The sequence below is a fragment of the Thermobia domestica genome, chromosome 11 (genome assembly GCF_964235325.1).
Source record: "Thermobia domestica chromosome 11, izTheDome1.hap1.1, whole genome shotgun sequence".
Taxonomy (NCBI): Eukaryota; Metazoa; Arthropoda; class Insecta; order Zygentoma; family Lepismatidae; genus Thermobia; species Thermobia domestica.
The window spans coordinates 108,388,271-108,676,628 of NC_137464.1; the positions used below are offsets into that span (position 1 = coordinate 108,388,271).

Sequence of the window (288,358 nt, forward strand, 5' to 3'; positions counted from 1 at the left end):
CACTTTCAAAAAATGCGTTTCCGTGAAAGAAGATAAAACACAATTTCGTAACTGACCATAAGTCAACGAAGTTCTTCCCATTTCCTAAGACTAAGTAAAAAACTCATCAAGTCCAATACAATCTCTGTCATTGGCTATGAATTCACTCGAGTGTTCCTTAAATTCTTCAGTCTGAGTTTTCACTGTGAGCTGGAGATACTATTTTTTCGTGTTTTCAGCCACTTGTCCAGATATCCTCTTGGCACCATGCAATTCTTCTAGAACAGCGTCTACCCTTTTGAGCAAATATGCCAGGATGCACTTAGATGTGTTTCTCGCAGAAAATTAGTTTCAACAGCTATATCAGAGAACACTGACTCCCTCAATATCATTATTGAGAACACCACATTTTTCATCCATTAACAGTAAAGAAATCTACCCTATTTCATAAATTCAGTAATTGAACAATGGACCTAAATCGATTTTTCCCTGAATTTTCCTGACCAATCTGTCATTTCCTTGACTTCACCTGATATATTTTTACTTCCTGACCTTTCCCTGACTTTCACTTATTTTCCAGAATGTGGACCCTGGTAAAGGTTTGTGGTCATTACTGTTTCATAGAAAATTGTGCCATATATTTGCCGTTGCGTGAGTACGTATTGGTTATTTGTCTTCGCGTGGAGTTACGAAAACTACAGAAATTGCGTTTTATTTGCAATTCAAAGCAATTAATATTGCAATTGCATATTTCTTTAAATGTCGTAGCATATGCTTGCAGTACTTACTGTATTTCATTTTCTAAGAGTAAAAACATTCATTTAATGGCATGTGTGGAATTAAAAGTATAAGTTGTTCATTAATTCCTAGCTTCAATACAACTTCTGCAAAACAAGCGTCATTATTCATTACTATGATTAATATTGTCCCTTCTATTTATTTGTTTTGCAAATTTATTAAATAATCTAATCACACAATTTTCCAGACAGAATTTTAAGATGTTCATGAGCAAGAACCCAAATTTCTTCTTACACTTTCGTTGTTTAAGAGTATAAAGGGTTAATACCTACCTGTATTGCACTTATGAATTTACTTAATAAAATAGAAATACGATATGCAGTATTTTAAGTGAAAAAAGATAGTATCCTATTAGTTATACAACCTTTCATCAAACAGTGTTAGAAACACTCAGGAAATCTAACACTGATATACAATTGTTCAGATCATGTCTTGCCCCCCCACTTTTAACGTCCAACCGCCGCCACTGAGCATCAACACGAATTCAAACGTGTCTCTTCTTTTTTAATGTCTCAGCTGTTCTCAACTCATCTGGTTTCTTACTTTTCAGACAAATCGCGGTAAGGGACTTTTGAACAGCAGCAATTCTCTCTTTCATGCAGTTAACAGCAGCATGTTACCTAGCTATACATTTTTTTTTTTAAATTTTTTTTAAACAGTTTTCTTCTTTAATTTTGAAGCCATTTCATTGCCAAGAGCTAAAAGTGACCACCTAGGAGCACTGAAACTAAAAAAAAGAAAGTACTTTGAAGAACATCAAAAAAATTGGAAACGTATGTAGAGACTTGCAGCATAGGCAATAACAAGATTCAGATTATACGCACAGCAATGAACGTACGGAAAGTTTGGAGTAGTATTACAAATTCTTGATTCTCGTTCATTACTGTATCGTTGTATGTTGATTCACGAATGAGATGTTCATAGTTCTCGGCACCATGCTTATCCAATGCATAAAATCCTACAAAACTTTCTTTAATTTCTAATGTCGCTTCTTCATAGTTCACAACAACGCAACGTAGCGAAGAATGACACTAACCTGATCAGTGTTTGTTGTGTCCAATGTTGAATTCACGATTATTGAAAAAAACTGAGATTTTCGAACATGAAAAATAATGTTTTTCAAATTGCTAAACAGAATGTCAATGAGTTCGTTCTGCATTGCGGGATTCGATATTTAACTCTGCCTTCCTGTTTTTGTAGCAGTGTGTTCAAAACCGGATCAAACTCTGCGACTATCTTCACTTCGTAGAAAATGTCCTTCTCCAAACTCATCTTCACAATTTTTACTTTCATTTCCTCTCAAACTAGTGTTCGGAGAGCTATTTTCTTTTGAAATTTGATGCACGAAACCCTTACCAATTGTCCCATTTTTCACCCAACTAACTCTGACCTTCGTAGCATCCATGTGAATCACACTTCCTCCATGAACATTTATTTTCTGAGAAAGATGACCCCAATCATCAATACCGTCAATCCGTTCTGTCTTAAAATGATTTGCACTTCTATCAACAAACAACCAAAATTAAAAAAAGAGAGAAAAAACTGTATAGTAACCTAAAATTTCACAATGTTTGTTTCTTCCACATAGGAAACAAATAATAGAATATAAGTATTCAGTAATAAACGGTGTAATAATGTGTTCTCATTCTCAGGGTCTTAAGAGGCTGTGTTCGAAGGGTAGTAAACTCCACTTCATTAAGTGGTTGAAAGTTCTTCGTCGTAGAAAATTGCACATGATACACTGATGCTGACAATCTGTCCTAATCCAGCAATTATCAAAGTGGTATCCGAATATTGTCGTAGGAGGAAACAAGCAAGAAGAAGGTTTGCTTCCTTACTTCTGACTTCACACACACAGATTAGAATTGGTGAGACGTTCTTCGTTCACGTGTTCTGAACTAGATTCCTGTCTTCATACTGCTTAATTCTCCTGTATATAAGAGAGCATTTCATATGAGAAAAATGTACTATCTCGAAACGTCGCCAGTAACTTTCCAGTTGAATTAATTGATTTATATCTTAGTAGTTACGACTGCGTTCTATTGCTTCTTCATCTAGCTACAACGAACTGCATACCGTCACAGTATTAAAAAAAAAAAAAAAAAAAAAAAGTACAATGGTTCTATTTTGAAAGTTGACTTTTCTACTTGTATGTATAGTATGTCCTGTCGCTACTTGTGCAAGACCAACCAGGTGCAGAAATGGTTGTTATGGATTTCCCAAGAAAGAAAAAAAGCCTGAATAGTGTGAATCATATACAAAAATTATGAATTCTACGTTTCGTTAGCATATTCAATGTGAAGTATAAAGTTGTGTGAAGTTGAGATCACTTCAAATATAAGATTGGGGACACATTTCACTACAAAAAAGATGTAGAACATACATTCGAAAGTGGATTTGTTTAACATAAATATGAAGAGATTATACTGCGATTATTTAAGTAAAGCAGAAGGCCTTTTCAAGCAACTGAAGTACTTCCCTCAGTATCGCTGTACATGAATATTATTCGGGTTCTTACCCTAACAAACATCTATTTTATATCAGATTAAAGAGAGAGGTCTTGACAACCCACTACTGTTTGTACTTTGTAGCTAGTTTTTATGGTAGTTTTCTCTTGATTATATAAATGAATTTATTAAAATTTAAATCTTAAATTAAGTTACTTCTAAATGTTAAGTAATTAACAGATTTGATTTAAATAAAAGCACCAAAAAATCACTGCAATTACAAAATCAAAGGTCTCCAACAATGTTTATTAAGATTATTATTCTATAATTCTCAGAGTTGTTTATCATCGTAAGTACATAATGTAAGAAATACTGAAGTTATTGAAGTCAAGAAGAGAGTATTACGTTTGTTTCCAGAGATACGATACTAAAACTGTAATTGTACTATTATTGGTACTGCCTATTATTAATATATAGGCGTTGTCAGCTGTTTTCGAAGGACTGCAAAATTCACTTCATTGGTTGACTGAGAACTTCTTGTCAAATTCATACAACGCCACCTCATAGATTGATATTAATGACCCGACTTTACGATAATTGCAAAGTAGTATTTACATGTTGACGTAAAAGGAAAGAAATGTGACGAAGATTTTGCTTCTCTACTTGTAAACTAAGTCTTCTCACATGGATTAGAATACCATGTTGGTGAGATGTCCTTCATTCAGGTGGTTCGAATTAATTTGGTCATCCTGTCTTGAAACTGCTGAGTTTTCCCTGTATATGTTGGAGCTTCTCATATGCTAGCTTCGAGAATGGGAATGTACTTTCTCGAAACGTCGCCTGCAATACCAGAGTTCATTTGCTGTATTACTTGAAAATAGATTTCCATTTACATTGTCAATGATCACTTATTCCATTTCCTAGCTATGGCCACGCAAACCGAGTGCAAACTAAGTGCAGGAATGCCTGTGTTGTCGATTTTCTCCTAAGAAAATATGAGAATCAATCGTTCGTTACATGAATATAATAAATGTAAAGTATAAAGTTAGGGTCATTTAACACGGACACATTTGACTATAGAGGTTTTAATAGATAAGTTCGAGAATGAAGTTGTTTATCATAGATATGAAGACGATTTACGATTACTCGGTTGAAGCTGAAATCCTCTTTAAGAATCCGAAATATTTATTTTAGTATCGGAAATATCTGGGCAATAAACGAATCTTATTCTGTTTTCCACTCTAACGAACATATTCCATTTTATATGTAATATTATAGTTTATATCAGATTAGGAACAGAATTCCGTGTTACTCTTTAGGACTTGTTCGCGTCTGGTTGCTATGAAAGATTTTCTTTTCGCTCTGTTATAGAATACATTGCTGTGTGTATTATAAATCAAAATTACTTGAAAAACATTTATTCTATTGATAGTCTTTCTATATAACTTTCCCATGTATTTTATAAGATTTTATTGAAAATATTTTCGCATTGTTTATCTAGGTCCTTATTTCTTGATATTTTCTGGAGGTTATATCTCCTGATATTTCGTTTTTAATTATCTTCTTGTCTAATATACCTATTATTTCTATATTAGAGGCTAATACGTTCGTGTTCGACACATTTTACCGTGTAGATATATTTTTAAATCTTTTGTTTTAAACATTTTAGTGTTTTCGTATAAGAACGTGTTCAACATGGGTTATTTATTTCGTGCATTTTCCTATTATGAGAGATTTATGTTCTTTTGTGAATTTAGAGCACGGTGGTTCAGTGGTAGTGGTAGTCCATTGTTTTTATTTTCTTAGTCTTATGAACATTAGATGAAGTAAACTGTACATCTGCCACTGTGACTTCTGTTACACACACTTTTTAAAAATGTTTTACAGCACACTACACACTTTGCAGTTTCAAAAAAAGTTTCAAGTTTCTTCACATTTATCTTGTGCGTGAGGTCCCTAGTTCGATCCCCGGCCAAATAAGTTTGTGCTGGACAACATCGTGTCAGTCGATTTTCTCGGGGTACCCCTTTTCCCTTGCACTTTCTCATTCCACCACTTTGTTGCGGTATCTAAGTAAATTAATACTAAACCGCTCGGATAGAACGTTTTATGGTGTTTTCTCAGGTTAAATATAGAATTAAAGATTTGGATTTCAACTAAACCAATATAACAAATTTTATTAATAAGCCAAAATTTGAAACAAATGTAAAAATAACTTCTCAAAAAAGTAGTATTTAATTCAAATGAATGTAAACGAAATGTCAAGTAATATCGACTATCCGCGAACTGCACAAAATAGCAATTTAAGAAAAAGTTTACTAGATAGCATGTTATCTGAATGTACAAATTAAGTTTCAAATCAATGTTCCTTTCCAGTCGGCATGCCAAATATAGAAAAAGACATACATACCAAAAGTCTTCTTGTATTAACATCTAATAGTCCAATTCAAAGTAACTTTTCTTATGTCAAATTGATACGAAATACACTTTCCTTTTATATATTCACTTTTCACACAACTAAACATTGAAGCAATTTACACATAACAAATAGAAATTTCTTTTCACTTTTAGAGATTCACTGTATGCCAAAAATAAGCCTAAATTAACAAATAACATGCTTCCATTCGATAAATTATGCCTACAAAAGAAAAGTAGGTGTTTCGATACGTACCCTGTCTTCATAAGTGAAGAGGGGAGGTTAGATGCACAACCACGAAAACTCGTAGAGGGCACCACCCTCCACAAAACAGTCATGAGACAGGATAGCCAACTCGTAAGCTTCTGGGATAGTTACCTATCTCAGAGGCTTGCTTCTGTTGGAACTTCTTTACTTTTTTTTTTTTTTTTTCCTGAACAAATAAATTTAGTCACACAACAACTTCTTCCATTCTGATAGGCAGGAGGAAAAAAATACGTAATTGTAGTAATAAAGGAGGTATTAATGGTAGCAATACTAGTGCCAATCAGGTAAATCATGTAAGGAATGTTAGTAGTAGACCTGTGAACAATAGTTCAAATGTTAGTGTTTCACCACATAACAATCAGATGAATGAAAATTTTGTAAATCATCAAAATTTTAGCAATCTATCTGTTGTCAGGCCTCTACGACTTACTTTTGTAAACGTTTCATCTAGCAATACGATTTTACTTACAGGTTTCCTTTCCCAAGCTAAATTTGCCCTGCGTGAAGACTGTGCATAGTAAGGAATAAATGGAGGATTGCATCAATTCTAGTAATGCACTCAATCCAGAATGTAAGACTGTTTTTCTTAGATTGGATAAGAATCTAAGCAATGTAGTCCAGTGGAATAGCTATGTTTCATCTGATGAAGTAGAAACGAAAAAGCTTACTAAGAGTATTGTACCGCTTCATATTACTGCTAAAATTAGTATTAAAATTATGAACGAAGAGTTTTCCGCTTTGTGTGATTCAGGGACATTTCCTGATAGATAAGGATTTTCTGTCACTTGCTAATGGTACAGGGCTGAGCTTAGCGTGTATTCCCGGTGTTCCGATTATTGTATGTCTTTAATCCTGAGAAGGATGGGCCCAATACCGTGTTAAGCTGAAATCATAAACTGCTAGAATTATGTTAAATTTGTATGTTGAGAACAATGGAGTCGCTACCGTGTAAAATAAAAATAAAAAAAAAAAAAAAAAAACAAAGAACAAATAGGGGAACAATAGAGAACATAATTTAAGACAATGGCATACGCAAGGGGTGATCCCGGGTTTAACACACCCTTCAGCGAAAAATATTATGCAAAAATAAACATTTACCATATTAAGATATGTATAAAAAACCTGAAATGATATGAGCTTGAACACCACTACCCCCCCCCCCACACACACACACATACACACAATCTTTCCTTGACGAGATTCAGCGTATTCCAGTGCTTGAAAATAATTAAAAAGAGGTTAGGCAAACGTCAATGAAAAGGTATTCTGAGGCAGACGCGCGATGTGATGAAGACATCCCGAAAAATGGACATCAGAGTTCCCGATCTTACAGTCAGCCTCATATCATAGATTTCGCTATATGACGAAATTTTGAAATTTTAGTGAAATATTGTTAATATGGAGTATTTTCAGGAGAGAATAACGATCGTAAAGGTAGCTTTCGATTCTTATATCTTAAAAAGAATGCAAAGAAGTATTATAATTCTTAAGAAAGTGTGTTAAAAATGGTGGGAAATGTATGAAATATGCTTTTCATGAAGGCTCTATCACTGGTCTAGTTACTGGCGTGCGCCTTTGGTGCATGGGATCCCTATGCTGAAAAGGAAAGCTAAACTTCCAACAAAGAAACACAACGTTTTGTATGAGGTTAATGTGTTGTTCGTCAATTCTATCTTTAATTCCGGATTTTACAAGCAATTAATAATGTCATGCATAAACATGTTAAATAATTGTACACTTGCCTTCATTTTAAAACTGTACTAGGCCACAATCATTATAAAATGATCGTATTTAGGTTTGCAACAAATAAGCTAAGAAATTGTCTGTTACTCAAAACCGATATAAGTAAAGAGAATTTAATAAATTATTCGCTGTAACATCATTTCTAAATTGTAACATCTCTACCCTTTATTTTCACATCTATCACATGCCTCACAATACACTTTCCTCCAGCGTTTGCCTAATCTCTTTTTAAATATCTTTAAGCACTAGTATACGCAGAATCTTGCCGAAGAGAGAGAAGGGGGCTGAGTTTATATCATTTCAGGTTTTTTATACATATTTTAATACGATAAATGTTTGTTTTGCATAATATTTTGCGCTAATGCCTCATTGTCTTCAATTATGTTCTTTCCTCCTCTATTATTTTGGCTTTTTATTTCACACGGGAGCAACTCCATTGTCCCAATACACAAGTCTAACATAATTCTAGCAGTTTTTGGTTTCAAACTCTCTCATACATAAATGGTTAGCGTTATTACCTTCGATGTGGGTCATCCAGTTTTGAGTTAAATTCCAAAACAACCAGTCACCTAATCGAGTAGATTTTCATCGTCTTTTCACAATGTCCATGTTTCTGCTTCGCATATAGAATACTGTTTAAGGAATCTTGCTTTAATATTTCATTCAGACATCCATATAGTATTGTTTTTATTTTTCTTCTTCACGATCTTTCTTTATCCCTATGCTTACTTTCAATTTTCAATTCACATATCTCCTATAATAATACTACCTAGATACCATAAACTAGTCACTTGGTTTGCTTTCTCCCCTCTGACTAACACTTCTGCCTCATACGGTATTTCTTTTCTGCTCAAACAATTTTCCACTATTTTTGTGAACAAATATTTAAATATGTTGGTGAGATGCAACATCATCCTTGCCGAATACTTCTTCTAACTGCACTATCCTCTGTTATTCTTCTTCTACTCAGACTCTTAAACGCTGGCTGACATGTAAGTTTCTCCTAAGTCTGATATTTCTATACCATCAACGAACGTTGTTTATATCAACAAACAATACCTATATTTCCTTCGTTTTGTTTAAAAATATTTCACCTAATTCTGTATTACTCCATGCAGCAAGGTAATAACACCTTTCGTGTCATTTTCCCTCCTGAATTAAAAGTGTTCGTTTTTAAATTTCCTCTTGGAGATACAATGATTCCAGATCCAATCCCAGTTCATGTGAATTTGTGGAACAACATCGCATCCGTGTGATTTCTTGAGGTTCTCCTCTTTTTCTCTTTATTTCATTCCTTCAATTTTTTGATTCTTATTAAGTTTCATTAATCCAAGATTTCCTTTGATCTATCGGGCATAACCGTATGATGTTAAAGATTTTTTCTTTCATTCTTCACCTTCTTTATTTGCTCATCCGTATTAACTTCTCTCTAACACTCGAAACTTTATTTTTATATATTATCATTATTATTAATATAATGTTTTGAAGTTAAAATTAATAATGTTTCTTTATTTTTAATTATTCTCTTCTTTTTAGTTTATATTTCTTTCCTTATCATTTTCTTAACTTTGATTTATTTAAGCTATTTTAATAATATTTTCTTCTCTTTACGGGATCCTGATATCACTATGGCCAACTCGCTTCAAGAACTATCACATGCTTCAATGTAAACACGTCCAAAGTAATCCGTAATGTCTGTAGATGAATTATTCAATCTGTGTTCCTACGTTAATGTAATCATTACATAATAAGCATAATTCTGAAACCTGCAATTGTTTGATCTTAAGCTCCAATAGTAAATGTTTTTACACTGAATAAATACGTAATATATTTAAAATAAAAATAGAATCATTCAGTTACCCATTCCAATATATGCTAGCCGATACCATCATTTCGGGTACGGGAACGGGTACGGGTGCGTTCACTAGAAAAAAGTGCCCACGCTTAGATACAGTTTAAACTGAGTTTTTTTTAAAATAATAAGTTGAGAATGCTAAATCAAATGAAAGTATTTTAAAACACATCCGTCCATGAGATTAGGGGAAAAATGACCTCCAACTCGGAATCTTTGAAGTACTTATAGTGGCAATGACAAACGCATCCGCGCTTGGATACATTTCTGATTGTGATTTTTATACTAATTTGAGGTTGATAAAAGCAATGGAACTATTTTTGAATATATGTGAATAGTTTTCAATACCTAGATATATTAAACAAGATACGAAATGGAAATGATAACTATGTAGAAAGCAACAGGAGAAATGGTGAAAAATCTTTAAGATATTGCGACGATAATGATAAGGAGCGACGATCGCAGACATTACGACGATCATACTTTATGCGTACTGAATGAAAAAATACAAAAGTACTCAGCTGAGTATTATAATGTACGGATCAGGGATGTGGACATTACAGAAAGTCAAGATGTATTTGAGTACACGGATTGTAATGTTGAAGAAAATGGAAAACTTAGCTTATTGGAATGATAAGCCAGACTGACACTGGAAATAGTAAGGGTATAATAATATCATTGTATATAATTAAAAGGTTAGAACTTGTTGGGAAAGAAATTATGTTCTGAGTACTTAATAGAAGGCAATTCCGTAGCTAGTGGAGCCGGCCTAGCTCAAGCTATCCTCCCATTAGGTACAATGATGTTACAAACGGATTGTGCTTACACTCAGTACATTCATTTGTCGTCCTCGATATTGCCACGCTTTTTTATAGAACGTTAATGATCTCATTGCATTTTACGCAGCATGTACAAATATAAAGTGGGGCTATTTTACCTTAAGGTGGCGTGCTGTGTTCCTCTTCAGAGTAATTTTTTCCCTTCTGTATTTCATTTACTTTTATAATTTATCCAAAAAGCAAATATTGTACAGTTATGTTAAAAATAACTTACTTTCCATAAGCTTCACCTTTAACCTTACACAAGCGTCCAACAAATTAGTTGTATACTGTATTCTTTATCTTTATGGACTCTGTCATCATCATAAACACCAAAATTTAACAACTGCGAATGCAAATACAGAGCATTTGAAATGAAAATGAATTACAAAATATAATAAAATTATTACAGGGCTCTAACTTAGCCGAATTATTAGTGCGTGTGACCTTGATGTGTGTAGTATTTGGTTTTATACCCAGCATCATCAGGCAATCGAGAAACTATCTGAATTAAGAGGCATCGAACTAAGTACCTGAAAGGCAGAAATAATGGCGCCTGGGATACGATGCGATCACCCTGTAGACGTACGCCATTTGGTTTCCATACCTCTTCATAGACTGTAGTGCCAGGGAGTTAGTTTAGTACTTCTGCCTATTAGCTAATTTCATTAGCATTTCAATACCGTGTAACTAAAGAAAACTTATCAGAATATAACATCTTTATTATATATATAACTCTCCTGCAATTCACCTCAACTTTGTATACTAAAAGAAAGAAAAAAAAAAACTTCGTAGCAAAGAGTCCATGAAGGACTGTGGCTGGCCATATACTTCTCATTTCAACCAGTGACGCATGAACTTTACATTGGCTTCGAAAGCCATATTTTCAACATTGTCACACCAGAGTAGCTTTCCAATTAATATAATAAATGTATTTTTCTCCATAACATCTTACTCAAAAGTCGTCTATGTTTACCCTCCTTCTTGAAGAACACATTATTATTCAAAAATAAACATTTACTATAATCCCCGTGATAAAATTCTACGCCACTGTCAATTTTAATATGCCAAAAAGCTCATGTTTTGGACTAATATGCATTAAATAAAAAAACATGTAAAAGTTCTTCCCCATTCTATTTTTCACGAACAGCGCTGTGGGGATAACACTATATTCTTAACATAAATAGCAAAAAGTACTGGACTACGGCCGATCAGTGATAGATCATTCACCTCTGATGCTTGGGGTCCCTGGCTCAATCCCAGCTCTCGCCAAGTGAACTTTGTGTTGGACAAACACAGTGTGCGTTGTTGTTTTTTTTTTTTTCGTAATTATTCCAGTTTCTTCATTCCACCATTATTATCATCCATTTCATTATCACCATCTCTCTTAGCCTGATGCACAAACTGGGACATTACATTCAGTACGTCACTTCAGATTTTGCCAGGGTGTGGTAAGATGCTCCACTTACATAAGAATTTCACGTTTTTTTATTGCTATATTAGTATACAATCGATTAATATGTATGGGCTTCTCAAACTCAGAGGGCGTCTCACTCTCCTGTCCTTCCCAAATGAAGTTTCTGGTTATTTTTTTAAAAAAAAGTAAAAAGTACTGGCTGTTCAGGGTATTGTGTCAACAATAGAAGTTCGTTTATATTATATTTTTTTAATTTATTTAATTGTTGCAATAAATTTAAATATCTCATATTCCTATAGTTACATCGATACATGTCTATATAGAAGATGGAAGTGTGGTAAGTTGATAATAATTTCTTTTTTTAATGATTTGGTTAAGTCACTTGCAAAATTTACTATAAAGTGTTAACAATTTGGATTCTTGAGGAAATAAATATGGATGCAGGATTTTCAATACAAATATTTTTCGTAAACAATAATTTATGCGTAGCCTGAATGTAATCTTCAGGCTTGAATTTAATCTTATTGTAAAGTTTGCCTAAGTAAGTTCGAAAGTTTACTTATAGCCTACTCGTATTGGCATAGACTATTTGATAAGATTGGTATGTTATATATGGTTGTTCTAATCTGACAGTTGGGAATATGAACATAAATGCAGCTACGGTAGGGATTAGAAATATGGGGACAGCTATATAGAAAAAATTAGAAGTAAAATCTAGTATTTATTGAAAAATAACAAATTTCAGTGACGTACGCAGAATTTCAAAAGGGAGCTTCAGGGCATCCGTGTTTTTTGTATGAAAATATCTTAATGTTTCTTTTTCATATATTTTTTAATATGGTATTTAAATTAAGAATCCCCCTTCGTACGCCATTGACAGATTTGCAATACACTACTCCAGTTCGTCTTCATGCTGTGCATTAAAAAGTAGGTCTAGTTTAAAGTGTTTTGTGACAGATTGCGTTGGTGGAACTATTAGTTAAAGTTCTGTAACATTGTCTTCATTATGCCAAGGGTGTCAAGATTGAGGTAGTTTCCTTCGACATATGGTGCAACTGTCGGTTAGCTGTGTAACCCCGTAGCCAGTGATGTCAACTCGTTCATTGTTTTGTTTTATTGTTTTTTCAAATAACAAAGCGTAAATGTCGTTTCTTGGTACTTGATTTTTAAGATTCACATATGATTAAGTCACTTCTGACTAGCATGAATTTTCGTTGACAATGAAGACTTCAGACTAAAAGTTAACAACATTGACACATATTGATGACTCATCACGTCTACTTTCCGCTCGTAGAGAATTTCTCTGGGGTGAATTATACACATAGCGAAAAAGCCTATGTTTCCAATTTCGACGAAAATTTCCTTTATCCCATTCGGAACAATTAACGTAAAAAATCCCACAAAATGGGATTTTCCCACGGGTTGGCATCATTGTATGTAATATGTTTTCATTCTGCCAAGTTTGATATAAATTTATATTATCGTCTCTGCAACAGACGGCGTTGATCCCAAGGTAGATCTATTTTCCCAATATATGGTGTTAATGCTTCTGTCGTTTACACTTTGTAGCATATTTTTGGTGTGTTTATGCTATTCGAGAAAAATTTCTTTGAAAATTAAATTGAGTATCAAGCAAAATGTGCATTTTACAATTCTGTGGTGTTTTGTTTAAGATGATATAGGGATAGACATAGTTGTATTGAGCATGAGGTTTGTTACGTCTCGGACGGTTGTTGATAGACTTCATAGAATACTATTGTTTGGGGGTTTAACATTCACTCCCTTCAGTATGTTATTTCTTTTGTGATTTCTATTTAATTCTTAAATAGCATTTTATTGATGCGTTTATTTTCAATATGAGTTATGTTTAAAATACTCGAAAGTAGTGTCACTTTCAGCTGCTGAGGATACCGGCTACAGCGAGTTGTAGCTGAAGCAGATTCTTTAAAGTTGACTATTCGCGTATAATATTAATGTAAGCGTACTTATGTAATCCATCGTAAGAAGAAGCAAATATCCATAACGTAAACTCTCTGCCACCTAATATCCACTTTCCAAGATATTTTAATACCAATTGACTAAAAATGCCGGCTCCACTAATTTCGGTGCTGCATCACAACAATGCTTCTTATCACACAGAGCTTTCGGCATGTACTTTTTGGTACGGAAAAACATCCGTGTCGTTGTTGAGCCTTCGTGTTCACTTGACTTGAGTATCCATGACTTCTTTCTTTTTCCAATTGTGGAAACATATCTCAATGGTCATATCACGACGGGACGATGGAAAACAATAAAGACGTTTTACCCATCAAGTGAATACCATCCTCGCATTCTCCGTTTCACAGTTGTTATGAATTCTGGAAACAAGGTCTCCATCGTTGAAGGGTTTCACAAGGAAACCATTTTGAAAGCGACAGAGTTCAAGTGTGGATATAAGTAATAATAAATTTCCCTATAGCGAATAAAAACGTTTTTAATTGATTTTTAGGAAATCCTAATTTTCAATATGCCATATTTTCCCTAATTGGTTTGTTATGTCCAAGCCCAAATTTGCTGGCCAATAACTCGGGAACGAAAAGTCCTCACTGACTACGTTTGAAATGTTGGTAGACTATAACAAGCTCAATGTGCATGTGAAATATCGTGTTGTACAGAACTTTGTTTCTTGAGTTATTCGCTATAAAACTTGGGATTTGGACTCACCCGAGTGCAAACCCTAACATCGATGGCAAACAATTCTAGAACCAAGGCTCTGTACACCATAATCTCCCTGTTCAAAATATATTCTAAGTGATAAGCTGACTTATCAACGCCCAGACCAAACCGCTTAAGCAAAATGCTTCAAATTCGGACAGTACATAGGAACTGTGACGTTAAGTACCACTAAGGAAGGACTTTTGGAAATTTGGCGTGGAAAAGACGTATATAGGGAGTGACAAATGTTATAATTAAACATTCATATCTCGTAATTTATTATGGATAGATACATGAATTTTGATATTTGGATTTCTCATTTAAAATCATCCCCACGGGCGTGAACCATACTAACCTATATATCGTTCAAGTTAGTAAAAAGTAGGACATTTTGATATATCACACATGTAGGTGACTACTTATGTATGCGTTGTAGCTTGGTTTTTGCGATTTATTAACCACATCCTTAACTTACATTCAGTAGTGTCCTTTGAGATATTACAGTTTTTAGTCTGAATCTGTGTCTGAACCTGAAGCTCGATCGACTGAGTGCTTTTTGCTGCAGCGAAGCACAATTGTTATATTCGTCATTCCCTGGGAAGATTCTCCTTTTGCAGTCGAATCAAGATGTTATACCAGTTAGATTTCTTGAGTTTCATTTCCGTTTTAAAGAGACCTACACGTCGCGTGCCCAATCGAAGTCTTGTTGCTCCTGTACTTCTTTTCAGGAGAGAATAATCACATACGTCAATAAAACAAAATAAATAAGAGTCTATATCTGGCTTGGAAATGCCATCATTTATGCAGTCAGGATCTTGGAGAGCCGCTCCGATGCTGTAACACTTTCATACTGTTAGTGTGTTCTTCTCTTTTTTTGAGAGGAGGGTCAATTTTGGCTTTTAAAGACCGAATCAACAGTGAACAGTCTCATATGGACCTCGCAAGAATCAAACCAAGGACTGCTGAAAGCTGAGATGAGAACGCTTACCAGTATGATGATGATTTTTTGAAGCAAATTTGAAACTTTCCGATCAACGCTACACAGAAAGATAACTTTAGAGCAATATGTCTATGCATACAGGCCCCATTACGACGGCAACTTCTGGCAACCTCTCGTCGGGCCTGCGTATAGAACGTGGGTAATTGCGTTCTTACACTTTAAACTTTTCAATCTTTAAATACTTAACATCTATCCCCGCATTGCCCTCCCCCGAGGCCAGTCCACTCCTGGTGATTTCCAGGTTGTAATAAATTTAGGGTTGCCATATTTTAAAATTAGAAAAGCGGGGGATTCTAAACAGTAAGTATTGATGAAAATTTGTGTATCACACAAATTCTTGTGTAATTTGTGTATTTAATACTTGTGTAACTTGTGTATTTAATACTGACCTGGGATATTTCGGACCATTTTTTAAAAGCGATTTCTTTGTTAAGTGACACTTCCAATGTACTTTCCTAACGAAACTAAAGTAAAGCAAATTTAATTTTTGCCTTTAATGTTTTATTATTAAGTTCAACAAATGCGAGTCTCGAATTGTAAAGTAAGTATTAGAGTAAGATATCCGTAATTGTAAGGATATTTGTAAGGCAAGTTTTCAAAAAAAAAAAAAAAAAAAAAAAAAAAAGGCAGACATTGTTCATACGGTTTTCTCTCTAAGGAACAAAAAATAATTTCTAAATATTTATCATAAGAAAGATAAAACATATTTCAGAGGCTTGGTCCATCTCTTATAAAATTTATAATCATATTTAAAGATTGCTACTTGAATACAAAATTACCACGGCTTCACAATATATGAAATACATATTGAACATTTTAAAAGAAAAAATATTAATAATTAGAATTAGGATTTAGATTTCTGGGCTTTCGGCTCTTAAGGCCATTTAGCCCGTCACGTTTTGAGGGGATGACGTCCCTCGGCGAGCACACTATCTGGAGTAAGGAAGAAAAGATATGGGAAGGAAGGAAGCGGCCTGGGACCTATAAGTTAGGCACCACCTCGGCATTTGCCTGGTGTGAATGAGGAAAACCCAGGAAAACCTCATTCAGGGTGGCTGGCCTGGGAAAGCGTTTTACACTTTTTCGACCGAGTGGCCCCACCGGGAATCGAACCTGGGAAAATATTAATAATGAATCTATTCTAAACAAAGTGCTAAGGATACCGTAATTGAATTTGCAATCTTTTCTGAATATATAAAGACTAGATGAGCACATAGACTAGGTAAAAACATAGACTTCAGCCTGAGCCTGAGCGCGAGTCCAAATTTAACTCAATCACATTGAGATTGGCACAGAAATGTAGCGGTTTACGTTGAATGTCTTAGATTTTTTCAATCCAAAAAAGCAGGTGGTTTTTCGTGATTAAGAGATGATTAAGCGGGGACGAATATAGGACCTGAAAATTGGGTGGTACCCGCTAATATCGGGTGCTAATATGGCAACCCAAAATAAACTTGTCGATTCTTATTGCTTATCGCTTACAGTTGTATGTGTAGAAGCCTTATATACTATATAACTCTGCAAAGGATGATAGTAATCGATCCAAAACGAAACCAATTCCTTTCCAATTGTCGGTGAAATCATTTCTTTATTCTTGATTTATCAACAAATACGGCATAGTTAAGTACATTTATCTTTATCACTTCCTTTCGCGACTCCCAAGTTAAGGAACTGAATGCTAGAGCATATTGGTATGGAAGATTTGTATCAATAAAGTTTATGTTGCTCCTGAAAACATGTCTTTAAAACGGGAATGTCTGTTTCTTGCACCAAACTCTACGTATATTACAGAATCATTATAACATTTAATTTTTTTGTACATATGATATTAGCAAAAGTGGACCTACCCTTGTTAATATAGGCCCGACCGATTTTTTTTTTTTTTTAATTCTTTGCCTGGCGTGAAAACATTACTGGAAAAGTGCTCTTGCCAGTAAATTACCCTTATCTTTTCTTTTGTTATTAACATCCCACTGAATGCAGTACGAATATCAATGCAAATTCTTTGACATAGAAATCATTATAGTATATTCTTCGTAAGTTATCCGAAATTGATTCAAATTGGTTATGAAAACCAGCCTCCCTTTCACTAGCTTACGCATGAGTTGGTGTTTTATATATATATATATATATATATATATATATATATATATATATATATATATATATATATTAACTGGAAGTTTAACATTCAGTTTCAGCACCGAGGCTATATGACACGCGAACTGGGTTTAATGGAGTTTCAAACTCTGTGAGCTAATACCTCGAAGCGAAACCCCGACTTCTTGAGATTGGAAACTTATTTCTTACCCGCAGAACGCCAGTGAAAATTATTTGAGAGTGGAGCATGAAAGCTTAAGTTAAAGCCGATGAGTAAACACGTTTAAAAAAAAAATAAAACATAAATACATACGTTACATAAACTACAGGTTATCCGAAGTGGCACTGACAATTTTTTATATATGTGTCATTTTAGCATAGTAAATAGTAGCAAGAAACAACAGCTTACATTTATGATATAAATTCACCAAGTTTTATTGCAATTAGTTTTACCTCAGTATAGTTACACTGATCTCCGTGCGAAAAGTATCCATCTGGAATTCAATCTCTCTCAACGTGTTTTGGCGTCATCAGTGGGAGTTACAGAAACAATAATAGTAATACTGTCCGAATACAGATCTTCAGTTCTGTAGAACATCTATCATTTCGCTAAAATCAATTATGTTTTGGTGTACTCCCAAACAAAGAAGTTCAGAGTGGAAATGTGGGTATTGGCATCCATGGATTATGTGTGAAATGATCTCTCATCGACTCTACAGGTTCATCTCACACTCGAGGTTTTTACTACTACCATGACGTTTCACCTCATTCCCTGTCGATAAAAATGTTTCCTTCCATGCATTGATAGTAGTACGTGATAAAGGATACTTGTGAAACACACGGCGTGAACTCCATTGTATTTGCACAACCATTTTAATCTCTTGATACTATCACACACATATCGTCCTTTCTCTTCAATCAAAGCAATTTTTGTTTAAGCTACACTAGCACCACCAGCATCAAATTCACAAATATAAACCTTCTTTTGCAATGCTTCATTAATCCGTTAACCACAAAAGGTTAGTTTGTTGAAATGTGTAATAATTATTTGAAAGCTGTCAGAATTCGAGTACCCTGTATTATTCTGAGTTTTTAGAACAGTAATTAAATTGCATGACAGTAATTATTTATTTATTTTACTTTCAGATTGTTTCACTTAAACTTTTAAGGAATGTAATTCCTTCAACTGGCGAAAGAATCTGTCTTGACCCGAGTGGGCCACGTGCGCTGCTTAGGCAGCTTTGGTAAGCTCCTTATCAAGTAGAATAAAATAAGTGTGTTTCTTCTATTGGCATCTTAATTAAAGGACCTTTATTTGCAGGTTTATATAGGAGTGAGATATTATTAGAGAAAATATATGAAAGGCATCATGTCCACATTAGCATTCCACAGTAGAATTTACTTGTAATTTAATGTCTCTTTTCAGCATTGAGTCCATATCAGAAATATACCCACAGTTTGATGAAATTCGAATCAGTGTAGGGCCCCGTGACTCTATGGTTAGTGCACGCGCTTTTGGTGCTGAAGATTCGATCGTAGACTGACTCCGTGCAACTGCGCAGGACTTGAATATTTCCATCGGCTCCCAACTTTTACCAAATCATATACAAAAACCTATGCGTGTATTAACGAAATTCATGCCGAGGATTCTCACATAGGTAGTGATGAGCGCAAGAGTTGGGTCTTGATCTTGCAGGCAAGTCCAAGACCAAAACCTGGAAGTGCAAGACCAAGACCAAGACCATACTTATAAGGTTCCCGCAAGACCAAGACCAAAGTGCAAGAGACTTGCAGACATACTACTTGAATATTTTTGTTGAAGAAATTGTTTTGTTGAAGCAAATGTATATACATTTTTTACATGAACCTTTGTCCAGATAATTCGGTGAATTTGTCTATATTTCGAATGGATTGTTGTCTTACCTGAATCAGCAATTATTGTCCTTCGAAACAATCCCCGTTGATGGTAATGCACTTCTGGGAACGGCTGTAGAAGTTCTGGAAACTCCAGGCGTACTTGTCTTTAGGAATGGCCTTCAACTGGGTCATAATATTACCTTGAATTTTGGCATGCCTGAAAACTTCTGGCCCTTCAGGCCTGATTACAATTTGAAAAAAAAAAAAAAAAAAAAAAAAGAGAGAGAGAGAAGGCAAGTCTGGGAAGTAGAGTATATGATTGAGTGACACAGCTCCCTGTTGGCCAGGAATTGCTGATCCAGAAAAGCAGCGTGTGGCCTTGCAATGTCGTGGAGCAGAGTGCAGTCACCTTACTTGGCATGCTGGGGTGTACCTGCTTGATCCATTGCAGCAGACGTTTCAGTATTTCCACCTACGTAGCAATATTTAACATAGTATCCTAACGAAGGAATTCTTTATGCATGACACCCTAAAAGTCGAAGAACACCACGAGCATTGTTTTGATGCAGGATATCTAACTTCGCACCTTCTTGCTTTTCAGCAACCCTGCATCCCGTCACTCCATACTTTGATGCTTTACGATGATTTTCGCGAAATTTGGGTCTTGATCCGCCATGTCGATGAAGTCTCCTAAGGCGTCAAGCCGAAGTTACATTCGTCCCGGCGTCACAACCCACGAGTCGGTGGCAAAACTTGCGTTTACTAAATCCTGGGTCACTATGAAGTGGGCCGTTTTACGACAAATTCCAACAATTCTCACTGCCTCCGCTATCATTCACACTGTCACATGACAATCCTGAACCAAAAGTTCGTTCACTTTCTGTATGTTGTCTGGAATGCGTGCAGTTGCAAGCCCGCTGGTTCGGAGAGCTTCTTCCATGGTGTCCCATCCTTCTCGGAAACGTCTAAACCGCTCATAAACACACTTCAAGGTGACAGCACGTTCTTCGTAAACTGTTTTCAGCATTTCATGAGTCTCTTTCGCTGATTTTTCAGGTTTGAAACAAAATAGCACACTCATTCGCTGATCCATTTTGGTATCCATGTTGATTTGGACCTCTCGCATGACCTTTCACTCTACAATGTGCTGTTTGCACACGATAAGCACACTCGCAGCGCCGCCGCTCGCGAACTTGTCCAGATGTCTTGACCTGTCCGGCGCGGGATGTGACGGTGGCACACTGTTACGACCGTGAGCAGTCTGACATCATTCACCGAACTTTCTGAACAGAGATTGTATTAGCGGTTGGCATCTAAAACATACATGATTCTATGATTTGTACTCACTTCAGGAAGTTCATAAGTGGTACGAATTTTAAATTTATGTACTGAATCGACAATATAATTGAAATGTCTAATATTTTAAGGAGTGTAGATTCTTTAAAGTGTTTCGTCTTTACAGGCAGATTCTCATTCGTCAAATTTCCCAATCAAAGGTCTTTGTTTAGATCCAAAAATAATTGGAAAACCCTTAAGAAGTCAAGGTGGATGAAAGAAGAAGTTTCATGTGTTTTTAAGGAGTAATGGATCTAAATGTTGTTACATTCTTGACATCATGGGATTAAAAAAAAAACTAATATTCTTTGTGCCACAAGTACATAACGTGCAGAGACAACTTGTGATTCAGAGGAGAAACTGTGTACATACAGTTCCTAATTACGTCTTTAAGAAATGCTTCAGTTAGATGATTAAGGGATTAATACACAGCCTAACTTCAAATTATTGGAAGAATTTAGTAAAATACATTGAAAAATATAGTTTATTAGAGCAGACAGCTTCGACATGATCATGAATAATACAATGAACATATCTGTGAAGTAAATGCAATAATTCTTCACTTTCAGAGTACAATGATCTTAAATATGAGAAGATTGTAATTGTGCTAAATCTCGGAGAAGAAATATTCAATATAGAACTATTATTCGCAAAAGCATTTGTTCTTGTAATTGCAAAGGAATTGATCATATTTTAAATATCAAAGACATTAAAACAGTGCAAATTGATAGTTATCTATCACAAATCAATACATAAGAGAAATCTTTGCAAAACCAAGCTTGGCAATGAGTGCAAAGAAAAAAAAAAAAGTAAATTTGTGTAACTGGCCAAAAGAATGCAACGAAAATGATCTTGAAAGAATATACGATTGACATAACCTTCGCCAGCACAATATTTTTCTTGGTTCTATGGACATATGATATTGAAGATGGAAAAATGGAAAAATGTATTCTCAGTTAATTATAAATTACATAGACAGCAAGCTTCAAGATGAGATGCAACACTTGGAAAAGTTCGTAACACACGTCAAGACACAACATTTTATACGCACAACATTTTATAACTAGTTGAATGTGAAAAGTATACACAATGACTCAGTAATTATGGAGATTTAAATTAAGAAGAAACAAAGAAGTTCAGTTTTAACTAGTAATCAAGTGTTCGTCCAAAGAAGAGTCTAAAGTTCAAAGTTTCTTACTTAATGAGTGTAGAGTCATCGAAAAACTCTCACCGATTATTTTAAGGAAGAAACTGTAATAATCGTATGTTCAGCACTTACGATTGATTATTCAAATCTCTTTAACCACTTCAAGACTGTTACTTACTCTTTATGGTGTATTTGAGATTCTTACACTTAATGTTACCGTGCAATATGCAGCAGATACTTCTTACACTACATCTTCAAAGAGCTGAAACAGCATCTGCAAGAATTGTTGCTGCTACTGATTGTGGGATTTTGTACCCAGCTTCTACATTGGAACTGCTGTCCATGCCTGCTGAGTCCAGCCTGGATGTTAGTAAGTATAATATTAGATCTAAACATTAACTTGCTGAAGTATCTTCCTCTTCCTTTTCAGATCAACAAACACTCTTTTCAAGAACTGAACATTATATATAATTGTTTGACTTGTGCCTCAGGAAACTTGTTGAACAAGTTCAAATTTATCACAGCTCAAAGTCTCATCAAAATTCTTGGAAATGAGTTTTCCCGAAGTCAAGAGTTAGATTGTTTTATCTTACCGGAAAAGTATCAATTCACCCTATTTGAAAGAAGTTGTTAGGCAGCCAACAGGAAGAATATAAAAGAAAGGAATTCAAAGCTACTAATCAACTTATTACACATCTTGCTTTCACCAAGAAAAGTTTCCTTAAAACCTGCCCAGTAGTATAGCAGGGTTGCCACAAAAATTTTTAAAATCATTTTCCATGACTTTCTATGACTTTCTATGACTAAGCTGTTTCGTACTTATTTTCCATGACCGCTAGATGAAAAATTAAAATAATACATTTTTTTAATGGCCTCCACTATCCCCATAGCCGCCCAACGCACACCTTATTTATTTTCTTTCTTTTGTACACTTTGCAAGATGCATTTACATGCATATAACATCTGGATATAATATGTTTTGTGTGAGAGATAGAAAACGATCACTATGCAGTATAAATGATTCGTTAAGTATGTGTTTTAACATGCGTTTTAAGAATAACAATGATTCACTTTTCTGGATACAATAAGTTTTGTGTGAGAGCAAGAAAAATTCTTGTCTTGAATGCTCACTATGAAGCCTAAATGATTCATTAAGTATGTGTTTAACATGCGTTTTAAAAATAACAATAATTCACTTCCCTGGATACAATAAGTTTTGTGTGAGAGCAAGAAAAATTCTTGGCTTGAATGCTCACTATGAAGTCTAAATGATTTGTTATGAATAACAGCGGTTCACTTTTTCCTTTCATTCTCCAACCGTCTGATTTTCTCTGCAACTGCTTCCTCTTCCATCTGGACTTTCATTATAATGACCTTTCTCTCTTTTCGCAGTTTCTGTAGTTCCTTTGCAATCCTAAGTTTGTCATTTTTCTCTTTCTTCTCCTCTGTCTTCTGCTCTGTATGCCTCTTCCAAAAAACTTTCATACCTCTGTCTTGCTGCTCGAACAGATCCCAACATTTTACTTGTAATGGTTACATGTTCTCTGCCACCGTGAAACTTAGTAGCCTCATAAACAGTTCTCTGTGCTATGATGCTGAACTCACTCTGATTCCACTAGTTAACAAAGGTTTTGTTACATAAAAGGAAATACCTGTTCTTAAAGGAACTTTTTGCGCTGAATTCGAATATGCACTCGGTTTTTCTCCATCACGTACGATTTTCCCGTAACAGAGGGATTTTCGGAAAAATCCCTCAAAAATTTCCCTTTTCGTTTATTTTACACCCCAAGATCTTGTCCCCTTGCATATACTAACATAGAAATTATACCTAAGTATACTTTGATTCGTATTTAACAAACCCTCCAAGTTTCGTAATAATCGCTTTATTCTTTCTAGAGAAATAAATATGTTTGTATGTATACTGTGTGTACTGTTTATTGCACCTTATAGTAATGCTTTCAGATCTCTTAAGTTGAGGTAAAACGTTTTGCTTTATTACCACAAACACATATATAAAATATAATACAATATAATTTACAAGTGTGACAATTTACAATAAACAATAATACAAATGTACCAAAAGGTCATGAAAAGACAATCAAAACTATCACAATATATGAAACTTCCATTGGGTTACAAAAACGTACACTACTTCCTTCTTTTGTAAGAAATGTTGCATTCTCTAACAAGACCCCAACAATAGTCCCCCATCATTGAAGGATCCCATCGTCCCTGGTACCTTTTCTCCGTTGCCATTATATCTTGGTGGAATCTTTCCCCCTGTTCGTCGCTGAGAACACCTAGGTTAGCAGGAAAGAAGCTGAGGTGGGAGTGCAAAAAGTGGAGTTTTAAAGACATCCTACAACCCAACTCTTTGTATTTCTGTATCATGTCCTGTACGATTTCTGTGTAACTCTCAGCTTTGTTATTGCCCAGAAAGTTGCGCACAACACACTTAAATGCTGTCCAGTCAGCTAGCTCAGCACTGTTTAACTTGCTGTCAAAGCTATCATCAAGCATTAATTTCCTAATTTGGGGACTAATAAACACTCCCGCTGAAATCTTAGCATCACTCAGGTTAGGGAACTTATCTCGCAAATACTTGAAACCTTCACCAGATGTGTCCATGGCTTTGACAAAGTTTTTCATAAGTCCTAACTTGATATGAAGTGGCGGTAGTAATATCTTATTAGGATCTACCAAAGGAGCGTATTTGACGTTGCATTCTCCAGGTACGTAATTCACTCTAGGTTCCCATTCCTTCACTTCATAATGTTTGTCATCAGCTCGGCTATCCCATAAACATAAAAAACATTGGTACTTCGTGTAACCGCACTGCAGTCCTAATAAAATACCAACTACCTTGAGATCACAACATATTTGCCAACAATGGTCCTTGTAATTTATAAGATTTAGCAAAGTTGACATGGTGTCCTAGGATTCCTTAATCTTCACTGAGTGCGCAAGTGGTATAGAAGGTTTTTTATTTCCATTATGTAAAAGGACAGCTTTAAGGCTGACCTTTGACGCGTCGATAAATAACCTCCATTCTTCTGGAACGTAAGGAATTCCTAGCTCCGCCATCAACCCATTTATATCCGTACATACGCACACATTATCTTGCATTGAGAAATAGCTTGAAAATTGAACATGCCTTTTCCTGTACACTGATATGTTCGTTTCTGCATCCAATAAGTTCCACTGCTGGAGCCTTGATCCCAGAAGTTCCGCCTCTTGTTTTGTCAGGTGCAAATCACGGACTAGGTCATTAAGTTCACATTGCCGGATGAAATGTGGCTCGCGAACACAGTCAGGGATGAACGTTGGATCCTTGGATGTACATGTTGATGTCGATGGTTCATCAAGGTCATGATCATCATCAGAGTCTTTTGGCCATATCTCTTCCCAGTTGGTAGGGGGCTCGGGAAGTGGAAGTTCTTTTGCATTCTGTTACATTTGACAACAAATATTGATAACCATTTCATGAACAAAACGAAAAAACTTGGAGAATTGTATATATATGTATTAAGATATACATATACTGTACGTTTAAAAAAAAATATACGTTGGAAAAACATTCTATTTTTATACACGTTTCTAATTTACAGAGAGCAATACAAGTGTGTTGTTGACTATTGTAAATATTCATTTTTATGTCTGTGTTTGTAGTAAGAAAGCAAATCGTTTTTACCCCAACTCAGGAGATCTGAAAGCATTACTATCAGGTGCAATAAATAGTGCACACAGTATACATACAAATATATTCATTTCTCTAGAAAGAACAAAGCGATTTTTACGAAACTTTTAGGGTTTATTAAATATAAATCAAGGTATACTTAGGTATAATTTCTATGTTACTATATGTAAGGGGACAGGAGCTAGGGGAATAAAATATCTGAAAAAGGGAAATTTTTGAGGGAATTTCCCGAAAATCCCTCTGTTACGGGAAAACTGTACGTGATGGAGAGAAACCGAGTGCATATTCGAATTCAGCGCAAAAAGTTCCTTTAAGATCAGGTGATTTTTCTCATGTAACAAGCAAAAAGTTTAAATTTGTTAACTAGTGAACGATGAAGTCTTTGTTGATCGAAAATCTAGACTCCACAGATGCATTACTATGCGAAACAATCAACACTAGCTTTACAACTTGCCACAGTTCAGCATACATTTTATCCTGAAGAATGCGTACATAGAAATCATCTAATCGCTGCGGTTTATTAGCATGTTCTTCGAATATGTTCTTCAAAAAACCGTTTGCCTTAAAACATAGTTGAAAATATTGATGCTTTGCCTTCTCTGCAACACTTCCACTTATTCTGTTAAAAAAAACTGAAAAGTCTCTTAAGGAGAACATTTGCTCTAGATTTCCCTACCTCAGGTTCGTTCATTATAATTGCTGGATCAAAACAAAACAATCCTCTCACATCAGGATATTGAAGGGGGCATCTCTCTTTCAACTTGTCCACCATTTTCATGAGAAATGTACTATACTCATTCCGAAACTGTAAAACACTGACATCTTTTTCACCTTTGACTTCTTTCAAAACTTTTCACACTCGAATCCAGTGTCTACTTTGGAGGCAAGAAGCAAGATATCTGACTCTTTATCCATGTGTACAGCATACAGCTGCTTGACAGTAGTAGCTTCTTCCATTACTCTTGGTTTGACAATTAGAACCATGAGGACCCTCAACAGATGCAAAAGCTCTCCATACAAATATGGAGACAGTGGATCCGAAGTCTGGAAGCTTCTCAAAAAGCCTTTGCAATCACATGAGATGGTCTTAAAGAAACTCAATTTACATTTCAGAAAGGGGTCTCGCATGTGCTGAGTAACCCTTTTGTATGTCTCAGAATTTAATGGTTTTGTTTCGTGAATGTACTTTTTTACATCCTCAAATATTAGCAATGCTCTTTCAGTGCATTTTTAATTTTCCAGCCATCTTGTTGCGCAATACTTCATAGGGAACATTGAACTACCTGTAACTGCTGTATATTCCCCACGTCTTGCTGGTGAGTTAATAAAAATATAGTACAAATCTCACAGAAATAAGTTCACCTCCCAACCAACTCCTCGCGTTCCCAGAATGTCACCTGCTCTTGTTCCATTCAAAAATATGCTCTTCAAGTACTGTGTATACACAAGGTTCCTGTTAGTGTCGAAATACCTAGTACACAACTCTAACTGAGTCTTTTGAACAACGTTATTCAAGGCTTCGTCAAAACAAATCACAAAGTCCTCACAGCACCTCAATCTGTCTTTCAGTTCAGTAACAAAGTATGGAACTAGGCCACGATTTATAACATATGAACACTTTGTTCTACCCAGCTGAAATTTGCTGGCTATTGCACTATCATGAAGCATGGACCTGAAATCGTCACTAATCTTTTCACAGGAGTTACGAGATACTTTATCTTCCACTACTTTCAAAGCCCATCGGATATCCGCAGAAGTTATATCAGCACGTGCAACACTTGACAGAACGTTGTGCGAGTTTGTGTCACTGGTAGATGTCGAGGGACCATGAACTGCACTTTGTTCAGAACTGTTTTCACCACTGTTGCAGTCAGTCTTGGATTTGAAAAAAATTCCTATGACTGTGATGACTTGAGAAGAAGCATCTTTTCGTGACCCGATCCCTTTGCATGAGATGTGATTGCTGCTATTCCCATGTTAGATAAGAACATGTCCTTTTTGCATAGGCTGTAATAGGCATGATGTATTTCTTCTGATTTCTTCAGCCATCAAACAAATGCAGGATATAATGACGGTTCCAGCCACTGGTTGCTGAATGTAGTTTTTCTTTGGGGGGGGGGGGGTGTCCCATTGTGATGTTACTGAAAAATACAACAAATAAAATATTAAGTAAATCATTCTGAAAAAAGATATTCTGTGAAAAAATAGCAAAATAATTAAAAAGAAACCACTTTTTTCAGAACTGACAAAGCTAAAATTAAATTTTTAAAAAAATATTTATAATAGCAATAACGTTTCCATATCATAGCGATCTCTTCGTCGTGAACACCCCGTAACCCTTATATGCATTACAACATTAACCCTCAGGAAAACAGTAAGTCATATTACTTCTTCTGTCATCATTGGGTTGTTTGTATGTTGTAATTTCAAGAAGACTTATTATTATTATTGTCATACAAACAAAAACTATGTATTACTACTATTACTAAGATACCCACTTAGTCTGTGAAAAAGTATTGAAACAGCAAAATAATTTGTGATTTTAACGCATGCAGCTGGCCTTGCGGACAGTTTGCAATTTCAATTTGTGATGGATTGATGACTCACTATTGGTTGGGCCAGGTGTAATGGTTTGGCTATAACACTTTTTGGAAATGGATTCTCACAGGCAGCCATGTTCTGGTTTTTCTTTTATCAGAGACCTTGTGAGTTTCAGTGACGCTCTCTTTGGTGCATTGGTGATGTGGGCTCTGGGTTTGATGATGTTTGATTAAATCACTGACAGTGGTCCGTCCCAACACAAAGTCATTGCTTCGACACTGTTCTGCTATGAGGGAAATGCTAAAGTGACCATGAAAAAAAAAAAAAGAAAAAAAAAACATAACATACTCTTCTCAAAAGCAACTTTTCTCGTCGGAATTTTGCCCACTACAAGACTTTTACTCTGCTACACAACAAATGAGAGTCTGATTCACGTGTGCGTGTGTGCACAATTTTGTTGCTCTGTGAAATCCAGCTTGACAGTTGTGAGTATCTTCAAGTTGTTCGATTGGAAAAATGATCAGCTTCTGTATTGAAGTGGAAGGAGAAGCGAACTCAGGCCCAAGGAAAGCAGCAACAGCAACGATGGGATTCACATATGTTGATTACATATCCTAACTTGAAAGTAGACGGTTACTCGGCTTAAATCCTTCAGGACGTTGTGCTAAAAAGTTGAGTTTAGTTTTAAGTTACAGATATACACTCTCCTTTACGTGTGTATACAACCTCTATCCAGAAAGTTCAGTGAATGTGTCTATATTTCGAATAGTTTGTTGTCTTACCTGAAAGAGTAATTACTGTTCTTCGACGTAACCCTCGTTGGTAATGCACTTGAGGGAACGACTGTACAATTCCTGGAAACTCAAGGCGTCCTCGTCTTTAGGAATGGCCTTCAGCTGGATCATGACAATATGTTGGATATCCGAAAACTTCTAGGCCTTCAGTTACAGTAACAATAAAGTCCGCGGGAGACAAGTCTAGGAAGTAGAGTGGGTGATTGAGTGACGCAACTCTCCTGGGTTATGGGGAAGAATGCTGTGCAGGTCAGGAACTGCTGATCCAGAAGGCAGTGTGTGGCCGGGCAGTGTCGTGGAGCTGGGGCCGGTCGCCTTGCTTGGTGTACGGCGTGTACTTGCTTGATCTGTTGCAGCAGACGTTTCAGTATTTTCACGTACGTAGCGGTATTTAATGTGGTGCCTTAAGGAGCAATTCTTATGCAAGAGACCCTCAGACTCGAAGACCACCACAAGCATTGTCTTGAAGAGGGATATCTGACTTTGCACCTTCTTGCTTTTCGACGACCCTGGACCCCAGCACTCCATGCTTTGACTCTTGTCTTCAGGGTCGTACCTCAGGCACCAGGTCTCGCCGCCACTGCCGCCGCCATTTTCACGAAATTTTAATCTCTATCCGCCATGTCGATGAGGTCTGCAAAGGCGTCAAGCCGAATTTGCTTTTGTTCCGGCATCAAAGTACGGAGCACGAGTCGGTAGCAAAGTTTGCGTTTACGAAAGCCTGGGTCACTACGACAAATTCCAACAATTCTCACTTCCTCCGCTATCATTCACACTGTCACATATGAATCTAAACTAACTACTCGCATTGTGTTTTAGTCTCCTAATTACTTTTACTTATATTAGTTATTTTTGTTAATTATTCATTTATTGAATTTGTGACCCATAATCCTGACTAAGAAACTAAAAGGAGCATTTAAAAAACAATTAGAATGAAATGAATGATGACAAACTCTAGTCGACGATACATTTCTTAAATTGCATATATTGTGTTTCAACTTTAATACTAATAATAAATAAGTTAACTGTTCCATATTAACGTAAAATAATTTAAATATATCATTGAATTAAATGAACAAAACTTTAAGATATTTTATTCTTGTCAGGTTTCAGAAATGTTCAGTCCCGAAGTACAAACCATCGTTTAATCGTCTTAACCTTGGAAACTGCCTTGAAATTCTACATAAGAAGAGCAAGATGTGTCTCTTCCCTCTCCAGAAAGTAAGCTTTCTCTTTATCTTTGTTTAGTTATAGACATTTCTTCTACTCCCATTAAACAAGAAACCTTGTAATGGTTTCGATTAAAAGGGATTTAATTTTATGTATTGACAATGTTACACTAATTTTCAAGGATCTCAGTGCGGTATATTTATTTCTATTAATGGTTTGGTAATTTGACATGCTCCCTTCTAACCAAAATGCCATTTCCCATGTCTTTCATGAAGTATGGTCTCAGGTTCGTTTCCTGACGATTTCATGAACCATTCTGTACAACCGCAGTGTATACAGAATGGCACAACGACGAAGGAATGTGAAAGACTGACCACACATCAACTAAAATCCGTCTAGTCGGCCGTAGCACTTAGTGCGTTGAAATGCTAGAAAGAATTAGTAGTTATATGATCCATTTAGCTATATTATTAATTGATTTAGCGTCCCTGTCAGCATCGAGGCTATATGAGACATAAACCTACAAATTAACGTAGAATCTGAACTGCATGAGCTTCCACCGGGAATCGAACAGTATTCTGCACAGTATTCTAACTATATAGTCAGAAGGAAGCTGAGTCATATTACTAGCATTACTGATTATACACTTACAAAGAATTTAGCCATTTACCATGAAAAACAGGAAATACTAAAAAAAAAAAAAAAAAAAAAAAAAGAGTATATGAAACGCAATAGTGTTATGTTTGGAAGGAAATCACTTTCTGTAATGCAGCTAATAGATGAGCCGAGATTACGTGTATAACATCACAAACTCAGTATATGTTCAGGAAACAAACTTGGGTGCCCAGTCAGTCAAGAGGAAGTGTGCTGTTGAACAGGGTGTGTGAAAGTGCATAATGGAGAAGACACCGTCTTTACGAGTTTAAACTGAAACATTCTACATATCATCAACAGTGAATTTTCGTGCTGTTGATTCAGCATTGAAAAATGAGCTAAGTGGTAACCGAATAACATAATGTTCTGATGAGCTCCTTATCAATATCGTGGAAGTGGATCTTCGGGAAAGTATCTGTGCTATTGCAGATGAATTGAATATACATTCTACCATGTCGTCCAGGAGCTTCCAGCAATCGATAAACTCACATCTTCACTTGTAATTTGTTGTTATTCCTGATTTATGGTGGTAGTGATTAATCATATCTTTCTCCATCGACACGAAACTATCGCTGCGGAACATTACAATGATGAACTCCATTAAACTCACCGAAACCTTGCCTGTAAGCATGGCAAATCCTCTTGTTTCACGAAAATGAACTTCCACATGTCACTCAAAGAATGGTGGAGACTCCGTGAGTTGTAGTATGAAAGCCTTCATCATCCACCAGATTCTACTGATGTTTTTCCTACCGACTACCGCCTCTTCTGGCATCTTGATCACTTCTTGGCGGAGAATGTCCCTGATCACCGGACAGTGCAACGTGCAGTTGAGAGCTTCCCATCGCAAACTCTAGTCTTGTTTCGTCATGAAGCTCCAGAGACAGTGTTGCTGTAGCTGAGGTCTACTCTGACAAGATATAATTTCCTCGGTCTTTGAAAATTATATGACAGTTGGATGTTTCAATATTCTAACACAAATACAAATACATGTATGTGCATGTAAGTATGTGTATTTATGTAAGTATCTCCAGGTATCTGTCAACAATTAAGTATTTACATAGTAAAATTTCTTAACATCATCTTCAAAACAGGTATATTTGAATGGTTAAATATGATTTATAACAAAACAATTTCAATGAATAACTTCGTTTGGAATATTTGGTTAGTCATAAAATATATTTCCATGTTTTAACGCATTTAGCTATGGGAAAACAAAAGAAATAATATGGATTTTATAGTTTTAGTGATATTAAATTTTGTTATATACTGATCACAATTTGAATTAGAGACAGCAGGACAGTTGCAGAAACCGCCCTGCAGAGGCTCCACCAGTGCATGTGAAGGAAACGCATCACGCGTGTACTGCTGCCGTGTATTTCCTCTCTTGATATCCGTGTCATTGCAGTGTATGATGGGCAAAACGAAGGGCAAGAATACATTTGACCGTGGTCAAAACCTACGGGACAGACGACTGGGTGGCTCGATTTCGGAAGTAGCTGCTGTACTCGGATTTTCAAATTCAACTATGTCAAGGGTGTATCGTGAGTATCTGGCTTCCGGTAAAACCGCACCTGCACGGGCAAACTGCCGCGGTCAGGAACATGTCGACAACAGGGATAGATAAGCCACAGTGCGTCAAATCGCGGAGAGGTTCAATGCAGGACAACAACATCGTGTTAGCAGCCAAACAATCCACAACCACCTACTCGTCATGGGGTACAGAAGCCATCGACCTACGCGAGTACCCCTTCTAATCGCATAGCACAGGAAACAACTTCTAGCATGGACAAAGGAACACCACCATCGGACCATGGAAATGTGGTAAAAGGTTGCCTGGACAGATGAGTCACGTTTCACATTGGTACATGTCGATGGACGGGTACGGGTGCGTCGCCAACCGTAGGAGGCAGTGGATCCATCGTGCTAGCAGGGAATTGTGCAGGCCGGTGGTAGTGGTATTCTCATCTGGGGCATGTTTACGTGGACTGAAATGGGTTTCCTAATACGTGTGACATGATTCCTCACAGGTAAACGCTACCGCGATCTTCTGTATGACCATGTCCTCTCATTTGCTCGGCTGTAACATCCGGATGGTGAATTCATCTTTCAGCAGACAATGCGCCGGCCCACCGCTCTAGGATGGCAGCAGACTGGCTTGATGAGTACTACTCTGATTTAGCAACACTCCCCTGGCCATCACAGTCACCGGATCTCAATTCCATCGAACACATCTGGGATGCCAAGAAACGACGCCTTCGGACTGTAGACCCTCTTCCGACCAACCTGCGGGCTCTGTGGGTGACTGCAGCAGATATGGATTGAGATGCCACAACAACACTTCAGGCCCCTCGTGGAATCCATGCCGCGGCGGGTACCCGCCGTTATCAGAGCGAAAGGTAGTGCTACAGGATATTAGGTAGGTGTCTTTAATTCAACTGATGATCAGTGTATATTTTTAGTTCTATTTTTCTTCCACATAATTGTGAGGATAGCATCTTCGTAGTAGAATGTTCTATTCTGACTGGAAACGTCGCATTGTAATCTTGGACCATGTGTGTGCAAGTTGATGATATTATTCAGGCAGCTTTCCTCGTTTTCTTCCAGTTCCTCACTATATATATATATATTTTTTTAAAATCAAACTATTCACTTGCATCTATCAACTAAAAATACAATCCGAACAAAGATAGTTAGCAAACGCATCATCCTCACAGGTAGGCGGCGCCAGTATTTTGGTAATGTGGGTGCAGACTAGGATGAGGCAACACATCCCAACATTGTTGCCAGAATGCTCTGCACTATTGAGCCTTAAGATCTCAAAAATAATCCCTAAGTTTTACTCAAAAAATTAGGAAAACAAGGTATGATAGCAAGTAACTTATGAGAAACTTAAGAAGTCACTCAAATGAATCCAAACATAGGAAACAAACATATACAAAATTGAAAGGATTATTGTAGGAAAGCTGAAAATCGAAGTTAATGTGGGTGCAGCTGCATCCACTGCATTCACTGTGGCGCCGCCTATGTCCTCATATCAATATTACAGTAATCCTATTCCATTTGCTGTAAAAGGCGGCTTTAGCTTGGTTTATTCGACTAGCAACCTCAATCTTGGAACTTCCCTCCAGTGTTATCTCACAACAAAGATACGTAAAAGCTGACACATTCTGTAACTTCTCTCCACCAATAAATTATCTTGCTTTTATTTTGTTCTAACTCTCTACCAATCCTTTTGTCTACCAATTAATCTTCATATTATACTTTTGGAGTACTTGATCCACCATATTAAACGCTGCTTCCAACTATTGCTAATCTTCTGCTAACACAACTATATCATCAGCAAATCTAAGGAAGTTTACTTTCTCACCATGTACCATTACTCTTTTATTATTTTTTATTTTCTCTCGAAATTCGTATATACCATGTTGAGTATGTCTTCGCTACATCTTATCACAACGATTCCATCTCTATTCAACCGTTGCATTACCCTTGATATAAATATTGATTTTTTAGACCATAATTCTATTGATGGTCAATTGAAAATATTACTACTTAGCCATAATCTAGAAGCAATAGTTAATGAACCAACGCGAATAACGGAAAATTCACAAACTGCCATCGATCAGGTGATTATAAACAAAAGGAAATTCTATTGCTTCGTTAATGTTTTCAATAGTGGGTTTTCTGATCATAGGGCACAAATAGCCACTGTGAACTCTTACAATGCAAATGTGTTAGTTAATCCACAAAACAAAAAAACTGGCTGTTCAAAAATAATAAAAATGAGAAAAAGAAATTTCAGTGAAGACAATATTTTACAATTTAATAAGTATCTTGAATCCGAGGACTGGTCAAGTGTAATGTCAAAATCATCTTATTCGGTGAACGATAAGTTTAGTATATTTTTCAGTAAATTTAAGCTGATATTTGATCAGTGTTTCCCATACGCAACGTTTACAATCAAGAACAATAAACAAAAGAAATGGGTGACGCAAGGTATAATAGTGAGTAGTAAAAAGATGAAGTCACTAAATCATCTTAGCAAAACTACTAAGGATAATAGTATTAAGATTTACTGTAAAAATTATAAAAACATATATAAAAAGGTAATAAAACAAGCCAAAAAGTCCTATTATAATAATATAATTTCTAATGCAGAAAACAAGACCAAAATGGCCTGGAAAATAATTAAAGAAGAAACAAATCAAAAACCACAACATGTTCAAAATACTGAAATAAAACTCGCGAACGGCAAAAGCTGTAAAGACCCTCATGTTATTGTTGAGCTTTTCAACTCTTACTTCAGCAATATAGTTACTAACCTACTTAAATCGCAAACACCATCGAATGATATTAAGAATAACCCTAATCGAATTAATCAAATAAGTAGTTCTTTATTTATAATTCCAACAAATCCTTCTGAAATAATATCAGTAGTAAGGAATTTTAAATACGGATCATCAAGGGGTCCAGATGACATCCCGGAATTTATAATCAAAAGATGTATCCACGCAATTGCACAGCCTCTGTCTCACATAATTAATGACTCATTCTTACAAGGTATATTCCCAGACAGCCTGAAATGGGCCCTTATAAAACCATTACACAAAAAGGGTGACAAAAAGAAATGCGAAAATTACAGACCAATAGCTCTCTCCTCTAAATTTTCGAAAATTATAGAATCCTTAATGAAAAATAGATTAATTACGCATTTGGAACGTAACAATGTTTTATCTGACTCGCAACATGGTTTTCTTAAAAATAGATCCACATCTACAGCTGCCCTTCATTTCTTGCAAGAAGTAGTAGACTCAATAGAAAGTAAATCATACCCACTATCTATATTTTGTGACTTAAGTAAAGCTTTCGACTGTGTCAACCATTCGTTACTCTTAAGTAAATTAAATGCATATGGAATAAGGGGTGTTGCTAACCAATGGTTTCAAACTTACCTTACAAATAGACAACAATTTGTAGAGATAAATTTCATTAATGAAGACAACTTGTATATCGAAACTCACAGATCAACACCTTCTATGGTTAACATAGGAGTTCCTCAAGGATCAGTCTTAGGACCAATATTATTTCTTTTATATGTTAATGATCTACCACTTTATATCACTCATGGTAAGTTATTTCTGTATGCAGATGACACAAATATACTTGTAAAAGGAAGTAATTTAACTGAGCTGCAAAATAATGTAAATATAACAGCAAGAGAGCTCGAAACTTGGTTACACCACAATAACTTAATTATTAACACCGAAAAAACCAAATGTTTATATTTTTTCCCAACTAATTCATCACCAATTAAACCTCCGTTTACAATTAATAATAATAATGTGGAATGTGCTTCAAATACTAAATTCTTAGGATTAAACCTAGACGACAAACTTAAATGGAAACATCATATAAACAATTTATGCCAAAATTTATCTTCTATTGTTTATATGGCTTATACACTTTCCTCTGTTCTTAACCTAGACACTTTAATTTCATTATATTATGCGTCATTTTATTCCCGAGTACAGTATGGTATTGCCTTCTGGGGTGTCACTAATGATTTGTTTACAATATTTAGATTACAAAAGAAAATAATCCGTATCATTACACATTCCCATTTTCGTAGTAGTTGTAGAAGTAAATTTCGTGAACTCAGATTGCTTACGATACCGAGTTTGTATATATATGAGGTATTAAAATTAGTGAGAAAAAACATAGATAACTACTTAACGCATGCCGACGTACATGAATATAGAACTAGAAACTGTGATAAATTTGTAATACCGTCACACAGAACAAGTATGTTTGAAAAAACTACATTTTATAGAGGTGCGGTGCTATATAATAAATTACCAAGAGAATTGAAATACATAAAAGATGATATAAAGTTTTTGAGACAGGTTAAAAATATGCTAATTTGTAAATCTTATTATTCTGTAGATGAGTATATAGGTGAATAATTCTTTATTATTTCTGAAGGCAATAAAACTTAGTACGTAGATATATTTTAACCATTAGATTAAATAACAAATCTTTATTTTTTCCTTCTTTTATTGTAAAAAAAAAATAGTTTTATATTCGTATGCTTATAGTTTATTTGTATGTGTTTATTAACTCTGTATTTAACCAATGTATTATTGTGAGATGACATGTTCTATACCATATGTACAAATTTGTGTACTCTGTATGGTCAAATGAACGCAAATAAATCAAATCAAATCAAATACACTTAGCCTTTTCGGCATTCTACACACTATTTTCCAATCAATTCTGTCTAATGTTTTTTGCAGTTCAACGAAGACAAGCACCTCTATCTTTCGTATCCTCTTTCAAATATTAAATTCAACCCCAATATTGTTCCTCTTCTTCTGAATCCAAATTGTTCACCTGTGAGTATGTATTCCATCTTTCCTTCCATTCTCCGTAGAACGATTGCGATTAGTATTTTCGACACACGAGTTCCATATTGCTCACATTTGATGGCCGATGCTTTTTTGGGTAAAGGTACAGTAATACGTTTCTAAAAGTCATCCAGAAGTTGTGCTACCTCATACATCCTTTGCACAAGGGGAAACGATTAAATGTTTCACAACCTGAGGCCTTGATAAATTATGCAGAACGTTATCAATATTAGGAGCATAATTTTCTGATATGTTGTTTGCATTGAATAAACTGTGTAGTACAGATTACATTCTGTGAACCACTTCAGTCAGAAATGATTTTTCTTTGTAGGTTTGTAATACATTCATTCAGTATTGAATTAGATATATTACAGAGAAGATGCAGGTTACCCTGAGTGACGCTCTTCTTAATTTTTCTTTCTTTAATTTAACATACTTTTACATATAAGCCAATGTGTTAACTATATTACTGAATACTTCCTATCGTACTTTTGTGTGCTTTGGTAAAAGACTGTAGTGTCATGGGATCAATTTTATGAAATATTACAATTTGTTTCATCATCACAATCATATTTTTTAAAATTCTTATAAAGGTTATAAATGTGAAATGTAAAAGTTAAAAAAAAAAAAATAAAAAATAGTTTCATAATACTGAAATAAGAGGTATTGGAGAGTGCGAAGAGGCCTGAGAAGTGAGAAAGAAGGAAGTAATCTGTATACATCAATTTTTATTTATTTATTTATTCAATATATTTATCTCAAAGCTCAATATGCTTAGGACATCTCTTGCAAGAAGAATTGATTGATCTGGCACCTATAGAAAATTGTTTTTTGTACTTATAACGTCTAAATTCTTTTAAAATTTCTGTATTTCATTATCTATGTTTTACATAGGGAGCAAGATCTAGTGAAATTCTTGAAACTACAAACTCTTTAAACTAGCCAGTGATTTACTATCCTAATATGAAAAATATTTTTTGATTAGCAAATGAATTTATCTTTCATCTTCGTTTTCCTTTCAACGATTCTTAACTTTCCCCAGCATGTTAATATTATAATCTGCATTAGAGCTTTGACCCTTCTGATGAGATTTTGTATTTGGTAACAAAATTCTCTCCTTATTTTACAGTTATTAAAAATAATAGATGTTATAATATGATAAGAAAGCAAGCAATTGTTTACTTAAGTTCCTGTTATTTCTATTTCTTTCTTATTACAAATGTAAATATTCTAAATATTTGGCACACTAAATCTATTCGTTATAAATTTTCAGATCACTCAGGGTATGCAGCGTTGATTTTATGGTATGTAGCTTTAATTAAATGGGGTGGTTGGATCAATGGGTGGGTGGGGTTAGTCTACCATCAATCTTCAGACACTTTAAAGGGTCAAAGGTGAAGATTGATGGTGGCTGGATTGACAAACAGGGGAACAGGCAGTGGAAGGAGGGCGTTTGGGCCGCTGGGCAGACGGTCGGATGTAGTTACGTCTTTTTTTTTAAATCTGCGCTTTACATATTGATCTTTTTTTTTCTTGGGTGGCGTCGGATTGGGTGCGTGGGATGTCTTACAGAGTCAATGCCAGTCAAGTCTAGAGATATCCCAATTAAGAGGCAGAAAGGTTTTATTCTGAGCACACACACATCTATACGTAGACATATACACGTACGACACCACTTCCATGCACGCATACACACGTACATATGTATAAATATATTAAATTACACATACCTCATCTAGTATACCAATAACACCCCTTATATACAAATATATATTAGAGTAGTCCCTATTTTTAAACTTCTGAGTTTCTTTCAGTCTCACCCTCTAAACTGGTTCCAAATCAGACCAAGTTACCCATGAGAAAAATTAGCTCATTTGAATAATACACAGCAAAAATTGTAGTGTTGAAAGGATTCAATTTATCTACCACTGTTTCAACACCAATACCATCGCCTTCCTTATCTTGAATTATCTAAGAACAGACAGTGAGAGTGTATATTAGTTATTATTTTTCATATATGCAAAGCTTTACGTGGTATATTTGACATTTATAGCAATAAACGAACAACATATGATACTTCCTGATGGTGTTGACAACGTATGGTCTCAGAAAATCCACGTTAACTTGTACAGGAAATATCATACGTTTTTCGTTTATTGCTTAAATGTAAAATATATTGCGTAAAACTTTGCATATAGCAAAAATAACAACTAATATACACTCTCACATAGATTTTTAAAAGTTAGGAAGTCGATGATGTTGGTGTTGAAATAACACCTTAACAGTAGTAGACAGATTGAGTCGTTTTAACACCATCATTGTTTGTAGTATACTATATGGTGCCCAAAGCGACCTCGAGTTTCGAATGCATTTATTATATATAATATGAAGAAAACGTACCTACTAAGCTTGGAAAAACAATTGCAAGTTAATAAACATATATTGCCATGCGTTCCTTTAGTGGACAACATAAACGCATAAATGCCCTCCCTCTCTTCCCTGCCACCATATCCTTTAGCACGTTCCTCCCAACATTTGTGACACCCTCTCATTCGCTTTCCGCTAGACCCAGCTAATTCTCTCAATTTTTCTCCACATCCACATTTCGAAAGAATTCTGTCGTTTTTCATAACTTTCGCGCAATGTCTATGTTTCTGAACTATCCAGTACAATATTCCACACGAAACATTTTTTTGAGTTATTTTCTCAATTCTTTTTTCAAGGTCTCACAAAATAGTATTTTCTTCCTCCTAGAGGCATTTTCGCCACTCCTATCCTTGCTTTTATTTCACCTTCACACTTCGTACAACCACTAAATAATGCTACCTAGGTATCGAAAACTAGACACCTGTTCTATTATTTCCCTCCTACTTCTATATTTGCCATTGACCGCTTCGTCTCAGTCACCATGACTTTTGTCTTTCTCACATTTATTTTCATCCTATATTCTTCACAGCCCTTCCTAAAGTTTTCTAACATTTTATTGACTTCTTCAGATTCCGCCACATGTGTCATATCATCTGCAAACCGTATAGAAATAATCATATTATCTTCTACTGAAATTCCTTCTTGATTATGTAGGCTTCTTTTCACTATCTCTTCTACATAGATATTAAATATTGTTGGCAAGAGACAGCATCCCTATCGGACTCCCCTTCCAATTGTACTCTCCTCTGTCTTTTTTACTCTATTCTAACACTTACTTGTTGGTTCATGTGTAAGTTTCTTATGAATATTCGATCTTTCTATTCCAACCCAACCTTCTTCAGAACTTCCAACATCAATTCCCAATTCACGCGGTCAAAAGTCTTTTCTAGATCAGCAAATACCATATACAACTCTGTATCTTTTTCTATAAACCTTTCACCGATCATCCTTAATAATCCAATTGCATCTCTTGTGTCCTTAACCCTCTTGAACCCGAATTGTTCCTCCTCAACATTTTCTTTTAATCTTCCATACAACTTTCTGTTCAGAGTTTGAAGCAAAATTTTTTTTGCATAAGGTATGAGACTAATAGTTCTATAATCTTCACATCTCTCTGGGTACAATTTCTTAGCTATCGATATCATAATCGTCTTCAGGAAGTATTTTGGCCACTCTCCTGTTTCATATATTTCATTGTAAAGTCGGAACAATTCATTCTTGCCCTTGTCTCCTATAATTTTAATGAATTTGATTGGTATAATATCTATCCTAGTGTCCTTTCCATTCCTAATCTCGGATATAGCTTTTTCAAACTTATGCTAGGAGAATACTAAACCTTTTATCATCTTATTTAAAACAACAAAATTATTCAGCCACCACAATCTGTTTTACTTTACTAATTTTGGTAATAGTATACATGAGAACCCCCTGTCTTCCGTGCGCGAGGATACTTCATATTATATATTTATACGTTACCAAATTAAATCACTGCGTTGTCTTCATTATATGTGCTTAACATTCTATTTTTACTTTCTAGAATAAATTTTGTTGATTTCGATTCGAAAAATGTTAAATATTTTTAAATTTATATCATGATGCAGACCAAAATCCTTGTTGCATATAATGTAATGCGCTATAGCATATAAAGTACAAGGGCAAATAGGTACGTTCTTTTTTATTTTCGTATCAGTGGATAAGTAAATGAAAGTGGGTTTGTTACCCCCTTTCTAAGTTCGTAGATACTCAATGAATAATCCCTAAAAGTATGAGCGTCCAGCTTCTTCTGGAACTCAGACGGTCTTACGTATACTATATCCCTAATTTTAAATCAACAAATTTATAGTGTAGAAACACATCTGGAACTGTTAATACGTTAACAAACTAACTTTCAGATCAACTAGATTAATTTACTTTTTAGATATGGATTTTTTTTACATATCTTATTTTTCTTTTCTTCTTTTAAGCTAAATAACTTGAAATAATTTTTCAAAGATATTATTGTTACCAGTTTCAGTACAACTAAATATGGGATTTACATGTCCATGCATGATCTAAATTCATCAATACATGATTAAATTATCAACAGAAGTAATAGCAAAATTATATAAAACAACCTTAAACTCTAAAATTGAATAACTCTTATTAAGAAAACAAATAATTTTTGACTTGCACATGGTAAATATCTAGGGAGTTGAAAAAATCTCCAAGTTGACAAAGCATATATTAATTAGTAACACAAAATGGTAATTCACTTGATACGTTTTCTGAAACGGAGTATTTTTCGTAACAATATTGACCACCTATTAAATGATTAGGGATAAATTTGAAATAAGTATGTGGTGAAAAGCTATCCCAAAACACAGGAGCGTCATTTCAGATTTTGCTTGGGGGGGGGGGAAGGGGGCAAGATCCCTTGATATAAGTAAAATTTCGCGTTTTTCACTGATTTACTACTATTCTATTGATAAAATCTATATACATCTCAAACTCAGGAGGGGGAAAATGCCCCTCCCTGCCCCCCTAAATGACACCCCTGCCAAAACAGTGCGACACACGACCTCCTTTCTATTAAAATATTTGGACCTGAATCCAAGATGGCTGACATGACGGTACTATACAGTAATAGATACGGTTCTATCTTTATTATTCTTACTAATACATGGCGTTATCTCTTTAACCGTCCCAAAACTTAAATTAACCTTGTTTCATATTGTATTCTCTAAGTGCTTTCGAACCTTAAGGTCCATTGGGGCACCATTTAATATTGTTCTATTGAGCTAATTCTTTTCGTGAGTTACTTTGGTCAGCTGTGATACCATTTTACAGGGTGAGACTCAAAGAAACTCTGAAGTCGAAAAATAGAGACTACCCTAACACACACACACACACACACACACACACACATATATATATATATATATATATATATATATATATATATATATATATATATATATATATATATATATATATATATATATATATATATGCGCGGTGGCTCTGTGGTAGAGTCCTTACCTGTGGTGCATGATGTCCCTGTTTCGATCCCAGCCAGGTAAGTTTGTGTGGAAAACTTGTTCGTGGGCTTTCTCGGGGTACTCTCGTTTCCTCCCACTTTCTCATTCCGCCACTTCTATCATCTTTCACTTATCTTAATCACTGTCTCCCTTAGCCTAAAACTCATAACGTGGGACGTTAACCTGAAATTTTTATAGTAAATTTACCCCTGTTAGACATTTACGGTTTGTAGAGTTTTTTTTACATACTTCTTTTTTTTTTGGGGGGGGGAATGTCCCACTTTATGCACCGAGGCTAGGGAAGATGATGGTTATGAGATGAATGATAATGGTGAAATGAAGACAGTGGGAGGAAACGGGAGAACTCTGAGAAAACCTATGCATACGATGTTTGTCCATCACAAAGCCCATTTGGCAGGATTTGGGATTGAGTTAGGTACGCCATGCGCCAGGAGTAGCGCTCTGTCACTGAGACACTGCAGCTTTTTTCTTACATACATTTACACAAATATATTACACTGCTATTTCCATCTACGCGCACTCTAGCTCTTTAGATCGCAAGTAAAAGGGCATACCCAAGCTAACCAGAATTGCAACACAACACGCACGCGTTTTATAGTTACGGAACACACGCCACTAGCCAAGTGGCATCACCTGTGTGGAGTTGGAATTGTTTATCCTTGGTGCTGCTTTGTATGTTTTCCTGCTTATAGCGTCCAGTGATTGTAATGTATAATCAAGAGGAGTGAAGTGAGTGCCTGAAATTTTATCTTTGTTGGAGAAAACTGCAGCTGAGAGCGTTGTTATTCAGCAAATTAATAAGGAAATTATTTGAATAAATCACAAGTTTATAACTGTTTTCAGGTTCATCAATGGATATTTCAATTAAAGACTTGCCACGACTTGATCTATTTCTGTGGGCTTGCAAGGCCTCACTGTTAAATTGCCATGCATCCATCTGAGCACTTTCATTTCGGCTACGCGTAGTCTCTTCTCTTGCTCCTTTTTGATTCCCCAAGTCTCTGCTCCGTACAGCATTGCAAATCTCACTACAATCTTGTAGGCTCTTTCTTTCATCTTACACTTATTCTTTTATCACAAAGGAACCTGAGATCTTCCATCTTCATTCACCGTGGAACCTAGGTATTTAACTGTACGGTATTTACTTCATTTACATGCTGAGCTCTCATCTGTAAGGTTTCCTGTCCATCTCCTCAAAAGTTGATATATTCAGTTTTCTTCCTACTGATTTTTAATCTTCTGTCCTCCAGAATATTCTCCACTTTTCTAGTTTCTGTTCTAACTCCTCTGTCTTGGTATTCTTGGTATTACATACGACAATGTCATCTGCGAACACATACGCCAAGGTAACGCATTTCTAATATCTTCAAATAGGACAACCAAAGCTAAGTTCAATATTTATGGGCTGAATGAAGATCCTTGATGTAATTCGATTGAAATGCATCCACTCTAGCCTACGCTGCTCTTGATCCTTGTTCTAGCTTTTTCATATATATCTTGGCCGAGGCAAACGTGCTTTTCTGGTACATCTCTACTTCTCATGCGCCTTCAGATCTGTTGACGTGATACTCGGTCGTAAAGCTTTCTCATGGCCGGTAAACACTATATATATTTCTTTTCTTAGTTTTTCCATCAGTTGTCTAATTGCAAAAATCGCATCTATTGTTCCCCAGGCTAGTATGAATCCGCACTGTTCCTCCTCTATCGATGTCTCCTCACGAATCTGTCTCTCAATGATTTTCTTCCGAAACCTTCATTGTATGGAACATTGAAAAGGGAAAAGCATCATAAAGTTGTGATTTATACGAAGCAATTTTCTTAAATCCTTATCGAGGCATAACTATGGTCTCGACTTAGTTTTTTCCCAATAAAAACAATTTCAGACATCTCCTTATTCCTTGTAATCATACACAACAATAATCACAGGGCACCACGAGTAGGAAGACATACAATGCAGCACCAAAGAGGAACCACTTTACAGAGTGATGCCACTCACAACATTGGCGCGGGAACGCAAGCTACAATGTCTAGCGGCACGTTCCCTAACTACAAAACGTATACATATTGTGTTGTAATTATGGTTATTTTTGTGTACCCTCTCCTATTGCTGATAGTTATATGAACAATTACACTGTCACACGACACCATACCTTACCTGTCTCTCCATATGTTATGTATATTTCTACATAGCTTATGGCATTTTTATCAGTGCCCTAACACTTGGTCTGATGCCTACATTTTCATCTGACCCGATGTCCTATGGCCCAGATGTCTCTCCTGAAGTTTTCGTGCTCCTTTGTCTGGTTTCCCCCTATCTAGCCATTCTTTCAGCCTCCCCATTGAAGCTGGTAGGAGAAAAGTCTCAAAGCTGGCCTGATCACGGGACCGGAAAGGAACATAGTGAATGCTTTTTGAAGAAACTACGTATTTGAAGAAACTCAAGATGGAAAGTTCCCTTCTAACAAGAAGTTATGCTAGAAGATATTAAGGATTCGTAATTTAAAGATCACTGAATACAGCTAAAGGAAATAAGAAGCATCTCAACAAATGATGACTAAAAGAGAGGGAAGAGTCCACTATCAGAGAAAGAAGAGTTGTATCGACAAACAGCACAACACAAACATTAATTTTGGATATATATTTTCCTGTCAAAAATATGGATTGTGCTTATAAAAACGCTTGTGTTTTATAAATAAATATAAATCTTTGCCTTCAATTCAATGGGTTTTTTTTAATTTCGTCAGTAGTTTTCTTAATGTAGGCCTATGTACTTTTTATTAGATATTCTTAAAGATGTTGAATACCTGCGCTATCGTTATTTTTAGTCTGTTGATTTATTTGGGGAGTCATTATTATTATTGTTTTCTTTGAAATTAACAGAAGTTTTAACAGTTTGACTTTATTGCTTCCTCAAATCTATTTGAATGTCTTTATATTTTGTAATTTATAATTTAAGTTGTTAATAATCAACAGGGATGGTTGCGAGCGAGTTTTCTTTGAAACTCGAGTCGACTTGAAACAGACTTCTATCAGCTCGACTCCAGAACTCGGCTCGAAAAATTTTCTCCAACTTGACTCGAATTCAGGTCGAGCCATAACGAGCCAAATCGAGCTAAATCCTGTGTGTAATATTAAGTACTATTTTAAAGTATTCTACTTAGACAATATAATTATACTACTACTACTACTACTACTTTATTATATATATATATATATATATATATATATATATATATATATATATATATATATATATATAATTATTATAAGTTTATACTATAGTTATTACCATTAAGGCTCTGCACGGTCCAATTTTTGAGCCGAAGCAAAAGCCCAACGCGGGTAATGATATCAACCGGCTTTACTCGGCTCAGGTGAGCCATCGGCTCAAGCCAGCTCCGTTGAAACGAGTCCACCGGCTCAGTTCGACTCGGTTCAACTGAGCCGTTGGCTCGAACCACCTCGGTTGAGGTGAACCATCAGTTCGGTTCGGTTTGGCTCCGTTGGGTGAGCTGTTGGCTCGTCTCACTTCTCGGTTCGGCTTGATAGTGAATGAGCTGTAGCCGAGCCACTCGAACTGCTGATAAACCTAAAATCAGGCCGAATAGTTTTAACAAGTTTAGCCGGCGCCCTATAACTTTTAACAACTTTTGGCTGGAGCTCAGTAGTTTGTTGGCATCTAGTAAACAAAGTTCCTAATTATATATTCATTACACGTAGAAAACTGGTGTACTCTTTTTGCATTGAAAAATCAAACTTGACATTGATGAATAGCTTTTAATGATATATTTACATTTTATGATATATTTATCTTGATGTAGGGTAGTTTCCAAATGTTGTATAAGACTAGTATGTTTCATGTACCGCACTACGTCCTTTCCTTCTCTTATCAGAGTGTCTATATAGGATACATTAACTTCCGAGAGTCTCTGGAACAAGTTCCTCTGTATTGTGTTAAATAGATGAGAAGAACAGTTTAATCTGATATAAGCCTGAAGGGCACTGACGATGTTAGTTCTGTGGGCCGTTATAAAAACAATTTGAGAAAGACTGCCTTGTTTAAGTCCCACCGAAACTTTTTTCGGTCTAATTCTCTTTTTATGTTTATTCCTGTTTCCCGGTCTGGGATAAATTCTGCCGTGAAGAGCACGTTATTACACAATATCCACTTCTCATTAACAAAATAAACTGTAAGAGTTATGTAGGAAATGCATTTAAAATCATCAATCCACATATCGGCAATGGCAGTACATTTCCGCCTATCAATCATTGTTTCATCGTATGAGCCAGCGAATTTCGAATGATTTCAGCCTGTTTATGTTGCGAGACATTGTAGTCGGTGGGGGAGTAAACCTTATATGTTACATTATTATGTTGGGAACTTATTTTAATCAACTTTTGGGAGTACTCTATGAATCCCTCACCTGTTACTACGTCAAAAAAAAACATACACCTTTGCAATACAGAGACACACATGTTTTTGTAAATTTGTCTTTGATATTTTGTGTAAGCCGCGATGCAGTAGACTGTGAAAAGGAGCGAATTTTACTTTGCCTCGAAATAACTTTACAAAATATCTGTTAAATGAGAACTACCAGTTTTGAAAGGAGAACAGCTCAAGACTGAATTTCAATTAGTACACAGCACAGCACCTATCGTTTCATTGCTATCACTCTTCTAAATCTCACGAAACTTTTTCCAAATATCACCGTTTCCACACATATTTTCCACTAAAACATATTCCACAAACAAGAGTCTACTAACACTCGTCTTTGTTTTCATTTTAATTATTCATTTAAGCATTAAAACTTCGGAAATGCCCAACTTCCCTTACAATAATATGAATATGTTAGCATATGAATATGAATATGCTAACTTCACTAATTTCTGTTTTATCCGAAACTTATCCGTAATACTATATAACAGCTCTGATGTCAAGAAATAACATCTAATTCCCAAATACTCCAGAACCAAATGCAGATGTTAATTTATAAATAACCCATTGTAATTAGGTACATGGAAACGGAACAAAATTAGTATATTAACATTAGCATTAAGAAAATGGAAAGAGAGAACAACTCCATTAAATTTGAACAATACGTTATATATCGTAACTTTGCAAATAGCAAATTATGCACTACAATTCCGCAGGTGTTTCTCACAGCACTTAAGAACAGTAAATGAGATGTAAACGCATAAATCGGAATAATTTATAGAAAAGTGAAAGTTAGTAGGACACATGTTAGACACACTTGAAAAATGCAAACAAATGCTTGTTTTTGATTCCCCAAAACTGGAAAATATAAACAAATCATTTTCTGTGATAGGTCGAGTGCCTATTTATGGAATTTAAAGGTAACTTCAATACCCTATTCCCTTCCATGGAACATTTTCTTTGTTTTCTTAACCGTTTTCCAATAATTAATTGCCAATGGTTACATTGATGTAAAATATAATATAATTTTCTTTGTTAGTAACACATTGAGATATTTCTAATTAAGGATTATGGAATGATTCCAAGAAAAACTTGACAACGGAGCGATTTTACAGAAAATATCACTAATTTCAGTCACTCATTTTGTTTTCGATACAGATAGATCCACAGATTCCAACTTTAGACTTGCGCTCGTAACTTTCTGGTAATAATCACGAGTAGAAAATCATTTTAGGCAAAACCCACGATGGGGAAACTCCATTTTGGGCAAAACTCACGCAACCTAAAAATACCTACTGTATATTTGTTTATGACTGATTAAAGATAAACAATAAATAAATAAATAAAATAAGGTAAAATTCAAAATACAGATGAATCGTATTGAAATACCCTTATCCGGTTAAAGAAAATTTCAATTTATTAGACTTCCGAACTACGTTATGCATAAGTGTCGGAAGACTAACAGAACGACGTTGTACGTCCGTCTGTCCATCTGTCGACAGGCATCAGAGCAAAACCGGTAAGAGATACCGAGAAGCAGTTTCCCGCAATTTATTCACGGCCCAAAGACTAGGTTCCATCTGTTCCTTTAACCCTCTTTTCAACCGAATTTGATTCAAATTAGTTATTTCTGGTTTCAACGTTTATCGTCATAGAACGAAAATGGTAACAGATAGTGAGAAGCTGTTTTCTTTTTTTCTTTTTTTTTTTAATGATTCAGTGTCTCAAGGTAATATATCATGACTATCCACAATTCTATACCAAAACCGAAAGTAGTTCAAATATACTATTACTTCCGGTTTCAAAACTGATTCCCGTAGAACAACAATGGGAAAATATATTAGGAATGGTTTTATAAAATCGATTCAGCGTCTCAAGAATAGGTTCAATTTCCTCCATTGAATCTCTACCCAAACCAGAAATAGTTCAAATGAACCATTTCTGGTTTCAACATTTATCGCCACAAAATGAAAATGATAACAGATAGCGAGAAGCACTTTTTTTCAAGCGATTCAGCATCTCAAGACAACTACCATGACTATCAGCAACAACCTACCAAAAACCTGAAGTGGCTCAAAATTATTATTACTTCCAGTTTCAACACTGATTTTCATAGATCGAAAACGGTAAGATATTTAGTTTTTTCTTTTTTTTTTTTAACAATCGATTAAGTTTCTTACGAGTAGGTTCCATATTTTTCATTAACCGTCTATTAAAGCTGGAAGTGGTTCAATTTTTGTCATTTCTAGTTTCAACATTTATCGCTACAGAACAGAAACGGTAATAAATAGTGACAATCAGTTTTTTGCAATTAAGAATATATATATATATATATATATATATATATATATATATATATATATATATATATATATATATATATATATATATATTGGGTGATATCAATAAAAATAAGTAACTACTCCTGAAAAGTCCTGCTCGAGAATCGGAGTAACTACACCTGGAGTAATCTCCTCCCTCAATTTCGTAGCAATAAAACAAGCCACTACTCAGGTCTAGTCTGCTCCAGATTTATGAATGTTTACTCGCGCTTCCTCTGCACGTAGCACTGAGTCGTATCAATAAAAGAAGTAATTACTCATTTCTCCCATCTGTTGGGCGGTCATTTCGTTGCGGGTAACTTATGGCGCACTATCCTAAACGCCATGGAAGCAGGGATGTAATGGAGGGTATACGGCGTATACCCACCTCTAATTTTTGGAAACTATCGTATATCCACCTAAAATTTACGAAGTACTCGGGTATACGCTACATTCGATTCGTAGTATACTCTTTTCATTGGAACAAACCACAACTGATTTTCATGTACTGTATTTCCAAACAAAAAGTCTCACTAAACAGCTGGTCGTCAGGCATTTGCCGCGAATGATGTCTAAATTGTTTTAAAATATTTGCGTTTTTGGATTGTGGGAAACAAGTTTCCCAAGAATCCTTCTATAATGGAGAACAGCACACCGAACCTGCAGTGGCTTTTCCTCAAGATGTCACATGCGCTGTCCCTATCTTCTGAAAGCTGATCTCTAGTATTATAATAAAATAAAGCCAAGCTGTTTCCAAATTTTTTTTCTTAGAAACTCATCGAAACTCAATTGTTTCTTAAAGATCAGTGGGAGATAGAGTTGAGTGGTCAGAAGGAACGAGGGTAAGAAGTTAGGGCCTATATTAATATGGTGACATTGAAGTTGTTCTGTTTTGACATTGCTATGACTACAGTTTTCACGTCCTCTTTGATCCAAATTCAAAGTGTGCCGATTGGATACAATTTGAGCGAGGCAATACGGGATGGAACCAGTTTCTTTTTAATCGCAGAATGAGGTTCCGAAAATATATGATCTTTACTTTAGTTCAAGAGTTAAGAGGAAATTAAATCAATATATTTGCGCCAAGAAATCGTTGACTACACAAAAATAACAAAACACGTGACCTATCGTCAATCTAGTTTGAAACATTTACCGTCGATTCCAATACCATCGATCAACTACAACGGCGAACTGCGGATTAGTAGTACTCATTTGTAGCAGCAATTGACATCAAAGAAAGCAGCAATTGATTTCGATAAATACACAGCAGCTAGTACTAGTAGTAGTTTTCCCACAAACTTCTGTGTAAAAAAAAGGGGGGAGGTAAAAATAAATATTTTTCTTTGTTGTTTCGTTTCTTTAGGTAGAAAGTATTTGAAGAAAATTTGTTAACAGGAGGAGGTAGAAAACAAAAGTCAGGAAATGTATGCAGTCACAGCATTACACGCTTTGATCATTTCAGTAGAGCCATCACTTCGGAAATATTTGCTTAGTAGTGTAGTATCTTTGTGGATTGATGAATTAAAGAGTTGCCTCGCAATTTGCAAGATGTCCAAGAAGGTGTTAGAAAATTGGTTAAAAAGAAAAAGAGACAATAGCTGTGTAAATTCGGTTGGCGAAAATGTTAAAGCAAAGACATCGAGAAATAAGGAAGAAAAATCCAAAGACATGTTAATTTGCTAGCTACTACTTCAGAGAAAGACCTAAGTATATTTCACATTATACAGGTTGTTATGGTATCTCCAGTTTGATGACGAAGATGTCAGAGGGATAACGATCTTCGTTAAAGACACTGGAAAGGAGACTTGGAGCCTATAAGTTAGGTCCTATTCCCACATTTGCCTGGTGCTAATGAAGAAAAACTTCTCTTAGAATAGCTTATCTGCAAAGGCTTTTTCATATATTCTTGACCGATTTATTATTATTATTATTATTATTATTATTATTATTATTATTATTATTATTATTATTATTATTATTATTATTATTATTATTATTATTATTATTATTATTATTATTATTATTGGAATTTGCATTTATGTGAACTGCCCAAGTTTAAATTTAGCTGGAAACAGTTGCTCGAGTAATTCTATTTTTAAAAAAAATTGATAGCCTGCCGTCCTCATTGGTCTTTCCAAGCTTTTCTTTGACAGATCAACTGAATGCTGGAATAGTACATCAGCATCTTTTTCAAATCCTTTTGTCTGACAGTGTGTTCAAGGTTTAATAATTTAAAGAAAACAGTGGTGAAACACCTTTCAATTATCTTAGATAATATCTGATTACGAAAATTGTAATCTACCTAGAAGAGCTAATCTTGCGGGTTTTCTTATTTGCTTTCTGTGTTTTAATAAAATAAAAAATTCAAATTTGAGTTTATAAAGTGGAAAAGCTCCCATCTTTTATTTTACAAGTGTTATGTGTTTTAGGAAACTTTTAGATAGGGAGCATTTTTTGTCTTTATCTGTTTTCATTTTTATCAGGGTGCGTATTTATTTTATTTTATTTAATAATCATCAGATACAGCTAAGAGGCCATTTTATACTGGATACCTAATAACAATAACACTGGAAAGAATTTGGGAAGGTATCTTGTTTAGCAGGTACCATCCTGGCATTTGCCCGGTGAGACTGAGGAAAACCCTGGAAAACCTCAGTCAGGATATTCGGCAGTGGGAATCCGAATGAGAATCCAACGTTCTACCACTTGAGCCATTGGATCACTTTCAACAAGTGGAATCCAGAATTACATGTAAAAACTTGGATGTGTAATCACAGAAGTGCTGAGATCAACCAATCCTTTTTTAAAAAGCCAGTATCTGAAGAAGACAATGAGAAAGCCACTGTTTGGAAAATATTGTAGAATCTTTTTGTCCCAGCAGAGATAGTGTGAGTGCTTGTGAATAATTATATATTAGTGCTTATATTAGTGTCAAAAAACTACTCGATAAATATAAACGCTTACCTAGAAATTAAAGAAATACAGGAAGTAGTAATTTCTATACAATATAAATTATGTGTGTTTGTGTAATCAAGAGCGGATCAGACTCACAGAAGAGAGCGCAGTTAATTTTAATGTCAAAATATTGAGGGTGTTAGCGACCTAATACTTTCGTGTATCCTATACCGGTACCTTGTTGGTAAGTACAATATTTTTTTCTGTTTCCCAGATTTTTTTTTTTTTTATTTTTACAGATGTTTGTTTGTTGTTTTGCTCACAGTGACTTTACTCAGTTGATAGAGCTTTAGCTTCTTATTCAAGAGGTTGAGAATTCGATTCCGACCATCCTGATACAGGTTCCCTAGTCCTAACAGGCAAATGCCAGGATAGTCCTTTGTATAACGGCCCTGGCCGATGACTTTCCAAGCCCTTACCTTTGTTTTTGTTATCCAGTGTAAAATGGTTAACAAGGAGAAAGCAGACTTTGATAAATTAACTTCAGTACAAGCTTTCGCGAGGTAGTAGTACACATTTAAAGCCTTAATATTGCAAACTGGTAGAGCGCAATAGCCAAAAATAATGGAGAAAAAGTGTCTTAAAGTTTTCGACTCGACGTATATATGATACGACGCGTAAATTTACGAAGTGACGGCGTAGCAGAGTGAAATGCATCTACTACTCACATGCAAAGGGTCCCGGGTTTGATTCCTCGAGTCAGCTCGGAAGCCGGCTCAAATCAGCCTGAATCTTGAGCAATTTTTTTTTTTTTTTTTGCTTTAACCAATAAATAAAATGAAATCAAATTTTTGAGTTTTACGTCCCACATTTATGCCGGCTAGGCTAAAGGAGACGGTAATGATGAGAAATGGATGAAATGGTGGAATGAAGAAAGTGAAAAGAACCTCGAGGAAACCCACGCACACGGTTTGTCCACCACAAAGTTTACGCGGCGCGAGCTGGGATCGAACCAAGGACCCCATGCACCAGAGGTGAACGCTCTACCAATGAGCCACCGCTGCCCCTTTAACCAATAAAGTAGCCATTTGTAACTACAAGTAAAATATTAAATCACCATACGTTTATAATGCATAAAACAATAGAAATGTTCAAATCAGTTGTAAAACCTTTCAATGTTCCATGTTCACTAGCAACGAAATATAACATTTCCGTAAATATATTCATATCACGAGTTATAATATTGTTGCCACAATCGTTGTCTAAAAATATCCTTGACGCTTCGTGTCTATATCTGTTGACAGTGTGCGAATTACAATGGGGTGAAGGGGAAATCCTCTTTGGGAATACTTGATGTATGTTATAAACAACATGGAACACTGAAAAGTTTACAACTGATTTGAACATTTATGTTGTTTTATCCATTATAAATATATGGTGAATTAACATTTTACTTCTAGTTATAAATTGCCACTTTATTGGCTAAAGCAAAAAACAAAAACAAAATTTACGGGAGCGGGAATTGAACCCGGGACACTTTGCACAAAGCCGTAGATGCTCCTCACTCTCCCACGTCGACATTTGGTAACTTTATACGTCGTATCATATATACGGCAAGTCGGTAACTTTAAGACGCTTTTTCGCCGTTATTTTTGGCTATTGCGCTCTCCCAGTTTGCAATAGTAACACTTTAAATTGCACCAGTGGCGGCTAATATTAGTGTTGCAGCGTTGCGCAACGACCAAAGTATTCCAAGAAAAAAATATTATTATCAATAGTAGTGAAGAACAGAAAAAATACTTTTTAATACTCGCATATATATACTTTAAATAACATATTTTTTTACTTTTGTAACTGTCCGTTGCGTTAATCCGTTTTAAAAAACGAAAAATAATCCGTTACAGAGTCTCTAATTTATATTGTGTTGCAGCGAGCATACAACGACCAGATTCCTTCAGCGCGGTAATTGGAGCAAATGTTAAGTCTCCTTTTCCCTATCTCAGAAATTAAAGTGACTGGTCGTTGCAGTGCTTCTGCAACACAGCACGGTTTCCAGTGAACGAGAAGATTTTTCGAGCTAAATAAGATTTCTAAATTTTATTTCACTAGCAACTAACAAATGGAATTTGTTTTTATGCATTCATATTTTTAAATTACGGGACCATACTAAAGCAAATCAATATAATGACAATTTAAAAAAAAAAGTGATTTGCAGAATTACAAAATAAGAAAGAAAATACGTAGTAGAGGAGAAAACAAATGAAAGTAGACCCACATTTAAAGTTAATTCTTAGCTTATCTTGATAATGAAGGCTTCTTCTACAGTAATCTCTGAATCAAATATTAATAAGTCAGTATGTAGAATCGCTTCCCTCCCTCTGTGGATAATATTTTAATATAAACATATTTCTTTCATAAATTAAGTATATTTTATACTCTTGATAATTTCAACATAAAACTGTATGATGGGGAACGCCACATTGAATTTGGGACTAGTTAGCAGAGCTCAGGGGCGTAGCCACGAGGGGGGTCCACCGGGTGCGGACCTCCCAAAAATTTCGAAACTTGACTAACATTTGTAGATTTTCTTAACGACTTTGCTATGTAGACTATACTTGTTTAACAGAGAAACGATTGATGTAGGCTAAATATTTTATTTTACGCCTCATCATGTAGGCCCTACTCTTCTTTTCTTATAAAAATAATCGTTCTATCATTTTTTCTAAAAATATAGGTGACAGTAAGTAAGAATTACTTATCGTCTTTTCGGGTGCAGTATAAGACAGGTTCCACATTATGTAGACGTATTGGACCTCCCTCAAATACTTTGGACCCCTCCCAGTTAACATTTCTGGGTGTAGAACTGGCAGTGCTGTTTGTTTTTATGCTCTTTGATTTTTGGGTTCTGCTACATGCGGATCCTTCATCTGGCGGGTTTCGAGGTTTCCTTTCCAGAACATATTACATTGGTAAGCGTTGTTTCGCCTCATGTGGAAGTATATTGTGTTCATCGTGCATTGCGTAACAACCAAGACGGATGATTTGGAATGTAGTTTTGTCTTTTACGCACATGTATGTGTGTTGATGTATGAATATGTAACACTCGGAATTCATATACCAGTACCTCTTTTGTATCACTGTTTTGGTATTTGTTTATTAGATTTAATTTTATTGTGTGTGCTTTAATTCTGTAAATAACCTACACATTCTGAATGAATTGTATACCGTGACTTCTGTCAATAACTTACAAGAAACATTGACCAGCTTTCAACTCAGGAAAAACTTGCAATTAAGGCTTAGACAAAACAAGCAAAGGACATTCAGGAGAGTGTTCGAAAAAAAAAATCCAGTTTAAATTTACAGGATGTGTTATGGCAGTAATGTTGTTTGCACTAGATACATTTCCTCAATTTATTTTAAATTTTCCTGGATAAACTGTGAATAAAGTGTATGCAATGTACAGGGTTTTCATAAAGTCTGGACGGATTTAATTTGCTTATAATTTTCATAAAAATGCTCATATTGAAATCAAATAAAGTGCAAACGGTAGCGGAAGGATTAAATTTTTACCTGTAATCTGCACCAGCTCAGTTCATTCACCGCCACACCTCCAACTGGGCGCCATTTACGTCCACACATTCGCATAGGCGGCGCTGGAATCCACTCACAGCGTTCCGCCGTGTTTGATCCGAAATGCCAGCCACAGACACCCTGATTTTATCCTTTAAGTTCACCAAACTACTTGGCTTCTTTGCATAAACTTCTGTTTTCACATGACCCCAAAGCCAGAAGTCGCAGGGAGTAAGGTCGGGTGATCTTGGCGGCCAAGCGGTCGGGCCACCGCGGCCAATCCATCGGTTAGGGAATTTCTCGTCAAGGAACTGTCTCACCTTGATTGCATAGTGAGGGGGTGCCCCGTTCTGTTGGAACACGATGTCGTTCTGGATTCCACGTGCCTCCAGTTCCGGAATGAGGTATTTCTGCAACATATCCAGGCACGAATCTCCATTCACGGTCTCCTCTTCAAAAAAGAACGGTCCAATCAGATGATCATAGGACACAGCGCACCAAACGTTCACTTTAGGGCTATCTCTCTCATGTGTCTCAAATTCCTTTGGATTTTCCGTGCCCCAAACGCGACAGTTGTGTCGGTTAACCTTCCCGGAGACATGGAAGGTTGCCTCATCTGAGAACATGATAGCTGAAAGGAGAACATCGCCATGTTCCAACTGCTTGAGCATGGCGTCACAGAAGTTAAACCGGATGTCCAAATCTTCATCATGCATATCCTGGACTATCTTGATTTTGTAACCTTTGGCCTTGATCGTCTTCTTGGCTATCTTCTGAAATTAATATTAACTGTACCTATGGCGTCAGCAAAAGACGAAAAGTTTTTTTTTTCACATGAGAAAGAATGGACACTTTCAAGGTTTTGAATGTCCCAAGAAAGGTTATCACCATTGGTTATGCTTTCCATCGAAAAAGACCTGAGAATAAGGATACCAGTGTTCAACCAGCATGTATTAGACAGATTTGCTCCAATCAAAGAGAGGATAATGAACTTACTAATTAAATAAGGTGATTAATTGGATAAAATGTTCTGCATTTTTTTATTTTTTAAAAACATAATTTTATTTAATTTTACATGTCAGATAGCATTTTCATCTAAAGTTATACTGATTAGTCAATGAGTCAACTTTATATCTTCTGTCTCTTATCGTTCGTACTGCAACACCCGAAACCACAATCCACCGGCCGCCACTGAATTGCACTACTACCTCGCGCAAGATGGTCCCGAAATTCATTTACCAAAGTCTGCTTTCTCCTTGTAAGAGTAGTATCTGAAGTTGGTTAACCATAAATATATAGTCTTCATCACCAGATCAGAGTTTCAAAACCGTAACTTCTCGCACGAAAGACGAGAAGTAGTAATAAGATAACGTGATGTATCACCAAATGAATATTGAATGACATCACACATACACACATATGAATATATACATACATACATACATACATATACAGGGTATTTTTTATTACACCGAAATTGAAAGCTACGTCCTTTCCCAGCTACGAGCGCGGAAAAATGCAGAAAATTGAACTTTGATCCTCAATAGCGCAAAGACTAATAGTATTAGACGAAAGGTGAGGTGAATTTCAAAGGAAACCACACCTGTGCTGTCAGGAAATACGAAGTTCAAGAGTATGGGGAAAGTACATACAGTATACATCGAGGATTTGTCTTGGTAAACCCATGTTAAAACATTAAATAAAAAATTGACTACTTTATGTTTTGCGTTCTTTAGGTTACGTGATACAGTTTCACGAAATAGCTTATTATCGATATACTATGCAAAAGTTAAATCACTCCTCAGTTTTGGAATTATTTTTGGGGGGTCAGCCGCATGCAGTCAGGAAACATTTCGGATACAAAAGAAAATACTACGAATAATATTGAGACTAAATAAAAGAACATCATGTAAACAAATATTTAATCACAAAAAATTTTAACCCTTCCAAGCCTATGCATATATAAACAAATGAAAATTTCAACCTTTATGCAAATGATAACGATGTATGAATATGATGTAATTATGTAACAAATTTAACATGTGATGTTTGTTATAATTTTGTACTTCAAATGGTATAATAAGCTGTAATTACAATTTGCATTTATATACATGACAACTGTAGAACCTATAGGAGATACTCTCCATATTGTAAGTCAAAACAGGCAAAATAAATAAATAAATTTCGCAAATTATGTCAAGATCTCATAGATAATTGTGGATTGAATGGAGCAAGGCTTACTGAAATATTGCGTAATTTCCCGATCATCCTGAATGTATTTTTCGAAAGCATAAGTATGGTTTTCTGAAATTCACCATACCGTTTCTTCTAACACTATTACCCTTTCACGCTATTAATGTTCAAAGTTCAATTTTCTGCACTTTCCCCGCGCTGATAACTCGCAAAGATGCCGCTTTCGACTTCGGTGTAATATTTTTTGCTTGTTTTCATGTCTACTTTCAACCTCCAACCTCCAAAGAAATTATGAAACATAGTATATATATATATGTACAGTCGCGGATTCAGGATATGATCAACCATAGTTTGCCGCTTTATCCAGTCTAAAGTAAGTAGGATTGAAGTTCATTTTATCCAGTGTATAGACTAACTGAACCTCAATAGGGGGCTATAGCCCCTATAGCCCTCCCCTTGGATCCGCGCCTGTATATACACGTATATATATATATATATATATATATATATATATATATATATATATATATGATAGGTGTGTATGTGTGTGTGTAACAAGGGATGGAGCGTATACCCACCTAAAAAATTAACATTACATCAGTGCATGGAAGGGACAAGTAGCAACGACAGTTTCAATTAAAGTGCATTTGTGGATATTATAAAAGTTCCAGTGGTACTTTCAAAGTCACAGTTACCAGAAAGTAAACGAAGGAAAGTCGAAGCTTTGAAGGCAATTACAGTGAAATGCAACGAAATATCAAATACATCTACAAATGAGACACAAATCCAAAAGAGAATCTTTAATATCCGAGCGAGCATTAAAAAAAAAAAAAAAAAAACTAATTTGAAAAAGAAAACGAGAAACAAGAAAGTAATACTGAAACCACGGGAACGAACCTCTTGGAACTGATGGATGTTGATTGGAATCCAGCAATATCAAGATTAGCACGACTAGTGCATATCACGTGTTGTCCAAGGTCTTGTCCAAGATTGTTTGGCTTTAAGAACGAAATCAGACACTTGGTCCCTTTGTTTCCTTTTTTAAATAGTCCAGCCAGTAACGTCATAAAGCACGTCCATCTGTTTTCCACACCATACGTGTCCCCTTTCAATTTGGCATAAAAAATATACATTCTCATGTATTCACCCTTCCTATCAGCGTTGAGTTGAGTTGATTTTGAGTTTAATGTACTTTTCAGTAGGTAGGCTATATGAGACGGGACCCACTGATTAACTTGGAATCCGAACCATATGAGCTCCCGCCGGGAATCGAACGCGGGTCTCTCATGCCAAAGGCATGTACGCTATCCGCTTAGCCACGAAGGAGCTCTTCGTATTAGCGTATACGTCTCCAAAATACTAGGTTTCTTTATTGCTACGTGTGTATAGTCAAATGCTCCGATAGCATCCGGAAATGTATATTGCTCTTGCCACTCTGCCTTTGCTGTTTGAATATTACACACACCTCCGGAAACAATCAATTTTCAGATTTCACAATAATCGCATCCATTACACTTGTAGTAGTCATAGACACAGTACTTTGAGCCACAATAGAATTCCCTGACATTGATTGAATCCCGGATCACTCACGTAAAGCAAGAAAACCCGCATCTTTTCGTCATTACGTAGTGCACCACCCCAAATTTCCGTTGATTCTCCTTAAAAAATGTTGTGCTAACTACTCTACATTTTCTTTCATGAACCTATGTTTTTTGTAATCTCCATTTGCAACATTTCTATGCAATTTATAAGGTTTACTACATAGCAAAACAATTATATACTCTGCCATATTTCGCACGGAGTCACCTATTTAGCTTGCTCCACAAATTTGGAGAAGTTACTAGCATCACAGAAGAGTCTTGATTTTTATTGATATCAAACGCGGAGTAGTTACTCGGCTCGAGAATAGAGGTGTGGTTACTTCAAAAGGGCGGGGCTTCTCCGAGGTCAGCCGAGACGACAAGTGCTCAGTTCTCTTTTTATTGATACCAATGCGAGTAACTACTTCAAAATTGGGCGTAATGAGTAACTTCTCCGTTTTATTGATATCACCCATTATTACAACTCACAATACTCTATCGTAACCGAAGTGGTTCAAGTTAACAATTTTTTGTTTCAACATTTTTATCATCATAGAACAAAAAGTAAGGGATAGCAAGTAATGATATTTTTATATGGATTAAGCGTCCGAGGAACAGGCTCTATTGTTGATCCTGTTATTTTATTGCAACCAATAGTTATAGATCCTTTACTCAAGTTTGAGTATTGAATTCGTATAGTTTGGAAGTCTCCCGTAGCTTCACATTGTAAAACGAAGCTCACTTGTTCAACTACAAGTATGTAGATGTACTCCCATGCGCAAAAAAAATTGCGCGTATACTGTAACTCAAGATTTTTCGCATTTATTCCATTTTCCTTACGTTTATGGGTAAAATTCAGTTATTAGTATGTGGAGATAATAGAAAGCAATTCATCTAAGGAGATATTTCCAAAAAATATAATAAAATAATAAAAATATAAGCAAAAAACAAAATTATGCTCGGTTTTGTGTATACTGGCAACGATGATTTCTAAGGATTTTTTCAGTAGCAGATCACAATTGCGGAGGGAATTCAGTAGGAGAATCGAGAAGTTGGATCAAGGAACTGGATAGTGGACTAATATGTTGCATTTATTGGTTAAAACCTAGTGTGTAGATTGCCTGCCAAATATAAATTAGCTTCTGTAACTAAGATGTCGTACGAAAATATAGAATTAAACAGAAAAACTCTTATCTTAAGGTTCGAAGCGATACGCACCATGGTTATGAAGATTATTTCTTTAAAAAAAGAGCGAACACAACGTAGCCTCCGTGGTTAGGTGGATAGAGTGGCGGAGTCGTAGTTATTTTATTATTTTGACACCACTTCGAATCCCATCCCATCCCATTTTTTTTTTTTTTTTACAAAACATTATAGGAAGTGTATAATTTTGATGTTAATAAGAACCGAAACAATATAATAAGGAAATAATTTATTGGTAGTATCCTTTAATCGACGTATTTATTCAGTATTAGAATACGTGTACTATTGGAAACAGTTATTGTTTTCAGTTTATAGTCTTGCATGTTACTTCCCGTTCTTGAACAGCAGACAACTCACTTCGGGTTTGTGTGTCAGGAAGAACATACGCGACCTTGAAAGACTGTCCAGTCTTACCCCTTGTTACATCGACCTGATGTTAAATGATCGTTTATGTGTGTGTGTGTGTGTGCTTGTGCTTGTTTTTTGCTTTTTAGAGTATTGACTCTCTCTCTCTCTCTCTCTCTCTTTTTTTTTTTTTTTTCATATCCACAAGTGCAAGAATGCTTTCGTTGAACGTAACGAAATTATACAGATCTATGTATACGGAACACGAATATTTCCAAATATAGAATGAATATGAACGATAATCATACCATATTTCTACATTATATAGTAACGTGAAAAACTGATATTAAAATGATATAACAAACAGGCATAAGCTTTTTTTTTTCTAGCATGGCAACACATTAAACGTAACTCATTAAATTTTGGGAATTACAAATTATTACCTTACGTGTCGTTGTATTCCTATTCTTTTTCACGTTCAAGCGACGAAAGAAGAAATTGTAGTAATAGTGATAAAAATCGAATTCGAGATTTCAATGAATTCAAGTTTCACGCCCCCACATATCAAAAAAGTGATTTTGATGTCTGTCCATCTGTTCGTTTGTCGGTTCGTCATGCTTTTACATGCATTTAAATAGAGGCCATACTGTTCGACGTATCTGGACCTAAGTCTAGACATGAAGTTTTATATCACTTTATCGTTTCGAATTCTATATTCTCCGACACAAAAATACGGGTAGTTTACTGAAGGATGAAAATTTAAAATAATTAAATTGTTTCAAAAATAGCTGTAAAGATTTTGCTTATTTTTTTACAAATATAGTTTGAATCATTGCTCTGAAAAAATACGTAAGGTATAATTTACTGTATGGGATGCGTTTTTTCGAACAATTTTCTCAATCACATTTTATAAATAAATGTATCATTAATAACCTAACAATATGACACAACTCGTTCGTCCTGTAAACATTCAGAAGGGTAGTTTAGCCTACTCTTCGACGATTTCCCCATTAGCGCCTGACCCAATTTTGTTCATATTTCATAAATAAATGTCACATAAATAACCTAACGATACGGCATAATTCCATCATCCTAAAAAGCTGGAAGTGGTATAATACTTTTCGGAGTAAGATTTACCCTACGATTTTGTGGAGAACGACTCAGGCAATTTTGTTCGTAATTCGTAAATAGCATAACTCGTTTGTCCTGAAAAGATACACAGGGGATATTTTATTCTTGGGGATGACTTTTTTGACGATTTCTCAGAAAGTACTCGGACGCTTTTGCTCACAGTTCACATACAATTATTTCCTTAATAATTCTAATATATGGCATAAGTTATTTCTAACAGAAATATGACCAATGGGTACTTTACTTTTGGACATAAGTTGCTTCGAACAAAGTTTTCCAAAAACACATTATTTTATTCGCATTTCCCAAATAAATGTTTCAGTAATAGCTGCAGCCTAACACGAGTCAGTTTAAGAAATTCGAGCGAGAAAATTCAGTGCGTTTCATCCGTACCCATTCTTAAATATATTTTTAAATGTTACACCTAATCACAATTTTCCTAACAAAATCGAAACTTCTATTTAAATGTGCCTTGTTGTTGCCAAATGGTTCAAGTCCATTGGTTCTGGATTTGATTCCCTGTGAGAGCTAGTGTATTTTTATCCAACGTTAAGGTATAGGTAATAAGTAGGTGCAAAGAGAAAAGTGTTGAAACAAGCCTAACCAACCTAATAAATAATACAAAGAAATAATACAATATTACGAAATTATAGAAGAAACGTTGTTAATATTAGATATTTGCGTGTGAGATTGTCCAACCGATGACTGTCAACTCCAAAGGTAAGAAAGTGAAACATCCAATACCAGGTTAATCAGTGGTCTCTAGGTAAACCTATCCTACTAGGAAGTGATTGAGATACCAAAAAATGTTGTAATCGCTGGGAGACATGTTAGGAGAATACATTGGGTGAGAGACTTTAATTCATGAATAGTCTGCACCTTCGTTGGTGTATTGAAGTGCGTAGGTGATGTGTGTTTAGCACATCGGGTTCCTTTGTTGTTAGTCCCAGCTTTCTAGACCGGATGCAGTTATTGCTGGTAGAAAATACATATATATATATATATGTATATATATATATATATATATATATATATATATATATATATATATATATATATATATATATATATACATTTCAATTACTATTAAAGTAAATAATTACACTCATTCCCTCAATGTGATACTTGCTTGTTTAATTGTATACAGAGAGCTGATCCGTGGAAAAATCGTTCATAATAATAAATAAAATAAACTCGACAAATATTCTTGTAAATAATAGGTAAAAGTTTGCGTCACACTGTTCATTTTGCTGGGCACGCCAGTGTGCCACGTTATCCGGTTGTGGCACACTGGAATATAGGGTATGGCTTTCTAATTTTTCCCAACTATTTTAACTGCTTCAATTGAAATGAATTTATAATAATAAGAGAGTGAATTTAGTCTTCTTACCCTTCGATTTAGAAATAAGGTCCGCTAGAATTGTATATATAAAAAATAATAATACTCAGAATTTTATAGAGTGGTTTGTTTTATTCGAAATGACATACTTCCTGCAACTGTTTGGGTTGGAATTATTTGAAATCAAATCTTTAAGTTTTACGACCCACGGTTATACCGGCTAGGCTAAAGGACACGGTGATGATGAGAAATGAATGCAATGGTGGAATGAAAAAAGTGGGAGAAAACGGAAGAACTCCGAGAAAACCCATGCACATGGTGTTTCTCCACCACAAAATTCACTTGGTGCGAGCTGGGGTCGAACCAAGGATCCCATGCACCAAAGGTGAACGCTTTATCACTGAGCCACCGCGGCCCCTCTGAAATTATTTATAGGAGAGAGTGACTACTTTTATGAAAACTTGATATCGAACACATTTGTTTAAAAATACCAGCTTTTTGTGAAATATTGCTTAATATTCAGGAAAACCTAAGTCAATAAAATAATAATAATAATAATAATAATAATAATAATAATAATAATAATAATAATAATAATAATAATAATAATAACTATTATTATTATTATTATTATTATTATTATTATTATTATTATTATTATTATTATTATTATTATTATTATTATTATTATTATTATTATTATTATCTTAAATTAAAAACTCTCTGGACCTAGTGCATTGGCACAATTCCACGAATCAAAAAGAATGTGGTTACTTATCATATAAATGTAGAAGGACTTAATCCCTGTTGCTTTCAATATAAAAAGAAAGTGTCCAACTGTCAAATGATATGCTACATAAAATGCCCTATGCAACATAATGTAGTATAGAGTCATCATTCCAGGTTGTCTAAAGAACACTTTCGTTTTAGCAAGAAAGGAAGAAAATAGAAAATACTGAGTTTTAACCTAGTAGAAAGTTTGCAGATTTAAGGGAAAATGCACAGAGTTGTTGGATATAAAATGTAGTTCGGATTAATGGAGTAAGACACCGTAAATATTTTATTGTTTGAAATACACTGGGAGTGACCAAGCCATTACATATGGAAATATCGAAAGAGATACGTTAATGGTGTTAGTTGCAAACTTTTTTAGAAATGAAAAAATTAAGGAAAGCTCTAAAACTCTGATATCACAGATCCAAATTGACTGACTGTTAAGTAAAACTGCTAAATCTGAGTAAAGAAAAAAAAAAAAGTATTAATGACCTGTGTTAGTTTCAGACATATCATTCTCATATCAAAACTACGATAGAAGTAAATTATGAATAAAGGTGAATTCACAGTTCTGGAATACCAACAAATGATTTTGCTAGATGTAACTTTTCAGAAAACTTTTTTATAAGGCTTTAGATTTATTATTATTATTATTATTATTATTATTATTATTATTATTATTATTATTATTATTATTATTATTATTATTATTATTATTATTATTATTATTATTATTATTTTGTTTGTTTATTAGCTTCCCCATGCCGTAAACGTCGCCAACTTCTAGTGGCTCACTTGCCGGTAAATGGCGATTGTCGATATAGCGACGCGTCGAAGGATTGCCGCTAGCGTGCCACTAGTGGCAGGGATTCGTCGAGTCGAAGCAGATATCTAGAATCGGGGGTATTGAAGTTACCACAACGTAAGAACGAGGACTTCATTTTGGTCCGCGCTCGTTTGATTTGTCACGGAGAATCGTAAAGGGACCAACATGAACTATCGCCAGTCATGTGCATGCGGTTATTATTATATATTATTTTTCCCTGACGAATTGTTATTATAAGGACAATATTTGAGCTCCGGGGGTCAAGAGTAACTCCTGCCTTTACATCATGAAGTGAAAAATCTTGAGGTGGGTGCGTATAATTGTATGAATTTAGTTGGCAACTGTCGCCGATCACTAGCAAGTGAATATGGGAGAACTATGAAAAAAATAAATAGACGCTTGCCATTTTGTTATAAAATTACATGACGAGTGCATTTGATTTGATTCCGAACAGTTGTCTTCAAATATACACGGTTAAAGAACCATTCTGATTAGAAATATTAAAAAGACTTCAACGATTTATCACTCTACAAGCTGTGTCTTCATAATCGCCTCCGTGACGAATTCCGAAGAACACGCAATTAGCAACCCTAAGGTTGATGGTTCACGCCCAGCTCAGGGCACTTTCGTTTTATTTTTTAAAAAATGTTTTTAGACTCATCTTGATGCAAAGAAATTACGCATATAGGCGATTTAACGTATTTTAGGGGAATAATTTTGTGGTTCGTTGGCGTTCCGTCGCTTCTCTGCCGGTGGTGGTATAATTTTCAAAACGAAAGTGGGACCAATTTTTGGCTGCGGGACCGCCAATTTTTGGGGACATGTCACTAGTTGCCTATCGGTGGTCCACCGACGCTTACGGCATGGGATTGTTTCCTCACGAGTGAGGCAGATTGTAATCGACCAAGAGTGTTTTGCAAAATGGGAAACATCTTCCGACTTCGACTTCTGAATAATACGTTTAGGATCAAGTCGAATCAAGGCTGCGCCACGGGAAGGTAGAACAAGTGAGGCAATCGTTCCAAGCACTACGCTCGGCAGCTTCCGTCTCATTCACGACTTAGACTCTTCAGGAAAAGTAACAAGTTTATTACTTGTAATTTATTCTTTGAGTCAAAGTATTTTGCAATAAACCATCGTTTTGTAAGATATTTTTACGATTGTATACTATTAATTTCGAAAATTGTACTCATAATATAATTTCCCATCATGGATTTGAAAAAATTAAAGTTGGAACAAAGACAGATCTCCGATCCACATGTCTCTTCATGTTTGATATTGAAGTCTCATCTTCATTATTGACCCTTAATTTATTTTAGTCCTAGGCAACGCGAATCGACGGGATGGCTCTAAGTGAAAACATTCATTTAGATGGTTAAGTAATCAGGAAATTCCTGCTGTTATTTCACGAAACAAAACAGAACTTGAGGGGAAAAAAAAAAAAACAATTTTGCTTACCAGGGGGAGGGAGTAAATCATCTGCTTACGTTTGCTTAACTAGGAAGAAGGCAAGGGCGCCGATCCTGGGGGGCCGGGCCCGCTCAAAGCTCATGTAGGCCTCCTTTGTATTTATGAATATACAATATTTGGCATTATTTGAGTGTAATTTGTCTTAAAATTCTCATATATATATCTTCTGTATTTGAATGTCCCCCCCCCCCAAATTAAAAAAAAATTGGCGTCCTTGGAAGATCTAGTGAAATGAATAAAAATGTGATAACGTAGTACTTGAACAACTCTATCTAATGGAGGAAAGTAAATTAGTATTCAACACTTCTTTCAGTTTTAAGCATTTCAAAGATTCTCGTAATTTAGTAGCGTCCCGGATTTGCATTTTTGAAGTACGGGAACTTTATCTATACCTTAACGTGGGAATCGGTTTCGGACCATGCACTTAAGCCGCTTTGCCATAAGAGGCACTAGGAGTTTTTCTTTCGATTTCCTCAGGAATATTGCGAATGGTATAACTTTTAAAACTATGTTTAAAAAAGAATACACATCGACATAATAAGATGATAATCTGATACCTAGGAAATATATTGAATTGTTTTTAATTTGTTCTCACGCTTCCAAATCAGTACTTATGCTTTTTTTATTCCAGCCTTTTAATATAAGCATTTCAGACTATTGTCTGTTCTAGGACGATACAATTCTAGTTCATGTATATGCTAGCTTTGGAAATACAGTAGAGTTTCGCTTATCCGACATAAACAGGCAGGCAGAACGCTGGATAATATGGATGTGTTAAGAAAAGACCTATTAAAATTAAAACTTATGATATAATTTTACATATTACGCATCTAATAATAATGTTTTATAACAAACTGCACTGCACTGAATCAGGGACGTATCCAGCGTGAGAGCCTGAGAGCTGTCTCTCTCCGAAACTCAAGCACTTTTTAATAAACTTGCCTTTACCCTTTTGAGGTTCTTTTATATCAGTTTACTAGTAGTCAGTGTCCAAACTTTGGGCAATGTGCTGTTGTCTTGTTATAATTCTAAGAACATACCATAATGCCATTATACCAGGTGCAGTGGCGTATTTAGGGGGGTGGCTTCCGGGCTTAAGCCCCCCACGAAATCTTACTTAGTATAGTAAAGTAAATGAAATATCTTGCAGAATTTTCACATTTCCAGGCAAAGCCTCCCCTGAAAGTTAGCAAAGCCCCTCCCGAAACAAAATCGTAAATACGCCACTGACCAGATGGAATTAAAGAACAGTTTTAAATAGGATTAACATTTCGTTTCCGTTCTGTTTTTAACTTTAATATATTAAAACGATACACTCCATGTCTTCTTGCTATTTTTGTTATGTGATATACGTAGCAGACAGTTTTCTTTAGTTACATTTCTCTCGAAAATATGTTTCATTTTGTTTGTGCTATAATGCAGTTTCCAAAATAAACCGGTTTATAAATGAAAAGTAGGAAAAAGTTTAAGAGAGGTACAGAACTGTTGCATTATTACTACTATTATTATTATTATTATTATTATTATTATTATTATTATTATTATTATTATTATTATTATTATTATTATTATTATTATTATTATTATTATTATTATTATTATTATTATTATTATTATTATTATTATTATTATTATTGATATTTAAAAACATTAGAATTACGTGCTTACGAGGATTCGTGTTAGGCCCCCTCCGAATAGAAAACCTGGATACGTGTCTGCACTGAATGATAGACGTATGAGTCAAGGTGTAGACGGGCGCGCTAGGCGATAGACTAGACAGCATGAAAAATATATTAAGACCACAACTTGCAGATCTTCTTGCCGATTGGTGCTATTTGCAATGATATATCGGATCATATGGTATGTGGAACAAAGGATGGTCGGATAAGCGAGACCATGGTGTATTGGTGTTTCACGCACCTAAACCTGTAAAATGTTTGCCACTGCATAACGTAAAACCATTGACCTTAATTTCCAAAGCTTAATCAGCGAAAGTTAAGATGATTTCGTTTTCTTGATTTACGAATTTCAGAAGAAAAAAAAATCGTCGTCTTATAGTCGGATAAATACTGTAGTAAAAAAAATAATCCTATAAGCAATTTTGGTTTAATGCTTCACCAGCAAAAAGGGCACGGGGTAGTAATGAAAGGAGAACATTTGAAGAAAAGAAAAGTAGTTGCGAAGCGTTCAGTAGAGCACCAAATTTACAAGTAGTATGTGCATAAAATGTGAGTCACCATTAAGAAGACACACACACACACACACACACACAAAATAAATAACATGCTAAATAGTGTATTTCGTTACATATACAATAAATAATTAAATAATTTCTCAGACCGGAATAAAAACTGCCAATTTATTATTACTGAACGACAAATCTTATAGCACTACACAAGTTCGTTTTATTTATTCATTTATTTATTTTTAATCTTCTCAAAACTACACAAGAGCATTTATCTTAATTATCTTATATTCTTGAGTTCGATCTCATCTATCGATTGATTTATTATTTACATTTGAACAATATTTTAGTTGAACAGAAATTAAAATTTAAGCGTTAATAATAATTGTAGACTATATTTCATTAGCCATACTATCGACTGTCGTCTTGGTAGTATCATAGTGAAGAGCTTGATGACGATATATATCATTATCAGTTTGATCTCAATAGGTGGCATGCTTCTCACACAGAATCAATTTTTAGATTTACGAATTGTTTTTTTCAATATTTTTTTTCAAAAACTACGCATTAGCATTTACACCCATGTAAATAATTTTGTTCAGCTCAATAAGATGTATCTATTGGTATTTGTCTCTCCTTTGGACTTCTTTTTCATTAAACGTTCATAATATTGTAAAATATACAGTCAACTGATGGTGTTCCAAGTTAAAAGTGGAAAGTCTTGAATTAACGGGACAGGTTGATTTGTAACAATAATAAATTAATTAAATAAAAAGCAGTAAAATGCTTCATCACAATTCTTTTTTCTAAACATTTTATCAGATATGGAGAGGAGAATATGCGTGTCCTACCTAGATATTTCACGGCTACTTCCTGATCCTTTTTCTCTTTTTCCTATTTCGTTTCCTTGCTATCTGATGAAGCATATAGCGAAAGTACATATTTTAGTATATGTGTGTGTGTCTGTGATTATGTTTCCTGGTAATTCATTTTCTATTCTCTTTTCGGATTCCTTTGTTTCAACTATGTGTTGGGAAAACCTTATATTATTATTTAAAATAAAAAATAGAAAATATTAATTGAAAAATATAAATTAATCACAAATAAATTGTGAAGTGATAATAAAAAAGTGATGATTAGAGAAAGACAAAATATGAAATTTTATATTTTAAGCCATGCGTGAAGGATTTTAAAGTTTCATTGTGTGTCGAATGGAAATAGCAGATTAAACGTTTTCATATTTCATAATATTTTGGCAAAATTTTCATATTTAGTAAAAATCTTCGTATTTCTTCATATTCTGAATGTTTCGAATGCCCAAACTAAATCTCTAAATTCATTAGACCCAGTGATCTTGTATCACCTTCAAAGTTAAACGCAGTTCCCCTCTCCATATAGAAGAAAATGTTTCTTTCTTATGAGATCAATAGCAATTGATTGAAGCTCATATCCCAGTCATACCTACTGATGGAAGGAATTCTCTTAGCGAGTGGGAGTCACCAGCGTCTTCAGTGTTGGCGTCTGTGAGATGTATGGTAAAGATCACATTTTGGTGCATGATACCGAATCCCGTAATACGACCACAACGCGGCAAAGTCTAACACATGATTTGGAAATCTCTTGGATACCAGGGAGTGGTTACAATTGCAGCCCTGCCCATCTCAGATTAGGGCTGCAGTATCACCTGTATTACCGAAACAATGACTCATGGAATGCGCTCATTTGAAAGTCAGACGAACCTCTCCTCGTCCAGAAGGATATATATATATCTTTACATTTGGTTCACCTTACTTTATGAGAAACAAAGATAAACACCAACACTGAATTTACTTTTACTCGAATATATTTAACTTTCACATTCACATACAATTGTGTATCCAAAACTATGCAATTTTGTTAATTATGAAAACTCAATTTATGAATGTTTTTAACGTTATACTCTCTACAATGTTCTCATGAAGAAAGTAGTATTCTAATATACTTAAAACTAAATGTCCAAGTATAAATTAAGATGTCGTCTGTAATACCTGCTATTTATTTTGCACGATGAAAATATATTTCAGTTCAGTGACCTTGTTTATCCTGCTGACCTATCTATTTTTAACATTGTTTATGATTGTTGTTCTGTGTAACAACTTGTGTGTCTTCAAAGTTAATATGTTGAAAACAAGGAAATGGAAACACAAAGCATCAGAACAGAAGAAGTATAATGAAAAATACAATGTTGACAGTAGCAATTATTGTTTCTCAGTGGAAGTCTTTAAAAGTTAGATATCTGTAAAGTTTTTCCCAGTGTATCTACATAAGAAAAATTAATATGCAGTAGACTTCGCCTTTAGGGGAGCATATTATATGCTTGATACGATACCGCAAAGAAACGTTTACTAGCATATAAATTAAGACACACGAACCAGGGAAGACATACTTATGTACAGTACCACATATGTTGAATTAATGCAAAACCACATATGAGTACAAATCTTAATTATTTGTTCTCACACATAGAAGTTTGTGATCTTTATTTGGGTTGATTTGGCTGGTTTTGCACTGTGAACAAAATCTTCTTTCATACATTAGTAGTAAGTTTTGGTTGACATCACAAGAGATTTACATTTTCAACCATTTCAGAAGCTTTAGATGAGGTTAGCACACAGTATTTCTTTATGTCACCACCAATTTGTTCTTCATCTTCGCCTTCTTCATCATCATCAGATAGATTTTGTTTTTGTTTCAGTTCCTACAGTTCACTCTATATAACTAAAAAGCAGTCAAAATTACCTTATTCCGTTTGCAATTTCTCCAATACTAACAATTCTACTATTGTATTGCATCGAATTATCCAGAAAGTTAGATTTTTTACTAATTTTACCATTGTTTTTAGCAGAGTTTTTAAGGAGAATTATAACAATACAGAATTCGCAATATATGACTTCGGTTAATTCAGCTCTACGCCAACATGAATTGGAACAATTCAGCAAGCTGCGGAGAGAAAATTATGTCCCTTATAGGGAGTTTCTGTGGTCCTTCAAAGTTATTTTAGTAGTTACTTCATACACGAACCACGTAGCAACAAGCAAGAAGCAAAACACTGGACTCATACACAAGCCAGGAGGGATTGCACATTCATCTTTGTTGGAGGAAGACGTCCACTATTCATGCTAATGAAACCATGCCAACCACATTCGAGTCTGGCATCGGTATTCGAAATTACTGTAAGAGGGCACTTAAAATACATTTTAATGAACGGTGAACAAATAAATCATTGTCTATTTGATCCATATATACAGTAATTCTTTATTGGGTTTAGAACTTTAATCAGTTATAATTCTTTAGTGGAACCACATACAGACTTGGTTTATATTTCATTATACTGCAAAATACTTCAAGTTTAACTCATGTAGTAAGTAGTTGCGGAGTTGACCACACGCGGCGCCACCGGTCAGCGTTTCCCAGATAAGTGAATAGGTCGTGGTGTACCAATTACCTGGCCGCCACGGTTTCAAGATTACATGTCAATTGACTTCTTTCTGTGGGGATTTGTGAAAGATAAGGTGTACACCCTTCCCCTACCTGATAATGTTAATGAACTGAAACATCACATCACAACAACCATTGCGGATGTTACCCCAGAAATGCTGGCTACTGTTTGGCAAGAATGATCGCAGGTGCACACATTGAGCCATAATGAATTTGTCACAAAATCTTGAAGTGTTTTGCAGTATAATGACATATAAACCAAGTCTGTATGTCGTTCCAATAAAGAATTATAACTGATTGAAGTTGTAAACCCTATAAAGAATCACCCTATATTATGTTGTATTTACATATGATATTTGAAAATAGTTTATATTGTGTTTTATTTACATATGAGAACAAGAAATGTCACTAATTTTAACTATTAACAAAACGAAATTTTATAATTAACTAAGAAATACTAATTATGAAAATTGTCTAGATATCAAGGGTAAACACTCAATAACCATTTAATCTATTTTATGCGGCTAACTTGCATGTTCTAATATGAAAATACTAGCAGAATGCCCGTTCTTCTCACGGAAAGAGTAAGGGTTATGGAAGATACAGCAGATTTTCGTTAATTTGAATATAGGTAATTTGAAATATTGGATAATTCGAACAAAAGTTTATTCTGTAAAGGGCTGGGTTCAATCTCATACGATTCTGTTCACTCGGGGGATAAATATGTATGAGGGTACGTTTGTAAGTGTTTGGACGCCATGGTTTGAAACTCAAGAAAATCGTCGGGACTTTCCGGAATATAATGTCAATTTAGTTTTATTTTCATGTGATGAAAGTTTATAATATTTAAATTCAGAAAATAAAAGAAAGTTATCAGTAAAGGCCTTATAGCAAAATTAAAATATTTTTTCATTTGGTTAGAACATTCTTATCCAATCAGTATAATTTGTATAGAGATATGTTAATTTTATGTGTATACAAAATACTATTTACGTATGCATGTTAGTACATATAAGATTCTATTGCAAAACGTTATGGGCATCCACGGTTAGAAGTTATTTACATGTGTTTCCAGTTCGATGTCCTGTTGGAGTGCTAATACAGCTATTCATCAATCATTTTGCTAGGCTAATAAATAGGGTACCCGAAAACTGGCCACCAGACTTTGAAATCTTATGTTTACGATGTATATGCAAATTTGTTACTTGAATAGAGAAGACATATTGAAGGAACGAAACCAGACTTTTTTAGGGCTAAGTATCTGTAGGAATGGAGCTATTCAGACAAAGCTTAATATCCATTTTAGGTTCACTTATCAGACGATTTGTACTATTGTCTGAATTACTCAGCGCCAGTTACGTTTTGAATACAAAACAGTGCATTTCGAAGCTGCGCTCGGAGCCGAAGCACGGATTCAAGCTCCGGTACCTTCACATAAATGGCGCCGAAACAAGGACTTATGGGATTAAACTCAGACCATTCCATACTTGGCGTCCAAGCACAGACAAACATGTTTATCATACATATTTATCCCCCGAGTGAACAGAAACATATGGGATTGAACCCAGCCCTTTACAGAATAAAAGAATAACTTAGATTTGCATTATAATAAGATTTATTATTTACTACTTATAAATTTATTCCATAATAACTTGAATACGTACGAACATGCTCTTCTTTTCTTTTACAAATAACAAGAAACAACATGATTGAAAATGTAACTTTTGTATTTTGTGTATCCGTAGAATATAACTCTCCTGTCAGCTTCATTCTTTTAAAACTGTTAACAGCAGTGGCGTAAATATGCCTCTGAGTAATTACGATCATCCTCACAACTTCTGTGTTGGTCATATCATACCGAGGCTATCATATTTGTTGGGATCATTTATATGTGCGCACTCAATTTAGTTGTCTATAGAGAAGGGAAAAACATCTTTTCTTACTGAAAAATAAGTGAAATTTAGTTTTTGCGTGCTTCTCCCTAGACAATGCCTTACGCAGTCCCAAAAGCATTGCGTACTCTGAATGTTTGATCATTTGAAATATAATACCTAAAACACACCCACACAGGAGTTTACTACATAATGTATAAAATCACAAGAGTAGAAGGAAATTACTTGAGAAAAGACATCGTAATTGTACTAGAAATTTAGTAATGGGTCAATTTAAACCATCCTGTCCTTCTATTATATCGATAATTTGTTTTTTAATTTTGTATCATTTGATTTTTTTTATTAACCATCAGTTGTGTATTAAAATAGTAATCTATCATAATAACCAATTAGTTACCTCGGATTGAGTATAGCCCGCTCCCCCCAGTGATTTTTAACGAATCATAGTGATTCTAACGATTCATACTAGTTCATAATGAATCGGAATCGCATGTTATAAAGATTTAAGATGTAAATCTTGCGGTAAGGAAACTCTTTTAGTATAAGTAGTAGTAGTAAGTAGCAATAGTAGTAGTAGTAGTAGTGGTAGTTAGTAGCAATAGTAGTAGTAGTAGTAGTAGGAACGGGTTAGAAGCCCCACAGGGGTTGGTTGGGTTCTGTTCTCGATATAAGTAGTAGTAGTAGTAGTAGTAGTAGTAGTAGTAGTGACTCTTCCAGTTCCGGTGACAAAGAACTGGGGGGGAACGGGCTATACCTCAATGCCCTTATTCATCAAATTGAACATAAACCTTTAAAAATCAAACCCATTCATATTGCATAGTAATGAAAATTGTAATATTTAATTCTAATCGATTAATTTTGAAACTAATGATAATTTTACCGTTATTTTTCTGACAATTTTTAATATAATTATTTTTTTACATAGCCTTAAATTTTAATTTTCATCCCTTAAATTTTTCATTATTTTTTCCAACCATGATACATGGTGTCCCGGGAGAAAAATGGCAATGCTTTGGGAAATGGTAATATGGGTAGTTCTAAGCAAAATAATGTTCATATAAACATGTGTCCGATTTTGAACGATAACTAAGATATGAAAAGAAATAAAAATAAGGTAGAAAAATGTTAAAAACAGCAACAAATGTGCACGATTTTCTTTTCTTTCTTTCTTTCTTTGACCCAGTCGTAGTTATATATATATATATATATATATATATATATATATATATATATATATATATATATATATATATATATATGTGTGTGTGTGTGTGTGTGTGTTTAATTTTAAAATGTATTCCCTATTACACTTTATTTGTTATACTTGAGGAGAGTTGACTGATTTGTCTTAATAATCCAAACTCTGAGTGATAATCCTTGTCAATGAGGTTCCGAATAATCCTTTAAACCAGTTGTTTGAAAGTCTTCTCTGATTTTGTTATTATCTGCTGATATACATAAAGTTAAAATTGTAAAATTATATTTGTCTTGGCTATATATATGATAAATACATCACATTTGGATTTACGGACTGGTCTGAAACAAATTAATGATTTGATGTGGTTTAGTAAGTTTTGATTATAATCTTGTAATTATGAGTTTTCGCTAAATACTTCATCAGATTTTTCTTTTCTTTTTATAATTGAATTTCATTGAGTTGTAGGAATTCTATAATGGTGTGAATGAGATTCCAATTATTTGTTGCCAGAAGATTTTATAGACAGTAAGGTCCATATCCAAGATTTCTAGAAACTCGAACTGTAGCCCATCACTTATCACAAAAGACCTGAAGATCTTCCATTTCATTCCATTTCGGCTTCCAGTAGAACGACGTTTTCATAGACTCGAATGAAAAGTTCCTGTGGCCTTTTTCAGCAATATATCAGCAATAATATATATATCAGCAACTATCAGCAATAAAGTAGATTTGAGAGTGTTTTAATGAGGTTATCACTTTATAGTTGTAGATTGGGAACACTGGATGGACATTACTATTGAATAGTTTATATATATATATATATATATATATATATACATAATGTCATAGTGCTTATTTTTGTGAATTTGAAGAAAGTAAACAGTGTTATTGGTTGATTCCCAGTTATTTTCCTTATGTATTGTTAACAAAGACACTGACTTGGATATTTTTTCATAGATTTGACTTGTTGTCTTGTAGATATTGTGATAATATTTTGATTAATTTCCAATTTTTCGTGAACAAAATATGTTGGTTGTAATTGGAAAAGCATTAAAAAATTTAAGAGATTATTGAAGACAGATTATTTCTTTTTTCTCTCTAAACAATTTACATTGGAAGATTAAATGATTGATTGTGCCTACTTCTTGGCTACACCAGCAATATATATATTTTTTTTCGTATGATATAGAGCTTATTAGGACTTAATGAAGTATTGAAGATTAAACGGTAGTATAGAGTTATTTTTCATCTCGATCATGATTTAAGTATATTCTGTGTATATTCCTCCTTTATATCTGTGAGGTTCCAATAATTAATTCTAGGTTCATCTCTAATTTTCCTTCTTCAATGAATGGTCTTATCGTTCAGTTTATTTCTGATGATATATTTGAAGTTACAGTAAGGAATTTTAATATTTGTAGTTGTTTCCACATGTACAGCATTTTTAAATAGTAGGTCTGATTCTTCATTCCATTTTATCCGTGCATATGCTCTGTTATATAATAATATAGCTTCAAAACTATTATTTTTTAGTGTATGATATAAGTTTTTAATTAACATTTAGTTTCAAGAATTTTGTATGGACCAGTCGGTATTATTTAAAGCTTTAATGGCACTTAAGGCATCAGTACAAATACATGCGCGTTTAATGTTAAAATTTTGATGTATCAAAAGGCTTGCGGTATTGCAAAAGCTTCTGCTTAAAAATTGACATAGAGCTAGGTAATTTGAATTGTTTTTAAGGTTTAATTTAGGAATTACTTATGCCGCTCCCACTGGATTGTTCTTTTGTTTAGAGGCATTGTAAAAAGTAGCATATAATCTTGAGGTAGAATCTATATAGAATATCCAAATATTTTTATACAAATTTGGCAAGTTTTCATATTTATTATATAGTATGTAATTTAGAATGATGGATGGAATTTTGATTAAGATGACCTCATATTGAAATGTGAAACCTGATATTGTAGGAGCATTTGCTATTTTTGAATGTAATTCCTTTATTGCTCTAAAAACATTGTAAATCCAAGGTAAATAATTTTGTAAGGGGTGTTCTTATTTTGGTTCAGGAGTTCTAAAGATGCAAGTTTGTGGATGAAATTCGAAGAGGTTTTTGCCATTCTAGATAATAAAAAATTAGCTTTAAGTTTAAATATGATTATTTCTAACGATAGAGTTTTTTCGTTGCTTCTAAAATTGTTTTTTTTTAAGCAGAAAGATGGTTGAGATAAAACAATTCTGCTGTATTATATGAATTATCTGGAGTTTATTGTAAGAAAAGGAATAATTATTAGTGAAGAACATCGAACAATACAATATTTTCACCATAAATGTTTGTTGATATATTCGATTGATAACGTATGGTTGTACTCCTCATTTTCTGCACAAACACTTTTCAATATGTTATTGTATTTGGCAGCTTCATTGAATAGAAATTGCAGATGAGATTTCCATGTTAACTTTGAATTTAAAATAAGTCCTAAATATTTGCTTTGTTTGGAAAATTTTAGGTGGTTTCCATTAAAAGTTATTTGCGGTGTCTTTTTTTTTCTTAATTTTTAATGAAAATTGTGACGATATCCAATCCGTGCTAAGATTCCATTGTTGAATAAATTCTGTGTTATTTACAATTTTCTTTACCCCTATTTGCAAATTATCAACTATTTCGTAAGTTACTAGGTCGTCTGCGTAAATATATAAATTGTTTTTTTATTCATTAACTGAGCTAAGTCTACCATAAATACATTAAAAAGAACAGGACTTAATTTGCAGCCTTGAAGTAAACCAATAGAAGTATGTTTTGCTTTTGAGAAAGAAGAATCAATCTTTATATGAACCAGTCTGTTATGTAGTAAGTGTAAATGATTATTATATATTGCTTTGGAACATTTAAACTGTATTTTTTTTTTTTTAATTGAAATGTCCATATTGATGAAAGTCTATGCTGACAAGCGTTAAGTATTTCCTTTGTTGAAAAGTATTCAAAATATCTGAGGGCCAAGTGCATCATACGTGGAGCTATTTTCTCCGGAAACCAGTAATATTATCCGGTAAAAGCATATTGTGTTCAATGAACCATTGTAGACGATTCAACATTAATTGTTAAAAAAAAGTTGAGTCTACAGCAAAGTAACGCTATAAGTCTGTAGTTTTCTGCATCATTGCATGGATTATCAAGTTTTAATATTGGAACTATCAGCGATTTTTTTTCAAATATCCGAGATTATTCCTGTTTCCCTATATTTATAAATTTAGTATTGTTGATTTCAAAACCATAGAGTTGAATATCTGGAAAATTATAATGCAGTACCAAATTCAGTGCTTTAAATAGGAAGGCATTTTTTAAATGCATGTTGCGAGACCTCCATGACCATTTGCTCTTAAATGTTCGTTAATTTTATAATCTTTTAATTTCAATGGAAATGTAGACTTATCTCGAGTTTCTTGTAACAAAGTAATGTCCGGACAAAACACATTTATTAAATGTAATATGGCATACTTTCTTGTATAAAAGCTTTGGCAGTTCTTCTGCAAGATTTTAAGCTATGTTTTTGAGCCATGAATTACAAAAATAAAACAGAAGCATTTTTTAAGATACCATATATGGAAGTATTCAATACATAAAATTGTTTGGAAGGTGTTCAATATGTTCGGAGGTTACATTACAATTTAAAGAATGTAATATGCTTCCTAATAATTGTTTAATCGCAAACATAATTTTGGAGGTGAGCAGTGGTCGAAATGAGACAGTATGCGGTGGTATGCCATACCGCCTCTGGTTTTCAGTGATGAAGACATACCGTCTCTGATTTCTCAATGGTCAAGACATGCCGTCATTGAAAAGTGGATGCTAATATACCTTTCATAAATCCTTTTTTATACACAGTAATTGACGAATAGCTTTGCACGTCAAAGATTTAATTTATTATTTAGAAATAATTTGTAAGTTGCCAACACCAACATTTCTATTTTTCCTTTCTTTTGTTTTTGAAATGAGGTGTCTACAAAGAAGTTCGACCCTTTCTTCTATACAAGAACTCGTGTTAGTTATGTTGGTTGCCGATAAGGGACACAGGACAAAAAGAAATGCATTATGAGTCCAATCCAAACAAAAAATAATGTATTGAGAGGACTTGTTTGAACTGAAATTGGACGTCGGGACCAGAGCCGGCACTAGGCAATTTGCCGTCTGTGCAATAGCGTAATTTGCCGCCCCCTTTCTCCAGAAAGAACAAATCTTAAAAAAAAAAAAAAAAAAAAAAAAAAAGATTTTAAGTATGCTACCCCATCATGAACAATGAAGGGGAGGGAAAGAGCACTCGCACTGAGAAAGACGTAAACACTACAAATACAGTCTCGCTGTGTCTGATTTCTCTTTAAATACTAATCCATTATGTCAGTGAAAGATATAGTAAATACACCTGCAGAGGAAAGATGGTAATTCCTTTTATAGAATTCAATATCAATCAAATTCTTGTTGCTTTAGCATTGTTCATGGACCTTAAACTAATGCGACCTAAACATGATATATGAGTATAGTATTCAGATAGAATGTCAGTTTAGTAAATTTAATTACTATCATCATGAAGTCTGCTTCTACCATGAAATACTTATTTTAAATAATAGTTATGACAGATTTTTCTGCCCCGTGCAAATGCACGTGTAGCACGTATGGTAGAGCCGGCCCCGGTCGGGACTTCTTTTCTGCCTACAATGATAAAGAAATACGTAACAGACTCCGGTATTTACGAGAAAAAAATATGTAATTTATCCAGTCAAAAAAACCTGTTTTGCGTCTTTTTAATAATTGGATAATACTGTGAATTAGTCTGCTGTCATTATCTGTGTGCATGAGTAAGTTATTGTGGCGATTGCTTTTTGATTTGATATTGTTAATGGAAATTAAATATTTTCAACATGGAGAAATTTTCAGTAAAACAAAACAAACAAACAAAAAAAAACTCTCTTACATTCTTCCCCAATAAATTCATTTATCAGAAAGTTAATCCTCATGACATGAATTTTGCTGCATTTCCTTATTGTCTTACTACAACACAATGTGAGGCCAAATTTAAAGAACATACGTGGCTGACATACAATAATGGTGGATTTGGTTGTTCTATATGTACAAGTGCGAAGGAAACTTTGAGTGCATTCAAATCTGAAAATTTGAGCACGACCGGACTTAGGGATTGTCTGCTATGAAGGGGGCGAACCTTCAGGGCGTCTCGAATATCCTCAGTTGAGTGGGGTTCGAGGAGTTGTCCCGCGAGAAATTGTTTAAATATTGTTCATATATAACCTCGGTTTTTTACATTTTCGTGTATAATTCTCATAATACAACATAAGGAGATATTTTTATTTTTCTCAGAAAGTTGGGGACGGGAGCAAAGCCTCTCCACGCTCATTTTCCCCTAAGTACGGACAAGTTCTTCCATGGTTTTGATTCATTATGTAAATAGAAATGCAATCTTTTAGGCAACATACCCTCACTCATTCACGTATTTCAACATTTGGATAGGCGGTATGTCGAATGAAAATTCTAATAAAACATACCACCTTTGCTTTTTTTTTTTTTCATTTTGAACACTGGAGATGAGTATATAACAGTGATTTCCGTAGACTACTGCGCTTGAGGATTACTTCTAATGTTTATAGATGATTCTTTATGTTGTGGAGATGCTTAAAGGGCATAAGGTCATCTTGTTTGTTGTTACTTTGTATTATTTTCTTTCCTGAATGAAATAAAATTTAGAATCGGAAGAAATTTTTGCAGAATTGGTTCTTCTAGTATTCTGATCAGACAGACATTCTCGGTTTGTAAAACAAGAACTTATTTGCTGTGAACTTGTACCTGAGTAATTGAAGTCAAAATATTTTCTGACTCCATTTTGTTCAGTTACTCCATAAATATTGTATTTACACTGTCTGTATTTCTTCTTCCTTTCCAAGAAGGAAATTCTTGTTCTAATTGAATTATATTTTTTCTTATTAGGTATAAAGGAGAAAGCGACATTAATTTTATTTGTATTCGGAGGATTGACTGCCTACTTTGAGAAAACTGAGTAGCTTAATCCGTAGATTGTAAGGAACTATTGAATACTTACCTTTTATTATTCTAATTGGATAATTTACCAATTTGCATATTAGTCTCATTAAATGATAAATGATCCCTGGCTATAACTGTCATTATTTTTCGCTGTCTTGCTCTTTGTGGGCAATCACGATCGTCAGCCTCGTGTCCCATGCCATAGTTGAAGCATTTAGTGGTATTAGTGCATGGTGAATTGTTGTGCGTAAGTGAACATTGTTTATAAAGTGAAATTTTCGATTTGCACGTACGAGACGTATGATCGTTCCTGATACAAGTATTACACTGTCTGATAGCGGGTATATAGATTTCCACTAGTAACCTCAAGTAAAAAAGTTTGGCATATATCGGAAGCCGTTGTGAATTATAAGTAATAATTATAGTAGAAATGGGGACATTCTTTCCCGTATTATTACGAAATATACATTTGATCGATACAATAGGAACCTCACAGTCAATTTCCTGTAATAATTCTTCAACTGGTACTTCAGGATCTACATTTTTGAAATCTGTTGTGAATATAGCAAAATTATGAATGAATGCTGAGCAGTTTTGGCTTTTGAGCATTGGATTGCATGGAAAATCACTAGCTGACTTACCATCAACAAAATATACTTGTATTATTTTTTTTTCCAATTGATTTAAAATTGGTTATACCTTCGATATCTGCTAGATATATGTAATTTATGACTAATGAACATTAAGTATTTAATACCCAGATCTTCCATATTAGATTTTATGAATACATAAAAAAGAAGCTGTATGCTCTACACTATATCTGTTTTGTAGCGACGTGTTTGAATCTGTCGTTTCCTCTACGGTAAGAGGTTTACTAATAGAGCTTTGTGAAGTAGAATCTTTTCCTTCCAGGGCTATATTAGAACTGTGTTGATTATTAGATTCTGATTGTATTTCCATGCTAATTACATTTACGACCCGCTCGGGAGAGTAATACTTCCGGAAGTACGTTTTTTTCGCGCGCTAGCCTAGCCAGCTGTTTTAAGTTGGTCACAAAATTTATATCATGGGGGTCAAGGTGGAACAAAACGAGCCCTGCGGGGCTTCTAACCCGTTCCTACTACTACTACTACTACTACTACTACTACTACTACTACTACTACTACGACTACTACTACTACTACTACTACTACACTACTACTACTACTACTACTACTACTACTACTCCTTCTCTGCACAAAAATAAGTAAATCACTTTTTTGAGTATTAATTTTATCTTATTTTAATGAAAAAGTGTTGTGAAGATTTTAAAAAAAACTTTCCTTGGGACGGGTTTAAACCCATGCCAAAAGCGATTTCCGTTACTAGCCCGTAGAGGTAGCACGCTCGGCCACAAAGACCGACAGCAGTAACCGTTTGATTTCTGCTATATGTATGCTACGTGGCAAGAAACGAATAACGCCAATCAATCAGAACCGTGTATTTAGTTCCTAGTTCCGAGAGTATTGCTCTCCCGAGCTAGTCTTTTACATTTTGCTTATCCTGTTTTTCAACAATATTGTTTAGGCCTATTCTTGGAATATCTGAAGAAAGATATTCCGCCATCTTGTTGAAAGACTATATTATGGACAGTGAATAACTGAAATTATAACTCAAGAAAGAAAGTAATAAAACAAACCATCTTAAACCTATCACTATCAAACACTATAACAAGAACAACTATTTATATGGTTTGTCATGAAAAAAATAAATAAATTACCGATCTTATTCAAATAGTCAGAAAGGAAATGTCCTATAATATATGATTTTTTAAAGGGTTAAACTGACTAGCTGTTCACTGTTATATTACTACTAAATGTGAAGCAATCTCTTAAGCACTCATTTATATGTTCCTGTGATATAATCCATATATAATCAACACTTGGAAAAGTTAGTTACTAATTAGTACATTTATGAAGTCACATTGTCCGTAGCTAAATACATAATTACAATCACCATATTCCAAATTCATCCGACCCGAAGATCTGCAGTGAACAGCAGAATCTTGCAAGACAGGCACGTAACTCTCGACGAATTGCACATTATATTTACAGATATTTCTCGTTCTTTGCTTAGTGAAATTGTATCGCAACATCTCCACTACACGATGGGTTCCGCGACAACTAAGTGACCAACACAAAACTCAGAGAAAAGGCTCAGCATTAATATTCTTGACACGATATTGCCCAGATGGAGACACCTTTCTTGATCGGATTGTGACTGGTGATGAGATGAGTGTGTCTCACATCACCCCAGAGAGCATGGTATAATCCCTCGTCACCCCAAAAGCCTAGAAAATTCAGACTCTCTCAGCACAAAAGGTCATGGCAATTGTCTTTTGGGATCGTAAAGGTGTTATTTTGGGCGGATTTCACTACGATCAATGCAAATCGTTATTGTGAGACTATAAGAAAACTACGAAGAACCATCCAAAACAAGACGTGAGAAATGCTTTCTGGAAAAATTGTGCTTCTTCACGACAATACTCGCCTTCACACTGCTGCTGCAACTAAATAATTGCTAGATCTATTTGGATAGGAAAGTTTTGATGATTCATCCTATAGTCCGGATCTTGTTTCGAGCGATTTCCACCTTTTCCCTTAGCTGAAAGAGTATCTGGGCAGTAAACGTTTTGGAAATACTGAAGAGTTGAAGAATACAGTGACCACCTGACCTAAAGAACTGGCGGCAGAAGAGTATAACATGGAAATTTTGAAGCTCGTGAACAGATACTGGTATACCAAATGTTTAAATGAAGATGGTGATTATGTAGAGAATTGAGTGAAGCTTCAAGTATCTAACAGAATTGTTTTTCCGGTAAATATTGTGTTTTTCAGTTTGTATAACTAAACAGTTTTGATTTTCTGGATGATTCTCGTATTTAGAAATTACTTTTTCCACTAAGGAGAAGCTTGAGCGTAGTGAGCCTTACTGGCTATTCATTCGTACAGTTTAATAATATGAATGCAAAATAATTTGCAATGAAAATGGTTATTCATACAAAAAGAAAAAAAAAACGCATCAACGTGTTCTCAACTTTCAATTTTTGGCTTTAAATGTTTTCCTAAGACATTTCGCACTGTTGTTACATGCACAGATAATTGCATACAAAATGGCAATACGCGTTCAATGTAGCTACCAATAAAATGATTATTCATGAAAAAAGGAATGCACCAACGTGTGCTAAGCACAGTAGTGTACAGTAGAAAAAGGAAATGAAATGAAGTTTTAGTTTAACGTCCCATCGTTATGACCTTTAAGCTAAAGGAGACGGATCATTAAGTGAATGATTGTAAAATTAATGTTTTATGCTCTTCAACGGGGAATCGAATCCGAAAACCTTGAACACGAGCTAGCCAACTGGGAAGGCTAGGTTAGAGTAAGATTTATTTGATTTGATTTTTAGTTTAGCGTCCTTTTTAGCAGCAAGGCTAGATGAAACCTGGACGTACAGCTTAACGTAGGATTCGAACCACATTAGCTCCCTTCGAGAATCGAATCCTGGTCTCCCACGCCAAACGCATGTACGCTAACCGCTTAGCCATGAAAGAGCTCTTAGATTAGAGTAGAGTAGAGCGAAGTAAAGTGGGGTAGGTTAAGTTAGGTTAGTGCTTGAATGTTGCGTTTACAAGTAGCTTAATGTGTGTTCCGCAGTGATACGAATGAATTCTTTTTTTAAAAATCTTTCTGGGGAGTAATATTGGATACATGGAGGAATGATCGGAATTACTCAGAGGTGCATTTACAAAGACCTTAAAGGCTTGAGATGCCTTCTCTTCAGAAAAAAAAAAATTAAGCTACACTTATTTCCATTCGATATGTAATAAAGCTAGGTTTATTGATTTTTTGGAATTAGCCTCCGTCTCCGAAACAAGATATGCAACTCCTATCATAAGAAACAACTTCTAAGACACTGCAAGAAAATTTCGTGATGAAATAATTACATATAATAGGAGAGCAGGTACTGTACAACGCCCTTTCGGCAGGACGTAACGTCCTAAAAGTCCTACCATGTTTATCTATAAATTAAAACACTTTGTATACGTCCGGCAGGACAGAAAGTTCTTTTGGTGGAAAGAGAATGAACTCCAGTTTTAGCGCAAACAAGAATCATGTTGGTACGACTGTTAATTCAATATGGTGAGACGTTTTCTAAAGGTGATCGTGTGTATGTTTACGCTCCTTTTTTTGATCCACCGAACACCAATCATGTGTAGAGTATAGCGAATTTTGGTGATAACTGGGAAACACTAAACCTACTCTTATGTTGTTTATTGTATATTTTAAAATGCGTACTGCTGGAAGGTTTCTGTCCTTCCGGAAGGACAAACTCTCATTCTTACCATTGAGGAGGTGCGTCCTACCGGCAGAATAGCGGCACACGTACAGAAGTCCTTCCGGAAGAGCCTTCAGTCAGGACAGAGGCTTGTACATTCTATCATTAACCAACAAATCTTGAGCCTCCGAGTTGCTACGCGCAGAAGGTACAATTTATAGAGGAAAGAACTATTAGAGATTTACTTCTTTGTTATCTTGTACATAAACTGTGCAATGGTTTTTAAAACAAGAAGTGAGGAGGAAACCCGTGTACTATTACCGTACCGAATATTACAAAGTGCATATAGGACATATTTTTATGTCATCTACCGAATTGATTTGAAACTTTGAGAAATAGCCACCAGGCACTATTTTCTCGATTGGCGTCATTCTCTCGAATTACCTTATAATGCTTTTATTATTTGCTTGTTAACTTCTGTATATTGAGAATGTTGCGTTTACTGTTGGTGCACGTGGCATCGAGTTCAATTCCTGGTGGGAGAGCAATAAACAACATTAAACGCATTATAGTGGTTCGGAAGGTTGCCCCCCTCCAAAAATAGTAGGTTTTCACTGATCCCTTCGAAAGACACGTTTAATTCACATTACGTATGTTTCTATACATTGTTGGCTACACTGAAGTCAGTACTTGATAACAGTATTAGTTGAGCACGATCCGTGAAGCGATGAGCCTAAAAGTATTAGCTTTCTGGGGAGGTTCAATTGTGGATTTCCCTTCGCCCAATGTTGACACTCAGCAATAGCGAAACGGTACAAAGAGAAGATTTGATCGTCAGCACAGTTGGCGGGGTATCATTTGATGATGTGCTCAACAAGACCAAACGATACATAGTCAGCCGGAAATTGTGAAGAGAACATGGTGCCACCCCGCTCGAACCCACAACACACTGCATGCCATTAGGAGAGTAGTGATATAGAAAAATCCCCAAACACAGAGAGTTTGGCCATTGTGATGAACGCACTTGAGCCACAAGGTTTGCTCCTACTTTAAAGAACAATAAACCTCCTATGCTTCTCATTATTTTAAATTTGAATAAACACAGGAATAAATCTATTACCCACAACAGAATCATCTCAACGAAATCTTTTTGAAGGGTTGGCTTACAAAGCTAGTACTTACTAAATATGCTTTCGAACAAATTATCCTTATTATTCATGAAACTGAAGAACGAGAACAGAGAGTCTCAAACTGAAACATGCAGCAACTTAATAAACAAATTCTTCAATTAATAGACGAGGGTTGGAGCTACATAGCTTTAGAGACGCTACGCAACCGAATCAAATAATATACCCGTCGTATTACATGTTACTCACAAATTTACCTTAATTCAACGCAAATGAACTCTCCCTTCCAATGTAACGTGGAAAACAGTAGACAAGAAGTACAGAGCCTCACGTAGCGGGAGGTCTGTGTTACACACAGACGCAGGAGGTGTAAAATAAGGTTATTGTTGTCACTATGTTTCCGAAACAAAAACAATGGAGTTGGATAAAAATTGAATGTCCCACAAGCCGTACAGCACGAGAGTGTCATCAAGATTCTTAAGAGGCTTACAGGGAATCTGCATTGCTTTATATAACAGTGGCAATGTGGGTACAAGCCTTCGAGAAGGAACGCCAAAGTATGGAAGACATGCAACGGTCTGGTCGCCTCCGTGTCAGTGAAGAAGATGTGAAAGCTATTATCGCATTACTGGAAACTAGTCAACGACATATTATTTGTGAGCTGGCCCAAAAGACAGGATTAGCGCATACGAATGTTCTGAACATTATGAAAGAACACTTGGGTATGAGAAAAATTGCATCACGATGGTTTCGCATGGGTTATGGGTTTTGCATGGGATATGCAGAAATGGCTACGACATGACGCTGCTCGTACCTACTTGAAACGCTACGAGTGGGAAGGAGAAGCTTACTTACGCCGTTTTATTACGCTGGATGAAACATGGGCCAAATTGTGATAGCTACAATTGAAACGCCAAGCAAACGAATGGGGTCATTATGGATCACCATAAAAATCCAAAGTTCATCAGAATCCCAGCAATGTGAACGTTATGGTGATTCTCGTGTAAGATTGGGATGGTGTAATCCTAAAACCCACCGTTTGCCCACATCAGAGCGTCAATAGGCAGTCAGTATTTTTGGCCCTTTCTAGAACACAACTTGCGACAAGCCTTGAGAATGAAGTGGTTACATTTTTTGCAGAATCCCCATCATCTCGGGCGCATACAACGGTGTGACTCATTTGTTCGATCTATGGGGTGCGAAGTGCTGTACCATCCACTCAACTCATCGGACTTAAGCCCTTGTAACTTTGACTTGATTCCTAAAATGAAGAAATCTCTGCATTCGTTTCAGAACTGTTCAAGATTTTTCAGGCAAGGACCAGCTCAACTATCCGACGACGTCCACATCTCTGGCAACAGGCGATACACAATGCTGATGACTGACTACATTGAAGGATTGAAAACCTTTGTAACATGTATCTATTTTGCATCAGTTGTAAATAGATAGTTACCAGTATTAAGATTCCAATCGTCGTGTATACCAACAATAACATGTAATTTTATATTGTCTTTTCTTAATCCTTTCCTACACCGTAGGACTCATCCGTTTAGGACTCATCGTAATTAATAGAAGTGGATGAAACACAATAAAGTTTGTTTAAACAGATAATATACCTAAACAAGGTACTATTTTATTCAAAACTATAAAATATCTTTAAATGAATACCTGTGCAGAGGACAAGCTAGAAAACGAAATTGTTTCCATTTTAAAAGGTAATTAAATTTAAGTTGAAGTTCGTAAATTCGCTGATCAGAGCAAGTCAACGAATGTATCTGACACAGAAAAGAATTACCTAATTTCCTGGAGTCAATTTGTTCGATTCCCCTTGATGGCTTCTGTCTAAGTTTATGAAGCGTAGGGATGCAGTGGGACATATACGGGAGTACACAGGGTATACTCACCTGATAGTCTTATAGTCCAGGGTATATTCACCTTAAATTTACGAAAGAGTGAGCATGTATGGCGTAAATTTATTTTATAGTTTTGAAAATGGTCTAGCATATAGTCACCAAAAATCCTAGCATTGTATCTTTATATGCATGCAAGGAAGCCAAAAGATAGATCTACGAGTATGTCATTCAGAAAATGAAGATATTGGTTTTGGTTCAGATTCTTAGGCACGAAAAGAATAGATCCAAATTCGTCATACGGATTATCATACCTAGAAGATCACAAAATGTTCTCCAATTGAAACCATCGTTCAAAATTGTTCAGATGAAATATTTCATGAGATAAGGTCAGGTTGATACCAAAGATCAATGAAATGCAAAACACGAAATGTACGTATATATCCCAAGTACAATCGTTTCTAGTCTTCTCGAGTAAAGTCCATGTACAATTTTAATGCCTTGCTGTAACGGATCTTCCCACACAACCCATTCGGAAATTATTTGGAATGAGCCTCGGTTTCAATTTCGTTTTCATGTTAAGTGAAAACAATGCACACAGTTGCATTGTGCTCTTAAAAGTGAGAGACAATATTTTAAAAAAGAAAGTTTTAAATCCTATTATACAAAGTACTTTTTAAACACTCAATAAATTAGTTAACTTCATTTATGTTGTCCCCGATTTAATTTGTAATGCAGTCTTCTGACAGGGACCTGTATCATAAAGACCATATAATTACCTAGTAATATTACCCTTTTGACAGCTTGTAATAGAACTGAATGTTTCTGATATCTACCTAGGTATACGATCTAACTACTAGACACAGATTCGTGGACTAGTATTACAAAGGGAACGTAACTTGTTTTAACAGTGATTTTGTTTCACAAAAAACTAGCTTCGCGTACTACGTTTACGTATTTAATAATATAAGAAATAACCACAAGAAATGGAAGACATGTACGATACGTATTCGTACAGTTTAGCGAAAATTTTTAACTCATTTTTCTTTTATTATTATTATTATTATTATTATTATTATTATTATTATTATTATTATTATTATTATTATTATTATTATTAATAATAATAATAATAATAATAATAATAATAATAATAATAATAATAATAATGTTTTCAAGTGGTTGAGTGACACCGAGTTCAGTAGTGAAGAAATATGTGTAAGGAAAATGACATCTTTCTCCAAATATCCCCCAAATATCTTCTTATATTCATATCATATCCAAAATAATCATTTCGATCCCGATCCCATTGTTATTGTTTGGGGAACGTAAAATGTAACACCATAGAAGATAATATTACTAGAATTATGTCACATAGTACTGGTAACTTTAGAATATACTATCTCATTTTGAAGATGATTTTTTGACTTGACCATGTTACTTCTGAAAACGTGTTGTTTACAAGTTCTAGTGAATTTTCTTTAGGAGCAGAAATTACAAGGGCTTATGAAAATTGCATTTTTAGTTTGAAACTTATGGACTAATAGAGAAATGGTTTTGATTGATTGATTGATTACTATCTAATGGGACGTCACCGAAGAAGTTATTTGTCCCCATCACGAAGGCCAATGACTGATACATGTGGCTGACAAAAAGAACTTCCAATATAAAAACAATGAACAAAAGAAAGGCTTCCAAAAATAGACAAAAAGAAATCAAACTTTGTTCAAATATAGAATAAAACAATTTTAAAAAAATATCAAACATAAAATTAAATTCGTAAGCTTTCCTATACGCACATCATAATATTTCATACTAAAATAGCATGTGTACTAGATTCGTAAGGGTCTGCCATGCAAAGTTTGGCCAATAGTTTATCAATTTAATTGATCGTGTTTAGTGAATTTTCTTGATTTTACTGAGTTCAATTCGAAATTTGATGGCCAATAACTCGCGAATCAAAGCTCCTCAAGGTTTATCTTCATTCCAAAGAATAAAGACCATGCCACTAGAAAAAAGTACCCACGCTTAGATAAAGTTCTAACTGCGTTTTTTCGTTTTAATACTAACAAGGGAACCTTCCGAAAATGATAGTTGCAGTGAAAGATGTGACCTATGCCAATTAAAAGAGCTGTAACAGAGATGAGCATTCCCAAAAAATTAGCTGCCCATAGCAATAGGTTCAAGAAATAGAAGGAGTGGAAGTTCGGGAAACAGCAAGATTGGACAAGGGGGAGAGTGCAAATTCCGCAAAAAAAAAAAAAAAAAAAAAAAAAGGGGGGGGGGGAGCACGGCAAAATACAATGCTGACAAGTGATGTATAGAAAAGAGACTTGCCACAATAGGGAACAAATGAAGGACACCAGTGGGGTTAACAGTGTTGCCAACTGCAATGAAAAGTACATGTTTTGCAAAGAGCACTATATGAAGTGAGTGCAATATTCAGTGTCAACCTGTCATGTAGAACATAAGATATGACGTGTTTAATCAGTGGTACAATCTAACAAAAGGAAATAGAAAGAACAGAAGTACGAAAAATATACAGGGTGTCCCACCAAACTTCGTGAATTGAAAGATTTGCGAAACGAACAAATATGTGACGGATCCAGTTGCGCAGGAATGTATTAGTATCAGGGGGTGATAAAAGTCTGTGAGAAGCAAGTGCCCCCAGAATGCCCATCATAGGGCCCTAGGAGCCAACTTCAACCTTTCAAATGGCAACAGGGACCGAGTGGTACCTCTTTCGATAGATCATGGAATGTGCAACAACAACTATAGGAAACATTTGCTATCTACGAGCATGTACCATCCGGAGTGAATTTCAAAGTTGAGCTGATCCCTCCTGGTTGCACGGGTCTGATACAACCACTTGATGTTTATTTTTTTAGACCATACAAGAACTTTCTTTCTATTTTATTTTGTTAGATTGTACCACTGATTACACACGTCATATCTTATGTTCTACATGGCAGGTTGACCTGAGAATATTGCACTCACTTCATATAGTGCTCTTTGCAAAACATGTACTTTTCATTGCAGTTGGCAACACTGTTAACCCCACTGGTGTCCTTCATTTGTTCCCTACTATGGCAAGTCTCTTTCTATACATCACTTGTCAGCATTGTATTTTGCCGTGCTCCCCTTTTTTGCGGAATTTGCACTCTCCCCCTTGTCCAACCTTGCTGTTTCCCCCAACTTCCACCCCTTATATTTCTTGAACCTATTGCTATGGGCAGCTAATTTTTTGGGAATGCTCATCTCTGTTACAGATGTTTCAATTGGCATAGGTCACATATTTCACTGCAACTATCATTTTCGGAAGGTTCCCTTGTAAGTTGAGAATTCTAAATCAAATGAAAGTATTTTAGAACACATCCGTCCATGAGATTAGGAGAAAAATGACCTCCAACTTGGAATCTTTGAAGTACTTATAGTGGCAATGACAAATGTATCCGCGCTTGGATACATTTCTGATTGTGCTTTTTATACTAATTTGAGGTTGCTAAAAGCAATGGAACTACTTTTTGATATATGTGAATAGTTTTCAATACCTAGATATATTAAACAAGATACGAAATGTGAATGATAAGTATTTAGAAAGCAACAGGAGAAATGGTGAAAGATCTTTAAGATATTGCGACGATAATGATAAGGAGCATACTCTATGACTACTGAATGAAAATGTACAAAAGTACTCAGCTGAGTATTATAATACACAGATCAGAAATGTGGACATTACGGAAAGACAAGATGTATTTGAGTACACGGGCTGTAATGTTGAAGAAAATGGGAAACTTAGCTGATTGGAATGATAAGCCATTGACTGACACTGAAAATAGTAAGGGCACAATAATATCATTGTATATAATTAAAAGGTTAGAACTTGTTGGGAAAGAAATTGTGTTCTGAGTACTTAGTAGAAGGCAATTCCGTAGCTAGTGGAGCCGACCCAGTTCAAACTATCCTCCCATTAGAACAATTATGTTGCAAACGGATTGTGCTTACACTCAGTACATTCCATTTGTTATCCTCGATATTGCTACGCTCTTTTATAAAACGATAATGATCTCATTGCAGTTTACGCAGCATGTACAAATATAAAGTGGCGCTATTTTACCTTAAGGTGGCGTGCTGAGTTCCTCTTCAGAGCAAATTTTCTCCCTTCTATATTTCATTTACTTTTATAATTTATCCAAAAAGCAAATATTGTACAGTTATGTTAAAAATAACTTACTTTCCATAAGATTCACCTTTAACCTTACACAAGTGTCCAACAAATTAGTTGTATCCTGTATTCTTTATCTTTATGGACTCTGTCATAATCATAAACACCAAAATTTAACAACTGCGAATGCAAATACAGAGCATTGGAAATGAAAATGGATTACAAAATATATTAAAATATATTACAGGGCTCTAACTTACGAGGAAACGATCCCAAGTGAAAACAACCGATTTGGCTGGGGTCCGGATATGTGTTACGGGAGATCAAAGTAGGAGACACGTATTTTGGCGTTTGGGCACATACACAGAAATTTCCGAAATACGGGGCCCCAAAGTAGCCCTACATGCTATAACTAGGAAGCGAATTACGTTACTTGTACGCAACCGATTAGGCTGGGGTCCGGATATGTGTTACGTGAGACCAAAGTAGGAGACACGTATTTTGGTGTTTGGGCCCATACGCAGAAATTTCCGAAATACGGGACCTCAAAGTGGCCCTACATGCTATAACTAGGAAGCGAATGACGTTACTGGTACAGAATGTTGGCTGGGTTGGAATATGTTGTAATATATCCAAAAGTATGAGACTTGTGTTTGTTGTTAAGTCCCACAAAAAGGAATGTCGAATATACACGGTCCCATATTGCTAGATTTTCAATAAGGCCATGAAGTTGGCGTATGTGGTATCCATGCAATTCTGAACAGATGTTCAGCTGGCACGAGCCGTCAAGGGGGGATCTGCTGACCACGAGGGTGTCAACGGAGCGAAAGAATGTTTGCGTTTTTCGCTTGTATTTCTATGGCTAGGATGTGTGGAAACCGGGCGGAACACTTCCGTGCAAGAAAGTGAACATTAATATTTAATCGATACGGCGTGTGTTGTCAGGAAACCGAATAGAGTGGCGGAAGTAAAGTTTGCCGGCCTGTCAGGTTTGGTCGAAAGAAAAAGTACATCTCTTCGACTTGGGCTTATAATAGCCACATCGGGATCCCAGCTAAATCGGTTGTGTACAAGTAACGTCATTCGCTTCCTAGTTATAGCATGCAGAGCCACTTTGGGGTCCCATATTTCGGAAAATTCTGCGTATGGGCCCAAACGCCAAAATAAGTGTCTCCTAATTTGGTCTCCCGTAACACATATTCGGACTGCAGCCTAATCGGTTGTGTACAAGTAACGTCATTCGCTTCCTAGTTATAGCATGTAGAGTCACTTTGGGGCCCATATTTCGGAAACTTCTTCGTATGGGCCAAATGCCAAAATACGTGTCTCCTACTTTGGTTTCCCGTAATACATATTCGGACTCCAGCCAAATCGGTTGTGTACAAGTAACGTCATTCGCTTCCTAGTTATAGCATGTAGGGTCATTTTGGGACCCCGTATTTCGGAAATTTCTGCGTATGCTCCCAAACGCCAAAATACGTGTCTCCGACTTTAGTCTTGGTGTGGGAGACCAGGGTCCGATTCCCGGCGGGAGCTCATGTGGTTCGGATTCCACGTTAATCAGTAGGTCCACGTCTCATATAGCCTCGCTGCTGAAAGGGACGCTAAACTAAAATCAACTCAACTCAACTCCGACTTTAGTCTCTCGTAACACATATCCGGACCTCAGCCAAATCGGTTGTGTACAAGTTACGTCATTCGCTTCCTAGTTACAGCGTGTAGGGTCACTTTGGGCCCCGTATTTCGGAAATTTCTGCGTATGGGCCCAAACGCCAAAATACGTTTCTCCTACTTTGGTCTTCCGTAACACATATTCCGACCCCAGCCAAATCGGTTGTGTACAAGTAACGTCATTCGCTTCCTAGTTATAGCATGTAGGGTCACTTTGGGGCCCCGTATTTCGGAAATTTCTGCGTATGCTCCCAAACGCCAAAATACGTGTCTCCTACTTTGGTTTCCCGTAATACATATTCGGACTCCAGCCAAATCGGTTGTGTACAAGTAACGTCATTCGCTTCCTAGTTATAGCATGTAGGGTCATTTTGGGGCCCCGTATTTCGGAAATTTCTGCGTATGCTCCCAAACGCCAAAATACGTGTCTCCGACTTTAGTCTCTCTTAACACATATCCGGACCTCAGCCAAATCGGTTGTGTACAAGTAACGTCATTCGCTTTCTAGTTATAGCATGTAGGTGCACTTTGGGGCCCCGTATTTCTTAAATTTCTGCGTATGGGCCCAAACGCCAAAATACGTTTCTCCTACTTTGGTCTCCCGTAACACATATCCGGACCCCAGCCAAATCGGTTGTTTACACTTGGGACCGTTTCCTCGTTAGCCGAATTGTTAGTGCGCGTAACCTTGATGTGTGTAGTATTTGGTTTTATTCCCAGTGGAAGAGTTAATTTTCCAATGTTGATTCAGCATCATCAGGCAATCAAGGAGCTATCTGAATTAAGAGGCATCGAACTAAGTTTCAGAATAATGGCAGAAATAATGGCGTCTGGAAGACGATGCGATAATCAAACATCACCCAGTAGACGTAAGTTATTTGGTCTCCATACCTGTTCATAGAAGTAGGGAGTTAGTTTTGTACTTCTGCATGTTAGCTAATTTCATCAGTACTTCAATATCGTGTAACTATCAGAAAACTAATCAGAATATAACATCTTTATTATATATATCTCTCCTGCAATTTACCTCACCCTTGTATACTTAAAAAAAAAAAAAAACCTTCGTGGCAGAGTCCATGAAGGACTATGGCCGGCCATATACTTCTCATTTCAACTAGTGATGCGTGAACATTACGTTGGCTTCCAAGACCATATTTCTAACATTGTCACACCAGGGTAGCTTTGCGAATAAATGTTTCTTTGTCCATAACTTCTTGCTCAAAGGTTGTCTCGGTTTACCCCCTTCTTGAACAAGACATTATTATTCAAAAATAAACATTTACTATATATATATATATATATATATATATATATATATATATATATATATATATATATATATATATATATATATATATATGCCAATTTTAATATGCCAGAAAGCTCATGTTCTGCACTAATATGTATTTAACCCTTTCCGGATCCTGGCATTTTGGGCTATTTTTTAGGCTTTCAGTCAAGCAGCTACTGCATCGTCACTATTTATTCTAGGATCATAGTTCATACCTCATTCTCTTCAGAATAGAGCAGGCTTTCAAATGGGATCACTTCCATGCCCATACCATATACCAGGAGAGGGAAAATTGATGTCAAATGGAAAATTTTGATGGGAAATTTTTTTTGTCCAACTTTGGGCCTCCCTGCCCCCCGCCTGTGTGAACGCAGAGACCTCCAAAAAATCTGATGAATAGTACTTGGTAAACTAAATGTGCGTACCAAATTTGAAGTTTCTATCTTGAATAGTAAGGGCGGGAGAAATTTTATCAGGAATTCCCACCATGCCCAAAACGACCGCAAAACACCATGATCTCAGGGAAAAAATTTCCTGAGACATCCCTAATTACCCTAGGGTCATGTTTCGCCCATCATTCTCTTCAGAACAGAACTGCCTTTCAGACGGTATCACTCACGTGTCTCTATCATATATGTAAAGCGGGAAAATTCCCAAAAAGGGATTTTTTGGTCTAAAAATCCCTTTTTTCAACTTTTGCCCCTCTGGACCCCCTGTTTTTACGCAGAAATCGGAAAAAACTTCTGGTAAATACTACTCGGTGGACTAAATGTTTGTGCAAAATTTCAATCTTCTACGTGAAAAAATAGGCCCGCTAGAAAAAATTTCCCTACTTTGCCCCACTTTTACCCTATACAGAAGTATATTTGGATAAAAATTCACTGAGACGGCCCTAATTACCCTAGAATAATAATTCGACCGTCGTTCTCTTCAGAATGGAACGGCCTTTCAGAGGATATGACTCACGTGATCCTATCATGTATGTGAGGCGGGAAACTGACGAAAACCGGGATTTTTGGGGTAAAAATATCCCTTTTTAACCGTTTGCTCCTCTGGTTCCCCGCTGTTTTAACACTGACATCGGAACAAAAAATCTGGTAAATACTACTCGGTGGACCGAATGTTTGTGCAAAATTTCAATCTTCTTCGTTCAAAAATAAGCCAGCCAAAAAATATATATACCGACAATGCCCCATTTTTCCCTATATAGAAGTATATTTTTTAAAAATTCTCTGAGACATATCTAAGTACTCTAGGATAATAATTCGACCGTCGTTCTCTTCAGAATGGAACGGCCTTTCAGACGGTATGACTCACGTGGTCCTCTCATGTATGTAAGGCGGGAAACTGACGAAAAACGGGATTTTGGGGGTAAAAAATCCCTTTCTTTTACCCTTTTGCCCCTCTGGTTCCCCCTCTGTTTTAGCACTGGCATCGGAACAAAAAATCTGGTAAATACTACTCGGTGGACCGAATGTTTGTGCAAAATTTCAATCTTCTACGTAGGAAAATAAGCCCGCCAAAAAATATTGAACATAGGCTTAGAAAATGAGAAAAGAAATTTTTGACTTATGACGTCATCACCTCCTATGTCTGGACGCAGGACGGTCTGAAACCATATGTAATGTCTTCTACAATGTCTCTGGACTTGAAAAAAAAAAACGGACGAAAAAGCTCAAATAGAAGAGAAATAACGCAATGTACCATGAAAAGTGCATATGGTACAAATTGTACCATAGGATCCCCAAGGGGTTAAGAAAAAAAATGTTAAAGTTCCTCTCCATTCTATTTCTTTCACGAACAGTGCTTTGGGGATAACACTATATTCTTAACTTAAATAGCAAAAAGTACTGGACTACGGCGGATCAGTGATACAGCGTTCACCTCTGATGCGTGGGGTCCCTGGCTCAATAACAGCTCTCGCCAAGTGAACTTTGTGGTGGACAAACACCGTGTGCGTTGCTTTTTTCGTAATTATTCCAGTTCCTTCATTCTTCCATTATTATCATCCATCTTATTATCACCATCTCTCTTACCCTGATGCACAACGTGGGACATTACATTCAGTACGTCATTGCAGATTTTGCCAGGATGTGGTAAGATGCTTCACTTACCTAAGATTTTCACGTTCGATTAATATGTATGGACTTCTCAAACTCAGAGGGCGTCACACTCTCCTGCTCTTACCAAATGAAGCTTCTGGTTAATTTTTTTTAAATTAAAAAAAAAGTATTGGCTGGTCAGGGTATTGTGTCAACAATAGAGATTCGTATATTTTTGAATTTATATTATTGTTGTAATAAATTTAAATATTTCATATTCCTATAGTTACATCGATATATGTCTATATAGAAGATGGACGTGTGGTAAGTTGATAATAATTTCTTTCTTTCTTTTTTCTTTCTTTTTCTTTTTTTTTTAAAATATTTTGGTTAAATCACTTACAAAATTTACTATTCTATAGTGTTAACAATTTGGATTCTTGAAAAGAAATAAATATGGATGCGGGATTTTCGACATAAATGTTTTTTGTAAACAATAATTTATGCGTAGCCTGAAAGTAATCTGCAGCCTTGAATGTAATCTTACTGTAAAGAATAGTCCTAAGTAAGTTCGAAAGTTTACTTATACTCGTACTGGCGTAAACTATTTGATAAGATTCGTAACTTATATATATATTGATGATTAATGTTTTCAAATTCACAACTATAATGCTTTAAAAATATTTAATAAAATACCCATTGATATAGCCATATATGTAGCAGTAGCGGTTCGTAGTCTGTACAAGCACCGGTTGCAATGTTGCAATATAAAGGTATGTAGGTACGCGCAAGTGTTCCCCTCCCCCAGCATTCTTGAATCTTATCCAAAAATATTCAGGAAATATGAAGAGGAAAGTCTTTTAAGCTCTATTTGTATGTTATTGATTAAATTATTTCTCTAATATTGATTTAATGTACTATCAATGTACGTTTATACACTATTTATATACAAAACCTCTACACTCATGTTATTGAACACGAGATAAATCGAATATATAGTATGTGCTGTAAACCATGGATGATGGCGTTAATCCGAAAAGAAGAAAAAAAGCAAGAAAATTGCATGCACGCAGTTAAACAAAAGTATTTAATTATATAAACTATGCATTATTTTAGAATGGAAGGTCCATCTTCTCTTCCATCTTTTGGGCTTCACATTTTTCTATGACTTTATTGAAATCTGAAATGCTGCTCGCCAAGTTTCTCTGAATAGAAAGCATCGCTACCGCAAATATTTTCCGCTTTATTTTCTTTAGGGTCCAGAAACACCTCTCTCCTCCGACAATATGCATTTTGTTAGCATTTCTTTGTATAAATATACGGTAGAAAAAGTCCATTTTCAGAAACCACGTGTTTTTGTCTGTAAAGAAGCATGAAATCTAAGAAGTTTTCCTTCGAAAATGGAAAAAAAAAAATAATAATAAAGTAGTTTAACATTCCAGCAAATTAGGCTAAAGAAGACAGATGAGTATTGGAAGTGAATGATTTGATATTAATTTATGCTCTCCGCCGGAAATCGAACACAGAATCATGTGCACGAAAGACACAGAGCTAGGAATTAGACCAATAGTAAGACATTTTCTTCTTCGAGACTCGATCGACCCCCCAGAATAGGATTTTTTTAAAAAATAAATCTTATCCCAAGAATTTTCACCTTTGTATTATAAATGTTAAATAAAATCTATTGAATTCGAACGACCGCCCCCAAACTTTCAGCCTGGATCCGTCCCTGCTACCACCAGACTTATATTTGTTCTTTGCGAGTTTGTTTTGTGAATAACTTCTTTCTTCCAAGCGTCTGTATCTCGCTCACCCTATCAATTGAGTCAAGCGCTGCTAAGCGGAGGAATTCGTAACTATTACAGAAGCTGACCAGTTGCGGTAAGAAAGGCAACCGCATGAGTCCAATAGGGGAAGATAGGAGCGATGCAAGAATAAATCCACTTCCCCATGTTAAGAGATAGGAGCTCGCTGCCATATGCTCAATGTTACTGCTTCCAGTGGCAACGTTCGCTGCCACCGGAAATGTAAATCTCTCTCTTTCTTCCGTTTTTTAATTGACTTTTTTTCAGAAATGCATCAATACTGTTTTGCGCTCAAGAGCAGAGGTTTATTTTTTACTAATACACTACTTTAATACTTAAAAATAGTTTTAGTATTAAAAAATATCCGGTTGCACAACCATGCAACATATAGTACCAGCCGCCGCTGATATGTAGATAGCCCCAGTTATATCGCTGGATATTGAGAAAATTGGCGAAGATTCTCGTTTGAAATTGAATATGGTTGTTCTAATCTAACAGTTGGGAATATGAACATAAATGCAGCTACGGTAGGGATTAGAAATGTGGGGACAGCTATTTAGAAAAATTAGAAGTAAAACCTAGTATTTATTGAAAAATAAATCTCGGTGGCATACGCAAAATTTCAAAAAGGAGCTTCAAGAACTCAATCTCATATCTTTTCATGACAACCGAGATTTTTGTATATATATATATATATATATATATATATATATATATATATATATATATATATATATATATATATATATATAGGTATATAGGTAGGTTAATGTTTATTTTTCCATATCTTTCGTAATTTGGGATTTAAATTCCGAAATCCCCCTACCCCCTTACGTACGCCATTGACAGATTTGCACTACGCTACTGCAGTTCGTCTTCATGCTGTGCATCGAAAAGTAGGTCTCGTTTAAAGTGTTTTCTGACAGATTGCTTTGGTGGAACTATTGGTTAGTTCTGTAACATTGTCTTCGTTATGTCAAGGGTGTCAAGATTGAGGTATTTTATTTCGATAGATGGTTCAACTGACGGTTAGCTGTGTAACGCCGTAGCCAGTGATGCCAACTCGTTCATTGTTTTGTTTTATTCTTTCTTCAAATAACAGAGCATAAATTTCGTTTCTTGGTACTTGATTTTAAGATTCACATATGATTAAGTCACTTCTGACTAGCATGACTATTCGTTGACAAGGAAGACTTCAGACTAAAAGTTAACAACATTGACACATATTGATGACTCATCACGTCTACTTTCCGCTCGTAGAGAATTTCTCTCGGGTGGATTATACACATAGCGAAAAAGCCTATATATGTTTCCAATTTCGACGAAAATTTCCTTTATCCCATTCTGAACAATTAACGTAAAAAAATCCCACAAAATGGGATTTTCCCACGGGTTGGCATCACTGTATGTAGTATGTCTTCATTCGGGAGTTCTTAAGTTGACACAACCCAAGGTCTATCTACAGAAGGTTATCTGGTAACTTTTGTCCACCAGATGGCAGGCAAGTACTCTCGCGTCATCAAGTATGCCAAACTTTCCCGCCTTTTCCTAGCAGACGATCACGGGCAAACTTTCCTTTAGTGAGAAACATCTGAAGTGTCGTTTCGTAGTTTGTTTTAGTTTTATTTTTTTCTTTACTTATCAGTGAACCAAAATTTATTTTAAGAAGAAGAAACATTCTGTGACTGAACTTTGTGTTTAGAAAGTAGGTCGAATTTCAATAGATTTACGTGATTGGTGAGTGAGTGACTGTTTTATTTGAGTGGCTGAGTGAGTGATATTATTTTAGGTGAGAGACTCGATTTATTTGTATTTATGCATGTAGTATATGCCATAAATAATGACCGGAACAATCTGTAGTGTCGCAATTTGTAAAAGCAATGCGGTACAGGCAAAAAAGACTGGCGAAAAGATATCTTTTTATTGTTTTCCTAGTGATAAGAGCATAAGAAAAATATGGGTTCAAAAATGCCACCGGAAAGACTTCTTCGATCCCACTAACAAGCGAGTTTGTAGTAAACACTTTACACATGATGATTTTGAGGACGCACTGATGGCTAAATTGACGAGCACGTTACCCAAACGTTTAAAGAAGGACGCGGTTCCATCGTTAAATTTATTGCCCAGCCAGAATAATGCGGAGTTAGAATTCTCAAGCGAAAGAAGGGAACGATTTCAGAAGAAGCAAAATAAGGAAATTGTAGAGGAACTTCTTGTTTCACCCGTGCCAGACGAAAGTAGCTGTTCTTCAAATAATGTCGAATCGTTGAACGACAATAAATATAGTAAATTGGAAAGTGATTACAACCAATTACTTGAAGAGGCCAAATTGCTGAAAGAAAGATTAAAAGATGAGGAGATGCAAGTGAAGATTTTGGCAGCTAAGAATTTGGAATTGGAATCTAAAATTTTACACAACGAAAAACAAATTGACGAGAGAATAGATGAAATTTTAGGAGAGTATTTAACAAAAAATCAAATAGAAATTCTCAGAAAGAAAAAAACGAAAGCGCGATGGTCAAATGAGGAGATAGCTAAGGCATTTACTCTTAGATATTTTAGTATTAGAGCGTACTTATATGTTAAAGACATATTAAAATATCCTCTTCCGGGTATTTCTACTCTGCAAGGATGGGCTACGAATGTTAGCTTAAAAAATGGTTTGTTGAAGGATGTAATTGATATAATGAATATTAGTGGTCAAACCAAAAGTGACCTAGATAGAATTGTAGTTCTGAGCTTCGATGAAGTCAAAGTTTCATCTATTTACGAGTACGACACTAAAGATGATGAAGTTATTGGCCCACACAATTATATGCAAGTTATAATGGCAAGAGGACTTTTCAGTAATTGGAAGCAACCAGTGTACATAAGTTTTGACGAAAAAATGACCTCAAAAATACTCAACGAAGTTGCTACTGATTTACACAACATAAAATATAACGTAGTTGCCTGTGTGTCGGACTGCGCGGGGGGAAATATGGGGCTGTGGAAAGAACTTGGAATCACTCCAGAAAATACACACAGTTTCCATCCGGTAACAGGCGAAAAAATATACTTCTTTGCAGATGCACCTCATCTTCTGAAATTAATTCGCAACTGGTTCTTGGATACTGGCTTCGTTCTTCAAGATGGCACCGTGATCACGAAAGAACCTATAGAATACCTAATCAACAATGCTACTAGTGAAATAAGTTCTTGCCACAAACTTACGCCATTACATTTGAACTGTGAAAGAAATCAAAGACAGAATGTTTTGCTAGCGGCTCAACTTCTATCTCACACAGTTGCAACTGCGTTAAAGCGATATCAATCTGGAAACAATCCTGAGTTAGCACAAAATGTCGCAGCGTTTATTGAATTAGTAAGCCACTGGTTTGATTTGATGAATTCAAACAATCCAGTCTGTCAACTGCCTGCAGGTCAGCCATATGGAAAAAATTTCGAAACTCAAAATGAATTAATACAAAATATGACTGATATGATTAGAGGAATGAGATGTACAGGGAAAGCATCTCTCCAGATATTTCAGAAAGGAGTTCTAGTATCATCAAAATCTCTCTGTAACCTCTATGAAGATATGAAACAGAAGTACGACATATCATATCTCCTCACACACAGATTAAATCAAGATTGCTTGGAGAATCTTTTCTCTCAAATAAGGACAAGAGGTGGGCTTCATGATCACCCGTCACCACTTAATGCCCTTTACAGAATAAGAATGATTTTATTGGGAAAAAATCCTGGATCTGTCCAGAAGCATACCAACACACAAGGGAGTGGAGACCAAAGCGAATACCTGTTTGTCAGTGTTCTCAGGCAAGCGAAGATTAAACGACGGGAAATAATTTGTAACCCTCCGATGCAAGGCAAAGAGGATGAAGAAAGTGTCCAAAGCAGCTCCTCTCTATCTTCAAAAAATTCATTTCCAACTGTAGCAACAATGTTGGAAGAGGATGGGTTAGAATATCTTGCGGGATATCTAGCCAAAAAACACTTGAAAGAATTCCCAGAGCTGGGCGATTACACATACAAAACTCAAGACAATAGCTTTCATTCCTACAGTATACCATCGTGGGTGAGAAGTTTGTCTTTTGGTGGTTTAGTTGAACCTTCTTCTGTTTGGATGGAAAATGTAAAAAAAATGGACAAACTCTTCCAGCAATATCATGGAAATACGTTTAAATTGAGAAAGCAAGTTGCATTTTCAACATCAAACTTTATTTCCAACGAGCTGCGAGATATTCCACGTGTGCTGATTAGAAGCTTTTGTAGGCAACGCACTTTCATTCGCGTAAGATTCCTTAATCAATTGCACAGTAAAGAAATAGTAGGTCCGTCATTGAAGAGAAAGTTTGGCAGTGGCCGTGACAGAAAAAATGTTAAAAAGATCAAGAAGCTTGTTGTATAAACTGGAAAATTGTGGTGAGCAGACTGCACAATATTTTATGTTGTATATATTCAGTGTATAGCGTTTTTTTCTTTCTTTACGAAATAGTTATATTTTTCGGGAAAGATCCAGACGTAACTGTTGCGAATTAAAATTTAATAAACATTTTGTGATTAAAACACTTTTGCGGTAAACTGGTTGCACGATATTTTACGTTCATTTAGTGTGTAGTGTTGGTGGTTTTGTGAAATAGTAACTGTTGAAAAAGAAACTGACTGTAATACAAGCTAGATTTTGTGGTTAGTGCTTCTTACATCGTCATCGATCGACTCATCTGGAATTGTTCTAGATAGAATACTTCGGAAAGATAAGCAACAAATAGGTAAGTGTTACTAAACACATGTTTAATAATATTTTGTCAGTGTCACCTGGTTAAAAGTTCTTGCTCGTCCAGCAAAAATCCCAGCAAGATTTTTAATTTAGGCCCCAGAGTTGTTTGCTGATTATGTTTTTTTTTTTTTTCTTAAATGCACGCACGAATGCAATGACGAATGTACTTTCCTTTCTAATAATAATAACAATAATAATTGTACTTGCTTTACGGAGGCTGCATAGTTAAGTGCTTGATAAATACACTTATTGCGTTAGATTCTTAATTACTCTATTAACCAAGGCGTAATGTGTCAAGAATAAACTGCGAAAATGTTTCAAGTTCGATCCTATTGCATGCGGTGATAGCAGAAGACGGAAACCCACGCAGCATACTCGGTGACGTTTTCCCGCCTGCTCTCCTATTGGCTGAACGTTACCAGACAACCTTCTGTAGATAGACCTTGGACACAACCAGAGCAACAGGACATGACGTCACTTAATGTCGTCACTACCCTGGAGCACTTCATGCGCAGTGTATCCATAAGCAAGGCAACTCTGTTAACAGCATTACGGCTGAGATAACATGCCAAGGTGGATTATAATTTAAGCAGTGGTGCCCACCCCCTCATGTCCATCACGCACCCCCCTCAACTGAATAATGCGTAAATAATCGCGGCTTGTACCATCAAAGGCGGGAAGAACGCCGGGATTTTTTAAAAAATCTCATTTCGTGCTGCGCACTGATACGTGTATCAAGATTGAAATTTCAGGTTTCCTCAGTTATGTTCTATTTTATTAGTTTACTGACATTCATGATATATCATTTTCTTTTAGCATCAAATGAACTCTTGTAGGTTTAGTAAGGGTTTTGGAGTGGCAGAAACGGGATTAAGAATACGTGGACATTTTAAAGTTACAATTTACAGGTAAAATGTGTTAATTCAGAACAAAAGACAAATGTTTAGGGAATTTATTTATGAAAGCGCAGAATATGTAAGTCATCTGTGAACATAGATACAGCAATAAGATGTTGCTTTCATTTCTATGAAACTCTCCATAAGGGCGTTATTCCAGGGCTGCAAACTAATGTACAAGGGACTTGAAATATGACTATTTCGCTGCCTGAACCTACCCTAACCTAACCCGAACTACTGCTACTCTACTACTAGTAGTATACTATTATTACTACTACTACTCAACTACTACCATTACTGCCTTACTATACTACTACTACTACTACTACTCCTACTAGCCTATTATTATACTATCATTGCTACTACCAGGGCCGAAACCAGCTACAAAGTTTGGGAGGGCCATGAATATGTTACGGGTGGCCGTCATTAAAATTATCTTATAAGTATATAAATTGTGTTTTTGTATTAATAAAATTTTGTATTGAAGTCTGGAGGGGCCACAAAAAGTTGAGGGGGAACTGGTCTCCCTAGCCCACCCCTCTCGTTGCGGGCCTGGCTACTACTAAACTACTACCCTACTACTACTGCCTTACTACTACTATACTATCATTACTACTATTACTACCACTAAGTATGCACCCATATATTTTTTTAAAATGTAATTTTTGAACAATTATCTCTCGTAGCGCCCCTGAATTTTACTTGTTCCTGGTGGATCACTGGCATGCGCCAACACATGTACAGTCTAGAAGGCGTGATGACACTATTTTCATAAAGAAATGTGAGTTTCAAAGTAATATGTATTTGTCCACGTATTGTTGATCTGAACTGCGGAAACTGCTCTATCCCAATTTAAGGATGCACATTAACACTGATGTAATAAAGTAATTATGCAGCCTATACCTAAGCTACACGGGCTTTACGTTTACGCACCCACTGGCTCAACTTTTGAAGTATTTCGTTTTATTAGCTTATCGACGTCGACCATACCCTAAACGCCGCATGGACAAAGTCGCTCATAGTACAAACTATTCGCAAAATCAAAGTAAGCGAATCACTTATCGACAATTTTCGCATTTATTACTGCCTTAAAATGGAAAGGTCATTAAGTGACATGAATTCCGGCCTATATCTGTGACCGTTGTGGATTACACGCGCAACATTTAATGGATTTATCAAGAAATACTGAACCCACAGGTTCAGCACCCACATAACTGCATCACTTATGAACAAGGGCGCCCATCAGGGGGGGCAAGGTGGGGCAGTGTTGGGTAAGTTACTTGTAATAAATGTAACGCGTTACAAGTTACTTTACTTTCTCTTAAAATGTAACGCGTTAGTAACGCGTTACTTGCCTCAAAAAAGTAACTGTTACTTTACTTCGAAAGTAACGCGTTACTAACGCGTTACTTTTAGGTCCAAAACTTTGAATATGTGGAAAAAATCTTATTACTTCAGTTTTCCGTACTGCTATTACCACCGCTCACTGAATGTATTGATTTGGAGCTGTAAAAATCTAAGACAAAATCTTCCAGGTGCTTGCAATCACTACACGTGATTTCCCTGAGGCTGTCCTCATCTTCCAAAAGCAGCAAGTAGCACTATATTTTGTTATGTAAATAAACAAATCAAATTGTATCTATGAATGTATTTGCAAGCCTACCAACGTAAAGTTCGTAAGGCGAAACGGGAATATGCACATCGAGATTTCCCATTCCGCCTTGCATTAAGATGAAAAGTGATAACAGGTTTTACATGCTAATTTCATTGCTAGAGGTCATAAGACGAAACGGGAAAAGGCGAACAGTGCAGGAATTGTCGGTCACTGACATCGTTCATGCTACATTGTTCCATTCTGAGAAATTCACTTACAGGAAAGAAACATTTGTTTCCGAAAAAAAATATATCATACATATATTGTAGTTACTCATCCGAAATGTAACGCGAAAAAGTAACGCAAACTAGGTACGTTACTTAAAAATTTGTAACGCGTTACCGTTACAGTTACTTTGGAAAAAATGTAACGCGTTACTAGGAAACGTTACTTAAAAAGTAACGCGTTACAAGTAACGCGTTACTTGCGTTACGTTACTTCCCAAGACTGAGGTGGGGCGCTTGCCCCCTAAGAGGAAATTGTACTTGGGAATATTGAAAACCCAATAGAATTTTTACATTACTTACAGCAAAATTTGAAACCATATTTGAAACGTCGCTTATACTTGCCCCCCCCCCCTCCTCCTTGGAAACCACAACATGAGCGCCCTTGCTTATGAACTGCACACTAAGAAAAATCCGTTCTCCGGACAGCGGTATATTGTATATACAAATATACGAAATCCTCTTGCTTACTACAGAAATCAGTATGGAGCATATGCTACATACGTACTGCCCTTAGATGTTACATCATGCCATTGCAGGATGTCTGACATCTAACAGTTTTCCGTATATCACATGCATATACCTATGTTACATTCTACTATGGACATTCTGCGTCGATTTGTATGTGAGATCCTGACCGCCTATATTGTTTCATACGTAAAATACGTATAGATGGAACACTTATACGGAAAGTATTATAAAATATGCGTCTTCAGTTATAAGTTACGTTTGCTGTACGTTGTCCAAAAACTACAGGAATTACGCATGTTATCTACCGTTTTAAGTACACTACCTACAATTTTTTTCTCAGTATGTGCTTTGAAAACTAGCCATATGTCGGATTACGGGGAGAAAGAATTTTTTCTTGAAAATCATTGCTGTTTTCTTAAATGTTTTTGAGGTTAATCTACCTAAAGCCAAACATACCACTAACTAAAAAGTTTCAGACAGTATTGCTGAGCATGAGTAGTCGCTAATGCTCTCGCCTTTGGTCCTGGGCTCGATTTCCGGCAGGGTCAGTCGATCGAAAAGGTGTAACAGCTTTTTCAGTATGGCTATCCTAAATGAGGTTTTTCCTGTGATTTCCTCATTCACACCAGGTAAATGCCGGGATGGTACCTAAATTACAGGCCTCAGACAGCTTCTTTCCTTATCCGTTCCTTACATCCCTCCCTGTATTCTACCGTGATTGTGTGCTCGCCGAGGATGTTATCCCTCCAACGTGACGTGCTTAAGGCCATAGATGCTGGTAATGACCATGACTTGTATCAATCAATAAATAAATAAATATTGACGAGCGAGCGCTAGCAAGCGAAGTCGGGTTAGAACGCCGCAATGCACGTTGTATTCGTCCATTCTAATTAATAGCAAATAGTAATTGCAAAATTTTCCATTCCGCACATGGCATTTCCAGTCTACTCAGTTCACAAATTACTCACATATCAATATCGATTATCTTTCCGCAACATGAACTCATTCCACCTATAAAAATTGTATTTTTACGTAGTTTTGGTCCCCCGTAATCCTACAGAACCCGAGAAATATATTACATACTTCTTTCGTAAATTTTGCAAATTCAAACTCATAAAATAGGACAGCACCATCGTTTTCTACATACAGTAAACGTTATATAATTTTTAAAAATTAGTAGTACAGTCCTCTTTCACACGCAGTCATTCATTTTAATCATAAATTACTGTTTCTATGTTTATGTATTCTACACCTACATCCATTTATCCAGCGCCGTAACTTAGATTGTTCTTATGAGGGGGCGGGGGTAAGCATTAATACGCGTATTTGGTGCTCCTAGAAAAAAGTTGTTTCTCTAAATTCTTGGGCTCCCTCTTTCCATCTTTCTGTTACTCTTTATGGTGTAACTAACGACTACACCTTTGGGCCCGTTCCATACATGACAAATGCATTAAAGGGACAATATTGACAAATATCAAAGCCATAAGAATAAACATTATTTCTAGGGCCTCTAATAATAAACTTTTTTCTTGAAATGGGCTCACGACTCATTTTTGTTTTATTTACCTTTTATGTGTTGTTTTGTTTATGTAATATAGTGGACATATTAGATGCTTGATTTATAGTTTCCTGTTCGTATCGTATACGGAGTAAGAAAATTTTGTCTTAAAATGGGTCCCCTCGAACGGCTGGGAGCTTCCTTGGGGATGCATTTGCCCCCTCCCTCCTCAAGTTACGGCCCTGTCACATATCACATACTAAGCTGGTAGCCAGCCAAAAAATCTAGAGGAAGCCCGGTAGAAGTTTGGGAGGGGTCCCGATCCAAACGTATTATAGTTAATCATCATTATGGTTGATCATCAGCGCACAAATTTTCCGGTCGCCAAGTCGCAATTGTCAACTAGAAATCTAGAGCTGGCGACCAGTGTTCAGTAGGAATGGTTTCTGCCTGAACTCACAGGGCAGCGCATTTTCTGTTTCGTAAGAAAATAATTGTCACTGAGTGAGAGAAAACACGGAATGTGAAGTCTTTCTTTGTCAAACCAAAGGCCGTTTGGGGAGGGGTCATCTCAATTTGTACGTGAGAGATACTGGCGACCATTATTTTTGGATTGGCGAGTGCGTCTGACTTTGAAATTTTGCACCTTGTTATAGTTCATTTGCAAGCGTACTGTGAAAATTCTAGGGGACCAGTAAATATTTAGAGGGGGCTCGCTCCCCTAGACCCCATGGATTCGGGCCTATCACATACTAATATGATGTAGACCTATCATTAATTTTTATGTCAATTATATATTCTGGATCTCCAAATTTTTTGTAGCGACATATCTTCCGCGGAGCACATCATCAAATTTCGCGTGTGGAGATACTATGTTTTCATACAAATATACAAATATCTCTTTAAGTATATTACTTCATTAACAGATAATCATTTTTAAACATATTTTCTTTACCAGTCTGTTACTCAAGTATAACATTAATAAGTTGACACCAAATCAGTTGCAAACACTGCTCAACTTACTATCACATTTAGTGACGTCATATTGTGTGGTGCTCTGGTTTTGTCAACTTAAGATCTCCCGTCTTCGTTCTGTCAAGTTTGACATAATTTATATTATCGTCTCTGCAACAGATGGCGTTGATCCCAAGGTAGATCAATTTTCCCGATAGATGGTGTTAATGCTCCTGTCGTTAGCTGTGTAACATATTTTTGGTGTATTTATGCTATTCGAGAAAAATTTCTTTGAAAGTTAAATTGAGTATCCAGCAAGATGTGCATTTTACAATTTTGTGGTGTTTTGTTTAAGATGATATAGGGATGGACATAGTTTTATTGAGCATGAGGTTGGTTACGTCTCGGACGGTTGTTGATAGATTTCATAGAATACTATTATTGTTTGGAGGATTAGCATTCACTACTCCCTTCAGTATGTATTTTTTATTTTTTTTATTTTTGTGATTTCTATTTAATTCTTAAATAGCATTTTATTGATGCGTTTATTTTCAATATGAGTTATGTTTAAAATACTCTAAAGTAGTGCCACTGTCAGCTGCTGAGAAGGATACCGGCTACAGCGAGTTGTAACTGAAGCAGAGTTTTTAAAGTTGGCTATTCGCGTATAATATTAATGTAAGCGTATTTATGTAATCCATCGCAAGAAGAAGCAAATATCCATAATGTAAACTCTCTACCACCTAATATCCACTTTCCAAGATATTTTAGTACCAATTGACTAAAAAATGCCTGCTCCAGTACTTTCGGTGCTGCCTCACAACCAGTGGCGGATCTAGATGGCAAAAACTGGGGGGGGGGGCAGCCAGACCCAGACTACGATAGATATATCATGAGTGTATTATAAACTTTCAAAAATATATAAATAATAGCTTAAATGATGTTTGTAACTCAAAACACTGGGGGGGGGGGCTAGGCCCCCGGTCCTGGGTTAGATCCGCTGATGCTCACAACAATGCTCCTTTTTACACAGAGTTTTCGGTATGTACTTTTTGGTACGGAAAAACGTCCCTGTCGTTGTTGAGCCTTCGTGTTTACTTGACTTGAGTCCCTATAACTTCTTTCTTTTTCCAATTGTGAAAACATATCTCAATGGCCATATCACGACGAGACGATGGAAAATATCAAATAGGTTTTAACCAACAAGGTGAATGCCATTCCCGCATTCTCTGTTTCGGCGTTGTTATGAATTCTGGAAACAAAGTCTCCATCGCTGAAGGGTTTCCCAAGGAAAACATTTTGAAAGCGACAGAGTTCAAGTGTCGATATAAGAAATAATAAATTTCCCTATAGCGAATAAAACACGTTTTTAATTGATTTTTAGGAAATCTTGATTTTCAATATGCACTGCACTTATTTTCCTTAATTGGTTTGTTATGTCCAAGCCCAAATTTGGTGGCCAATAACTCGGAAACGAAAAGTCCTCACTGACTAAGTTTGAAATGTTGGTAGACCATAACAAGCTCAATGTGCATATGAAATATCATGTTGTACAGAACTTTGGTTCTTGAGTTATTCGCTATAAAACTTGGGGTTTGGACTCACCCGAATGTAAACCCTAACATCGATGGCAAACAACTCTAGGACCAAGGCTCTGTACACAATAATCTCTCTGTTTAAATTATATTCTAAATGATTAGTTGACTTATCAACGCCCAGACCAAGCCGCTTAAGCAAAAAGCTTCAAATTTGGACAGTACATAAGAACTGTGACGTCAGGTACCACTAAGGAAGGATTTTTGGAAATTTGGCGTGGAAAAGACGTATATAGGGAGTGACAATTGTTATAATTAAACATTCATATCTCGTAATTTATTATGGATAGAGACATGAATTTTGGTATTTGGATTTCTTATTTAAAATTATCCCCACGGGCGTGAATCATACTAACCTATATATCGTTCAACTTAGTAAAGAAGTGGGACATTTTGATATATCACACATGTAGGTGACTACTTATATATGGGTTGTAGGTTGTTTTTTGCGATTTATTAACCACCCTTAACTTATGTTCAGTAGTGTCCTTTGAGATCTGATAGTTTTTAGTCTGAGTCTGAAGCTCGATCGATTGAGTGATTTTTTCTGCAGCGAAGCACAATTGTTATATTCTCCTTTTGCAGTCGAATTAAGATGTTATGCCAGTTAGATTTCTTGAGTTTCATTTCCGTTTTAAAGAGGCCTACACGTCGCCTGCCCGATTGAAGTCTTGTTGCTGCTCAGGGGTGTAGCCACGGGGGGCCATCGGGGCCCGCCCCCCCCAAATGACTTCCTGGCCCCCCCAAATGACCAGCTTTTAAAACATCATTGTAAGATTACCTCGTTTCAGTCACTTGAAAATACCAAAGCTTACATATAATTAATAATTTATGGTAAAACAGTATGGAAAAATACTATTTTACTATACCAATCGAAAAATAGTATGGTATTTTCTCCTTATACCAATCGGAAAACAATATGGTTTGATTTTTTTTTTTTTTTTTTTTTTTTTTTAGATTACACAGTTTACTGCGATTTATATTTGACACTTTGAAAACAAACGTTTCAACAATTTGTTGTTTTTTGCTGTTGTTCGGAAACGTAGCTATGCGTGCGCACGGAATTCCCCAAAGGAACGGAGGGATTCCCGGACATTCTGTAAAGGAAAGAAGTGTCACACGTTGTTAATCCCGTGCGCACACGTAGCTGCGTTTTCAAATATCCATTTTTCAATAGAGTAGGTATGACTTTCTAAGTGACGTTTTTAACCGCACTCTCCACGATGTACTGTTTTAAGATGTTGGCCTCTGAAGTTCATGTTCCCATGCTTTCAACACTCTGTCATTGCTAAATGGGACGGAATTTCGCCCATGTTCACTAGGACTTTTTTGCTTTTTTAAGATGTACTATCACCCGTCCAAGTTCGTCCACGTAGTTACCGTTCACCCTGTATATATAGATATATATAGATAAATAAATAAATAATTACATTATTTCGGAAAGTTTCGAACTATAGCCTATATAAACTGAATCATACAGAAGTTATTCGAAGACGCACTAGACACCAGCATGACTGGTGAAGAACCCTGTGTGTATCACAATACAATAAAACTCGGTTTTGCGGCTATCGCAGCATTGCATTTACGTCACACGATTTTCTGGAGTTAGTTGTTAGTGATCGTAACCACCGCTTTAATATTCCTTTGCGTTCCCACTTGTATCGCTGTTTCTGAGAATATTATTTAAAACTTCTGATTCGAATCATTACCCACTCTTTTCTTCGAAGAAGTTCGCATGTGAAACAGAAGAAAATTTTTTTCTTGAAATATTTTTTACGGAACAATGCACGATTTGCAGACCTAAAGATATTAAAAACCTAATTCATCGGATATTATTGTCGTACTACTTTATTATTATTATTATTATTGGATTTGAATATTTCTGAAGAAATCAAGTTTATTCGCATTCTCGCACTAATTTAGGAAAAAAAGAATTTGTATAGTGGTAAACTGAAGTCCGAAGTCCAAAGAGGATGCTCGAAAGCTTGTTTACAAACGAGATGTCCCTGCTCCTTCACGTGTACAGCCACTTCGAATCTGTGGTCGACGAGGAAGAGAACTCTGCATCGTTAACACTGGCGAACTTTAAAATCCACGAAGCACCCTGTATCTAGGAAGAAGAGGTCGATGTTATTTCTTTAAATCCTGTTTTAACTGCATCTTCCGCAGTACTTTCTCCTTGCCAATCACAAGTGACCTAAAATGATGGGTGTGATCTCCTTGGGGAGTTTTGAAGAATTAGGATTGGTTAATTCAACAACCTTATGGGGATAAAATATTATTACGAGTCTCCCATTTTCTAATACTTTGATTTGTTGGCGAAAAATGCTATAAATAGATTCACAATAATATAAATATTTTGTAATAAAAAGTTCTACCATTAAAAATAGTTTTTTTAAAAATTGTAATAACCCCTAAAATAATCAAAATAATGAAAAAAACAAAGATCAAAAAGTGTTACGTAACAAAGGGGAGGGGTTCGGCCTTGCGTTACGAAGTGTGACAAGCAGGAGGGAGGGGGGTAAAAATTGGTCAAAAATAGCGTTACGTAATATGTGGACGGCCCCTAGAACAGGAAATAAGACATAGATGTTAATAAAATAATTACTTTTTTTTTAGTCACGAATAATAAATGATTATTTTTGTCAGGAAAACTTAAAGAAAATAAGTAAAATTTCAAAGAAAATCAGCCTTCTGTAGATAGGTTCTGTGTACAAGGGCTTAAACCAAACTAGTTATGCACAAAGGTATATTCTGGGTCCGGTAAGGTATTTGCTCCGGGACAGTAATTATTGGTTAAACATACGTAGTAAAAACTACCTGGAATATAATTTATGCACAAAAAGCAAATAATAATAATAATAATAATAATAATAATAATAATAATAATAATAATAATAATAATAATAATAATCTAGAAACCAAAATTTGCCGGTTTTTTCATGCCTCAAAAACACTAACTGCAACATAATTTCTTTTGGCTTTGTAGTTAGCCCCCCCTCAAAAACGACGGGCCCCTCCTACATAAACCTGCTGGCTACACCCCTGTTGCTGCTGTACTTTTTTTCAGGAGAGAATAATCACATACGTCAATAAAACGAAATAAATAAGAGTCTATATCTGGCTTGGAAATGCCATCATTTGTGCAGTCAGGACCTTGGAGAGCCAGCCCGGAGTTCCGGCGCTACAACACTTCCATACTGTTAGTGTGTTCTTCTCTTTTTTCTTTTTGAGAGGGTCAATTTTGGCTTTTAAGGGCCGAATCAACAGTGAAGTCTCATATGGAGCTCACAAGAATCGAATCAAGGACTGCTGAAAGCTTAAATGAGAACGCTTACAAGTACGATGCTGATTAATTTTTGAAGTAAATTTGAAACTTGCCGATCAACGCTACACCGAAAGATAATTTTAGAGCAATATGTCTATGCATACGTGCCCCATTATGACGGCAACTTCTGGCAACCTCTCGTCGGACCTGCGTGTAAAACGTGGGCAATTGCGTTCTTACACTTTCAACTTTTCAATTTTTAAATACTTAACATCTATCCCCGCATTCTTCCCCCCAGGCCAGTCCACTCCTGGTGATTTCCAGGTTGTAATAAACTTTTCGATTCTTGCGGATTATCGCTTACAGTTGTATTGGAAGCCTTATATACCATTCAACTCTGCAAAGAATAATAAACGATCCAAAACGAAACCAATCCCTTTCCAATTGTCTGTGAAATCATTTCTTCATTCCTGATTTATCAACAAACACGGCATAGTTAAGTACATTTATCTTTTTCACTTTCTTTCGCGACCCCCAAGTTAAGAAACTGCATGTAAGAACATATTTGTATGGAAGGTTTGTATCAATAAAGTTTATGTTGCTCCTGAAAACATGTCTTTAAAACGGAAATGTATGTTTCTTGCACCGAACTCTACGTATATTACAGAATCACTATAGCAGTTAACTTTTTTTTTTTTTTTTTTACATATTAGCAAAAGTGGACCTACCTTTATTAATATAGACCCAACTGATTAAAAAAAAATGCCTGGAAAAGGGACATTACTGGAAAAGTGCTCTTACCAGCAAATTACCCTTATCTGTTCTTTTGTTATAAACATCCCACTGAATGCAGTACGAATATCAATGAAAATTCTTTGCAATCAATGCATATACAAATCATTCTATATTCTTCGTAAGTTATCCGAAATGGATTCAAATTGGTTATGAAAAGCAGCCTTCCTTTCACTAGCTTGCGCATGAGTGGGTGTTTTATATATTAACTGGGAGTTTAACATTCAACTTCAACACCGAGGTTATATGACACGCGAACTGAGTTTAAGGGAGTTTCAAACTCTGTGAGCTAATATCTCGAAGCGAAACCCCGACTTCTTGAGATTGGAAACTTATTTCTTACCTGCAGAACGCCAATGAAAATTATTTGAGAGTGGAGCATGAAAGCTCAAATTAAAGCCGATGAGTAAACACGTTAAAAAAATAAATAAAAATAAAACATAATACATACGTTACTTAAACTACAGGTTGTCCGAAGTGGCACTGACAATTTTTTATATGTGTGTCATTTTAGTATAGTAAACAGTAGCTAAAATTAACAGCTTACATTTCTGATATAAATTCACCAAGTTTTATTGCAATTAGTTTTATTACCTCAGTATAGTTGCACTGATCTCCGTGCGAAAAGTATCCATCTTGAATTCAATCTCTCTCAACGTGTTTCTGCGTTATCAGTGGGAGTTACAAAAACAATAATAGTAATACTGTCCGAATACGGACCTTCAGAACTGTAGAACATCTATCATTTCGCTAAAATCAATTATGTTTTGGTGTACTCCCAAACAAAGAAGTTCAGAGAGTAAATGTGGGTATTGGCTTCCATGGATTATGCGTGAAATGATCTCTCATTGACTCTACAGGTTCATCTCACACTCGAGGTTTTTACTACTACCGTGACGTTTCACCTCATTCCCTGTCGATAAAAATGTTTCCTTCCATGCATTGATAGTAGTACGTGATAAAGGATACTTGTGAAACAGATTACGTAAACTCCACTGTATTTGCACAAACATTTTTATCTCTTGATACTATCACACACATATCGTTCTTTTTGTTTAATCAAAGCAATTTTGTTTAAGCTACACTAGCACCACCAGCATCAAATTCACAAATATAAGTCTTCTTTTGCAATGCTTCATTAACCAATTAACCAAAAGGTTAATTTGTTGAAATGAGTAATAATTATTTAAAAGGTGTCAGAATTCGAGTACCCTGTATTATTCTGAGTTTTTAGAACAGTAATTAAGTTGCTTTAACTTGCATGACAGTAATTATTTATTTATTTTACTTTCAGATTATGTTTCATTTAAACTTTTAAGGAGTGTAATTCCTTCAACTGGCGAAAGAATCTGTCTTGACCCGAGTGGGCCACGTGCGCTGCTTAGGCAGTTTCGGTAAGCTCCTGATCAAGTAGAATAAAACAAGTGTATTTCTTCTATTGGCATCTTGATTAAAGGGCCTTTATTTGCAGGTTTATGTAGGACTGAGGTATTATTAGAGAAAATATATGAAAGACCACATTATCATGTCCACATCAGCATTCCACAGTAGAATTTATTTGTAATTTAGTGTCTCTTTTCAGCATTGAGTCTATATATGACGTGTACCGACAGTTTGATAGAATTCGAATCAGTGTAGAGCTGCGTGGGTCTATGGTTAGTGCACGCGGTTTCGGTGTGGGAGATTCGATCGTAAACTGACTCCGTGCAACTGCGGAAGAGTTAAATATTTCAATCGGCTCCCAAATTTTACCAAATCATATACAAGAATCTATGTGTGTATTAACGAAATTCATGCCGAGGATTCTCATAGGTAGTGATGAGCGCAAGAGTTGGGTCTTGATTTTGCATGCAAGTTCAAGACCAAAACCTGGAGGTGCAAGACCTAGACCAAGACCATACTTGCAAGGTTCCCGCAAGACCAAGACCAAAGTGCAAGAGATTGCACACATACTACTTGAATATTTTTGTTGAAGAAATTGTTTTGTTGAAGCAAATATATATATATACATTTATTGCATCAACCTCTGTCCAGATAATTCGGTGAATGTGTCTATATTTCGAATGGATTGTTGTCTTACCTGCATCAGCAATTATTGTCCTTCCAAACAATCCCCGTTGATGGCAATGAACTTTTGGGAACGGCTGTAGAAGTTCTGGAAACTCCAGGCGTACTTGTCTTTAGGAATGGCCTTGAACTGCGCCATAATATTACGTTGGATGTTCGACATGTCTGAAAACTTTTGGCCCTTCAGGCCTGATTACAATTTGAGGAACAAGAAAAAAATTCCAGAAGAGACAAGTCTGGGGAATAGGGTATGTGATTGAGTGACACAGCTTCCCTGTTGGCCAGGAATTGCTGATCCAGCGTGTGGCCTTGCATTGTCGTGGAGCAGGGTGCAGTCACCTCACTTGGCATGCTGGGGTTGTACCCGCTTGATTCGTTGCAGCAGACGTTTCAGTATTTCATCCTACGTAGCGCTATTTAACGTGGTACCCTAAGGAAGGAATTCTTTATGCATTAGAACCTAAAAGTCGAAGAACACCACGAGCATTGTTTTGATACAGGATATCTAACTTCGCACCTTCTTGCTTTTCAGCGACCTTGCACCCCGTCACTCCATACTTTGATGCTTTACGATGATTTTCGCGAAATTTGGGTCTTGATCCTCCACGTCGATGAAGTCTCCAAAGACGTAAAGCCGAAGTTACATTCGTTCCGGCGTCACGACCCACGAGTCGGTAACAAAACTTGCGTTTACCAAATCCTTGGACACTATGAGGTGGGCCGTCTCACTACAAATTCCAACAATTCTCGCTTCCTGCGCTATCATTCACACTGTTACATGACAATCCTGAACCAAAAGTTCGTTCACTTTCTGTACGTTGTCTGGGATGCGTGCAGTTGCAGGCCGGCAGGTTCGTAGAGCGTTTTCCATGGTGTCCCACCCTTCTCGGAAACGTTTAAACCGCTCATAAACACACTTCAAGGTGTTCTTCGTAAACTGTTGTCAGCATTTCATGAGTCTCTTTTGCTGATTTTCCAGGTTTGAAACAAAACGGCACATTCATTTGCTGATCCATTTTGGTATCCATTTTTGATTTGGACCTCTCGCATGACACATTCACTCTACAATGTGCTGTTTGCACACGATAAGCACACTCGCAGGGCCGCCGCTCGCGAACTTGTTCAGAGATGTCTTGAACTGTCCGGCGCGGGATGCGACGTTGGCGCACTGTTACGACCGTGAGCAGTTTGGCATCATTCACCGAACTTTTTGAACAGAGATTGTATTAGCGGTATGCATCTAAAACACACATAATTCTATGATTTGTACTCACTTCAGAAGTTCATAAGAAGTACGAATTTTAAATTTATATACTGAATATAAGTAAAAATTTATATATTTAAATTTATATACCGAATTTATATATTTCAACCAAAGCTAAATATAAAATATACAATATCATGCAATTGTACGTATCTGATTAATAGACAATATAATTGAAATATCTAATATTTTAAGGAGTGTAGATTCTTTAAAGTGTTCTGTCTTTACAGGCAGGTTCTCTTAGTCAAATCTACCAATCAAAGGTTTTTGTTTGGATCCAAAATAATTGAAAAACCCTTAATAAGTCAAGGTGGATGAAAGAAGAAGTTTCATGTGTTTTTAAGGAGTAATGGATCTAAATTTTGTTACATTCTTGACATCATGGGATAAAAAAAAAAAAAAAAACTAATATTCTTTGTGCCACAAGTACATAACCTGCAGAGACAACTTGTGATTCAGAGGAGAAACTGTGCACATACAGCCCTTAATTACGTCTTTAAGAAAAACTTCGGTTAGATGATTAAGAGATTAATACACAGCCTAACTTCAAATTATTGGAAGAATTTAGTAAAGTACGCTGAAAAATATAGTTTATTAGAGCAGACAGCTTCGACACGATCATGAATAATATAATGAATATATCTGTGAAGTAGATGCAATAATTCTTCACCTTCAGAGTATAGTGATCTTAAATATGAGAAGATTGTAATTATGCTAAATCTCGGAGAAGAAATATTCAATATAGAACTATTATTCGCAAAAGCATTTGTTCTTGTAATGCAAAGGAATTTATCAGATTTTAAATATCAAAGACATTAAAACAATGCAAATTGATAGTATCTATCACAAATCAATACATAAGAGAAATCTTTGCAAAACCAAGCTTACCAATGAGTGCAAAGTAAAAAAAAAAAAAAAAAAAAAAAAATGTAACTGGCGAAAAGAATGCAACGAAAATGATCTTGGAAGAATATACGATTGACATAACCTTCGCCAGCACAATATTTTTCTTGGTTCTTCTATGAACATACGTTGTTGAATATGGAAAAATGTATTCTCAGTCAATTATAAATTACATAATCAGCAAGCTTCGAGATGAGATGCAACACTTGGAAAAGTTCGTAACACACGTCAAGACACAACATTTTATACGCACAACATTTTATAACTAGTTGAATGTGAAAAGTATACACGATGACTCAGTAATTATGGAGATTTAAATTGAGAAGAAACAAAGAAATTCAGTTTTAACTAGTAATCAAGTGTTCGTCCAAAGAAGAGTCTAAAGTTCAAAGTTTCTTACTTAATGAGTGTAGAGTCATCGAAAAACTCTCACCGATTATTTTAAGGAAGAAACTGTAATAATCGTATGTTCAGCACTTACGATTGATTATTCAAATCTCTTTAACCACTTCAAGAGTTTGTTACTCACTCTTTATGGTGCATCTGAGATTATTGCACTTAATATTACCGTGTAATATGCAGCAGATACTTCTTATACTACATCTTCAAAGAGCTAAAAACATAGCATCTGCAAGAATTGTTGCTGCTACTGATTGTGTGATTTTGTACCCAGCTTCAACATTGGAACTGCTGTCCATGCCTGCTGAGTCCAGCCTGGATGTTAGTAAGTATAATATTAGATCTAAACATTAACTTGCTGAAGTATCTTCCTCTTCCTTTTCAGATCAACAAACACTCTTTTCAAGAACTGAACATTTTATATAATTGTTTGACTTGTGCCTCAGGAAACTTGTTGAACAAGTTCAAATTTATCACAGCTCAAAAGTCTCAACAAAATTCTTGGAAATGAGTTTTCCCGAAGTCAAGAGTTAGATTGTTTTATCTTACCGGAAAAGTATCAATTCACCCTATTTGAAAGAAGTTGTTAGGCAACCAAAGGGAAGAATATGGAAGAAAGGAATTCAAAGCTACTAATCAACTTATTACACACCTTGCTTTCACCAAGAAAAGTTTCCTTAAAACCTGTCCAGTAGTATAGCAGGGTTGCCACAAAAATTTTTAAAATCATTTTCCATGACTTTCTATGACTAAGCTGTTTTGTACTTATTTTCCATGACCGCTAGATGAAAAATTAAAATAATACATTTTTTAATGGCCTCCACTATCCCCATAGCCGCCCAACGCACACCTTATTTATTTTCTTTCTTTTGTACACTTTGCAAAATGCATTTACATGCATATAACATCTGGATATAATATGTTTTGTGTGAGAGATAGAAAACGATCACTATGCAGTCTAAATGATTCGTTAAGTATGTGTTTTAACATGCGTTTTAAGAATAACAATGATTCACTTCTCTGGATACAATAAGTTTTGTGTGAGAGCAAGAAAAATTCTTGTCTTGAATGCTTACTATGAAGTCTAAATGATTTGTTATGAATAACAGCGGTTCACTTTTTCCTTTCATTCTCCAACCGTCGGATTTTCTCTGCAACTGCTTCCTCTTCCATCTGGACTTTCATTATAATGATCTTTCTCTCTTTTTGCAGTTTCTGTGGTTCCTTTGCAATCCTAAGTTTGTCATTTTTCTCTTTCTTCTCCTCTGTCTTCTGCTCTGTATGCCTCTTCCAAAAAACTTTCATACCTCTGTCTTGCTGCTCGAACAGATCCCAACATTTTACTTGTAATGGTTACATGTTCTCTGCCACCGTGAAACTTAGTAGCCTCCTAAACAGTTCTCTGTGCTATGATGCTGAACTCACTCTGATTCTCAACGATGAAGTCTTTGTTGATCGAAAATCTAGACTCCACAGATGCATTACTATGCGAAACAATCAACACTAGCTTTACAACTTGCCACAGTTCAGCATACATTTTATCCTGAAGAAATCATCTAATCGCTGTGGTTTATTAGCATGTTCTTCGAATATGTCCTTCAAAAAACCGTTTGCCTTAAAACATAGTTGAAAATATTGATGCTTTGCCTTCTCTGCAACACTTCCACTTATTCTGTTAAAACTGAAGAGTCTCTTAAGGAGAACATTTGCTCTAGATTTCCCTACCTCAGGTTCGTTCATTATAATTGCTGGATCAAAACAAGACAATCCTCTCACATCAGGATATTGAAGGGGGCATCTCTCTTTCAACTTGTCCACCATTTTCATGAGAAATGTACTATACTCATTCCGAAACTGTAAAACACTGACATCTTTTTCACCTTTGACTTCTTTCAAAACTTTTCACACTCGAATCCAGTGTCTACTTTGGAGGAAGGAAGCAAGGCATCTGACTCTTTATCCATATGTACAGCATACAGCTGCTTGACAGTAGTAGCTTCTTCCATTACTCTTGGTTTGACAATTAGAACCATGAGGACCCTCAACAGATGCAAAAGCTCTCCATACAAATATGGAGGCAGTGGATCCGAAGTCTGGAAGCTTTTCAAAAAGCCTTTGCAATCACATGAGATGGTCTTAAAGAAACTCAATTTACATTCCAGAAAGGGGTCTCGCATGTGCTGAGTAACCCTTTTGTATGGCTCAGAATTTAATGGTTTTGTTTCGTGAATGTACTTTTTTACATCCTCAAATATTTGCAATGCTATTTCAGTGCATTTTTCATTTTCCAGCCATCTTGTTGCGCAATACTTCATAGGGAACATTGAACTACCTGTAACTGCTGTATATCCCCCACGTCTTGCTGGTGAGTTATTAAAAATATAGTACAAATCTCTCAGAAATAAGTTCACCTCCCAACCAACTCCTCGCGTTCCCAGAATGTCACCTGCTGTTGTTCCATTCAAAAATATGCTCTTCAAGTACTGTGTATACACAAGGTTCCTGCTAGTGTCGAAATACCTAGTACACAACTCTAACTAAGTCTTTTGAACAACATTATTCAAGGCTTCGTCAAAACAAATCACAAAGTCCTCACAGCACCTCAATCTGTCTTTCAGTTCAGTAACAAAGTATGGAACTAGGCCACGATTTATAACATATGAACACTTTGTTCTACCCAGCTGAAATTTGCTGGCTATTGCACTATCATGAAGCATGGACCTGAAATCGTCACTAATCTTTTCACAGGAGTTACGAGATACTTTATCTTCCACTTCTTTCAAAGCCCATCGGATATCCGCAGAAGTTATATCAGCACGTGCAACACTTGACAGAACGTTGTGCGAGTTTGTGTCACTGGTAGATGTCGAGGGACCATGAACTGCACTTTGTTCAGCACTGTTTTCACCACTGTTGCAGTCAGTCTTGGATTTGAAAAAAATTCCTATGGCTGTGATGACTTGAGAATAAGCATCTTTTTGTGACCCGATCCCTTTGCATGAGATGTGATTGCTGCTATTCCCATGTTAGATAAGAACATGCCCTTTTTGCACAGGCTGTAATAGGCATGATGTATGTCCTCTGATTTCTTCAGCCATCAAACAAATGCAGGATATAATGACGGTTCCAGCCATTGGTTGCTGAATGTAGTTTTTTTTCTGGGGGGGGGGGTCCCATTGTGATGTTACTGAAAAATACAACAAATAAAATATTAAGTAAATCATTCTGAGAAAAGATATTCTGTGAAAAAATAGCAAAATAATTAAAAAGAAACCACTTTTTTCAGAACTGACAAAGTTAAAATTAAATTTTTTAAAAAATATTTATAATAGCAATAACGTTTCCATATCATAGCGATCTCTTCGTCGTGAACACCCCGTAACCCTTATATGCATTACAACATTAACCCTCAGGAAAACAGTAAGTCATATTACTTCTTCTGTAATCATTGGGTTGTTTGTATGTTGTAATTTCAAGAAGACATTATTATTATTGTCATACAAACAAAAACTATGTATTACTACTATTACTAAGATACCCACTTAGTCTGTGAAAAAGTATTGAAACAGCAAAATAAATTCGTGATTTTAACGCATGCAGCTGGCCTTGCGGACAGTTTGCAATTTCAATTTGTGATGGATTGATGACTCACTATTGGTTGGGCCAGGTGTAATGGTTTGGCTATAACACTTTTTGGAAATGGATTCTCACAGGCAGCCATGCTCTGGGTTTTCTTTTATCAGAGACCTTGTGAGTTTCAAAGACGCTCTCTTTGGTGCATTGGTGATGTGGGCTGTGGGTTTGATAATGCTTGATTAAATCACTGACATTGGCCCGTGCTCCGACACTGTTCTGCTATGAGGGAAATGCTAAAGTGACCATGAAAAAAAAAACAACAAAAAACAACATAACGTACTCTTCTCGAAAGCAGAGCTCCCTCGTGGCTAAGCGGTTAGCGTACGCGCCTTTGGCGTGGGAGACCCGGGTTCGATTCCCGGCGGAAGCTCATGTGGTTCGGATTCCACGTTAATCAGTAGGTCCACGTCTCATATAGCCTCGCTGCTGAAAGGGACGCTAAACTAAAATCAACTCAACAACTCTTCTCGAAAGCAATTTTTCTTGCCGGAATTTTGCCCACTAAAAGACTTTTACTCTGCTACACAACAAATGAGAGTCTGATTCACGTGTGCGTTTGTGCACAATTTTGTATCCAGCTTGACTGTTGTCAATATCTTCAAGTTGTTCGGTTGGGAAAATGATCAGCTTCTGTATTGAAGTGGAAGGAGAAGCGAACTCAAGTCAAGGAAAGCAGCAACAGCAACGATGGGATTCGCATATGTTGATCGTACATATCCTAACTTGGGAGTAGACGGTTACTCGGCTAAAATCCTTCAGGACGTTGTGCTAAAAAGTTGAGTTTAGTTTTAAGTTACAGATATAAACGTACATGGGCGTCTCTGGCGGGGGGACGCGTCCCCCCCAATATTTTGAGTGACATAATCTAAAATTCCGCTGAGATACTAGCAGTTAGGTCATTTCCTTTGATGTCCCCCCCATATTTTACATGCCAGAGACGCCAATGTAAACGTATATACACATACACTCTCCTTTACGTGTGTAGAAACCTCTATCCAGAAAGTTCAGTGAATGTGTCTATATTTCGAATAGTTTGTTGTCTTACCTGAAAGAGTAATTACTGTTCTTCGACGTAATCCTCGTTGGTAATGCACTTGAGGGAACGACTGTACAATTCCTGGAAACTCAAGGCGTCCTCGTCTTTAGGAATGGCCTTCAACTGGATCATGACAATATGTTGGATATCCGAAAACTTCTGGGCCTTCAGTTTGAGTAACAATAAAAAGTCCGCGGGAGACAAGTCTAGGAAGTAGAGTGGGTGATTGAGTGACGCAACTCTCCTGGGTTATGGGGAAGAATGCTGTGCAGGTCAGGAGCTGTTGATCCAGAAGGCAGTGTGTGGCCGGGCAGTGTCGTAGAGCTGGGGCCAGTCGCCTTGCTTGGTGTACGGCGTGTACTTGCTTGATCTGTTGCAGCAGACGTTTCAGTATTTTCACGTACGTAGCGGTATTTAATGTGGTGCCTTAAGGAGCAATTCTTATGCAAGAGACCCTCAGACTCGAAGACCACCACAAGCATTGTCTTGAAGAGGGATATATGACTTTGCACCTTCTTGCTTTTCGACGACCCTGGACCCCAGCACTCCATGCTTTGACTCTTGCCTTCAGGGTCGTACCTCAGGCACCAGGTCTCGCCGCCACTGACACCGCCATTTTCACGAAATTTTAATCTCTATCCGCCATGTCGATAAGGTCTGGAAAGGCGTCAAGCCGAATTTGCTTTTGTTCCGGCATCAAAATACGGAGCACGAGTCGGTAGCAAAGTTTGCGTTTACCAAAGCCTGGGTCACTACGACAAATTCCAACAACTGTCACTTCCTCCGCTATCATTCAAACTGTCACATATGAATCTAAACTAACTACTCGCATTGTTTCTTAGTCTCCTAATTACTTTTACTTATATTAGTTATTTTTGTTAATTATTCATTTATTGAATTTGTGACCCATAATCCTGACTAAGAAACTAAAAGGAGCATTTAAAATACAATTAGAATGAAATGAATGATGACAAACTCTAGTCGACGATGCATTTCTTAAATTGTATATATTGTGTTTCAACTTTAATACTAATAATAAATAAGTTAACTGTTCCACATTAACGTAAAATAATTTAAATATATCATTGAATTAAATGAACAAAACTTTAAGATATTTTATTCTTGTCAGGTTTCAGAAATGTTCAGTGCCGAAGTACAAATCATCGTTTAATCGTCTTAACCTTGGCAACTACCTTGAAATTCTACATAAGAAGAGCAAGATATGTCTCTTCCCTCTCCAGAAAGTAAGGTTTCTCTTTATCTTTGTTTAGTTATAGACATTCCTTCTACTCCCATTAAACGAGAAACCTTATAATGGTTTCGATTACAAGGGATTTAATTTTTGCAAGGATCTCAGTGCTGTATATTTATTTCTATTAATGGTTTGGTAATTTGCCATTCTCCCTTCTAACCAAAATGCCATCTCGCATGTCTTTCATGAAGTATGGTCTCAGGTTCGATTCCTGACTAATTTATGAACCATTCTGTACAACCGCAGTGTATACAAAATGGCACAACGACGAAGGAATGTGAAAGGCTGACCACACATCAACTAAAACCCGTCTAGTCAGCCGTAGCACTTAGTGCGTTGAAATGCTAGAAAGAATTAGTAGTTATATAATCCATTTAGCTATATTATTAATTGATTAGATTGAGGTTTAGCGTCCCTGTCAGCATCAAGGCTATATGAGACATGAACCTACAAATTAAGGTAGAATCTGAACCGCATGAGCTTCCGCAGGGAATCGAACCTAGGTCTTCCGCACAGTATGTTAACTATATAGTCAGGAGGAAGCTCAGTCATATTACTAGCATTACTGATTATGCGCTTGCAAAGAATTTAGCCATTTACCATGAAAGAAAGGAAATACTTAAAAAAAAAAAGAGTATATGAAACGCAATAGTGTTATGTTTGGAAGGAAATCACTTTCTGTAATGCAGCTAATAGATGAGCCGAGATTACGTGTATAACATCACAAACTCAGTATATGTTCAGGAAACAAACTGGGGTGCCCAGTCAGTCAAGAGGAAGTGTGCTGTTGAACAGGGCTGTGTGAAAGTGCATAATTGAGAAGACACCGTCTTTACGAGTTTAAACTGAAACATTCTACATATCATCAACAGTGAATTTTCGTGCTGTTGATTCAGCATTGAAAAATGAGCTAAGTGGTAACCGAACAACATAATGTTCTGATCAGCTCCTTATCAATATCTTGAAAGTGGACCCTCGGGAAAGTATCTGTGCTATTGCAGATTAATTGAATATACATTCCACCATGTCGTCCAGGAGCTTCCAGCAATTGATAAGCTGAAAAAGTTGGCAATGGACTATTTGGATCGTGATCAACGTCCAAACTCACCTCTCCACCTGTAGTTTGTTGTTATTCCTGATTTATGGTGGTAGTGATTCATCATATCTTTCTCCATCGACACGAAACTATCGGTGCGGAACGTTACAATGATGAACTCCATGAAATTCACCGAAACCTTGCCTGTAAGCATCCAGCAATGGCTGGCAAATCCTCTTGCTTCACGAAAATGAACTTCCACATGTCACTCAAAGAATGGTGGAGACTCCGTGAGTTGTAGTATGAAACCCTTCATCATTCACCGTATTCTACTGACGTTTCTCCTACTGACTACCGCCTCTTCCGGCATCTTGATCACTTCTTGGCGGAGAATGTCCCTGATCACCGGACAGTGCAACGTACAGTTGAGAGCTTCCCATCGCAAACTCTAGACTTGTTTAGTCTTGAAGCTCCAGAGACAGTGTTGCTGTAGCTGAGGTCTACTCTGACAAGATATAATTTCTTCGGTCTTTGAAAATTATATGGCAGTTGGATGTTTCAATATTCTAACCCAAATACAAATACATGTATGTGCATGTAAGTATGTGTATCTATGTAAGTATCTCTAGGTATCTGTCAACAATTAAGTATTTACATGGTAAAATTTCTTAACATCATCTTCAAAACAGGTATATTTGAATGGTTAAATATGATTTATAACAAAAAAAAAAAAAAAAATTCCAATGAATAACTTTGTTTGGAATATTTGGTTAGTCATAAAATATATTTCCATTTTTTAACGGATTTAACTATGGGAAAACAAAAGAAATAATATGGATTTTATAGTTTTAGTGATATTAAATTTTGTTACATACCGATCACAATTTGAATTAGAGACAGCAGGATAGTTGCAGAAATCGCCCTGCAGAGGCTCCACCAGTGCATGTGAAGGAAACGCATCACGCGTGTACTGCTGCCGTGTATTTCCTCTCTTGATATCCGTGTCAGTGCAGTGTGTGATGGGCAAAACGAAGGGCAAGAATACATTGACCGTGGTCAAAACCTACGGGACAGACAACTGGGTGGCTCGATTTCGGAAGTAGCTGCTGTACTCGGATTTTTAAATTCAACTATGTCAAGGGTGTATCGTGAGTATCTGGCTTCCGGTAAAACCGCACCGGCACGGGGAAAATGCCGCGGCCAGGAAAATGTCGACAACAGGGATAGATAAGCCACAGTGCGTCAAATTGCGGAGATGTTCAATGCAGGACAACAACGTCGTGTTAGCAGCCAAACAATCCATAACCATCTACTCGTAATGGGGTACAGAAGCCATCGACCTACGCGAGTACCCCTTCTAATCGCAAAGCACAGGAAACAACTTCTAGCATGGACAAAGGGACACCGCCACCGGACCATGGAAATGTGAAAAAAGGTTGCCTGGACAGATGAGTCACGTTTCACATTGGTACATGTCGATGGACGGGGACGGGTGCAGTAGGCAGTGGATCCATCGTGCTAGCAGGGAATTGTGCAGGCCGGTGGTAGTGGTATTCTCATCTGGGGCATGTTTACGTGGACTGAAATGGGTTCCCTAACACGTGTGACATGATTCCTCACAGGTAAATGCTATCGCGATCTTCTGTATGACCATGTCCTCTCATTTGCTCGGCTGCAACATCCGGATGGTGAACTCATCTTTTAGCAGGACAATACGCCGGCCCATCGCTCTAAGATGCCAGCAGACTGGTTTGATGAGCACTATTCTGATTTAGCAACACTCCCCTGGCCATCACGGTCACCGGATCTCAATTCCATCGAACACATCTGGGACGCCAAGAAACGACGCCTTCGGACTGTAGACCCTCTTCCGACCAACCTGCGGGCTCTGTGGGGACTGCAGCAGATATGGATTGAGATGCTACAACAACACTTCAGGCACCTCGTAGGATCCATGCCACGGCGGGTACCCGCCGTTATCAGAGCGAAAGGTAGTGCTACAGGATATTAGGTAGGTGTCTTTAATTCAACTGGTGATCAGTGTATATTTTTAGTTCTACTTTTCTTCCACATAATTGTGAAGATAGCATCTTCGTGGTAGAATGCACTATTCTGACTGGAATCGTCGCATTTTAATCTTGGGCCATGTGTGTGCAAGTTGATGACATTATTCAGGCAGCTTCCCTCGTTTCCTTCCATTTCCTCACTGTATTTGTTTAAAATCAAACTATTCACTTGCATCTATCAACTAAAAATACAATCCGAACAAAGATAGCAAACGCATCATCCTCACACATAGGCGGCACCAGGATTTTGGTAATGTGGGTGTAGGCTATGCTGGGACAATACATCCCAACATTGTTGCCAGAATGCTCTGCACTATTGAGCCTTAATGTCTCAAAAATAATCCCTAAGTTTTACTCAAAAAAAAAGAAAAAAGAAAAAGAAAAACAAGGTATGATAGCAAGTAACTAATGAGAAACTTAAGAAGTCACTCAAATGTATGCAAACATAGGAAATAAGAATATACAAAATTGAAAGGATTATTGTAGGAAATCTGAAAATCGAAGTTAATGTGGGTGCAGCCGCACCCACTGCACTCACTGTGGCGCCGCCTATGTCCTCATATCAATATTACAGTAATCCTATTCCGTTTGCTGTAAAAGGCGGCTTTAGCTTGGTTTATTCGACTAGCAACCTCAATCTTGGAACTTCCATCCAGTGTTATCTCACAACAAAGATACGTGAAAGCTGACACATTTTATAACTTCTCTCCACCAATAAATTATCTTGCTTTTATTTTGTTCTAACTCTCTACCAATCCTTTTGTCTACCAATTAATCTTCATATGATATACTTTTGGAGTACTTGATCCACCATATTAAACGCTGCTTCCAACTATTGCTAATCTTCTGCTAACACAACTATATCATCAGCAAATCTAAGGAAGTTTACTTTCTCACCATGAACCATTAATCTTTTATTATTTTTTATTTTCTCTCGAAATTCGTATATACCATGTTGAGTATGTCTTCGCTACATCTTATCACAACGATTCCATCTCTATTATACCGTTGCATTACCCTCCTGTTTCTATAATTTACACTTAGCCTTTTCGGCATTCTACACACTATTTTCCAATCAATTCTGTCTAATGTTTTTTGCAGTTCAACGAAGACAAGCACCTCTATCTTTCGTATCCTCTTTCGAATATTAAATTCAACCCCAATATTGTTCCTCTTCTTCTGAATCCAAATTGTTCACCTGTGAGTATGTATTCCATCTTTCCTTCCATTCTCCGTAGAACGATTGCGATTAGTAGTTTTGACACACGAGTTCCATATTGCTCACATTTGATGGCCGACGTTTTTTTTTTTTTTGGGGGGGGGGGGAGGGGTAAAGGTACAGTAATACGTTTCTAAAAGTCAGCCAGAAGTTGTGCTACCTCATACATCCCTTACACAAGGAGAGACAGTTGATTAAATGTTTATGACAACCTGAGGCTTTGTTAAATTATGCAGAACGTTATCAATATTAGGAGCATGATTTTCTGATATGTTATTTGCATTGAATAAACTGTGTAGTACAGAGTACATTCTGTGAACCACTTCAGTCAGAAATTATTTTTCTTTGTAGGTTTGTAATACATTCATTCAGTATTGAATTAGATATACTACAGAGAAGATGCAGGTTACCCTGAGTGACGCTCTTCTCAATTTTTCTTTCTTTAATTTAACATACTTTTACATATAAGCCCATGTGTTAATTATTATTACTGAATATTCCTATCATACTTTTGTGTGCTTTGGTAAAAGACTGAAGTGTCATGGGCTCAATTTTATGAAATATTACAATTGGTTTCATCATCACGAACATAATTTTTAAAATTCTTATGAAGGTTATAAACGTCAAATGTAAAACTTAAAAAAAAAAAAAAAAAAAAAAAAAAATCATAATACTGAAATAAGAGGTATTGGAGAGTACGAAGAGGCCTGAGAAGTGAGAAAGAAGGAAGTAATTTACATACATCAATTTTTATTTATTCATTTTATTTATTCGATATATTTATCTCAAAGTTTAATATGCTTAGGACATCTCTTGCAAGAAGAATTGATTGATCTGGCATATAGAAAACTGCTTTTTGTACTTATAACGTCTAAATTCTTTTAAAATTTCTGTATTTCATTATCTATGTTTTACTAAATAGACAATAATTATAGGGAGCAAGATCTAATGAAATACTTGAAACTACAAACTCTTTAAACTAGCCAGTGGTTTACTATCCTAATATGAAAAAGATTTTTTGATTAACAAATGAATTTATCTTTCATCCTCATTTTTCTTTCAACGATACTTAACTTTCCCCAGCATGTTTCAATTATAATCTGCATTAGAGCTTTGACCCTTCTCATGAGATTTTGTATTTGGTAACAAAATTCTCTCCTTACTTTACAATTATTAAAAATAATTGATGTTATAATATGATAAGAAAGCAAGCAATTGTTTACTAAGGTTCCTGTTATTTCTATTTCTTTCTTATTACAAATGTAAATATTCTAAATATTTGGCACACTAAATCTATTTGTTATAAATTTTCAGATCACTCAGGGTATGCAGCGTTGATTTTATGGTATGTAACTTTAATTAAATGGGGTGGTTGGATCAATGGGTGGGTGGGGGTTAGTCTACCATCAATCTTCAGACACTTTAAAGGGTCAAAGGTGAAGATTGATGGTGGCTGGATTGACAGACAGGGGAACAGGCAGTGGAAGGAGGGCGTTTGGGCCGCTGGGCTGACGGTCGGATGTAGTTACGTCTTTTTTTTTTAAATCTGCGCTTTACATATTGATCTTTTTTTTTTCTTGGGTGGCGTCGGATTGGGTGCGTGGGATGTCTTACAGAGTCAATGCCAGTCAAATCTAGAGATATCCCAATTAAGAGGCAGAAAGGTTTTACTCTGAACACACACACATCTATACGTAGACATATACACGTACGACACCATTTCCATGCACGCATACACATGTACATACGTATAAATATATTAAATTACACATACCTCATCTAGTATACCAATAACACCCCTTATATACAAATATATATTAGAGTAGTCCCTATTTTTAAACTTCTGAGTTTCTTTCAGTCTCACCCTCTAAACTGGTTCTATATCAGACCAAAGTAATCCATGAGAAAAATTAACTCATTTGAATAATACACAGCAAAAATTGTGGTGTTGAAAGGACTCAATTTATCTACCACTGTTTCAACACCAACAGCATCGCCTTCCTTATCTTGAAATATCTAAGAACAGACAGAGAGAGTGTATATTAGTTGTTATTTCTCATATATGCAAAGCTTTACGTGGTATATTTGACATTTATAGCAATAAACAAAAAACATATGATATTTCCTGATGGTGTTGATAACGTATGGTCTCAGAAAATTCACGTTAACGTGTACAGGAAATATCATACGTTTTTCGTTTATTGCTTAAATGTAAAATATATTGCGTAAAACTTTGCATATAGCAAAAATAACAACTAATATACACTCTCACTGTCAGTCATTAGATTTTTAAAAGTTAGGAAGTCGATGATGTTGGTGTTGAAATAACACCTTAACAGTAGTAGACAGATTGAGTCGTTTTAACACCATCATTGTTTGTAGTATACTATATGGTGCCCAAAGCGACCTCGAGTTTTGAATGCATTTATTATATATAATATGAAGAAAACGTACATAGTAAGCTTGGAAAGACAATTGCAAGTTAATAAACATATATTGCCGTGCATTCCTTTAATGGACAACATAAACGCATAAATGCCCTCCCTCTTTTCCCTGCCACCATATCCTCTAGCACGTCTCTCCCAACATTTGTAACATCCTCTCATTCGCTTTCCCTAGACCCAGCTAATTCTCTCGATTTTTCTCCACATTCACATTTCGAAAGAATCATGTCGTTTTTCATCACTTTTGCGCAATGTCTATGTTTCTGACCTATCCAGTACAATATTCCACACGGAGCATTTTTTGAGTAATTTTCTCAATTCCTTTTTTCAAGGTCCCACAAAATTTTCTTCCTCCTAGAGGCATTTTCGCCATTTCTATCCTTGCTTCTATTTCACCTTCACACTTCGTGCCACCACTAATAATACTACCTAGGTATTGAAATCTGGATACCTGTTCTTCTTTTCCCCCTGCTACTTCTATATTTGCTACTGACCTCTTCGTCCCAGTCACCATTACTTTAGTCTTTCTCACATTTATTTTCATCCCATATTCTTCACAGTCCTTCCTCAAGTTTTCTAACATTTTATTGACTTCTTCAAATTCCGCCACATGTGCCATATCATCTGCAAACCGTATACAAATAATCATACTATCATCTACTGAAATGCCTTCTTGATTATGTAGGCTCTTTTTCACTATCTCTTCTAGATAGATATTAAATATTGATGGCGAGAGACAGCATCTCTATCGGACTCCCCTTCCAATTGTACTCTCCTCTGTCTTTTTTACTCTATTCTAACACTTACTTGTTGGTTCATGTATAAGTTTCTTATGAATATTCGATCTTTCTATTCCAACCCAACCTTCTTTAGAACTTCCAACATCAATTCTCAATTCACGCGATCAAAAGCCTTTTCTAGATCAGCAAATACCATATACAGCTCTGTACCTTTTTCTATAAACCTTTCACCGATCATCCTTCCGAATTGTTTCTATTCAACATTTTCTTTTAATCTTCCATACAACCTTCTGTTCAGAATTTGAAGCAAAATTTTTGCTGCATAAGGTATGAGACGGGTTAAGTTCCAAAGTTGGGCGTCCGTTTCCATGAAAATTTTTAAAATTTACAGGACAGATATGGATAATTTGATCGTTTGTGTGCTTGACAATATATGAGAGTGTCGAAAAATCTGTTTATTTGTTATATATAAGCGGTTATAAACATGGGACTATACGACGAGCGGAGGGAACTACTTGGCGCAAGGTAACCGAACAGTTGCATTGTGGGAAAGAAACGAGCATTTATGTTATCAACATGACGAGTGTACAAGGGCAATGAACGAACAGTTTTAACATTTGTGAAGCAATACTTGATAACGAGCAAAATCTTTTAAAAGTTTGTGAAGAGCACGGATTAATGAACCTAATAACAAATTGCAAAACAATGTGGAAAGGAGATGACAGGAAAAAAACGTGGCGGAAGCGGACGCCCAACTTCGGAATAAATGCCTATGAGACTAATAATTCTATAATCTTCACATCTCTCTGGATTCGATTTCTTAGCTATCGATATCATGATCGTCTTCAGGAAGTATTTCGGCCACTCTCCTGTTTCATATATTTCATTGCAAAGTCGGAACCATTCATTCTTGCCCTAGTCTTCCATACTTTTAATGAATTTGATTGGTATTCCCTATTGATTATCTATCCCGGTTGCCTTTCCATTCTTAATCTCGGATATAGCCTTTTCAAACTCATCCTCGGAGAATACTAAACCTTTTATCATCTTATTTAAAACAACAAAATTATTTAGCCACCACAATCTGTTTTACTTTACTAATTTTAAATCAACAAATTTATGGTGTAGAAACACATCTGGAACTGTTAATACGTTAACAAACTAACTTTCAGATCAACTAGATTCATTTTCTTTTTAGATATGGATTTTTTTTTGACATATCTTATTTTTCTTTTCTTCTTTTAAACTAAATAACTTGAAATTATTTTTTCAAAGATATTATTATTACAAGTTTCAGTACAACTAAATATGGGACTTACATGTCCATGCATGATCTAAATTCATAAATACATGATTAATTATCAACAGAAGTAATAGCAAAATTATATAAAACAACCTTAAACTTTAAAATTGAATAACTTTCATTAAGAAAACAAATAATCTTTGACTCGCACATGGTAAATATCTAGGAGTTGAAAAAATCTCAAAGTTGACAAAGCACATATTAATTAGTAACACAAAATGGTAATTCACTTCATATGTTTTCTGCAACGGAGTATGGTCCGTAACAATATTGACCACCTATTAAATGATTAGGGATAAATTTGAAATAAGTATGTGGTGAAAAGCTATCCCAAAACAGTGCGACACACGACCTCCTTTCTATTAAAATATTTGGACCTAAATCCAAGATGGCTGACATGACGGTACTATACAGTAATAGATACGGTTCTATCTTTATTATTCTTACTAATACATGGTGTTATCTCTTTAACCGTCCCAAAACTTAAATTAACCTTGTTTCATATTGTATTCTCTAAGTGCTTTCGAACCTTAAGGTCCTTTGAGGCACCATTTAATATTGTTCTATTGAGCTAATTTTTTTCGTGAGTTACTTTGGTCAGTTGTGGTACCATTTTACAGGGTGAGACTCAAAGAAACTCTGAAGTCGAAAAATAGAGACTACCCTAACACACACACACACACACACACACACACACACACACACACATATATATATATATATATATATATATATATATATATATATATATATATATATATATATATGTGTGTGTGTGTGTGTGTGTGTGTGTGTGTGCGCGCGGTGGCTCTGTGGTAGAGCCCTTACCTGTGGTGCATGGTGTCCCTGTTTCGATCCCAGTCAGGTAAGTTTGTGTGGAAAACTTGTTCGTGGGCTTTCTCGGGGTACTCTCGTTTCCTCCCACTTTCTCATTCCGCCACTTCTTCTATCATCTTTCACTTATCTTAATCACTGTCTCCCTTAGCCTAAAACTCATAACGTGGGACGTTAACGTGAAATTTTTATAGTAAATCTACCCCTGTTAGACATTTACGGTTTGTAGAATTTTTTTTTACATAGCCTACTTCTTTTTGGGTGGGTAATGTCCCACTTTATGCACCGAGGCTAGGGAAGATGATGGTTATGAGATGGATGATAATGGTGAAAGGAAGACAGTGGGAGGAAACGGGAGAACTCTGAGAAAACCTATGCATACGATGTTTGTCCATCACAAAGCCCATTTGGCAGGATTTGAAATTGAGTTAGGCACGCCATGCGCCAGGAGTTAGCGCTCTGTCACTGAGACACTGCAGCTTTTTTCTTACATACATTTACACAAATATATTACACTGCTATTTCCAACTACGCGCTCTCTAGCTCTTTAGATCGCAAGTAAGAGGGCATACCCAAGCTAACCAGAATTGCAATACAACACGCACGCGTTTTATAGTTACGGAACACACGCCACTAGCCAAGTGGCATTACCTGTGTGGAGTGAATTGTTTATCCTTGGTGCTGCTTTGTATGTTTTCCTGCTTATAGCGTCCAGTGATTGTAATGTATGATCAAGAGGAATGAAGTGAGTGCCTGAAATTTTATCTTTGTTAAAGAAAACTGCAGTTGAGAGCGTTGTTATTCAGCAAATTAATAAGGAAATTCTTTGAATAAATCACAAATTTACAACTGTTTTCCGGTTCATAAATGGATATTTCAATTAAAGACTTACCACGACTGGATCTATTTCTGTGGGCTCGCAAGGCCTCACTGTTAAATTGCCATCCATCCATATGAGCATTTTCATTTCGGCTACGCGTAGTCTCTTCTCTTGCTCCTTCTTGATTCCCCAAGTCTCTGCTCCGTACAGCATTGCAAATCTCACTACAATCTCTTTCTTTAATCTTACACTTATTCTTTTATCACAAAGGAACCTGAGATCTTCCATCCTTATTCACCGTGGAACCTAGGTATTTAACTGTACGGTATTTACTTCATTTATATGCTGAGCTCTCATCTGTACGGTTTCCTCTTCATCTTCTCAAAAGTTGATATATTCAGTTTTCTTCCTACTGATTTTTAATCTTCTGTCCTCCAGAATATTCTCCACTTTTCTAGTTTCTCTTCTAACTCCTTTGTCTTGGTATTACATACGACAATGTCATCTGCGAACACAAAAGCCAAGGTAACGCATTTCTAATATCTTCAAATAGGACAATCAAAGCTAAGTTCAATATTTATGGGCTGAATGAAGATCCTTGATGTAATCCGATTGATACGCATCCAATCTATGTAGCCTACTCTGCTCTTGATCCTTGTTCTAGCTTTTTCATATATATCTTGGGCGAGGCGAACGTGCTTTTCTGGTACATCTCTACTTCTCATGCGCCTTCAGATCTGTTGACGTGATACTCGGTCCTAAAGCTTTCTCAAGGCCGATAAACACTATATATATTTCTTTTCTTAGTTTTTCCATCAGTTGTCTAATTGCAAAAATCGCATCTATTGTTCCCCAGTCTAGTATGAATCCGCACTGTTCCTCCTCTATCGATGTCTCCTCGCGAAGCTCTGTCTCAATGATTTTCTTCCGAAACCTTCATTGTATGGAACATTGAAAAGGGAAAAGCATCATAAAGTTGTGATTCATACGAAGCAATTTTCCTAAATTCTTATCGAGGCATAACTATGGTCTCGACTTAGTTTTTCCCAATAAAAACAATTTCAGATATCTCCTTATTCCTTGTGGTCATACACAACAATAATCACAGGGCACCACGAGTAGGAAGACATACAATGCAGCACCAAAGAGGAACCACTTTACAGAGTGATGCCACTCACAACATTGGCGCGGGAACGCAAGCTACAATGTCTAGCGGCACGTACCCTAACTACAAAACGTATGCATATTGTGTTGTAATTATGGTTATTTTTGTGTACCCTCTCCTATTGCTGATAGTTATATGAACAATTACACTGTCACACGACACCATACCTTACCTGGCTCTCCATATGTTATGTATATTTCTACATAGCTTATGGCATTTTTATCAGCGCCCTAACACTTGGTCTGATGCCTACATTTTCATCTGACCCGATGTCCTATGGCCCAGATGTCTCTCCTGAAGTTTTCGTGCTCCTTTGTCTGGTTTCCCCCTATCTAGCCATTCTTTCAGCCACCCCATTGAAGCTGGTAGGAGAAAAGTCTCACAGCTGGCGCGATTACTGGACTGGAAAGGAACATAGTGAATACTTTTTGAAGAAACTACGTATTTGAAGAAGCTCAAGATGGAAAGTTCCCTTCTAACAATAAGTTATGCTAGAAGATATTAAGGATTCGTAATTTAAACATCACTGAATACAGCTAAAGGAAATAAGAAGCATCTCATCAAATGATGACTAAAGGAGAGGGAAGAGTCCACTATTAGAGAAAGAAGATTTGTATCGTCAAACAACACAACACAAACTTTAATGTTGGATATATATTTTCCTGTCAAAAATATGAATTGTGCTTATATAAACGCTTGTGTTTTATAAATAAATGTAAATCTTTGCCTTCAATTCAATGGGTTTCTTTTAATTTCGTCAGTAGTTTTCTTAATGTAGACCTATGTACTTTTTATCAGATATTCTTAAAGATGTCGAATACCTGCGCCATCTTTATTTTTAGTCTGTTGATTTATTGGGGAATTATTATTATTATTATTTTCTTTGAAATTAACAGAAGTTTTAACAGTTTGACTTTATTGCTTCTTCAAATCTATTTGAATGTCTTTATATTTTGTAATTTATAATTTTAAGTAGTTAATAATCAACAGGGATGGTTGCGAGTGAGTTCGAGCGAGTTTTCTTTGAAACTCAAGTCGACTTGAAGCAGAATTCTTTCAGCTCGACTCGAGAACTCGTCTCGAAAATTTTTCTCCAACTCGACTCGAATTCAGGTAGAGCCAAAACGAGCTAAATCCTGTGTGTAATATTAAGTACTATTTTAAAGTATTTTACATAGACAATATAATTATACTTCGTGTGTAAACTTTAATTTCAGCGTATTCAGAACTGGTAAAAGCTAGAACTGTGAAATTTGCAGGCAATTTAGAGGAAGGTCAGAAGATTTGTTTGATAGTAAAACGAGATCTCGGGTATTTTTGTTTGCGGAGTTACATGGTCAAAGGTCTAAATGCAATTTTTTCCTTATGGGATTTCAATGTTAAATAGTAGTCTCACATGTCATTTTTTTTTGAATATCCATCTCCGGTAGAAAAAATTGGTATATCGACATAAATTCTGATCCGAAACAATGTGATAACGAGAAATGTAGGCAATCGTAACCCGGTGACCTCAAACAGGTCATCTGTGACCCTTGAGGGAAAAGCTCCCTTTTCAACAGCTTATTGTACACAACTAATTCAGTTGAAGATAATGTTAAAAAACATATGCATGAAGGGTCTACCGAACATCATTTTTAGCAAAACGAAGAGATCAGCAATATCATCAGAGGTCAAAGGTCACGTAGTTAAAATGTCATATTTGATGTGTTAACAAATAAGAAACTGTAACGTTGAAAATAATGCTTTGAAGTGCCATAGCACACATGCATAAAGATCCTTTCAACGAGTGTGTATGGGCATAGGGAAAAGGTCATCATAAGAGGTCAAAGGTCGTGCAGTTAAATTTTCATGTTTGATGTGTTAGCAACTATGAAACTGTGACGTTTGAAAAATGATTTGAGCTACCATGGAACACATGCATAAAGGTGCTTCGAATTGGTGTGTATGGGAATAGGAAAAAGGTCAACAAGGTCATAAAGGGTCAAAGGTCACTCAGTTAAAATATCATGCTTGATGTGTTAACAAGTATGAAACTGTGACGTTAGAAAAAATGATTTGAGCTGCCACTGGACACATGCAGAAAGGATCTTCCAATTGGTGTGTGTGTGAGGTCAACAATATCGTAAAAGGTCAAAGGTCACGCAGTTAAAATTTCATGTTTGATGTGTTAGTAAGTATGAAACTGAGACGTTTGAAAAATAGTTTGAGCTACTATAGATCACTTGCATAAAGGTCCTTCGAATTGGTGTGTATGGAAATAGGAAAAAGGTCAACAAGGTCATAAAAGGTCAAAGGTCACGCAGTTAAAATTTTATGTTTGATGTGTTAGCAAGCATAAAACTGTGACGTTTTAAATACGGATTTGAGCTTCCATAGAACACATGCAGAAAGGTCCTTCCAAGGGGTGCACATGACTTTAATGAAAAGGTCAATATTGCCATAAGGTGAAGAAGCCTAATTTTGTAATTCAGATCCGTAATTCAGGAAATGGTAGGTATGTTTCTGTGATGTTTAAAACAATGAATTGAACATAGTATGAGTCCCACCTTTTGTTAATTAGTTAGCTTTCCAAAACTGCATTCGAAATTCATATTGAAACATATTAATAGCTATTTACTGCACAGAAATATTGTCTTACCTGTACAAGAAACACTGACGTCCTTGTAGACTGTAAATCTTTTTAGTACTTTGCAATTTATTCCACGTGATCTCCGTGACGTGCTAAACTTAAGTTTACTCTGTGTATTAGAGTCTTTGTGAAGATTTTTTCAAGAGTGTCTGGAGTTATCTGTTCAACGGCACGCTGTATCGATCGTCGAAGTTCTTCAAGTGTTATTGAAGGAGTTTTATAAACTCGTTGCTTAAGAAAGCCCTATAGAAAGAAGTCGCATGGGGTTAGATCTGGACTTCTAGCTGACCACTCATCAGAAACTATACTTATTAAACGGTTTCCGAAGCTTCCTCTTAAAATTTGTAATGTTGCCCTAGTACGATGTGCTGGAGCACCATTCTGTTCAAACCACATATCATTGTGTGGATCAAGATTTAAGCGATCAAGTTCAGGGAAAAGAAATTCTCGCAACATATTTTGGTATATAAGTTGATTAACATTTCCTTCGAAGAAAAACGGCCCTATTACACCAGTTGCTGTTAGTCCCATCCACACCATAATACCCTCTTTGATCTGCACAGCGTTCAATTCTTTCTGCCGGTGGAGTGGGTCTCAAGAACCGTTCACGTGACGGAGACACCGTTCCATGTAAAAAACAAAAAAAAACCTTCATCTGACGTAAGTTGAAATAAAAACATGGGATTTTCATTTAATTTGTCTATCAATCAGTTACAAAATAAAATTCTGGCACCGAAATCATCATCATGTAATTTATGTACAACCTTCATACTGTACGCCGTAACCTCAAGCATATGCAATATCCTACTCAGCGAACTTCTTTTAACGTTGGGTGCAACACTCCGGCGACGGATTGATTTTCTTGGTGAGTTAAACACAGAACGAACCATTTTGCGTTTAGTATCCTCGGTAGAGATCCTTACAGGTAGTCCTGCCTTTCGTTGTCGCTGAGAAAGATGTTCCTTGCTAAAACAATTATTCCGAAACTGTTTGTAAAGATGAAGAATTTTGGTATTGCTTATTTTCACACCCCACCGTGCAAACGCCTTTCTCCGCGTTTTTGTAACCTACTTCCTACTAAGAATTGTAGGCAAATCGGCACGTTGTTTCTTTGTTAGAGTATCAATTGTAACTTACACAATTACACACACACACACACACTTCCAAATACGTAGGCCTATGAGTATAGGGAAAATAAGAAATACAACAGTTTTTATTTTCTTATACACTCACAAGACACACAAGATTCACAAACTCATTTAATTTTAAGCTCAATCCACACTCCACTGCCTCCCTATCTCTGTCCAACCAGATTATCATTTTAGTAACACCAAACCACCCTTGTGAACAAAACAGACTGATTATTTGACGTGAGTCCAAAACACAAACAGATCGTGTTTATGCTTCAGTCACGAAAGAGTATAAATAAACGATAAGAGTGCGTCTCTTTCTGCATATGGGAAAGCAATTTATGTCCAGTGGAATTATTTTTATTTTCTTCTCAATTTCCTAGGTAAGCATCAAGGCAATATTAAGGCTGTCATATTTATTTTTCATGTGAATACGGGACATCTTTGTTCTCCCCTCAAACTTCACAACACAATGCATTGTTTCGAAAAAGTTTATTTTCAATGCATTATCCTATGGATACAAGGAAATAACGAACGATCTGTAGTACAGTCTGTTCTCAGGATTTTTTTTGACCTTTTATGACATTGTTGACCATTAATTATGCATGTATTCCATGGCCACTTTTTGCATGTATTCTATGGCAGGTCAAACCACTTTTCAAACGTCACACTTTCATATTTGCTAACACATAAACTATGATGTTTAAACTGCGTGACGTTTGACCTTTTATGACATTGTTGACCTTTTTCTATGCCCATACACTCCCCTTGGAAGGACCTTTCTTCATGCGTTCTATGCGAGCTTCTGTGAACGTCACAGTTTCATACTTGTTAACACATCAAACATGACATTTTAACTGCGTGACTTTTGACCTTTTATGACATTTTTGACCTTTTTGCTATGCCCATACTCACCAATTGGAAAGACCTTTATGCATGTGTTCTTGGAAGCTCAAATCCTTATTTCCAACATCAAAGTTTAATACTTGCTAATACATCAAACATGAAATTTTAACTGCGTGACCGTTGACCTTTAAGGACATTCTTGATCTTCTTCCTGTGCCTATAGACATCCGTTAGAAGGACCTTTCTGCATGTATTCTATGGCACATCAAATCATTTTTCAAACGTCGCCGTTCCATATTTTCTAACACATCAAACGTGATATTTTAACTACGTGACCTTTGAACTTTTATGACATTATTGACCTTTTTCCTATTCCCATACACACCAATTCGAAGTACCTTTATGCATGTGTTCCATGGTAGCTCAAATCATTTTTCAAACGTCACAGTTGCATAGTTGCTAACACATCAAACATGAAAATTTAGCTGCGTGACCTTTGACCTCTTATGATGACCTTTTCCCTATGCCCATACACACTCGTTGGAAGGATCTTTATGCATGTGTGCTATGGCACTTCAAAGCATTATTTTCAACGTTACATTTTCTTATTTGTTAACGCATCAAATATGACATTTTAACTACGTGACCTTTCACCTCTGATGATATTGCTGACCTCTTCGTTTTGCTAAAAATGATGTTCGGTAGACCCTTCATGCATATGTTTTTTAACATTATCTTCAACTGAATTAGTTGTGTACAATAAGCTGTTGAAAAGGGAGCTTTTCCCTCAAGGGTCACAGATGACCTGTTTGAGGTCACCGGGTTACGATTGCCTACATTTCTCGTTATCACATTGTTTCGGATCAGAATTTATGTCGATATACCAATATTTTCTACCGGAAATGGATATTTAAAACAAATGACATGTGAGACTATTTAATATTGAAATCCCATAAGGAAAAAATCGCATTAAGACCTTTGACCCTGTAACTCCGCAAACAATAACACCCGCGATCTCGTTTTACTATCAAACAAATCTTCTGACCTTCCCCTAAATTGCCTGCAACTTTCAGAGTTCTAGCTTTTACCAGTTCTGAATACTATGAAATTAAAATTTACACACGAATTATGGGACAGTCTATATATATCTATATATATAAAAGAGAACGTACAAATCCTTTGTTAGCTCATCACGCTAATACGGCTGAACCAATTTCTTTCATTTTTGGGGGGTTATTAAGATTTGGACCCTAGATGGTTTTTATCATATCACTTTAATTTTCAATTACCAGTGTCTTGAGATAATTGACCATTCAAGTGTCCATAACAAATCCTTTGTTAGCTCATCATAGCTAAATCTAACCGTATTTATATGCAACCCACATGACCGTGTCACTCGGCGGGTTAACATAAATGACAGGCGATATAATGTTAACATTTACTCCAATCTTCTATGGTTTTTATCATATCACTTGAAAGCGAAAAAGTAAAAATTATCTAAGTAACAAAGTTTATTGCGTTCCGGGGTGACCGCAGCGAAGCGGGGTGAACGCTGCTAGTATATATATATATATATATATATATATATATATATATATATATATATATATATATTATATATATATATATACTATAGTTATTACCATTAAGGCTGAGACCTGCACGGTCCAATTTTTAAGCCGAAGCAGGAGCCCAATCCGGGTAATGATATCAACCGGCTTTGCTCGGTTCAGCTGGGCGAAAAGCTCGAACCTGCTTGGGTGGGATGAGTCATCGACTCGGTTCAATTGAGCTGATGGCTCGAGCCGGCTTGGTTGGGATTAGCCACCGACTCGGCTCAGGTGAGCCATCGGCTCAAGCCAGCTCCGTTGAAACGAGTCCACCGGCTCAGTTCAACTTGGCTCAACTGAGCCGTTGGCTCGAACCACCTCGGTTGAGGTGAACCATCAGCTCGGTTCGGTTCGGCTCGGTCGGGTGAGCTGTTGGCTCGTCTCACTTCTCGGTTCGGCTTGATAGTGAAAGAGCTGTAGCCGAGCCACTCGAACTGTTGACAAACCTACACTCAGGCCGAATAGTTTTAACAAGTTTAGCAGGCGCCCTATAACTTTTAACAACTTTTGGCTCGAGCTTAGTAGTTTGTTGGCATCTAGTAAACAAAGTTCCTAATTATACATTCATTACACGTAGAAAGCTGGTGTACTTTTTTTGCATTGAAAAATCAAACTTGACATTGATGAATAGCTTTTAATGATATATTTACATTTTATGATATATTTATTTACATATATATATATATATTTACATTTTATGATATATTTATCTTGATGTAGGGTATTTTCCAAATGTTGTATAAGATTAGTATGTTTCATGTACAGCACTACGTCCTTTCCTTCTGTTATCAGAGTGTCTATATAGGATAAATTAACTTCCGAGAGTCTGTGGAACACGTTCCTCTGTATTGTGTTAAGTAGATGAGAAGAACAGTTTAATCTGATATAAGCCTGAAGGGCACTGACGATGTTAGTTCTGTGGGCCGTTATAAAAACAATTTGAGAAAGACTGCCTTGTTTAAGTCCCACCGAAACTTTTTTCGGTCTAATTCTCTTTTCATGTTTATTCCTGTTTCCCGGTCTGGGATAAATTCTGCCAAGAAGAGCACGTTACTACACAATATCCACTTGTCATTAATAAAATAAACTGTAAGAGTTATATAGGAAATGCATTTAAAATCATCACTCCACATATCGGCAATGGCAGTACATTTCCCCTATCAATCATTGTTTCACCGTATGAGCCAGCGAATTTCGAATGATTTCAGCCTGTTTATGTTGCGAGACATTATGGTCGGTGGGGGAGTAAACCTTATATGTTTACATTATTATGTTGGGAACTTATTTTAATCAACTTTTGGGAGTACTCTATGAATCCTTCGCCTGTTACTACGTCAAAAAAACATATACCCTTGCAATACAGAGACACACATGTTTTTGTAAATTTGTCTTTGATATTTTGTGTAAGCCGCGATGCAGTAGACTGTGAAGAGGAGCGAATTTTACTTTGCCTCGAAATAACTTTTCAAAATATCTGTTAAATGAGAACTACCAGTTTTGGAAGGAGAGCAGCTCAAGATTGAATTGATTAGAACACAGCACCTATCGTTTCATTGCTATCACTCTTCTTAATCTCACGAAACTTTTTCCAAATATCACTGTTTCCACACATATTTTCTACTAAAACATATTCCACAAACAAGAGCCTATTAACACTTGTCTTTGTTTTCGTTTTAATTATTCATTTAAGCATTAAAACTTCGGAAATGCCCAACTTCCCTTACAATAATATGAATATGTTAGCATATGGAAATGAATATACTAACTTCACTAATTTCTGTTTTATCCGAAATTTATCCGTAATACTATATAACAGCTCTGATGTCAAGAAATAACATCTAATTCCCAAATACTCCAGAACCAAATGCAGATGTTAATTTATAAATAACCCATTGTAATTAGGTACATGGAAACGGAACAAAATTAATATATTAACATTAGCATTAAGAAAATGGAAAGAGAGAACAACTCCATTAAATTTGAACAATATGTTATATATCGTAACTTTGCAAATAGCAAATTATGCACTACAATTCCGCAGGTGTTTCTCACAGCACTTAAGAACAGTAAATGAGATGTAAACGCATAAATCGGAATAATTTATAGAAAAGTGAAAGTTACTAGGATACATGTTAGACACACTTGAAAAAATGCAAACAAATGCTTGTTTTTGTTCCCCCAAAACTGGAAAATATAAACAAATCATTTTCTGTGATAGATCGAGTGCCTATTTATGGAACTTAAAGGGAACTTCAATACCCTATTCCCTTCCATGAAACATTTTCTTTGTTTTCTTAACCGTCTTCCAATAATTAATTTCCAATGGTTACATTGATGTAAAATATAATATCATTTTCTTTGTTAGAAACACATTGAGATATTTGTAATTAAGGATTATGGAATGATTCCAAGAGAAACTTGACAACGAAGCGATTTTACAAAAAAAATCATTAATTTCAGCCACTCAGTTTGTTTTCGATACAGATAGATCCACAGACTCCAACTTTAGACTTGGGCTCGTAATTTTCTGGCAATAACCACGCGTAGAAAATCATTTTAGGCAAAACCCACGACGGTGAAACTCCATTTTGGGCAAAACTCACGCAACCTAAAAATACCTACTGTGTATTTGTTTATGACTGATTAAAGATAAACAATAAATAAATAAATAAAATAAGGTAAAATTCAAAATACAGCTGAATCGTATTGAAATACCCTTAACCGGTTAAAGAAAATTTCAATTTATTAGACTTCCAAACTACGCTATGCATAAGTGTCGGAAGACTAATAGAACGACTTTGTACGTCCGTCTGTCCATCTGTCGACAGGCATCAGAGCAAAACCGGTAAGAGATATCGAGAAGCAGTTTCCCGCAATTTATTCATGGCCCAAAGACTACGTTCCATCTGTTTCTTTAACCCTCTTTTCAACCGAATTTGATTCAAATTAGTCATTTCTGGTTTCAACGTTTATCGTCATAGAATGAAAATGGTAACAGATAGTGAGAAGCTGTTTTTTTCTTTTTTTTTTTTTTTAATGATTCAGTGTCTCAAGGTTATATATCATGACTATCCACAATTCTATACCAAAACCGAAAGTAGTTCAAATTTACTATTACTTCCGGTTTCAAAACTGATTTCCGTAGAGCAACAATGGGAAAAGATATTAAGAATGGTTTTATAAAATCGATTCACCGTCCCAAGAATAGATTCAATTTCCTCCATTGAATCTCTACCCAAACCGGAAATAGTTCAAATGAATCATTTACGGTTTCAACATTTATTGCCACAAAATGAAAATGATAACAGATAGCGAGAAGCACTTTTTTTTTTTTTTTTTTTTTTTTTTTTGCAAGTGATTCAGCGTCTCAAGACAACTACCATGACTATCAGCAACAACCTACCAAAAACCTGAAGTAGTTCAAAATTATTATTACTTCCAGTTTCAACACTGATTTTCAAAGATCGAAAACGGTAAGATATTTAGATGTGGATTTTTTTTTTTTTTTTTTTTTTTTTACAATCGATTAAGTTTCTCACGAGTAGGTTTCATATTTTTCATTAACCGTCTATTAAAACTGGAAGTGGTTCAATTTTTGTCATTTCTAGTTTCAACATTTATCGCTACAGAACAGAAACGGTAATAAATAGTGACAATCAGTTTTTTGCAATTAAGAATATATATATATATATATATATATATATATATATATATATATATATATATATATATATATATATATATATATATATATATATATATATACAGGGTGAGCACAGAAACAGTACCTGATTTTAAAGTGCCATGTAATTAAAATTTAATTGAATATTTACATGAAATTTTGTATAGAGCTCAGTAAACTCAAAGTATTTTCCCATCTATCTTTTCAGAATCCTAGTTCTGACCAGGGAGCTAGAGGGCAGTAACATCGAAAATGGCGTTCACCCTACATCAACGAAGCTGGTGCGTTTTACAATTTGCAAAAACAAGCAGTTTTGTGAGAGTGCAGCGTGATTTCAAACGACAATTTAATGCTGATCCACCCACACACAAATCCATTGTGAAGTGGCATAGAACGTTTATTGAGACGGGGTGCATTTGTGATCAAAGAAAAGGACATTCAGGGCGACGTCCAGTCTCCGAGGAAACTGTGGAGCGCGTAAGAGCAGCCTTCGTACACAGTCCACAAAAGTCTACACGTAAAGCTAGCAGAGAGTTGCAGATGCCACAAACAAGAGTAAGCGAGATCTTACGTAAGCGTTTGCGGTGTTACCCGTACCGACTGCAGTTGGTTCAGAAGTTATACCCACAAGACAAGGTAAAGCGCAGTGAGTTCTGTGAGACTTTGCAAAATTTCATGGAGGACGACGAAAACTTTCTGACGAAGATCAAGGACAAATCGTATGCACCTCCACTACCCGCAACTCTGAACGATCTCCAAGAACGCATCAGTGATGCTCTCAACTTCATCACACCGGATATGCTTCACAACGTGTGGTTGGAGCTAGATTACCGCCTCGATATTTCCTGCGTTACAGGTGGCGCGCACATCGAGTGTTTGTGATTTCAATTATTGCTACAAAAACTTTTTGAGTTTATGTATCACTGTTCAAAATTTCAGCAAAACATTCTTTCGCATATTAAATTTACACTAATTTGAAACCTGGGACTGTTTCTGTGCTCACCCTGTACATATATATATTATCACAACTCACAATACTCTATCGTAACTGAAAGTGGTTCAAGTTAACGATTTTTTGTTTCAACGTTTATCATCATAGAACAAAAAGTAAGGGATAGCGAGTAATGATTTTTTGATATGGATTCAGTGTCCGAGGAACAGGCTCTATTGTTGATCCTGTTATTTTATTGCAATCAAATCATAGTTATAGATATAGATATAGATCTTCTACTCAAGTTTGAGTATTGAATTCGTATAGTTTGGAAGTCTCCCGTAGCTTCACATTGTGAAACGAAGCTCACTTGTTCAACTATGTAGATGTACATATATGATATAACACTTTTAGAGGTGTTTACTTACACTTTAACTAACAATAACAAAACTCATCTTAAATGAAAGAGTAACGTCTCCAGTTTACCTTATTAGTATTCAATGTGAGCCCCGTTTGTGTCGCGACACTCATCTAACCTGCAGGCTAGTTTCTCCCACACTTCAATCAGCATGTCCAGAGCGATGGCAGCAACCGCTCCTCGAATTCTATCTCTCAATTCGGGCACATTAGGAGGCTGAAGGCATATAGACTCGATTCTTTACAAAACCCGAAAGTAAAAGAAAAGTCGAATGGGGTAAGGTCCGGTGATCTTAGAGGCCACCGAATTTTTAGAAATTTGTAAGAAATATTCCATAACGCGCTCAATATTCTTTTCAGACACTATCAGTCGTCCCGTACTTTAAAACTCTCACACAGACAGCCAATTGTTTCAAACAGGTTATGCCACCGACGAAGATCACAATTAAACTCCCAGCAAAACGCACGTTGAACTGTAATAATTGATTTACAAGAAGTAAACTGCAAAACACAAAATGGTTTCTGTTGAGGAGTCGCCATCTTTGTTACTGTCGCTGCCAAGCGGAAACAAAGAGAAAACTATCTGCGCGTATGCATACAACTGAAACTCTTTTTTGCCCTACTTTGAACCTACAAACAACTTTGTACACCTTATCTAAGTTATAATATAAAGAAATCAAACACACGCAATAAACTAAGTTGTAGAACTAAAATAAGTTACAAGGAATTTGTCAAAATGTTACTCACAACGTACAATTTAAACTTTGTTGCTATAAAGCACTAATGAATATATCTCGCGCAAAATTAATATCGATCAAATACGTGCCAACCATTAATAAACTAATTTAAATTTAATGTTCTTAAGACTACATATAGTTTGCAAATATTATGAAAATTATTATTTTCATTGTCTTCTTCGAATCTTTATAAATATTTTGTTGTTTCAACTGTAATTATGCATTTATTTATTTTAAACAAGACATTATATTAGCTTTTAGTAATTATATTTATTTACTTGTAGCATTTGCTTCATTAATTTTCGAACTATATATCTATTACTGTGTTTATGAAATGATATAGAAAATGTACTTTAAAATATAAGAAAAAAACGCAAATGTGCAGAGAAAATATGTTCGTAACCGAGTGTACCGAAGGTAAATGGTACACTCAGATATATGATAATACGAACAGAACACAATAACATAGGAATAATGAACAGAACTGATAAATATTTAATGAATTAAAAGAGACAATAGTAAAACTGTAAATATACACTCTTAAGAAAATAATAGGTACTGTTTGTCAGGAAATTAAATGTACATCTGTTTTATGAGTCTGGCATTCCCGCTCTTCACTCATGGAGAATATAAGAATTAAATCAATCAAAAGTGTAGCCAAAGGTAAGGAGAAAAGCCTAATCTGAATAAGATATTAAAGAGGGGCACAAGCTATAAATACGAATAGTGCATAGTGTAAATAAAGGACGATACCGAAAGAGAAATCCAGAAACAGATGGTAAACGGAGAAAGTAGAGTAGAAATTGTCGAAGTAGGGACGTAAAATACAAATGCGAAGAAATCTACCAATAACTAAGCGCTTACCAAGCAACGATCTTAAGTGGTTAAGGCGCTAGATTACAAATTCAAGGGACGTCAGTTCGAATCTACTTCAAGGAGTATACTTCTTTTTTATTTTTTTAAATAATGCCTACAACACATGAGATGTGGTAAAAGTGAGCATATTACCCGTTTAATATGTTAAGTGAAAACGAGGCAAAAATTCCGGTGAAATTTATTAGAGAAGTGAAACAATGAAAACGAGGAAGCAGGTATATTTAATCAGGGGTATGTATCAGAGGGCGGTGACCGGAAAACTGGAAATTTTCCCGAATTTCGCACATATGAGTCTCTACGATAGGCAAATTTCTTCAGAAATGTGCCTATTGCAGAGACCATCATGTCAGAAATGCCGTAAAATTTATATGCACTTTTGTCGATCATCATGCCCTAAGACGAAAACCACTCTTAGTTCTAAAGTTTCTCTTGCGCTCTCTCTCTGTATATATATATATGCATAGAGAGAGAGAAAGAAAGAGATGGTCTTGGAACTGAGAGTTGGATGCTTCCCTTCATAAAAGATTTTAACTAAAGATAATCAAATACCCAGACTTCTCTGAAAACATATAGTCTAACACGTCCCGCCATTGATATGCACCCACATAAACTTTGGAAGGTCGGCGCCGCTGATTTGAAGGGAAGCATCCCACTCTCAGTTCCGAAAGCATCTCTCTCTCTCTCTCTGTATGCATATATATATATATATATATATATATATATATATATATATATATATATATATATATGTACAAAGAGAGCAGGAGAGAGAGAGAAACTTTAGAACTGAGGGTGGTTTTCGTCTCAGTGCGTGATGATCAACAAAAGTGCATAGAAATTTTACATGTCTGATATGATGGTCTCTGCAATAGGCACATTTCTGAAGAAATTTGCCTATCGTAGAGACTCATATGTGCGAAATTCGGGAAAATTTCCAGTTTTTCGGTCACCGCCCTCTGATACATACCCCTGATTAAATATACCTGCTTCCTCGTTTTCATTGTTTCACTTCTCTAATAAATTTTACCGGAATTTTTGCCTCGTTTTCACTTAACATATTAAACGGGTAATATGCTCACTTTTACTACATCTCATGTGTTGTAGGCATTATTTAAAAAAATAAAAAAGAAGTATACTCCTTGAAGTAGATTCGAACTGACATCCCTTGAATTTGTAATCTAGCGCCTTAACCACTTAAGATCGTTGCTTGGTAAGCGCTTAGTTATTGGTAGATTTCTTCGCATTTGTATTTTACGTCCCTACTTCGACAATTTCTACTCTATTTTCTCCGTTTACCATCTGTTTCTGGATTTCTCTTTCGGTATCGTCCTTTATTTACACTATGCACTATTCGTATTTATAGCTTGTGCCCCTCTTTAATATCTTATTCAGATTAGGCTTTTCTCCTTACCTTTGGCTACACTTTTGATTGATTTAATTTTCATGTTCTCCACGGGTAGAGCGCAGGAATGCCAGACTCAAAAAAGAGATGTACATTTACTTTCCTGACAAACGGTACATTATAAATGCTGAAAGCGTTGTGGTTGTTTATTGAAGTAAAGTGTATCTTTTCAGTAGTGAGGCTACATGACGTGGACTATGAGACAATGAACTTACAATTCAAAGCGATTCCAAACCACCATAATGCATTCAATTCTCTTTTATCGCGAATTGGACCTGGAATCATGCCACTAGCCACTAAACCACTAGTGAGGGCTTTCCGCTGATGGTGTTTTATTAGTTAGAGGAAGGAAAACAAGTAGGAGGAAAAGAAAAGAAATATTAAAGAATACAGGCGTTGGACAAAAAAATCTAAAACGTTTGCAAAAGTGTGAAAATCATACCTAGTATAGTGTGGGGCCTCCTTTTGCGTCCAAAACAGCTTGGATCCGACGTGGAATGGACGTATACAGATCCTGAATCATGGTGTGTGGAATTTTGTAGTATTGTTCCTCCAAAACATGCTCCAGTTCCTTATGGGATGCTGGTGGAGGGTAATGAGACCGAACACGCCTTTCTAACTCAGACCACAATGGCTCAATGATGTTCAGAGCTTGTGATAGCTCCCAGGAGAGGTGGGGGACCCAGGAGAGGTGTGATAGCTCCTGGTCATGCTCCTTAGACCATGATTTCACCGCTTTTGCAGCGTGACAGGGTGCCAAATCATCTTGGTAGATGCCATCACCATCAGGGAACAATATTTGAGCCATGGGTAGAACCTGGTCCCCCAAAATAGCCTCACACGCCTTAGCATTCATCACTCCATGCAGGGCTAGGATGGGAGCTGCAGTAAACCACGATATCACTGCCCATACTGTAACAGAACCAACCCCATGCTTTACAGTTGGGAGCAGACGGTCTGTATCATAGGCCTGAGACGGTGTTCTCCATACGTAAACACAACCGGTTGTTGGAAATAAGGTGAAGGTCGATTCATCGGACCATATTACGTGTTTCCACTGCTCATGAGTCCACGCCTTCTGGTCCCTGCACCACTGGATACGCCTCTTCGCATTTAATGCTGTGACTAGGGGTTTGGCGATAGCGGCCCTGCCATGAATTTTCATTTTATGAAGTTCCCGTCGCACTGTTTTCGATGAAACCGGGTTCCGTAGGCGGAATTGAATTCAGACGTAATTTTCATTACAGCGGTCTTCTTTTTAGCTGCTACAATCCGTTTTTATGCCCTCCGGTTCCTATCTGACAGGATTGTCTTTCGACGTTGTTGTGCTTTGCAGACGTTGTTTGCTCATGAATTGTGTATGCCCTCGTGACATTGGACCTGTGCCTTTCGATACCCCCACAATGTTCGCCACTGTTGCCACTGAAGCTCCAACCAGACGGTCACCACGATCATGCCTCTTTGGAAGTCTGTCAGATCGCCCATTTTACCGCACCACTTTCACACCACGACACTCACAGGTGAACTGGTTCCTGCTGACGGAAGAGGAAGGTCCACATGACACATTGAAACCAAAAAACAATCGGCAACCGCAACACGTGTTGTACAGTGGAGGTCCAAACTTATGTGTCCTGTATGAAGTGTTTTTAGATTTTTTTTATCTGGCCCTGTATAAAACATGCTGTGGAGAGACAGATATATATTAAATAGCTAACTCTATGGCCTATGGAATCCGTAGTTCAATGCCGCGTTCAAAAACGCTCTCCATTAACTTCTATCTTTAGTCAACTGAGTCCACATATTGAGAAAGATATATTACTTGTCAGAAAATATCTATTTACGCAACTATAACAAGACCACACTGAAAATAAAATGGTCCGCCTATTTTCAAGAGTCTCCATATTTTTTTTTCCAAAAGAACAAATTCTGAACAAATAAAATTGCAAATTAACAGAAAATTGGTTACTTACCAACATTTTCTCCCGTGAGAAAATTAAATATTCTCCAGACGTATCGGAATAACAAGCTAGTTCTGTCTTCAGTGGTAAGATAGAAGGATAAAAATGAATAAGAGAAATAGGATATGCGAACAGGAATACATACGACCAAATGAGTGAAACATAAGAAATGGTTACTAAAAATAACGAGAATAGTTCGTGACAGAACGGGATGAGTTTGGAAGAAGTGCGGCATCTATGCTACGTCACTGTTGCCAACTCCAAAATACACATCAAAGGTATTTTATCAGAAGATTTTATCAATGTTAACAGAATATGAATGTTATGCCAATTTTTGGTTGCCTAAATTATGGTCTTAAAAGAACAAATATATCGATATAATACGGCACCGTAAATAGAAAATATCAGTACTTTTCTGTACATGTATTTTTAGTTTCAGTATCTTTTTCATTGTATTTAAAATCAAAAGAACAATGACTATAACAAAGGGGTATATTTTAATGTTTGGTATAGGCCATTGCATAACGTAAAAACATTGACCTTAATTTCCAAAGCTTAATCAGCGAACGTTAAGATGATTTCATTTTATTGGTTTACGAGTTTGAGAAGAAAAAAAAATCGTTGTCTTATAGTCGGATAAATACTGTAAAAAAATCCTATAAGCAATTTTGTTTTAATGCTTCACCAGCGAAAAGGGCAGGGGGTAGTAATGAAAGGAGAACATTTGAAGAACAGAAAAGTAGTTGCGAAGCGTTTAGTAGAGCACTAAATTTACAAGTATTATGTGCATAAAATGTGTGTCATCATTAAGAAGAGACAAAAAAATAACATGCTAAATAGTGTATTTCGTTACATATACAATAAATAATTAAATAATTTCTCAGACCGAAATAAAAACTGCCAATTTATTATTACTGAAACAAATCTTCTAGCGCCACACAAGTTCGTTTTATTTATTTATTTATTTTTAGTTTTGTCAAAACTACACAAGAGCATTTATCTTAAATATCTTACGTTCTTCAGTTGGATCTGATCTATTGATATATTATTTACATTTGGACAGTATTTTAGTTGAACAGAAATTAAAATTTAAGCGTTAATAATAATAATTGTAGGCTATAATTTCATTAACCATACTATCGACTGTCGTCTTGGTAGTGTCATAGTGAAGAGCTTGATGACGATATATATCATTATCAGTTTGATCTCAATAAGTGGCATGGTTCTCACACAGAATCAATTTTTAGATTTACGAATTGTTTTTTTCAATATTTTTTTTCAAAAACTACGCATTAGCATTTACACCCATGTAAATAATTTTGTTCAGCTCAATAAGATGTATATATTGATATATGTCTCACCTTTGGACTTCTTTTTCATTAAACGTTCATAATATTGTAAAATATACAGTCAACTGATGGTGTTCCAAGTTAAAAGTGGAAAGTCTTGAATTAACGGGACAGGCTGATTTGTAACAATAATAAATTAATTAAATAAAAAGCAGTAAAATGCTTCATCACAATTCTTTTTTCTAAACATTTTATCAGATATGGAGAGGAGAATATGCGTGTCCTACCTAGATATTTCACGGCTACTTCCTGATCCTTTTTCTCTTTTTCCTATTTCGTCTCCTTGCTATCTGATGAAGCATATAGCGAAAGTACATATTTTAGGATATGTGTGTGTGTCTGTGATTATGTTTCCTGGTAATTCATTTTCTATTCTCTTTTCGGATTCCTTTGTTTCAACTATGTGTTGGGAAAACCTTATATTATTATTTAAAATAAAAAAATAGAAAATATTAATTGAAAAATATAAATTAATCACAAATAAATTGTGAAGTGATAATAAAAAAATGATGATTAGAGAGAGACAAAATATGAAATTTTATATTCTAAGCCATGCGTGAAGGATTTTAAAGTTTCATTGTGTGTCGAATGGAAATAGCAGATTAAACGTTTTCATATTTCATAATATTTTGGCAAAGTTTTCATATTTAGTAAAAATCTTCGTATTTCTTCATATTCTGAATGTTTCGAATGCCCAAACTAAATCTCTAAATTTATTAGACCTAGTGATCTTGTATCACCTTCAAAGTTAAACGCAGTTCCCCTCTCCATATAGAAGAAAATGTTTCTTTCTTATGAGATCAATAGCAATTGATTATAGCTCATATCCCAGTCATACCTACTGATGGAAGGAATTCTCTTAGCGAGTGGGAGTCACCAGCGTCTTCAGTGTTGGCGTCTGAGAGATGTATGGTAAAGATCACCTTTTGGTGCATGATACCGAATCCCGTAATACGACCACAACGCGGCAAAGTCTAACACATGATTTGGAAATCTCTTGGATACCAGGGAGTGGTTACAATTGCAGCCTTGCCCATCTCAGATTAGGGCTGCAGTATCACCTGTATTACCGAAACAATGACTCATGGAATGCGCTCATTTGGGAGTCGGACGAACCTCTCCTCCTCCAGAAGGATATATATATCTTTACATTTGGTTCACCTTACTTTATGAGAAACAAAGATAAACACCAACACTGAATTTACTTTTACTCGAATATATTTAACTTTCACATTCACATACAATTGTGTATCCAAAACTATGCAATTTTGTTAATTATGAAAACTCAATTTATGAATGTTTTTAACGTTATACTCTCTACAATGTTCTCATGAAGAAAGTAGTATTCTAATATACTTAAAACTAAATGTCCAAGTATAAATTAAGATGTCGTCTGTAATACCTGCTATTTATTTTGCACGATGAAAATATATTTCAGTTCAGTGACCTTGTTTATCCTGCTGACCTATCTATTTTTAACATTGTTTATGGTTGTTGTTCTGTGTAACAACTTGTGTGTCTTCAAATTTAATATGTTGAAAACAAGGAAAGGGAAACACAAAGCATCAGAACAGAAGAAGTATAATGAAAAATACAATGTTGACAGTAGCAATTATTGTTTCTCAGTGGACGTCTTTAAAAGTTAGATATCTTTAAAGTTTTTCCCAGTGTATCTACATAAGAAAAATTAATATGCAGTAGACTTCGCCTTTAGGGGAGCATATTATATGCTTGATACGATACCGCAAAGAAACGTTTACTAGCATATAAATTAAGACACACGAACCAGGGAAGACATACTTAAGTACAGTACCACATATGTTGAATTAATGCAAAACCACATATGAGTACAAATCTTAATTATTTGTTCTCACATATAGAAGTTTGTGATCTTTATTTGGGTTGATTTGGCTGGTTTTGCACTGTGAACAAAATCTTTAATTTCATTTAATGCGTGAAATACATTAGTAGTAAGTTTTGGTTGACATCACATGAGATTTACATTTTCAACCATTTCAGAAGCTTTAGATGAGGTTAGCACACACTATTTCTTTATGTCACCACCAATTTGTTCTTCATCTTCGCCTTCTTCATCATCATCAGATAGATTTTGTTTTTGTTTCAGTTCCTACAGTTCACTCTATATAACTAAAAAGCAGTCAAAATTACCTTATTCCGTTTGCAATTTCTCCAATACTAACAATTCTACTATTGTATTACATCGAATTATCCAGAAAGTTAGATTTTTTACTAATTTTACCATTGTTTTTAGCAGAGTTTTTAAGGAGAATTATAATAATACAGAATTCGCAATATATGACTTCGGTTAATTCAACTCTACGCCAACATGAATTGGAACAATTCAGCAAGCTGCGGAGAGAAAATTATGTCCCTTATAGGGAGTTTCTGTGGTCCTTCAAAGTTATTTTAGTAGTTACTTCATACACGAACCACGTAGCAACAAGCAAGAAGCAAAACACTGGACTCATACACAAGCCAGGAGGGATTGCACATCCATCTTTGTTGGAGGAAGACATCCACTGTTCATGCTAATGAAACCATGCCAACCACATTCAAGTCTGGCATCGGTATTCGAAATTACTGTAAGAGGGCAGTTAAAATACATTTTAATGAACGGTGATCAAATAAATCATTGTCTATTTGATCCATATATACAAAGTAATTCTTTATTGGGTTTAGAACTTTAATCAGTTATAATTCTTTAGTGGAACCACATACAGACTTGGTTTATATTTCATTATACTGCAAAATACTTCAAGTTTAACTCATGTAGTAAATAGTTGCGGAGTTGACCACACGCGGCGCCACCGGTCAGCGTTTCCCAGATAAGTGAATAGGTCGTGGTGTGCCAATTACCTGGCCGCCACGGTTTCAAGATTACATGGCAATTGACTTCTTTCTGTGGGGATTTGTGAAAGATAAGGTGTACACCCTTTCCCTACCTGATAATGTTAATGAACTGAAACATCACATCACAACAACCATTGCGGATGTTACCCCCGAAATGCTGGCTACTGTTTGGCAAGAATGATCGCAGGTGCACACATTGAGCCATAATGAATTTGTCACAAAAAAGCTTGAAGTGTTTTGCAGTATAATGACATATAAACCAAGTCTGTATGTCGTTCCAATAAAGAATTATAACTGATTGAAGTTGTAAACCCTATAAAGAATCACCCTATATTATGTTGTATTTACATATGATATTTGAAAATAGTTTATATTGTGTTTTATTTACATATGAGAACAAGAAATGTCACTAATTTTAACTATTAACAAAACGAAATTTTATAATCAACTAAGAAATTCTAATTATGAAAATTGTCTAGATATCAAGGGTAAACACTCAATAACCATTTAATCTATTTTATGCGGCTAACTTGCATGTTCTAATATGAAAATACTAGCAGAATGCCCGTTCTTCTCACGGAAAGAGTAAGGGTTATGGAAGATACAGCAGATTTTCGTTAATTCGAATATAAATAATTTGAAATCAGTGGCGGTCCGTGGGGGAAGGCTGCAGGACTGCAGCCCCCCCAACGTAAATTTCATTATTCCGATTCGTGATTTAATAATCAATCTTTATATATTGCACTTTTAACGCGCGTTTTGTTGTTCAATTTTTCACCTCTTAGAAGCAAATTTGTTGTTCCGCTTCACCCCCTGGGACTGCCAGTACAATCTTGCTTGGCCTTTCTTACGATGCTATGATTCCACTTCCTCCTCTTTTTAGCATGTCTTTACTGGTAACGTGTGGACTGCTTTACATGCAGTCCTTTCGAGTGTTTAACAGTTTGCGCAAGCGCGCCCTTCTCATTTTGTGTTCGTCTCCTCTGTTCAGCGATGAGTACGTATATTCAGGCTTGCCAACTCAAGGGAAATATCCTCTGGCGAATTCCATCCAAAACTTTAGTTTCTGATTTTAGCTTCGATTGCATAACCCCCCTTTCTTTGGTTAGCAACGTTGAGTATACTTATGTTGTTTGTGGTTTGTTGGTTTGTCTGCTGGCGGGGTGTTTCTAGTGGGCATCTGATTTATTCTGTGCAATATTCGATTATATTTAATTCTTTCAAAATGCGATTATATTTAATTCTTTAATTCTTTCAGTATTTGCGTGGTCGTGCGAGTAATCTGGTGTTACGTGTGATTTTTATCTTCTGTATCAGTGTTTCCAAAAGACAAGTGAAAAAAATCTATGAGATATGAAACTATAGAATTATATGTTTTTATTTTTAAAGTTCTTTTAGAGTGGTCTGTTTCGTTCTTATGAGTGGCCTTGTTATTGGCCAAAGCTATGATGGCGCACCTGTAGTGAGTGGGGCTATAAATGAAGTCGAGGCCAAAGTGAAAGAGGTGTATCCTAATGCTTATTTTGTGCACTGTTTTGCTCATCAATTAAATTTTGTAATGGAGAGAGCTACCAGACAAAACACTAAAGCCAGAATACTCTTTTCTCAACTTTCTGCTATCCCGGTTTTCTTCTCGTTCTCATAACAGAACAGCAGTTTTAGATTCTTGTTTTGCAAAGCGGATACCCAGATGAAATTTTAAATCTAGGACTGTTAATGTAGTATACAAAAAGCAGGAAGAACTAAAAGAATGTTTCCATATTTTGTCAGAATCCGAGACCTCAAGCACTACAACAATAAATGAAGCGTCTGCCTTGTAGTGAGAGAGAGATACCCTAATGCTTATTGAATGAAGAATTTTTTCTTAGTTGCGCAACATCTAGATATTCTATATAACCATCACATAGTCATCATATAGATGCAGCAAAAGTTCAGTCATACTTATTTATCTGCCTTCACTACTGAAATTAATAAAATCTGGGAATGAATAGACTAGTTGATACCGAAACGTAAAATCAAAACCAAAAGATAATTGTTTCAAATATACAATCAAGAGCAGACGCACCCAAAGAAATGTGACGTTATTTTAAACCAAGTAAACCTGCGCTTCCACTGTACAGACCACTTATCTATATCTTCACTTCTTCAGAAATCTAATTTCGTTCAATTTAGAGTTTCGTTTTCCGAAAAATTTTCAATAAATGTACAGAGCTCTTTCCTGTTTTTGATAAAGATGAACTCTGTGAACTGAACTTAGTGTAGTTTGTGCAAGAGAAGAGATAAGGAAACTTGGTGGTGGTGTGAATTTCCTCCAGTATATTATAAGCAGTGTTTCTTTCAGAAACTATGTTCCGTGGGGGCACACTTCGTATTCCGGGGGGCACTGCTGGTACTATTCTATTTATTATTATCTTATAGACGTATTATTTTGGTCTCCTCCGGGGCGGCACTCTCAGAGCTCCAGGGGGCAGTGCCACCCTAAATACATGTCTGAAAAAAACACTGATTATAAGCAATAGTCTTGCTTCCACTTTTTCTGAAGAGCTAAAACTTTTGAAAATATTCATAACGCTTCCCCTAACTAGAAGGGAACCTGAATGATGCCCTTCTACCCTTAAAAGAGTGAAAACTTTTCTAAGAAATACAATGGGAGAAGAATGGTTAACGGTAAGTTACTAGATACTTGCTATGTTATCAATAGAAAAGGAAATGTTTGAAAAGATCTCTAACTTCAATGATAGAATTATCGAAAAGTTTACGACATGGAATGACCATCGCATGGAATTAATTTCTAAATAAGGTGTTTTATTTTATGCAGCCCTCCTAAGTGTAAGTAACACGAGCCGCCACTGTTTGAAATATTGGATAATTCGAACAAAAGTTTATTCTGTAAAGGGCTGGATTCAATCTCATACGATTCAGTTCACTCGGGGGATAAATATGTATGAGGGTACGTTTGTAAGTGTTTGGACGCCATGGTTTGAAACTCAAGAAAATCGTCGGGACTTTCCGGAATATAATGTCAATTTAGTTTTATTTTCATGTGATGAAAGTTTATAATATTTAGATTCAGAAAATAAAAGAAAGTTATCAGTAAAGGCCTTATAGCAAAATTTAAATAATTTTTCATTTGGTTAGAACATTCTTATCCAATCAGTATAATTTGTATAGAGATATGTTAATTTTATGTGTATACAAAATACTATTTACGTATGCATGTTAGTACATATAAGATCCTATTGCAAAATGTTATGGGCATCCACGGTTAGAAGTTATTTACATGTGTTTCCAGTTCGATGTCCTGTTGGAGTGCTAATACAGCTATTCATCAATCATTTTGCTGGGCTAATAAATAGGGTACCCGAAAACTGGCCACCAGACTTTGAAATCTTATGTTTACGATGTATATGCAAATTTGTTACTTGAATAGAGAAGACATATTGAAGGAACGAAACCAGACTTTTTTAGGGCTAAGCATCTGTAGGAATGGAGCTATTCAGACAAAGCTTAATATCCATTTTAGGTTCACTTATCAGACGATTTGTACTATTGTCTGAATTACTCAGCGCCAGTTACGTTTTGAATACAAAACAGTGCATTTCGAAGCTGCGCTCGAAGCTGAAGCACGGATTCAAACTCCGGTACCTTCACATAAATGGCGCCGAAACAAGGACTTATGGGATTAAACTCAGACCATTCCATACTTGGCGTCCAAGCACGGACAAACATGTTTATCATACATATTTATCCTCCGAGTGAACAGAAACATATGGGATTGAACCCAGCCCTTTACAGAATAAAAGAATAACTTAGATTTGCATTATAATAAGATTTATTGTTTACTACTTACAAATTTATTCCATAATAACTTGAATACGTACGAACATTCTCTTCTTTTCTTTTACAAATAACAAGAAACAACATGATTGAAAATGTAACTTTTGTATCTTGTGTATCCGTAGAATATAACTCTCCTGTCAGCTTCATTCTTTTAAAACTGTTAACAGCAGTGGCGTAAATATGCCTCTGAGTAATTACGATCATCCTCACAACTTCTGTGTTGGTCATATCATACCGAGGCTATCATATTTGTTGGGATCATTTATATGTGCGCACTCAATTTAGTTGTCTATAGAGAAGGGAAAAACATCTTTTCTTACTGAAAAATAAGTGAAATTTAGTTTTTGCGTGCTTCTCCCCAGACAATGCCTTACGCAGTCCCAAAAGCATTGCGTACTCTGAATGTTTGATCATTTGAAATATAATACCTAAAACACACTCACACAGGAGTTTACTACATAATGTATAAAATCACAAGAGTAGAAGGAAATTACTTGAGAAAAGACATCGTAATTGTACTAGAAATTTAGTAATGGGTCAATTTGAACCATCCTGTCCTTCTATTATATCGATAATTTGTTTTTTAATTTTGTATCATTTGATTTTTTTTATTAACCATCAGTTGTGTATTAAAATAGTAATCTATCATAATAACCAATTAGTTACCTCGGATTGAGTATAGCCCGCTCCCCCCAGTGATTTTTAACGAATCATAGTGATTCTAACGATTCATACTAGTTCATAATGAATCGGAATCGCATGTTATAAAGATTTAAGATGTAAATCTTGCGGTAAGGAAACTCTTTTAGTATAAGTAGTAGTAGTAAGTAGCAATAGTAGTAGTAGTAGTGGTAGTTAGTAGCAATAGTAGTAGTAGTAGTAGTAGGAACGGGTTAGAAGCCCCACAGGGGTTGGTTGGGTTCTGTTCTCGATATAAGTAGTAGTAGTAGTAGTAGCAGTAGTAGTAGTGACTCTTCCAGTTCCGGTGACAAAGAACTGGGGGGAGCGGGCTATGCCTCAATGCCCTTATTCATCAAATTGAACATAAACCTTTAAAAATTAAACCCATTCACATTGCATAGTAATGAAAATTGTAATATTTAATTCTAATCGATTAATTTTGAAACTAATGATAATTTTACCGTTATTTTTCTGACAATTTTTAATATAATTATTTTTTTACATAGCCTTAAATTTTAATTTTCATCCCTTAAATTTTTCATTATTTTTTCCAACCATGATACATGGTGTCCCTGGAGAAAAATGGCAATAGTTTGGGAAATGGTAATATGGGTGGTTCTAAGCAAAATAATGTTCATATAAACATGTGTCCGATTTTGAACGATAACTAAGATATGAAAAGAAATAAAAATAAGGTGAAAAATGTTAAAAACAGCAACAACTGTGCACGATTTTCTTTTCTTTCTTTCTTTATTTGACCCAGTCGTAGTTTATAATAAATATATATATATATATATATATATGTGTGTGTGTGTGTGTGTGTGTGTAATTTTAAAATGTATTCCCTATTACACTTTATTTGTTATACTTGAGGAGAGTTGACTGATTTGTCTTAATAATCCAAACTCTGAGTGATAATCCTTGTCAATGAGGTTCCGAATAATCCTTTAAACCAGTTGTTTGAAAGTCTTCTCTGATTTTGTTATTATCTGCTGATATACATAAAGTTAAAATTGTAAAATTATATTTGTCTTAGCTATATATATGATAAATACATCACATTTGGATTTACGGACTAGTCTGAAACAAATTAATGATTTGAAGTAGTTTAGTAAGTTTTGATTATAATCTTGTAATTATGAGTTTTCGCTAGATGCTTCATCAGATTCTCTCCTTTTCATTTTGTAATTGAATTTCATTGAGTTGTAGGAATTCTATAATGGTGTGAATGAGATTCCAATTATTTGTTGCCAGAAGATTTTATAGACAGTAAGATCCATATCCAAGATTTCTAGAAACTCGACCTGTAGCCCATCACTCATCACAAAAGACCTGAAGATCGGCTTCCAGTAGAATGAAGTCTTCATAGGCTCGAATGAAAAGTTCCTGTGGCCTTTTTCCTATTTCAGTAATGAAGAAGATTTGAGAGTGTTTTAATTGAGGTTATCACTTTATAGTTGTAGATTGAGAACAATGGATGAACATTAATAATAAAGAGTTTATATATACGTATATACATAATGTTATAGTGCTTATTTTTGTGAATTCATTTTCCCTATGTATTGTTAACAAAGACACTGAATTGGATATTTTTTCATAGATTTAAGTTGTTGTCTTGTCGAAATTGTAACAATATTTTGATTAATTTCCAATTTTTCGTGAACAAAATCATGTTGGTTGTAATTGGAAAAGCATTAAAAAATTTAAGAGATTATTGAAGAAAGATTATTTCTTTTTTTCTCTAAACAATTTACATTGGAAGATTAAATGATTGATTGTGCCTACTTCTTGGCTACACCAGCAATATATATATTTTTTTCGTATGATATAGAGCTTATTAGGAGTTAATGAAGTATTGAAGATTAAACGGTAGTATAGAATTATTTTTCATCTCGATCATGGTTTAAGTATATTCTGTGTATATTCCTCCTTTATATCTGTGAGGTTCCAATAATAAATACTAGGTTCATCTCTAATTTTCCTTCATCACTGAATGGTCTTTTCGTTCAGTTTATTTCTGATTATATATTTGAAGTTACAGTAAGGAATTTTAATATTTGTAGTTGTTTCCACATGTACTGCATTTTTAAATAGTAGGTCTGCTTCTTCATTCCATTTTATCTGTGCATATGCTCTGGTATATAATAATATAGCTTCAAAACTATTATTTTTTAGTGTATGATATAAGTTTTTAATTAACATTAAGTTTCAAGAATTTTGTATGGACCAGTCGGTATTATTTAAAGCTTTAATGACACTTAAGGTATCAGTACAAATACAGGCGCTTTTAATGTTAAAATTTTTGATGTATGAAAAGGCTTGCCGTATTGCAAAAGCTTCTGCTTAAAAATTGACATAGCGCTGGGTAATTTGAATTGTTTTAAGGTTTAATTTAGGAATTACTTACACCGCTCCCACTGGATTGTTCTTTTGTTTAGAGGCATTGTAAAAAGTAGCATATAATCTTGAGGTAGAGTCTATATAGAATATCCAAATATTTTTATACAAATTTGGCAAGTTTTCATATTTATTATATTGTATGTAATTTAGAATGATGGATGGAATTTTGATTAAGATTACCTCATATTGAAATGTGAAAGCTGATATTGTAGGAGCATTTGCTATTTTTGAATGTAATTCCTTTATTGCTCTAAAAACATTGTAAATCCAAGGTAAATAATTTTGTAAGGTGTGTTCTTATTTTGGTTCAAGAGTTCTAAAGATGCAAATTTGTGGATGATATTTGAAGAGGTTTTTGCCATTCTAAATAATAAAAAATTAGCTGTAAGTTTAAATATGATTATTTCTAACGATAGAGTTTTTTCGTTGCTTCTAAAATTGTATTTTTTGAGCAGAAAGAGGTTCAGATAAAACAATTTTGCTGTATTATATGAATTATCTGGAGTTTATTCTAAGAAAAGGAATAATTATTAGTGATGAACATCGAACAATACAATATTTTCACCATAAATGTTTGTTGATATATTTGATTGATGACGTATGGTTGTACTCCTCATTTTCTGCACAAACACTTTTCAATATGTTATTGTATTTGGCAACTTCATTGAATAGAAATTGCAGATGAGATTTCCATGTTAACTTTGAATTTAAAATAAGTCCTAAATATTTGATTTGTTTGGAAAATTTTAGATGGTTTCCATTAAAAGTTATTTGCGGTATCTGTTTTTCTTTTTCTTTTTTTTGTTAATTTTTAATGAAAATTGTGACGATATCCAATCCGTGCTAAGATTCTATTGTTGAATAAATTCTATGTTATTTACAATTTTCTTTACCCCTATTTGCAAATTATCAACTATTTCGTAAGTTACTAGGTCGTCTGCGTAAATATATAAATTGTTCTTTATTCATTAACTGAGCTAAGTCTATCATAAATACATTAAAAAGAACAAGACTTAATTTACAGCCTTGAAGTAAACCAATAGAAGTGTGTCTTGCTTTTGAGAAAGAAGAATCAATCTTTATATGAACCAGTCTGTTATGTAGTAATTGTAAATGATTATTATATACTGCTTTGGAACATTTAAACTGTATTTTTTTAATTGAAATGTCCAGATTGATGAAAGTCTATGCTGACAAGCGTTAAGTATTTCCTTTGTTGAAAAGTATTCAAAATATCTGAGAGCCAAGTGCATCATACGTGGAGCTATTTTTTCCGAAAACCAGTAATATTATCCGGTAAAAGCATATTGTGTTCAATGAATCATTGTAGACGATTCAATATTAATTGTTAAAAAAATTTGAGTCTACAGCAAAGTAACACTATAAGTCTGTAGTTTTCTGCATCATTGCATGGATTATCAGGTTTTAATATTGAAACTATGAGCGACTTTTTTTCCAAATATCCGAGATTATTCCTATTTCTCTATATTTATAAATTTAGTATTATTGATTTCAAAACCATAGAGTTAAATATCTGGAAAATTATAATGCAGTACCAAATTCAATGCTTTAAATAAGGAAGGCATTTTTTAAATGCATGTGGCGAGACCTCCATGACCATTTGCTCTTAAGTGTTCGATGATTTTATAATATTTTAATTTTAATGGAAATGTAGATTTATCTCCAGTTTCTTGTAAGAAAGTAATGTCCGGACAAAACACGTTTATTAAATGTAATATGGCATACTTTCTTGTATAAAAGCTTTGGCAGTTCTTCTGCAAGATTTTAAGCTATACTTTTGAGCCATGAATTACAAAAATAAGACGGAAGCATTATTTTAGATACCATATATGGAAGTATTTAATACACAAAATTGTTTGGAAGGTGCTCAATATGTTCGGAAGTTACATTACAATTTAAAGAAAGTAATATGCTTCCTAATAATTGTTTAATCGCAAACATAATTTTGGAGGTGAATATATAAAAATGATTTTCGTAGACTACTGCGCTTGAGGCTTGAGGATTACTTCTAATGTTTATAGATGATTCTTTATGTTGTGGAGATGCTTAAAGGGCATAAGGTCATCTTGTTTGTTGATACTTTGTATTATTTTCTTTCCTGAATGAAAGAAAATTAGAATCGGAAGAAATTTTTGCAGAATTGGTTCTTTTAGTATTCTGATCAGACAGATATTCTTGGTTTGTAAAACGATAACTTATTTGCTGTGAACTTGTACCTGAGTAATTGAAGTCAAAATATTTTCTGACTCCATTTTGTTCAGTACTCCATAAATATTGTATTGACACTGTCGGTATTCCTTCTTCATTTCCAAGAAGGAAATTCTTGTTCTAATTGAATTATATTTTTTTTATTAGGTATAAAGGAGGAAGTGACGTTATTTTTATTTGCATTCGGAGGATTGACTGTCCTACTTTGAGACAATTGAGTAGCTGAATCCGTAGATTGTAAGAAAGTATTGAATACTTACCTTTCGTTATTCTAATTGGATAATTTACCAACTTGCATATTAGTCTCATTAAATGATAAATGATCCCATCAACTGTCATTATTTTTCGTTGTCTTGCTCTTTGTGGGCAATCACGATCGTCAGCCTCGTGTCGCATGCCACAGTTGAAGCATTTAGTGGTATTAGTAATTGACGAATTGTTGTGCGTAAGTGAACATTTTTTACAAACTGCTAGATATATGTAATTTATGATTAATGGACATTAAATGTTTAATACCCAGATCTTTCGTATTAGATTTTGTGAATACATAAAAAGAAGCTGTATGTTCTACACTATATCTGTTTTGTAGCGACGTGTTTGAATCTATCGTTTCCTCTACGGTAAGAGGTTTACTAACAGAGTTTTGTGAAGTAGAATCTTTTCCTTCCAGGCCTACATTAGAACTGTGTTGATTATTAGATTCTGATTATATTTCCATACTAATTACATTTACGACCCGCTCAGGAGAGTAATACTCCCGGAAGTACGTTTTCTCGATCGATACCCTAGCCAGCTGTTTTAAGTTGATCACGAAATTTATATCATGGGGGTCAAGGTGGAACAAAACGAGCCCTGCGGGGCTTCTAACCCGTTCCTACTACTACTATTAATACTACTACTACTCCTTATCTGCACAAAAATAAGTAAATCACTTTTTTGAGTATTAATTTTATCTTATTTTAATGAAAAAGTGTTGTGAAGATTTAAAAAAAAAAAACTTTCCTTGGGACGGGTTTAAACCCATGCCAAAAGCGATTTCCGTTACTAGCCCGTAGCGGTAGCACGCTCGGCCACAAAGACCGACAGCAGTAACCGTTTGATTTCTGCTATATGTATGCTACGTGGCAAGAAACGAATAACGCCAATCAATCAGAACCGTGTATTTAGTTCCTAGTTCCGAGAGTATTGCTCTCCCGAGCTAGTCCTTTACATTTTGCTTATCCTGTTTCTCAACAATATTGTTTAGGCCTATTCTTGGAATATCTGAAGAAAGATATTCCGCCATCTTGTTGAAAGACTATATTATGGACAGTGAATAACTGAAATTATAACTCAACAAAGAAAGTAATAAAACAAACCATCTTAAACCTATCACTATCAAACACTATAACAAGAACAACTATTTATATAGTTTGTCATGAAAAAAATAAATCAATCACCGATCTTATTCAAATAGTCAGAAAGGAAATGTCCTATAATATATGATTTTTTAAAGGGTTAAACTGACTAGCTGTTCACTGTTATATTACTACTAAAAGTATCACTAAGGCACTTAAGCACTCATTTATATGTTCCTGTGAAATAATCCATATATAATCAACACTTGGAAGAATTAGTTACTAATTGGTACATTTATGAAGTCATATTGTCCGTAGCTAAATACATAATTACAATCACCATATTCCAAATTCATCCGATCCGAAAATCTGCAGTGAACAGCAGAATCTTGCAAGACTGGCACGTAACTATCGACGAATTGCACATTATATTTACAGATATTTCTCGTTCTTTGCTCAGTGAAATTGTATCGCAACATCTCGACTACACGATGGATTGCGCGACAACTAAGTGACCAACACAAAACTCAGAGAAAAGGCTCAGCATTAACATTCTTGACACGATATTGCCCAGATGGAGACACCTTTTTTGACCGGATTGTGACTGGTGATGAGATGAGTGTGTCTCACATCACCCCAGAGAGCATGGTATAATCCCTCATCACCCCAAAAGCCTAGAAAATTCAGACTCTCTCAGCACGAAAGGTCATGGCAATTGTCTTTTGGGATCGTAAAGGTGTTATTTTGGGTGGATTTCACTACGATCAATGCAAATCGTTATTGTGAGACTATAAGAAAACTACGAAGAACCATCCAAAACAAGACGTGAGAAATGCTTTCTGGAAAAATTGTGCTTCTTCACGACAATACCCGCCCTCACACTGCTGCTGCAACTAAATAATTGTTAGATCTATTTGGATAGGAAAGTTTTGATGATCCATCCTATAGTCCGGACCTTGTTTCGAGCGAGTTCCACCTTTTCCCTTAGCTGAAAGAGTATCTGGGCAGTAAATGTTTTGGAAATACTGAAGAGTTGAAGAATACAGTGACCACCTGACCTAAAGAACTGGCGGCAGAAGAGTATAACATGGAAATTTTGAAGCTCGTGAACAGATACTGGTATAACAAACGTTTAAATGAAGATGGTGATTATGTAGAGAATTGAGTGAAGCTTCAAGTATCCAACAGAATTGTTTTTCCGGTAAATATTGTGTTTTTCATTTTGTATAACTAAACAGTTTTGATTTTCTGGATGATTCTCGTATTTAGAAATTACTTTTTGCACTAAGGAGAAGCTTGAGCGTAGTGAGCCTTACTGGCTATTCATTGGTACAGTTTAATAATATGAATGCAAAATAATTTGCAATGAAAATGATTATTCATACAAAAAGAAAAAAACGCATCAACGTGTTTTCAACTTTCAATTTTTGGCTTTAAATGTTTTCCTAAGACATTTCGTACTGTTGTTACATGCACAGATAATTGCATACAAGATGACAATACGCGTTCAATGTAGCTACCAATAAAATGATTATTCATGAAAAAAGGAATGCACCAACGTGTGCTAAGCACAGTAGTGTACAGTAGAAAAAGGAAATGAGATGATGTTTTAGTTTAACGTCCCATGGTTATGACCTTCAAGCTAAAGGAGACGGATCATTAAGTGAATGATTGTAAAATTAAAGTTTTATGCTCTTCAACGGGGAATCGAACCCGAAACCCTTGAACACGAGCTAGCCAACAGGGAAGACTAGATTAGAGTAAGATTGATTTGATTTGATTTTTAGTTTAGCGTCCCTTTTAACAGCAAGGCTAGATGAAACCTGGACGTACAGCTTAACATAGGATTCGAACCACATTAGCTCCCTTCGAGAATCGAATCCCGGTCTCCTACGCCAAACGCATGTACGCTAACCGCTTAGCCATGAGAGAGCTCTTAGATTAGAGTAGAGTAGAGCGAAGTAAAGTGGGATAGGTTAAGTTAGGTTAGTGCTTGAATGTTGCGTTTACAAGTAGTTTAATGTGTGTTCCGCAGTGATACGAATGAATTCAAGTTTTCTTTTTTAAAAAATCTTTCTGGGGAGTAATATTGGATACATGGGGGAATGATCGGAATTACTCAGAGGTGCATTTACAAAGACCGTAAATGCTTGAGACCCCTTCTCTTCAGAAAAAAAACTTATTTCCATTCGATATGTAATAAAGCTAGGTTTATTGCTTTCTTGGAATTAGCCTCCGTCTTCAAAACAAGATATGCAACTCCTATCATAAGAAACAACTTCTAAGACACTGCAAGAGAATTTCATGATGAAATAATTACATATAATAGGAGAGCAGGTACTGTACAATGCCCTTCCGGCAGGACGTAACGTCCTAAAAGTTCTACCATGTTTATCTATAAATTAAAACACTTTGTATACGTCCGGCACGACAGAAAGTTCTTTTGGTGGGAAGAGAATGAACTCCAGTTTTAGCGCAAACAAGAATCATTTTGGTACGACTGTTAATTCAATATGGTGAGACGTTTTCTAAAGGTGATCGTGTGTATGTTTACGCTCCTTTTTTTGATCCACCGAACACCAATCATGTGTAGAGTATAGCGAATTTTGGTGATAACTGGGAAACACTAAACCTACTCTTATGTTGTTTATTGTATATTTTAAAATGCGTACTGCTGGAAGGTTTCTGTCCTTCCGGAAGGACAAACGCTCATTCTTACCATTGAGGGGGTGCGTCCTACCGGCAGAATAGCGGCTCACGTACAGAAGTCCTTCCGGAAGAGCCTTCAGTCAGGACAGAGTCTTGTACATTCTATCATTAACCAACAAATCTTGAGCCTCCGAGTTGCCACGCGCAGGAGGTACAATTTATAGAGGAAAGAACTATTAGAGATTTACTTCTTTGTTATCTTGTACATAAACTGTGCAATGTTTTTTAAAACAAGAAGTGAGGAGGAAACCCGTGTACTATTACTGTACCGAATATTACAAAGTGCATATAGGACATATTTTTATGTCATAGAGTAGAATAGAGGGCGGATAGACGGCCGAGTCAGCGAAATTTGATCTTGTTTTCGTAGAAATCGATATAATTTCCTGGAATTGGGAGGCAAGTTTCGACACGCCTTTAGTTGCTATGTTCATAGCCTTTTACGGCTACCACAGAAGCGCGTGGGAAAATTTTGGTTTATTTGAACCCCGTCACCCCCTACTCCTCTTTAGTTGCTATGTTCATAGCCTTTTACGGTTACCACAGAAGCCCGTGGGAAAATGTTGGTTTGCTGTTGCTATGCTCATAGTCTTGGACGTCTACCAGATGTAAAAAACAAGATAAAACATGCCTTTTCGTGTTCTTGTCGTTTATTGGCTAATAATTTGAATCCCCAAACCCCCACCCTTCCTGCGAAGAGCGTAAGCGGAACGTATGTGCTTGTGTAGATCATTCTGTTAGCAGCTGTTGCAAAGGAAGAAACGTCAAAAATTTTAAAGATGTCATCGTCAATGAGTTTATTAGATAAGCTTAATAAGCCATCAATGGTACCCTTTACAAAAATGCGAGATTTGGAGATTGGAGTACCATTTCGTATTGTAAACTGTGAGATAATTACAACGGTATATGGTAGGAAGGCATGTGTGACATTTGAAGGAGGTGAAAAAGTGATTTTACCAGGACGTTGTACTGAAAAATTGGAAGCAGATAATGATGCATTATTAACGTATTTACAAAGTGGGAATGTCTGTTTAATATATAAAGGAATGAAGATTAATGTATCTGGACGTAACACGCACGATCTTGAATTTACTGAACTGGTTTACTCATCGTAAGTGTATGGTAGCATGTACAAACAAGATGAAACATGAATTTTCCTCTTCGCCCCTCTTCCTCTTCATGCATACACAGTCATCTGTATACATAGTGTCGTTATTCTGTGCTGACCAGCGACTGGAGTAACATGTCTTTGAGTGCTTGTGCGTCAACTATGGATACCAAGAAAGAGTACTTGTTAAATGTTGAATATGGACTTAATTCAATGAAAACCAAATTAATTTGTATTGGACTGGATAGTGATACATTTGAACCAGTGATTCGTGTTGGCAAAGGACTTGTGTTTGGAGTAGAGTTAAATTTGGCAGAGTGGGAGAAACTTGTACATTTGACCCCATTTGTTACGGACTATTTAAATTCTCAAGTGGAAATTACATTTATAAAATCTCTTGGTCGAAAAAACGAACTGGTGGTGCGAAAACTAATGGGTGAAAAATTAGTGATGTTAGAGAAGAAAGGAACACTTCACGCTCCTCGAAACACTGTGTACTTAACTTCAAGTGATTGGCTTTATTTCTTGGAAATATTACCGTGTATTGAACATGCTGTGAAAAACAGTAAAGTTTGTAGTGTTGTGCTACGTGAATATTTTGACTTGTGTACAGATACTATTCGTAATCATGTACAATCGCAGTGTCTTACATGCAGAGGACTTGCCGGAATCCATACCTGTGTAGATGAACATGAACATCAGTTTTCCAAGTGTCTCTCTTGATAAGAACAGTGATGTGAACATTGATGGTGAACGATTAAAATTGGAAATGAAAGTATTTTGCAAACAAAAACCCATAGATTCAATTATGGCTGATTTATTTGATAGTGTATCGACACAGCCATGGTGGGGGGAAACCGATACTCAACCTTCGGAGGGTATCAATGAAGTGAACGACTCTTCATAAAGAAGGAGAAAATTGATTTGTTTTTTTCATGTATGCTAAACAACGTAATATCAAATGTAATAAACATATATTAAATATATAGTGAAAAGTGAAATGTTTTATTTGTGTGTGTGTTTTGTGTTCGTTTCATACACCTCAATATGATAGGATTTTTATTTTTTTATAAGAAAAAAATCCTAACATATTTTTTTCCTCGTATAAGTGATACGTATAATAATAATAATAATCATAATGGATTCAAATTCTTGAAATGAATCTTAATATAAAAATTAGTATTTGAAATTATTATTATTATTATTATACAACTTTGTCTTAAGTATGATAGGACTTTTTTTAATTTTTTAAAAAAGGAACTAAAATAATTAATATTAAAATTTTAAAAACAAAAGTCCTATCATAATAATAATATTGAATTAATTTACGAAAGAATAACTGATTAAGTATTTGAATTCATTATTATTATGTAGTTATGTGATTACATCATTGAATTAAAAATCAGCTTTAGAATCTTTTTTTTTAAAAAAATCACTATGAAATTCTTTAATTCAATGACTTAAAAATATGTTTTATGATATGTGTATTTAATTACATGACTGATCATAAAACATATTTATTTATTAGGAAACGGAGAAAAGAAATAAAACATTTGTTTTCAAAGAGAAAAAATAATACAAAGTGTTTATTGCTGATGAAACTATTTACACAATTAAAACGACGGTAAGTATAGTACATTTTAAAAGAACGTTAGATTTTGTTTCCATTGTTCTTGTGATGATAACTTCACAACTGCCATATACTGTTCACTGATGATGACTATACACAGTTCAATTAATGATACTACTGCTGTTGATGGTGATGAAACGTAGATAGAAGTCAATCTGTACAATGATGATGATGTCCATACACACGATGACGATCTTTTACTCTCTGAAATGAAAAAAATTAAAAACAAACTTAAAATTTATTTTATCTATAATCATGAACAAATAAAACAACAAATAATAATACATAACACGTTATAATAAAGAAGAAGAAGAAGAAGAAATGACTACCTGCAATAATATGAAAAGAAAGTAATCAAAACAAAAGAAGAAGAAGAATGAAGACATGATTACCTGTAAAAGTAAATACAGCAAGCGACGATCATTTTTTTCTGGAGTTCATGAGAAAGTGTAATGAAATTCATTTAAGGACTTTCCTTTAGCTTTGAAGCATAGGAAAAGATATGAATAATGCCCACATAGGGACGATTTCACACTTTGAATTTGTTTATTATTAAATGTATAAGAAGTGGAATTTCTACGTAGAAATTGAATATGTTGCATTACATATGGAGGAAATCCAAATGTATCGAAGTAGTGGGCACGTCCGTCAGTATGACTATATACGGAAATCCAGTGTGTGCCAAGTTTGTTCGAGGGATCTGTATTTATGATGATAGCTGCAGGTAGTGGAACATGTGCTGGTAATTCATTGGCTGCATATACGCCAACGAAATGATTGTGAAATAAAGAATTTGTTTGCAAAGCATTCAATAAATCTAGTGTAGAGGACATCATGTATAAAAATGCAGACATGTACATATATGATATGATATTTAAATAACGTACCTTTAAAAATCCATGATGATGTTTCTCTGATGATCCACTTCTAAGAGAGATTGGAATTCTCCATACACAATGCAGGAGATAGGTGCTGGTAGAGGCTTCGTAAAATGAACTTCCAGACGAACACAGCCGTGACGTGTAAGGTTCCAATGCTGCACAGTGCTGGCTTCTCCATCTTGAGTAATGTCGAAAACAAAGATAGTGTATCCTTGAGGAAAGTCAAGGCGTGGAATATTGTTGCCATGATTGGAAAAGTGAATGCCTGATCCACAGAATAAGGTATGATATGAGGAAACATAGAGGTTGTTTTCGAAAATTGGTTGTAATGGTTTTGAAGGTACAGGTTTTCCATCAATGTATAGAGAGAAGAAATTGATGTCAAAATGTTTGAAATGAAATGGATTTGAAGTTATTGTTCCTGTATAGGTATCATTTTGTGTAAACGTTACAATCACTCGAGTTGGTAATACTCCCATAGATAAATTATCAATTGTTTTTGATTGAAGATCCTTTGGAATGACGAATGACTTCATTTGCACACTTGTGAGAGGATATTTGTCTGTTGTTGATTGTAGAAGCTTGTTATGTGCTAGTTTTATTGTAGGACTAACATTAATCTTTTTAATATGTAAAGCAGCGTCTAAAATATTCACTTTAGCCTCAACAGACGCATCACTAGCGATGAGACAAAAGTTTGGCTTTGCAGGAATTAACTTGAGACGTAATTCTACTCCTTGGATTAAAAATTTATCTTGATTAAAAATATCACAATGAAGATGTCCAAGCATATCGAATTTTGCACTTTTTTTTGTTAATTCATAACGTTGTTGAAATCCTCTATTACCACTAGATGTTGCATCCATATGTCCAGCAGTATCTTGAAACCAGAATGCACATTGAAGATGAGTATTTTTTAGCAGAATCATCATAATTTAACAGTTTTTCAATGTATGATCGATATGGATGATTAGGAGATGGAAATGAAATCAGTTTGTTATTTAAATACACTTCCACTTCACTGAACATAGAATTTAAAAAGTCATTAATAGGAGCCACAGCTTTATCACTTTCACCAAATTCTGATCCATCAGGCTTAACGATTTGAGCTTCGATGTAAAGAAGAGTATGTGGTAGATCTATGTATTCATCACTTGTTCCTGGGATGACAAACTCTATAGGAGCATTATCAGCTAGTGAACTGATTGGTTTGTATGTAACAACATGATTATCCAATATACTGGTTTGCGTTGGTTTTGTAGAAAAAATATCTAGTTCACTTTTTACACACTCGCAGGATTGATGATGTAAGAAAGCCATAATAGTGATGATTTAATCAAAGATATCGTGTGATAACTTCCTCTTCTTATAAGACTGATTTTTCTTTGTTTTCTGTGTACGTTTCCTCTTGCCCTTCTTCTTCTTGCCCTTGATGATGTGTAATGATAAAGGGTTAAAGATGGAATGATGTGTAATTCTTCTTTTCCTTCGTTGATATCCAGATCCTAGCATAGATTTCAGTTTATTTTTTGCTTTATCTTGCAAGACGGATCTCGCTTCACCCATTCGTTGATGAAAGGATTCGTTAATAGGTTGATTATCGATGATGACATCAGTAATAACGTTTGCTCCAGATTTTAATAATTCCTTTCCTACTGTTTTAGCTCCTTGTTTTACTAGTGGCATGACAGAACGAAATAATCCTCCAAGGAAACTTCCAATACCATGTCCAACTTGATAAGGGGAACCAACATAAACGTTTCCAGTTCCAGAAAGAGCTTGTTTTTCATAATATTGTAAATATGGATTATTCATATTTGTCGATGTTGACGCACTGGTCGAAAATGTAGTTTAACGCATACAGTTCCGAAAGTGAATGCCAGTGGAGAGCCTGTACTATCTCTTATATCTATTTTGATGTGTTCAAAATGCATCTTCTCTATAGGCACATAATGTGGCGGATTAAAAATTTCTATAACACTACTTCCAAATGTATGATTCACAGGATTCATATTTATGATACGTAATAATGGTGCTACTGTATCTCCAACAAATACAGATTGAATTATATCACAATACACATACATTGTAGATGGAAGTCCTAAACGTAAATTTGGAATGCTTTGGCCTTGTTGCATATCCTTTAAATCAACGCTTGGATCAAACCCCAACATCGCACTAACACTTGGTGATAATGCAACGTCTACATCTATGTCTTTATGAAGACGTCGTATAAAACAGGTATTACTCTCACGAGTATAAGAAATATGTAAATTTGTGAATCTGTTGTACGTATTTATTATCTTTATCAATTCTGATATGTCAGTGTAATAACGTACAGGAATAGTTATAAATTTCCATTCATCACTTTTTGCAGGTTTGTAAAAAATTTTATTATTTTCGTCATTAATATTTAATATTGAATGAGGATAATGAATTTCAACAATAGCCACTTCCCACTTTTCATGGAATTCCATTCTTTGATGAAGTTTCGTAGTGTATGATGTTAAGGTGTTGTCAGGAAAATATTCCATAGAACTATTACTGGGAAGCGTAACGTAAAAATCTCCATCAGGTTCCATTGTACTTCTCGATCTTCTTTACGGATGATGCAGGTATCCAAGAATCGAAAGAAGAAGGATATCCTTTCCAATGAACAAGATATTCTTTTCTGCTGCCTTTTCTTCTTGTACGTATGATTTTATCTATGTAAAATGTCTTTGAGAACGTCACAGGTTGTAATTCCTCTCTGTAAAACAATCCATCCAGTGGTTCCTTGTTTAAATCTTCAATTTCATAAACAGGCGGATCTCTTGGTATTATCTTCTTCACTTTAAATATTTCCTAAGTCCAATTTTGCATATATCCTTTATCAAATGTACGTTTAGTTTTACTAATTCGTACTGTATCACCAATCTTAAGATGTTTTGAAAAATTTGGATTCTTCTTCTTCTTCTTTATTTTATTATCATATTGATTATGCCATACTTGTAATAGGTTATTTTGAGAAACATTTGCAGGTGACATCTTTATGCTTGAATGATAATCTTCATTGTATGATTTCACAAGAAGAGGTAAAACATTTAAATAATTATACGTTTGATATTTTGTAAAATACTTCCACATTTTTTCTTTTAGAGTTCTGTTAAAACGTTCTACAATACTAGCTTTTATATCAGGATTTTTAGTTGTAATATGTTTTATTTTGTTGTCCTCTAAGTACTTCTGTATTGTTTTATTAGTAAACTCACTTCCTTTATCTGTTCGGAATGTAATTGGTTTTCTGTCTTTGAACACAAGTTTCAATGCTTTTAGGACATCATTTGTACTTTTAGATTTTAATGGCACAGCCCATGCATATCGACTGAACACATCTATCACTGTAAGAATATAACGATATCCATCATTAAATTTATGAAGAGATTGAAGATCATTAATATCACTTTCCCATTCATCATCAATGTTATTCACTACATAGAAATATCTTTTAAAACGACGACGTACAGGTTTGTGTAACGTATATGTTGTTTGTTGCAGTAACCATCTTCTTATACAATGTATAGGAATTTTCTTCTTTGTAGCTATCCACAATTTTTTAACAGTTGAAAACGAGGCAGGATGTGAAGGGTTGTAGTAAATCTTGCTTAACTGTTTGTTTACGGTTTCCACCTTGACCATACTGGACGTTTACAGGCACGTTTCCTTTTCCTTATAGGAGATACTACTTTTTCCTTTTCTTCTTCTTCTTCTGCTTCTTCTTCGTCGTCTTCTGGATACGATTTCAGAGGTATTTTTTCCCTTGACGATGATGCTGTTGGTGATGCTTTAGTTCGTCGTAAAATATATGACAAACGTTTTGGATTTCCAATAAGTTCTTGAGGTGTGTTATTAGAAGATAAATAATTACAAAATTTCTCCCATCCCGGTGGATTTGTGTGTTTCCGGGGTCGCGACACATCAGAAATTAAATCTACAATTTGAGATCCTTCTAGTTTATCACCTCTGAAGTAAACAGTTCCTTTATTATCCCACGTGATATTATCATCATGTTTCATTCTATGTAGTAGTAATTCAGCTCTTTTACGAAACATTTTGGGTATAGATAATAATATTTCTTCTTCTACTTCAGGCTTCTCTGATTTAGTTGACGTAATTGAAAGTGTCACAGGTTCTTCTTGTTTTCGTATTAAATGTAAATACTTTTGAAGAATATTGTTATACTGATTCCACTTTTCTTCATCACTAAGCGATGATAACTGTAAAATCTCTTGCATTTCTTGATCCAAATTAGATTCACGTTTCTCCAGGGCTGATGATGATGATGATGCTGGTGTTTGTATACGATTCAAAACTTCAGGTGGAACTAAAATAATCTTTGCGTGTTCCATTGTACTAACGGAATAGTAAACTTGATAATGCACCATTTAAAATAGGAGCTAATAATGCCGGTAGGAATCCACCCTGCTGCTGCACTAATAAATGCTTCTTCTTCTTTTGGATGGAGTTTCCTTTCTTCACAAGAAACGAAGTTCATCTGGCGTATCCTGTTTTAAATCAATAAAGAAATATCCATATGGTAACTTTGTTGCGTCGTTGAAACTTTCTTGAAGAAATTTTGGATTCTCAGGAGTTAGTTGATAACTCAAATGTTTAATTTGTGATTTATCTCTTGGATTTTTAAATAATACGAGATAAGAACAATTCAAGCTCATATCTCTGCTTCCTTTTCCCTGATGAAATATGTTTTGTGTAATAAATAGTACAATAAGATTTCTATGATGAGAATCCTTTGTAAAGAAATCAACTATATTGCGGTTCACTTCACACATCTGATCATCAATAATAATAAGATGTGGTCCAGTTTCAGGTAAAAAGTCTTTTGTTCGAGGTAATCCTTCAATAAATTGTACTTTTGTCGAAAATTTCTCTGTATGCATTTTGCCATTCTGCATAGTACCAATAAATATGACGAAACGATGTATTAACCATACGTGATAAATTGGACAGGAATCGTATTACAAAGGAAGTTTTTCCACATCCACTTGGTCCGGCAACAATACATGAAAAGGGATGTTTCCACGTCGTGTCCATGTTAAAGAGTATGATCATTCTTTCTTCATACGTATATTTATAAAGGGCCTTATTACATTTCTCTTCTTCTTTTGTTGGAAGTAGTGTAGCCATATGGAAGAGTATCATATGAATTTGGTATTCTACGTCGTTTAATATAATTTATCTTATAAATTTTTGTTTCGAGCATGCTGACGATAGTATGGTCTTTCCTGCGGCAAATTTTTTTCTCATTGGTAATTTTGACGTCAGTGGGACGAGATTCTTCCTCTTCTTCTTCCGCATCCTCTTCACTATCTACTATCGTTTTGTTCATTACAACAAAATTTAGGTGTTTTGAAGATTCATAGTTTAATGAAAAGCCCCGTATCTTGCATACTTGAAACTCCTTCTTCGTGCTGGGATCAAAAATACGTAATCCATAGTTCTTGGGTCCAGCCGAGACGTATTCTGAAATATAGGCCTCTTTACCATACTCGAGTACTTCATTTGTTAAATCGCCTAAAAAGTCACCAGTTGGAATTGTAGTTTCACCAGGTTTTTGCGTATAAATGACTGAATCTGTATCAAAATACAATACTCTTTCTTGCAGTTGATCTAAATACTTGTACAATTCTAATCTTGCTTGTGCTGTTGTGTATGCGGCTATGACGACGTTTACTGTTGGTAGTGAAACAGGAACTTCATCTGTGTATTGCCAATATACATATACCATATCATCATTTACTGGAAATATTTGATGAACGTCTATATCATGAGATGTTAATTTCTCATATAATTCCTTTAAATCATTAATAATGCTTACATGACCCATGTTCTCACGTTGTCCAAATTTTCCCCAAAATGAATTTAACATTAATTTAGCTAAACTTCTAAGTGCTGGATTATGTTGTATTTTATTTTCATCGAGACGTATTCCTTCCTTTTCATAAAATCGCTGAATGTACTTCTGCTTTAGCTCATCTGTTTCACACCATGATGGCCATCCACTAGCTTCCGTTTTTGTTTTCAGGAAGGTGTTTATGTACTCTGCAAATAAGCCGCCACTTTTTGTTTCTTCATCATATTGAACAACATCATATGCCCAAATTTCATGAATATCTATTATTTTGTATCCTTTTTCTAATGCTTTTCTTACTTCATCTGCTACCCATGTACCATGTAGAACTCGGTCTTCATCGTTGTGATTACAAGATGACTGGTTTAATTCATCACAACATGTACGACAAAGTGGAAACATCAATCTATCATTTGACTTGTAAGGAAGAACTGGGTGTACGAGATTTTTTGGAGGTAGAATACTTAGTTTAACTAATCCTTCAACTTCTTCAATGGTGGGAATATTTGAATCTCCAGGCAGATAGATAGTAGGATGACGAATTGGAAACTTCTTAGTCTTAGAGATAAATGAATAAAGCGAAATAACATCTTTATATTGGATGGTTTCTCCTTCAGATTCTTGTGCTTTATGATACAAACGTATGACATTCACACGTCCTCCATAAAAAGCGTCACGAGGATTTAATGGTGTTTTCTTTGTATACGGATGATTACTAACATACTTCATCTCTTCATTTCCTGCCAATTGTTTTTTAAATTCACAACCCCATATTTCATGCACTTCACACCCAAAATCTTTTAATTTTTGGATTTTCTTCTTTGTTGCTTCATATCGAAATTCCATGGTATCTGTAACATTGTTATAGATGGGTTTTTCTCTGTCGTTAGGTTAGCAGTAGATACAGCCATGTGTAAAATCGCCCTCATATTCCCACACGTGTATTCTTCCTGTATTGGAATCTGTCCATACACCATCTACTTTCATTGATGCAATTCGTTTTTCCTTACTACGTGCAGCATTGGTAATTTGGATGTTTCTTGTTTTTTCTTCCCAAGCTATCCATTGTACTGTTTCAATTGACTGGACATCTCTCCATCGATACCCGTTCTTTGGTATGATACCAATCGTATTTTCCTTTAAGAAATTTCTACGATATACCAAATTACATGCACTGGCGATTGTTATGCATTCCAGTAAGGGATTTACATTTGTTTCAGATTCAAATGTATTCATAAAGGAAATACATGCTTGACGTAATACTTCAACATCCTGTACACAATATTTGATGAGTTGTTCTTTCATTTTAAAGGTATCGTTTCGATGGTCTGTATACCATTGGAGAAACTTACGTCTTTCGTCTACTTTCATGCTATCTGCTTCATAATATCTAACGTCTGGAAGTGTACCTTCATATGTTTGGTTCTCACGTCGATTGAAAAAGTGTGGGAAATATCCTTTGCACGATTGAAGACCAAATGCACCACTTAATTTACTTAAGGGCATAGGAAGAAAGCTTAGTGAATCAATGAATGTTACGTTCCCTATCTTAAGAGATAGAATTTTCGCTCCATTCATGATTACTTCTGGAGTCCAATTCATCTTCTCAACCATGGTCTTAATGATGAAATGTGCATCATAGCCCTTAGAATTATGGGCTACACATGTTACAGATTTAATGTTTGGACGACGTTGTTGAAGATGTTTTAGAAAGTCTTCTATTACATTTTCTAAGTCAAATATATTTTCTCGTTTTCCACAAACGATACAATTATTTTTGATGTCATTGTCTTCATAACATCTGTAACATGTATGCTGACTAACCAAGACATTAGGTATATGCTCATATATGTTTGCGTTCTCCTCTTTTATTTTCGTATCTTGTGTGCATTCAATATCATAAAACACAATCATAGCTTTCTTCTCCACGATAATTTTTTCATTGGCTTTTTTTAATTTTCTTCTTTCATTCACTTTCATGTAACATTCATGATTGGGTGGTACTATAGCATAGCAAATGTTGCAATAAGTTTCTCCACATACGTGAGAACCTTTCTCTTTTACTACATAAATTTTCAAACACTGGGCACAACATTTCACAATGGAACATAAAGGCATTCCATTTTGATACGGCGCTGACTTGTGATAATCATAGCATGACTGGCCATAAAATTCTCGATTACAATCATTGCAAGTAATATGTGTTTCTTTAAAGTCACATGGTGGCTTCTGATGACATCGGTAACATACAGCTGAACAATGTTTCAAATGTGCATGCTTGTTTTCATATTTCTTATGACAGCTTTCGCAATAATAACTACAGCTAAAACATGCTGCCAAGCTTTCAATGACGTTGTAATGATTATCTACGAAGAGTAAATTTAAAGGTGTTCTTTCATTATCACTTGGTGGTGCTTCAAACATAACATCACTTCCTGAAAATCCCCTATACACTGTGATTTTATAATCCTTTAAATATTCCTGAAATTTACGAATTTCAGGAATTCCACCACCATGACTAAGATCTACATCGGCAGCTGTGCACGCCGATTTGATTGATTGTGATAATTTGGAAAATTATCCAATCAATAAAACCAGGGAAACACAAACCCTGAACAATAAACAAGTTTATTGTCGGTCTCGATAGCAACAGAGGTTACACGCGATGGCAGAGAGAAATACCACACAGAGACATGGGCCGTGAAGCGGCTACCTAGACATAAAAGGCACACTGTTTCAATAACTAAACAAGAAAACTGTTTAGGTATTATAAACTTTATTTGAACTAAGGTAAGTTAGACACAAGTGGAAGTTAAATTCTGTCTGCAATACTGATGTCGGCTGACTTAATGGAATAATAAAATGGACAGAAAGCAAAGAGAATGGAGGGTGATAAAAATATGAATGAATTAAAAAAAAGTAATTTAAGGTATTCGTCCACCGTTCCCAAGAAATCGTTTTACTTAACTTATAGTTGCTGGAAGACGCTCAAGGACCGCAATTATGTCTGTCCCTTCTTAACCCACGTGGTGGATTCCTTCTTGGAAGCTGTCTTCTCCCGGATAGTTTCCTCAGCTTCTTCTTCGAATGATTGGCTCTTCAACTGGAGACTGCGTTGGACTGATTAAAATAATGACTTTACATATCACTAATGCTATGAAGAATTGGAGCTCCTTACTGGTTTCTGAGAGACGAATCCGAGTCGAAGTGAGAGTCGAATGACCTGAATCGCAAATGAGAGAGGCGTGGGTGTCTTCTCTTTTTCTTTCCGCTGAGTGGCTCGCTCTTAGGCTTCGTCGCGCTAGGCTCGCCAACTTCCAACTGGCCTTAAAGTTACCCTCAAGTGAGTTGATGAGTTAAGGACATCATCCTGATCCGTCTTTGAGCGTGGACGCTCATAGATTGGTGCTCCGAGAGGAAGAACTCACGATGAAGAAGACCCTGGTATACTTGACAAGATGTGGGTGAAGATTTCTTGGTCACAGTGTACGGTTTGAAATTAATGAATTGAAATATTACAATGAATTTGAATGTAAAGAAAAAGTTAATTACAAAGGTCACCCTCTTACAAATTGAATTTTGGTTAATGGGCACCACCCTTACATAATGGCTTGATAGCCTTCAAAAAATATTTTACTTTATATGATTTTTAATTTAATTGGTGTTGGTTGTGGACATCTGTCGGTGCTGGCTCGTGTCTTGTCTTGTGTGATGGATGATCTTGTTCTCTTGATGGAGTTGAAGCTGTGAATAAGATCAGAACGAAAACAAAGTTTTGAGTTCGCTGCACTGTACACTGATGAGGGAGGGGGGTAAAAACAGGTGATTATTTACACTTATACATATAGATTTACACACTTTACAATATATATATGTTGTATGCTGCAGCGCATTTTGGAGAATAAATTATGCGATTCCTCTCCAGTTACACATTATTTCATACACTCATAAATATGTGGTTAATATAGTATGCAGTTTATGAACGGAATTCAATGAAATGATTATATAGTAATATACAATAAACTTGGAGATAGAAACAACACTAATTAGATCTACTCTTATAATTTTTGTTATTTATGCACTTAGATGCAAGTTTGTGTTTCTCGTTCTATCGTGTGTTTTTTTCCACTGACAGCTGGCACCGTTCGTGACGCACTAACATGATGCACTATTGGGAATGTTTGTGCTGTAGTTCCGTGACAAAATGTGAGTTCGACAAAACTCGACGCACTTTGAACTGGACACACTTACGGTTCTAGCAGAGTGGCGTATGAAGCACTGTTCGGAGTGACATGACGATGCACTGAGGAGTTCTGAGCACATTGGCAGTTTGTGCTGCACGACACTTTAGTGAAAGATGACACTGACGTTTTGTTGAGCACAGTTCGAGGCACTGTATTACACTTTTGTTGGGTTGGTTTGGACGTTATGCAAAGGACCATTGGAGGAGAATGAGGGTATGCGCTTAAAAATTAGTTATTAAATGTGAATGTTATACAAGGGAAAGTGACATGGGTGGAAAATTGAAGGAGGAAGGGGGGTTGAGTTTACTATCTGACCTCGCTCAAACAAAATGTGTGTCTTAATCGTCTCTGTCAGCCGTATTCTTCGGTCCCACGCCCTGCAACCATTTCTCTCTCATCTCCGCTGATGCCTTCCAAAGCTTCAGATTGTCAACAGAGTGAGTGCCATGCAATGAACCATCTCTTAAGTCTAACAACTCGAAAGCCTTATTTCCGACACGTTTGTAACAGAGGAGGGGCCCCAGATACACGTCGAAAAATTTGTAAATTTGTTTATTAATGGCGCTACTTGCTGGATGTGAGCGTTAGAAAACGAGATCACCTTCTTTAATTGTGGGCAGCTTTTCACCTTTTTGCTGCAATTTGTCGTTGCGACGCTCGATCTTACGTCGTCTCTTGAGGTCGTCCATAAGTAAACGTTTACGCCAAAAGGAAGCGTTATCATTGGAGTCTTTTTCTTTTAATGTGGTTTGCCATATTCGAGCGATGGCAATACTAGGGTCGTCGTTAAAATGTATCTCTACTGCTGACATTCCAGTGGACGAGGAAATTGAGTGATTCAGCAGTATAATTATTTGAGATACAAAAAGCGTCCAGTCTTGATGTTTCTGTGAACAAAATAGGCGAAACAAGCGTGACATGTCTTGATGAATGCGTTCTACCGGTGACGAAGCCGGGTGGTAAGGAGTTGTTCGCAGATGTCTAATGTTATATCGAGATAAGAAGCTCTTAAAATGATTAGAGACAAACTGTGGACCATTATCCGCTAACACCTTTAATGGTACCCCTAGGTGTTGAAAATATCTGCTCTCTAAACACTTTACTATGCTCTGAGTGGTTGCACCCCTCAGACAATATGCCTCGACTAATCGTGAGTAGCAATCCATGACAGTGAGCAGAAATGTTTCGCCTTGTCTGCCACGTGGGAGAGGACCATATAAGTCTATAGAAATTAATTCGCCTTTCGAGCTTGGAATAATGGATCCCATGGAAGGTGCGGTGGGGATCTTTTGGTGTTTCGTGCGCATGCATGTGACACAATCATGAATGTATCTTGCAACATCCTTGCGCATTTGTGGCCAGTGAAACGCTCGCGAAATGCTGGAATGAGCTTTGTCTCTGCCGAAGTGACCCATGTTGTGGTACGACTCTATGACTTTGGATCGTAACTGGTGTGGGAGACAAATGCGAAAACGATCTGGGAAGCGAAAGCCTTTTATTGTGAGAATGCCATCTTGCAGTTTGTATAGGGTGTCCCAAGATCTTTTACCACGGGGGGTTGCTGCGTTCTGTTGGGTGTCGATTGACGCAGAAGGCATTTCTGGTGACGCTGCTTGAGACGCAGACTTTGCTTCAATATGCTGAATGATGGGATGGTAATCAGAATCACTGCGTTGCATGTCAATAAGTTCCTGTCTGGTGACACGTGTGATGTCATCGTTCAGCACATTGAGAGCGTGAGTTCTCACAATTTTGTTTTCCAATGAAGGAAGTAAGCGTGTGAATGCATCAATACATTCGTTCTGTCTTCCCGGGACGTATTCTATTGAAAAATCAAAACGTTGAAGTTGGATGAACCAACGTGATAACCTGGGGTTCCATGAACAAACATTGTTCAGCGACGTGAGCGCCTTGTGGTCTGAAAGGACCGTAAAATGCGTGCCAAGTAGATATGCTTCCCACTTCTTTACGGCGCACACTATTGCGTAAGCCTCAATTTCCGTTATGGTATATTTGGACTGAGCGGCGGTTAACATTTTCGAGAAATATTCTATGACACGCTTATTGACGTTCTCATCAAATTGAAATAAGGCTGCAGCGACGGCTTGTAGATTGCCGTCCGTTTGGATGAAAAACTGTCTGTTATGGTCTGGAAAGGACAGCATAACGTCTTCAATGACGAGATTGACAATCTTATTCAAAGCGATTTCACAGGCTTCAGTCCACTGCCAACGTGAGTCCTTTTTCAATAAATTAAAGAGAGGTGCTGCTAAGACTGAAAAACTGGGAATGTAACGGCGGTGCCAGCCAATAATGCCTAACCATCTCCTAAGAGATTTCACTTTATGAGGCTTGGGGAGGCGCTTAATGGCGTCTGCAGCCTGGGGATTCTTCTTGTATCCTTGGGAGGTGATATTGAAGCTTAAAAACTGTGTTTCATTTTTAAAGAAATCACACTTCGACAAGTTCAGTGTCATCCCTGAACATTTGATTTTTCCCAACACTTTATCCAACAAAGAAAGATGCTCAGTGGGACTAGAATTTGCTAAACATACATCGTCGATGTATCTTATGGTTTGACGTGATAACTCGTCACCTAGCACATGGTTCAAACACATGTTCAGGGCAGTGGAGCCGTTCTTCTGACCGTTAGGTACTACAGTGTACTGGTACTGCGTTCCGGCATATAAAAATGCAGTATACGGTCGGGACTGGGGAGAAATTTCGCATTGTAGATAGGACTGAGAGAAATCTAAAGTACTGAAGAGAATTTTGCCACTGAACTTGGCGAGAAGCTCGTCTATTTTCTCTGGCCTTTGATGATGTAATGGTGTAACGGCGTTAGCACCTCTTAAATCTGTTACTAAACGGATGGATGGCAGTCCATCTTCTTCCGCTGATTTCTTCGGCACCACGTGAAGCGGATTTAAATGTGGAGAAGAGGCCTTTTCGATCACCCCAAGGAAAAGCAATTTATCTATCTCACGGTTAACAGCTTCCCTATATTTGTAAGCAATGGGATAAGGTTTTCGTACTATTGGTTCAGTATGTGTGATACCAAAGTCATATTGGAAGTCTCGACACAAACCGGGAAACTTGGCGAAAACGTGACGATGTTTGATTAGTATATCGGTGAGATCCTGTTTGTATTCGGGTGGGACATGGGAAGATTCAACCGCTTGAAGTATTTCAGCATCAGTAGCAAATAATTCTGGATGCTGTTCTGGAGATATACCCCGTACATTCAAAATGTTATTACTTTCTTCTACGCAAGTACGACTTAATGCTACTAACTTCTGGGAATTTACATTCAAAAAAGTTTCGTCACCCTCAAGAGTGACATCGTCAGGATCGTAATGCAACTCGTAGCTCTCGTCAAAACGATGTTCGTGGTTAGAATTTGACTGAGAGTCAACAGACGTACTGACACATATGTTGTTACTATAAAACTGAGTATTATCACTACTTTTGTGTTTTTCTTTCGCACTGGCCACCGGCAAAATATTTAAAATAGCGCAAAAGTCGGAATGATGAAAAGTAGCCGTGCAATTACCATAATCAAGTATAGTACGCAGTTGTGAAAGTGCATCTAGTCCAAGAATAATTTGCTCGTTAATATTAGGCACTACAAGAAATGGTATGATAATTTCTAGTTGACCAAGCTTCACGGGAATAGAAATTCTACCCTTTACATGGGCGCGTTTGCCTCCGTGGAATCCGACGAGTGATACGTGAGGAACTGGTTCGAGTCGCGGTGACGAGACAATAGTGCTTATTTTAGACCACATGTCTTTGCTTATGAGGGAACATTCACTTCCTCCGTCCAACAAGCACGTATATTCTTTACCTAGAATATTTACTACGACTTTCGAACTGCACGTGCATTCGAGAAAGTCTAACTGCTTATTCGAAAGGGTCTGTATTTCATCCTCGCTTTCGTTGTCATCGTCACTAAGGTTAACAAACTGAGAAGTATCACTTCGTGGGTCTACACATAGCAATGACTGCCTGACGTAAAAGGTCTTATATTCAGTTTTACACTGGAAACTAGTTCCTTCACTGGAGGATTCACTACCACGGTTCACGGTGTCTAAGCTATTCTTGACCTCCGTACCAAGAAAGCTGCGAGTCAGTTTAAATGCTGCTCTTGTTGGTAGTACATTTCATCGTCACTTATAGGGCGTCGTGGGGATGGCCTGCGATTCTCGTACTGGGAATCGTTTTCCGGTTCCGATGCAGGAGACTGAAATCGAACCTGCGATTGTCGGGAACGGGAAGATTCCTGTGTATCATGTGGTTGTAAGCTATGGTTACGGTTACGGCGTCTATTACGTGCAGCCCGTGCTGGACGTCGGAGGGAAGTACGAGAAGGCTGTGATTCAATTAAGTGATCACGGTTCCTGCGAGAGGTTTCGTCATTCTCAAGCGCAACGTGATTAACTTGCCTCTGAAACGTGCGGGAAGGAACGTGACTATTTGATGCTGGAAAACTCTGTATGTTATTATTACGGGGAAATTGAGACGAATATGCAGGACGAGGGTTGTTGCTGAGGCGAGGCGCTGAATATCTACTGGAACCGGGCGTAGCGGAACGGGTGTCTGTCACTGATCCCTGTAACGCTTCAAGCCTCTGAACGCACGAAACAGTCATGAAACCTCTCGTGTTGTGTTGCTACCAGGTAGGTCTGAAATCGCGTAGGCAACAAAGGAATCAGAGTGGAAATGATTTCCGTGTCTGAAATAGAAGAACACAAAGCTCTAATGTCTTGAAAACGACTCACTACGAACGATTCAACGAAGGTGTGACGAGATGGCGAAAAATGTTGCGTTCGCAATGAAGTCAGTTTATTTGCGACTATGAAGCTATTCTGATAGTGTGCTCTTAACTCAGTTCGGAATTCCTGGTAGTTTCGAATGTTCGTTCTGTTTAATTGAAACCATGACAGGGCGTCACCTTCGAGGCAGAACTGCAACAATTCTAGATACTGTGAACGAGGAACTCGAAGAAATGACATCTCGCTCTCAAATTTGGCCAAAAACGTGTCAGGTAATAGAGAAGCACCAGTTCCCGAAAACTTCGTGAGGTGGGCCAAATCAGAAAAACGGACATTGACGCGAGGTGTAGGGTGACGGTAACTTTCACTTTCTGATCCTGAGGATTCAGTTTCATAGGCCTCATCCTGAAATTTTGGGCTAAGGTCACCTTCGCATGCGGATGTCGCCTGTGAAAACTGGGCGGATCGAGAGGGTGTGCGACGTTGCCTGGCACCGAACAAGGGCACAGTGGCGGGTTCTCTTACACTCAGAAAATGCTGGTTCTGGGAAAAATTGTCCCCTTGACCCTGCATTTGAACGTGTTCCGAAGAACGATAGTGCCGTTCTTGTCTATTTTCTAGAGCTAGTAAACGCTGATGCAGCTCGAATTGACCGGTAAAAGTTTCCTGGTGTAGGGCTTGGACTTGTGCTAGCACAGATTGAGATTGGCGGGTGCTAGCATCACGGTTTCTCTCCATCTCGCTTCTGAGATTCGATATGCAGTCGTTAAAGTTCTGGGCGAAATTTGTAAGGGAATGGTCAACTTCAATAACTCTGGAAGAGATATGACTGTAGGCGTTCGCGCAGTCAGATTGTACTGATTGTGTGGCTTTAAAAATGACACCCGTTTTGTGCTCCAAATTAAGAATAGCACTTTTATTGTTACCAACTGCAGTTTCTAGGCTAGAACACCGGTTATCAAGGGATTGGATACTCTTCCGCGTTTCTTCCAGAGCTTGCTCAGTGTGTTGCATGATTGAAATCACGACGTCGCACATCGTCGATAGTTCGCTTTTAATTTCCTCGTTCGCGTCACTAAATTCTGAGCGCATATGGTTCTCAATAGTTGTCATTGTTCCGGAAAGTTTTCGTTCTGTGGCTTGTAGCTGTTCATTGAATTCTTCCGTGAGCTCTTTCTTGTTTTCGTTGAGCTGGTCAACGAGCTCTTCCTTGTTTTTATTGAGCTGGTCTGTGAGCTCTTCTTTATTGGATTGCAATTTTTCCGTCAATTCTTTTGACTGATCATCCATAAGGGACTTCATTGCTTCTTTAAAAGTGTCGATGTTTATCGCCATTTTCCCACAACGTAATATCATACACTAATGAATGAGAATACGATCTTCCTCTATTTGGGGAGGGCTACTCGAAGAATTATGAATTGACCTAGTAATACCACGAAAATAACAGTTTGAGAAAAATGAATTAGGAATGAAATGAACTTATGAACGTGATGCTTGTGGAAACAAACAAGGCGATGATGCTAGCCACGTGGTCGAAAACTACCCTTAACAAAGACTTTCTCTCTGTGCCTAAATCAGCGGACATAGAATGCACTTCACTCACGACTCTAACATATTCCATACACATACATACATTTGACTTCTGAATAAAACACCATAACTTGAAAATAATGCTCTACAACTACTAAAATGGATGGAAAAATGGACGAATTTGAATGAATTACCTGAAATACGGAAACAAAATGCAGAAAATAGTATAGAAGTTTTGAGATATTCGCAGTAAATATAGAAGGTGAATCAAAAGACGTTAAAACTATACTGTATCGGTTCCCTCTCTATATAACAAAGCGTGAAATGGTTGTTCTCTTTATCTGATGGGTCCCTGCAAAATCCCACACTGTGTGCCAAATTAAAGCTTCTTTTTATCGTGCACGGCCCTAAACCTGCCTCCTTATAGTAAAACTGCACCTGAGTCTCATAATCTTTATATTTGTGCACGCCGATTTGATTGATTGTGATAATTTGGAAAATTATCCAATCAATAAAACCAGGGAAACACAAACCCTGAACAATAAACAAGTTTATTGTCGGTCTCGATAGCAACAGAGGTTACACGCGATGGCAGAGAGAAATACCACACAGAGACATAGGCCGTGAAGCGGCTACCTAGACATAAAAGGCACACTGTTTCAATAACTAAACAAGAGAACTGTTTAGGTATTATAAACTTTATTTGAACTAAGGTAAGTTAGACACAAGTGGAAGTTAAATTCTGTCTGCAATACTGATGTCGGCTGACTTAATGGAATAATAAAATGGACAGAAAGCAAAGAGAATGGAGGGTGATAAAAATATGAATGAATTAAAAAAAAGTAATTTAAGGTATTCGTCCACCGTTCCCAAGAAATCGTTTTACTTAACTTATAGTTGCTGGAAGACGCTCAAGGACCGCAATTGTCTGCCCCTTCTTAACCCACGTGGTGGATTCCTTCTTGGAAGCTGTCTTCTCCCGGATAGTTTCCTCAGCTTCTTCTTCGAATGATTGGCTCTTCAACTGGAGACTGCGTTGGACTGATTAAAATAATGACTTTACATATCACTAATGCTATGAAGAATTGGAGCTCCTTACTGGTTTCTGAGAGACGAATCCGAGTCGAAATGAGAGTCGAATGACCTGAATCGCAAATGAGAGAGGCGTGGGTGTCTTCTCTTTTTCTTTCCGCTGAGTGGCTCGCTCTTAGGCTTCGTCGCGCTAGGCTCGCCAACTTCCAACTGGCCTTAAAGTTACCCTCAAGTGAGTTGATGAGTTAAGGACATCATCCTGATCCTTCTGTGAGCGTGGACGCTCACACAGCTTCACACAGTTCTTCTGCTTTTTTTCTATGATATATTTACTTTGATGTTTTACATATCTATTGTATTCAGTTTGATTTCTTCCCTTGTATTCTTTCAGTCCTATGGCAACTACGATTGCACGTGCTAAACATCTTGTGCCTTTATTCTTAATTGTAATAATACCACGTTTTGCCTTTACATATTCTTCAGTATTCATAACATATTGTTTCAAAGGACCTTGTCCTCTAGGCATGCGTACATGATGAAAATTCACGATGCAATCTTCATTTATAAGAAAAGCCGCATTACTCTGCAGTACTTTCTCATAACTTGTCCATAGAACTTCTGCTGAGAGATTTCTTGCTTCTCTGAACGACAACCAAAAAGGGCGATGTCCTTCTCTCTCATTTGTGATTGTTATTCCTACGTAATCATGCTGGTCCACATCACGTAGCAAATAATCTATTAAAGCACGTAGACTTGTTTCAATTGCAGTAAAAGGATTTTCACCTGCACGCACGGGGGCTAGACGGAATCTTAGCATTGTACCAGCCATATTGTATCTTCTGTATTGCCTTCTACGTTCTTCTATTATATGAAATCTATTATTTTCATCATCATTACGGCTGTTATTTCCAAATCCTACTTCTACATTTGAGTTTCGTTCTGCTTCAAATACGGATAGCAACTCGTCCATTCTTTTTTCTATTTCGTCTAATTCAATTTCTATTTCTGTATGTTCTGTATTAGCCTCAGCTAATATTTCCATAATTGATGGATATATTACTTCTTGCTGATGTTCATGTTCTTCTTTTTCAGGATTAGGAAATAAATTGGTAATCCATTTTTTTAGCTCAGTTTCGTAGAACCCATCTCCTGTCTTCTCTTCCTCATTGTAAGTTTCTCCTATTATTTGGGAGAACGTTAAATTTAGCAATTCTTCTTCTTTTGTTCTTTCTTCGACGTCTTCTTCTTCTTTTGTTCCTTCTTCTAACCATTTTTTAATTTGGGCAATACGGACGGATGCTTGCTCTTCTTCTTCTTCTGTTATCATTCTATTACCGGCACTTTCCAATATTTCTAATAGTTGTTCTTCTTTTTCTTCTGCCATTTGAATTTCAATAGCTGCATCTCTTTCTTCTTCTTTTTCTTCGGTATTGATGATCATCTCTTCTTTTTCTTCTTCTTCTTCTTCTTCTTCTATGAGTTCTTCCTCCTTTTGTGTATCTTTCTTCATTTCATCATCTTCTTCCTTCCTCCCCTGATGATCTACTTCTTCTTCTATTCCGATTACGGCATCTATTTCTTTTAGAAGAACTTGCGTCTCTTTATTTAATGCGATTTCCTCTTCTTCTTCTTCTATGTCATTAATAAATGCAGTAATCTCTTTTAATAACTCTTGCGTACACTTGTTTTCCATTTCACCCCCAGATGTATATACGTAATGCAAAAAAAATTTCCAATATGTATATATAAATAATAAATAGAGAATATAAGTATTATTTAAAATGGAATATAAATAAAAGTGTTTAAGAGAATATACGAATAAATAAATAAAAAGGGTTATATATAAGTATTTAACGAAGGAATAATAATAATATCGGTAAGGATAAGGAAAGTCTGATACACTAATCTTTATTTATATTCAACCAAAAATAAAAAAAGAAATGAACTGGTTACTTATAACCATATTCCAAATAAATATAAACAGTATATATACACATAAATTTCAATTCGTTATACGGAAAAAGCAGAAGTTTCAAGGGAAAAATAGCATACCTTTTAAGTAGTTAAAATGAATTGTAGCTTTTTTTTTCGGATTCTCTAGGAGTGAAACAAATGTATGTTCACAGTTTGCTTCAAGTGTATTATCTAATGTATAAACGATCTGTAATTGAATTTTATACTTATTCCCCTGGAGACCCCCCAACTTTAACCCCTTAGATGATGTGTTATTGAGTTCAGAGTATCATCATTGAACACAGCGACCCCGAAAACTATGTATTTGACACTACTATTGTTCATTTTAAATTATTTTTACGTGTTTCGATATCAACCCTGAAGACCCCCAACTTCAACCCCCTTAGATGATGTGTTATTCAGTTCAGAGTATTATTATTCAACACAGCGACCCCGAAAACTATGTATTTGACACTACTATTGTTCATTTTAAATTATTTTTACGTGTCTTGATATCAACCCTGGAGACCATCCAAAACATCAACCCCCTTAGATGATGTGTTATTAAGTTCAGAGTATCATCATTGAACACAGCGACCCCGAAAACTATGGGGACAAACATCGTGTACGTGAATTTAATTCAACTATCTCCTTTCCAACATTTCATTCATTTCTCATTATCACCGTCTCCATTAGCATAGCCGACATAACTGTGGGACGTAAAACTTAAAGATTTCCCATTAGCCTAATCGTCATAAGAGTGGGACGTAAAATTCAGATTTCATTTCTTTGTTTCTCTCGTTAGATCTTAGCTCGGGGGGATTTGGGGGTGACGGTGGTTCACTGGTAAAGCGTTCACCTCTGGTGTATGGGGCCACAGGTTCAATATCCTGTTCCCATCGAGTGAACTTTGTGGTGGACAAACACCGTATACATGAAATATCGTAGGTTCAAAATCCTGTTCCAATCAGAATGAACTTTGTGGTGGACAAACACCGTGTACGTGAATTTAATCCAACTCTTTCCTTTCCAACATTTCATTCATTTCTCATTACCACCGTCCCGACGGGGAGCTCATGTGGTTCGGATTCCACGTTAATCAGTAGGTCCACGTCTCATATAGCCTCGCTGCTGAAAGGGACGCTAAACTAAAATCAACTCAACTCAACAACTCATCACCACCGTCTCCATTAGCATAGCCGACATAACTGTGGGACGTAAAACTTAAAGATTTCCCATTAGCCTAATCGTCATAAGAGTGGGACGTAAAATTCAGATTTCATTTCTTTGTTTCTCTCGTTAGATCTTAGCTCGGGGGGATTTGGGGGTGACGGTGGTTCACTGGTAAAGCGTTCACCTCTGGTGTATGGGGCCACAGGTTCAATATCCTGTTCCCATCAAGTGAACTTTGTGGTGGACAAACACCGTATACATGAAAGATCGTAGGTTCAAAATCCTGTTCCAATCAGAATGAACTTTGTGGTGGACAAACACCGTGTACGTGAATTTAATCAAATTCTTTCCTTTCCAACATTTCATTCATTTCTCATCACCACCGTCCCGACGGGGAGCTCATGTGGTTCGGATTCCACGTTAATCAGTAGGTCCACGTCTCATATAGCCTCGCTGCTGAAAGGGACGCTAAACTAAAATCAACTCAACTCATCACCACCGTCTCCATTAGCATAGCCGACATAGAAAGACAGACAGACCTTGTTGGCTTTATTGTTGGACGTAAAACTCTTCATTGTTCAAAAGATTTCATTTACAGACAGAAAGACAGACAGGTATACATCATATTACCAAGTCTACAGACACTTCTTGCGTCAACTGATATATAATTGCAATGCGAGCCAGAAAACATTCAAGAATTCCATCTTATCATTTTCTTAGAAATCAACGTACAGCGAACAGAAGCATCATACAAGCTCACTTATATGTATGTTTTTTTAACTAGGTCACTCTGTTATCTAGTTGCAATACGAATCATCAAAACATTTGACAATAGCATCTTATCTGTTGCTCTTGAAACTAAACCATTTTAAGATGGAGTTCAATGTGCTAACAAACAGAGAAAGAAAGAGACTAGCAAAACAGACATTCACATATGTGTCTGTGTTTGCTTTTTTTAAATGTTAGAACATGAACGGAACTATGAATAAATATACTTGTTCTTTCAACTGCCTTTATAACTAAATGAAGAAAGAACATATATATATTTTACTTACCTATTTTAATAAGAACGACCACTATCACAAAACATACACTACAGTTTTAGGTTGTAAACACAATCAATTGGTAGACTTTAATCGTAATAACTGAAAGCAAAAAACACACACTACAGTTTAAGCTGAAAACACAATCAATTGGCATGCTTCAATCGTGATAACTGAAAGGACTCTGATGAAGATCCGGTATCAATAGTCTTTGCGGGAGGAGGCGGGGCTTGGGAATTCAAATTAGGTAACCAATACAAGACGACTAGAAAAGGCATGTTTTTCATGAACCTATAGCTGATGGTAACCCTAAAAGGCATGTTTAATCTTGTTTCTAGCAACAGGATGTTCTCACAAATCATCATTTTCCATGCGCTCCTGTGGTATAGCCGTAAAGGGCTATGAACATAACAACTAAACAGGAAGTGATATCGATTTACTTGCCATAGCAGACATCATCATGTGAATATCCATATAACACATTTCACATCCTACGTTTTAAACAATATGATATGCTATGAGAAGCCTGAGTTATTAGAATATGCTCAATTATTCCAATCGTTTCTAGTCTTCTCGAGTAAAGTCCATGTACAATTTTAATGCCTTGCTGTAACGGATCTTCCCATACAACCCGTTTCGAAATTATTTGGAATGAGCCTCGGTTTAAATTTCGTTTTCATGTTAAGTGAAAACAATGCACACAGTTGCATTGTGCTCTTAAAAGTGAGAGACAACATTTTAAAAAAAGAAAGTTTTAAATCCTATTATACAAAGTACTTTTTAAACACTCAATAAATTAGTTAACTTCATTTATGTTGTCCCCGATTTAATTTGTAATGCAGTCTTCTGACAGGGACCTGTATCATAAAGACCATATAATTACCTAGTAATAATATCGTTTTGACAACTTGTAATAGGACTGAATGTTTCTGATATCTATCTAGGTATACGATCTAATTACTAGACACAGATTCGTGGACTAGTATTACAAAGGGAACGTAACTTGTTTTATCAGTGATTTTGTTTCACAAAAAACTAAATATCAGTCTCCAAATCCTACATCACAACGTCCAAGGATTAGGAAATAAAATAATCGAATTAAAAATTATTTTGGAATATGCTCCATTCGCAGGAGGTCTGGGGGAGGAGTGTATAGGTATGTGTTTCGTTATGAGACTCATATATGGTTTCTTGTCAAACGTCTTACAAAAAATTGTGAAATACAATATTTACCTTAGCAACTAAGTCAATTTCGTGAGAAGCTTTGATCATTTGAATATCACGTCTTCTACAGACACTTTGTGGGAATAGGGCCAAGGGGCTAATCAACACGATTTTGCATGGGTATGTGTTTCGTTCTGAGACTCATATACTGTGTATAATCACACGCTTTTTAAAAAAAATCATGACATATAATATTTACCTTAGCAACTAAGATCAATTTCATACAATCTGCTGAGAAGCTTCGATCATTTGAATATCATCCTTTCAGTTCATAATCTACAGTCATCTCGTGGAAGTAGGACCAAGGGGCTAAATCGCTTATGCTCTTTGGCTTTCCAGGAGGAGTAGGGGGTGACGGGGTTCAAATAAACCAAAATTTTCCCACGCGCTTCTGTGGTAGCCGTAAAAGGCTATGAACATAGCAACTAAAGGCTTGTCGAAACTTGCCTCCCGATTCCAGGAAATGATATAGATTTCTACGAAAACAAGATCAAATTTCGCTGACTCGGCCGTCTATCCGCCCTCTATTCTACTGTCATCTACCGAATTGATTTGAAACTTTGAGAAATAGCCACCAGGCACTGTTTTCTCGATTGGCGTCATTCTCTCGAATTACCTTATAATGCTTTTATTATTTGCTTGTTAACTTCTGTACATTGAGAATGTTGCATTTACCGTTGGTGCACGTGGCATCGAGTTCAATTCCTGGTGGGAGAGCAATAAACAACATTAAACGCATTATAGTGGTTCGGAAGGTTGCCCCCCCCAAAAATAGTAGGTTTTCACTGATCCCTTCGAAAGACACGTTTAATTCCCATTACGTATGTTTCTATACATTGTTGGCTACACTGAAGTCAGTACTTGATAACAGTATTAGTTGAGCACAATCCGTGAAGCGGGTTTCTGGGGAGGTTCAATTGTGGATTTCCCTTCGCCCAATGTTGACACTCAGCAATAGCGAAACGGTACAAAGAGAAGATTTGATCGTCAGCACAGTTGGCGGGGTATCATTTGATGATGTGCTCAACAAGACCAAACGATACATAGTCAGCCGGAAATTGTGAAGAGAACATGGTGCCACCCCGCTCGAACCCACAACACAGTGCATGCCATTAGGAGAGTAATGATACAGAAAAAATCCCCAAACACAGAGAGTTTGGCCATTGTGATGAACGCACTTGAGCCACAAGGTTTGCTCCTACTTTAAAGAACAATAAACCTCCTATGCTTCTTTTATTTTAAATTTGAATAAACACAGGAATAAATCTATTCCCGACAACAGAACCATCTCAACGAAATCTTTTTGAAGGGTTGGCTTACAAAGCTAGTACTTACTAAATATGCTTTCGAACAAATTATCCTTATTATTATTATTCATGAAACTGAAGAACGAGAACAGAGAGTCTCAAATTGAAACATGCAGCAATTTAATAAACAAATTCTTCAATTAATATACGAGGGTTGGAGCTACATAGCTTTAGAGACGCTACGCAGTCGAATCAAATAATATACCCGTCGTATTACATGTTACTTACATATTTACCTTAATTCAACGCAATTGAACTCTCCCTTCCAATGTAACGTGGAAAACAGTAGACAAGAAGTACAGAGCCTCACGTAGCGGGAGGTCTGTGTTACACACATACGCAGGAGGTGTAAAATGAGGTTATTGTTGTCACTATGTTTCCGAAACAAAAACAATGGAGTTGGATAAAAATTGAATGTCCCACAAGCCGTACAGCACGAGAGTGTCATCAAGATTCTTAAGAGGCTTGCAGGGAACCTGCATTGCTTTATATAACAGTGGCAATGTGGGTACAAGCCTTCGAGAAGGAACGCCAAAGTGTGGAAGACATGCAACGGTCTGGTCGCCTCCGTGTCAGTGAAGAAGATGTGAAAGCTATTATCGCATTACTGGAAACTAGTCAACGACATATTATTTGTGAGCTGGTCCAAAAGACAGGATTAGCGCATACGAATGTTCTGAACATTCTGAAAGAACACTTGGGTATGAGAAAAATTGCATCACGATGGTTTCGCATGGGTTATGGGTTTCGCCTGGGATATGCAGAAATGGGTACGACATGACGCTGCTCGTACCTACTTGAAATGCTACGAGTGGGAAGGAGAAGCTTACTTACGCCGTTTTATTACGCTGGATGAAACATGGGCCAAATTGTCCTAGCTACAATTGAAACGCCAAGCAAACGAATGGGGTCATTATGGATCACCATAAAAATCCAAAATTCATCAGAATCTTAGCAATGTGAACGTTATGGTGATTCTTGTGTAAGATTGAGATGGTGTAATCCTAAAACCCACTGTTTGCCCACATCAGAGCGTCAATAGGCAGTCAGTATTTTTGGCCCTTTCTAGAACACAACTTGCGACAAGCTTTGAGAATGAAGTGGCTACACTTTTTGCAGAATCCTCATCATCTTGCTGGACAACGCCCGGGCGCATACAACGAAGATGTGACTCATTTGTTCGATCTATGGGGTGCGAAGTGCTGTACCTTCCACTCAACTCATCGGACTTAAGCCCTTGTAACTTTGACTTGATTCCTAAAATGAAGAAATCTCTGCATTCGTTTCAAAACGAGATCAAGATTTTTCAGGCAAGGACCAGCCCAACTATCCGACGACGTCCACATCTCTGGCAACAGGCGATACACAATGCTGATGGCTGACTACATTGAAGGATTATAAACCTTTGTAACATGTATCTATTTTGCATCAGTTGTAAATAGATAGTTACCAGTATTAAGATTCCAATCCTCGTGTATACCAACAATAACATGTAATTTTATATTGTCTTTTCTTAACCCTTTCCTACACCGTAGGACTCGTCGTAATTAATAGAAGTGGATGAAACACAATAAAGTTTGTTTAAATAGATAATATACGGTACTATTTTATTCAAAACTATAAAATATCTTTAAATGAATACCTGTGCAGAGAACATGCTAGAAAACGAAATTGTTTCCATTTTAAAAGGTAATTAAATTTAAGTTGAAGTTCGTAAATTCGCTGATCAGAGCAAGTCAACGAATGTATCTGACACAGAAAAGAATTAACTAATTTCCTGGAGAGTCAGTTTGTTTGATTCCCCTTGATGGCTCCTGTCTAAGTTTATGCAGTGCAGGGATGTAGTGGGGCATATACGGGAGTACACAGCGTATACTCACCTGATAGTCTTATAGTCCAGGGTATATTCACCTTAAATTTACGAAAGAGTGAGCATGTATGGGGTAAATTTATTCTATAGTTTTGAAAATGGTCTAGCATATAGTCACCAAAAATCCTAGCATTGTATCTTTATACGCATGCAAGCAAGCCAAAGGATAGATCTACGAGTATGTCATTCAGAAAATGAAGATATTGGTTTTGGTTCAGATTCTTAGGCAGGAAAAGAATAGATCCAAATTCGTCATACGAATTATCATACCTAGAAGATCACAAACTGTTCTCCAATTGAAACCATCGTTCAAAATTGTTCAGATGAAATATTTCATGAGATAAGGCCAGGTTAATAGTAAAGATCAATAAAATGTAAACACGAAATGTACGTATATATCCAAGGTACAATTGTTTCTAGTCTTCTCGAGTAAAGTCCATGTACAATTTTAATGCCTTGCTGTAACGGATCTTCCCATACAACCCATTTCGAAATTATTTGGAATGAGCCTCGGTTTAAATTTCGTTTTCATGTTAAGTGAAAACAATGCACACAGTTGCATTGTGCTCTTAAAAGTGAGAGACAACATTTTAAAAAAAGAAAGTTTTAAATCCTATTATACAAAGTACTTTTTAAACACTCAATAAATTAGTTAACTTCATTTATGTTGTCCCCGATTTAATTTGTAATGCAGTCTTCTGACAGGGACCTGTATCATAAAGACCATATAATTACCTAGTAATAATATCGTTTTGACAACTTGTAATAGGACTGAATGTTTCTGATATCTATCTAGGTATACGATCTAATTACTAGACACAGATTCGTGGACTAGTATTACAAAGGGAACGTAACTTGTTTTATCAGTGATTTTGTTTCACAAAAAACTAAATATCAGTCTCCAAATCCTACATCACAACGTCCAAGGATTAGGAAATAAAATAATCGAATTAAAAATTATTTTGGAAAATGAATTAAGTAAAACTGATGTCTTGTGTATATCGGAGCACTGGCTGAATAAAGAGGAAATAGAAACAATTTCACTCACAGGTTTTAAACTATCTGCGTACTATTGTAGGGAAAATATATCCCATGGCGGTATTGCCATATTTGTCAAAGAGGATTTTCGTATCAAAATTCTAAGGAATACCCTTACATTGAACGTTGAGAAAACTTTCGAATCTGTAGAACTTGAATTTTGCGATCATAATGTAATACTTATCTGTCTCTATCGCACACCAGACAGTAATGTCAATGACTTTTTGAATAAATTAGAAAGGCTTATATCTTAATTCTCGTCCTCTAAAAAGTCGTTAGTAATTTGTGGTGATATTAATATTGATTTTTTACTAAATACTAGGAAAGAAAAAGAAGATCTCATTTCACTCTGCACACCATTTAATCTGAAACCTATCGTAAACACTCCTACCAGAATAGGCAAAACAAGAATCTCTGCTCTTGACCAAATTATAATTCCACGTGATGATTTCGTATCTCATGTTGATGTACTAAAGCTAGGCTATTCTGATCATAATGCTCAACTTCTTTATTTTTACACAGAAATAATTAATAAGAATACAAACGTGGGTATGGAATAGTCCGAACGGCGTTCATTTACACCCACTAACGTGGCATATTTCAGATACTTGTTGAAAACTGAGTCGTGGGAAGATGTTTATATTGAATGTAATGTTAACGACCAATTTAATTCCTTTTTATGTATATTTACTCATTATTTTAATATTGCTTTTCCTAAACAAAAATTTAAGATAAATAAATCGGTAAATGTCAGTTCGAATTGGAAGACTTTTGGAATAAAGGTTTCTCTAGAAAAAATTCGCTATTTACATCAACTATCCCGACGGTGCCGTACTCCCGTATTTAAACGATATCACAAAATGTACAGACGAGTTTTACATAAGGTCATACAACAGGCAAAAATGTTAGAGAATGATACTTACATTGGGAAAGCTTCCAATAAAATGAAAGCTATATGGCAAATTATTCGGAAAGAATCTGGGGAACGAAAACCCTCCTCTAAGATAACTAGCGTTTCTTGTCAAAATAAAATTATTAAAAATCCGACTGAAATTGCAAATGCTTTTAACGATTACTTCATCAATGAAGTGGAAAAGCTTATCACTAATAACGTGAACAGTAAACTATCTAGCAAACAATACGTTAGTAGACATAACGATATTTTCGAAAAATTATTGTTCTTGCACCCAGTAACTAGTCAGGAAATCTTAAATACTACACTGAAAATGACAAATAAGAGTTCTTCAGGATATGATGAAGTTCCTGATAAAATTCTAAAGCAATGCTGTTATGAAATTGCTGATATCTTATGCTTCATAGTAAATAACTCATTTAGTAGTAGCGTTTTTCCTGAGGCATTGAAGCTAGCAGTTGTTAAGCCCTTATATAAAAGTGGCAAGAAAGATCTTACATCGAACTATAGACCAATATCATGTCTGTCTACCTTCTCTAAACTTTTTGAAAAACTTATGTATATAAGACTAGTTAGCCTTCTAAATAATTTTAACTTAATATCTCCTACACAAAATGGCTTTAGATCAAATAAGTCTAAAGAAACTGCTCTTTACTCCTTTCTCTATTCTGCTTTAAATTCAATAAACGCTAAGAAATATACAACCGGCATATTTCTTGATCTTAGCAAAGCTTTCGATACAATTGATCATCAAATTTTACTTAAAAAATTGCAAGATTATGGTATTAGGGGAAATGCTTATGAGTGGTTTAAATCGTATATATCCAACAGAAGGCAAACTGTTGAAATTAATTGTCAAACTCGAGACACTCAGGGAGTAAGCAAATGTTATTCAGATACCAAAGAGTTAAAATTTGGAGTTCCTCAAGGTTCCATCTTAGGCCCTATTCTATTTTTAATATATATAAATGAATTGCCACAATGTTTAGACTCTGCTAAAATTGTTCTGTATGCTGACGATACAAATATATTAGTAACTAGAGAAACTTACGTTGAGTTATGTAATGCAGTAGATTCCACCATGTCTGCCGTCAGTGACTGGATGGATAGAAATAAACTAATACTAAACACAACAAAGTCTTCGTGCATGTGCTTTCACGTAGCAAAAAACAATATAAGAAAACGCCCTTGTGTAACAATTAACGGCAAAACGTTGAATTACATCTCGGATATAAAATTTCTTGGTCTTTGGGTGTCAGATACATTAGATTGGAAAATTCACATTCAAAAATTATCTAGTAAATTGGCTCAAACCTGTTACATGTTAAAGCTTTTACGAAATAGTGTCAGTCAACTTGTTCTGCTCACAACTTATTTTGGACTTTTTCATTCTAAATTGAAATATGGTATTATATTCTGGGGATCTACTGCACTGCTAAATTCCATATTCGTTTTACAAAAGAGAGCTTTAAGGTTTATGACCGGAAGTAAACCTCGAACTTCTTGTAAACCTCTATTTAAATTTCTTGAAATCTTACCTCTTCCATGTTTATATATATATATATAAAATTCTAAAATTTGTAAGAAAGGATATACAGATAGATACAAGCAGCTTCCGGTTGAACTCAGATATTCATATGCATAATACAAGACAAGCGTCTGACCTTCATGTAGAGTCCTCACGTTTACAAGTACATAAGAATAGTACATTTCCTATGGCAGTGAATATTTATAACAAGCTTCCTTTCACTTTAAAAAACAAAACATCTGGTTTCAATAAAGCAGTCAAGTCCTACCTACTCGAGCACTGTTTCTATTCTGTAGAAGAATATCTCGCCTGTAGTAAATAATGTTTAAAGTATATATATTTTGTATATCTATAATGTAAGGTTTTATTAACTGTTATGTTGTTTTATATCAATGTATGTAAATTAGAATAATGAAAAATTGTACCTTCTTTGTTTTATATAAATTCACAATTTTAATATTGCATGTAGATTTAAATCTATACATATGTACACATTCAGTGTTCTTATGACGTGTCCAACTCATACGTTCACGTTGTGAACAATTTGTATGAAAAAGGATTAAAATAAATACAATACAGTACAATAGCTTCGCGTACTACGTTTACGTATTTAATAATATAAGAAATAACCACAAGAGATGGAAGACATGTACGATACGTATTCGTACACTTTCGCAAAAATTTGTAACTCATTTTTCTTTCTATTATTATTATTATTATTATTAATAATAATAATAATAATAATAATAATAATAATAATAATAATAATAATGATAATAATAATAATAATAATAATAATAATAATAATAATAATAATAATAATAATAATAATAATAATAATAATGATGTTTTCAAGTGGTTGAGTGACACCGAGTTCAGTAGTGAAGAGATATGTGTACGGAAAATGACATCTTTCTCCAAATATCTTCTTATATTCATATCATATCCAAAATAATCACTTCGATCCCGATTCCATTGTTATTGTTTGGGGAACGTAAAATGTAACACCATATAAGATAATATTACTAGATCTATGTCACATAGTACTGGTAACTTTAGAATATACTATCTCATTTTGAAGATGATTTTTTGATTTTACCATGTGACTTCTGAAAACGTGTTGTTTACAAGTTCTAGTGAATTTACTTGAGGAGCAGAAATTACAAAGGCTTATGCAAATTGCATTTTTAGTTTGTAACTTATGGACTAATAGAGAAATGGTTTTGATTGATTGATTGATTAGTATCTAATGGGACGTCACCGAAGAAGTTATTTGTCCCCATCACGAAGGCCAATGACAGATGCATGTGGCTGACAAAAAGAACTTCCAAAATAAAAACAATGAACAAAAGAAAGGCTTCCTAAAATAGACAAAAAGAAATCAAACTTTGTTCAAATATAGAATAAAACAATTTAAAAAAATATCAAACATAAAATTAAATTCGTAAGTTTTCCTAAGCGTACATCATAATGGGTGATATCAATAAAAATACTGTAAGTAACTACTCCTGAGAAGTCCTGCTCGAGAATCGGAGTAACTACACCTGGAGTAATCTCCTCCCTCAATTTCGAATCAATAAAACAAGCCACTACTCAGGTCTAGTCTGCTCCAGATTTATGAACGTTTACTCGCGCTTCCTCTGCACGTAGCACTGAGTCGTATCAATAAAAGAAGTAGTTACTCATTTCTCCCATCTGTTGGGCGGTCATTTCGTTGTGGGTAACTTCTGGCGCAGTATCCTAAACGCCATGGAAGGGACAAGTAGTAACGACAGTTTCAATTAAAGTGCATTTGTTGATATTATAAAAGTTCCAGTGGTACTTTCAAAGTCACAGTTACCACAAAGTAAACTAAGGAAAGCCGAAGCTTTGAAGGCAATTACAGTGAAATGCAACGAAATATCAAATACATCTACAAATGAGACACAAATCCAAAAGAGAATCTTTAATATACGAGCGAGCATTAAAAAAAACTAATTTGAAAGAAAAAAACGGGAAACAAGAAAGTATTACTGAAACCACGGGAACGAACCTCTTGGAACTGATGGATGTTGGTTGGAATCCAGCAATATCAAGATTAGCACGACAAGTGCATATCACGTGTTGTCCAAGGTCTTGTCCAAGATTGTTTGGCTTTAAGGATGAAATCAGACACTTGGTCCCTTTGTTTCCTTTTTTAAATAGTCCAGCCAGTCACGTTGTAAAGCACGTCCATCTGATTGCGTTTTCCACACCATACGTGTCCCCTTTCACCTTGGCATAAAAAAATATACATTCTCATGTATACACCCTTCCTATGAGCGTTGAGTTGAGTTGATTTTGAGTTTAATGCCCTTTTCAGTAGCCAGGCTATATGAGACGGGACCCATTGATTAACTTGGAATCCGAACCATATGAGCTCCCACCGGGAATCGAACGCGGGTTTCTCATGCCAAAGGCATGTACGCTATCCGCTTAGTCACGAAGGAGCTCTTCCTATTAGCGTATTCGTCTCCAAAATACTAGGTTTCCTTATCGACACGTGTGTATAGTCAAGTGCTCCGATAGCACCCGGAAATGTATATTGTTCTTGCCACTCTGCCTTTGCTGTTTGAATATTACACACACCTCCGGAAACAATCAATTTTCAGATTTCACAATAATCGCATCCATTACACTTGTAGTAGTCATAGACACAGTACTTTGAGCCACAACAGAATCTCCCTGACATTCAGACCTGGGATCCCGGATCACTCACGTAAAGCAAGAAAACCCGCATCTTTTTATCATTAAGTAGTGCATCACCCCAAATTTCCGTTGATTCTCCTAAAAAAATGTTGTGCTAACTACTCTACATTTTCTTTCATGAACCTATGTTTTTTTGTAATCTCCATTTGCAACATTTCTATGCAATTTATAAGGTTTACTACATAGCAAAACAATCATATACTCTGCCATATTTCGCACGGAGTCACCTATTTAGCTTGCTCCACAAATTTGGAGAAGTTACTAGCATCACAGAAGAGTCTTTGATTTTTATTGATATCAAACGCGGAGTAGTTACTCGGCTCGAGAATAGAGGTGTGGTTACTTCAAAAGGGCGGGGCTTCTTCGAGGTCAGCCGAGACGACTAGTGCTCAGTTCTCTTTTTATTGATACCAATGCGAGTAACTACTTCAAAATTGGGCGTAATGAGTAACTTCTCCGTTTTATTGATATCACCCAATATTTCATACTAAATTCGTATGTGTACTAGATTCGTAAAGGTCTGCCATACAAAGTTTGGCCAATATTTGATGAATTTAATTTATCGTGTTTAATGAATTTTCTTGATTTTACTGAGTTCAATTCGAAATTTGATGGCCCAATAACTCGCGAATCAAAGATATGCACACTATAATATGTCATATACTTGACAAGCTCCTCAAGGTTTATCTTCATTCCAAAGAATAAAGACCATGCCACTAGAAAAAAGTACCCACGCTTAGATAAAGTTCTAACTGCGTTTTTTCGTTTTAACACTAAATTGAGAATGCTAAATCAAATGAAAGTATTTTAGAACACATCCGTCCATGAGATTAGGAGAAAAATGACCTCCAACTTGGAATCTTTGAAGTACTTATAGCGGCAGCGTTTGGATACATTTCTGATTGTGCTTTTTATACTAATTTGAGGTTGCTAAAAGCAATGGAACTACTTTTTAATATATGTGAATAGTTTTCTATACCTAGGTATATTAAACAAGATACGAAATGTGAATAATAAGTATGTGGAAAACAACAGGAGAAATGATGAAAGATCTTTAAGATATTGCGACGATAATGATAAGGAGCATACTCTATGATTACTGAATGAAAATTTACAAAAGTACTCAGCTGAGTATTATAATGCAAGGATCAGAAATGTGGACATTACGGAAAGACAAGATGTATTTGAGTACACGGACTGTAATGTTGAAGAAAATGGAAAACTTAGATGATTGGGATGATAAGCCATTGACTGACACTGAAAATAGTAAGGGTACAATAATATCATTGTATGTAATTAAGAGGTTAGAACTTGTTGGAAAAGAAATTATGTTCTGAGTACTTAGTAGAAGGCAATTTCGTAGCTAGTAAAGCCGACCTAGCTCAAGCTATCCTCCCATTAGGTACAATGATGTTGCAAACGGATTGTGCTTACACTCAGTACATTTCATTTGTTATCCTCGATATTGCTACGCTTTTTTATAAAACGTTAATGATCTCATTGCATTTTACGCAGCATGTACAAATATAAAGTAGGGCTATTTTACCTTAAGGTGGCGTGCTGTGTTCCTCTTCAGAGTAAATTTTCTCCCTTCTATATTTCATTTACTTTTATAATTTATCCAAAAAGCAAATATTGTACAGTTATGTTAAAAATAACTTACTTTCCATAAGCTTTACCTTTAACCTTACACAAGTATCCAACAAATTAGTTGTATCCTGTATTCTTTATCTTTATGTACTCTGTCATCATCATAAACACCAAAATTTAACAACTGCGAATGCAAATACAGAGTATTGGAAATGAAAATGGATTACATAATATATTAAAATATATTACAGGGCTCTAACTTAGCCGAATTATTAGTGCGCGTGACCTTGATGTGTGTAGTATTTGGTTTTATTCCCAGTGGGAGGGTTAATTTTCCAATGTTGACCCAGCATCATCAGGCAATCGAGGAGCTATCTGAATTAAGAGGCATCGAACTAAGTTTCAGAAAGGCAGAAATAATGGCGCCTGGAAGACGATGCGATAATCAAACATCACCCAGTAGACGTAATTCATTTGGTTTCCATACCTGTTCTCCTGCAATTTACCTCACCTTTGTATATTAAAAAAAAATAAATAAACCTTCGTGGCAGAGTCCATGAAGGACTGTGGCCGGCCATATACTTCTCATTTCAACCAGTGACGCGTGAACATTACGTTGGCTTCCAAAACCATATTTCTAACATTGTCACACCAGGGTAGCTTTGCGAATAAATGTTTCTTTGTCCATAACATCTTGCTCAAAGGTTGTCTGGGATTACCCCCCTTCTTGAACAAAACATTATTATTCAAAAATAAACATTTACTATATATATATACTATGCTAGTTTTACTATGCCAGAAAGCTCATGTTCTGCACTAATATGCATTTAATAAAAAAATTGTTAAAGTTCTTCCCCATTATATTTCTTTCACGAACAGTGCTTTGGGGATAACACCCTTTTGCTATTCTTAACATAAATAGCAAAAAGTACTGGACTATGGCGGATCAGTGATAGAGCATTCACCTCTGATGCGTGGGGTCCCTGGCTCAATCCCAGCTCTCGCCAAGTGAACTTTGTGGTGGACAAATACTGTGTGCGTTGCTTTCTCGTAATTATCCCACTTCCTTCATTTCACCATTATCATCGTCCATCTCATTATCAACATCTCTCTTAGCCTGATACACAACGTGGAACACTACATTCAATACGTCATTGCAGATTTTGCCAGGATGTGGCAAGATGCTCCACTTACCTAAGATTTTCACGTTTTTTTTATTGCTATATTAGTATACAATCGATTAATATGTATGGGCTTTTCAAACTCAGAGGGCGTCTCATTCTCCTGCTCTTACCAAATGAAGCTTCTGGTTAAATTTTTTAAAAATTAAAAAAAAAAGTATTGGCTGGTCAGGGTATTGTGTCAACAATAGAAGTTCGTTTAAATTTTTTTTTTAACCTAATTTAGTTATTTATTGGATCTAAAATTTATAAAATATAATATTTAGATTGGAATATACATGTATAAAGAACAAATAGCGAACGTTATAGAAGTTAGACCAAATATAACAATAATAAATAAGCTTTGCACATTTCCAACATTATATTTGTATTTTAGTGGTTCGGATTCTATATTTTACTATAGGTTTTCGTCACATGTAGCCTCGGTGCTAAAAAGAACAATAGACTTTAACAAAGAAACAAACATACATATTGGAAAGGTACTTAAAATTCAAATATAATTTTGATAACATAAGCCTCGCAACAGCATCCTCAAACTTCGCCGAGATTACAGACAAAAGATCTCCTCCAGTTCCTTACCAGAGGGTAGCGTTCCCAAAACTGATGCAACGTTCCCTCTTTGTACTGCCATGCTGATGCGTTGCAGTAGAAAAGAGGTTGCTCTAGCATCTCCTGACGATAAAAAAATGCGGTGACCAACTTCTTTTATAAAGTTAAGGCCTTCGAGACCCCATGAACCACCCGATTCAATAGCTATAGCGACAAAATTATATTTGTCGAGTAAATTGCTATACTTCCTGCGTTTTTCTGTTTCTCGGCGAGCAGCCACGTTGCCAGCTTGTGCTGAGGAAGAATGTAAATTTGAAGGGGCGAAGGTGTCGGAACAAGTAAAATCCCATAGAAGTGCTTTTCCTTTCTTCCACGGTATTAGGGTCATACCATCTGGCCTCTTGCCGTCTGCACGACTGCATCCCAACGGTTCACATATAGAAGGAACGCCTGCTGAAATTAGTGCCCTCATGATAATGTCGTTGACGCTGGAGTGGCGTGAATATCTGCCCGCACTATTGGCACAGGAGAGTCCATGAAGGCCCTTCTTGTCTACGACACTTCTACAGGCAGGACATCTGTGTTGCTCGCAAACATCTGCTCCCAAACGCAGTGCACTAGCAATTCGAAAACTGTCATTGGGAAGATGTAATCCTAAAGAAGGTGACGGGATAGCATGAAGCCAAGCGCCTGCTTCTGGAGATGATGTAGCTAGAAGTCTGGCCTTATCTTCTGGGTTATCGGATGACTGAAGTAGAGCTGAAAAGTGATGACTTATAAGAAGATCGTCCCAAGAGGATTGTAGTCCTCTCTTATCAAGGTCAGGTGGATCTGATCCCACTATAGATGACCACTTAGCAATGCTATCGTTGACATCCGAATCCGATACTAGGCTAAGATCTTGTTGGAGAATGGTCTCAATTAATGGCTTAGCGCCATAGAATGAAGACAGGAAGGATGAAATAGCCAGATCCATGGCGCGACGAATGCCGAGACCTCCGTGGTTAACAGGAAGGGACGCCTGCAACCAAGAGTTATTGTTGAGTGAACAATTCAGGATAGATTCTAGACCGGTTTTCAAGGTGTTGTCATAGCATTCCAGTAGATCAGCATCCCGCCAAGAAGGAGCACAACGAAGAAAGTATAGCAGCCTTGGCATGGACAATGAGGCACGTAGTAGGTAAAAGGCAGAGTGAGCTGAAATCAAGGAAAGACGTGTAAAGAAGAATTCTAATTTAGAAATTTTGTCTTTTAATATTGTTCGTCTTGCCTCATTAGATAATGCTGCTCCTAATAAGCTGGCGTCATCTGTCGAAATTCTTTGAATCCCAGGCGCGGCTTCGTCAAACAGCTTGAAGAGGTTATTAGACTGCTCATTGGAAACTCCGAGAAAGCTGACCTCACATTTGGAGAAATTCATTTGCAATCCGATCTCCTTAGCCCGTCTACGGATCATTTCTAATGTCTCTAGTATTGTATCCTTGTCTCCAGCTATAGTCCCGTCATCCAAATACCATATGTTCAGTTCTGTATTGATACTATTAACGATGGATTGTAAAGTTAGTGCGAACAAACCAGGGCCAAGAGGGTCGCCTTGTTGTACGCCACGCTGAGAGAGGATTATTTCATCTCCTAAGTATAAGTTGCTCGGTTGCGAGTAGCACTGATGTACGTATCGATAAATTGATGGAAAATTGTTTTTTACCTGTATGAGCATAGAGTCACGATTCAACTCGTTAAATGCGTTTCTGAAGTCTATTTTCAGAAAAACTTTCTCCTGCTGGTGTGGAAAAGAGTAATACATACGAGCAGCGTGGACTGCTGCTTCTGCTCCATGTGAGACGCAAACTCCAAGTTGGTGTGGGGATAGAAAATGTGTTAGAGGTTCTCTAATTCTATGGCAAATGATTTTGGCTGATAATCTCCTCCACACATTGCCTATTGCGATAGGACGAATGCCGCCACTTTTCTTCCTCAAAGCTATTAGTGATGCTCCAAAGAAAATAGGTCTAATTTCTGTGGGCACATTACCGGAAATAATCAGATGGAGAAAATCGCAGATGGCGTTAGTCAGGTGGTCTTTAGTTTTGCAGTCTTGGGAGAGTAGGAGGTCCTTTAATATTGAAGGACGGAGACTGTCCATACCTCCTGATGACCCGGAAGGAAATGATTTAAGTGCCTTCGTAAACTCGTCAACTGATATTCTAGGCACTACAATACTGGGCTCAATGAGATCGGGAGGTTCAAAAGGGTGGCTGTGAGCCGGATGTTTCTCTTTTAATGCTTCTAATACCGATCCATTCGGAGAAGCTATAGTATCTTCTGAGATGAGAAGCCGTACTGCGTTGCGGACATCACCATCTACTAATTTGTTCTCGACATTCTTAACGTTAAATGTGGAATTTACTGGTCGTCGAGCTTTGAAGGATTTTTTACTGTGGTTAGGAAGGGCTTCGCAACGAGAATCAGACCAACATCGCACTCTTTGTTTAACCCATGATGTTAAATTATTCACTTTGTCAGCTTTTGATGGCACGCACAGTGTAACGTAAGGAAACAAGAAGAGATCCATCCAAGCTTCTAAGTCGTTTGTACGTACAATCTGTTGTAATACCTCGCACAGAGAGTCTGCCACTGTAGCTCTAGCCCCTCGAGGTACCCTGCGCAACATTGGAATAGAAGACTTTAATCTTGTTAGAAGCTTATTGCATTTGGAGATCAAAGTTTTTCTTGGGTGATCGACATTATCAATGGATGATTGCGACTTCCGTGAAAGCGAGCATGATTTGGTTTTATTGATATCATAATGGCATCTGCTATTGTGAATTGCTAGGCCTTTTAAACTAACACACAATTTGTTGCAAAGCTTACAGGTGATCTCGTTAGACCTGTTTGAAAAATCAATGTTCATATTTAATGCGGTATCATTTTGGGTTTGATTTCTTTGATTAAATTTTGATCCTGATGCGTTGCTTCCATGCGAGAAATCTGCATTAATGGCCCTGCAGTCTTTATTGGTATCATCAGTAATAGCAGTGAAAGGGTTACTGGTGTCATTAGAAGAGTCACGATCATCTTCCATAGTTATTATAAAATTTTAAATTTGAATTTTAAATTTAAATTACATCCAACTACATTGTTGGAAATGTAATATTGTTTGAAAAATAACGACCATTAATTGAAAATAGCAATTTGAAAATAGCAAATTTTCAGTCAATCATCTGAACCACTGAAGCGATTCGAAAACTGATTTCACCAAAAGTCCCATCAAAACTTGAACCACACATTACTTCATAACAAAGAGCACAAAACCTCAGTTCACCTTCACTAAACGAAGAGAATTGCGCAGAACACGAAACACACGTCTGCTTCCAATCACAACAACAGAATTGAATAGAAATCACAAAAGAAATTACATACTGAAGGGAGTGAATGTTAAACCCCCAAACAATAGTATTCTATGAAGTCTATCAACAACCGTCCGAGACGTAACCAACCTCATGCTCATAAGTTCGTTTAAATTATATTTTTGAATTTATATTATTGTTGTAATAAATTTAAATATCTCATATTCCTATAGTTACATCGATACATGTCTATATAGAAGATGGAACTGTGGTAAGTTGATAATAATTTCTTTTTATTAATATTTTGGTTAAATCACTTGCAAAATTTACTATTCTACAGTGTTAACAATTTGGATTCTTGAAAAGAAATAAATATGGATGCGGGATTTTCAATAGAAATACTTTTTGTAAACAATAATTTATGCGTAGCCTGAAAGTAATCTTCAGCCTTGAATGTAATCTTACTGTAAAGAATAGTCCTAAGTAAGTTCGAAAGTTTACTTATACTCGTACTTGCGTAAACTATTTGACGAGATTCGTAACTTATATATATATATTGATGATTAATGTTTTCAAATTCACAGCTATAATCCTTTAAAAATATTTAGTAAAATACCCATTGATATAGCCCTATGTGTAGATAGCCCCAGTTATATCGCTGGATATTGAGAAAATTGGCGGAGATTCTCGTTTGAAATTGAATATGGTTGTTCTAATCTAACAGTTGGGAATATGGACATAAATGCAGCTACGGTAGGGATTAGAAATGTGGGGACAGCTATTTAGAAAAATTAGAAGTAAAACCTAGTATTTATTGAAAAATAACAAATTTCAGTGGCATACACAGAATTTCAAAAAGGAGCTTCAAGAACTCAATCTCATATCTTTTCATGACAACCGTGATTTTTGTATATATATATATATATATATCAGTGGCGTAGGGAAGGGGGGGGCCCGGAGGGGCCGGGCCCCCCCCAAAGGGGTCCGACAATGTACTTTGGTACTTTGATGTTTGTAATTTTTTATATATTTTTATGTTTATATATTTTTTTGTTTGTAATTTTTCTATATGTACCTATAACAGCACTTGGGCCCCCCCAAACACACATCCTGGCTACGCTACTGATATATATATATATATATATATATATATATATATATATATATATATATATATATATATATATGGGAGTTTAACATTCACTCCCTTCAGTATGTAATTTCTTTTGTGATTTCTATTTAATTCTTAAATAGCATTTTATTGATGCGTTTATTTTCAATATGAGTCATGTTTAAAATACTCTAAAGTAGTGCCACTTTCAGCTGCTGAGGATACTGGCTACAGGGAGTTGTAGCTGAAGCAGATTCTTTAAAGTTGACTATTCGCGTATAATATTAATGTAAGTGTACTTACGTAATCCATCGTAAGAAGAAACAAATATCCATAATGTAAACTCTCTGCCACCTAATATCCACTTTCCAAGATATTTGACTACCAATTGACTAAAAATGCCTGCTCCATTAATTTCGGTGCTGCATCATAATAATGCTCCTTATCACACAGAGCTTTCGGCATGTACTTTTTGGTACGGAAAAACATCCGTGTCGTTGTTGAGCCTTCGTGTTCACTTAATTTGAGTACCTGTGACTTTCTCTTTTCAATTGTGAAAACATATTTCAATGGCCATATCACGACGGGACGATGGAAAACCATCAAGGTGAATGCCATCCTCGCATTCTCTGTTTCAGCGTTGTTATGAATTCTGGAAACAAGGTCTCCATCGCTGAAGGGTTTCACAAGGGAACCATTTTGAAAGCGACAGAGTTCAAGTGTGGATATAAGTAATAATAAATTTCCCTATAGCGAATAAAAACGTTATGAAATATCATATTGTACAGAACTTTGGTTCTTGAGTTATTCACTATAAAACTTGGGGTTTGGACTCACCCAAGTGCAAACCCTAACATCGATGGCAAACAACTCTAGAACCAAGGCTTTGTACACCATAATTTCTCTGTTTAACATATATTCTAAGTGACTAGCTGACTTATCAACGCCCAGACCTTAAGCAAAAAGCTTCAAATTTGGACATAACATAGGAACTGTGACGTTAAGTACCACTAAGGAATAATTTTTGGAAATTTGGCCTGGAAAAGACGTATATAGGGAATGACAAATGTTATAATTAAACATTCATATCTCGTAATTTATTATGGATAGATACATGAATTTTGATATTTGGATTTATCATTAAAATCATCCCCACGGGCGTGAACCATACTAACCTATATATCGTTCAACTTTGATATATCACACATGTAGGTGACTACTTATGTATGCGTTGTAGCTTGGTTTTTGCGATTTATTAACCACACCCTTAATTTACATTCAGTAGTGTCCTTTGAGATCTGACAGTTCTTAGTCTGAATCTGAAGCTCGGTCGACTGAGTGCTTTTTGCTGCAGCGAAGCACAATTGTTATATTCGTCATTCCCTGGGAAGACTCTCCTTTCGCAGTCGAATCAAGATGCTAGTTAGTTAGATTTCTTGAGTTTCATTTCCGTCTGCTATACTCTTTTTCAAGAGAGAATAATCGAAAGATAATTTTAGAGCAATATGTCTATGCATACGTGCCCCATTATGACGGCAACTTCTGGCAACCTCTCGTCGGACCTGCGTGTAGAACGTGGGTAATTGCGTTCTTACACTTTCAACTTTTCAATCTTTAAATACTTAATATCTATCCCCGCATCCCCCCCTCAGGCCAGTCCACTCCTGGTGATTTCCAGGTTGTAATAAACTTAGGGTTGCATATTTTAAAATTAGAAAAGCGGAGGATTCTAAACATTAAGTATTGATGTGAACTTGTGTATCACGCAAGTTCTTGTGTAATTTGTGTATTTAATACTTGTGTAACTTGTGTATTTAATACTGACCTGGGATATTTCGGACCATTTTTTAAAAGCGATTTCTTTGTTAAGTGACACTTCCAATGTACTTTCCTAACGAAACTAAAGTAAAGCAAATTTAGTTTTTGCCTTTAATGTTTTTTATATTTATTAAGTTCAACACATTTGAGTCTCGAATTGTAAAGTAAGTATGACAATAAGATATCTGTAATTGTAAGAATATTCGCGTAAGGTAATTAAAAAAAAAAAGGCAAGCGATATATGGCAGACATTGTTCATACGGTTTTCTCTCTAAGAAACAGAAAATAATTTCTAAATATTTATCATAAGAAAGGTAAAACATGTTTAGGAGTCTTGGTCCATCTCTTATAAAATTTATAATCATTTTTAAAGATTGCTACTTGAATACAAAATTACCACGGCTTCACAATATATGAAATACAGCATGAACAGTTTAAAAGAAAAAAATATTAATAATTAGGATTAGGATTTAGATTTCTGGGCTTTCGGCTCTTAAGGCCATTTAGCCCGTCACGTTTTGAGGGATGGCGTCTCTCGGCGAGCACTATCTGGCGAAAGGAAGAAAGGATTGGGGAAGGAAGGAAGCGACCTGGGACCTATAAGTTAGGTACCACCCCGGCATTTGCCTGGTGTGAATGAGGGAAAACCCAGAAAAACCTCATTCAGGGTGGCTGGCCTGAAAAAGCGTTTTACACTTTTTCGACCGAGTGGCCCCACCAGGAATCGAACCTGGGAAAATATTAATAATGAATCTAATCTAAACAAAGCGCTAAGGATACCGTGATTCAATTTGCAATCTTTTCTGAATATATAAAGACTAGATGAACACATAGACTAGGTAAAAACATAGACTTCAGCCTGAGGCTGAATCCAAATTTAACTCAATCACAATTGAGATTGGCACAGAAATGTAGCGGTTTACGGTGAATATAACAACACTTTATCAACGAAGTCGTCTTAGATTTTTTCCAATCCAAAAACGCGGGTGGTTTTTCGTGATTAAGAGATGATTAAGCGGGGGACGAATATAGGACCTGAAAATCGGGTAGTACTCGCTAAAATCGGGTACTAATATGGCAACCCTAAATAAACTTTTCGATTCTTGCTGCTTATCGCTTACAGTTGTATGCGTAGAAGCCTTATATACTATATAACTCTGCAAAGAATAATAATCGATCCAAAACGAAACCAATCCCTTTCCAATTGTCGGTGAAATCATTTCTTTATTCTTGATTTATCAACAAAGACGGCATAGTTAAGTACATTTATCTTTATCACTTTCTTTCGCTCTCTTTCAGTAGCTTGCGATTAAGTTGTTTTTTTTTTATATACACGTGTATATTAACTGCAAGTTTAACATTCAGTTTCAGCAGCGAGGCTATATGACACGCGAACTCGGTTTAATGGAGTTTCAAACTCTGTGAGCTAATATCTCGAAGCGAAACCCCGACTTCTTGAGATTGGAAACTTATTTCTTACCTACAGAACGCCAATGAAAATTATTTGAGAGTGGAGCATGAAAGCTCAAGTTAAAGCCGATGAGTAAACACGTTAAAAAATAAATAAAAATAAAACATTATACATACGTTACATAAACTACAGGTTGTCCAAAGTGGCACTGACAATTTTTTATATATGTGTCATTTTAGTATAGTAAAGAGTAGCTAGAAACAACACCTTACATTTCTGATATAAATTCACCAAGTTTTATTGCAATTAGTTTTACCTCAGTATAGCTGCACTGATATCCGTGCGAAAAGTATTCATCTTGAATTCAATCTGTCTCAAAGTTTTCTGCGTTATCAGTGGGAGTTACAAAAACAATAATAGTAATACTGTCCGAATACGGACCTTCAGAACTGTAGAACATCTATCATTTCGCTAAAATCAATTATGTTTTGGTGTACTCCCAAACAAAGAAGTTCAGAGGGAAAATGTGGGTATTGGCTTCCATAGATTATGCGTGAAATGATCTCTCATCGACTCTACAGGTTCATCTCACACTCGAGGTTTTTACAACTACCGTGACGTTTCACCTCATTCCCTGTCGATAAAAATGTTTCCTTCCATGCATTGATAGCAGTACGTGATGAAGGATACTTGTGAAACACACGGCGTAAACTCCACTGTATTTGAACAACCGTTTTAATCTCTTGATACTATCACACACATATCGTCCTTTCTCTTCAATCAAAGCAATTTTTTTAAGCTACACTAGCACCACCAGCATCAAATTCACAAATATAAGCCTTCTTTTGCAATGCTTCATTAATCAATTAACCAAAAGGTTAATTTGTTGAAATGAGTAATAATTATTTAAAAGCTGTCAGAATTCGAGTACCCTGTATTATTCTGACAAGTAAACCTTACGTTTGGGTGAATCGAGTTGCTGACTGAGACACATATGAGAAAGTAGTACTAAATGTGGTCAGTATTTCAGTGAAGTTTTAGGTGCGAAGCTCCAGGGGTTTAGGAGATACAGCTACCAGAACATCACATAGAAGTACAGAATAGTCTTCATACAGTTGGAGGTAAAAGCTCTGTAAGACCCCTTGTAACGACAAAAGGTGAATAACAAATATATGGGTACATATTAGGACTAGGGGGAAGTCATATAGTAAGGGTATACCTGACGCGGCCATCTTGAAATCTGCCATTTTCAATTAAGGTTAAGTTTTTAAAGTAGGAATAGGGTGATGTGATACATGATTTAAGGCGCAAATTTAATTAGAAGAACAATGGTGACGTTAATTTTGATTTACGCGCAATTGGTAAAAAGTTACAGGGAAATTAAATATTGTTTCAGCATATGTATTAGTTCTTTACCCCACCTTGTAAATTTTGTGTTAATGATAATAATTAAATAAAAAGCAGGTGGATAAATATTAGGTCTATGGTAAGAGTTGCCTTTATGGCGGCCATGTTCAAATCCGCCGTTTTGAATCAGACAAAAGTTTTAAACAAAGCGCATAACTGTAACACCTTATTAATAGCAAATTTTACGATAACTCCAACGGTATAACCATTTTTGCTTTATCATTAACCAACACAAAATTAAATGGATCGCTCCTTACGACTACTGCTTTGACGGAATTGTTAACGACAAATGTGTCAAGTGTAACTCGATTGCCTTTGTCAGGTGTGCTCACTGTGAGCAGAGCATTTGTGCAAGTCATGCACTCTTTTTTGAACTACATACTGATTGTACTAATTGAAGACTTTTCTGGAAGAAAGACCCAAGTTCACTTATGACTCAATTCCACTTTGATCATTTTTCCTTAAATTAGCAACTTGTTTATGCGATAACAAATGCTGGTTAATGATAAAGCAAAAATGGTTATATCGTTGGATTTATGGTAAAATTTGCTATTAATAAGGTGTCACTGTTATGCGTTTTGTTTAAAACTTTTGTCTGATTCAAAATGGCGGATTTGAACATGGCCGCCATAAAGGCAACTCTTACCATAGACCTAATATTTATCCACCTGCTTTTTATTTAATTATTATCATTAACACAAAATTTACAAGGTGAGGTAAAGGACTAATACATATGCTGAAACAATATTTAATTTCCCTGTAACTTTTTACCAATTGCGCGTAAATCAAAATTAACGTCACCATTGTTCTTCTGATTAAATTTACGCCTTAAATCACGTATCACATCACCCTATTCCTATTTTAAAAACTTAACCTTAATTCAAAATGGCGGATTTCAAGATGGCCGCCGTCAGGTATACCCTTACTATATGACTTCCCCCTAGTCCTAATATGTACCCATGTATTTGTTATTCACCTTTTGTCGTTACAAGAGGTCTTACAGAGCTTTTACCTCCAACTGTATGAAGACTATTCTGTACTTTCATGTGATGTTCTGGTAGCTGTATCTCCTAAACCCCTGGAGCTTCGCACCTAAAACTTCACTGAAATACTGACCACATTTAGTACTACTTTCTCATATGTGTCTCAGTCAGCAACTCGATTCACCCAAACGTAAGGTTTACTTGTGAGTTTTTAAAACAGTAATTAAATTGCTTTAAATTGCATGACAGTAATTATTTATTTATTTTACTTTCAGATGATGTTTCACTTAAACTTTTAAGGAATGTATTTCCTTCAACTGGCGAAAGAATCTGTCTTGACCCGAGTGGGCCACGTGCGCTGCTTAAGCAGTTTTGGTAAGCTCCTGATCAAGTAGAATAAAATACGTGTGTTTCTTCTATTGGCATCTTAATTAAAGGACCTTTATTTGCAGGTTTATATTAGGAGTGAGGTATTATTAGAGAAAATATATGAAATACCACATTATCATGTCCACATTAGCATTCCACAGTAGAATTTACTTGTAATTTAATGTCTCTTTTCAGCATTGAGTCTATATGAAACGTGTACTGACAGTTTGATGGAATTCGAATCAGTGTAGAGCTATGTGGCTCTATGATTAGTGCACGCGGGAGATTCGATCGTAAACTGACTCCGTGCAACTGCGGAGGAGTTAAATATTTCAATCGGCTCCCAAATTTTACCAAATCATATACAAGAACCTATGCGTGTATTAACGAAATTCATGCCGAGGATTCTCACATAGGTAGTGATGAGCGCAAAAGTCGGGTCTTGATTTTGCATGCAAGTCCAAGACCAAAACCTAGAGGTGCAATACCAAGACCAAGACCATACTTACAAGGTTCCCACAAGACCAAGACCAAAGTGCAAGAGATTGCACACATACTACTTGGATATTTTTGTTGAAGAAATTGTTTTGTAGAAGCAAATATATATATATATATATATATATATATATATATATATATATATATATATATATATATATATATATATATATATATATATATATATATATATATATATATATATATATATATATATATATACATTTATTGCAATAACCTCTGTCCAGATAATTCGGTGAATGTGTCCATAGGCGCCGATTTGAAGAAAATATTGGGGGGGGGAGCAAAACAATGAATACATATATAATCATATTCAGCCGTTTTCTACCAACTGCTTGATAAAGGCCCCCTTCCCTCCAGATCTCGGTCCGCTGCATCCGCTCCGCTGCTAAATTCATGACCTAAGTCAAATTTGTGTAAACGCATTAAAACAAATTCAAGTTCAAATTCTGGGAACTTCACTGCACTACATTAATCTTCACTTGTCATATCAGTGTTACCATAGTGTTGATTGAAGCTTCAGTGCTCTATTAACTCTTTTAGGATTTTTGGTAACTTTTGTTACCATGGCGTATTATGGTCTTTGACCTCTTATTTAGGTTCTATAACAGGTACTTAAGTCGTTTTTTATTAGTCAAGTCAATGATGAACCAAAGAACACCACAGATACGTTTTGGAACCAGATGGTCAACTTGCTGCGCCAAGTGGGTGCGGAAGGGCGTGACTTTTTACTTTTTCTTAAGGCAAATTTCAAAAATTTTTCACGCCTGTAGTTTTCAAGATATCAGATTGGAATTGTATGTACCTTTGGACATTTCTCAAATTTTGCTGAGATCTCTACGTGAAGCCGAGTCCGGGCACGAGGGTCGCAAATGTTCCGAGGGGCTGATTCTTTTTTAGAAAAAAAGTTCAGTTTTCCCGATTTTTCCGGTTCAGAAATACGATACGAACATGTGTTTGGCGCCGTTGGAAAGGGCTTGTTATACTAAAGAAAATAACGTTTAAGCCATGACTCTAGCCTAAATAGTAATAACACAGTAAATTTTTATAATAAGTATATACGTATGTGTGTGTATAAAGAGAGAGCCTAAATTCAGACTTTCAACAATTTTTCTGCCCTTTGTTTTTAAGATACAAGATTGGAATTTTGCACACGTATTATGTACATAACAATCTTTTTTTGAAAAAAAAAAATCAGATCCCTACGTCAGCCCAGACCTAGACCAGAGAGGCAAAATGTTTTGGTTGGATTTGCAAAAATACTTCCGAGTTTTTCCCTAATTATCTGGTTTAGGTGTATGATATGGGCATGTGAGTGATGCCGTTGGAAAAGGCTTATTATACTGAAGAAAATGGCGTTTGAACCATGACTCTAGGCTAAGTAGGAATGACGCAGTACATTTTTTTTAAATATTGGATACCTAGGTATATAGAGAGGAAGTTCGGGTATTATGGAGTACCATTTTTGTTTCGCTTGTAACTCAGTTAATAATTGCACATTGAAACAAAAAGGAAAACAAGTATACGCCTTACATATTTGGCTTTATTTATGTATATCTTGATAAAGAAGTTTCGTTACAGTGGTGGGTAAAATTTATAATTTGTAAAGAAACCACTTTGGAGGGTAATATGAAATAGTCGGGTAATATGGAATACAAATGCTATATAGAAAAGAAAAAAGTTTTCTGTTGAACATACAATGAATATAGTGACAATATATGAAAATTCTGAATGCCAAGCCATAACTGATTGTGATTACTTGCAAAAGTCATAAATATAATACTCTGCTTCAGGATCGGCACAGTCATTGTGTGCTCACATTAAACATGATGAACGCTGGACCCAAGCTCACCCCTTGTATCATCAGACAATTTACTGTAATAAAAAATACACTTAGCATTGTTATCATCATAAATGTATGTTTAATTGCCCAATACCGATAGATATTTATGTAATTGGAATACCATACGGAATACCATGTTTTTCTTGCGGGTATTCCATATTGCCCTCCACGCCAGCGTGGAAACGAAAGAGCTGTTAAACGCATTCGAAGGCGTATAGGATAATGGCACTTATCAAACTACCACTCTGTATATCCAACGTCATAGTAAATAAAGAATTATTGTTCTATTACATTTCAATACGAAAATATAAGTTGTAAACCACTCACCTGTAAAAGTATTCCTGAATAAGAAATCATATTTTCACGTCTACCAACACAACGAATGTCACAATCACATGGAGACTGACTGTAGAACATCATGGGGACGTGAGGTAGTAGTTTCTTTCCTCTCCGCTTGGAAGCAACACATCACAGGCGAGCTAATGAGGTATTCCATATTATCCGACTATTCCATAATACCCGAACTTCCTCTATTTATGTACATATATGAAAAGATGGGTCAGCTTCAGACTTTCAAAAATTTCTCCCGACCTCAGTTTTCAAGATACAAGAACGAAATTTTGCGCACGTATTATGTATATAAGAAGATTTTTTTAAAGATCCAGATCCCTACGTGAACCCAGGCCCGGGCCAGAGGGACACAAAAATTTCGATTTTTTTTCAAAGAAATCACGTTTTTTTTAAATTTTCTTATTCCTGGTGTATAATACGGACAAGAGAGTGATACCATTGGAAAGTATGATCTATCCTGAGAAAAACGAGGTATGAACCACGATCCTACGATAAATAGTAAGGAAGCAGTAGCTATTTGAGTGAAAGTCTAAAATTTACCTCAAAAAGTGGAAATCCTAAAAAGGTTAAACGCCAACTTTTAAAACGGCGCTTTTTATCGAATAAGAAGGCTGTTCCTAATATTGAATTAAAGGCACGACGTAATTTACGACATAAATTCTTGCTCCTCTTTGGTAATTCTTCCTCAACTGAATTATATGGGGGGGGGGGGCGAAGACTCCACCTTTAAATATTGGGGGCCAAAAGTGCCCTGCCCCCCAAAGTCGGCGCCTATGAATGTGTCTATATTTTGAATGGATTGTTGTCTTACCTGAATCAGCAATTATTGTCCTTCCAAACAATCCCCGTTGATGGTAATGAACTTCTGGGAACGGCTGTAGAAGTTCTGGAAACTCCAGGCGTACCTGTCTTTAGGAATGGCCTTCAACTGGGCCATAATATTACGTTGGATGTTCGACATGTCTGAAAACTTCTGGCCCTTCACGCCTGATTACAATTTGAGGAACAAGAAAAAGTCCAGAGGAGACAAGTCTGGGGAATAGGGTATGTGATTGAGTGACACAGTTTCCCTGTTGGCCGGGAATTGCTGATCCAGAAAAGCAGCGTGTGGCCTTGCATTGTCGTGGAGCAGGGTGCAGTCACCTTACTTGGCATGCTGGGGTTGTACCCGCTTGATTCGTTGCAGCAGACGTTTCAGTATTTCATCCTACGTAGCGCTATTTAACGTGGTACCCTAAGGAAGGAATTCTTTATGCATGAGAACCTAAAAGTCGAAGAACACCACGAGCATTGTTTTGATACAGGATATCTAACTTCGCACCTTCTTGCTTTTCAGCGACCTTGCACCCCGTCACTCCATACTTTGATGCTTTACGATGATTTTCGCGAAATTTGGGTCTTGATCCTCCACGTCGATGAAGTCTCCAAAGATGTCAAGCCGAAGTTATTCGTTTCGGCGTCACGACCCACGAGTCGGTAACAAAACTTGCGTTTACCAAATCCTTGGACACTATGAGGTGGGCCGTTTCACTACAAATTCCAACAATTCTCACTTCCTCCGCTATCATTCACACTGTCACATGACAATCCTGAACCAAAAGTTCGGTCACTTTCTGCACGTTGTGCAGTTGCAGGCCGACAGGTTCGGAGAGCGTCTTCCATGGTGTCCCACCCTTCTCGGAAACGTCAAAACCACTCATAAACACACTTCAAGGTGAGAGCACGTTCTTCATAAACTGTTGTCAGCATTTTATGAGTCTCTTTCGCTGATTTTCCAGGTTTCACATTCATTCGCTGATCCATTTTGGTATCCATTTTTGATTTGGACCTCTCGCATGACACCTTCACTCTACAATGTGCTGTTTGCACACGATAAGCACACTCGTAGCGTCGCCGCTCGCGAACTTGTTCAGAGATGTATTGAACTGTTCGGCGCGGGATGCAACGTTGGCACACTGTTACGACCGTAAGCAGTTTGACATCGTTCGCCGAACTTTTTGAACAGAGATTGTATTAGCGGTTGGCATCTAAAACACTCATAATTCTATGCTTTGTACTCACTTCAGAAGTTCATAAGAAATACGAATTTTAAATTTATATACTGAATATAATTATAAATTTATTTACATTTATATATTTAAATTTATATACCGAATTTATATATTTCAACCAAAGCTAAATATAAAATATACAATCTCATGCAATTGTACGTACCTGATTAATAGACAATGTAATTGAAATATCTAATATTTTAAGGAGTGTAGATTCTTTAAAGTGTTCTGTCTTTACAGGCAGATTCTCTTCGTCAAATCTACCAATCAAAGGTTTTTGTTTGGATCCAAAATAATTGAAAAACCCTTAATAAGTCAAGGTGGATGAAAGAAGAAGTTTCATGTGTTTTTAAGGAGTAATGGATCTAAATTTTGTTACATTCTTGACATCATGAGATTAAAAAAAAAAAAAAAAACTAATATTCTTTGTGCCACAAGTACATAACCTGCAGACAACCTGTGATTCAGAGGAGAAATTGTGTACATACAGTCCTTAATTACGTCTTTAAGAAATGCTTCAGTTAGATGATTAACGGATTAATACACAGCCTAACTTCAAGTTATTGGAAAAATTTAGTAAAGTACGCTGAAAAATATAGTTTATTAGAGCAGACAGCTTCGACACGATCATGAATAATATAATGAACATATCTGTGAAGTAAATGCAATAATTCTTCACTTTCAGAGTACAATGATCTTAAATATGAGAAGATTGTAATTATGCTAAATCTCGGAGAAGAAATATTTAATATAGAACTATTATTCGAAAACACATTTGTTCTTGTAATTGCAAAGGAATTTACCAGGTTTTAAATATCAAAGACATTAAAACAATGCAAATTGATAGTATCTATCACAAATCAATACATAAGAGAAATCTTTGCAAAACCAAGCTTGCCAATGAGTGCAAAGTTAAAAAAAAAAAAAAAAAAAAGTGTAACTGGCGAAAAGAATGCAACGAAAATGATCTTGGAAGAATATACGATTGACATAACCTTCTTCAGCACAATATTTTTCTTGGTTCTTCTATGAACATACGTTGTTGAAGATGGAAAAATGTATTCTCAGTCAATTATAAACTACATAATCAGCAAGCTTCGAGATGGAATGCAACACTTGGAAAAGTTCGTAACACACGTCAAGACACAACATTTTTGTACACACAATGTTTTACGACTTGTTGAATGTGAAAAGTATACACAATGACTCAATGATTATTGAGATTTAAATTGAGAAGAAACAAAGAAGTTCAATTTTAGCTAGTAATCAAGTGTTGGTCCAAAGAAGAGTCTAAAGTTCAAAGTTTCTTACTTAATGATTGTAGAGCCATCGAACAACTCTCACCGATTATTTTAAATAAAAAACTGTAATGGTTCAGCGTTTATAATTGATTATTCAAATCTCTTTAACCACTTCAAGAGTTTGTTACTCACTCTTTATGGTGCACCTGAGATTATTGCACTTAATATTACCGTGTAATATGCAGCAGATATTTCTTATACTACATCTTCAGAGAGCTGAAACATAGCATCTGCAAGAATTGTTGCTGCTACTAATTGTGTGATTTTGTACCCAGCTTCTACATTGGAACTGCTATCCATGCTTGCTGAGTCCAGTGGATGTTAGTAAGTATAATATTAGATCTAAACATTAACTTGCTGAAATATCTCCTCCTTCCTTTTCAGATCAACAAACACTCTTTTCAAGAACTGAACATTTTATATAATTGTTTGACTTGTGCCTCAGGAAGCTAGTTGAACAAGTTTAAATTTATCACAGCTCCGAAATCTCATCAAAATTCTTGGAAATGAACTTTCCCGAAGTCAAGAGTTAGTTAGTTTTGTCTTACCTGAAAAGTATCAATTCACCCCATTTGATAGAAGTTCTTAGGCAACCAAAAGGAAGAATATAGAAGAAAGGAATTCAAAGCTATAAGTCAACTTATTACACACCTTGCTTTCACCAGTAAAAGTCTCCTTAAAACCTACTCAGTAGCATAGGCCAACGCTCTAATCTCTCTTGTCTACAGATTTCTGTATGATCATCGCTGGATCTGGCCAGTACTTAGATTAGATAGGTGGGGAAGCAGATGTATTAGCAGTGTTGTTTTTACTTAGAGTTTACATTCTTCTTTCCTCTCCTAATGCAGACTGCCATGGTCCTGATGTAGTTCCACACAATAGATGTCGTCACCACACAATGCTGGTATTTCTTCTAAGTAAATTTCGGATAGGATATGCTTTTACTAGTAACCAGCATTGATCTTGACTTCTGTTTCGATTTTTACTCCATAGCAAAAACAAGTAACAATCAAGAAAATTTTCGAGAAACTTTGTTTGCATTGACACACCAAGCTACATCGGTATTTTTTTATGAACAGCTCTGTAGATGATGGCCAACTTATTCCACAGACCCTTAGGTAAATCTATGCTTCCTCCATTGTCAGAACAAACGTGCAGCAGTAACAGATAGATAAGACTCGTACAGTTTTTTGCCCTTTTCTTTCTTTTCTTGATTTTAACGCATGCAGCTGGCCTTGCGGACAGTTTGCAGTTTCAATTTGTGATGGAGCATGACTCATTATTGGTTGGGCCACGTGTAATCGTTTGGCGATAACACTTTTTGGCAATGGATTCTCACAGGCAGCTATTTTCTGGGTTTTCTTTTATCACAGACCTTGTGAGTTTCAGTGACGCTCTCTTTGGTGCATTGGTGATGTGGGCTGTGGGTTTGATAATGTTTGATTAAATCACTGACAGTGGCCCGTCCCAACACAAAGTCATTGCTTCGACACTGTTCTGCTGTGAGGGAAATGCTAAAGTGACCATAAAAAAAAAAAAAAAACTTTTCTCGAAAGCAATTTTTCTCGTCGGAATTTTGCCCACTACAAGACTTTTACTCTGCTACACAACAAATGAGAGTCTGATTCACGTGTGCGTTTGTGCACAATTTTGATGCTCTGTAAAATCCAGCTTGACAGTTGTCAATATCTTCAACTTGTACGGTTGGAAAAATGATCAGCTTGTGTATTAAAGTGGAAGGAGAAGCGAACTCAAGTCAAGGAAAGCAGCAACAGGAACGATGGGATTCGCATATGTTGATCGTACATATCCTAACTTGAAAGTAGACGGTTACTCGGCTTAAATCCTTCAAGACGTTGTGCTAAAAAGTTGAGTTTAGTTTTAAGTTACAGATATAAATGTATATACACATACACTCTCCTTTACGTGTGTACAAACCTCTATCCAGAAAGTTCAGTGAATGTGTATATATTTCGAATGGTTTGTTGTCTTACCTGAAAGAGTAATTACTGTTCTTCGACGTAATCCTTGTTGGTAATGCACCTGAAGGAACGACTGTACAACTCCTGGAAACTCAAGGCGTCCTCGTCTTTAGGGATGGCCTTCAGCTGGATCATGACAATATGTTGGATACCCGAAAACTTCTGGGTCTTCAGAGCTTATTTCAATTTGAGTAACAATAAAAAGTCGGAGGGAGACAAGTCTGGGAAGTAGAGTGGGTGATTGAGTGACGCAATTCTCCTGGGTTATGGGGAAGAATGCTGTGCAGGTCAGGAACTGCTGATCCACAAGGCAGTGTGTAGCCGGGCAGTGTCGTGAAGCTGGAGCCAGTCGCCTTGCTTGGTGTACGGCGTGTACCTGCTTGATATGTTGCAGCAGACGTTTCAGTATTTTCACGTACGTAGCGGTATTTAACGTGGTGCCTTAGGGAGCAATTCTTATGGATGAGACTCTCAGACTCGAAGACCACCACGAGCATTGTCTTGAAGAGGGATATCTGACTTTGCACCTTCTTGCTTTTCGACGACCCTGGACCCCAGCACTCCATGCTTTGACTCTTGCCTTCAGGGTCGTACCTCAGGCACCAGGTCTCGCCGCCATCGCCGCCGTCATTTTCAGGAAATTTTAATCTCTATCCGCCATGTGGATGAGGTCTGCAAAGGCGTCAAGCCGAATTTGCTTTTGTTCCGGCATCAAAGTACGGAGCACGAGTCGGTAGCAAAGTTTGCGTTTATCAAAGCCTGAGTCACTACGACAAATTCCAACAATTCTCACTTCCTCCGCTATCATTCACACTGTCACATATGAGTCTAAACTAACTACTCGCATTGTTTCTTAGTCTCCTAATTACTTTTACTTATATTAGTTATTTATATTAATTATTCATTTATTGAATTTGTGACCCATAATTCTGACTAAGAAACTAAAAGGAGCATTTAAAAACAATTACAATGAAATGAATGATGACAAACTCTAGTCGACGATACATTTCTTAAATTGTATATATTGAGTTTCAACTTTAATAGTAATAATAAATAAGTTAACTCTTACACATTAACGTAAAATAATTTAAATATATCATTGAATAAAATGAACAAACTTTGAGATATTTTATTCTTGTCAGGTTTCAGAAATGTTCAGTGCCGAAGTACAAACCATCGTTTAATCGTCTTAACCTTGGCAACTACCTTGAAATTCTACATAAGAAGAGCAAGATGTGTCTCTTCCCTCTCCAGAAAGTAAGCTTTCTCTTTATCTTTGTTTAGTTATAGACATTCCTTCTACTCCCATTAAATGAGAAACCTTGTAATGGTTTCGATTAGAAGGGATTTAATTTTATGTTTTGACAATGTTACACTTATTTGCAAGGATTTCAGTGCTGTATATTTATTTCTATTAATGGTTTGGTAATTTGACATGCTCCCTTCTAACCAAAATGCCATTCCGCATGTCTTTGATGAAGTATGGTTTCAGGTTCGATTCCTGACTAATTCATGAACCATTTTGTACAACCACAGTGTATACAGAATGACACAACGGCGAAGGAATATGAAAGGCTGACCACACATCAACTAAAATCCGTCTAGTCGGCCGTAACACTTAGTGCGTTGAAATGCTAGAAAGAATTAGTAGTTATATAATCCATTTAGCTATATTATTAATTGATTAGATTGAGGTTTAGCGTCCCTGTCAGCATCGACGCTATGTGAGACATTGAAAGTACAACTTAACGTAGAATCTGAACCACATGAGCTTCCGCCGGGAATCGAACCTAGGACTTCTGCACAGTATGCTAACTATGTAGTCAGGAGGAAGCTCAGTCCTATTACTAGCATTACTGATTATACGCTTACAAAGAATTTAGCCATTTACCATGAAAGACAGGAAATACTTGAAAAAAAAGAGTATACGAAACGCAATAGTGTTATGTTTGGAAGGAAATCACTTTCTGTAACGCAGCTAATAGATGAGCCGAGATTATGTGTATAACATCACAAACTCAGTATATGTTCAGGAAACAAACTGGGGTGCCCAGTCAGTCAAGAGGAAGTGTGCTGTTGAACAGGGTTGTGTGAAAGTGCATAATTGAGAAGACACCGTCTTTACGAGTTTAAACTGAAACATTCTACATATAAACAGTGAATTTTCGTGCTGTTGATTCAGCATTGAAAAATGAGCTAAGTGGTAACCGAATAACATAATGTTCTGATGAGCTCCTTATCAATATCGTGGAAGTGGATCCTCGGGAAAGTATCTGTGCTATTGCAGATTAATGGAATATACATTCTACCATGTCGTCCAGGAGCTTCCAGCAATTGATAAGCTGAAAAAGTTGGCAATGGACTATTTGGATCGTGATCAACGTCCAAACTCACCTCTCCACCTGTAATTTGTTGTTATTTCTGATTTATGGTGGTAGTGATTAATCATATCTTTCTCCATCGACACGAAACTATCGCTGCGGAACGTTACAATGATGAACCCCATGAAATTCACCGAAACCTTGCCTGTAAGCATCCAGCAATGGCTGGCAAATCCTCTTGTTTCACGAAAATGAACTTCCACATGTCACTCAAAGAATGGTGGAGACTCCGTGAGTTGAAGTATGAAACCCTTCATCATTCACCGTATTCTACTGACGTTTTTCCTACTGACTAACACCTCTTCTGGCATCTTGATTACTTCTTGGCGGAGAATGTCCCTGATCACCGGACAGTGCAACGTGCAGTTGAGAGCTTCCCATCGCAAACTCTAGACTTGTTTCGTCATGAAGCTCCAGATACAGTGTTGCTGTAGCTGAGGTCTACTCTGACAAGATATAATTTCTTCGGTCTTTAAAATTATATGGCAGTTGGATGTTTCAATATTCTAACCCAAATACAAATACATGTATGTGCATGTAAGTATGTGTATCTATGTAAGTATCTCCAGGTATCTGTCAACAATTAAGTATTTACATGGTAAAATTTCTTAACATCACCTTCAAAACAGGTATATTCTGTATTGGTGTTGTTTCCATATTTGAATGGTTAAATATGATTAATAACAAAAACATTCCAATGAATAACTTCGTTTGGAATATTTGGTTGGTCATAAAATATATTTCCATGTTTTAACGGATTTAGCTATGGGAAAACAAAAGAAATAATATGGATTTTATATTTTTAGTGATATTAAATTTAGTTATATACTGATCACAAGTTGAATTAGAGACAGCAGGACAGTGGCAGAAACCGCCCTGCAGAGGATCCACCAGTGCATGTGAAGGAAACGCATCACGCGTGTACTGCTGCCGTGTATTTCCTCCCTTGATATCTGTGTCAGTGCAGTGTGTGATGGGCAAAATGAAGACCAAGAATACATTTGACCTTGGTCAAATCCTACGGGCCAGACGACTGGGTGGCTCGATTTCGGAAGTGGCTGCGGTACTCGGATTTTCAAATTCAACTATGTCAAGGGTGTATCGTGAGTATCTGGCTTCTGGTAAAACCGCAGCGGCACGGGCAAACTGCCGCGATCAGGAACATGTAGACAACAGGGATACATAAGCCACAATACGTCAAATCGCGGAGAAGTTCAATGCAGGACAACAACGTCGTGTTAGCAGCCAAACAATCCACAACCACCTACTTGTAATGGGGTACAGAAGCCATCGACCTACGCGAGTACCCCTTCTAATCGCATAGCACAGGAAACAACTTCTAGCATGGACAAAGGAACACCGCCACCGGACCATGGAAATTTGGATAAAGGTTACCTGGACAGATGAGTCACGTTTCACATTGGCACATGTCGATGGACGGGTACGGGTGCGTCGCCAACCGTAGGAGGCAGTGGATCCATCGTGCTAGCAGGGAATTGTGCAAGACGGTGGTAGTAGTATTCTCATCTGGAGCATGTTTACGTGAACTGAAATAAGTTCCCTAACACGTATGACATGATTCCTCACAGGTAAACGCTACCGCGATCTTCTGTATGACCATGTTCTCTCATTTGCTCGGCTGCAACATCCGGATGGTGAACTCATATTTCAGCAGGACAATGCGCCGGCCCACCGCTCTAGGATGGCAGCAGACTGGTTTGATGAGCACTGCTCTGATTTAGCAGCACTCCCCTGGCCATCACGGTCACCGGATCTCAATTCCATTGAACACATCTGGGACGCCAAGAAACGACGCCTTCGGAATGTAGACCCTCTTCCGACCAACCTGCGGGCTCTGTGGGTGACTGCAGCAGATATGGATTGAGATACCACAACAACACTTCCGGCGCCTCGTGGAATCCATGCCGCGGCGGGTACCCGCCGTTATCAGAGCGAAAGGTAGTGCTACAGGATATTAAGTAGGTGTCTTTAATTCAACTGGTGATCAGTGTATATTTTTAGTTCTACTTTTTTTCCAAATAATTGTGAGTATAGCATCTTCGTAGTAGAATGCTCTATTCTGACTAGAAACGTCGCATTTTAAGCTTGGACCATGTGTGTGCAAGTTGATGATATTATTCAGGCAACTTCCCTCGTTTTCTTCCATTTCCTCACTATATATTTTTTTAAAATCAAACTATTCACTTGCATCTATCAACTAAAAATACAATCCGAACAAAGATAGTTAGCAAACGCATCATCCTCACAGGTAGGCGGCGCCAGTATTTTGGTAATGTGAGTGCAGGCTAGGATGGGGCAACACATCCCAACATTGTTGCCAGAATGCTCTGCACTATTGAGCCTTAAGATCTCAAAAATAATCCCTAAGTTTTACTCAAAAAATTAGGAAAACAAGGTATGATAGCAAGTAACTTATGAGAAACTTAAGAAGTCACTCAAATGTATCCAAACATAGGAAACCAGAATATACAAAATTGAAAGGATTATTGTAGGAAATCTGAAAATCGAAGTTAATGTTGTGCCGCTGCACCCACTGCACTCACTGTGGCGCCGCCTATGTCCTCATATCAATATTAAAGTAATCCTATTCCGTTTGCTGTAAAAGGCGGCTTTAGCTTGGTTTATTCGACTAGCAACCTCAATCTTGGAACTTCCATCCGGTGTTATCTCACAACAAAGATACGTAAAAGGTGACAAATTCTGTAACTTCTCTCTACCAATAAATTATCTTGCCTTTATTTTGTTCTAACACTCTACCAATACTTTTGTCTACCAATTGATCTTCATATTATACTTTTGGAGTACTTGATCCACCATATTAAACGCTGCTTCCAACTATTGCTAATCTTCTGCTAACACAATTATATCATCAGCAAATCTAAGGAAGTTTACTTTCTCACCATGTACTATTACTCTTTTATTATTTTTCATTTTTCCTCGAAATTGAATATACCATGTTGAGTATGTCTTCGCTACATCTTATCTTAACGATTCCATCTCTATTCAACCGTTGCATTACCCTCCTGTTTCTATAATTTACACTCAGCCTTTTCGGCATTCTACACACTATTTTCCAATCAATTCTGTCAAATGCTTTTTGCAGTTCAACGAAGACAAGTACCTCTATCTTTCGTATCCTCTTTCGAATATTAAATTACACCCCAATATTGTTTCGCACGTTCCTCTTCTTCTGAATCCAAATTGTTCACCTGTGAGTATGTATTCCATCTTTCCTTCCATTCTTCGTAGAACGATTGCGATTAGTATTTTCGATACACGAGTTCCATATTGCTCACATTTGATGGCCAACGCTTTTTTTGGATAAAGGTACAATAATACGTTTCTGAAAGTCATTCAGAAGTTGTGCTACCTCATACATCCCTTACACAAGGGGAAACAGTTGATTAAATGTTTTTTGACAATCTGAGTTCTTGTTAAATTATGCAGAACTTTATCAATATTAGGATCATAATTTTCCTGATATGTTATTTGCATTGAATAAACTGTGTAGTACAGAGTACATTCTGTGAACCACTTCAGTCAGAAATGATTTTTCTTTGTAGGTTTGTAATACATTCATTCAGTATTGAATTAGATATATTACAGAGAAGATGCAGGTTACCCTGAGTGACGCTCTTCTTAATTTTTCTTTCTTTAATTTAACATACTTTTACATATAAGCCCATGTGTTAACTATATTACTGAATACTCCCTATCATACTTTTGTGTGCTTTGGTAAAAGACTGAAGTGTCATGGGCTCAATTTTATGAAATATTACAATTGGTTTCATCATCACAATCATATTTTTTAAAATTCTTATAAAGGCTATAAACGTCAAATGTAAAACTTAAAAAAAAAAGTTTCATAATACTGAAATAAGAGGTATTTGAGAGTGCGAAGAGGTCTGAGAACTGAGAAAGAAGGAAGTAATCTACATACTCAATTTTTATTTATTGATTTATTTATTCGATATATTTATCTCAAAGTTCAATATGCTTAGGACATCTCTTGCAAGAAAAATTGATTGATCTGGCCTATAGAAAATTGTTTTTTGTACTTATAACGTCTAAATTCTTTTAAAATTTCTGTATTTTATTATCTATGTTTTAGTAAATAGACAATAATCATAGGGAGCAAGATCTAGTGAAATTCTTGAAACTACAAACTCTTTAAACTAGCCAGTGATTTACTATCCTAATATGAAAAAGATTTTTTGATTAGCAAATGAATTTATCTTTAATCCTCATTTTTCTTTCAACGACTCTTAACTTTCCCCAGCATGTTTCAATATAATCTGCATTAGAGCTTTGACCCTTCTGATGAGATTTTGTATTTGGTAACAAAATTCTCTCCTTACTTTACAGTTATTAAAAATAATAGATGTTATAATACGATAAGAAAGCAAGCAATTGTTTACTTAAGTTCCTGTTATTTCTATTTCTTTCTTATTACAAATGTAAATATTCTAAATATTTGGCACACTAAATCTATTTGTTATAAATTTTCAGATCACTTAGGGTATGCAGTGTGGATTTTATGGTATGTAGCTTTAATTAAATGGGGTGGTTGGATCAATGGGTGGGTGGGGATAGTCTACCATCAATCTTCAGACACTTCAAAGGGTCAAAGGTGAAGATTGATGGTGGCTGGATTGACAGACAGGGGAACAGGCAGTGGAAGGAGGGCGTTTGGGCCGCTGGGCAGACGGTTGGATGTAGTTACGTCTTTTTTTTAAAAAAAAAATCTGCGCTTTACATATTGATCTTTTTTTTTCTTGGGTGGCATCGGATCGGGTGCATGGGATGTCTTACAGAGGTAATGCCAGTCAAGTCTAGAGATATCCCAATTAAGAGGCAGAAAGGTTTTACTCTGAACACACACACATCTATACGTAGACATATACACGTACGACACCACTTCCATGCACGCATACACACGTACATACGTATAAATATATTAAATTACACATACCTCATCTGTACCAATAACACCCCTTATATACAAATATATAATAGAGTAGTCCCTATTTTTAAACTTCTGAGTTTCTTTCAGTCTCACCCTCTAAACTGGTTCCAAATCAGACCAAAGTAACCCAAGAGAAAAATTAGCTCATTTGAATAATACGCAGCAAAAATTGTGGTGTTGAAAGGACTCAATTTATCTACCACTGTTTCAACACCAACAGCATCGCATTCCTTATCTTGAAATATCTAAGAACTGACAATGAGAGTGTATATTAGTTGTTATTTTTCATATATGCAGAGCTTTACGTGGTACATTTGACATTTATAGCAATAAACAAACAGCCTATGATATTTCCTGATGGTATTGACAACGTATAGTCTCAGAAAATTCACGTTGACTTGTACAGGAAATATCATACGTTTTTCGTTTATTGCTTAAATGTAAAATATACTGCGTAAAACTTTGCATATAACAAAAATAACAACTAATACACACTCTCACTGTAGATTTTTAAAAGTTAGGAAGTCGATGATGTTGGTGTTGAAATAACACCTTAACAGTAGTAGACAGATAGAGTCGTTTTAATACCATCATTGTTTGCAGTATACTATATGGTGCCCAAAGCGACCTCGAGTTTCGAATGCATTTATTATATATAATATGAAGAAAACGTACCTAGTAAGCTTGGAAAGACAATTGTAAGTTAATAAACATATATTGCCATTCGTTCCTTTAGTGGACGACATAAACGCATAAATTCCCTCCCTCTCTTCCCTGCACCATATCCTCTAGCACGTCCCACCCAACATTTGTAACACCCTCCCATTCGCTTTCCGCTAGACCCAGCTAATTCTCTCAATTTTTCTCCACATCCACATTTCGAAAGAATCATGTCGATTTTCATCACTTTTGCGCAATGTCTATGTTTCTGACCTGTCCAGTACAATATTCCACACGAAGCATTTTTTGAGTTATTTTCTCAATTCTTGTTTCAAGGTCCCACAAAATTTTCTTCCTCCTAGAGGCATTTTCGCCATTCCTATCCTTGCTTCTATTTCACCTTCACACTTCGTACCACCACTAATAATGCTACCTAGGTATGGAAAACTAGATACCTGTTCTATTTTTCCCCCTTCTACTTCTATATTTGCCACTGACCTCTTCGTCCCAGTTACCATGAATTTTGTCTTTCTCACATTTATTTTCATCCCATATTCTTCACAACCCTTCCTCAAGTTTTCTAACATTCTATTGACTTCTTCAGATTCCGCCACATGTGTCATATCGTCTGCAAACCGTATACAAATAACCATATTATCTTCTACTGAAATTCCTTCTTGATTATGTAGGCTCCTTTTCACTATCTCTTCTACATAGATATTAAATATTGATGGTGAGAGACAGCATTCCTATCGGACTCCCCTTCCAATTGTACTCTCCTCTGTCTTTTTTACTCTATTCTAACACTTACTTGTTGGTTCATGTGTAAGTTTCTTATGAATATTCGATCTTTCTATTCCAACCCAACCTTCTTTAGAACTTCCAATATCAATTCCCAATTCACGCGATCAAAAGCCTTTTCTAGATCAGCAAATACCACATACAGCTCTGTACCTTTTTCTACAAACCTTTCACCGATCATCCTTCCGAATTGTTCCTCCTCAACATTTTCTTTTAATCGTCCATACAACCTTCTTTTCAGAATTTGAAGCAAAATTTTTGCTGCATAAGGTATGAGACTAATAATTCTATAATCTTCACATCTCTCTGGGTTCGATTTCTTAGCTATCGATATCATGATCGTCTTCAGGAAGTATTTTGGTCACTCTAGTGTTTCATATATTTCATTGCAAAGTCGAAACCATTCATTCTTGCCCTTGTCTTCCATACTTTTAATGAATTTGATTGGTATATTAACTATCCCGGTTCTTTTCCATTTTTAATCTCGGATATAGCCTTTTCAAACTCATCTTCGGAGAATACTAAACCTTTTATCATCTTATTTGAAACAACAAAATTATTTAGCCACCACAATCTGTTTTACTTTACTAATTTAAAATCAACAAATTTATGGTATAGAAACACATCTGGAATTTTTAATACGTTAACAAACTAACTTTCAGATCAACCAAATTCATTTACTTTTTAGATATGGATTTTTTTGACATATCTTATTTTTCTTTTCTTCTTTTAAACTAAGTAACTTGAAATAATTTTTCAAAGATATTATTATTACAAGTTTCAGTACAACTAAATATGGGATTTACATGTCCATGCATGATCTAAATTCATCAATACATGATTAAATTATCAACAGAAGTAATAGCGAAATTATATAAAACAACTTAAACTTTAAAATTGAATAACTCTTATTAAGAAAACAAATAATCTTTGACTTGCACATGGTAAATATCTAGGAGTTGAAAAATCTCCAAGTTGACAAAGTATATATTAATTAGTAACACAAAATAGTAATTCACTTGATACGTTTTCTGCAACGGAGTATGGTCCGTAACAATATTGACCACCTATTAAATGATTAGGGATAAATTTGAAATAAGTATGTGGTGAAAAGCTATCCCAAAACAGTGCGACACACGACCTCCTTTCTATTAAAATATTTGGACCTGAATCCAAGATGGCTGACATGACGGTACTATACAGTAATAGATACGGTTCTATCTTTATTATTCTTACTAATACATGGTGTTATCTCTTTAACCGTCCCAAAACTTAAATTAACCTTGTTTCATGTTGTATTCTCTAAGTACTTTCGAACCTTAAGGTCCATTGGGGCACCATTTAATATTGTTCTATTGAGCTAATTTTTTTCGTGAGTTACTTTGGTCAGCTGTGGTACCATTTTACGGGGTGAGACTCAAAGAAACTCTGAAGTCGAAAAATAGAGACTACCCTAACACATACACACACACACACACACATATATATATATATATATATATATATATATATATATATATATATATATATATATATATATATATATATATATATGCGCGGTGGCTCTGTGGTAGAGTCCTTACCTGTGGTGCATGGTGTCCCTGTTTCGATCCCAGCCAGGTAAGCTTGTGTGGAAAACTTTTTCGTGGGCTTTCTCGGGGTACTCTCGTTTCCTCCCACTTTCTCATTCCGTCACTTCTTCTATCATCTTTTACTTATCTTAATCACTGTCTCCCTTAGCCTAAAACTCATAACGTGGGACGTTAATCTGAAATTTCTATAGTAAATCTACCCCTGTCAGACATTTACGGTTTGTAGAGGTTTTTTTAACATATTTTTTTTGGGGGGGGGGTTAACGTCCCACTTTGTGCATCGAGGCTAGGGAAGATGATGGGTATGAGATGGATGATAATGGTGAAATGAAGACAGTGGGAGGAAACGGGAGAACTCTGAGAAAACCTATGCATACGATGTTTGTCCATCACAAAGCTCATTTGGCAGGATTTGGGATTGAGTTAGGTACGCCATGCGCCAGGAGTTAGCGCTCTGTCACTGAGACACTGCAGCTTTTTTCTTACATACATTTACACAAATATATTGCACTGCTATTTCCAACTACGCGCACTCTAGCTCTTTAGATCGCAAGTAAAAGGGCATACCCAAGCTAACCAGAATTGCAACACAACACGCACGCGTTTTATAGTTACGGAACACACGCCACTAGCCAAGTGGCATTACCTGTGTGGAGTTGGAATTGTTTATCCTTGGTGCTGCTTGTATGTTTTCCTGCTTATAGCGTCCAGTGATTGTAAGGTATGATCAAGAGGAGTGAAGTGAGTGCCTGAAATTTTATCTTTGTTGGAGAAAACTGAAGTTGAGAGCTTTGTTATTCAGCAAATTAATAAGGAAATTATTTGAATAAATCACAAGTTTACAACTGTTTTCCGGTTCATAAATGGATATTTCAATTAAAGACTTGCCACGACTTGATCTGTTTCTGTGGACTCGCAAGGCCTCATTGTTAAATTGCCATTCATCCATCTGAGCACTTTCATTTCGCTATCTGAGCGCCTTCAGATCTGTTGACGTGATACTCGGTCCTAAAGCTTTCTCAAGGCCGGTAAACACTATATATATATTTCTTTTCTTAGTTTTTCCATCAGTTGTCTAATTGTAAAAATCGCATCTTTGTTCCCCAGTGTAGTATGAATCCGCACTGTTCCTCCTCTACTGATGTCTCCTCGCGAAGCTGTCTCTCAATGATTTTCTTCCTAAACCTTCATTGTATGGAACATTGAAAAGGGAAAAGCATCATAAAGTTGTGATTTATACGAAGCAATTTTCTTAAATCCTTATCGAGGCATAACTATGGTCTCGACTTTTTTTTTCCCAATAAAAACAATTTCAGACATCTCCTTATTCCTTGTAATCATACACAACAATAATCACAGGGCACCACGAGTAGGAAGACATACAATGCAGCACCAAAGAGGAACCACTTTACAGAGTGATGCCACTCACAACATTGGCGCGGGAACGCAAGCTACAATGTCTAGCGGCACGTACCCTAACTACAAAACGTATGCATATTGTGTTGTAATTATGGTTATTTTTGTGTACCCTCTCCTATTGCTGATAGTTATATGAACAATTACACTGTCACACGACACCATGCCTTACCTGTCTCTCCATATGTTATGTATATTTCTACATAGCTTATGGCATTTTTATCAGCGCCCTAACACTTGGTCTGATGCCTACATTTTCATCTGACCCGATGTCCTATGGCCCAGATGTCTCTCCTGAAGTTTTCGTGCTCCTTTGTCTGGTTTCCCCCTATCTAGCCATTGTTTCAGCCACCCCATTGAAGCTGGTAGGAGAAAAGTCTCAAAGCTGGCCTGATCACGGGACTGGAAAGGAACATAGTGAATACTTTTTGAAGAAACTACGTATTTGAAGAAACTCAAGATGGGAAATTCCTTCTAACAAGAAGTTATGCCAGAAGATATTAAAGATTCGTAATTTAAACATCATTGAATACAACTAAAGGAAATAAGAAGCATCTCAACAAATGGTAACTAAAGGAGAGGGAAGAGTCCACTATCAGAGAAAGAAGAGGTGTATCGTCAAACAAGACAACAAAAACGTTAATGTTGGATATATATTTTCCCCTCAAAAACATGAATTGTGCTTACATAAACGCTTGTGTTTTATAAATAAATGTAAATCTTTGCCTTCAATTCAATGGGTTTCTTTTAATTTCGTCAGTAGGTTTCTTAAATGTAGGCATATGTACTTTTTATCAGATATTCTTAAAGGTGTTGAATACATGCGCCATCTTTATTTTTTGTCTGTTGATTTATTTGGGGAATCATTATTATTATTATTTTCTTTCAAATGAACAGAAGTTTTAACAGTTTGACTTTACTGCTTCTTCGCATCTATTTGAATGTCTTTATATTTTGTAATTTATAATTTAAGTAGTTAATAATCAATAGGGATGGTCGCGATCGAGTTCGAGCGAGCTTTCTTTGAAACTCGTGTCGACTCAAAATAGACTTCTTTCAGCTGGACTCGAGATCTCGGCTGGAAATTTTTTTTCCAACTCGACTCGAATTCAGGTCGAGTTTCGAGTCGCGTTGAGCCAAAACAAACCAAATCGAGATAAATCCTATGTGTAATTTCAAGTATTCTACATAGAGAATATAATTATCGTCAATGATATTATTATTATTACTACTACTACTACTACCACTACTACTACTACTACTACTACTACTACTACTATTATTATTATTATTATTATTATAATTATTATTATTATTATTATTATTATTATTATTATTATTATTATTATTATTATTATTATTATTATTATTATTATTATTATTATTATTATAACACCGTGTATAACCACGAACAGTAGGCGGTTTGTATCTGAATACTAAAAACTAGTCAACTGCAGATTTCGGTCGTCGAGAAGTCTTCAGGAGGCAAGGACGTCGTTCACGAGAGTAGAAGATTTCCAACAACCGCGTATGCTAATGAGCACCTGCGTGCTTACCAGACGGGAGAGGGGGAATTGAAGATAAAAGGCCTATTGTTATTGTTTGCAATACGTCTGTTGACAGGAATTAGGGGTGGACGGTTCCTGGAAACGTAAACCGCGGTTTTGGTTTGCCACTTAATCCGGTTTGGAACGGTTAACCGAAGCCGAACCGATCCCAAACCGAACCGAACTGTTCCCAAACCGAACCGAACCGAACCGATCCCAAACCGAACCGAACCCAACTGATCCCATACCGAACCGAACCCAAACCGAACCGTTCACAAACCGAACCGAACCGTTCACAACCGAACCGAACCGTTCTCAACCGAACCGAATTGTACCGTTCAGAACAGTCCGTAGAACTTTGACAAACTAAACTGTCCAAAGGGTTTGAAACGTGGTTTCGTTTACTATTGGTTAACCAAAACTTAAGTGAACTCCGTCAAAGCAAATTCAGCTGTGTCTACATGGAGCTGAATTTAATCTTTAACTCACTCGTAACATACGACCAGTTAGCTGATTTGTTTATAATAAAAGAATAAAATAGCAAAGAGCCTGAAAGTACTTATTGCAGTATATATATATATATATATATATATATATATATATATATATATATATATATATATATATATATATATATAATATGTTTTTATATCTTTTGTATGTATGCAGATAGATAAAATATCACACAACTAGACACCACGTATGCACCAAAAAGAAAATCCCGGCAATACAAGTATTTGATGGAGAAATGATCCCAATAAATTCCTTCAAATTAGAAGCATTTCATGTCAACGGAATAAAAAAATCACTGGTAGTGATCAGTCTTTGAAAGGATGAAATTCGTTGGGTTAAGTTCTGACCTGTTAAGCCCCCATTCTACAACTGCTTCAAATTCGAAAATGTTATTATTCCCCTTGTTTACCTTCACTTTTAATATTCCCGCTCAAATAGCAGCTTGCATGTGTGTCTTCATTTCTCTCATTTTTCATACTTTCAATCTCACTGTCGTGATTAATATTATAAGAAAAGCGTGATTAACTAACCAGACTCATAACCCAGATAGCACAGAAAATTTTTAAAAGTGTTAAAAATTTGCAAAGGCAAACTAAAAGTTTGCAAAAAACTTGCCTTTTCAAATGAGAAAATTTGCCGAAAGTTCAATGCAAATAACGAAGTTGACGCTGGCTGAGTTTGCAGCAAAATTGCCTCAGAAAATGAAAACATCTGCCAATATAAACGAAATGTTTGCGACTGCACAGCAAGAAAGTTTCCCAGGACTTTGCTGCAAATATTTTGTGCAAATTTTCTTTGACAAAATTTCCGAAAATGAGCTGATAAATTTGGTGAAAATATTAAAAAGTTTGCAGTAACATTGCAGAAAAGTGTTTTCACGATCGCAAGATCATGTTTGCTGTAAATGTATCAGGTAATGTTTGCTGCAAAATTATAAAGTGAAACCTAACTTTATGAACATCAAAATTTGTATAATGTAGATCCGTCTTGTCTTAGTGGCAAGCATTTAAACATCTTTAGCTACTTGCCAAAGATAATAAACTTACGAACGATAAACACACAGACAAAGGATATCGCAATTCATCTACTTACTCAACGATCATATCCTGTACTTACTCTCACACACATTCACAAAATAACGTCAGGCTGCCTGGGTCAATAAAAACATCTGATAAGAGACCAGTGAGTTTATTCTGGAGTCCTCTGGTGCATTGGTTTTTCTCGATTCTCACTTCCCGCTTGTTTTGTCACAGTTGATGTAGCGCAGTGAATTCTGGGTACGATGCGCGCGAACTCGGTAATATCATCACATATTTGCTTTCAGCAAGTTTTTCGAAACAAGTTTTTTACAGAGTTGCAAACTGTTTGCGACGGCAAACTTTCAACGCTATATTTTCAAAAAAGATGCAAGTTAATTGCAGTGGTGAATTTATTTTTACAAATCAGCGAAAATTTGCAGAACATATTGAAAGCTTTAATAAATATTAAGAAATTTTGCCTTCGCAAACTTTCAGATTGTTTGCTCCACTAAACGAAGCAAAAATTTGCCGCAAGTATTCGTGCTATCTGGGTAATCATCAAAACGCCGAACACATATTTCAGACTTTGACTGTTCTGATTTTGAAAACGCTCCTACGTATAATGTAAGTCAATACTCGGCACCTTGTATATCACATCGTTAACAAATCATTATATAATTACTTTCTGTAAATAATAAGTAAAAACTTCTTGTTAGTTTTGTTGCAATCTCGCTATATTCGATTCTGGACAGTGAACCACAATGGCAAGGAAACATCTACCATTTCCCACTTTAATTTCTCTTTATTTCATCACCATACGGCCAACGAGTGTGATTACAGAGGTAATGGAGGAGTACACACGTGAGAAATTGTAAAAGATCTAGGCTTAATAATAGACCAAGGGCTTAGCTGGAATAACACATTTCTGAACAGTGTATTAATACTAAGCTCATCTTACGACAGCTTTATAAATTAAAAGGCTATTTGTCACAAGAAACAAGACTATATCTGGTTAACACTCTCATTTTGCCTCTGTTCGATTACTGCGATCAATATATGGTAGCTCTCTCTCCACTCAAAATACTAGTGCAATTTAGAAAATACAGAATTAGTCTATACGCTTCTCTCGCAATTACAGAAAGTCTTAGCATATTCTGCCGGTACTTAATGAAAACAATATACTAACAATATCCCAAAGACGATATCTCCGATATGTTGTTTACTATACAAAATAAATTCACATAAAACACCACCTTACTTGCATCATAAATTAACATGTAGATCAGAAATTCACCGTTACAATACCCGAGGAAGTAATAAACGGAATATGCCCCGGCATTCTTGAAAAATAACAGAGAAGGCATTTTCAATTTCGGCAATAAGAATCTGGAACTCCCTACCAAAGTCAATCCACTGACAAACCATACAATTCATTTAAATCATCACTCCAAACATTATTATTTAGAGATCAGAGACAAAGCATTGGCACACATGAAAGGTTTACTACAGTATGAAATTGATATGAAATTGGACTAACAGTATTAGTTTTTTTTTACATTTACATTTAACTGAGTGTTTTGTTTATCCTTAGTATTATTGAATGTACCATGTTATGTTGTTATTTGTATCTTGTATTTTATTTGTATCTTTGTTTTTTCTTTCTTTTCTTTGTAATGATGACAAGGGTTATGTGGTAGAGCAGCCTCCGGCTGAATCTCGCCCGCTGAAATAGAAAAATTCAATTCAAATTGGCAGACATTGATCTGGCATACGGAAAGCGGATGGTAATGGCCGTGTGTGACACGGCTGTACAGACAACAGTTTCCTAATCTTAGAATTCCACACCACGCAACGTTTTCAGGTGTAGATCGAAGATTACAAGAAACAGGATTGTTGGAAGCACACAGGCCCAATGCTGGACGAAACAGAACCGTATGGACTGTGGCTTTTGAGGAGGAAATTCTTGCTTGAGATCAGAGAAAACTGTCCACCAGCACACGGGTAGTAACTGCTGAAATTAACACCCATCATTGGCAGGTTGGAACATGCTTCACGAACATCAGATGTACTCTTTCCATGTCCAAAGGGTGCATGCATTACACGCCATCCACGTAGCGGGAGTTTGTCCAGTGGCTACGCGAATGCTAATATATTCCGCTTCATGTCTCGTATTCTCTTCAAAAATAAAGCTATGTTTTCCCATGATGGAGTGATGAACACTCACACTCAACATTTGTGGTCTGAGGCAAACCAATATGGAATGTTAACTCGTGCCCATCAGGAACGGTGTTCTGTGAATGTGTGGTCATGAATCGTTGATAATTCTCATCAGACCGTAGCTACTAGCACAATGCCTAACAGGGTGGGAGTATTGGATATTTTTGAAAGAGATTCTGCCTGAACTACTAGAGACTGTGCCACTGGCTGTTCATCGAAACATGTGGTTTATGCACAACGGTGCTCCAGCACATTTACTGTGGAGGTGCGAAATTGTCGCAACGCATCCTTTCCGAACAAATGGACGGCAGAGAAGGACGGTATCTTGGCCACCTCGCTTATCCGACCTTAACCACTTAGATTTCTTTTTCTGGGGCCATATGGAACAACTAATCTGCGCGACGCCTGTGCAATCAGAGGAGGATTTGGTTGCTCGAATTGTTGCTGCAGCGTGGAGCATTCAGGAAACGGCAGGAGTGTTTCAACGCGTTCACAGTGTCTTTGCCTTCGACGCCGCTGTAACCTTTGCATTGAAGTGGTGGGTTAAAACTTTGAACACCTTTTGCAGTGTCCGTTCTGACAACCATCCTCTTTCCATGTAAACAAAGACTCCCCTCTGTACATTGCTCCCTACAACTACCTTCTGTATGCAGTACCGTTATACGATTTGGATCCAGAAATATCGGCCCCTGTTACTGTACGTACAAATATCGTGAATGGAAGGAATATTTTGTTTCACATCCGTCAGTTTAGAAAATTGATTGAAAAAAACGTAATGTAGTCGCATTTGTGTGATGTACTGATCGAAATGAATGTGCTAAAACAGTTATGTGTATTATTATTATTACAGTACAACCCCTCAAATCTGAAGTAATTGGGGCTGAAACCTGTTCGGATTTCAGGGGGATTCGGATTACCCGGGAAATAATATTACGTACTGTAACGATTTCTCATTAAATAATAATATAAAAAAGAGAGATTAAAGGGCATTTATGTGGAGAGGGATTTACTTAACTTCTGCGTATAAATATATTGTTTATTTTTTTTACTTATCTGGAGGCTAGCGCGCTATCAATTTTTAATACTACTTAGAGCGCCACTTGTAAGAGGTGGTGGAATGCCGAACTAGGCTGAATGGAAGAAGCGCGCTGGAGTATGCACGGGCATACAAGTGTGAAATTGGGAACGGCTAACACTTCGCCTATGAGCTCGGATAAGATTATAGTTACATTGAAGTGAACCACGAGTTTATTAAAAGTTATGGAAGTAAAATCGTATTGTGGCAATGATTACCGATATAAAGATATAGTGCAATCAGAAATCTAAATGGTGTTAAATTATACTATAATGGATTGTCCGTGGAAGTACCTTCTTAAATTATTTGGTTAGTTCATCAATATATTTCCATTTTGACAATCTATTGATTGGATTGAATTTTTCGGTGAGTGGACTGTTCGTGTGGGTGATCAAGTGAAATCAGTAATTATACCGATTATCTGAGAGTGTTTCGTTAATATTGCTATTTCCGTAATCTACGAGTTAAGTATGGAATTACTCTCCCACTTCGGCAAACTATTATGCTATTTAAAGATGTACCTAGGCATGAACGTGGAGTCCTATGTAACGAAGAATTGCTGTTCGTAACTTAGCCTATACAATCTATTAGGTAAGTTAAAGACACTTTCTAATATTGTATTTAAATCTTCTCAATAAGTGCAATTCTGACTACTAGTTGTTTCAAATAATGAGGTTATATAGCATAAGATAGATATCATTGTATGTGGTTAGTTCACATTATAATTATTGAAATTACTTTCAGAAGTATAACTGAAATAGTTGTTTTGCAATAACATTACTTATACCCTAATAATATATCTATATTATTGAGAAATTGTATATATCTATTTTGTATTCAATTGATACGATTCTTTATTATAAAGAAGGTTCGTTTAAATTTCTAAAAAAAATTATTTTTGTCTAGTATAACCCACGTCATTTCATTAGATTGAGAAAAATTAGTGGTAGGAAGTCATTCGAATTGCATTACATGTATGGAAATTAGTATTTTAATATGAAATATAAACAACGTGTGTGAGATAAGATATTGGATCGGAGTTCCTCCAACATCCGCATTTCACCTTTACTTGTATTACTAAAAATTATACCCGAGAGTATTAAATAAGATTGTGTAGTGGGCATTTGAGTATTTTATTATTCTAAGCTCACTGGCCGATTCAGAATTCGTCCCTTGATGAATTTTGTTACAGTACTTATTTCGTCACTGAATTGGCGGTAAAACAACGACTGAGGTTAGACAGGGTGGCCCAGTGGTCGAAAGGGCAGTGACCTTGACTGGCGGTGTACAATCATGTACAAAATGATTATTGCATATCTATAACTGTCTTCTTGTAAGAATATAATTAGATAATGATTTAGAATAAGCATTAAGTCTAAAAATGTTAAAACCTTAAAAAACTAAATTTGTGTGATTAAATCAATTTTTTTTTATTTTCCAGCTGTAGTTATTTTTTTCCTCCTGAGAACGTGTTTGGATTTGTCGGGTTTTCGGATTTCCGGGCTTCGGATTTGAGGGGTTGTACTGTATTATTATTATTATTATTATTATTATTATTATTATTATTATTATTATTATTATTATTATTATTATTACGCGTTCTTTATTTGTCTGTAGTTCTTGTTCAATTACTGTAGTTGTAAAGGTAGATGCGTTCTCAAAAGCGTTGCGATATCATTAATATGAGCAGATCAGCAATCGGAATATCTTTATTTTCTGTTACTTATCGGCTTGTGCCGTACGTATTTTTACATTCTCGAAACGTAAAGTTTCCAGTGAGTTCTTGTACAACGACTTTACTAGTACTTTTTGAGGAGGTATGCACCCACACACAGTAATTTTTACTTCATCCGCCATCTTTTATCTTCGTGTATGAGTACTGACCTGCCACGTAGTATTATTTCCAGGCAGTGAAATGTCATTTACATGTTGTTGTCCACTCAATTTACGTCATAAAATATCAGGGAATTCCCTGTGCCGCCATTGCCCAAATCTCAAAACTGCAAATTTGGATAGAGCAGGTTAGGATATTTTGTCGATATCATCCCGCATCACGTCTACAATCAGTAGTTTGTGCAATATTTAACTCTAAAGTTTGTTTTCCTACGCTTTCGGCAGCCTATGTAAACGACACGCTTTTCGTCCTGTGTGTACTGGAACTTCTTTTTTTGTTTGTTTTGCTCTCAGAAATCACCCCTCTGTTTTTGTACAACGAATTTAGCGCCATGCTGTGTAGCGTCATCAGAATCAATTTGACTACACTAACGCGACAAAAGTAACTCTTCTCAAAAACAGCATAAATTTTCTTGGTTACCTGATAATATTACACCACGATATATTCCACATACAGGTGTAAACCATGCCCCCCCTAGTCATTTCAAGACGAATTTAATGTTTCATTCTAAACGTAGCTTCTCCTGGAATAGCATCCACCCTTCAAGTAACTGCCAACCCTACCACGGTATCTCCTAAATCCGCCCATGCCGTAAAATTGTCTTCCAACTGATATTAAGAGTTTTATTCCAAAATCCAAAGCATCAGTAAAAGTACCCACACAAGTACGACCCCTAAATTGTTTCAGTAATATCGAAATAATTTTAATCTGAGTAAAGTTATACCGTAAAACGTAACATCACCCTTATTATAATGTCTGGGTGGACGATTGCTAATAATGCGAACAAAACAGTCCTCAAAAAGGGCCAAACAGTTCTTAAACCGAACCGAACCATGCTACAAACCGAACCGAACACTTTACAAACCGAACCGTTTCAAAATGAACCGAACCGTTTCCAAACCGAACCGTTCCCAAACCGTACCGAACCGGACAGGTTTGAAGTCCAAACCGATTGATTCGGTTTAGAGTAGAAACCGAACCGAAACCGGTTAACCGGTTCTTGGAACACCCCTAACAGGAATATAATTTGATCTTGAATTCACATGTACACGTGTGCAAAAAATGTATGGAATTTTGCCACAGATGTTTGTATCTGTAATAAATTACGATAATTGAGAGTTCGTCTCTCTTTATCGTTTGTTGACAGAGAAGTACTTCGACCTTGAATGATCACGTACATAGGAGAAAATTGTTTAGGGAGCGCAGTTGCATGTTAATTTCTTCATTATTGATATTAATGTCGTTGCAATGATTACCTGACCGGATGCAACCTCTTGTTGTGGTTGTAATGTTGGGCTGCACAAGCTTACATTTTGGTTTGTATTGTTGGGCACATAACTTTAACATTTTGTTTCTAATGTTGGCTTATATATTGTGACTTTTTACGTATGTAAGTCTTTTAAACATGTGTTGTTTGTATTGTTGGGATATATATTGTGACTTTTGCGTTTGTAAGAGTTCGTTAGGCATGTCCTAGTTATATCTTAACTACATATGATATCAATCTAGTATAATTAATTTACTTATCTATATCTTTAACTAAAGACTTTAATTGTAATTAATTTATTTGTGCGTTCCTGTAGAAGACATTATGATCTCATTGATTTCAACATGGTTTAAAACTTATGTTGATTTATGGTCGGAACTTTGTAACATAAAGTATTATAAATACGTATAAATAACGTTATATGAAGCACATGATGCAGAATACACACACTTATATCTAAAATAATATTAATGAACATAAAGTTATACATATTTTCGTTAATACTTGATATAATACAGTATATATATTATTCCTATCACAAATCATTGATAAGATACCAGCATTTTGTATATAGGTATAGGAATAAAACACATTATTAAAATTGATATAATTTATGTTGTTTAAAATATTTAATACATTATTTTAATACATCATTTGTGGGTTTGTCTAGTATATTTATATTATTTACAATATTTTATATTCAACAACTGTATATATTTGCAATATATATAATATTGTTTAAAAAAGATTCACAATATTTACATAGTTACATTATTTACAATATTTACAACCTACTATATAATATTTATAATATGCACTTTGATACTTACAATATTTACGAATTTACATTATATACACATATGAGAAGTGCCAACCGACGGGTGTCGTGAAAATATTTATGAAATTTTCCACTATAACTTATCCGAGAATATTATGTCTATGTTAGTATGTTAGGACCTCGAGGAATGATTAACGCGCTGTTTCCTTCCGCATTCACACATTTGTTGATTACACAACATATATATACAAATATTTACAAAACACTCATACATGTAATGCCAGTCATTCAGCACGCCCAATACTTTGATAGCCGTATGGCGATGTCCTAAGGTCAGTAAAACTGTTAGGATCAAGGCGTCGTCTTTTATTATTAATCTTTTGATATCTTTTAGTTTCGGGCCTGGACACAATGAGAAACCCCGGCTTTCGAACAATCCTCCTGGGTTGTTTAACTATTTCTTTTCAACTTTATCCCAAACTAGATTATAAAAATGATCAAAATTAATTTCCTCCCACGTCCGATGGTTTAAAGTTATTTCCCTAATTTTAAATATATTACCTACTTTTCTCGTCTCAATTTCATTCAAACAGTACGCGAATTTTTTGGCCCTAATCCAATAAATGCGTTACTTTCCCACCCCTCCGGAACTTCGTTAGTTAGTTCACTTTGGTAGGAACCCAAGGAAAGTGGAGGTTTCTCTTTACGCGGCTGTACAAACATAATACTATCGGTGTCGTAGTAAAACTCGCGGTCGGGGTCTACAGTTGTCAATAATTCATAAAGATTTACACGTGCCCACGAGGTAATGGACGCGGCAAGGACAACATTCGAGAACTTCCACCGTTTGTTTTGTACTCAATGTTTTTATACGTTACAATGAGATGCTGCTCTCCAATGGGCAATACAGTTTGTATCTCATATTGTGGTGCCCATAGATAAGTCAAAAACTTTTCCTGAGTATTGACAATCAACGAATGCGATAAATCCGTTTGCTGTCCCCATTTACCATACAATGAATTGAGGAATATTTTAGAGGGTTCAATGTTTTTTCCGTTAACGGAATACCTCATGGACACAATTGCCTGCAATTTTTCTTGCAAGAAGCAGGAAATCCTAGAGATTCTTGCTTTAATTGAAGAAAGGAATTCACATAGTCTTTAAACAGACAATCTGAATCCCCTTCTTCAGTATCCATGAGTTCGAATTCCCATATCTCAATTACTTGCAGAATTTTATATCCAAGCTGTAAAGCTACATGAAGTTCAGGGGTACAGTACGTGTCCGTTAAGGCACGTTCGGAATTGATATGCACGCTATTGTCATTATTTTCCTCTATACATGTGCGGCACAAACCAAACATGAGTCGCCCATTGCACATATACGGTAACATCGGAAAATAAAAATCTTTCGTGGGCAAGATAGTACATTTCACTAACCCTTCAATACTTTCCACTTCTGGAAAGTCCGGCCCCTTGTATATTTTTGGCTTATCTACAGGCATCTGTTTATGTGTCATCAGCCAAGTGTATAATGATGTTACATTATAATATGCCATGATCTCCTAGCTGGTACATTCGTACAAACCATTAAAACATTCGGTACGCCCACCGTGAAAACTATCCTTGGCTATCAGGTGGACAACAAGATCGCTACACTGAGTTTGAATGAAGTCCTGCAAGGTCTTGTCAGACTTCACCCAATGGACCTATTCCCATTCTTACATCTCAACGACATTAAGATTTAATTTCTTCAGGAATGCTATTTTCGTGGTGGTTCTTTCATACCGGTATTGTAAGGATGTACGTTGCTTAGAGGTGGAATCCAGGGACACGTATAGAAGAGCAGGATAGCAAAAAAACAGCCATGGAAAAAACACCCATGAAATTCGAAAACTGTATACGTTCGAGGTTCAAACCCATCTACCTTATACCTCCCAAATCATTAACCAATCCATTCCCGAAATGTTGGATTCCATTACCCCTGGTACGTTCTAAGTATCGTTACCAGTACAATGGTTTCAAGCTTTGCCGGTCACTGCGGTCAAACCCATAGGGTGAAATAATTGGAATAAGCTCTTTGGGTAAATATAAGGTACGATAGGTCAGTATAGTAAAACTAGCAATTGTGGGCTCGGCGATAAAACACTGAATGCCATTCATGATTCCTCAATTAAGTTTGAAAATTTAATTACAGCCTCTGCTAATATTTTTGACATCATTTTGACTGCAGATTATACTGCTCGCCAGTTGCAACACGTTCTTAGTGCCAGGCGATAAGTTGTTGTCTCTCTTCCGTGCTCAGCGAGTCAGGGACCAAATCAGTTGCCGTGGACCAAAGCTCCTTCCTTCAGCACAGCGGAATCAATATTCAGTTTCAAATCTAAGCTTTGCGCACACCTCTGTGTTCAGGGTAGCAGCAAAAATTATTTTTTCAATAGGAAGTTCCGGAATGTTCCCAAATTCCATAACGTCTTGCAAATGTGTTCCGATTTCGGAATTGGAATATCCGTTCCGAAAAATTCCGGAATTTCGGAATTAGGAACAGCCCTAGTATCCAGTGACTTTTAGTGGTTGTAAGTTCTGGCCATCCTGTAAAGTGAAGCAGAACAGCACTCACACTCCCCTCCCATCAACTCCTTCAACCAATAACAGCATATAAACACACAACAGAAACTCTTCAAAATAAATACACGATCTCGTCAGATTAGTAACAAATTTCATGTTTGTTTACGTTGAAAAATACAAAATGGGCAGTAGTACAATCTCGACTAATTGCTACTACTTCATTTGCCCATGATTCGATTATTTAAAAAGGGCCTCACTTATGGAATATTAAATTATTTTTATAAACATTACCCTCAATAAGATATTTTTATTACGATGAACAAGGTCACTCCAGTTAATGGTAATGGTTGTATTGTAATTAAAAACTTAAAAATAACCGTTATTTTCTTTTTCACTACTCCTCTTTAGAGAGGTAAATCATTGAACATAGATAGTAGAGTGATAATGGATCTAAGTTTTCTGGATTTTTAAGAATATCATTAATATCGTTTGTTGCTAAATCTTACGTGAAAGCCCGATCTCAGTTAAATTCCACTTTTTGTACTCTATAAAAGCCCATGAATAGGCCGTAGTCAACCATGTTGATCACCTTCAACATCCTTGATTTTTAGCCATTTATTTATTTATTGGATTCGTATTCGGGGAATTATGTTCTATTTCAAATAAACGAAAATTTTCAATGATGTGTTTTGTTTTCATTTCAAGTTTAGTTAAATGTTCCTTGCTTTTTCAAACCGAATTTGTGTTACAATATTATTCATTAAATTGATTATTAGGGATAGGGAACGAGTTGAGCTAAAACTCGAATCGAATCGAAACTCGACTCAAATTCGACTCGAGTTTCGAGTCGAGTCAAAGGTTATTTTCACGAGCCGAGTAACTGTTTTTAAGGTAGGATTTTGAGTCGAATCGAGTTTGGTAAATGGCTCGCTCGTTACGCTCCTTTTAGATCGTTTAGAAATCATGGTCTGATTAGACTGGAAAGCAAAACTCATGAGATTACATTTTGAAAAGTGAAAATTTCCTGAGCCAAGACACTCCGCACCCTATACTACTAGTAGTGTTAAAGTGAAGACGTTCCTTGTTGTACTCTGTGTGTAATTGTTGTTACTGCAATTATTTGAAAGACAACAGTTTCGTTACGAAGTTTCCTAAGTTACAATTATTGCAAAGTACACGTACATCTACAATAAACTTCAAGATATATCTTTGCTGATCTGTAAAGTTACAAGTCTTTGGAAGTTACATTTACCGAAAAGTGTGCAGGAATTGTCGATAAGCTCTTATGAAAATCAGTGAAAAAGTGAAGACGTTTCCTGGTTGTACGTTGCGTGCTGTAATTAACCTAAAGACAATTTTATTACAAAAGGTTATAAATTACAATTATCGGAAAGTAGTGAATGATTTACCGATAAACTTTAAAGTACATCTACGCTGAACTGAAAAAAGTTATGAGGATTTTATCATTATAGTTACCGAAAAGTACTAGTGGAGTTGCCGATAAATTTTTAAATGCATCGTCGGTAAACTGTAAAAGTTACGGGACATTATCATTTCAAGAGGAACTCTTGATAAAGTTATGGCTATATCTTTGGTGATATGGTAATTTCGGAAATTTTTAAGTGTATCTTTGATGAATAAGAGTTAATTTTATTATAGTGTTCTAACAAACAGTAATTGAAAACTAAAAATACGTATTTTACTTAAACAACGATACAATGGAAGGACGTACTGTGATTTGTATCATGCTAGCAGCACACGAAGCCCGCGGATACGAAGTTTTATTTACGTGGGAAGTGTTAACGAAATACCATGCTATGTATGTAAGGGTAAGCAATGAAGCTTATTTGAAGCTATTACAGGCGTTGTTCATGCATTTTGGCTGTATCCTCATGTTGTTTTGAAGAATTATAAGTCTGCAAAAGATATTATTGATTTATATCATGTAGGTTTCTTTCGTCAAGACAATATGAGAAATTTAGCCCGTGAAAAATTTATGAAGCTTCTGTCTACAGAGAAAACTGTTGGTTTAACTGAAGATGAGTCCAATGAGTTCCTTACTATTCTTCCGGAGCCTAGCACTACTTCTGCACCAGAACCTGTAATGTATGGTGCTGGAACATATGCATATTTTCGTATTGATAATAGTACAACCAAACATATTACATATTTTGGACTTACAGGAAAGGAAGTTACAATTGAATGTATGCGCACCAATGGAATTGACGACCCCGAAAAATATATTCATTCCTTATTTAAATTTGTAAAGGAACATGTGTTAAATGATGTCGACGATCACTTGTATGATGGTATGACAATAGAAAATTCTGCTTCGACGATCAATAAGCCAATATAGATTTCGTGGCGTCAAAAGTCACAATTGAACTCCGAGGTTCTATTTCAAAGTATTGAAATATGTTAAATTGTAATGAAAATTATTTTTGGGGAAAAAGTAACTTTCAAAATTCATATTACCGATTCACGTAAGGGTGGGGGTCGAACTAGAGGCTCAGCAAAATATAGTAGTCTTGTGACCCACATGGAACAGTGTACCATCCGCATGGAAAAGGATGTCTATTGTCTTCCGAAGAGTATTGTTCTTGGGAAGGCTAGGGATGATCAACGTCGTAACTACATATATGAATTGAAAAATCATCCTAAACGATTGTTGAAAAAGCGAAGGATTTGTATGTCAGCGCTAAAAGTTAACATTGAAATTCGAGATGGAAGTACTATTGAATATACGGAAATATTCCAAAATAAGATAGGGCCTCATTACCTAATTGTCATCTATGAGAAGAACCGTTGAATCGTGACTACACTGTAATTTATCCGGGAATACATGCATCAAAGAAAATTTTGATTTTGCATACTGAAAGGCACTATGAATTAATTACCAACATTATAACTCTATTGAACAAATATGTCTATTGTCAGTATTGTTTGGAAGGGTATTATCATGCAGAAAATCATAAATGTAACTTCAAATGCAAATTGTGCGAGAAGTATAACGAGGTTTCTGATGATGATATTAAACGCGAGCGTGATGATTGTCATAGACTGTTTTCTTCAGAAGAATGTTTGCCAATCATAAAATGGTGATTGCTCGCGAGAAGACTTTATGCGAAACAATGAGAACCTGCGTCCAATGTGGCGATATGGTTGACATACGAAGCCGTAAGTTTGAACATGAATGCGGTGAACGTTACTGTGAAACGTGTTATACGTATGTGAACGTTGACTACATTTGTTTTGTTCACGTTGCTACGCTGCAGCATGTAAATACCTTTCCGTACATCATCTTTGATGTAGAAACGATGTTCCTTCCTAAAAATGAACGGGTAGAACAAGAACACCGCGCGAATTTCGTGAATTGTATTTATGCCCGCCACAAATGTAAGGACACAAAGCTGGACGATTCCTGCTTTGAATCCGGAGATAATAAATGGGTTCCGTTCGTTTGATTTCCAGGACATTGATGGAGTTGTTAATCAGTATTAATAAGTCGACCAATGTTTAAATCATTGTACTTTCCCATAATGGGAGTAATTATGATATGCAGTTCTGTGCTAAAACTTTGATGATCCATCATCATGCATCTGAAGTAATAATGTCAGGGCAAAAATTGTTGAAATGCGTTTAATACAAGAGATTTACTTCCGTGACACTTATTTGTATATGTTAGTTAGTTGTCATAACTCTCTAAAACTTTAGGCCTATCAGGAAATTTAAAGAAGGGGGATTCCCATATTCATTTAACACTTTAGAAAATCAAAATTATGTATGTCCGCTTCCTGCTCTTGAATATTTTGACTCTGACTCGCGGAGCACGGAAGAGAGACAACAACTTATTGCCTGGCACAAAGGACGTGCTGCAACTGGCGAACAGTATAATCTGCAGTCAAAATGATGTCAAAATAATAGAAGAGGCTGTAATTAAATTTTCAAATTTAATTGAGGAATCATGAATGGCATTCAGTGTTTTATCGCCGAGCCCACAATTGCTAGTTTTACTATACTGACCTATCGTACCTTATATTTACCCAAAGAGCTTATTCCAATTATTTCACCCTATGGGTTTGACCGCAGTAACCGGCAAAGCTTGAAACCATTGTACTGGTTACGATACTTAGAACGTACCAGGGGTAATGGAATCCAACATTTCGGGAATGGATTGGTTAATGATTTGGGAGGTATAAGGTAGATGGGTTTGAACCCCGAACGTATACAGTTTTCGAATTTCATGGGTGTTTTTTCCATGGCTGTTTTTTGCTATCCTGCTCTTCTATACGTGTCCCTGGATTCTACCTCTAAGCAACGTACATCCTTACAATACCGGTATGAAAGAACCACCACGAAAATAGCATTCCTGAAGAAATTAAATCTTAATGTCGTTGAGATGTAAGAATGGGAATAGGTCCATTGAGTGAAGTCTGACTAGACCTTGCAGGACTATTCAAACTCAGTGTAGCGATCTTGTTGTCCACCTGATAGCCAAGGATAGTTTTCATGGTAGGCATACCGAATGTTTTAATGGTTTGTACGAATGTACCAGCTAGGAGACCGTGGCATATTAGGAAGTAACATCATTATACACTTGGCTGATGACACGTAAACAGATGCCTGTAGGTAAGCCAAAAATATACAAGGGGCCGGACTTTCCAGAAGTGGAAAGTATTGAAGGGTTAGTGAAATGTACTATCTTGCCCACGAAAGATCTTTATTTTCCGGTATTACCGTATATGTGCAATGGGCGACTCATGTTTGGTTTGTGCCGCACATGTATAGAGGAAAATAATGACAATAGCGTGCATAACAATTCCGAACGTGCCTTAACGGACACATACTGTACCCCTGAACTTCATGTAGCTTTACAGCTTGGATATAAAATTCTGCAAGTAATTGAGATATGGGAATTCGAACTCATGGATACTGAAGAAGGGGATTCAGATTGTCTGTTTAAAGACTATGTGAATTCCTTTCTTCAATTAAAGCAAGAATCTTAAGGATTTCCTGCTTCTTGCAAGAAAAAATGCAGAGGTATTCAGTTATCGGGAAAAAACATTGACCCTCTAAAATAATCCTCAATTCATTGTATGGTAAATGATGACTGGGAACGGAATTATCGCATTCATTGATTGTCAATACTCGGGAAAAGTTTTTGACTTATCTATGGGCACCACAATATAAGGTACAAACTGTATTGCCCATTGGAGAGCAGCATCTCATTGTAACGTATAAAAACATTGAGTACAAAACAAACGGTGGAAGTTCTCGAATGTTGTTCATTACCTCGTGGGCACATGGAAATCTTTACGAATTATTGACAACTGTAGGGCCGACCGCGAGTTTTACTGCGACACCGATAGTATTATGTTTGTACAGCCGCGTAATGAGAAACCTCCGCTTTCTTTGGATTCATACCTAGGTGTACTAACTAACGAAGTTCCGGAGGGGTGGGAAAGTAATGCATTTATTGGATTAGGACCAAAAAATTTCGCGTACACTTTGAATGAAATTGGGACGGGAAAAGTAGATAATATATTTAAAATTAGGGAAATAACTTTAAACCATCGGACGCGGGAGGAAATTAATTTTGATCATTTTTATAATCTAGTTCGGGATAAAGTTGAAAAGAAATAGTTAAACAACCCAGGAGGATTGTTCGAAAGCCGGGGTTTCTCATTGTGTCCAGGCCCGAAACTAAAAGATATCAAAAGATTAATAATAAAAGACGACGCCTTGATCCTGACAGTTTTACTGACCTTAGGACATCGCCATACGGCTATCAAAGTATTGGGCGTGCTGAATGACTGGCATTACATGTATGAGTGTTTTGTAAATATTTGTATATATATGTTGTGTAATCAACAAATGTGTGGATGCGGAAGGAAACAACGCGTTAATCATTCCTCGTGGTCCTAACATACTAACATAGTCATGATATTCTCGGATAAGTTATAGTGGAAAATTTCATAAATATTTTCACGACACCCGTCGGTTGGCACTTCTCATATGTGTATATAATGTAAATTCGTAAATATTGTAAGTATCAAAGTGCATATTATAAATATTATATAGTAGGTTGTAAATATTGTAAATAATGTAACTATGTAAATATTGTGAATCTTTTTTAAACAATATTATATATATTGCAAATATATACAGTTGTTGAATATAAAATATTGTAAATAATATAAATATACTAGACAAACCCACAAATGAAGTATTAAAATAATGTATTAAATATTTTAAACAACATAAATAATATCAATTTCAGGTCTTGCTTTTAAGAAATCTTATGCCTTTTGTACGTAAATTTTACTCTGGATAAATTCTACAATGCGCCAATAGTAACGAAAATACAATGTATGTTTCTAAATAAGCGAACTTACAAAAGATGTTATTAAGGCAGCAAAGATAATGACTAATTCGAAAATGATTAATAATTCTAGAGATAAAATTAAAGCTGTGTGGAATATTAGTCACCGGTCGGTACATATAAATAAAGGTGATATTCCTAATTTGAATCACGTCATTTTTGACAATAAAGAATTACAAACCCTACTGAAATTGCAAATAAATTTAATAATTATTTTATAACTTCTCCTCAGGTAGTTCTTGGTACTCTATCCCACCAAGCTGGTACAAGTGGTTCTTCATATCTTCTTGTCCAAAATGTATTATTGTTACCCCAGTAACTATTGATGAAATATTAGCTATTATAAGAAAGATGAGAAATACCAGTTCTGGAGGTCTTGATGAAGTACCGTCCATTATTATGAAACAATCTGCTTCGAAAATTGCTCCCCACCTGACTCATGTAATAAATTTTCCCCTTGACTCATGCATTTTCCCACAGCTGTTAAAAGTGGCTAAAGTGATTCCCTTGTTCAAAAAAGGTAGTCGCTACAATATTAAGAATTATCGCTCTATCTCAGTTTTGTCTGTATTATCAAAAATTTTTGAGACGGTAATGTCAAATAGGATAAGAAATTACATTCCCATAATCTAATATCATTATCACAACATGGGTTTTTAACTGGCAAATCTACTGATTCTGCAATTTTCGATTTTCTTAGTGCTGTTATGCATGCGATAAATAAAAAAAAATGTGGGCAATCGGACTCTGTTGATCTTACTAAAGCATTTGACACTGTAAATCATGATCTCTTACTGAAAAAATATGCTTTTGTGGTATAAGAGGAACTGCCAATAGATGGATCAAGTCTTACCTGAAGTATAGGTATCAGATAGTTCAAATTACGAATGAAAATAATGGAAAAATGCATAAGTTTAGTAGTTATAAAGGTACCATACTAACTGCTGTACTTCAAGGATCAGTGCTTGGTCCATTGCTCATAGACATTAATGATTTGACACATGAAATGTTGTCTAATAAATGTGTTTTATTTGCTGATGACACCAATGTTATTATTACAGGTAACTCACATGATATTGAATATAATCTAAACACTGCATTTTCACAATTAAGTAACTGGTTAAGTAGCAATAAATTAGTTTTAAACAGTGATAAAACTTCCTCGCTAAATTTTAATTATCCTCTTCAAAATAAATTTATTCCTTACATAATGGTTAATAACAAAAAAAGTCGCCTTCTCTATTTCAACTAAATTTCTAGGTGTCATCATTAGTTCGAAACTAACTTGGAATGAGCATATTTCTCAGCTCAACAAAAAAATAAGTAGTATTTGTTTCGGCATCCGTAGACAAAGAGGTAATGTCACACCACAGGCTTTAGTTTCAGTGTACTATGCAAAATTATATTCTTTAATAACTTATGGTATTATTTTTAGGAGTTATTCTACTGAATGTATTAGCACGTTTCGCTTACAAAAGAAAGCACTAAGGGTTGTGTTTAGATTGTCACCAAATTCTTATTGCAAGCACATCTTTCGAGGACAAAAATATTACCATTACCTTGTGTGTATCTATATAAAATTATCTTGTTTACTGTAAATAGCAAACACTTATTTATTGAAAAAACTAACGTCCATAAATACAATACTCGATTCGTTAATAATTTGCATGTTATCCCCCCAAATTTTTCTTTTTTTTTCAAAAAAGCGTATATATTAACTGTATAAAAATTTTTATAAGTTTCCTGACTTTCTAAAGCAAAACAAATCATATTCTATGTTTAAATCTAATCTTCACAAGTTCTTAGTAGATGAATGTTACTACTCGTTAAATTAGTTTTTTGAAGACAATGTATAAATGCTTTTGTTAATTATGTTATGAATGTTTAAGCTTATACAAGTCATAGTTATGTACGTATTACTCTATTTGTAAGTTTTTTTATAGTATATATGTAATTATTTTGTAACTTTTGACAACTGTATGCGTACTCGAGAACACTCTCATTTGTATGCAAAACAGGCAAATAAACAAATAAATAAATATGATGATAGTATACAACGTAGGTGATAACCTTTTTTTAATGGGTCCCCACGCTTCACTACTTATAAGATAAATTACGACGTTTCGTAATCTTTTTATATTTTTTAACATATTCAATACTCCACTGGTTCCCAAATTGGGGAAACGCATGAAAGAAAATCAAGACGGCACAGATTGCTAAAAAATTTTTGCACTCTAAAGGTGTCAGAGATTTTTTTATTTTCAACCAAGATTAGCTAATTTTTGAATGGAACAAATTTCCAATTAAATATTGAGATTTTATTTTACTGATTCCAATATGTACTCTATGGAACAGGAACATGGACATTACAAAAAAGTGATGAAAAAATATTGGAGGCTTTTCATAAAAGAAGAGAATTAGCTGGGTTGAACGGAAAACGAATGAGGCGTTAGAAATAGTAGCAGTAGGAGAGAAAAGAATTTTAGATGTAATTAAGAGAAGGAAATGGAACTGGTTGGGACATTGGCTAACGAGGAACTTTATTGTGAGGGACATGCTAGAGAATATGGTGGATGGAAAGAGAGGGAGGAGGCAAAGGAGACTAGTTGAAAGAAGGTATTAAAACTGAAAATTGCTATCTCAAAATTAAGAGACTAGCTGAGGACCACCGTATATAGAAGCTTCTGAGTTGCAACAAGTCACCTGCCAATAATGGTAGAATAGCTATGGTGATGATATGTTAGGAATATTGGCCAAAAAAGAGAGAGAAAATAAAATAATAATAATTAAACATTTTAATATTTTAGTATAATTTGAATAAAAACTGAAAACGACTCAACTGTTCATGTCTTTTGTGTGAACTCAACTTATACAAATACTTTGATCTATATTAGAAATACAAAAACACAGAATCAAACTCCAGGTTATTTGAAATAACTGTACAAAATCATTGTCACTTGTGAATATGGATTATTTATTGTTGTATAATGTTATATTGCTCAATCTTCGTATGCCATATACCTGAGAAGGCTAAAAGTTATATTGATAAATAATTATACAACGTATAAGCACCTGCCTATGAAATCAAACTTGCGGTCACATACACAAGTTTTTGTCAAGTCATGAAAATGTTATTTCGATATTAATTTTTTAAGCACACATTAAAAATTTCTAACGGATGCTTGATCCTTGTAGCCAAGGCCATACCCATGTAGTCGGCACCTATGGTGTACAGAATTACCGATGTTGAATACTACATTTCTCTTTAGTTTCAGAAGAAGAACACCACTAATATGTCTTGAAATGATGTAATATCTAGTTTTAAGTGCCACGATTATGCACCGAGGCTAATAGAGATGGTGATGATGAGAAATGAATGAAATGGTGGAATGAAGAAAGTAGGAAGAAATGGGAAAACCTCGAGAAAACCTATGCACACGGTCTCTATCCACCAAAAAGGCTCATATGGTGCAAGCTGGGATCGAATCAGGAACCAAAGCACCAAGGGGGAACCCTCTACCACTGAGCCGGTACTTGTGCAAGACTCTTACGCAAGAGTCTTGGTCTTGGTCTTGCAGGTATAGTCTTGGTCTTGGTCTTGGTCTTGCACCCCTTGGTCTTGGTCTTGGCCTTGCATCGTAATACCTGGTCTTGGTCTTGCATGCAAGACTCTTGCAAAAACTGCAAAACAAGACTCTTGCGTTCATCACTACGACTCGTTTAAACTGCAATCGAAAAATATTCTTCTAAGTCTGCCGGGACTTTTTTTGTGTCTACAATGGTAAAGAAATATATAACTGACAATGTGAGTCCGATATTTACGAAAAAGATAGTTTATGCAATTAAAAATAAATGTTATTTCGCTTAAGTGTTCGGTTATTGTACAATGTGTCAAGAAGATTAAATTGATGGAGCTTATATACTTTCATTAAAATGTATTTTGGATTTTTCTTATAATTGAATAACAACCTTTCGGGTGTCTGGAATACTCTTTAGTCGAGTGGGGAGTTATCTCGCGGGAAACTGTTCAAAAATTGTTAATATAAAAAATCGGTTTTAGAGCATTTTTGTATATAATTTTCTACAATACAACATAAGGGAACTTTTGTTACTCTCAGAAAATTGGAGCAGGAGCAAACCTTTTCATGCCCCCCTTTCCCCGTAAATACGAAAAGTTCTCCCTGGTTTTAAGTCATTATGAAAATAGAAATCCAGTCTTTTAAGCAACATACCTTCACTGTATTTCAACATTTAGATTGCCGGTATGTCGAACCAAAAACATACCGCCTCTGCTAGGAGTAGTAGTAGTAAGAACGGGTTAGAAGCCTCGCAGGGCTCGTTTTGCTTCACCTTAACCACCATGATATAAATTTTTGAGCAACTTAAAACAGCTGGCTAGGGTAGCGCGCGAAAAAAGTTACTTCAAGGAGTATTACTCTCCCGAGCGGGTCTATTTGCAGACCATATCAGTTTGCATGCATATTATTCTTCTATACACAATTATTTGAACATGCGTCAGGGAATCCAGAACATTGCAGGGAATCATTTAAAGCAGAAAAGTACAAGAAAAGACTCTTTTAATTTGACAGACTATTCTTGATCTGCGCCCACCATCATACATTTCAAAATTATCTATAAGAAAACGCAATGATATAGGTGACGGACACCTAGATTTGCACCGAAAGATACAAAAGGTTTAGAAAGAAGAAGAATCCTTGACATTCATGATAGTGATAATTGCATCTGGAGTGCGAAAGCTATTTTGAGTGTAATAACTAACAAAAATGAGTTCAATGCACATTTGGAAGCAAAGATGTGGACTCAGTGCCACGACTCAGTGTAACGACTGTAAGTATATATCATCTCATTTTTAATTTCAGTAAATTTTAAACGCAAAGGTAAACTTCGAGAATTTAATGTGATATTTTTGGTTTAACAACTCTTACTAGTGATACTAGAATGATTTTTTGACATTTTGTCAGTGAATGAAAGATCTATTTTCCTTCTGGTGTAAGACATTCAACAAATCTTATTTGAAGGCTTAAGTTTAGAGTTACTCCTCCAGTTTCAAACCTCCAAGAAAGCAATTAAGGTAAACGCGCCGGATTTCGACAGGTTAAGAACCTTTTTCAAAATCAATTGCCTATTATGGCCATAATATTGGTCGGTGTTGGCCCATTTTTTTCCTTGAAATGTACAGTCTCTACTAATACTAAAAGTCACTTCAAGGCTCAAATGCTAATGTTAAATTTTTTTATGAAACTGGAACTCGCCAATGGAACCCGAATTCGACACACTTCACCTGCTTTCGACGGTTGGGGTACCTGAATTCGACACCTTCAATTATATTCATGTAAAACATTAAGTCGGCATTATTAGTAGTAGTAATCTTTTCTCAGCTTCAAATATTGTTTTATTATTATGCAGAAATTATCAGACGGGCAAAAGAACACAACTTAAATTTTCTGAACTGAACTGATTCGATGATCTTCAATTCGACATGCAGGAACCTGATTTCGACATTCCATATCGAACTGAGGTTACAACTATCGGAGAATTATGCAACAAACAGCTTTATGAAAGACTTTGAACATACTTGTACGTTTAGATATTCAGTTAAAATTATATTTGCACTACTGAGCATGAATTCGACAACCTTGTCGAAATCCGGTTCACGATACAAATAAAGGCTCGTGTTTTCGACAACTCCCCCGTTCATTTTACATCACAACCTTTGTCCTCACAGAAGAAAACAAAACGCACTGATTGAAACTCCTTTACAACATTAAAGTACCACTATTTGCTTGAAGCAAACCTAGCTTTAATAAAAGTCTTACGAAAATAACTTGCCGTCTTATGGTTTTCTTAAGATTATGTTTTTTTTTTTTTTTCTCGAAGAGTGTATCACACACACAACAATGTATTTCTTTTCTCCATACATATGACTCATCTACTGTAACCGCACTTTTGACACGAGAAAAGACACTCCCATAAGGTTGCCACTTCTATTCGCGATCGCAGGGATGACATCTTACGCTTATTTCACAACATTTAAGCACAGGTATGTCGAATTCAGGTGCGTTTACCTTAATATATTAAAAATTGTTAGTTTAGAATAGGTTATGTTAGTTTAGGTTAGGTTTGGTTAGTTTCAGTTAACTTTGGTTAACTGGTTTAGTTCGACTAGAACAGTGACTAGATCCGGTTCTCAAAGAAGCTTCAATTATCACTTAAATTCAGTAATCGTGATTCTCATTAAAAAAAAAAATAGATTCTCTTCATTATTCTTATTTAATTTTATAAAACTTAATGCGAGAATATCACATTCAACGCATCATTTCGCCGTCCTGCTGAATCCCCGAAAGCTTCCGCGTGTTGCAAATAGTACCCACTTCTACATATCCTTTCTCGTATTAAATATAACTTTACTACCAAACTTACACACCTAAACATCACATAAGAACCCCAAATCATTATTCCTTACCTTATTTCTCCTGTAAATTTTCCTAATTTTTTTTATAAAAAACGGAGGGACAACCCTAAACTTAACCCTATTTAAATAATAACATACCACTTAAAAAAATATCTCTTATAGCTCAAGACGAAACATTTTCGCTAGAATAAATTATGGCTAATGTTTTATAGAAGGGTTTCAGCTTGTTTCTAAAAAATGTTACATCTTGAGATTAGATTACCGGTAGTTTAAGTTAGGTTAGTTTTACAGCAAATTATAGATGCGTTAAAATATTAAATAATACTTTTGATAAAGTGGATAGTTTCAAATATCTAGGATCAATATTAACAGAGGAAAATTATATCCACGAAGAAATTAAATGTCGACTAAAAGCAGGGAATTCGTGTTATTATTCGGTTCAAAATCTCTTGTCGTCGCGAATTCTGTCGAGGAATTTGAAGCTTAAAATATACAAAACGATAATCATGCCTGTTGTTTTGTATGGCTGTGAAACATGGTCACTTACTCTGGGGGAAGAACATAGACTGAAAGTATTTGAGAACAACATCCTGAGACGAATATTCGGACCCATGAGGAACGGGAATGGGGAATGGCGGAAACTTCATAACGAGGAACTACACAATTTATACGGTTTACCCAACATTGTTAGGGTCGTCTAGTCTATGAGGCTTACGTGGGCGGGTCATGTAGAAGTAGAAACGCTTTCAAAGTCTTGACTGGAAGACCAATCGGAAAACGACCATTAGGAAGACGTAGGCGCAGATGGAAGGACAATATTAAGATGGATCTCGCAGAGGTAGGAATACAAAGTAGAAACTGGATGCAGTTAGCTAAGGATAGAAGTCAGTGGAGAGCTTTTGTGAACGCGGCATTGAACCTCCGGATTCCATAGGCCATAGAGTTAGTTAGGTTAGGTTAGGTGAGTTTGGGTTAGTTTAGGCTAAGATAGGTTAGTTTATGTTAGATTATGTTAGTGAGGGGTCCAGCGTAATTTTCCAAAGAAATGATAGAATTTCACTTATTTCTGCTTATATTAGGTTAGTTCAAGTTAGCTTAGGTTAGGTTAGATTTGGCTACATTGTGTTAGGTCTAAGTATTTGCATCATCCATTTCTCCTGAATATTTTTTTACGTGCTTCTGGACCCCTTCTGCTAAACAACCCCGGTTCATTCTGAAAGAGAAACAAACAAAATCACGAGAAAGAAATGCTTTGTTAAAAAAAGTAAAAGAAGAAAAGAAAAACCTGTTTTTTTTCCAAAGAAATTAAGACTAGCTTGAATAGTGATTAATCGTATAAATTATGTTGCCGGTTCTAAATATATTTTATCTTTTGTTTACCCCTTGCTAATTCAGTCTTTTGTACCCCTTGTTAAGAGTGGCTCAGGCGAACATAATGGTAAGCACCACTTCCAGTGAAATAGAGATATTAGATGGAATAGGTTGGGATTAAACCACAGAAGAGTACGTAGGTGGTTTTATTACGGAAATGCACCTGCAGACAACAAGAGAAACTTTTTAATATTTATTTCTATTTCTTTATTTATTTAACAATAACCAGATATAGTTCAGAGGCTATTTTATACTGGATATCTAACAACAACAATAACAATGGAAAGGATTTGAGAAGGTATCGGTTAGAGCCTATTTAGTAAGTACCATCCCGGTATTTTCCTGGTAGGAGTGAGGAAAACCCCAGTCAGAATGATCGGCGGCGGGAATCGAGCCCACGACTTCCCGAATGCGAAGCTAACACTCTACCACTTGAGCTATTTCGCTCAGTCATTACATTCAATTCATAGCAATGTTGAATTTTTTTCCCCAGTTTATTCGAAAGTTTAAAAATGTTAATACTGTTATGTTTCTCTGAGACGCTCATTTCTTTAACATTTTTTTTTTAAATTATTGCCCCACGATTATGCACCGAGTCTAAGGGAGACGATAATAATGAAATGGATTATTATGGTAGAATGAGGAAAGTGGGAAGAAACGAGAACACCGAGAAAACCTATGCACATGGTGTTTCTTTTTAAGAAGTCGTACTTCAATTTATATAAAACGTTTATTTAACTATTACAATTCATACTTCTCATTCAAAAGAGCACTAAACAGTGTTCGAAGTGAGACGTATGCGGTGGTATGTCATACCGCCTCTGGTTTTTCGGTGGTGAAGACGTCTTTGGTTTTTAGTTCTCAAGACATACCATTACTGGAAAGTGAATGCTAATATACCTTTAATAAATCAATTTTTATACACAGTAATGACGAATAGCTTTGCACATCAACGATTTTCTCTCTTATGTAGAAATAATTTCTAAGTTGCCCACACCGACATTTTTGTTATTTTTTCTACCTTTTGTTTTTAAAATGAGATGTCTACAAAGAAATTCACCACTTGCTCCTACGGAAGAACCCGTGTTGGTTGTATTGGTTGCAGATAAGAGTCATATGACAGAAACGAACGAATAGACCAAAACAAAATGTAATGTGTTGAGGTGACTAAACGGCGTGACAAACATCTTGGCATTTGAAAGCGGCGCTCCAAGTTCCCTTTAAATGCTGCTAGCAAATGAGAGGCCAGCTGTATTGCCACGTTTATTTTGTACACATCCACGTTTATCCCCTGTCACCTAATCGCGCAGTAGTTTGTCTGCTTAGCCGTAGCCACACCTCTTTACTACTTGGCAACGTCGCGCCAGAGCTTGCGTTTTATTCGTTTCGCTGAAATGCCAAGATGTTTATCACAGGCTTTAGTTTAAACTGAAATCAGAAAGTATTGTTGAGTTCGTCGGGACTTCTTTCGTACCTACAATGACAAAGTAATACATAACTGAGTCTGGTATTTAGAGAAAAGACTATAGTTTATGCAATCAAAAAACTGTTGTTTTCATTAAAAAGTATTTTTGTGTCTTTCTAATAATTGAATAATACTATGAATACGTGTGCGATGATTGTGTGTGCTAGTGTGTCGCTATTATTTAGATCTTTGTGGTGGTTGCTTTTAGTTCAATCTGATTTTGTTATTACCTGACCAGCGAACGAGTGCGGGCGGCCGGTTTTGGAACTAAAATGCAAGCAGCAGTGTCTCTAACCGGATTACTTGTAATCAATCTATCACAGTTCTTTTTGTCCTGTTCGTAATAAACCACTTCATGCATATGCTCAAGTCAGGGACGGATCCAGTGGGGCAATTGCCCCTCCCAGTGGCGGCGGTTGGACGTTAAAAGTGAGGGGGCAAGACATGATCTGAATATTTGTATATAAATGTTAGTTTTCCTGGTTGTTTCTAACATTTTGTTTGACGAAAGGTTGTATAACTAATAGGATACTATATTTTCAGTTAAAATACCGTATATCGTATATAATAGTTTATTAAGTAAATTGAGAAGAACAACGCAAGTAGATACTAGCCCTTTGTACTCTTAAACAACGAAAGTGTAAGAAGAGATTTGATTCCTTGCTCATGAACATCTTAAAATTCTGTCTGGAAAATTGTGTGATCAGATTATTTAATAAATTTGCAAAACAAATAAATAAAAAGGATAATATTAATCATAGTAATGAATAATGATGCTTGTTTTGCAAAAGTTATATTGAAACTGAGGATTAATGAAAAACTTAATATTTAATTCCAAACATGATATTAAATGTATGTTATTACTCTTAGAAAATGAAAGACAGTAAATACTACAAGCATATGCTACGACATTTAAAGAAATATTTGCTTTTGCAACTTCTTGAAATATGTTCGTTGCCATTAGGTGCAGATTTCACTTTCTTGGAACACATCAAAACACAACAATACTTACAATCCACACTTCAGTTGTACAAAATAAACTTAAAACCTAGAATTATGTTCAATTTACTAAATTTTATTGTATATACACTCGTACATCCTTAAACACAACACTTCACTCGTATATTACACTACAAAACAATGGAAAAGGTAGAAGTTGTTTCTTATCACGCTCTTTTTAATCGATATTCCTTACTTTAGAAAGAAGAAAAGACATTTTAGGAACTGTCAATTTTTGTGCATTTAAAGAATAACTTGTGAAATAGGCCCTACTTTTTTGCATAATGTTCTTTCGATTAGCTTCAAAGCGGCTCACTAACATATCGAGCCCTTGTAAGAAGAAATGAAAGTATGCTGAAATTGTGCTCCAATAGGTTATTTTTTGGGGTTATTTTCTGTGGCGATTAAAACGCAATTACTGTAGCTTTCTTTACTCCACGGGAAGACAACCAATACGTATTCACGCAACAGCAAATATTATATGGCAGAATTTTTTCCTATTAATCAGTAACACATACAAAATCGTTACATTTCCAAATTAAACTATATACATTAATTGGTTACTTAAAAAAAGTGCGGGGGCAACTGCCCCCCTTTGCCCCCCCTAATCGCCGCCCATGGCCCCTCCCCCAGAATAGGATATTTTTTATTTTAAAAATAAAACCTAAGAATTTTCACCTTTGTATTTAGTGATGAGCGCAAGACTCTTGGTCTTGCAGTTTTTGCAAGAGTCTTGCATGCTAGACCAAGACCAAGACCAGGACCAGGAATCCATATGCAAGACCAAGACCATACCTGCAAGACCAAAACCAAGACCAACACTTTTGCGCAAGAGTCTTGCACAAGTACCGGCAATACTTGATTTTTTTTATATAATGTAAAAAAAGAAGAAGATGGATTTCTTGGCTTCAGTAAAAATGCTATTGGAGTGAATGTGTTCCTAGTAATTTATGCAATCCGTGTGAGTCGATCTGTCCCTGTAGCTTATAGCAACAGTATGTCGTTTTCTAAATTGGTTGTTCGCGTTTTCTGTAGATATTACTCGTTTTCAAGCCACATAGGTGTCATCTCGCACCATGTAAGCTTTTTTGGTGGACAAACACCATGTGCGTGGGCTTTCTCGGTATTTTTTCGTTTCCTCCTACTTTCTTCATTCAACCATTTCAGTCATTTCTCATCATCACTGTTTCCCTTAGCCTTGGTGCACAATCGTGGGACGTTAAACTAGATACTTCATTTCATTTCAATGCACATTAGTGGTGTTCTTCCAAAACTAAAGAAAAATGTAGTATTGAACATCGATAATACCGTACACCATAGGTGTCAACTACATGCGTATGGCATTGGCTCCGCCACTCAAGCATCCGTTGGAAATTTTCATTGTGTGCTCTTAAAACTAATATCGAAATAACATTTTCATGACATTGACAAAAACTTAGTGCATGTGACAGCAAATTTGATTTCATGGGCGAATGCTTATACATTGAATAATTGTTTATTAATGCAACTTTTAGCCCCCTTAGGTATACGGCACATCGAGGATTGAACGATAAAACATTATACTACAACAATAAATTTATATTATAAAATTGATAGTGATTATTTTTGTGACTACTAATCCCTTGAACCAGCCGACCGATCTCGATCAAATTTTCAACATAGATGAGGTTTGGTCCTGGGAGTGTGTTCAGTTTGAGGGTAAACCTTAGGGGGGGGAGGGAAAAGGGAGTTATAAAATAATAAATAAAACTTAATAACTCTTGAACCAAACGACCAATCTCGATCAAATTTTTAACATAGATGAGGTTCAAGAATGGAATGTTATCTGTCAGTTCACTTTGACGGAGCAATGTAGGGGAGGAGGAGGAGGGGCAGATGTACAAAAATCAATATGAATAAAAATAAAAATGACAATAACTCTTGAACCGATCTCAATCAAATTTTTAACATGTATGAGGTTCGGTTCTGGATAGTTTTTTACAGTTTGTTTCACTTTGACGGTAGAACCTAGGGGAGGAGGAAGGGAGGAAGAGATATATAGCTATATAAAATAAATAAAACAATAACATTTGAAACGCCCGACCGATCTTGATCAAATTTTCAACATAGATGAAGTTCAGGCCTGGAGCGATTTTTTATGATTTTACTTTGACGGTGCAACGTAGAGGAGGGGGAGGAGGGATATATATATATATATATATATATATATATATATATATATATATATATATATATATATATATATATATATATAATTAAAAATATGTGCTGTCTTTGTGACTTTATCACTCTTGAACCAGCCAATCGATCTCAATCAAATTTTCAACCTAGATGAGGTTCTGACTTGGTGTTTTTTTTTTTATTTATCAAATCACTATGACGGTAGGAGGTGGGGATGGAAAATGTACAAAAATAAATAAAATTTAATAACTCTTGAACCACCCGACCGAACTCGATCACATTTTCAACAAAGATGAGGATCGGACCTGAGGTGGTTTCTGTCATATCACTTTGACGGTGCAGTTTAACCCTTTCCGGTACCCGGTTTTTTGGGCTATTTTTTAGACTTTCAGTCAAGCAGCTACTGCATCGTCACTATTTATCCTAGGATCATGGTTCGTACCTCATTCTGTTCAGAATAGAGCTGGCTTTCAAATGGTACCACTTGCATGCTCATACCATATACCAGGAGCGGGAAAAATGATGTCAGAGGAAAAATTTCGGAGGGAAATTTTTTCTCGCACTTTGGGCCCCTCTGGAGCGACCCTGTGTGAACGTAGCCATCTAAAAAAAATCTGATAAATAGTACTTGGTATACTGAATATGTGTGCCAAATTTCAAGTTTATATCTTGAATACCAAGAGCGGAAGAAATTTTATCAGAAATTCCCACCATGCCCCAAATTACCGTAAAATACAATGATCTCAGGTAAAAAATTTCCTCAGACATCCCTAATTACCCTAGGATCATGTTTCGCCCTTCATTCTCTTCAGAATAGAACTGCCTTTCAGGCGGTATGACTCACGTGTCTCCATCATGTATCAAAGGCGGGAAAATCCCGAAAAAAAGGATTTTTGGGGTCAATATCCTTTTTTTCAACTTTTAGCCTCTCTGGACCCCCCGCAGAATATGAAAAAATCTGATAAATACTACTAGGTGGGCTGAATGTTTATGCACAATTCCAATTTTCCAGGTGCAAAAGTAAGCCCGCCAAAAAAATATATACCGATAATGTCCCATATTCCCGTATACAGAGGGAAATTTTTAAACATTCCCTGAGACATCCCTAATTTTCCTAGGATCATTATTGCACATCATTCTCTTCAGAATAGAACTGCCTTTCACTTGTCTCCATCATGTATCTAAGGCGAGAAAATCCCGTGAAAGGGATTTTTTGGTAAAAATTTCCCTTTTTCAAAGTTTAGTCCCTCTGTACCCCCTGTTTTAAAACAGAAGTGCGAAAAAAATCTCGTAAATACTCCTCGGTGGACTGAATGTTTGTGCATAATTTCAATCTTCTAGGTGCAAAAATAAGCCCGCAAAAAAATAATGCCGAAAATGTCCAAAATTCCCCTATACAGAAGTATATTTTGATAAAAAAATCCCTGACACTTCCCTAATTACCCTAGGGTCATGTGTCGCACATCATTCTCTTCAGAATAGAACCGCCTTTCAGGCGGTACCATTCACTTGTCTCCATCATGTATCTAAGGCGGGAAAGTCGCGAAGAAAGGGATTTTTTGGTAAAATACCCCTTTTTAAAATTTTTTCCGCTCTTGATTCCTCCCCCCCCCTGCCTTAACGCAGAAATCTGAAAAATAAATCTGGTAAATACTACTCGGTGGACTGAATGTTTGTGCAAAATTTCAATCTTCTACTTGCAAAAATAAGCCCGCCAAAAAATAATGAACATAGACCGGCCCCGCAATATTAAAAGAAAATATATATTTTAGAATTATGACGTCATCACCTCCTATGTCTCGACGCAGGAAGGTGTGAAACCATACGTAAGGTCTTCTACAATGCCTCTGGACTTGAAAAACAAAACAAAACAAAACAAAAAAAAAAAAAAATAACAGACGAAAAAGCTCAAATAGGAGAGTTATGATGCAATGTACCATGAAACACCCCATATGGTACAAATTGTACCATGGGATCCCCAAAGGGTTAAGGAAGGGGGAATGAAAGATATTTAAAAATTATCGAAAAATGACAGATATTAAAATGGAGTCTATAGTTTTAGGGGTCGCTGAGATAAGCGGTGACACTTTCGATGCTATTTAAATCCAAGTTCAGTCCCGTAGCTCGGCGGAAGAGAATATGTTCTATATAAAAAGATCAAAAATGACAAATATTATTGTCGAATCCATAGTTTTCCAGTTCGCTGAGTTGAATACTGACACTTCCGATACCGTTTACGACCAAATTGAGCCTCGTAACTTGGGGAGAGGGAGATACATAATAATGATAAAAAAATGACCAAATATTAGTGTCGAATCTATAGTTTTCGGAGTCGCTAAGATGAACAGTGATACAGATGGTGATCAGAAAAATGGAAACACCTGTAGTTGGCAACACGTCAGATGTATGGGTTGGCAGTGGTGTCGTGGCGCCCGCAGCGCCGGACCGCTGGTGGTGCTGTGTTAGGTCGGTCTCCACGTTACGTCAGGCGCAGTGGAACAGCAGTGTCCAGTGGCTGCAGCAGACGGAGGTAGTGTAAAATGGGAGACCTCTCAGATTTTCAAAGAGGGCAAATTGTTGGTGCGCGGTTCTGTGGAGTGAGTGTGACGGTAGTGGCTACTGTGTTAGGTGTATCGCGTGGGACAGTGTCGAAGGTGATGACGGCCTACATAACACACCGGAAAACCACATCGGGGAAGCGGAACAGTGGGCGGAACAGAAAAATTAAAAAATCCTGAATTTGACAGTACAGTTTATAAATTATTACTGTACCATCGTAGAGGAACATGAAATGTATAAAAACGAAAAAAGCAATAATGTGAGGTGTTAACCAATTCAGATCACATGCGTCAAAAGTGAGTGACAATTACCCAGCTAGTAGTGGAGAGGCAGTGTTAGGGCTTAAAGTGAGCCGGAACGCACCGTCAGTGCGTTCCGGCAAATCAGCCTGCTGTCAGAATTTAGTTCGTATGCAACACTTGTCACTTCACAAACATTGTGCAAGCATTTTTAATTAAAAATTTGGTTCCGTCTATGAAACGACTATTAATACGTTTTATCAAACCAGATCAAGAACATGGATCAGGGATTATTTACTTTCATTGTTGACTGTGTTCTCCCAAATCGCTGTGGATAAGTATTCTGGCGAGGTGGCTGTTCACTGAAGCCACTTGAAACCCTAGGCAGTGTGTATACCTAACAAGCAGCATTTTAAAGATGGAGCATGGCCACGAACTCTGTTTCGATCGGCCATCCTGATTGAGTGACTAAGGCTTTACCTGGTACCTTTTGTCATGCCAGGGTCGCTGTCTTTTCACTTCCTTGCCCCTCCTTTCTCTTGGTCTCGTTAGTCACCTAATGACCTTAATGCTGTGAAACAATAACGTAAAATTAAGCAAAATGGTGTTGTATACGCTTCAGTTCAGTTCATAGATAACACTGGATGACTATCCAAATAAACTTCAGAAATGTGGGGGGGGGGCAGTTGTTGACCCCCTGACCTCCTAAGTTACGTCTATGCATGGATACTCACTTGAATTAGTTTCAAGGCTGTTTGCGACTAAACACTTTCTTCAAAAAAATATTAAAAATTATAAAAAGATTTTCGAGACATTCGAGTCGAGTCGAGATTTTTACGAGCAGTCTCGACTCGACTCGTGTCTCGACTCGAAAATTCGAGTCGAGAAATACGTTTGTCTCGACTCGTCTCGAATTTTACAAACTGTGTCTCGACTCGAATTCGAGTCGACTCAAGTCGAGATTCGAGACTTGTCTCGACTCGTGCGCATCCCTAGTTAAGACAAACAGTTTCAAAACTTCTTGAAGTAATTTGCAGAACATTTTAAGTAACAAGCAAAATAAATAAATAAATAAAAACTCGATATTAACTTGCGATCAAACTAACCTCAGTATTGTACACCCCGCATCAAAAAAATTGCGACAGCTAACGCCCTGCAGTTAGGCCACCCAATATACACCTTCTTATCCCATAATCGTGTCAGGTAAAAAGACCCCCTCTCTCTCCTCCTTTCTTCTCTTCTACACTAAAATTAGCTAACAACATGAGCGCAATTCTTATTTCAAACTACACATGTACTAGTTTCGATAAAATAAAATAAAACCGAGACAAAACAAGATTCATAGGTTGATGTAGGGAGAAACTGAAACACACACAATGAAATATTGAAACCAATGGATGTCTATTACACAGAGATTCATAAATGAGGCAGAGAGATAGAAGAGGAGAGAAGAAGAAAAAGAAAAGGAGAATTGATAAAACTGTGGAATTCAAACGTAGTGAGAAAAGAACCTAACATTATAAAGTTCGGTTTCCAGATATCCAACAGTAATATAGAAATAACGTTTGTTTTTACATATTTTTTCAGAACTATTCGAATATATAGAGAGTGCTTTAAACATTCATTATGTCACTTTCATAATGGATAGCATACTCAATTTCAAGTAGAACTTTAGATCTCCGTGACACATCTGGGATAATGTCAAAAGTTATAAAAGTTATACGTAATGTACACATGCTTTGTTTCCGCGTGGTTTGATTGAAAATTCCATAATGTTCATTGGAGGTACTGTTCCAAAATACATTCTAATAAACCCAGGAGATAGCATTGTTCATATCCTCCATTTCAGACTACTAATGCAAACTGAATAAAACAGCGAAAAAAAAACTAAAAACGAAAAGAAATGAAAAGATAAAATTGGAGAGTTCTATTTTCCTGCTAAATTTCTATCTGAAATACCATATATTAAAATTTCAAACTCTATCGTAACGAAAAGTTACAAATATTGGAAAAGAAAAAATTATATTCCTCATAGATGTAGCATAATTCAAATTTCAACGTGAAAAAAAAAACATTGAATTATAGAATGGGAACAAATTTTGTGTCGAATTAGTATAAATGAAATTTTGTTTTCAAATAACCAAAGAGTTACCATTTTCTAGTCTTTTCCGAAGATTTATCTGTTCCGAACATCCAGCATAGATTTCATCCCTTACGGATATAACGTAATTTGCATAGATAGAATGCACATGCGAAGAGCTCAAATTGATCAACGTGTCAGTAGGATGATGTTGGTTGGGTTATAGACCACCAGTGGGTCGAGGATTCAAATCCGTAGTGACCCGGGAATTCGACTGAGAATCGGTAACCCAGAGGATAAAAAAGATTTTACTTATTCCTTTGCGTTTAAACAGTATTTCTGTCAGACGACCAGGACTGGAGATGTTATCCCCAGTGCACGAAAAACACGACACCGAAGTTAACAGTTAATTAGATTCTCCAGACCAGGTATATCGGGCTCTTGCTCCGTTTTAACTTTGGAACATGAAATACGTGTGTGTGTGAGAGAGGGGGAGAAGTGAAAGATGCAAAAACAGGATAGGGAAACGTCAAGACAGAGAGAGAGGGGGACGAATATAAATATGAAACATACTTCTCATTGCAGTGTATGATATAGAACGCACACACTGTTTATTTGAATTATCGCCAGTCATGCCTTGTAAGTTCTACATCAGAAGATAATTTTTTGCAGCCATTATTTTATGCCAAAAAATCATACTACCTGATGGGGAATCGAACCTTAGATTTTCCATTTGGAAGTCTGGCACTTTGTCACTACACCACCGATTCCTTTAGCCAAACTTTGTTTAACAAATGGTGTAGTGTTTCTTTCTGAGAACGATAACACGAAAAGTGTATACTGCAGATCAATGATGTCTTTGGAATGTCCTGGTAATTCCCTTGCCCTTTCCCAACCAGCATTCGTAAATCGAAATTAGTGAGAGAAATTAGTGTCCACTGATAAAGGAAAAACATACAATCGAGAAAAAAATAAAGAAATAAAACATATTTTGCAGTAATTTCGCCATGCGAGTTCAAAAGTACGTGAATAATAATAATAATAATAATAATAATAATAATAATAATAATAGTAATATTGAAAGTAGCTATGTTTGTGACTCCTAATCTCTTGAACCACCCGACCAATCTCGATCAAATTTCCAACATTGATAAAGTTCGGGGCTGGGAAGCTTTTTTATCATTTCAGTTTGCCGATGCAACGTAGGGTTCGGAGGGAGGGAGATATATATGTAAAAAAATAAAAATAAAAATAAAAGTAGCTGTCTTTGTGACTTCATCACTCTTGAGCCACCTGACCGATCTCGATTAAATTTTCAATATACATGAAGTTCGGGCCTAAGATGATGTTTATTTACTTTGACGATATAACTTAGGGTCTGAGGGGAGGGAGGAGTTAAAAAGAATAAATAAAACTTAACTCGTAAAACAGTATCAATCGCGATCAAATTTTTAACATAGATGAGGTTCGGGCCTGAGATGATTTTTATCATTTCACTTTCACAGGAGAACTTGAGGTGGGGAATGGGAGAGGGATATATATATATATATATATATATATATATATATATATATATATATATATATATATATATATATATATATATATAAAACTAAATAAAACTTACTGAACTCTTGAGCTTCCAAACCAATCTCGATCAAATTTTCCACCTAGATGAAGTTCGAACCTAGGATGGTTTCTGTCATATCGCTTTGACGGTGTAACTTAAGAGATGGGGAGGGGGAGTGACATTTAAAAAGAACAAAAAATTGCCGGTATAAGTGGCGAATCTATAATTTTCGGAGTCGCTGAGATTAACAGTGACACATCTGATGATGTTTGAATCCAAATTCAGGTCCTCAACTTGAAGAAGGGAGATACATATAAAAATGATCGAAATAACAAATATCAGTGTTGAATTCGTAGTTTTCCGGCTCGCTGAGATCAACAGTGACACTCCAGATGCCATGCCCCACAACATAGGGTGGTGAAGGGATATATAAAACTCATGACCGATATCAAAGAGAGCTTTAGTAATCCTAAACAGTGACTGAGTAACAGAACATATTACTATTTTTTCTCAATTTAATCCAACGAAGGGGATAATTGATGTTAATAATAATAATAATAATAGAAATTATACTGGGAATGTGAACATTTATAATAATAATAATAATAATAATAATAATAATAATAATAATAATAATAATAGTAATAATAATAATAATAATAATATTATTATTATTATTCACATACTTTTGAACTTGCATGGCGAAATTACTGCAAAATATATTTTATTTCTTTATTTTTTCCTCGATTGTATGTTTTTTCTTTATCAGTGGACACTAATTTCTCTCTAGGCCGTCGAATAAATCAATTTCGTTGTGCACTTTGGTGCAAATAACGTTACAGGAAGAAGCCGGTTCGTTCCAAAGATCAGGGTTAAGATTGCGTGATAGTGTAGGGGTAACGTAATAATAGAGCTATCGACCGTAAGTTCAAATCCTGTTCACGCCAAAGTTAAACTTTTTACAAAGTGATTGTGAAGAATCAACTTATCATACTGGACAAGCAATACACAAGAATGTAGAAGCAAACACCTGTATAATGATTGAGACGATTTACGAATGCTGGTTGGGAAAGAGCAAGGGAATTACCAGGACATTCCAAAGACATCATTGATCTACAGTATACACTTTTCGTGTTATCGTTCTCAGAAAGAAACACTACACCATTTGTTAAACAAAGTTTGGCTAAAGGAATCGGTGGTGTAGTGGTAACGTGCCAGACTTTCTAATGGAAAATCTAGGTTCGATTCCCCATCAGGTAGTATGATTTTTACGCATAACATAATGGCTGCAAAAAAATTATCTTCTGATGTAGAACTTACAAGGCATGACTGGCGATAATTCAAATAAACAGTGTGCGCGTTCTATATCATACACTGCAATGAGAAGTATGTTTCATATTTATATTCGTCCCCCTCTTTCTCTGTCTTGACGTTTCCCTATCCTGTCTTTGTATCTTTCACTTCTCCACTCTCACACACACGTATTTCATGTTCCAAAGTTAAAACGGAGCAAGAGCCCGATATACATGGTCTGGAGAATCTAATTAACTGTTAACTTCGGTGTCATGGTTTTCGTGCACTGGGGATAACATCTCTAGTTCTGGTCATGACTGACAGAAATACTGTTTAAACGCAAGGGAATAAGTAAAATCTCTTTTATTTATCCTCTGGGTTACCGATTCTCAGTCGAATTCCCGGGTCACTACGGATTTGAATCCTCGACCCATTGGTGGTCTATAACCTAACCAACATCATCCTACTGACACGATGATCCGTTTGAGCTCTTAGCGTGTTCATTCTATCTATGCAAATTACGTTATATCCGTAAGAGATGAAATCTATGCTGGATGTTCGGAACAGATAAATCTTCGGAAAAGACTAGAAAATGGTAACTCTTTGGTTATTTGAAAACAAAATTTCATTTATACTAATTCGACACAATTTTGTTCCCATCCTATAATTCAATGTTAAATTTTTCACGTTGAAATTTGAATTATGCTACATCCATGAGGAATAGAAACTTTTCCTTCCCAGCATTTGTAACTTTTCGTTACGATAGAGTTTGAAATTTTAATATATGGTATTTCAGATAGAAATTTAACAGGAAAATAGAACTCTTCAATTTTATCTTTCTTTCTTTAACTTTTCATTTCATTTAGTTTTTAGTTTTTTTTTTCGCTGTTTTATTCAGTTTGCATTAGCAGTCTGAAATGGGGGATATGAACAATGCCATCTCCTGGGTTTATTAGAATGTATTTTGGAACAGTACCTCCAATGAACATTATGGAATTTTCAATCGAACTACGCGGAAACAAAGCATGTGTGTTAAACTTTTGACATTATCCCAGATGTGTCACGGAGATCTAAAGTTCTACTTGAAATTGAGTATGCTATCCATTATGAAAATGGCATGATGAATTTTTAAAGCACCCTCTATATATTCGAATAGTTCTAAAAAAATATGTAAAAACAAACGTTATTTCTATATTACTGTTGGATATCTGGAAACCGAACTTTATAATGTTAGGTTCTTTTCTCACTACGTTTGAATTCCACAGTATCTATTCTCCTTTTCTTTTTCTTCTTCTCTCCTCTTCTATCTCTCTGCCTCATTTATGAATCTCTGTGTAATAGACATCCGTTGGTTTCAATTTTTCATTGTGTAAGTTTCAGTTTCTCCCTACATCAACCTATGAATCTTGTTTCGTCTCGGTTTTGTTATTTCATTTTATCGAGACTAATACATGTGTAGTTTGAAATAAGAATTGCGCTCATGTTGTTATCTAATTTTAGTATAGAAGAGAAGAAAGGAGGAGAGAGAGGAGGTCTCTTTAGCTGACACGATTATGGGATAAGAAGGTGTATATTGGGTGGCCTAACTGCAGGGCGTTAGCTGTCGCAATTTTTTTTATGCGGAGTGTACAAAGGATCAGACGCTCTCTATGGCAAAGAAAAAACTAATTAAAATTGGTATATTCGACTAGTTCCGAAGTTTTTGACGAGAGGATATGTAGAATGTGTACTCATTATTTTCTGGTGACTGTCTCTAGTAATTTCCATTCTAGTAGTCTCTACTCACACTGATCGGCGCAAATCTGTGTTCATCATTGGGGGGACTGGTAACACCGTTCCCATGTTATATATATATATATATATATATATATATATATATATATATATATATATATATATATATATATATATGTGTGTGTGTGTGTGTGTGTGTGTGTGTGTAAGCAATGTTCAAAATATTTATGAAGTTGAAAAACTGCTGTGAACTATCAGGGGAGCAGAATTGTCTTCAGTGGCGTATTTAGAAGGTTATCAGGCTCAAGCTATCCTCAAAATAAAGTTGTTAGTTTTTCGCATTCCACGTACAACAATAATCCTTCTTACCATTTCTAAGAATGTCATTTTCTTATGCTCTTTGTTCAGAAATAATACTGTATTCCTCAAATTTCATTCGATGTAAGAACTGTGTTCTTCTGTTCTTTCTTTCATCCTTTCTATTTTTCTGTTTCTTTTTCTTACGTTACTTTCATTTCGCCTATCATACTTTATCGACCGTTGTCAGTTGTGATTCAAGTCGGCCGTCATCAGTAACACCAAAACTAAGAGGAGTTGATAAGCGAAACTTTTGTTCCACACCAACTTGCGCGGATATCAACATGACAGGATTCAAGTTATTATAACAAAGGAAAAATTATATCGTTTAGTTATTTTTAAAAGAAGGGAATGTTTGAAATAAAGAAAATCAGAACAGGGGAATAATTAGCCCGGGAAATTAGGAAGACCAAGAGGATGCTTCCATTTTCTTGTATGAATAGAATAAAGGGTTAGATTCACTCCTAAATTTTTGTATCATATCATAGGATATATCGGTCTACAATTCTTGCCATTATAACTTCAATTTATGGATAAATTAAAATATAAGAGGAAGTGGGGTAATTAGGAACACTTTTTGCAAAGTTCAATTTCAACAGAAAATAACTTTCTTACGTATTGCTCTAGGAAAAAACTGGTTTTGTTAAAATGTAGCCTTATGTGTTGTCTTTCTGAGCCAAGCACTAATTTAATGTTGTTACTTACCATTTTTGGGTTACACATATTTTTGTAAAAAAAAAAAAAAAGTCAGGTGTTCCTATTTACCCCACAAGTCGGGGTAAATAGGAACACCCCATTCACATCTCATGCATTAGGTGTATTGTGCATTTGGGGTATATTGGAACAAAGAACGCTTTCTGCTCTTTTCAATAGTGTCTGATTTATTGCAATAGCACAAATAGTGACAAAGTTATGGCTAATGAAAGAGAAATCTGTCTACGGCTATTGTAAAACATACAAAATCATAAAAAGACATTTTGGCAAATTTTACACACAAATTCAAATATTTGGAACTTTCTTTTACAAATATGTTAATAAACTAAAAAACATGACACAAGAGTGTGAACAGATGAAAAAATGTTTCTTTTGCTACATATACTTCAAGAAACAACATATCGTGAAATAAGGAACGAAAGTTAAAACCTGAAGTTTTGAGACAAAATGTGTTCACCCAAATAAGAGAAATAAATGAAAATAAAAGTGTGTGTATAAGTCTTAATAATACTATAAAGAAAAACAAAAAAGAATGTAAATATGAAAAAAAATGTACCATTGGAGGCAACAAAGAAACAACAATAAGCAAAGCAAATTAAAGACGTTTTTAAGTTATGTATATAAGAAACATTACTTCTATTCTAAGTAAACTAGTGTATACTCAAATGAGAAAAGTAAACGTAACTCAGCAGGAAGGCTAAAGAGTGAACGTAAAAATTAGCTTAATAGGCCTCCTTGGAAAAACTCTTGCAAATGTATTGTACAGGACATAATTCTGCCCAAAAAGCTTCATACAAAGCGTAACTGAAGTAAGCATAGTAAATTTTAACAAAATATCATGCATTTTTGCATTGTAAAGATCACAATTCTGCACAAGGTACAAAAAGAAACATTACGCTCACACTGGTTCCTTTACCCCCCTTCGTGCATCACATTCTCTTACGTCTATATTCCCATTTACACCACCTCTTCGTATTTACCCCATTTCAGCATTCCCTTTTACCCTACATGCTATAGGCCAGTGTTGGGCAAAATCAATTGAAATCAATTGCAATTGATCAATCAATTGAAAGTAATTGCTCTGAAAATCAATTGCAATTGATTTCAATTGCAATTGATTTCAATTTGTAATTGACAATTAATTTCAATTGCAATTGAATTCCATCATAAAATTTGCAATTAATTTTTCGTCAATTGTTAATTGTTAATTGGTCACCAGGCAATTGAAACTTTTAATTGTTAATTGTCAATCGCAAAGAGTGCAATTGAAACATTTAATTGTTAATTGCAATTGACAATTGAAACTTGTAATTGTTAATTGCAATTGAAATCAGCAATTAAAACTGAAGATAAGAAGATATGTGTATATTGTGTTGTCCACTTGTTACTGTTTTACATATTTCAAAAAAGGTACTTATAAGAAATGCTGGATAACTACCATCCCTTCGCCCCTCTGGGAAGAAAGCCGTGAAAATAAGCATTTTTAAAATATATTATGTTTATGATTCTATCCCACTCGAAAGAACTCTATATGCTCGTCATGTATACAATAGGGATGGGCACGAGCGAGTTCGAGCGAGTTTTCTCTAAAACTGGATTCGACTCGAAGCAGACATCTTTGAGCTCGACTCGAGAACTCTGCTCGAAAAATTTCCCCCAACTCGATTCAATTCGGATCGAGTTTCCAGTCGAGTCGAGCCAAAACGAGTCAATTCGAGCTAAATCCTTTGTGTAGTTCCAAGTACTACTCTCTTCAAGTATCATACATAGACAATATAATTATCCATGATACTACTACTACTACTATAACTAATTATTATTATAACACCGTGTATAAACATGGAATATAGGCGGTTTGTATCTGAATACTAAAAATTAGTTGACTGTCGATCTCGGTCGTTAAGAAATCTTCAGAAGGCAAGGACATTGGTCACGAGGTACTAGGTTTGAGTTGAGGGGGAGCAAATATTCGGGCTCGAGCCAAAAATTGTTAAAAGTTATAGGACTCCATACAAACATGTTCAAAATTGCTCGAGCCCGAGCTCGAGCCAACAGCTCATCCAACCGAGCCAGCTCGAGCCGGTGGATCACACGTGCTGAACCGAACCGAGCTGATTGCTTACCCCAACCGAGCCTGTTCGAGCCATCGCCTCAGCTGAACTGACTCGAACCCAGCCTATGGACTCGTTTCAACGGAGCTGGTTCGAGCCATTGGCTCCAATCGAGCCGAGTCGATGACTCGTCCCTACCGAGCCGGCTCAAGTCATCGGCTCAATTGACCCAGTCGATGGATCATCCCAACCAAGCCAACTCAAGCTGTTCGCTCAGTTGAACCGAGCCGAGCCGGTTGACATCACTATCCCGGTTGAGCTTCTACTTTGGCTAGAATAATTAGACCGTGCAGTTCTCAGCCTTGATGGTAACAACTACAGTATATACTCATATTGGTGCTCACGGCGTCATTAACTTGTTCCGCCACCAACGAATTTCGAGGTACTTTGTTTTGCATCTTTTGTGCGTGTTTTGTGTCGCTTTATGAGCCTATTCCTACATTTTGTGCGTCACCGGAAGTGGATCAAAATGGGCCTACCAATATGGCGGAACAAGTTATTGCTGCTCCGCCACCAATGAATTTCGATGTCGTTGCCTCCACATCGTTTTGTGCCGTTTTGTGTGTCTACTTCCACGTTTTGTGCGTCATGGGAAGTGGGTTAAAATGAGTCCCCAAGGTGGGACGAAAATGAATCACTGTTCCGTCACCAACGAATTTCGAGGTCGCTTCTTTCGCATCGTTTAGTGCCAATTTCTTGCCATTTTGAGCGCGTATTTTCACGTTTTGTGCGTCACCTGAAGTGGGTCAAAATGGGCTTCCAAGATGGGATGAAAATGACCAAGAGTTCCGCCACTATCGAATTTCGAGGTCGTTAATTTCACATCGCGTACCCTTTTGTGGCCTATTTCGACGTTTTGTGCGTCACTGGAAGAGGCTCAAAATGGGCCTCGAAGGTGGGACGAAAATGACCCACTGCTCCGCCACTACTGAATTTCGAGGTCCTTCTTTTCGCATCGACTAGTAAATGTTTCGTGCCGTTTCGTGCCCCTGTTTCCACGTTTTGAGCGTCACCAGAAGTGTGTCAAAATGGGCCTCCAAAGTATGACGAAAATGACCCTGTTCCGCCACTATCGTTTCTAGGTCGTTTCTTTCGCTTTGTTTAGTGACTATTTTTTGAAAAGTTTTCTGTGCCTACTTCCTCCTCTTGTGAGTCACCGGAAGTGAGTTAAACGGGCCTTCAAAGTGGGGGTTAAATGACTCACTGCTCCACCACTACCGAATTTCGAGGTCCTTCTTTCGCATTGACTAATGCCTGTTTTGTGCCCCATTTCCACGTTTTGTGCGTCACCAGAAGTGTGTCAAGATTAGCCTCCAAGGTGTGACGAAAAATGACCTACTGTTCCGACACTATCGAATTTCTAGATCGTTTCTTTCGCATCGCTTAGTACCTTTTTTTTTTTTAAAAAAAAAAAAAACGTTTTCTGCATCTATTTCTCGTCTTCTGCATCACCCGAGGTGAGTTAAACGGGCCTTTAAAATGGGAGTTAAATGGCTCACTGTTCCGCCACCATCGAATTTCGGGGTCGTTTCTTTCGCATCGTTTAGTGCCTGTTTTGTACGTTTTGTGCGTCACCGGAACTGGGTCAAAATGGACCTATGAATATAACGAAACAAGTTAATGCTATTCCGCCACCAACGAATTTGGAGGACGATTCCTTCACATCGTTTAGTGTGTATTTTGTACCGTCTGTTCGCCTACTTACACTTTTGAGCATCACCAGAAATGCGTCAAAATGGTCCATCAAGGTGTGAGGAAAGAGAGCCATTGTTCCGCCACTATCGAATTTGGATGTCGTTTCTTTCGCACCGTATAGTGCCTGTTTTGTACCGTTTTGTGCTCCTATTTCCACTTTAGTGCGACAGCAAAAATGGGTCAAAATGGCCTACAAGTATACCGGAATAAATTAATGCTGTTCCGTCACCATCGAATGTCGATGTCGATTCCTTCACATTTTTTATGCATGATTTGTGTCGCTTTGTGCATCATTGGAAGTGGGTCAAAATGGTCCTTGTGGGTCAAAATGGTCCTTGAATGTGGGATGAATATGCCTTTCTCTGACATATTTGTAGGTCCTCTTTGACCCACTTTCGGTGGCGCACAAAACGTGAAAATACACGCAGAAACGGCACAAAACATGCACTAAACAATGCGAAAAAAGCGACCTCGAAATTCGATACTAGTGCGAGAGTGGGTCATTTTTCTTCCCACATTGAATGCCCATTTTGACCCACTACTACTGATTCACAAAACGTGGAAAAAGGCTTAGAAAACGGTAGAAAACACGACAAGACGATGCGATGGAAACGAACTCGAAATCGTTCCTGACGGAACAGCATTAACTTGTTTCGCCATATTTGTAGGATAACATTGACCCATTTCCGGTGACGCACAAAACGTGGAAATAAGCTCACAAAACGACACAAAAATGGAAATTTAGCTTAATTACATGAAAATTTTAAGTTTGTACGGTACGCTTAATTATATGGAAAATTTTATACATTTTTCCTTTACGTTGGTCTGCTTTACGTTGATTTGGGACTTTCAAATTTTATTCTTTTTTCAACTGAAAAGTATCTATAATTCAACAAGGAAATAATTATCAATGATAATTATAATAATTATCTATATAATTGAATTCATTGTAATTTGGTCCATGACAAACACTTTACTATTTCTTGCTAGCTGTTATGCCCGTTCTTCGCACGGATCAGATAAAATATCAATGTAAACAAACTGAACAACGGATGAACAATTAAGAA

General features: G+C 36.0%; 2 protein-coding genes across 11 annotated transcripts in view; both read left to right on the forward strand.

The window, feature by feature from the left end:
- Positions 1 to 110,415: 110,415 nt before the first annotated feature.
- Positions 110,416 to 237,071, forward strand: LOC145664349 (uncharacterized). Of its 9 annotated transcripts, none has more exons than XR_014127419.1 (5): positions 110,416 to 110,699; positions 117,174 to 117,273; positions 221,254 to 221,353; positions 230,537 to 230,651; positions 236,306 to 237,071. XR_014127419.1 is itself a non-coding variant. In XM_081730972.1 (5 exons), exons 3-5 carry the CDS (start codon positions 120,648 to 120,650, stop codon positions 164,248 to 164,250), a joined length of 324 nt encoding a protein of 107 aa, XP_081587098.1. In that variant the 5' UTR covers positions 110,416 to 110,699; positions 117,174 to 117,273; positions 119,441 to 120,647; the 3' UTR covers positions 164,251 to 168,166. The 9 variants fall into 9 exon arrangements, 7 of the variants coding, with proteins under 7 accessions (XP_081587098.1, XP_081587094.1, XP_081587095.1 ...); XM_081730972.1 differs by lacking the exons at positions 221,254 to 221,353; positions 230,537 to 230,651; positions 236,306 to 237,071 and adding exons at positions 119,441 to 120,837; positions 126,314 to 126,428; positions 164,232 to 168,166; XM_081730968.1 differs by lacking the exons at positions 221,254 to 221,353; positions 230,537 to 230,651; positions 236,306 to 237,071 and adding exons at positions 119,441 to 120,837; positions 126,314 to 126,428; positions 132,072 to 134,008.
- Positions 237,072 to 265,180: 28,109 nt separating this feature from the next.
- LOC145664351 (cysteine sulfinic acid decarboxylase-like) overlaps positions 265,181 to 288,358 on the forward strand; it is a 101,966-nt gene continuing 78,788 nt past the window's right edge. The window contains exon 1 of one of the 2 annotated variants that reach the window (XM_081730974.1): positions 265,181 to 265,338. The gene's annotated coding sequence lies outside the window, so the exon portion shown is untranslated. The remainder of the gene's footprint in view (positions 265,339 to 288,358) is intronic. The other variant, XM_081730975.1, reaches the window with a different exon arrangement.

What these genes read in the sequence shown, in the direction of transcription:
- LOC145664349 (XM_081730967.1), top strand. Translation starts at nt 110,591, where the DNA reads ATGGACATAGTTTTATTGAGCATGAGGTTGGTTACGTCTCGGACGGTT. An exon ending in AGCATTCACTACTCCCTTCA is followed by an intron (nt 110,700 to 117,173) that starts GTATGTATTTTT and finishes TTTTACTTTCAG; the next exon opens with ATTATGTTTCATTTAAACTT. An exon ending in GCGCTGCTTAGGCAGTTTCG is followed by an intron (nt 117,274 to 126,313) that starts GTAAGCTCCTGA and finishes TATTCTTGTCAG; the next exon opens with GTTTCAGAAATGTTCAGTGC.